The 288,358-nt window shown below is 43.5% G+C and overlaps 7 protein-coding genes and 1 pseudogene across 15 annotated transcripts; 5 read left to right on the top strand and 3 right to left on the bottom strand.

The window, feature by feature from the left end:
• The first annotated feature begins 5,589 nt into the window (after positions 1-5,589).
• On the top strand, positions 5,590-5,745 carry LOC132598174 (large ribosomal subunit protein eL39-like). The gene has a single exon (XM_060308695.1). The coding sequence runs from the start codon at positions 5,590-5,592 to the stop codon at positions 5,743-5,745; it is 156 nt and encodes a 51-aa protein (XP_060164678.1).
• Positions 5,746-19,403: 13,658 nt separating this feature from the next.
• Positions 19,404-61,586, top strand: STK38 (serine/threonine kinase 38). Of its 2 annotated transcripts, none has more exons than XM_030870911.2 (14): positions 19,404-19,669; positions 24,075-24,207; positions 37,227-37,278; positions 38,199-38,321; positions 40,045-40,128; positions 44,006-44,129; positions 46,352-46,506; positions 50,608-50,710; positions 51,562-51,623; positions 56,482-56,599; positions 57,631-57,754; positions 57,924-58,019; positions 58,975-59,069; positions 59,559-61,586. In XM_030870911.2, the coding sequence occupies exons 2-14, from the start codon at positions 24,077-24,079 to the stop codon at positions 59,687-59,689; spliced, it is 1,398 nt and encodes a 465-aa protein (XP_030726771.1). In that variant the 5' UTR covers positions 19,404-19,669; positions 24,075-24,076; the 3' UTR covers positions 59,690-61,586. The 2 variants fall into 2 exon arrangements, with proteins under 2 accessions (XP_030726771.1, XP_030726770.1); XM_030870910.2 differs by having other exon boundaries at positions 24,072-24,207.
• Positions 61,587-64,978: 3,392 nt separating this feature from the next.
• Positions 64,979-190,921, bottom strand: KCTD20 (potassium channel tetramerization domain containing 20). 8 transcript variants are annotated; one of them, XM_060307748.2, is made up of 12 exons: positions 190,505-190,921; positions 175,852-175,977; positions 174,455-174,666; positions 158,714-158,847; positions 124,636-124,782; positions 78,466-78,671; positions 75,607-75,880; positions 73,115-73,217; positions 72,636-72,756; positions 71,366-71,563; positions 69,877-69,987; positions 64,979-68,541 (listed from the first exon to the last, which is right to left on the bottom strand). In XM_060307748.2, the coding sequence occupies exons 6-12, from the start codon at positions 78,623-78,625 to the stop codon at positions 68,249-68,251; spliced, it is 1,260 nt and encodes a 419-aa protein (XP_060163731.1). In that variant the 5' UTR covers positions 78,626-78,671; positions 124,636-124,782; positions 158,714-158,847; positions 174,455-174,666; positions 175,852-175,977; positions 190,505-190,921; the 3' UTR covers positions 64,979-68,248. The 8 variants fall into 8 exon arrangements, with proteins under 8 accessions (XP_060163731.1, XP_060163732.1, XP_060163733.1 ...); XM_060307749.2 differs by lacking the exon at positions 190,505-190,921 and adding an exon at positions 178,784-179,268; XM_060307750.1 differs by lacking the exons at positions 174,455-174,666; positions 175,852-175,977; positions 190,505-190,921 and adding exons at positions 125,526-125,649; positions 163,541-163,698.
• On the top strand, positions 108,469-130,993 carry PXT1 (peroxisomal testis enriched protein 1). The gene is made up of 4 exons (XM_060308661.1): positions 108,469-108,498; positions 110,692-110,872; positions 124,624-124,754; positions 130,889-130,993. The coding sequence occupies exons 1-4, from the start codon at positions 108,469-108,471 to the stop codon at positions 130,991-130,993; spliced, it is 447 nt and encodes a 148-aa protein (XP_060164644.1).
• Positions 164,514-171,395, top strand: ETV7 (ETS variant transcription factor 7). Its single transcript, XM_030870439.1, is given in 7 exon segments — positions 164,514-164,577; positions 164,779-164,904; positions 166,208-166,214; positions 166,330-166,535; positions 168,314-168,456; positions 171,065-171,165; positions 171,278-171,395. Coding segments are annotated over 7 exon segments (765 nt in total).
• A 7,934-nt stretch (positions 190,922-198,855) lies between the features above and the next one.
• LOC115860866 (large ribosomal subunit protein uL6 pseudogene) lies at positions 198,856-199,430 on the bottom strand (annotated as a pseudogene).
• Positions 199,431-211,629: 12,199 nt separating this feature from the next.
• BNIP5 (BCL2 interacting protein 5) lies at positions 211,630-224,843 on the top strand. Its single transcript, XM_060308660.1, has 12 exons — positions 211,630-212,254; positions 213,653-213,730; positions 215,639-215,703; positions 215,939-216,179; positions 217,199-217,330; positions 217,910-217,912; positions 218,515-218,573; positions 218,897-219,137; positions 220,005-220,136; positions 221,032-221,096; positions 222,497-222,739; positions 224,808-224,843. The coding sequence occupies exons 1-12, from the start codon at positions 211,630-211,632 to the stop codon at positions 224,841-224,843; spliced, it is 1,920 nt and encodes a 639-aa protein (XP_060164643.1).
• A 4,962-nt stretch (positions 224,844-229,805) lies between these two features.
• On the bottom strand, positions 229,806-272,869 carry PNPLA1 (patatin like phospholipase domain containing 1). The gene is made up of 7 exons (XM_030870940.2): positions 272,650-272,869; positions 248,095-248,327; positions 246,517-246,582; positions 245,362-245,571; positions 244,437-244,497; positions 237,372-237,941; positions 229,806-230,328 (listed from the first exon to the last, which is right to left on the bottom strand). The coding sequence occupies exons 1-7, from the start codon at positions 272,852-272,854 to the stop codon at positions 230,300-230,302; spliced, it is 1,374 nt and encodes a 457-aa protein (XP_030726800.2). The 5' UTR covers positions 272,855-272,869; the 3' UTR covers positions 229,806-230,299.
• Between the last annotated feature and the right edge of the window lie 15,489 nt (positions 272,870-288,358).

Here is a 288,358-nt window from a genome sequence, read left to right as displayed (position 1 = left end):
AATTTTATACTAGCAGAAACATTGACAGCTTGAACTGAAAGGGACAAAAAGAAGATAAAATGAAAGAAGTTGTACCCCCAAAATTCTCCAGACAGGAAGCAGGCTTATAAAACTACTTAGCTGTAAACATGTGCACCTTTCAGGAAAAAGGAAGGATGGCTCAGAGGATGGCACTTCAGATCCAGATGACAGAACTGAGAGGCATAGAGAATTATTCCCAGGCCTTGAAGCCTTGTATACTTCTTTTTTTGTTTTTAATTAATTTATTTTTTTGGCTGTGTTGGGTCTTCGTTGCTGTGTGCGGGCTTTCTCTAATTGCAGCGAGCAGGGGCTACTCTTCGTTGTGCTGTGGGCTTCTCGTTGTGGTGGCTTCTCTTGTTGCGGAGCACAGGCTCTAGGTATGTGGGCTTCAGTAGTTGCAGCACACGGGCTCAGTGGTTGTGGCTCACGGGCTCTAGAGCACAGGCTCAGCAGTTGTGGCGCACGGGCTTAGCTGCTCCGCAGCATGTGGGATCTTCCCGGACCAGGGCTTGAACCAGTGTCCCCTGCATTGGCAGGCGGATTCTCAACCACTGCATCACCAGGGAAGCCCGCCTCGTATACTTCTAATTGCTTTGCTTGTATTCACTCAGGTTTTCAAACCTTTTGGGTGGTGACTCACCATAAGAAATACATTTTACAAAGCAATGCAGCACACTCATACATACACGATGGAAGCCAAAGATTTCAGAAAATCATTACCTACCCTGACTGTGTGCAATGCATTCTGATATCTTCTGTTAGATTGTATTCTGATTCTATTTCATTTTTTTTAAAAAATGCAGTTAACCCATTAAGTTGATTTCATGACCAACTGATGAGTCTTGACCTGCAGTTTGAAAAACCCTTTTAACTTGTTTAATATATGTACAGACACACACACAAACTCCTATGAGGTAGAAACTGTTATTGTACCCATTTTTCAGAAGAGGAAATTCTGGCACAGAGAGGTTAAATAACTTGCCTAAGCACACACAGGTAGGGATAAAGTGGGAGAACCAGGATTCTAACCCAGGGAGCCAGCTTCAAAGACAGTCCTTTGAACTACTCTCTTACAAGGCCTCTCTTATCCCACCTGCCACATGGTGGTAAGTGAGTATCTGCTAATAGATGTCTCTGATTCTCCAAAGGAGTGATTCAAGTGGTATTTGAACAGAGTGCTCTATTAAGATTATTGGAGTGTTCAAGGTTACGGCAGATTTAGGGAGCAGAAGTTATATTTTCTGACTCATATTTCATAATCAACAATAGTTCTCTGTGAAGAGCGTAGACTTCCAAGTCAGATAATTCTGAGTTCACATACTGGCTCCACACCAGGGACAGATCCAGTCTTTGTGGGAACTGAAGCTTTATGCAATTCTGAAATCTCTTCCTAAGGAGAAGAATAGAGCTCATGTATTCAGAATTAAGTGCCGCGCCTTGAAAGGGGCCCATGTAAGAGAGGGCCCTGTGGCTTAAGCTTCCTTAGCTTTCTGCTTATTTGCCTCTGTCTGCCCTTTATTAGCCCTTTATTTCTTTTCTTTTTTACAAAATTTTTAAAAATTTATTTATTTTTTGGCTGCATTGGGTCTTCATTGCTGTGCGCGGACTTTCTCTAGTTGCGGTAAACGGGGGCTACTCTTCATTGTGGTGTGGTGGCTTCTCGTGTAGCGGAGCATGGGCTCTAGGTGCGCGGGCTTCAGTAGTTGTGGCTCGCAGGCTCTAGAGCACAGGTTCAGTAGTTGTGGCGCATGGGCTTAGTCGCTCTGCAGCATGTGGGATCTTCCCGGACCAGGGCTCGAACCTGTGTCCCCTGAACTGACAGGCAGATTCTTAATCACTGCGCCACCAGGAAAGTCCCTAGCCCTTTCTTTCTGACACTCGGTTTTCTAATCTCTGAAATAAGTGTAGCAGTTCCTATTTCTCATGGATGCCAGACGATCAGCTGAAAGGACCTAGCTGAAGAGCCTAGTACAATGTTCACTAATTAGGTACTCAATAAGTAATTGTTAATGCAATAATAATAATTAAAAAATAGAATACTTCAATTAGAAAACAGTTTTTAAGCAAGGTTTTGAAATAAAAACACGATATGGAGAAAAAGTATTTTGTCAGTGCATTTACACCTCAGCTCTGTAACTCAGCTCTCCCTGGAGTCCAATTATTTTGGTTTCTCCAAAGCCCTCTCTCCAAAGAGAAGTATAAGTGAGAATAAGAAAGCAGAGTATTCAAAAACAAAGGCAGATATAGAGAGCGTATCATGGGAGAAAGTCAGCTGCAGGGGCCCCCAAATGCCAGATTTCCACTGTGTGGATGTCAATAAGAAGAAAAAATATTGAACTGTTTAAGATCTTTCTCAATAAACCAAAAAGGGGCATTCAAGGTGCATTTTGGCGTTGAGAGAGGAGGCAGCTGGACAAACTCCATCCTGGTAGAGTCAAGTTTTAGTCACCTGTATTCAGACATTTTATGCTTGTTGTTCTGCTGTGTCCTGAGGGATTATCAAAAAGCAAGAGGCCTCTGGAGTCGGCTTCCTGCCCCTTGGAGAACCAACAGTATTTGCAGAAACGCATGAGGTCACTTTGCCTTCCAGTTACATCTTATATTCTCCTCTCAGAGTTTGAGATTCTAAAAAAAGGAGGTATGTTAATATAGGGTGACATGAAAATATAACAGGAGTCTTTCTCAAACGTGTGGCTTCTCTTGGTTATCTGTGGGTTTTTTGTTTCGGGTGACTGTTGTGTCATTTAGGTAAAAAATAATAAGTGGGAATGTGTGGGAAGAGAAGGGTCAAAAGATGGTAGGAAGTAATTAGATTAATTCGATAATTAAGGGGAGATACGTGGGTGATTATTAAGTTTCTTGCTAGCTACATTTAGGCATAAGCACATGTTTTATTTTTCTTAATATTTACAAATGACTCATACCCTTTGTAATTCAGCAATCACAGACTCTTCCCATTTTTCCCCAGAAATTCCTCTGTGTAAAGCTGAAGATGAAACAGCCCTTCTTTTTCTACTCACTGGCAAAACGATTTCTTTCCTTCTGCCATATCTATTTATCTACTAAGGGCATCAGGTACTTCTGGATTCATCTATTGCCTCCAAACCCCTATTTCCCTCTATTCTGATCCACAGTACTATGTCAGGAGGCTACTTTGGAATATTAACTGGTGGCTTTTGTCCACAGGATTTTCTTTTCTCCATGGCCTTCACCCCCATTCGGTGAACTAAATTTTTGTTGTCTCAACTCAGGGAAGGGTGGACCCATCTGAAAGAGGAGTCTTTTTCTGGCTTTGGGAAGCAGAAAGGACTCATGTACAGAGACAACACTGAAGGTCTGCAAGAGTCTACTGGACCTCTAGATGAGATCAATGTTCCCAGACTTGAGGAAGAGTGTGGCTGGGGAGCTTGTACATTCCACACAAGGCCCGGTGCTGTGCTCCCGTAACTGGACCAGGCCTTCTGGGGTGGAGTTAGGAACCAGGATGATAGGAGTGCCCTGATAACTGTTTTTGTGTCTTCGATGGTTGCTAGGGAAAATTTCATACAAAGAGGCTGTGTGACCACTATCAGGCCACCCTCAGAGACTGCTGCTTTAATCATTCCTAATGATCACTTTGGACAAAGTCTGGAAAAACATAGGGAAAAAAATTTAAATATGTGAGGAGGATGAAGGGAAGCATTCAGATCCCTTTAAACTAGCATTCATGAGGACTGTGACCTCTTGGTACATTTCAGCTTGGCCAGCATAACAGGTGATATTCAGGAGCAGAAAGCCACTCTCCCCCGTGTCCTGATAGATAGAGGTAACTAGGTGTTTGTGAAGGTAGAAAGAAAATACAGTCCCTGGGCTGGCAATTACCCAGTGAGCTACCCAGAACCACTTATGAAACAGTGTCGTGAGGCAAAGAGCAAGGAAAGGAGAAGGGACTGCTCAATAGCAGCAGATGCTGCAGAAAAGTCAAAGCAACATGAGGACCGTTGGATTAAAGAATACGGAAGACATTGTGTAGACTTTGTCAAGAATAGTTTCAGCAGATTGTGGGGAGAAAAAAAAATTGCAGGAGGCTGAGATGTGGGGGGTGTAGAAATAAAGATGGTAGAAATAAACAGACAAATTTTCATGAAATTTGGCTGTGAAGGGAATGGTAAAGGGCAGTAGTAGGAGCTGGATAGGGAGTCAAAGGAAGAGGCTTTTAAAAGGTTGGGGAACCTTTGAACATGTGTAAACATTGATAGGAAGCAGCAAGTAGAGAGCAGGTAAAGAAGAGAGGATGGAGAGGGGGGACTCTCATTAGCAAAAGACCCCTGGGGAACTAGGAAGCGACACGAGCCAAAGCTCAGGTAGGAAACTGGCCTAAATAGGAGGAGAAAAGGCTGGAGAAATTGTAGATTTGGTGGCAGAGGTGAGGGAGCTGTCTAATGGCCTCTGTGAAGCGGGAGGAGATAGGATCTGCTAATTGGGGTGGGTCAGTGGATGGGAAGGGTTAGTAAAATCAAAGAATTGAAAAACATAGAAGAGATCTGAAACAGCTAGTAGAGTCGGTACAGATTCCCGACGTGCCAGCAAAACCTTACATCCCAGTACCTTTATTTCTGTTTTGAGCTCTCATTCCTCTAGGTGGCAGAGGCTTCATCTCAGTCAGTTCAGGAAGAGATGACAGGGAGGCAGTTGGATTCATGGGTCTGGAGCTCAGAGAGGGATATGGGCTGATAACATCCATCTGGGGTTCATCAGAACACAGTGTTTGTCTCTGGAGTCCCAGGAGTCATTGACGTGCCTCAGCGAGAAATAAGAGGACAAAGAGCCCAACTTGGGGGAAAGGCCCAGTAGAGGAAGAAGAATCAGCAAAGGAAACTCAGAAGGTAGGAAGAAAAGCAGGAGAATGTCATGTCACAGAACTAAGAGAAGTGAGTATTTGAAGTGAAATAAGAGGTCAACTAGGATTAGGATTATAAAATATTCATGGATGTCATGTCTTCTTTCTTTGAGTTGGGGCAAAAAAAAAAAAAAAAACAGATAGAGGATATAATCATAATACTACTATTTATTGAGTATATAGTGCCTGATTCTGTCATTCAACCAACCAATCAGTCATATATTAACTGAGTGAGTATGACTGTAGAGAAGTTTTCTTGTTATGAGGGCAGAGCTGGGGACTGCCCGGGCTAAAAGCTGCTAGTGGTCACCAGAGCCTCAGAGAATGAGGCAGGTGTCAAAAGCTCGGTGCTTAAATTAAAATGCTACATTAGTTTGTTCAGCTTCAGTAATGAGGAGCAGGTGGAGAGAGAGAGAAAGGAGCTTATTGTAAAAATTAGGAGAGGGAAAAACTTATTCTAAAAATTAGGAAGATTAAGCTTTGAGGGGAGTTCCCTGGCAGTCCAGTGGTTAGGACTCTGCGCTTCCACTGCAGTGGGGCCTGGGTTCAATTCCTGGTCAGGAAACTAAGATCCTGCAAGCCACGTGGCATGGCCAAAAAAAAAAAAAAAAGAGATTAAGCTTTGAGGATCTTGAAGCAGTCTGAAATTCAACTTTAAGATTTAGGAGGTGAGGACTCTGCTCTTCACCATGTCTTCTCACAAGACTTTCAGGATCAAGCAATTCCTGGCTAAGAAACAAAAGCAGAATCGTCCCATTCCCCAGTGGATTCGGATGAAAACTGGTAATAAAATCAGATACAACTCCAAGAGGAGACGTTGGAGAAGAATCAAGCTGGCTCTCTAAGGAATCGCACATGAGATGGCACGCATATTTTTTCTGTATCAAGTCACTTGCTTCTTACCATATCACTCTGAAAACATCACTATCTGGATAGCTGGATGTGTTTTATTGGGAAAATGATTTTTCTCTTTGTTTCTATGTTTCTGCACTAGTAGGTTGGCTCAGAAAAAAATATGTGAGACCTTTTGTTGGAAAAAAAAAAAAGATTTAGGAGGTGAAAACTGTGAGCTTCTGTTTGGCACAAGTTCGTCCGTAGGCACTGATGCCTGCTCTGTTTGCACAGAAATGGAAGCACCCTGAGAGAATCTCGTGCCTATAACAGAGTGCAGCTGAAAACAGGACTTTAGGGATTAAATCAGGTTATGAATGGACGAATGGAGTTCACTGTTAAAAAAGAATGACCCCTTTCATCATCATCATCATTATTATTATTATATTATTATTACAGGATCTTAGTCCCTCCACCAGGGATTGAACCCGGGCCCTGGCAATGAAAGTGCCAAGTCCTGACCACTGGACCGCCAGGGAATTCCCTAACGACCCCTTTTAGATTAATTTATTTTGGTATATCCATCACTGAAAATTATACAACCCTTAAAAAAAGAATGAGGCAGTTCTACTTGTCCTGATTTCCGAGATATCTTTTTCAGTGAAAAGTACAAGGTGCAAAGCCGTGCATTTGGAGTGCTCTTCTCAGAAAAGGACCTATACAGATATGTCTGCATATACAAAGAATACGGAAGAAAACAAGACACTGGTGGCAAAGGTGGCCCATGGGGAGGAGAGCTCAGTGTCCTGGGATCAAGGCAGAGAGTTTGCATTGCACACTCTTCTGAATGTTGTACCAAGTATTATTTATTTAATAAATATATGTAAATACATAAAAGATGCCTTTGGTGAATCATTATGCCAGGTTCGTTTGTAATACAAAGTCATTCCCTAATTTGCTTTGGAAATGTTGACATTTGTGTATTGGATTTTCTTAAAGCATGAAATACCAGAGTCTGCAAGCCACACCCCGAGTGCTCTAAATTTGAGGTCACCAACAAAACCAGCCATGCAAGTGTGACTTTCCAAAAGGCCAAACATTGTCAAGTGTGTGGGCTTCTCATTGTGGTGGCTTTTCTTGTTGTAGATCACGGGCTCTAGGTGCATGGGCTTCAGTAATTGTGGCACATGGGCTCAGTACTTGTGGCTCACAGGCTCTAGAGCACAGGCTCAGTAGTTGTGGCACACGGGCTTAGTGCACCGAGGCATGTAGGATCTTCCCGGACCAGGGTTCCGACCCATGTCCCCTGCATTGGCAGGCGGATTCTTGACCACTGTGCCACCAGGGAAGCCCCAATCCTCTTTTTTCTAAATGAGGAGACTAAGGCTAAAGGGGAAGAGTTGTGCCTAACGAAGAGATAATGCCACTTTGTGTAAATAAGGGAGAAAAAATAGTCTCTCTATCCATATCTGCATGAAGATACGAAGAAAGGATACACAAAACACTAATACCAATGGCTAACTATATGGAGAGGGAAGGTGAGAAATGGGAGGGTGGGAGACGGGTAGGAATGAGATTTTTCACTTTGAACCTTTTACAATCCTTGAACTGTTTTTTTGAACAATAAAACCTATTTAAAAGAGAGATGGACCATTGACATCTACATGACTTACAATTCAGTTTTCAAGGAAGACATTATGAGGCTATGGGCTCAGAAATAAATTAAGAATCTGGTGTTGAAACCACAGGTCAAATCCTGCTGCTTCAAATGCCCATGACAGTCGGAGTTATTTTGTCATACTGAGATTTGTTTGAGATAACATGGGCCATTAGCTGGCCTTAGATCTTGTTTTTGATTATAGACAGATTTGTCAAAATCATGCAGTAACAGCCCCTTGCTAGTTTGTGGATTCAGTCATATGAAGAGGCACCACAGAGCAGGACAAAGATCAATGGACAGGAAGACAGGTAAGCTGGTTCTAACCGAACTTTGCAATTTAATTCACCTGTGACTCCGGGCAACTTAATTCCTCTCCTTAGGCCGATTTTCACATCTGTAAAATGGAAGGATTAGACGAAGTGATCTCTAGGTTCTCTGATATGACTGGAGTCTGAAACAGTTGTTAGCAGTTTAGAACTAAAGGGGAATTTATGAGATCATTTTTCAAGGCCAGGAAATGGCTATGGACTGTTGGGTCACCTTTTGCTCCTTTGACCTGAAGTTACAACAAGAACCATCAAGTGATCTTGGCCCTTGTCTCCTACGACCACACACACACACACACACACACACACACACACACACACACACGCTGATGATGATGACTAGATCTGTGTTCCTCAGAGCACTAGTTTAGGGAAGTGTTAATTAGTGCTCCATGAAACATCTCAGATGAATTTGGGGTATCCTGTACAATAAACGTTCCCAATGGAGAATCACAATGGTATTTATGGACCTAAGAAATCCTGCAGTAAAGAAACTCAAATAGGGAATTCCCTGGCGGTCCACGTGTTAGGTCTTGGCCTTTTTCACTGCCGTGGCTGGGTTCACTCCCTGGTTGGGGAACTGAGATCCTGCAAGTCGTGTGGCGCAGCCAAAAAAAAAAAAAAAAAAAAGTGAAAAAAGAAACACTTAATTTTACTTAACCTAGCGTTTTGCAAACTTATGCACATGGAACACTTTAGTGTGTCCTATTACCTTTACTTAGAACAAGTGGGATTCGCATACCTCTGTTTTTAGGGAATACATGAGATCAGCTATCATTTGGCAATTAGGACAGTTCTGGGGCTTCTGCAAACATGGGAAGATTGAACGCATTCCTAAGGGAGGCTGAGAGTCTTGTGATTCATGCAGCTCTCCACCCCACCAATTGAAAAAAAACCTTTCAACAGTGGGAGCCTCAGAAACTCCCTTGTTTTACAGGAAATTTCCCGTCTAAGCACAGTGAGGTCAGATTTATTTTTGCTTTGGGAAATTTGTTTCTGTCACTCTTTTTGTTCAGAAATTATAGTTCTCTTTCTCTCCTTGCTGCAAAAGGTTGGTTTAATTCCCTCCCTCCTAATGTTTTCACTCCCAAACAGGCAGGTAGGAAAAGTTTATGCATTATTTGGGTGCTGGACCTGCCCCACTTCACATCCTGCATTTGTTTTTGAGATTTTCCACCCTCAATTCCCAAAGAAACATTGACTCATCATGACACACACACACACACACACACACACACACACACACACAGAGTCACTTGGAAAAAATTAATTTAAAATCTGTATTTCTTAAGACTTCTCAATTATTTTGGCCTCATCATTAAGCATTTAGTTTAAAGAAAGACTCTAAGCAGGCAAAATCATATGATCAAAACTATCATTGTACTATGTGTTGGCATGTCTGTAAGTCTGAAATCAAGCAACAATATGAAAAGCTGCTTTTACATTTAGCACTTTCTTTGAGTTTTCAGGTTTGTGGCCTAAGCATTAAAAATGACCAGTCAGGTGGCTATTGCAGGGCCAGCTGATTATACTAATGCTTCCCTGAAGAATTGCAGCTGCAAATAAATTCCTTTTCTCCTGACCAGCCTTCATTATTGGCAGTTACCCCATAGTATATGCTGTCCCCTCGTGCTCTCCTGGGTCAGTGAGAAAGACATGGAGATGAGAAGGCAGCTGGATGGGGGTGGAGGAGGTACCCACTGACTCTCCCGCCCACTCCTTCTACCTTAGCACCAGTTCTTTGATGGGTTGTCTTAATTTACCTGGGAAATATTAACTGTTGCTATGGTTGAAATTTAAAAAGAGAAGGCCATGAAATTAAGTGGGAAGGAAACACCAAAGAGAAAAAAATGAACAAGATGGGAGACAGATTACTTACCATAATGGAGGGTGTGATGGTTAATTTTATGTGTCAATTTGTCCAGGTTATGATGCCCAGTTTGGTCAAACACTAGTCTAGATGTTGCCGTGAATGTATATTTTAAATATTATTAACATTTATAATTACTTGACTGTTAAGTTAAGCAGATTACCCTCCATAATGTGGGTGGGTCTCATTCAGTCAGTTGAAAGCCTTATGGGCAAAGGCTGAGGTTTCCAAAGGAAGAAGGAATTTTGCATCAAGATGATGACATAGAAATCCTGCCTGAGTTTCCAGCCTACTGGGCTACCCTGTGGATTTCAGACTTAAGATTACAACATCACCTCTTGCCTGAGTTTCTAGCCTGCCCTACAGATTTAGAATTTGCCAGCCCCCACAATCCTTAAAACAGTCTCTTTCTCTCTTTACCCTATTGCTTCTGTTTCTCTGGAGAAGCCTGATTAATACAGAGGGCTCTAGGAAGGATGACCCTAGAGAAAAAAATGGAGCTGTTTGACCATAATCTGATACGAGATTTCCAGTTTGGCAGAGAGCTTGCAGATAAGCCAGTGATAGATACTTTAAAATAAAACTGTGCAAGGGAAAAAATTGAAGCAATTTTTAACTCCAGAGAAAACAAAAAGTGGCAAAGAAGACAGAGTAATTATTCTGCCTCATTTGGTTCAGTTATAAACACTGAATTAAAAAAATTTTTTTTATCGAAGTATAGCTGATTAACAATGTGTTAGTTTCAGGTGTATAGCAAAGTTTTACATATATATATATATATATAAAAGAAATACATATATATTCTTTTTCAGATTCTTTTCCATTATAGGTTATTACAAGATATTGAATATAGTTCCCTGTGCTACACAGTAGATCCTTGCTGTTTATATATTTTATATATAGTAGTGTGTATCTGTTAATCCCAAGCTCCTAATTTATTCCTTCTCTTTCCTCTTTGGTAACCATAAATTTGTTTTCTATATCTGTGAGTCTATTTCTGTTTTGTAAAGAAGTTCATTTGTATCATTTTTTAAGATTCCATGTATAAGTGATATCATATGATATTTGTCTTTCTCTGTCTGACTTACTTCACTTGGTATGATAATCTCTAGGTCCATCCATGTTGCTTCAAATGGCACTATTTCCTTTTTATGGCTGAGTAATATTCCATTGTATATATTTACCACATCTTCTTTACTTATTCATCTGTCAATGGACACTTAGGTTTCTTTCATGTCTTGGCTATTGTAAGCAGTGCTGCTATCAACTGGGGTGCAGGCATCTTTTCAAATTATAGTTTTTGTCTTTTCCAGATATACGCCCAGGAGTGGCATTGCAGGATCATGTGGTAACTCTGTTTTTAGTTTTTTAAGGAAACTCCATACTGTTCTCCATAATGACTGCACCAATTTACATTCCCACCAACAGTGTAGGAGGGTTCCCTTTTCTCCACATCCTCTCCAGCATTTATTATTTTGTAGACTTTTTGATGATGGCCATTCTGCCTGGTGTGAGGTGATACCTCATTGTAGTTTTGATTTGCATTTCTCTAATAATTAGCAATGTTGAGCATCTTTTCATGTGCCTGTTGGCCCTCTGTATATCTTCTTTGGAGAATAAATGCTGAATATCGGTTTAAGGAAAATGACAGTGATGGAAGAAGTTATATGGAAGTTGTGGTGTAAGTAAGTCAAATCCTCATCTTCACTGAGGAAGTTAAAAAATTGAAAATTGAAAATTTGAGAAAAAGCAATATTATTTAGAAACAAGGAGATAAATAGCAGAAGAAACAACTAAAAGCATTGAAAGCAGCTGCTTGCTGATTGACTCCAGTGGGAGTGGGTGGGCAAGTAGCTGCTGTTTATCATTATAAATCTTGTAGATCATTTGGTCTTTTTTAAGTCCATATGTGTATTACTTTGATAAAAATAAAAACTAAATTAAAAGTTATGTGGGGGGCTTCCCTGGTGGCACAGTGGTTGAGAGTCCTCCTGCCGAGGCAGAGGACACGGGTTCGTGCCCCGGTCCGGGAAGATCCCACATGCCACGGAGCAGCTGGGCCCGTGAGCCTATGGCCGCTGAGCCTGCGCGTCCGGAGCCTGTGCTCCGCAATGGGAGAGGCCACAACAGTGAGAGGCCCGCGTACCGCAAAAAAAAAAAAAAAAAAAAAAAGTTATGTGGGTCCAATATGGAAAATTTGGAAAGTACAGAAAAGTATAAGAAAGAAATAATAACCACTCATAATTCTTCCACTCAGAGAAGGTAACTATGCACATTTTTTTAAAATTGAAATATAGTTAATTTACAATGTTGTGCAACTACACACATTTCTTTTTTTAATATTTCTTTTTTATTTATTTATTTTTGGCTGTGTCGGGTCTTAGTTGTGGCACTTGGGCTCTTCGTTGCAGCGCACGGGCTCCAGAGCACGTGGGCTCTGTAGTTGTGGCACAAAGGCTCAGTAGTTGTGGCACATGGGCTTAGTTGCCCCGCGGCATGTGGGATCTTAGTTCTCCGACCAGGGATTGAACCCCCGTCCCCTGCATCGGAAGGTAGATTCTTAACCACTGGACCACCAGGGAGGTCCCAACTATGCACATTTCTGAGGAAAAGGATTATTAAATGAATTTATTGGGATTAAGCTGTCAGAGCTTGAGGATTTTAAAATATCATAACAGATATAAATGGACAGATAATAAGAGTATAATACTACATGCGAAATATTGTAGGTATAATTACATACACTATAATCATATACAGTATGATCCCATATGTGTTTACGTGTGTATTAGAAAGTAATCTGTACACCTGAAACTGATATAAAGAAAAAGGAAAACTACTAACTTCTTGGCAGTTAATTTATTCTACCGAAATTTGTGAATCTCAATGTACTACTCAACATACTCCCAAATAAACATTATTATCCACAATGATACTTTCAGTCAGATGAGGCCATGTAGTTGCTAAATGGAGTTCACTAAAATAAACAAAACATAAAATAATGTTTTTAAAAAAAGTAAGAAAGTACTCTGAAGGGATACCCACCAAAATGTTACTTGGTAGTGACCAGGGCTGGGGCTGGGACTAGGATGGGCAAGTGAGGAGTTAGGACTCACAATGAAAGGAAACACACTCTCAGGATCATGCAAGCGCAGGGGCCGCACCTGAACTTGAGGGCCTCCTTGAATACTGTGCCCTAGGTGCGTCAGTTGCCTCAGTCTCTGCCCTGGTAGGGACATAGAGCTGCTGGATTGTGGGCACTTTCCCCTTCATATTTTTCACTTAGATATACATTTAAATTGCTTGTAACTCCAAGATATGTGGACCAGCAGCATTAGAATAACCTGGGAGCTTCTTTGAAATGCAGAATCTCAGCTCAGCCCCAGACCTTCTGAATCAGAATCTGCATTTTAGCTGAATCCCAGGGGATTTGTTTGCATGTTGAAGTTTGAGAAGCCCAGGGCTAGCAGGCACCAAGTACAGTTCCTTCCCTCATTGGAGGGAATATTCAGAGGCAATTGCTGTCATGGCCCCCAGTGGGTTGGATACACACTGCCAGGGGGTAAGACGTCTGTTCTCTAGAGGACTGTGGTCTTTGCCAAGAGCCTGAGCTTCAGCTGGTGAAGCAATCACAGGTTAGCTTGATGGAGGAGAAGCAGGTGATTCCTTTGGGACAAAGAACAATTTAGAGCAAAGTTTAAAGAGAAGGGAAAGTCTAATGGGTCTGAAAGTTAGGAAAGGAGCAAGACAAAAGAAGTGCTAATATTCAAACCAAGTAATTCAAGTCCCAAGGGGATGAAGAATAACTTAGTATCCTATAAGGTTGTTCATTCCAAGAGTTTTTAGAGAAATCTGTTATAAAACTGAGAAGCTTGGATTAGGTGAATTATATTGTATTTATAAGAAGGCAGACTTCCCTGGTGGCTCAGTGGTTAAGAACCTGCCTGCCAACGCAGGGGACACAGGTTCGAGCCCTGGTCTGGGAAGATCCCACATGCTGCTGAGCAACTAAGCCCGTGAGCCACAACTACTGAGCCTGCGCGCCTAGAGCCCTTGCTCTGCAACGAGAGGCCACTGCAATGAAAAGCCCGTGCACCGCAACAAAGAGTAGCCCCTGCTCACTGCAACTAGAGAAAGCCCACGTGCAGCAACTAAGACCCAATGCAGCCAAAAATAAATAAATAAATTTATTTAAAAAAATTATAAGGCAGAGTTAACGTAGAATAGAAAATACAAAGGGAATGACTCTGTTTCAGTGTCAATTAATTAATAAACAGAAGTCAATTAATAAGGGTCCTGCTATATGTCTGCTGTCCATTTAGATTAGTAGATTAGATTAAAAGAGAACAGCAAAGTAATATATACTGCCATGGCAAACATTATTGACTGTATCAGCCAATATACATTCTTAACCTCTTTTTTCCTTGCCTCCCTAACAGATCATAAAAAGCTGAGTCTGCTCTCCCAGGAAGGGTGGCCATGTGATGCAATTCTGGCCAATGAGACCCCTGTGGAGGTCTCTAGACATTATATGGGGCCACCACCACTCTCATCAGAATGGATTCAGGGTGATCTTTCCAGGACCTGGAGTAGGGTGTGGTGAGTCAGACACTCACCTTGGTATAAGATTTATGAAGGTGGCAAAAAATCAGTAATTAAGGTAATTTTTTTTTTTTTTTTTTTTTTTTTGTGGTGCGCGGGCCTCTCACTGTTGTGGCCTCTCCCGTTGCGGAGCACAGGCTCCGGACGCGCAGGCTCAGCGGCCATGGCTCACGGGCCCAGCCGCTCCGCGGCATGTGGGATCTTCCCAGACCGGGGCACGAACCCGTGTCCCCTGCATCGGCAGGCGGACTCTCAACCACTGCGCCACCAGGGAAGCCCTAAGGTAATATTTTAATGCAATATTAAAAAAATAAAAATTAATGCAAAAATATCCATGATGAATGAAATATCAACATTTATAATAAAGGCCAGGGTCGTTCCTGTTGGTCCAGTGGTTAAGACTCCTTGCTTCCACTACAGGGGGCATGGGTTCGATCCCTGGTCAGGGAACTAAGATCCCACATGCCACAAGGCCCAAAAATAAATAAATAAAATAAAATAAAATAAGGGCTGGGTCTGACAACACCAGAGTTTTAGAGTGAGGCAAATGAGGCTGAGTCCTGCAAGAGTAGGATCAGGTCACCCTAATTTCCAACCCACAGGTGGGGGGTCAGGGTGGAAAAAGTGATTGGTGGCACTTAGGTTTTTATGCCCACTCTCTAGCTGCAGGGGAGTCTAGGAAAGAGACTACCTGTAATTTTCAGTTTTGATAGTGAGAAGTGGGAAATACTTGAAAGGGATTCAGGAGCTAGGTCATCAAAAAGAATGACAAATGTCCACTACACTTAATGGAGTCATGGTAAAATGTCACCATTTGGGTCCATGAAGGGCTAGATCAGCATATTTTGGCTAGATTATTTTGAGGAAACCTTTAGTATTTATTAGAGTTGGGATACAGATAAATTAATGTAGGACTATAGAGGGTGGAGAACAAAATTCCTCTCCTGAAACTGGGAAGGCTCCAAGGAGAAGATAAGGTTTGAGCTGGGCTTTCGAGGAAGGAAAGGGGAAAGCAGAAAGAACAGTGAATTTTCAGTTAGAAAATGGGGTTCCCTGCTTCACTACTTGGCTTCCCAGCTGTGAGAATTCAGGCAAGTCACTTTGCTTCCCCAAGTGTTAGTTACTTTATCTGTTGTTAAAAAAACAAAAATTCCACCAAATAAATCTGAAGATCTATTGGCTTTGTTCAATCATCATGAATCAGGCAGCATTCCAGCTAGTAAACAGAAAGGTGCTGTAATGGGTTGTACAAAATGGAAGGTTTTTGTGGTCAGGAGGAGGGTGGGGCAAGGAAGCTATTAGCAAAAGAAAAGAAAGAGTTGCTTTAGGCCAGATCACCATATTTTGGGGAAAGGGTGAGGTTCAGTCATGCAGATTCAATCTTCTTCCTTTGTGGGAGTTGTGGGGGAGATGGAGAGGGTCCAGGTGACAGATTACCTCACTGGTGCTGACCAGAATATTCCAGGCTGGATGATTGAGATTACATTACCGAGGGAAGGTGGAAACTGCAATTAGATCAGGTATCAAATCTAAGTTTATTATCATGGGCTTTAGCACAAGTGATGCCATTTTGGGCCTGTGGTTTTCTCTTCAACACTAAAAACGTATCCCTTGTAACCAACAAGGACCTACTGTATAACACAGGGAACTCTGCTCAATATTCTATAATAAACAAAGTGAGAAAATAATTTGAAAAAGAATATATATATATGTATAACTGAATCACTTTGCTGTACACCTGAAACTAACACAACATTGTAAACCAGATATAGTCCAATATAAAATAAAAGTTAAAAAAATAAATAAGTTAGAAAAAAAAAAGCAAAAATAAAAGTAAAGGGCAAGGACTTCTCTGGTGGCACAGTGGTTAAAGAATCTGCCTACCAGTGCAGGGGACACGGGTTTGAGCCCTGGTCTGGGAAAATCCCACATGCCGCAGAGCAACTAAGCCCGTGCACCAGAACTACTGAGCCCGCGTGCCTAGAGCCTGTGCTCCACAGCAAGAGAAGCCACCTCAATGAGAAGTCCGTGCACCACAACAAAGAGTAGCCCCTGCTCTCTGCAACTAGAGAAAAGCCCGAGTGCAGCAACGAAGACCCAATGCAGCCAAAAATAAATAAATAAATCTTAAAAAAAAAAAGTAAAGGGCAAGACCTTGATCTTGAAAAGTTAAAAGAAAAAACAACAAAAATCTTATCCTTTGAGACCTGCCAAAGAGCTGTGAAGATCGAATAGCTGCTCTCAAAAAGACAACAGGGGATTTCCCTGGTGGTGCAATGGTTAAGAATCCACCTGCCAATGCAGGGGACACAGGTTCGAACCCTGGTCCTGGAAGATCCCATATGCTGCAGAGCAACTAAGTCCGTAAGCCACAACTACTGAGCCTGCGCTCTAGAGCCTGGGAACCACAACTACTGAAGCCCACATGCTCCAGGGCCTGCATGCCACAACTGCTGAACCGGCATGCTGCAACTACTGAAGCCCCTGCGCCTATAGCCCGTGCTCTGCAACAAGAGAAGCCACTGCAATGAGAAGCGCACAGACCGCAACAAAGACTCAATGCAGCCAAAAAAAAAAAAAAAAAAAAAAGACAACAGGATGTGGAGAGAAGGGAATCCTCATGCATTGGTGGGAATGTAAATTGGTGCAGCCACTATGGAAAACAGTATGGAGATTTCTCAAAAAATTAAAAAAATAGAACTAGCATTTGATGCATCTTCCACTCCTGGGTATTTATCCAAAGAAAACAAGAATACTAATTAGAAAAGATATATGCATTCCTATGTTCATTGCAGCATTATTTACAATAGCCAAGATATGGAAGCAACCTAAGTGCCCATCAATAGATGAATGGATAAAGAAGATGGTATGTTTGTGTGTGTGTATAATATTCATATACATATGAATATTACTCAGCCATGAAAAAGAATAAAACTTTGCCATTTGCAACAACATGGATGGACCTAGAGGGTATTATGCTAAGTGAAATAAGTCCGGCAAAGACAAATACTGTATGATTTCACTTATATGTAGAATCTAAAGACAAAGGCAAATACTGTATGATTTCACTTATATGTGGAATCTAAAATAAATATAAATGAACAAACATGAAACAGAAACAGAGTTATAGATAGAGAGAACAAATAGGTGGTTGCTAGAGGGGAGGCAGGTGGGGGAAAAAGGTGAGGGAGATTAAGAGGTACAAACTTTTAGTTGCAAAATAAATGAGTCATGAGTCTGAAATGTACAGTGTGGAGAATATAGTCAATAACTATGTAATATCTTTGTATGGTGACACTTGTAATTAGACTTACATCATTTTGAAATGTACAGAAATATTGAAACTGTATGTTGTATAACAGGAACTAATATAATATAGATCAATTATACTTCAAAAACAAATAAACGAACAAACTCATAGAAAAAAGGATCAGATTTGTGAGGTGGGGAGGGGGAGGTGGATGAGGTGATCAAAAGGTACAAACTTCCAGTTATAGGATAACACAAGTACTAGGGATGTAATGCACACCATGATAAATATAATTTACACTGCTGTACGTTATATATGAAAGTTTTGTTTTTTTATTTTGTATTTATATGAGATGATGTGTGTTTACTAAACTTATTGTGATAATCATTTCATGAGGTATGTAAGTCAAAGCATTATGTTGTACACAAATTTATGCAGTGCTGTATGTCAATTATGCCTCAATTAAAATGGAAGAAGAGCTGTGAGGATCACCGGAGATTAAGTGTTTGCACATGGTTTTTAGACTGAAAAGCGCTATGCAAACGTCTGGCATTGTGACTAAGTCGTTAAGGATGGGGAGAACTTTGACAAAAGGCACTGAGGGAGAAGGGCCTCTGGGCAAGGAGAATGAAAGGTGAAGTGGTATTTTTTAAAAAATAAATTTATTTATTCGTGGTTGCATTAGGTCTTCGTTGCACGCAGGCTTTCTTTAGTTTTGTCGAGCGGGGGCTACTCTTGTGGTTTGCGGGCTTCTCATTGTGGTGGCTTCTCTTGTTGTGGAGCACAGGCTCTAGGCACGCGGGCTTCAGTAGTTACAGCACGTGGGCTCAGTAGTTGTGGCTCACGGGCTCTAGAACACAGGCTCAGTAGTTGTGGCGCTCAGGCGTAGTTGCTCCGCGGCATGTGGGATCTTCCGAGACCAGGGCTTGAACCCGAGTCCCCTGCTTTGGCAGGCGGATTCTTAACCACTGAGCCACCAGGGAAGCCCCGGCGGAGTAGTTTTTGTGTGCTAAGACAAAAGGAAACTAGGCTTTGAAGTCTAGAAAGATGAAAAAGGAAAGCCTATGTTTTTAAGACCATTAAGGAAACAAAGCCTGGGACTCCAAGCTTGAAGGATAAAACTAAGCCCTATGGTCTTACACAGTTATACAAGAGCGTGGGGGTACCCTAATATCACAAAACACACTAATGAATGACTTGCACACACGCTTCTTTCTCTGCCTACATGGCCTCTATTGAAGGCAGGCAGGGACCATGTCTTATTCATCTTTGTTTCCAGGAGCCTGACACTTTCCAGTTAAGAGCACTGCACTCCACTCTCAAGGAACCAGTGAGTGACCAAAGGCTTGGGACCTCTTTGACTCAAGGGGTGGGATGGACTAAGCGGCTAGGTAGCCTTGAAAAGCAGGTTCTTCTGTACACACTGGGATGCCAAGGCCTCCAGCGGACCTATTTATGATGAAAATCAAGAGAAGGTGGGGGACCAAGATTACACAGGTGATAAAACTTCATGGAGCTACACATGAACGCGAGCACGCACCCACACGCACACGCACAAATGAGTGCATGCCAAACTGGTTAAATCTGAGTCAGACTTGTAAGCTAGTTAATTGCATTGGTCTAGTCAATTGTATCCCGCCAATGTTAATTTCCTGGTTTTGATAATGTAGTATAGTTACGTAAGATGTTGAGGGAAGCTGGGTGGGTGATGGGTAAAAGGGACCTCTTTGTACTAATTTTGCAACTTTTTGTGAGCTTATAATTATTTCAAAATAAAAATAAAAAGACCCTCCCCCGAGCCCAGCTCCGCCCACCCCGAGAAGGCTCCACACCTCACACTTCCGCGCTCAACCCAGCCTCTCCTGCTGGAATAAGGCGAGGAGGGGCGGGGCCGCGCACGCGCAGACCTGAAATCGCCACCGCTTCGCGGGGAAGTAACGCTTGCGCAGTCTGGGCGCCTGGCCGCCGCGGCAACAGTCTCCGCCGTGAGGGACCGGGCCGCCTTGGCCCCTCCGCTTGCCGTCTTTTCCGGCAGTTGGGGCGCTTCCTGTTGTTCGCACCCGTAACCGCTCCTCGGACCCTACCTCAGAGCCCCTCGGGCGTCCCGTCCCCTCCTCTGGTCGGCTGGCTGCTGGTGCTGAGGTTTCGCTTCTACTCACGTCGAGACTGCTGGCCCGGCCGGCGTTTGCGGCTGTCGGCTGCCCTCAGCCCTGCCTCCCCTGGGGCTCTGGTGAGTGTCTAGCTGCTGTTGTCTTCGGTCCATCCCTGGCTTTTCCCTTCTCTCCTCTTCCCCCGACTCTTTTCGGGGTTTTCCCCTTCCCGCTGGCGTCCTGTTTCCAGCCCTGCCCTTTCGGCCCCTCCTGACAGTCTCCCTCCTCCTGGCTTCCAGAGGCTCCTTGTCGGTCCTCTGCACGTTTTCCCAGTCCCAGGCTCCCCACCCCGTCCACTCTGTCTTCGTGTGCAGTTGGGGCGGGGAGCCAGGCTTTCTTTCCGTGTTGCCTGCTTTGTCTGCTCAGTGCCCTTCGGGATGTCGGTCGTTATGAATGTTCACCTCCTTGTCTTTTTTCTAAGAACCTGAGAGGTGTTGTGTGAGGCAGAGATGTTGGTACCTTTGCGTCTGCCCCCTTCCTGATGGTCAGTCTTAGGGTACTGGCCTTCAGAGAAGCTGCCTCTAAACCACAGGGAAATTTAATGAAGACTCTTCTTTTAAGATGAGTGGAGAAGGAATGCCAGTTAGAACTTGGAGCAAAGTCTGTACAGAAAGACTTAGAGAAAGCAAGCAGAACGGCAAGTAGAGAGACCAGATCTCCCAGTTGACTAAACGACACAAAGAGAAACTTGTTCTTTTTGAAGTGTACAGAGGAAGGCTGGAGTGAAGAAGCCCCGTGCTTCCTCTCCCTTTCAGCTCCCTTTGGCTCTGACTTAGAATTAGCCAGGCAGTGGATGTGGTTTCCCTAAGCACAAAACAACCACCGCCACAATAACAGGCTCCACTGTCCACCCAAGCGTTAGATGGCAGCTTCCTCATAAGACAAGGAGAAGAGCTCTATCCAACTCTGTATAGAAAACCATTCCATGTCCTAACCCTACCCCAGTCATACATACATATTTTCAGCTCCGGGTAATGGACATAAGAGACCAGTGTTTTCCTAGCAGATCTTTTATAAGGTACTTAACTATGCATAGCACTGTGCATGATATGGGGAAGGATATTAAAAGTAGTAAAAGATAGGATGCTTGCTCTCCAGTGGCTTACAGTTAGTTCAGTAGGAGGAATTAGATATGTAACTCGTAAGGAATAGTCTCAGCCCCAGTGTTGAATTGTCCGAATATTGGGTTGTCAGTCACAAAGAAATAAAGAATTTTGGTGAGAAAAGGGGGTATTTATGGAGTTAACAGGGTACCATTTTAAAGTCAATCAGTTAATCATGCGTAACTATCTAGATTGAATATAACAGTAGTTTTCATTTGATCTCCTTTTAACGTTTGCCCTGACTTATGAGGATCACATTCTTTTGTTAATTTTTTTTTAACTTTTAAGAATTTCTTACGTACCTGTTATTTCTTAATTCTGAGTTGGAGAATGAAACAAATAGGGCAGAGGCCTCCAGTGGCCTATAGGTCAGGGCAAGAAGGCTTAAATTGTCAAAAGCTTTAGGCAAAGCCCTGTAAAGTACTTGGTTGGCCCACTAAACCTATAAATTGCTGTAGGGCACTAGTAATTGTAACTTTTTATTTTTTTTTATTTTTTATTTTTTTGCGGTACGCGGGCCGCTCACTGTTGTGGTCTCTCCCGTTGCAGAGCACAGGCACCGGACGCAGGCTCAGCGGCCATGGCTCACGGGCCCAGCTGCTCCGCAGCACGTGGGATCTTCCCAGGCCAGGGCACGAACCCGTGTCCCCTGCATCGGCAGGCGGACTCTCAACCACTGCACTACCAGGGAAACCTGAAATTGTAACTTTTGATGAAAGGTTATTAGAATTAGGCTAACCCTTTTATGAGCGGATGAAGAGGAGGGGGAGGAGGTTTGAAGAATCATCAAAGGGAAGGACAGTGCAACCTTTGCCATTACATCAGAGACTGTATGAAGGTTGGAAACCATTCAGCTAGAACATTGTTGGCCTGCTATATGAGTTTCTTTGAGTGCACTTAATCTGTTGATCTTTTACAAAGGTTAGGAAGTCATGGTAGTGACTTAAATGGGTCAAAATGTTTGTGCCCCAGATTTTATATACCCGTCAATGTACATGTAATTTTGTTCTTTACCTTTGTTGACACCTGAAAATCATTAACTTGCTCAACTTACGTTTACTAATTGCCTATTATATGGAAGGCGCTGTTTGTCTTAAACACTCTCTAGTTGTATTTTTATGTGGAAATAATTTCATTTGTTAAAATGTAAATATATATATATATATAGAGAGAGAGAGAGAAAGAAAGAAACAGAGACATTCTCCAGAAATTTTCTGACGAAGGAGGAGTACTAAGGGCTCTCTCACTTCAGACTTGTTTTTAAATCTGCTTTTAAAATTTCTTCACCAAACTTAAAGTACATGTGGTTTTCATTGTGGGTGGAGGGGGTACAGGCTGACAAATAAGGAACCACACCCGAGCTTCATAAACCAAACAGAGGTTTTAAAAAAAATTCCACTGATAGCCTAAAAACATTTGAGTTTGCTTTGGTGTTAGCAGAAACTTTCCCATAAAAAGTAACATTTTATAGTAAGGTAAGGATGAGTTCAATATCTTGAATTTGTGATTACTGATCATATTGGCTCATCATGAATCAAAATGTTTGACTTTGAAGTAGAGCCTTGATTTTGAATCTTTTCTCTGATGACAGTATTCTTTGTGATTTTCCCTGAGTATCTTTTTATAAAATTGCTTAGTGTTAAGTCTATTTTCTTAGTAATAATAAGTGTTTGCACATTCCTTAAAAGCCTAAGTTTAATCTACAAAACAATTTAAAAGTCCTTGAAAATGGCCCTTGGCCCCTCCTGATTTTTACTCAGCTTCATATTGGGATGAAAAGATAGACTTAGAGGCAGGTCCTGTAGGAGGAAGGCATGATAAGGATAAAATATTGAGCATTATTGCCAATGCTGGAGCAAGTCAAGGTTGGTGAACAGTTTGGCGAGGTGTGACAATGTAGGTTGGCAAAAAATATTTAGGGCAAATGAGATTTAAATTTAGGTGGGGAAAAAAGTTCTGTAAGCTATTTAAACCTTGTTGGTATCAGTTTTCAAATATGTAAAACTAGGAGGTTAGGGTCTCTTGTTTTTGAGATATCTTCCATCACTGAAATTATGATTCAGGTTTTTTCTTTTGTAATATTGTTTCCATCATAGGTCTTTGTTTTAACTTGTCAATTCAACTAGACGGTAAACGTCTATCAAATAACCATAAGCCATGTCACAGTACATATATACCTATAGATGAAGATTTTAGTCATAGATTTTTTTAAACTATAGAAATTGTAAATTTAAAAGTTCTTGGTAACTTAATGGTAATAGTACACACTCATTGAAGAAAATGTAGAAAATGTGGAAAACGAGAATAAAATGATCTATTGTATTCTCACTGCCTAGAGTTAGGCCACTAATAACATTTTGATATATATTTCTAATAATTCTGTTCATATACAGTAAACACATAAAATGGTATACATTCTGTTTTTTAACCTATTCTTTTTCACTTAGACTGGAAATATTTTCCCTGACATTAAACGTTTGAGCATTTTTTTTTTTTTCTTTTGCTGTACGTGGGCCTCTCACTGTTGTGGCCTCTCCTGTTGCAGAGCGCAGGCTCAGCGGCCATGGCTCACGGGCCGAGCTGCTCCGCGGCATGTGGGATCCTCCTGGACCGGGGCACAAACCCCTGTCCCCTGCATCAGCAGGCGGACTCTCAACCACTGCGCCACCAGGGAATCCCTGAGCATATTTTAATTGTCTGCATATTAATTTCATTGTAGGACTTTCCCATAATTTAATCAGTTCTGTTGTTGGTTATTCAAGTTACTTCTAGTTTTTCTTTGTCATTACAATGCTGCATTGAATCCCCTTGTGTATGAATCCTTATGGGTCTTTGATTTCTTCAAGGTAGATTCCTGGATGGCAAAGAATTGTACTGTCTATGTTATATATTCTTAATATATGTATCTGGTATGGTAACCTTGTTCTCTTCTTTTTAAAAAATGCAACACTATGCTTTAAAGATATATTCATGTTGCTTTTAGATACAGGTAGATTGGCTTCTGACTGTCGTATGGTATTTCTTTGTATGCATCCACAACATTTTATTTATGATTTGCTTACTGAATTGCCTCCAACTTCTCATAACACAGGTGATGGCATAGTGAACATCCTCTGTAATGCACATCCTTGTGCATGTTCCCTTAAGAGCCTGTGTGACAGTTTCTGTAGGCCTTATACCTAGGGATGATATTTCCGGGTCAAAAAACATTAATGTATACTTATTTTCACCAAGTATTATGTTTGTCTGTTTTTTGTTATATGTTGTTTGTCCTCCAGAAAACTTGGGTCAATTTACATTCCTACCAATAGGGTAAGAGAGTGCATAATTGGTGGATTCTAACTCCAAAACTAATACCTCTTTTTTTTTTTGTTTCTAGCAGCCATGGCAATGACAGGCTCAACACCTTGCTCGGCCATGAGTAATCACACAAAGGAAAGGGTGACAATGACCAAAGTGACACTGGAGAATTTTTATAGCAACCTTATCGCTCAACATGAAGAACGAGAAATGAGGTAAAGAATTTTGAGAAAATTGTGTCATGGTTTTGGCATCCATATCTAGTATCATAAATCACATTCATAATATGGTTGAAAGGAGACAAGAATAGCAGCAGCCGTGTTACAGCCTATTCGAGTACAGTGGAATGACAGTGTCACTGATTTCCAAAGCCCTTGCTATTAACCCACTTATTTCTGATACTAGTCAATAACATAAAATTTCATGGTAGTATAAAAAAATTAATTGGGCCAAAACCTTAGAGTTCATTGTGAAGGCAGTGTGATGTAATGGAAAGAGCAAACCTTATGGAGCCAGATCTGGGTTTAGAATCCTGCCGTTACCATTTAGTAGCTGTATGAGGTCGGAACAAGTGCTTAGTCTTCCTGCATATCAGCTGTCCCATCTGGAAAATGGGGATACTACTACTTGCCTTGCAGGATTGCTGTGGGGATTAGATAAAACATATATGAGTACCCACCAAAGTGCTTCACACAGTAATCACATAGTTAATGGGGTTGTAGCATTACCGAGTCCAATCTCATACTGCTCGCTGCACAACAGGCCAATAAATTGAGAGATGAGTTGTTGAGGGCAAGAAATAGCGGCTTTATTCAGAAAGCCAGCAAACCGAGAAGGTGGTTTGCCCCTAAAGAACCATCTTGCCTGAGGCTCCTTTTGTATTAAAAAAGGGAAGGGAGTAAAGTCAAACATTTCCTGGTTCCAATCATTCTCCGGAGGCGTTGTGTTCATTTCTTCCTCCCTGCAGTCATTCATTCACAGGTGGGCCTGGTCAGGATGTTTCCTGTGAACTAAACAAAGGTATTTTAGCTTAATGCTCATTACCTGGGTTCCCAGAGATGGGCATTTATGTATAATTTAAGCTTATAGGCAACATCCCTTTAGTGATTAACTTGTAATAGAATACAAAAAGTTCTTCCCTATTACAGTAGCAACTATTGTTACTGATCTAGTGTGCACTATCCATGTAGTAACTCATAATTAAAATTTTTTTCCCAATATTTTATTATGAAAATATTCAAAAGTACAGAAAAATTGAAAGAATTATACAGTGAATACCTAGACATCATATAGATTCTACTATTATCTGTTGTTTTATCACATACCGATCTATCCATTCCTTTATCCATTCATTAATTCATCTTAACTTTTTGCTTGTACTTCAAAGTATGCTGCAGATGTCTATATGTTTTACTTTTGAATATTTCTGCTTGTATAACAAATGGAGTTTTCTATATATATTTTAAGAGAGTGGAAAATCTGTATAGAATGAAATGCACCACCTTAAGGGTACGTTTCGGAGTTTTGACAAATACATACACCTGTATAACTTAAACCCCTATCGAGACATAGAATATTACCATCATCCCAGAAAGTTCATCCCTGGAGATTCTCCTTCAACCCCACGCCACTGTTGTGATTTTGTTTCTACCATAGATTAATATTGTCTATTCCATACAAATGGGACATGTATAATGGATTCTTTTGAATAAGGCATCTTGCACTCAGCCTAATGTTTTCAAGGTTCATCCATGTTGCTTTTGTGTGCATAGTTTGTTCCTTTATATTGCTGAGTACCATTCTCTTTTATGACTACCATAGTTTGTTTATATATTCTTTTGTTGATAAAAATCTGGGCATTTTAAAGTTTTGGGCTGTTTTGAATAAGTTTCTCTGAACATTTGTGTACAGATCTTTTTGTGAACGTTTGTTTTCATTTCTTAGGTTAATATTTAGGAGTGGAATGGCTGGTTTGTAAACATACATAGGTATATGTTTAGTTTTATAAGAAACTGCTAGACCTTTTTCTAAAATATTACCAACAGTGTATGAGAGTTCTAGTTGCTTTATATATATTTTTTAACATTTGTGTTGTCAGTCTTTTAACTTTAGCTATTCTTGTGGATGCTTAGTGGCATTTCATTGTTGTTTTATTTTATTTTTAAACGCTTGCTCTTTTTTTTTTTAAATAAATTTATTTACTTTTGGCTGTGTTGGGTCTTCATTGCTGGGCACTGGCTTTCTCCAGTTGCGGCGAGCGGGGGCTACCCTTTGTTGCAGTGCATGGGCCTCTTAGTGCGGTGGCTTCTCTTGTTGAGGCGTGCGGACTCCAGAGCGCAGGCTCAGCAGCTGTGTTGCAGGGGCTTAGTTGCTCCGCGGCATGTGGGACCTGAGTCCCCTGCATTAGCAGGCGGATTCTTAACCACTGCGCCACCAGGGGAGTCCCTCATTGTTTTAATTTGCATTTCTCTGACAATTAATGATATTGAACATTTTTCTTTATGTGCTTTTTTTGGCCATTTGTGTATTTTCCTTTGTGAAGTGTTCAAATTTTTTGACCATTGAGTTTTAGGAGTTCCTTTTATATCTTAGATACTGGTTCTTTGTCGTAGCTGTGTTTTGCAAAGGTTTCCCAGTCTGTGCTTTCCTGTTCATCTAATTTGGCATTTTTTTCTTTTGTAGTTATTGCATTCTGTGACCTCTAAGAAACCTTTGCCTACCCCTAAGTTATGAAGATATTCTCTTATGTTTTCTTCTGGAAGTTTTATAGATTTAGTTTTTACATTTATATGATCCATCTTGAGTTAATAAGTGTATGGTATGAGGTGGGGTTTGAGATTTATTTATTTATTTTCCTTATGGATATCCAGTTATTTAAGCACTATTTGTTGCAAAGATTTTCTTTTCCCCATTAGGTTGCTTTGGCACTTTTGAAAATCAAGTACTGTGTAATTGTGTACCTGTGTCTGGGCTCTTTATTCTGTTTCATTGATTTATTTGTCTGTCCCTATGCCAGTATCAGATTTTTTTATTACGGTAGCTTTGTGGTAAGTTTTGAAGTCAGAAACTGTAAGTCCTCAACTTTGTTGTTCCTGTTTTTTTTCGAGATTGCTTTGGATATTCTAGGTTCTTTGAATTTCCATATAAATTTTAGAATCAGCTTGTCAGTTTCTACAGAAAAGCCTGATGGAATTATGGTTATAATTGTATTGAATCTGTAGATCAGTTTGAGGGAGAGTTGACATCTTAATATTGAATCTTCTGAGGCTTATCTCTCCATTTTGTTAGGTCTTTAATTTTTCTCAGCAGTATTTTGTAGTTTTAGGGTGGAGGTCTTTCATGTCTTTTGTTTGTCTATTCCTAGTATTTTTGGAGTTTTTTGATGCTATTGTAAGTGGATATTTAAAATTTCATGTTCCACTTGTTTGCTGCTAGCATATAGAACTATAACTGAATTTTGTGTTTTGACCTTATACCCTGTGACTTGCTAATTTACTTATTCTCGTAGCTTTTTTGTAGATTCCTTAGGATTTTCTATGTGAACAATCATGTCATAGCCAAATAGGGAGTTTTGTGTCTTCCTTTCCAATCTGTACAACTTTTCTTTCTTTTTCTTGCCTTTTTACATTGGCTAGGATTTCAGGTACAATGTTGAATGTAAGTGGTGGGAGTAGACATCTTTTGTTCCTGATTTAAGTGGGAAAGCACTGTTTCACTGTTGTGATGTTAATGTAGCTTTTTCAAAGATGCTCTTCATAGGTTGGGGAAGTTTCCTTCTGTTCCTATGAGACTGAGAGTTTTTATCATGAGTGGATGTTGAATTTTGTCAAATGCTTTTTCTGCATCTTTGAAATGATCATTACTGTTTTTTCTCCTTTATTCTCTCACTGTGGTGAATTACATGGACTGATTTTTGTGGGTTTTTTTTTTTTTTTTTTTGCGGTACGTGGGCCTCTCACTGCCGCGGCCTCTCCCGTTGCGGCGCACAGGCTCCGGACGCGCAGGCTCAGCGGCCATGGCCCACCGGCCCAGCCGCTCCGCGGCATGCGGGATCCTCCCGGACTGGGGCACGAACCAGTGTCCCCTGCATCAGCAGACGGACTCCCAACCACTGCGCCAGCAGGGAAGCCCTGGACTGATTTTTGAATGTTAAACTAACCTTCCGTTCCCGGGGTAAACTCTCTTGGTCATAATGCATTATTCTCTTTCTGTGTTGCTGGATTCAGTGTGCTAACGTTTGGATAAGGATTTATTTGCAACAGCTTTCTGCAGGAGGGTGTAGATCATAATTTAAATGGGATATATGACTTGACCTTAAATATGCAGCTCTGTATGCGGAATAGCAAGATACTTTATACCTGGTGGTGGCTAGCTGTTGTTCACTGGGACAAACAAGAGCCTGTACAGTGCTCTTTGTTAGGATCATGGGGAATTCAAAAATAAATTTGCACACTCTATCTCTAGGCATGTGAAACCTGTTGGAGATGGTTATTTTCAAATACAGCCACTCTCTTGAAATCAGAGCTTCTGGAATTGTAGTTACAAAGCAAATGCTTATGAGTTCTCATTAAGTTACTTGTCTTATTTGATAATAGTCAGTTGGTTTTTTTTTTTTTTTTTGCGGTACGCGGGCCTCTCACTGCTGTGGCCTCTCCCGCCGCGGAGCACAGGCTCCGGACGCGCAGGCCCAGCGGCCATGGCTCACGGGCCCAGCGGCTCCGCGGCATGTGGGATCCTCCCGGACCAGGGCACGAACCCGTGTCCCCTGCATCGGCAGGCGGATTCCCAACCACTGCGCCACCAGGGAAGCCCGGGTGTTTTTTTTAAATTAATTAATTTATTTATTTTTGGCTGCGTTGGGTCTTCGTTGCTGCGTGCGGGCTTTCTCTAGTCGTGGCGAGCAGGGGCTACTCTTATTTGTGGTGCGCGGGCTTCTTATTGCAGTGGGTTCTCTTGTTGCAGAGCACAGGCTCTAGGCGCGCGGGCTTCAGTAGTTGTGGCTCGCAGGCTCAGTAGTTGTGGCACACGGGCTCTAGAGCGTAGGCTCAGTAGTTGTGGCTCATGGGCTTCGTTGCTCTGCGGCGTGTGGGATCTTCCTGTACCAGGGCTTGAACCCGCGTCCCCTGCATTGGCAGGCGGATTCTAACCACTGTGCCACCAGGGAAGCCCAGTCAGTTGGTTTTTAATCCTACTGGCTCTGCCCTGTGGTGTATCATTGATATGTATCACATTCTCCAGGAACAAGATGATACATGGTTTTATTTACTTTGCTAATAAGTGTTATATTTTGATTTACACTAAGATTGCACCCCAAAAATTGGTTGAAATCAGTGCTTTTTTTGTTTTGGATTCTCAAGATGGAAAGACCTTTCAAAAGCTTTCATGGTTTTTCTTTTCTTGAAGACCAAATTAATCAAAGCACAGTAAAAAGAGAATGTTAGACATTTAAGAGGATTAGAATGTTTTTGTAATTTTTGTTATCAAATCACCATTATTTTTCATTTAAAAAAACAGTAGATACTTTGAACTTTTCAGAATTAGTATTTCCTTGTTAATCTTTTTAGCGCCCTCTTTTTTTTAAATTTTTATTTATTTATTTATTTTTGCGGTAGGCGGGCCTCTCACTGTTGTGGCCTCCTCTCCCGTTGCGGAGCACAGGCTCCGGACACGCAGGACGCGCAGGCTCAGCGGCCATAGGCTCACGGGCCCAGCCGCTCCGCAGCATGTGGAATCTTCCCGGACCGGGGCACGAACCCGTGTACCCTGCATCAGCAGGCGGACTCTCAACAACTGCGCCACCAGGGAAGCCCTAGCGCCCTCTTTTTTTGTTGCTGTTCTGTTTTTTATTTATTTTATTTATTTATTTATTTATTTTTTTTGCGGTACGCGGGCCTCTCACTGTTGTGGCCTCTCCCGTTGTGGAGCACAGGCTCCGGATGCGCAGGCTCAGCGGCCATGGCTCACGGGCCCAGCTGCTCCGCGGCATGTGGATGATCCTCCCGGACCGGGACACGAACCCGTGTCCCCTGCATCGGCAGGCGGACTCTCAACCACTGCGCCACCAGGAAGGCCCCTGTTTTTTATTTTTAAAAATTTTTATTGGAGTATAGTTGATTTACAATGCTATGTTAGTTTCAGGTGTACAGCAGAGTGAATTAGTTATACATATATATATATATATATATCCATTCTTTTTCTGATTCTTTTCCCATATAAGTTATTATAGAATATTGAGTAGAGTTCCCTATGCTATACAGTAGGTGCTTGTTAGTTATCTATTTTATGTATAATAGTGTGTATATGTTAATCCCAATCTCCTGATTTTTCACTTCCCCCCACGTATCCCCTTTGGTAACCATAAGTTTGATTTCAAGATCTGTGAGTCCATTTCTATTTTTGTAAATAAGTTCATTTGTATCATTTTTTAAATTAGATACCACATGTAGGTGATAACCATATGATGTTTGCCTTTCTCTGACTGACTTTACTTAGCATGATAATCTCTAGGTCGATCCTTGTTGCTGCAAATGGCATAATTTTTTTTTATGGCTGAGTAATATTCCATTGTATATTTATATACCACATCTTCTTTATCCATTCCTCTATCGATGGACATTTAGGTTGCTTCCATGTCTTGGCTATTGTAAATAGTGCTGCAGTGAACATTGGGGTGCATGTATCTTTTCGAATTATGGTTTTCTCTGGATATATGCCTAGGAGTGGGATTGCTGGATCATATGGTAGTTCTATATTTAGTTTTTTAAGGAACCTCCATACCGTTCTCCATAATGCTTGTACCAATTTACATTCCCACCAGCGGTGTAGGAGGGTTCTCTTTTCTCCACAACATCTCCAGCATTTATTGTTTGTAGTTTTTTTGATGATGGCCATTCTGACCGTTGTGAGGTGGTATCTCATTGTATTTTTTGCATTTCTCTAGTGCCCTCTTTTTTGGACATGAGTTGATACTTGTTCTTGAGTTTGTTGATACAATTTGATAAGACTATTTTATTTCAGGTTTTATCACCCCTAGAAAATTAAAAAAGAAAAACTATATAAACAACTCATATAATTCAACATCAAAAAATCAAAGAACACAATTAAAAAATGGGCAGAAGGGCTTCCTTGGTGGCGCAGTGGTTGAGAGTCCGCCTGCCGATGCAGGGGACACGGGTTCGTGCCCCGGTCTGGGAAGATCCCACATGCCGCGGAGCGGCTGGGCCCATGAGCCATGGCCACTGAGCCTGCGCGTCTGGAGCCTGTGCTCCGCAATGGGAGAGGACACAACAGTGAGAGGCCCACATACCGCAAAAAAAAAAAAAAAAAAAAAAAAAGAAAATGGGCAGAACTGAACAGACACCTGAAAGAGGAAATGCAGATGGCCAACAGGCACATGAAAAGATGCTCAGCATAGCTAATCATCAGAGAAATGGAAATCAAAACCACAGTGAGGTTCTCTATATATGTGTTGGCATACGGTATTTGTTTTTTACTTTCTGAAATACCTTATGCTAACACATATATATGGAATCTAAGAGAAAAAAAAAAGAAAAAAAAAAGGTCATGAAGAACCTAGGGGTAAGATGGGAATAAAGACACAGACCTACTAGAGAATGGACTTGAGGATATGGGGAGGGGGAAGGGTAAGCTGTGACAAAGTGAGAGAGTGGCATGGACATATATACACTACCAACGTAAAATAGATAGCTCGTGGGAAGCAGCCGCGTAGCACAGGGAGATCAGCTCGGTGCTTTGTGACCACCTAGAAGGGTGGGATAGGGAGGGTGGGAGGGAGGGAGATGCAAGACAGAAGAGATGTGGAAACATATGTATATGTATAACTGATTCACTGTTATAAAGCAGAAACTAACAAACCGTTGTAAAGCAATTATACTCCAATAAAGATGTTAAAAAAAAACACACAATGAGATATCACCTCACACCTGTCAGAATGGCTATCATCAAAAAGAATACAAGTAAAAAAAAAAAAAAGAATACAAGTAACAAATGTTGGTGAAGATGTGGAGCAAAGGGAACCCTCATACGCTGTCTGTGGGAATGTAAATTGATGCAGCCACTGTGGAAAACAGTATGCAGGTTTCTCAAAAAGCTAAAAATAGAGCTACCATATGACCCAGCAGTTCTACTCCTGGGTATATATCTGGAAAAAAACCCAAAGTCACTAATTAGAGAAGATAAATGCACCCCAGTGTTCATGGCAGCATTATTTACAATTGTCAAGATAGGGAAGCAACCTAATTGTCCATCAACAGATGGATGGATGAAGAAGATGCTGTTTATGTACATATATACATACACATAGAATGGAATACTACTCAGGCATAAACAGGTATGAAATTTTGCCATTTGCAGCAACATGAATGGACTTGGAAGGCATTATGCTAAATGAAATAAGTCAGAGAAAGAAAAATACTGTATGATATCATTTATATGTGGAATCTAAAAACTACCACAAACCAGTGAATATAACAAAAAAAGAGGACTTCCCTGGCGTAGTGGTTAAGAATCCACCTGCCAATGCAGGGGACCCAGGTTCGATCCCTGGTCCGAGAAGATCTCACATGCCACAGAGAAACTAAGCCTGTGCACCACAACTACTGAGCCCACGTGCCACAACTACTGAAGCCCATGTGCCTAGAGCCCATGCTCCACAGCAAGGAGAAGCCACCGCAATGAGAAGCCCGCGCACCACAACAAAGAGTAGCCCCCACTCGCCACAACTAGAGAAAGCCCGCGCGCTGCAATGAAGACCCAATGCAGCCCAAAATAAATAAAATTACAAAAAAAAAAAAAAACAGACTCACAGATATAGAGAACAAACCAGTGGTTACCAGTAAGGGGGGGCAGTTTGGGGAGGGGAGTGGGAGGTATGAACTATTGGGTGTAAGATAGGCTACAAGGATATATCGTACAACATGGGGAATACAGCCAATATTTTGTAATAACTGTTAATGGATTTTAAGCTTTCAAAATTGTATCAAAAATTAAAAATTAACAAAAAAAGAAAGAAAAACAGTGATTGTCAGGTGCTTCCACAGTAGTAAGTAAACTAAAATTAGAACTGTCAGAAATGGAGTTTCAAGTGTTTTGATGTTATGGGGGAAAAGTCACAGAACCTTGATAAATAAGCAGAGTTTTAATGATATGAGACAATTGATGGTAAAGAAACATTTTATTATGGGTATATGGCTAATATATGATGAGCAGTTTGAAATAATAGGTATTAGGCTAGTAAATTTGAGGGCTAATAAAAGAGATCATGTTGTAATACAAAATTTTATTTTGTTTGTATATGCCTTGTCTTGTTGCCTTTAAAATCTCTAGTATTTCTCCCACTTATATGCAACTTTTGTGCTGTTCCATTTATAGTAGAACACTGGGTTATATTTGAACAAAGGATTTACTGCAGGGGAAATGAGACCAAAGCCTAAAGACAGAAGAAAAAAATCATTTGCAAATTGTTTTCTGTATAAAGGTAGAATATGAGAACATTGGGCTGTTTCATAGAAACACTACAGTAAGTTCTACATATTGGATTCAACACAGTTAAATTCCTTGAGTCTAGTGCCCATTGTACAGTGTGGCAGAATGCTTAGTAAAGCTACTTATAGATGGTAAACTGAATCCCTTCAGTAGTGCAAGTTCATATTCTTTTTTTAATCTGTGTTTGCCTTCAATAGTGGCCTCTGTGGTAAGCTTCTCCAGGAACAGCAATTCTCCTGTTCTCTTATGTGATCCTAGGTACACATAAGAGAAATAGGTGTTGATAATTGCCTAGTTGTTCATAGAAAATTAATGGTTTGGATAATTTGAGCAGTTTGAAATCAAAACTGAGGCAGCTGGCATTTCTTTTTACAATATTCTGTGTTGTTTCTGTTCTTTATGAATACTATTTTGGTGGATTAATTAAAGCCATAAAAGCCTAATTCAATAGGCAATAATTGTATGCTCTCCCTCTAAATCAAACAAGAACTATCCTGCATTTTACCCTCTGAGAACCAGCATTTTCTGCTGCTTCTCTTCCATATTCTTACCCAGGTTTTCCTAACTGTTTGCTTTTAGTCTGATCTGATACTGAGTTGCAATGTGTGATTATTACTAGTGAGCAAGTGTCAGTTTTATTTGGGCCCCAGAAATGGTTAAGTCTAGACTTATCTAATGATATTCACTGACTAGATATCAGTCAAACAAAAGTAATTTGTTGAGATTTTTAAAATTTTGTGTAATCATTTTTAGGGTATTTCTTGAGAATTCAGTTTTGATCATGGAGATGCCCACTGTTTATTTCTATACCATTTTTCCTGATTATTTTAAGTGTGTCATCAGCAGAAATTAGAAATATTGTCTACTCAACTTGCTTGTAGAGTGGACTAACCTTTTCCTCCCATCCCTGCTGCCTCTGAATCAAGCTGTGCTTGGAGGCGAGTCTAAATTAGGTGTAGTGAAGGGGGCTAATTAAAAGAAGTAGTCATGAATGTGTGTGTACATTGTGACATGTTCCGACCTTTTTTCTTTCTTTCTTTCTTTTTTTTTTTAATTTAGCAACATACATCTTAAAAAGTTGCTGTGTACAAAGCATTATTCTTAGTGGAGAAGGAGGATTCAGATGTGGTCCCTGCCTTCAAAAGAACTTACCATCTCACGTGGGAAATGGTCTCACATGATAATAAATGGAGCTCACTCCCGGAAGCCTTGCTGAGTGGGGTTGGGTGTGGCCTCTGTGTGTGAAAGTGCCTCTCCCTCCCAGGGTTCTGCTTTGGAACACTGGAGTTGAGCTGAAGAGGCCTCATCAAAGGCTGGAGTGTTAGCTTGCGGGGCCCTGCGACCAGAGAGACATGTGGTGGAGGGGCCTGCCTTTCTTAATCATTGTGGGCATTTTTAAACACATGCGTAGAAAGACTAATACAATGAGCCCGCATATAGTCATCCCTCAGATTCAGTAATTATCAAGACTTTGCTAAATTTGTTTCATTTATTCCATTTTATTCTTTCTTGCTATTGTGCTTTAAAGCAAATTTCAAACATCTGTCATTTCAATCTTACGTACTTAAGTATGCATGTCCAAAAATATGGCCATTTTCTTGTCATCACAATGCCAACGTGAGTCTAACCAAGTTAGTAATTCCTTGGTATTGTCTTACAGAGGATGTCACTTGTAAGCCTTTTGTAAGACGTCACCGTGTTTGCCAATTTTGCGTCTTCAAGATCTTTGTTGCTTGGTCCCAATAAATCATTACCATGGATAATTTTGCATGATAGAGGCTTTTTCTGGATACTTTCTCTAATGAAAGAATCTGAGGGGAATTCCCTGGCAGTCCAGTGGTTAGGACTCCGAGCTCTCACGCCTGAGGCCCTGGGTTCAATCCCTGGTCAGGGGACTAAGATCTCACATCTCGTAAGTCGCGTGGCGTGGCCAAAAAGAAGAAAAGAATCTGATTGTGATCAAGGTGTTGATTCTGTTAACTTTACTCTCAGGCAGGTTATCTACTGAGACCAGTTTAATTACACTTGCAACAGAGCTGTAGAATACTGTCCAGTTTAGTTTTAAAATTTGGGCTGTCTCTGTGACACACATTGTGTGATAGCACATTGGACTGCTGTCACAGTCTGGTGTGGTCATTCAAAGAATATATAGTCAGAAAGTATGATGGTGTTTGATACTCAAGGCGCAAAAGGAGCTGACCATGGTTGAGTTCTTATAGTTCCTGCCATGCATTGACTCTTCTTATTCTTCCCTACTTCAACTATTTAACCATGGAAATGGAATAATTTTCACTCCTGAAATTGCCAATAGTACAGCCTTCTCCCTCCAATACATATGCACACAAAGATGCATATCCCAAAATATTCTGGGAACTAGAAGAAAAGTGAGCAGACTGGGAGCCATGCAGATGCTTTCTTCTTCCCGTCACGGTCAGAGTAGATCTTTTCACTTCCTGGGAGTTTGGACACAAATTCTTGTTTATCATCTCAGCCTGTGGATTTGTACTATAATATGATTTCTAACAGTAATTAAATATAATTAAATAAAAATATTCATTTTAACTAAATACTATTATAGCAATAAATACTCATTGACTAAAATAAAACTCATTATCTTCCCATGTTCCTCTCTCTGTGCTTCCTGTCTTGGTTAGTGGCATCATTATCCTCCCACACAAGAAATTCTAAGACTGTTCCCTTGACTCCTTCAGCCAGTTGGTTATCTTTGCAGTAGCTCTGTTCACTTCATTCTAGGTTTCCAGCCCTAGTTCCAGGTATTTATTGTCCGTCGGACTAACGATAGCTTCCAGTTTGCCTCCGTCTTTGTCAGTTGCTTTCCCTGCCAGTCCATCAGCTCATTACTTTGGGCTGCCATTCTGAAATAGAAACCTCATCACACCACTCCTTTGTGCACAAGCCTCTGATAGCTCTGAGGTCTACAGACTAAGAGCCAACCTTAGTGTGACATTGCAAGTTGTGTGTGCCTCAGCTGCGCTAGACCACAGGCTGTTGCTTCGTGTACCTTGTACTTCTTCCCTGCTCTGCTCAGCATGCCTGTTGTCTGGATTGCTGATAAGTGATAGAGGAGATTCCAGCCCATGTGCTTTCATTTATTATGCCGAATAAATAAAAGTTGTGTGGAATTTGTTGTAAGGAAGTTTTACTTGTTTCTTTTAGTTTTATCAAATCAGTATGAGAATACAGATCAAAAACATTCTTGGATGCAGTTTCTAAAGTTTAGTACTCCAAGGATTTAGAGTCTTAAGATTTAACAGCAGTGCCAGTCATCTTTTTTGAACATTCCCCCCCCCCTTGAATCTCCAAATTCTGTGTTTACCTTTGTTGTTATTACTCTTTGCTTGTGGCAGGGAGGAGGAGGAAGATGTGAAAGTAAAGGAAGTAGATTTCAGTCAGGGACAAGGAGAGAAACGCCCTGATAGAAGAGGTTATCAAACACCAGCTGTCTGTGGTTTGTTAAGGAGGAAATGTTACCAAAAAAAGAGAACTTTTCATTTTGAAATAAGATTCTTTGTTGCATTAACATATAATTTTTGTCAAAATGTAGAACTGACAAAGGGTGAGAATCTTTTTGTCTTAATAATTGTAATTTGTTGTTTTAATGAAGCATTTTGAGATTTACCTGTTTTTATCAGTAAAAAAAATTGTTTGCATATAGATAACGGAAAGTTATCATTCAAATGTTATTTCATATGTCTTTATTTATTTTTAGACAAAAGAAGTTAGAAAAAGTGATGGAAGAAGAAGGCCTAAAAGATGAAGAGGTAATTAATATTGAAAAAATTTTCCTTGAAACCCAGCATGGCAGATCATATCTTATCCAGCAAGTTGTTAGCCTTGGTGCACAGGGGAGTGGCTTTGACTCAATAACAGGAGTGCTTCTGGATTTAGGTACTCATGCAGAGGGAGAAGTTAATTATTAAGTACCAGGAGAGGATGACTTCTCTAGGCTCTGTTGTAATAAATTAATTAGCTTTAGAACTCCAAGAAAAGGAAGAGATGAAATAAAATTAAAATTAAAAAAAAGAAAATTATAGCATTTTTAATTCACTGAAAAGGCTCCATAGAAGTGGGGCAAATTTCTAAAATTTCTAAAATCTTTGTCAAGGCAAAATCTCTCTCAAATCAGCCCTTCCCTCCAATGCCCACAGATGTGGCAGAAAATATAGTTAACTCGAAACCATGTAAGGAACTGAAATGACAGTGGAAATGCTTTCAAAAAGAGGAATGAATCATAGAACCCAGGAAAATGGTGAAAAATACCCAAGACTTGTAGGAACAGTAGAAAGTTAATGCATAAAATGAACCACAATCTGTAAAGAAAATCCAGAGGGAAATTTAAAAACCACACTTTTATATAAGGAGGGTTAAAGGAAAATGTTGGTTGTTTATCCTTCCTTCATTAGAAGCTTTAGAAAAGTCGATTGTTGATGTAGGTTAGTCAGCCCTCAGAGGAGGCACCGTCTGTTCAGTATGGCTTGGTTATTGTATCTGAAGGCCTGGGAAGGGAGGAGTGATCTCGTAAGGGTCATTCTGTGGTGCTTTCATGTATGAACAGATGATGCTTAGTCTGGTGTGGCCCTGCTTTGCAGGTGGGTTAAACCACAAATACAACTTTGTTGCAGAGGTTCAGAGTTCCAACTCCTCCCCTTCCCACCTCTCTCCCTCTTTATTTAAACATTAGAAACGACTCAGGAGATCAGCACATGCTCGGAAGGAAACAGAGTTTCTTCGTTTGAAGAGAACAAGACTTGGATTGGAAGATTTTGAGTCCTTAAAAGTAATAGGCAGAGGAGCATTTGGTGAGGTAAAAAAACCACAGTGACTTGTCAAATACAGAAATACCACAGAACTTCAAAGCTTCTAACACCATGAGCTCATGATTCTTGATATAACGGAAGTATGGAGTGCGTGGGTCAAGCATGCCAGCCCCACATCTTAAGTGTTCTGTCTTCTTTTTCTTCCCCTCTCCACTGTCCCAGGGATCTGGTTATTCTCTGCTTTTCCAGAGATGATGTTGATGCTTTAAGTATTGATCTAAAGGGAGAGTTGAAAGGTAGAAAGAAATCAATATTTATTATTTACTGAGTGCTTTTCTCCTAGAATCATGACAGTAACTCATTTTATACACGATGAGATTAAGACTCCGAGGGGATATGTAATGTTCCAGCATCACATAACCATTGAGCAGGGGTACCAGAAGCAGGGCCTAGGTCTTCCTGATCTTGAAGGTCTTGCTTTTTGCATTACACTGCCTCTCCAGGAGCAAACTCACAGCATATCTCCACCCTTTATTTCTTCCCGCCAGATTGGTACAGCTCTAAAAAGATGGCCCTAGGTGACAGAATTTATAGAAATAAGTTATGTAAGTGGTGGTATAGAGTGAAAGCATTTGCAACTTCGTCCCAGCTGGTCTTGCATGTGCATCCTGCTTGGTCACAAGAGCAGTCTGTTGGGGAGGGTTTGAATGAGCCCATGCAAGATCATCTCCATTCATGGAAAATGCCCAAAGTGGATGACCTACTGATGTGTTAGTTTCATTATCATTGTATAAAAGGAGCAGCATAGTATTAAAAACCAGTACCTAGGGGAAATGTGAGTACATATTCAAAGGCACAGGTGAAAGATAAATTGATCCCTCATGGTTCAGAATCCGTGTTGGCCCCTTGAGAGAGGGAAAGGTACAGGACCACCTCTAAAAGAGCTTTCTATTCAGTGAGGAGGGGACGTGGGACTCGAGGAGAACATAAAGAATGGTGCAGGGAGAAGAAAACATACATATCTTGGGGGAAGAGGGGGAGGATGTGCAGGAAATTTCCAAGAAGTTTTGTTTGGGTTTGCAGACCATTTATTTTCTTTTCATCATGAATTATCTGTTCTCTCTAAAAAAAAAATTGAAAATAGAAAAGAGAAAGAACTGCAGAAAACTCTACTTCCCTGATTATGCTATTAATGCTATTATTTCCCTAATTATGCTATTATCCTATTAATAATGCTTCCAGGCATTTTTTTTTTCTATACCTGAGCTTTTGCTATTGTTTTAAACATTGTTGTAATCATTTCCTTAGGTTTTCTGAGCTGACTGCTTGACATGTGCCATGGGTTTAATGAGTCCTTAAGTTCCAGAGTGAGGGTTTGTTTTTTTCTTTATGGCCATGCCACGTGGCTTTCGAGATCTTAGTTCCCCGACCAGGGTTTGAACCCGGGCCCTTTGCAAGTGAAAGCCCCGAGTCTTAACCACTGGATTGCCAGGGAATTCCCACAGTGAGGGTTTAAAATTAGATTGATTTGTTCAGCTAGGGAGCCAGAGCTGTTCAGATGTGGAGATATTTGAGTATGTTTCCAGCACTGACTTCACTGTGTGTAATATATCCATTTTGGAACATTGAAAAGCATTTTCTTCTGCTTTGTTATTGCTAGTTGCTTACATAAAAATTACAGTACTTTTCCAGTTTAAACATTACTTCCTATAACACATGAAAGCATTAGCTTGGCATTGTGAACTTTTGGCATTTCTTTATAACTTTTAGGTGCGGCTTGTTCAGAAGAAAGATACAGGGCATGTGTATGCAATGAAAATACTCCGTAAAGCAGATATGCTTGAAAAAGAACAGGTAAGAGCACAACTGAAGCAGCGATTTTAGTCAGCTTGTGAATTTCTGTCTCCTAGAACTGTTCTTTTTGCTTAATTGAAGTGTATATTCCTATTTTAGTTTTCTTTAGCCGTGTCATGTATGAATATACATGTAATATTACTTTTCTTTCTCCCCAAAAGAAGGAGTTACATGTATTTTAAAAGTACAAATAATGCCTCTACATCATGTGCAGACTTTTTAAAGTTGAAAACCTACTAGAGAAATATCTGATATTTGTGTCTCCCAGTTGATCACGAGCTGTCCTTGTCATCAGGAGGCTTTTTTTGAGGTGTTTCTTACTGTGGTAGCATGTTCCTTACTGAATGCTGAGAGATAGAAGTTGTATATACACCTTGGAACTGAGGCTTAGCAATTAGAATTTAGAATTTGCGATCTAAAACGTGTCTTACATTGCTTCATTCTGTACATGCAAACCAAAGTTGGGTCTTCTCAGTGGCTCATCACTACCTAAGACCAGTCTTCTTTTGGAATGCATTTGAAAAAATATAATGCAAAAGGCAGAGCAATGCAGATTCTCCTTTAATGATTAAGGATACTTTCTAAAACCTCAAACCTACTTTGCAAATAGATTTATAAGATGCATTAAGTACTTCATGTAGAATAAACTAAGATTTTTAAATATTGGACAATACATTAAAAATGAAAATGCAGACTTTCTATAAATCTAATTTAATTTAGCAGGTTGCTTAAGAACAGATTGTAATGGGTGACACCTGCAAATATCCTGTAGAATACCAGTTGCTACAGGAGGGCAGAGAGACCCCATGGAAATGAGACCTCTGGATACAGAGCCTAAGAGCCGGGATGGAGACCAGCCCCACACCCAGTCCTTCCTGCTGCTCGAGAGGAGGTGTAATCACCAAGGCTTCTCTGCCCTTCATTTAAGCGCCAGCTCAAAATTGGGGATTTTAATTTTCTCTTTAATTTTCCGATATTACCCAGAAGCTTTAGACTCCCAGGAATTTTGGTCGAGAGTATCAAATACCCTGGCAGTATATCTTCAGACAGTATAGTTTATGCTAACACCAACCTTATTCAAAATGCACACTAGCCCTATTAATTTATATCTAAAAATTAGTGTGTGATATGGGTGTAGGCACTGAAAGAGTTTCAGTTAATCTTGAAAAGGAAAATGTAAGGCTGTATTGATTAGTCAGTATATTTTGTATTTCACAAGTAAATTCTATTTTTACAAGATATATTTCCTGTAGTTTTAAGCAAGACTCAAAATCTTCCTTTATCAAATGATTACCGTTCAGAATAAAACTGTAAAGAGAAGTACACATCATGAGTTTGACTTATTAATCCTTCATAGCATGTGCCAGAGGTAACAGAAGTGGTAACAGGATGATCCAAACATATTGTGTAAAAACATTTGCTCAAGTACTGTACCTTCCTCAAAATCAGTTTCTAAAAGTTTTCTACATGAAAATAAAGGACATGTCTGTTCTGTTAAAAATTTTAATGTTTAAAATTAAGATTTTAAATGATGCATTAACTTAAATTAGTAGCTCACCTTGCTGATGGACTCAGCTCTTTAAGTTTGATCTCAGTGTGGTCCAATTAAAGTTTCTGGCCACAGACTCTACCTGGGTCAGCCGTCTTGAGGAAGCATGCAGCAGCTTTGTGGGGCAAATCCATCACTTCTGGGTGGGGCTGACAAAGTATAGATTCAGAGCCTAACTTTTTGTAGATATAGGTGGCTTATCCAGAGGAAAAGTTTTTGCTTGCTCTTACAAAACTGAGCAGGAATTACAGCTACCCACTGAGAGTTCAGGTTGTTATTCTGTCCCACAAGATGGAAATTTCTGCTACCTGGAAAATAAATTTTAAAGGATAAGAGACCAGCATGTAGCTAGTCTCTTCATGTTTCTCTTCCAGTGCAAAAGGAAAACCTCCAGTTGTGATGCCAGTATAGTGTTAGGATGGAACCAAAGACTGACTTTCATCTCTGCTTCCCTAGTGCCCAGGGTAGCAGCTAGCATGTGATTCCCCCACCCCATTCAACATTTATGGAACAGGGGAAAGGGAACCTCTGGTGTGAGTTGCACCTCTGGCTCTTCCCACCCCTACCCTAAAATCACCTGACTCCACCCCTAGATCTTGAGGTTCTTAGCTGCTGTCTCAGCCCCAGAAGAGAAGGGCAAGGTGTGGTCACAGTACCTGTAGCTTTCCCTGTGACAAACTGAGAATGTTGCAGTCACCATCCTGCCCTCTAAGGCGAGTGACAAGTGGCAGTGGTAGTGTCTGTTCTTTTCCGTACATCCCTACAGTAGGTAGAGGCCTTAACAGGAGACAAGGGAAGCAGAGGTGGGTGAATGCTGCCGTGTATGGTCTTCGTGTAGTAATTGACTGGGTCATAGCCAGGTCTGCATTTTAGCAATGCATTTTTGGCATGAGCATTTCCTCAGAGCATTACTTGGCTTCTTCATGATTTTATAGCACTGTTCCTTATCACCCTTATCCTCTTCCATTTTTCCCACCCTCATACCATAAGTAGAGATGTAAAAATGTAAATTTTCTAAGACAGCGGTCCCCACCCTTTTTGGCACCAGGGACCGGTTTCATGGCAGACAATCTTTCCACGGACTGGCGGGGGGAGGTGGGATGTTTCAGGTGGTAATGCAAGCGATGGGGAGTGATGGGGAGCAGCAGATGAAGCTTCGCTTGCTCGCCTACTGCTGTGCGGCCCGGTTCCTAACAGGCTGCAGATGGGTACTGGGGACCCCTGTTTTAAGACATTGAATTTATTTAAAAGTTTCCTAAAGAACAATTTTGGTAGAAACTGAAAACTCAAATACTTTTAGGCCTGTGGGAGTTAGCATGGAAGAATGAGGCAGGTTAGGTGTAAGACAGGAGAGAGGGCTGGGATCTGTGTCTTTGGTAAAGACATCCCAGTAAAACAAACAAGCATACAGCACATTGTCTCAAAACAAAAACCATGGGCTGAGTTTGCCAATAGAAGTGCCGGCTTGTGAACTTGGTATATCTTTACCTCTGAACATATTCTAGGAGGTCCAGCCCTGGAACATATGTTAAGGTCAAAACCTCTATTCAAGGATTGGACTGGGTCTTAATAAATTTAGACCTGATTCAACCCAGTTTTGCATCTTGTGACACTTTATATAAGAGGAGAGGGGGTGGGACTTGATAATATGCAGCAGTGTTTTGATTACTATTATATGCTTAAAGTAGATAAGGTAAACTTGATAATAATAAATTAATTCTCCCGAACGTTTGGCAACTTGGTCTTCCTCGCTAGATATTTCAGTAAAAATAGAAAACGGCAAGGTCATAAATTTGAATCTACAACTTTTCTTAGGTGTTCTTTTATTTAAGTTCAGTAAGAACTGATCGAGCACATCCTGTGTGCACAGCAGTGAACTGAATGCTGTGGCATCAGAGTATTCTGGAATTGTCAACCAGGGCATTGTCTTTGCAGATGTCATTGAAGACCTGAGGGAGGATGTGTTTAGAGAGTCTCATCTTGGGGACTTGTTTCTATCAAAAAGGATTATTAGGACAAAAAGATATGCAAAAGGATGGTAATTTTAACTAATCAAAGGTTCCATTTATAGCACTGTTAAAGTTTCCCTTTGCATTCAAGCCATTGATTTTGCCATTTTTTAAGCCTTTCATCACTCAAGTTTTCATCACTGAATACCTTCAAGTCAAATGTTGTCAATTTTGAGTTAGTAGGTTTGCCTAAGCATAAATTAGATCTTTTGTATCTTCACAGTTTAATACTCAAAACAGTATTTAAATTGTTTAAACAAATATACAGTCTAATAAAGCAGAGCAAGTCTTGTCATTAATCAAATGCGTGTACCTCCAGGTTGGCCACATTCGTGCGGAGCGTGACATTCTAGTGGAGGCAGACAGTTTGTGGGTTGTGAAAATGTTCTATAGTTTTCAGGATAAGCTAAACCTCTACCTAATCATGGAGTTCCTGCCTGGAGGTAATTACTTGACGATGAAAGGTCATTTTTCCTTTTTGTTTTGTGGTTTCTCTATCACATCAATTAACCCTCCTTTCTACTTTTAATCGTGCTCACAAAGTTGCTTTCTGTATCTTTTTAGGTCTGTAAGGAGGTCAGTAACCTGTCTGTGCTGGGGTGCCTTTCTACACCTTTAGGGCCGTAAAAGTAACCTTCTCCTTCATTGTCATAATTTCAGATGGATATTTCTTTCTTTTCTTTTTCTTTCTAAATATATAGGAATAAACTAGGGGCTTTGCCTGCCCTCCTGTCAGTGGAATCATGTATAATTAGTTACCCCAGTGACAGAATTGAAGCTATTACATTCTTTGCTTCAACTTTTTTTCTATAACTTATAAGAAGTGAATTTCTCATTACCTATATTAGTAGCCACAATCAGTTTCTCATTTCTGAGATTTCAAGTTTTATGTAACTCGGCATGTGCATCGTCTGAGACAGCTCCAAAGTACACCCAGAACAGAGCATACATCTGTTCTGGGGAACACAGTCTGTTTCCCAGTGAGCAGACAAACTGTGAGCACACTGGTAGGAAAGAAAGAAAACTTTTTCTTTTTTGCTTCTATAGCAAAACTAATATAATTGTGGTGTAATATTTGATCTTGTGACAACCTTTAGTTTAGATTTAGGGTCATCAATAACTTTTTATTAACAACTGATGAAGGCTAGAAAAGAATCTATCTGATAGAATGAGGAGAAACTTTTTAACATTTAGATGCCAGTCGTTAAACGGGAGTAAGAACCAGTTCAGCAACCAGCCGGCCCCTTGACATGTGTCTCCTCAAACCTTACCTGCACCATCTTCCATAGACTCTCTTGTCTCCTGGACCCTGCCCTTTGCACCTGGTGGAGCTGGCCTGCAGAGCCATAGACTGCCTGGCCTGAGCGCTCTGATCATCTGGGCAAGGCCCACACAGGTCGGGCCACAGCTCTAAGGCCTCACAGATAACTTAGAGCTAGCCTGAGTCTCTGATGTGCCTCCAGATTGAATGCCTGGCTGCCAGGAGTAATAAGGCAATCATGTTTTTCAAGTTTTGGGGCAAAAAGGAGCATTTTAATAAATGGCTTAATTTTTGCCCAAGGGTAAAATATCCACTTTTCTCCAAGAATACAAAACTTCCCTCAAAGTTATAAATTAAATTTAAAAAGCAGCACGGCGCTCTATTAAAATCAGAGGTTTCTATCTCTTTTCCCTGTTTTCTAATATAAATGTCTTCCTATGCGATCTAAACTGAATATTTCCTGTTTCTTTTAGCTTTAAACTGCTTATTCATATTTCCTTTGCTTTCCTTTTGTCTGACTTGAGTTAGGATCAGAATCTTTTTTTCACCATTTTATGTTGATGGTATTAAGCAGAAATAATTAAATTTTGACTTTGCAGAAAACTAAGGTTACCTTTTAACTGCTAAAATACTGATGTTGTGTTGTAAAAGTTGCATAAAGCATTTTGGTATATATTTAAGTACCTACAATAAAACACTGGAGAAAAAACCCAACTGATCTAGGGACGTGTTCACCGTGTACTTTTGGGAGGCAGCTATTACACATCCTAGTCTGTAGCATTTTCAGTTCATATTTAGCTTTTGTTGAGTAACACTTTGCTACCTAAATCCCACCTTTTAATTTATGTTCTAGTGTTTTGTGAATAAACATTGGAGAGCTTGTTCTCAGCCTCCCAGAATTTTTATGTTTTTGTTGTTTGGCATTTCAGCCTCTCTCTGATAATGGCAGTGCAGCCTATGTGGAAATGCCATTTGGTTCTAGGTAGAGAGAAGTTTGCAGATATTTGTGCAAAGTATAAAGTAAAGTAGCTTTTTCCCCAGTCCAAAAAATTATCTTAAGCAAATTTATTTATCTGTCTACTTATTTATTTATTTTAGTGTGAGAGGAATTTCCTTTCTTTCTCCAAAGTAAAAGGGAAATCACAGCTCAGGGGTCAGCATCAGTTAGCTTAGGTGAAAGTGTTGTGCAATCCCTGGCTGTGAATTTTACCTTGTAAGTGTTAGAAACTGCTTACCATTTCTGCTCATATTGGGCATTTCCGCCCGTAGTGGGTAATCTCTGGGACAGAGCAGAGGCCTGTTTAGCACCGCCTTACATTGGCAGATAGGGGAGACACATTGAAAACTGGCATTTATTCGTGTGTTGTTTTGTGTGTGTGTGTGTACTTTGTATCTTGTTTCCAGGGGACATGATGACCCTGCTGATGAAGAAAGACACACTGACAGAAGAGGAGACTCAGTTTTATGCAGCAGAGACAGTATTAGCCATAGACTCCATCCACCAACTCGGATTCATCCACAGAGACATCAAACCAGACAACCTTCTCCTGGACAGCAAGGTACTGTGGGGAGTAGCAGCCTGATCAGCGTGTCTTTACCTGTCTGAGCAGCCTCTGCTTTAACACCTGCGTGGCTTGCAGTAATCACAGTAGGGGAGCTGTGAGCTACCCGGTACATTTTTTTCTTTTTCTTACAGGTAAGTTTGCTTTTACTTACTTTCTCTGAAAGGCTTATGAATTCCATAATTTGACTGAACAGTTCCTCGTAAAGATAAAGAACATTTTGGAAAATGATGAAGAATAAAATTGATTTAAGTTATTTTGTAATAAAGCCAAAGATAGTCATCTTCTCTTAGCATATAATTAACTATACTAATGCATCACCTATTGAGAACCCTTATGTTGGGCAACCTCATCTGTTGAGGATCCCAGCCAAGAACCAGGAAGTGAGGCGACAGCAACAATAATCTGCTACAAAGTTCAGGTTCCAAATCCTGTGCCCTCTGCTTAAGGCAGAGTCCTACTCAGTCTCTGTGATGGCGTCTTTTTAGTCATCTTTAGACATGCAAATGAGGTTAGTTGCCTGATTCTTAAACTCACAGCAAATCAGAAGAGAATCCCTGTGCTGCTAAATTGTTGGATGCTCCTTGGCAAGTTCTTCCACTGTCTGGATCTCACTTATCTATAAAGTGAATATATTGATCCAGAGAAGCTCCAAAGTCTCTTCCAGCTCTAAAATTCTAGGTTGTTGTGTTCTGGTACATAGAATTGTTGTCTAGACTGAATTTTTCTTTAAAGTAGGAAAGTAAATTTAACTCCTAGGGTATTTTTCTTTCTTACTGTCTTTTTTTTCTTTTTTTTTGCGTTACGCGGGCCTCTCACTGTTGTGGCCTCGCCCGTTGCGGAGCACAGGCTCCGGACGCGCAGGCTCAGCGGCCATGGCTCATGGGCCCAGCCGCTCCGCGGCATGTGGGATCTTCCGGGACCGGGGCACAAACCCGTGTCCCCTGCATCGGCAGGCGGACTCTCAACCACTGCGCCACCAGGGAAGCCCTCTCTTACTGTCTTTTGATAACAGTCTTTGAAAAATCTGAAGTTTTGGTCTACTTTCTTTGAAAACCTTAATCTTTCTGTTTAAAGAGGGTAGGAGGTTTGTCAGATAATTTCTTCTAGTTAATAGTTTTTTCTTTATTTTAAGAATAATGTCTATACGTAGTGGAAAGTTTGAACAATACAGAGAGCTATAAAGAAGAAAAATACCTATAATGTTATCGTTCGAAGATCACCACTGTTCTAGTAAAATAGCTTCAGTACCTTTTCTGTTTGTGTCAGTTTAGGTACAGTTAGTTAGCATCGTAAAAGTAAATAGCTTGGTATTCTGCTTTTAAAATGTTAATGTATATGAAATTATTTTTCTGTCCTTAAGTTCAGATTCATATATATATATATATATTTTAAACTGTGCCTGATAGAAGGGTTTTATTTTTTTTTAATTAATTTATTTTTGGCTCCCTGGAGTCTTCATTGCTGCACGTGAGCTTTCTCTAGTTGCAGTGAGTGGGGGCTACTCTTCGTTGCGGTGCGTGGGCTTCTCATTGCGGTGGCTTCTCTTGTTGTGGAGCATGGGCTCTAGGCGCGCAGGCTTCAGTAGTTGCAGTGTGTGGGCTCAGTAGTTGTGGCTGTCGGACTTAGTTGCTCCACCGCATGTGGGATCTTCCCGGACCGAACGGATCAAACCCGTTTCCCCTGCATTGGTAGGCGGATTCTTAACCACTGCGCCATCAGGGAAGTCCCAGATATATTTTTAACAAAGCAGTAGCCCTACTTTGTGTGGTCTTGGGTTCAGATGCCTTGGTCCTGTACCCCAGGTGCCTTAGTTCTCGCTTAGTTGTAGGCCGTAGTCTGTGTTCAAGGTCAGCAAACATACTGAAGGCCAAGAGCTTGGGGACTCAGTCTAGCTGAGGTGGATTTGGGAACCCTGTTTGGTGCAGACATGCTCTCTACCATATGCTAGCCCAGACTTGTAGAGGAGAGCTCATATATGTGTTTAGCCATGTAGATTATAGAAGGGAAAATGGAGACATTTTGAGTTCCTCCTGTGTACTCAGAAGAGCTACAGAGTTCCCTGAAAATTTAGGTTTGAATAGCACTTGCTCCAGGCACTGCTTTTTTTTAAAAATAAATTTATTTATTTATTTTTGACTGCGTTGGGTCTTCGTTGCTGTGCGCAGGCTTTCTCTAGTTGTGGCGAGCAGGGGCTACTCTTCATTGCGGTGCGTGGGTTTCTCATTGTGGTGGCTTCTCATTGTGGAGCATGGGCTTCAGTAGATGTGGTGCATGGGCTCAGTAGTTGTGGCTTGCAGGCTCTAGAGCACAGGCTCAGTAGCTGTGGCGCACGGGCTTAGTTGCTCCGCAGCATGTGGGATCTTCCTGGACCAGGGCTCGAACCCATGTCCCCGGCATTGGCAGGCAGATTCATAACCTCTGCGCCACCAGGGAAGCCCCGGCACTGCTTTTTAAGACACTTTTTCTTGGAGGTGTCCAGGTAAATCATGTAATTATGAGAACTATAAAACACTTCCTTGGCTTGCAGAACAGGTTATTTGCAAGTCTTAAAGGAGGATACTAGGTTAGCAGGCCCAAAGCTGTCTTTTGTCTTTGGTGGTTTACCAAAGACAGACAGATAGACATACACACACACACACCCCTAATGGGATAAAAAAAACCTCCAAAAACCTGACCCTACGGACTGAAGGAAGGTGGTATCATGGAAAGACCACAGATGAGTCATTGGAGCTCAGACCTTGGCCACATCACTTTTAATTGTGTGACCTTGAGCAAGCAGTATAGATCCCTGAGCATCAGGAGTCCCTCCACTGTTTTTGGTTTTACCTCCTTATCTACTTAAAATTTTGATTAGTGGACACTTGGTCCTGTCTAAAATGTTCATAAGACGTTTGGTCCATGCAAAAAGTTCCTTGCAATTTGGTCCAATCCAAAGTGTCCATGCCAAATGGTTTTGGACAGAGCCAAGTATCAACGACCTTTTGGCGTGGACCAAATGTCCTGCAAGGAAAATCTCACCACCCCAAGAACACCTTCCTCTTCCTTAGGGCTAGGCATGTGCCAGGTACCAGGTTAGGAGCCTTACTTACATGCATTAATTCCCATCATTCTTGCCAGGAAGATATCATTATTCCCATTTTCCAGATGAGATCAGGGGGTTGGAGAGGTTAAGTAATCCTGGTCTGGAGAGAGAGAGCATTGATTTCTGGCTTTGGTTCTGCCATTTCACCCCAAAGTCATTTAATGACTCTTGAGTCTGAAGTGTGGCTTAAGAATGAGACAGCACACTTAAAGGCATGGTGCCTGGCTCACAGGAGGTGTGAGTTTTCTTTGAAGAGAATGATAAAGTCAGAGACTTATGATTGGAATACAGTGTGGCAGTATTTGTCAATAACTGTGCAATAAAGTTTATTCCCTTTGTCTTTGGAATAGTTTACTCCTTGGCATTTATTCTGATGAAATAACTCATGTGGGGAAAAAGCTATATGAACAAAGATTTGTTTATTTACTCATCACTTAACAGCCATTTATTAAGACCATCTTCTGTACCATGCGTGATTAGGGTTGGGAACACAGGCCCTCTCTGGCACAGGGGTGCTTTGAGAGTGGATTAAACATCCAGTATTGGGGGATAGGTAGACAGTGATGTACTAAGTCATTTGAATATTATGTAGACATTAAAGATGATTTTGAAGAAACAGAAGAATATTTGATTGAGTTAGTTTAAGAAGTAAAATTAGATGCTGTGGATACACCTGACACTAATATAATATTGTATGCCAACTATATTTCAATATTTTAAAAAAGTGAAAAAAAAGTTAGATGCCATGGAGGCTTCAACTAGTTTTAAAGTTTATATTTGGACAAAAACAAAGGTAATGTGCAAAAATGAAAATACTTTTATTTGTATAATAGGATTTGGGGTGATCTTTAAAGAATTTGTTTGCTATTATATATTTCTCCCTGTAGTAAAAGAAAAAGCAGCATCCTTTGGCTGTGGAGCTGCAATGGATACTGCACAGAGCTGGAGAAGATAATGTTCTGTTCCACATCCATGAATGTTCATCCATTCATTACCTTGTTTCCTCCCCATAGGGCCACGTGAAACTTTCTGACTTTGGCCTTTGCACAGGACTGAAAAAAGCACATAGGACAGAATTTTATAGGAATCTGAACCACAGCCTCCCCAGTGATTTCAGTAAGTGTTCAACAGTGATGTTAGCCTTTTTATCCCTTAACTGGGAGCTGTTCCCCTGGTAACCAAAATATGTGGGATGGATTAGGAGATTCTCACAGTTTGAGTCTTTAGAGAGTAAAAATACCTTCCCAGGTTTGCCTGTGATTTGTACTATATGGTGAGGCAAGATGAAGGCTACCAAATGTGTTAAAGGCAGATGTCCAAAAGAGCATTCTTTGGAGCTCTTGAGAAGGTTACAAGGGATGAATAAGGAGCAGGCAAGCAAAAGTAGTAGAGGAAAGAGTCCTGGGAACAACTCCAGATTATATTTATCCTTGGTGCTTCTTTCTGTCATGGCAGAAAGAAGTTTATGAGTTACTTTCACTCTATCAAACCATTGAAACTCTGTAGTAAAATTACAGTTCATCCTTGAGAAGCTTATGTCCATAGTGTATTATATATTCAGAAGTCTCTGATTATGTAAGTTACTACTGTTGGAAATTTGATAGTAATTTTGAGAAGTTGTGAATGTTTTAGGTCCACTTTGGGACCTTTGCTTCTGATGAGACTGAATTCCCTGTGATTCTGATTAAATTCCCTGTAATTTTGTTTAAGGTCTGTCCGTGTCCTCTCTGGCCACCTGATCCACATAGAAGTGTGGCTTACAACTCTTATTGTGTGATTCTTTGAGTTAATGCTTTAGAGCCTCTGATTTGGGCTTATGAATTTGCTGGGAAATGTGTCATCCAGAGTTATTGATGTATGGGCAGAAAAGCAAGACTTGAGGGTCTCATGTGGCTTGAACCAGAGCCTAAAAAAGTAGTAAACTTTATTCCTGAACTTTGATTAGAACTTGTTTTCTCTGCTTTTAGCTTTTCAGAACATGAATTCCAAAAGGAAAGCAGAAACCTGGAAAAGAAACAGACGTCAGCTAGTAAGTAATATTTGTGGCTTCTTAAATGCTACAAACCAAGTATGAATCAGTTTAAAAGTATGCACATAAATTTGCATTTGATAAATGTTTGCAGCTTACCTATTCCTTGTTTTAAATTACCTTAATAGAGCACTGTCATTATGTTGGTAGCGCCAAAAGTAATCTTTTGAAGGAGGGCAGATAATATGAGGTTGTTCTGGTTGTGACATTTTCAGTGGATGACCTCATTCTGACCTTTTACATTGGTGACAACCCCTTTCCTTCCTGTTTTACCTTTTCCCTATGTTTATGGTGGTAAAGGGGTTATATTTAAGATGGAGTTCTCGCAAAATGAAACTAAGTACAAATACCTACCCAGAGCTTTAAGGCTGTGGTTCTCAAACTTTAAAAAGTTTGATTCACTGAGTCAAATCAGTTCACCTGCCCCACCCTTTCCTACTTTATGGTGGAAAAAGGAACTTGGTGATAAAAACTGGAGAGAAATTTAAGGGAAATGCTTACTTTACTAGTATTTGAGTATATACACATAAAATTATGCCCCACAAGCTTAAAAATAAGTAACATTATTGCATTTACCTTGATATCAATAGCATGTTGGAATTTATTTAAATAGTACAAATTCACCAGTGAAATACTGCTGTCTAGGCAAACTTTTATTCTGACTCATTGGTTCATAAAATGCAATGCACATATCCCAGTGTCTAGTTATTGGAGAATTATTGACCAGATATAATAGAAATGTGTATCACTACATACTTAGGCTTTCCTAGAAACCCAATAGCAAATTGAAAATAGTAAAGCTAAACTATAGCAGTTGGTCATTAGAAAGCAAGAATAGCAGGGATGGAAAACTATGACTAACTTGGAATGATGATCATGCATGTGTATTCGCTAGAAATAGTGGCACTTCTGCTTGTTGGTGTATACAGTTGTAACTTGGCAGGTTTGCCAAATACAGTGTTTTGGCCAGACTTCTTAGTAAAATAGTGAATTAGAGTTCTCTATAGTATCTTTAATAACTCATTTAGTAGGTTGCTACTAAGTACCTGTTAGTCATATGTGAAAGTGGAAGCCTTAGGATTAAGAAAGAATCAAAAGAAAGGCTTGCATTTTTTGGATTCATTTAAGGCCCATCAGTGGGTCTCAAGACCATGCTTTGAATATTATGATTTTTATGTTAAACCTGGGTTTTGGAAATGTAGAAAATGAAATTAATCTGTGATATCTTTTCTAACATTAACTTGGGGATACTTAAGTTTGGTATAGCTAGTCACATCATAGCCTTCTTTTCATAGTTTGTTAAGGATTAGGGAATGTCAGGAGCAGATTTGGTCAGGCGCTTCTATTATGTCTCTCATAGAGCAGTAGATCTTAGCCTTGGCTACATACCAGAATCACCTAGGGAACTTCAGAACTTACTGATGCTGGGTCCCACCCCAAGAGATTCTGGTGCAGTTGGTTTGGGGTATACAGTCTCGGTATCTTATCTGATTTTTAAAAGGGCTCTGGGTGATTCTACTGTGCAGTGAAAGTTGAGACCCTCTAAGAGACTATTTCTTAAACAGTAGCTCCTGCATTATTGGGAGACTGATAATTATGTTTTGGAGGGTAACAAAAGGTAAGGAATCTTCTGTGATTAAAAAAATTTTTTTTTAAAGCCAACTAAGATTTAACCTTTGGCGACTGTAACTTTGGGGGTAATTAAGCTTAAATACCTTAAATTATTCTTGTACTCTGAGAAGCTTTATGCCCTTTGACATATGCCAAAGGGTCATGTCAGACTTACTAGGAACCCCTTATAGGTCTATAAGGAAGGAAATGTCCCAAGTTCCATATTTGGAGTTAAGTGTTATTTAATAGTTAATGTTTTTTAATCTGAATAAACTTAGGTTCTCATGCTGTGGTTAAGGTTCTTGCCTTTTTACTCTATCTATAGTAGAAGTGGTCATCCTCATATGACCTCCTCTGATAACTTGAAGAAAGTAAAGCTAACTTTCAGTCTTCAAAAGGTCAGTTAGGGCTTCCCTGGTGGCGCAGTGGTTGAGAGTCTGCCTGCTGATGCAGGGGACACGGGTTCGTGCCCCAGTCCGGGAAGATCCCACATGCCGCGGAGCCTGCGCGTCTGGAGCCTGTGCTCCGCAATGGGAGAGGCCACAACAGTGAGAGGCCCGCGAACCACACACACACACGCACGCACGCACACACGCACGCACGCACACACACACACACACACACACACACGTCAGTTAGCCCTGTACTTTTGACCTGTCGTAAGTGATCCCATTCAGCTAGTACCAAGTTGAAGGTTAATATTAGTTAATACTTAATATAAATTTATTGCTCTAGGTTAAGCCTAACGTATATAATTGTTCACCCTGCCTGCTACTTTTTTTTTTTTTTTTGCGGTACACGGGCCTCTCACTGTTGTGGCCTCTCCCGTTGCAGAGCACAGGCTCCGGACGCGCAGGCTCAGCGGCCATGGCTCACAGGCCCAGCCGCTCTGCGGCATGTGGGATCTTCCCGGATCGGGGCACGAACCCGTGTCCTCTGTGTCGGCAGGTGGACTCTCAACCACTGCAGCACCAGGGAAGCCCCAAAATTACTTTTTAAAAGCAGAGGAGTGGAATTCCCTGTCTGTCCAGTGGTTAGGATTCCATACTTCCACTGCAGGGAGCATGGGTTCAATTCCCTGGTCGGGGAACTAAGATCCTGCATGCCGCGTGGTGTGGCCAAAAAATAAAAATAAAAAAGATAAAGGCAGAGGAATGATAAACATAAAATTGAGCATGGGGGTTAGGAGGAGAGGCAGGAGGATGGGCTGGTGGGTACACTGTTAGCTTGAATAATATCAGTGATACATATTTTGGTTCTTCATTTGGACTCATGGGTATTCATTTTATTATGCTTCATAATTTGGTAATTTTTTGGTATGTAACAAACTTAAAAAATCATAATAAAAATGATAAGCCTCAAAAAAAAATGATAAGCCTCAGTCTGGGAGAAGATATTTGCAATATATAAAACTATAAAGGATTAATGTTCTGATGAATCAGGATTAATGCCTTGGATTCATAAAGAATTACTACGAGGGAATTCCCTGGTGGTCCAGTGGTTAGGACTCCACATTTTCACTGCCAGGGCCAGGGTTCCATCTCTGGTCGGGGAACTAAGATCCCACAAGCCGTGAGGCCAAAAAGAAAAGCTAAAAAAGAAAGAATTCCAAGGAATCAGTAAGAAAAAAGATGATGCAACTGAAAAAAACAACTAATGATCAAAGGATCCGAACAGTAGTAATTCACAGAAAAAAGAACTGAATGGCTAATCAACATATGAATATGCACTCAACCTTACTAGAAATAAGGGAAATGCAAATTAAAACAGCAAGATCCTATTTCATGTTCATCAGATTGGTAAAAATTTAAGAGTCTGACAAAGACAAGTGTTGGTGAAAGTGGAGCACTAGGAGCTCATCCCACTGGGCATGTTAAATAGATGTAACCACCTTGGAGGACAACTGGATGATGTCTGATTAAGTTGAAGATGCTCATGATGCAAGATCCAGCAATACTACCCAGTGCCCAGGACGTGTTACAAGAATGTTTATTCAGGTGTTACTTGTTATTAGTGAAACATTGGAAGCAATGTAAGTGTTTATTTAGAGAAGAATGTATAAAAAACATTGTGACATTTGTATAATGGAATAGTGTACAGCAGTGAAATTGGTGAACTAGAGCTATATGAATAAATCTCAAAATCATAATATGGAGTAAAAACAAGTTTTAGCACTATAGAATAATGCAGTACGGTATGCAACCCTTTATTAAAAGTTGAAATATACAAGAAATTATATGTCATTTATACAAATATCAATACAAGCATAGCACAGGGGTAGTTATGATTTCAGGATAGTTATGACTTCAGTGGGGAGAGGAGGATTCTGGCTTTAATCATTTCTGTAGTTTTGTTTCTTTTAAAAAGGAATGATCTGAGACAAATATCACAGATTATTAACCTCTCTTTAACATGGGTAATGTATACATGGATGTTGTATTGTCTGCTTTTTTTTCTGTATATTTGCAGTATTTCATAATAAGTATTTTTAAAAGTCCACACAGCTGTAGCTTTTAACTTTAGAAGTTGTATAATATGGAAAGCACTTAGATTAGAGCCTTCCATGTGGTAAGCCCTCAAATGCTGAGCACAGGAAGGCTTTTTGACTGTAATTCCCCTAGTATTGTAGTCCTGGTATATGAGAGTAGATTACTTGAATTTAGAAAATACTCTTCTAAGAACTAGTTACATAAATGTTTCAGTTTGATAAGCAGATACTTATAAACCTTTGACCAATAGGTTATAACTTTAGCTTTTGATAATAAAGTTTCCCTTTATGATTTTCCAAATTAAAGAGGTGGAAAGAGGGATGGTTTTGAGCAAGATATTTAATTTCCAAACCAGGCTCTGCCAGTTAACTAGTTCTGAGGCCTTGGGCAAAGCCGTTTTGGGTGTCAGAGTTTTATCTGCAAAGTTGGGCGAATAAGGTTCTCTTTGCTGAGTTTTGTCATAGGCTCATAAGCATAAAAGGAGTACAGGGCCTGGCACTTACTGGGTGCTCAGTTATGGTACTAGTTGCTACGACAGATACCTTTGACCTAGTGAATGGTCTCTCACCTCACTGACAAAGCTTTATTTTCATTTTGGAAGTTCTCTGGCAAGCCAGACTTGCCATTAAGCTGCTGGGCCATCCTGCTTATTTAGTTTGTGGGTAGCTCTAGGTGATACTTGTAGCCTTTGGTCTCTAGAACAGAACTCTGGGCACCCATCTTCCTGCTGGGCTTCCTGATGTGTGTACATGTTTCAGGCCTTCTCCACAGTAGGCACTCCTGACTACATTGCTCCTGAGGTGTTCATGCAGACCGGGTACAACAAGCTCTGTGATTGGTGGTCGCTGGGGGTGATCATGTATGAAATGCTTATTGGTAAGTTGCGTGCTTTCAGAGGACTTTTTCTGTGCAGTCAGGAAAGAGTCCTATGTTGATAATAGACTGTTTCAGGTGGGGGTCATCTAAGAGCACTTTTCCCCCCTCGTCTTTTAAAGTGAAGTTTCCTAGGTAGAAAACGCTGGGCCATCAAATGTATCCCACTATATTATGGCTCCCTGGCACCCTCTCGTGGCTTTGTTGATCATTTATCATGGTTTTCTTCGACTTTTCCATCCTCTCCATCTAGCAACTCTTTCATTCACTGGCATTTATTAAACACCCATTGTATACAGAGAGCCTTCACTGGGCTGTGTCTCAAGCACTCTACTTCTTAGTTGCTGTCCCCCCTTCTCTCTCAAAGCCTTCAGAGCATGGACCCCTCGTACCTCTCTCCCTGTTGATTGGTATGTCTGTGTATTTAGGGGACACATCTGTGGGGCTGGCCATATGCCTGAGCACTAGGAGAGCCCATCTGTCCGTGGTGGCCCTGAGTGAATCTGTGTGAATGACTGGTGTGGCATCGTCTGGCTGTGTTGTCTTTGGGAACACTGGACGCATGCCTGTGGAGGCGGATGTGGTCTGTGTAGAGGGCAGGTGGAGTATTACGGTGACTATCCTTCTCACCTGTAGTTCTCAAAGAGAGGCATGGTGGTCACTTTTCCCAAATAAGGATATTCCTAGAATGGAGTCATTTCTTAATGATGTTGTTTCATCCTTTCGTTTTCCTCTTTGGGCACAGTGAGCCCCGCCTCTGCAACTCTGCTTCTGTCCTCCTTCCTTTTTCCAGCTCCAGCTAGTAGCTGGCTCCCTAGTGGTAACAGAAGCACAACTTCACTTTGGGTTTAGGAGTTTGGGGGAAAATGAACAATTGGTTTAGATGTTTCCTGGGGTGAGTGGAAATCCTGTCCATGTCATGTAGGGAAGGACATATAGGATCATTAAAGATATATTAGAATCAGATTAAGGGGAATAATCTCAGATTCAAAGTTCTGGGATGTGAGAGCTCCGAAGTTCCCTTTTTATTACAGGCTACCCACCTTTCTGTTCTGAGACCCCTCAAGAGACATATAAGAAGGTGATGAACTGGAAAGAAACTTTGACTTTTCCTCCAGAAGTTCCTATTTCTGAGAAAGCCAAGGATCTAATTTTGAGGTATCAGAGAACATTTCCCCTGTCCCCCAGCCAGGCTTTTCAACATGAGTGAATCTATTTTTAAAAATTTTCATCATTTCCTGGGTTGGTCCCTCCTTCCTCCCATTTCTCCTTTTCTTTTTCTGAAGAGACTACTTGAGGTATGCTGAAAGGCCTCTGTCTTTTCCAGATTCTGCTGTGAATGGGAACATAGAATTGGAGCCCCTGGAGTTGAGGAAATCAAAAGTAACTCTTTTTTTGAAGGTGTTGACTGGGAACATATCAGGTATATCCGTATACAAAGTTTCAGGATAATTTCAGAAAGTCTGTAGTTTGCTTAATACTAATTTAGAAGCACCCCTACTGGCAAGCCAAGTATGGGAAGAGAGCTTCTTAGAAATTCAGGGTCTTTTCCTGATTTTCATTCATGGCGAGGATTGGGAGTTGGGGTTTCCTGTCACCCATGTGCCATGGGACACGTTGAAGCCAGCAGTCATTTCCAAAGTGAAGTGAACTTTGGATTCCACGGTGAAAGGACCACCTAAGCATTGTGTTGCACTTGCTTTTACCAAGAACACACCAACTTCTCTAGTGTTAGGAGCCACCAGCAGGACTGTCCCTGCCCCTAGGGTGGAGGCTATCACTGGGAGACAGAGAAGGAAGAGAGGAGTGGAAGAAGCATAGAGTGGGGAAGGGCGCAGAGGGGGAGTGGAGGGGAAACGTGAAACTTGCGGACAGGGCTCGCAGAGAGCTGCCTGCGCTGCACAGACCTCCCTCCTCAGCATTCATTGGTTGAGCAGAAGATGACGTTGTCATCCATTTCATAGTAGTGTTCTAATTCGCATGCTTGTGATTTCTACCTTTGCCTTTTAGCCACTCTACTTCGTTGGCACTTCTGGTAGAAGAGGGGCAGAGCCCTGCACGAGGGGGCATTTAGAGGTTCAGTTTCCCTTTTCAGCAGACAGGGCAGGCTGTCAGGGAGAGTGTGCTAACTTTGGATTTTAATCTCTCCTTATTTTTCTTGTCTTTCTTCCTAGCTATGAATAATTGTTACATTTTTTTCATCATAGTTTTGTTTGGTTGTAGTCAGCTGGTGTGGTTGGTCAGTGGTCATAAGCTTTTCAAAGGAAATTAATGCTGCCTGCCAGTGGACCAGGGGTCTTTTTTGGAGAAAGACTTGATTACTTGTGATCCATATGTTTACTAACCGTAGTAATTTTTGGCATGTCTGTCCTTGGCAGAGAGAGGCCTGCTGCAATATCTATTGAAATCAAAAGCATTGATGATACCTCAAACTTCGATGAGTTTCCAGAATCTGATATTCTTAAGCCAACAGGTAATTCTACCACTGCCTCAGGCTGCCTTATAAGTGCATTATTTCCCCCAAATTTTGGGGTGATGTTTACAAATCAGGGTAGAGAACATGGAGAGGAACTGCAGGCTCTTTGTAAGTATTTTTCCAGTGTTAATGCAGGGCAGCAGTGAGACCTTGTTGAATGGAAAGTAGTGAATACAAACACCCATATTTAGCCTGCTCAGCTGGATGGGTGAACCACAAAGATTTGTTCTCTTCTTATTTATTAAATTAAAGGTTAGGTAATCTGAAATGACAGAAATGAGAAAATAAAACTTTTAAAATATTGTGAAAAACATGAGGTTCAGAGAACATAGGCAGGCAAATGTAGAAATTTCGCAGAGTGAAAAATAACTTTTCCCAGATAGAAGCTGTGATATGTTCTTCAGAATGTCATGTACTGAGTGTCAGTACTGAGTAGTCCATCAAGGTAAGGCAGTGAATCAACTCTCACATCTGTTTCTTTCCCAGTGGCAACAAGTAATCACCCTGACACTGACTACAAGAACAAAGACTGGGTCTTCATCAATTACACATACAAGCGCTTTGAGGGTCTGACTGCGCGGGGGGCAATACCTTCCTACATGAAAGCAGCAAAGTAGTTTCCTTGAAATGGGATCCTAAATCGAGCAGTTCTTTGTACAACATCATGGTTTTCTTCTCACATAACTGTTTTGAAAGAGCTTCGAAGAAGTTTATGGAACCTACCAACGTGTCATGGTAAACTCCTGAAATGTGATAGTAAGTGGATTCTCTTCCATGATGCATCTGATGACCTGTAGAACAAAGACAACCATTTTTACTACATCAGCCATTAACGGCTGTCCTGCTTCTTTAGAAGCATCATGAGCCAATTTGATGTTTTAAAAAAACTTGAGTTTTCCTAAGTTCATCAGAATGAAGGGGGAAAAACAGCCATCATCCAGCATTGAGATTGTAACATATACTTACTGAGTATCAGCCAATTCCTGTGATTTTGTGACATATGCTTGCTACCAAGCCCACCAAGTATTTTTTTTCTTTACAGCTAAAAGTTCCATAGTACTAAGGAAACAAAGCAATAAAGAAAGCTTCAGTAGCCAGCATTCTGGCTGAAGGAAATGATCCACCATTCTGAGTGGGTGACGGTGGTAGTTTCTCCCCAAACCTCAGCCTCGGGCAAGTAGCTTTTTATAGCCTCCATTCATGGTGCACTTTATTTATGGTACTAGGATAAAGACCCTCAGTCCATTTTGATTTCCTTCTACCCATCTGAAATACTCATGCTGCTTTTCTGAGTGTTGATGGGAAGATACCAGCTTGATCCTTTGTTGCTCTTAGAAGGCCCAAAAAGCCACTGGGCATTGATTGCCAAGGAGTCCTGGATCACGTGGAAAACCCTCACTTTCTCTTCACGGCTGTATTAGAAAATCCCTTTGGATGTTGCCGTGGACTAGCAATACCCACAAGTGCTGCCAAAAGGACCTCGGTTTATTCCTGGGAACACAGCAAGGAGAGCCCAGGCAGAAGCAGGAGGCCTCGAACCCTCTTGGCTAAGGTGCTGCTCCTGCTCCGTGTCCAGACCTCCCTGCAAGTGGTGAAGGAACGAGCCCAATACAAAGCGCAGAGCCAGCCTGCAAATCCGTGCGAAGTTCACGCCTCAATCTTTGGTGCAACTGTATTTGTATCCTCTTAGTATTTCTCCTCTCACAACTTTAAGTAACCATTTTGCCTTGGAATCATGATTACAAATTTTTCCTTTGCAGATGCCTTCCTGGGGGATGGTCCTCTTCACCCTAAAGGGTCACGTGCAGGCCTGGGCTGACCAGGCCTCTCTGCTGTGGTGTTCTCTAGAGAGACCCTCTGAATTTTAGCACAAAGTGCCTTTTCTTTCACAGCTGCCACCGCCTTTAGAGGACTTTTGCTGCATCAGAAGAATGTGGAGGCTCCATATTAATGCATTATTACTTTTAAAAATTTTGATAACTCTTAAAGCATCATTTGCACCTATGTGGTAACTTTGCCTGTTGCAGAGTGTCATAGCCAAGCCACAGCTGGGAGACTGCTTTCTGCCAGTCTTGAGGTTGTTAACATCAGCTATGAAAGGAAAGTACGTCCTAGCTTAGCCATTCAGAAAAGAAAAAGAAAAATGGACTATCAGAGTTACAGTAGTAAGTGAAACTGCTTTGGGTTTTAATGTCTTAGAGGAAGAAAAAAGAATATTAGGGAAATATTAACTCTGGATGAAGGTAATGTGTTTCCCCTTATTCTTTCATTCATGGTTTGCTAGTGAAAAGGAAGTGAGATTCTTTTGTGTAACTTTGTAGCTTCTTTGGATTACCAAATAGTTGGGGTCTTGACCCCTATGTGTTTTGCAAGAGTATGTGGTAAGCATGGACAATGAGAGGTAATGGGAGGGTGGTAGGTAGTCTGTGTGTTGGGGAGTGGCAGGGGATAATTTGTTTTTGGGGGGGAATGCCCACATTTTAACTTTTAAATGTCTGAATAAACTGTGTGAAAACAATAGTATAAGTCTGTGGCTCGTAATTCAAAGAGCCAGAGTGCTGATGGCTTCCTCTGACCCTTTTGTCTGCAAACCGTTAAACGCTGAAGACCACCTTTAGGCAAAATGCTTTACCATCTCAGGGAAGATGGGACCTGCTTTTTTGTTCCCTGAGAACAAGTCTTCTGAACTGCAGTTCATGTAAAGAGACTGTCTTCTGTTGGCCTCACGTCTATGCTCTTTTCACCTGGCTCAGTGTTACTGGGCAGTGGGCACTCGTGCAGTAAGTGCAGTTAGGCCAAGGGGAAACCTGCCGACGAAAGTTCTGTAAACTGGTGGACCCTTTATACAACTGTTTGTTTGTAGCTCAGCCCCATTTTTTTTCAGCCTGGGGTTGACCAGGAATCTCACAAGCTCCCAGGATGGACTTCTCAGCTCCCTGTGTCCACCAGAGCAGGGCTCTGTCTCTGGATGTAGATTTAAGGAGTCTTATGGGTCCCACTTCTTACCTCCTTCTCTGGGTCAGGAAAAGGACCCTCAGGCAAAGAGGAAGGGGCAAAGACCAACCAGGGTGGGAACTGCAGGCAGAGGTTAGTTAAATGCAGCCTAACAATGTATTGTCATTCCAAGGCTCATGAGTTTCAAGAAACATGTCGGGAACCACTGGCTCAGTGTTGGTCCTATTCACAGATAATTCTGTGTCCTGTCTCTTAGGAGAAGTTAGAAAATAATAGAACTTGAACTGTACTGCATACTAAAATGAAACAATGCTGATGTCATTCAGACTCCTTGATTCAGGAGTACATCAGAATTTTCTTCAGTACCTATTTAAGAACTTCAAAAGTGAGGGGAATCCTTTGGGATTAATGGTCAGGCTGTGAAATAGCAGATTGCTAATTTTAACGCTCATCTGTATAGTGTAGGAAACCTCTGCCACTGATTGCTACTACTGTTTCTCTGAATCATTTCCTTGGAAAGCATATTTCCTGGATCACCTTCTCCTGTTACTCTCTCCTGGGCCTCTGTGTGTAACCCAAACGGTGTTTTGAATTGAATGCAAAAGGATTCAGTGAATGGTATTTTCCTTTCCTAGTTAGCAACCATTTCCCTGGAATGATCTGTCAAAACCAACACTGACTTAAAAACAAGCCTCCACGCTGCTCTTTAGGCATATTTTCAGAGAAAAACATCTTGCCCACATAATACTTAAGCATTCATAAAATACAGAGCTCAATCCCAGGTACACTGGGGATGCAGTAGGGAAGCCCACTGTGGTTCTGAACCACAGATCAGTTTGAGGAGAGACTTCCCAGCCACAAAGTTGGCTTAACAGAATTGCAGCATCAACTATAAAGTTATCAGTATGTTAGTGTTGCTGTAACAGTACTATTAAGCCAACCCTGAGTTGTTGGGAAGGTTGAGGAAGCTTCCCAGAGGTGTTAGTAAGTAGCAGTGATTTGGCAGAGGGTAAGGTGAGCAGTGCAGGATTTGGGAGGCTGGTAGGTATTGTCCCGTGCTGTGACAGAGGTGTGGAGCTATGAGTAAGTCTTGCTTCCTGAAAAACACTCTCCAGTCACTTTCGTTACTTCATTTCCCTCTCACTTCAGTCTGGTTTCTTCCCCTTGTGTGAAACACATTAGTATTAATTATCCCATGTGCAAAACGTGCTAGTACTAATTTTAATAATCACTCCTCTGTTCACTGGCGTCCTAACTGCCACATCCACTGGCTTCTCTTCAGCCCTCATCTACCTGACCACCCTGCTGCACTCACACTGTTGAGTTAAAACAAAAAACTCTCCTCCCACCTCTCTGACTTCCTTCTTGGTAGTTCCTCTGCCACTGCCCAAATGCTGGTGCTCCTCAGAGCAATGCCTTTGCCTTTTTTTCACTCGTGTGATCTCCCCCATACTGTGGCTTCAGCTGCCGTTTTTGTGGTGAGATCTGCAAAATGACCATCCTGCCTGGATCTCTCCCCAGAACTCTAGATCCCATGTAGCCGAGTGCCTATTAGAAATTGCCACCTGGAAGGCCTCTTACAGGTGCCAACTGTCCTTATGGAGCTCCTCTTGCCTCCACAGCCTTTTTTCTAGCTCATTCTACCTGCTGTCCAAGCCAGAAATTTCTTACATGATTCCCATCAGTAAACGTATATAATTCTGGGGCATGATTGTCCATCCTACCAGTGTCTTCATCATTCCTTGCTGAGTCCATTGTTGTGATCTCTTAGCTGACCTTTGTCCCTGGTCCTTCCCCTTTCAAGTCTGTCGTCCTCTCTGCTGCCAAAGAAACTCTTAAATTTCAAGTCTGATCATGTTATTCTCCTGCATAAAATCCTTCAGGCTCCTGAGAGCTTATATAATGAGACCAAACACCTTTGTCTGAGGTACAAGGGCCCTTCCTTACTCTGGCCTATCTCTGCATTACTATCCTCCCCCTGCCCCCACCATCCTCTTCCCTGATGACAATAAGCAACTAGTGCACTTTCGCATTTTTGCTTATACGGTTGCGTTGGTCTGGAATACTTCCTTTTGGATTCATGAATCCAAAACGACTAGTATTTGTCTTTCACAGTTTGGTTCATGTGTCATGTATAGAACCCTCCTGTGAACTCTCCTCTAATTTTCATAGTAAAAACTGGCTACTCCATCCTTATGCGCTTCCTGAGTGACCTGGACTATTTATGAATCTGTCTTTGTGCAATTATAAGAGCCCTCTGAAGGGAGGAACTGTGTCCTAGTCAGCATGTCCCTGTGACCAAGCAGCACTTGGCACTGAACATACTCAACGGGCCATGCCTTCAGAGCATGTCCTTAACCTCTGTGCTGACAAAGGCAGGCCTGCCAGGGAGGCCCTGGCTGGCTTCAGCACCCCTTCAAGTTGTCAGTGTCACCAGAAAGCTGCTCAGGCCAAGTGTGCTGAGGGGAGCTCAGGAGGCACCTGACTAGAAGAGGGCCGAATTAGCAGAGGATGAGCAAGATGCCCCAAAGCAGTGTTTCCCAGGGACCTGCCTGGACCCTGCCCTACCTTCTTAAGCTGCCTTTCATGCCTGCCATGCTTCTTCACTTGCTTGAAACCAAAAGTAGAACACAGAAGTTTGCGAGTCATCTTACCTTTCAAATTTACATTTGGTTTTGTGGGGTACTACTTGGTTGGATTTGAGGGTTCAAGGGGTCTTGAATGCAAGTTAACCAGAAACTCAAAAGAGAGCAGACCATTATGGCTCTGGAACCTGTGAATTATAAGAAATAGCAGGGTGGGAAAAGCACATACAGGCTCCAGGCCAGCCGCGCCCCCGCCGGCTGCTGTAGGAAAGAGCCTCTCCTGGGCAGTCCACGTGCTGCTACTCTCTGTCCCCTTTAACATCTTGAGTTCCAATATTATTTTCTGCTAAAAAACAACAACATGGACACAAATGATAACATTTTATTATAGAAAAAGCATCCCAAATATAGGATTTCGTAAACACTGGTAGGTGAACAAGTGCAACTTTAAATACAAAGTAAAGAGGCAAAACCTACAAGCATTTTGCCTTTGAGAGAAAATGTAATGTTCTCTTGCAGAGGTGATCCCACCCAGAGCACGGATGTGGCTCCATCTCCCATAAAGGTATCAGGTTTGCTTTCTGAACTATGCCCAGTTTAACCATTTCAAAATGATGGCAAGAAGTGGCATTGAATAAATCACTGATTCTTAACTTTCTATTGACTATTACTCGATAAAGGCTCCCATCACTCTTTGACATTAAAGCCTCTGCTCTGATTGTTTTTACTTAACAGAAGGACCTGCTGGAACACTATCCATCCTTTCTGGGCTTATGCCACAGTATTTTCATAGACCTGTATACCTTAGGTATCACACAGAATTTAGTTATTAATACTGGCTACTGCATATCATGCAATAAATCCAGCTACTTTCTAGCTTCCTTACCTTTTTTTTACTGTCATTCTTTTAATACCTTTTCTCCACTTTGGAGAAACCATTAAGTAATCTCATCAGACACATTTTAACACTGTCTCCTTGCCTGCTCCCAATTCCTTAATGGCAAATGTTTCCTAATCAACAATACATGATTTGATGCAGACACAAACTCAGATCCTAAACCTCAAATTCAGGTTTATCTTGGCCTGCTGAGATAGATACCTCTGAATAAGACAGTCTGGGTAAAAACATTTTCTTACGAAAATGTTTCTGTATAAACAGCCTGGCTTACTTATTTAGGCACTTAGGAAAAAACCACCAAACCTGAGTTTCACCTTTTTAATTAGAAATACCTGTTGCCCAGCTGGCCAGTAACTGACTCTGAAGGGAATGACTGCAACCCAGCTCTTGTTCCTGCGAGAACTGCGAGGTCCTGTCGCCACGGGATGTCCTGGCCCTGGGAACAGAGCTGCTGTGGCTGAAAGGAGCCACCTAATTACAGTGATGCTGCGCTCCAGGCTGGAAGGGCGTGGGGTACAGAAGAAATGTCCTCTCCGCCAGAGGGAACCTGTGGGCCCAGCTTTTCCCTCCGTCACCACCACCTGGCAACACTGGCAGATTTACCTCCACAGATCTCCAGCTCACTCGAACCCTAAGGGTTGGGGCTGAAAGCACGTTAACCCAATTTTGGGGGAAAAAAAGACCTGGTTTTTGAAAGCCGGAGGAAATTAATCATTTACGTAGAACAAAGTGTTAAGTACATGCCACACTTTCATACCTAGCTTTTTACCTAAGCAATGACTAATAAGTTTTAGAGTGTTAGCTGAGACATGTCTACCCTTAAATGTTATATTAAGCTATAAAACAGAAATTATACATACTTATTATAGTCTACACAAAAGTTAAATTTCCTTTGTGATAGCATGGAAGTCAACCACAAAGCGTAAAGGAAGCACCATTAAACAATTATCCTGGCTGGTCGTGGGTATGAATGTAGTACCAGTAAGGTCAAAGCCAAACCTGACCTCAAACAGCCAATTCTTTTCACAGGAATAAAACTACCCCTGGCTACAAAAATAACGTTAACCCTAAACATTAACCCTGGCCATCAGCCTTACAAATGGATGCCAATGATAATCAGAATAACTGTAGCTGGGGGATGGCTCGGTTTAACCCCTTACTACTGATTTTTCTGAATAAGGAACACAGCATTGATGTCCCCTGTGACACTGGCCCTGGTCACACACTCTTGTTCTTCAAGCCTGGAAAGAGTAGCTGTCAACACCCAATCTGACTTCACCTTTGGAGAATTCTGACTAGGGAGGTCATAAAATGGCATCAAGTAGTTTGCCCTATAGTATCTTGTGGAAATGGAATTTAAGAAAACCAGTCCTGTTCTTAGAGAACTTGAAGGAAACTATGTGTCTCTTTGTATATGCTCAGGGTAGGTGATTGGAAGGCCAACCTCTACCATAAAATGGGAAAGATCTCAAGACACATCTGACTCTAGAATCTAAATTTAGCTCTACTGTTAACAGCCATGGAGACATCAGGGGAGGTGGTTACAGTACCCAGAGGAGTGATCTGGGTTGTCACACACCATGTACTGTTAACCCAGAGCTGACAGATCAATCAAAATGACTAGGCCTAATTTCCCTTCAACTCATTCTTCCTTTGGAGATGACATTAGTATGGTTTTTTTACCCAGTGTGAGCAGCTGATAGGCTATTTCAAAAATTAAAATATCCTGATACCTAAAAATATTCCATAGTATGAAAAGAATATACAACGAAAATCCCTGCACTGAGACAAAGTCTAGGCAGGTGACGTTTTCCCACCCAGATTCACCCCCAGCCCTACCCACCGAGCTCTTACTAGTCTTTCTACTGAGAAACTGAGCACTTCTGAGAAATCATTGCCTTCATCTTGAAAGCCTTTTAAGCCATTTCTGAGGTCTCCTAGCCACACCTACAGCATGCTGGCCTAGGGTGAAGACCTATGGCTTCACACCAGATTCCAAGCCAGGATAATGAAAGTGTGAATTTCACTCCAAATGAATAATCAATTTGTTTAGGGTCAAAAACCTTGAAGCTAAAAAGGTTTCATAAACATTGTCATACATTATCCTTCCTGTCAAAGAATCTGTGAGGTTTTGGATTGTTCATTGCAATAATAATAAAAAAAAACTGAACTGAAGCTCCTAAGAATTTCCTTTGGACATTTTGAATGAGAGCCTATTTCTTCCCAGATGCAACCTGGGCACAGAGGCCACCAGGATGCTATCTCCACTAACCTCTAATGGGCATCCAATTAGTGCCTGCTTGTAGAAGACAGAGATTGTCTCCTTCTAAGTTTGGTCCCTTTGCTGCTAAGTAATTTGCCTAGTATAAAACCAAATAAACAAAAGCCAAGAACAGAGTGTAAAGGATGAGAACTGCTTTGCTGAATATGAGGCAACAGGAGTCTTGACCTCCTTTCCTGCTTTTGCAGTTATGCAAAGACTCAGTGAACAGCACCAGACCCAAAATTTTCAAGTTACCAGGGCTGCTGCAAAGCTGGTAGCTTAATTACCAGTGAGTCCTTTTTAATCTCCTGCCGGAGGCACAGACTTACTGAAAAGGACACACATTAATTATGGTAGAAAAGGAAAGGAGGGGGGAGAAGCATGTCTCCTACTTAGTGTGAGACAAACCATGGGGAGGATTGGCTATGGGCATCCCAGTCAGAGAAAAGGCCGGCAGAGGGGCCCACAGCTGCCCCTAATCCTGAAAGTCGTTAGAAGCCATCTGAGAAAGTGGGGCGTTTAGCCGGTCAAGTTCATCCACTTGAGGTGGGTGGTGCATTAATATCTCTTGGTCCTCCAAGACATCTTCTCCAGCAGCTACCAGGTTAGTGAGGGATTTGCTTCGAACACACTGGAAATCCACATGGCGACTCTTTCCTTCTTCTTTTTCCCATGACATCTGGATAAAGGGGCGCTGCACGTAATTATAGATCACTTCAGACCGGCCACCAGGTCTCCTCTTAATTTTTTCTTTACAGGTAGGATAACCTGAAATGGGAAAAAAGCCATCATGACCCCAGCAAATTGCTCACTCTGGTTTCCATACTTCCTTCTTCCTAACCACATGAATTTCCTCCCAAATCCCAAGACTATGTGAAAACTACAGGGAAGTGACCACGTTCTCTGAGGCCCAGCCACCTACATGCTTGCTTCTCTCCTGCTCAGGTTAGTAGGTCTTGTCCTTAGAAGGGAAGTAACAAAAATTTTATCCCTTCTAATGGAAGGGGGAGAAGCCTCCTACTAATTTCAGAAGTCTTTATTTTACTGGCTTCAATACTATAGAACAAAAATCCTACTGGGGCATGGTTACTCTAGTCCTCTAATTCTATTGCTTAGAGGGCAACCTGTATGAGAAGTAGTTAAGGAAATGCAAAATGTTTAAGCCTAAAGAAAAAACTGGGATGCTGCCTAAAATATCTGAAAGTCAGTTACAGGGATATGGGAGAAATCTTATGCAGAGTATATTATCTTCACAGGCTAGAACTAGAAGGACGACAGAAGAGGGAGGAGGTTATCTATTATATATGTGGAAGAATATTCTCGTGGTAGGACAGTTTGATGGGCTGCTGTGGGAAATGGAGTGATCCCTGTCACTCTGTCCCTGTGGTTTCCAAAGAGACAAAGGAGGACACAGTAGAAAGAGGTTTAATACATGATCTCAAAAATCTCTTCCAACGTTAAGTTCCAACTTAAGCTGGATACGACAGGTTCTGTGAGCAATATTAAGACAGCTAGAGTAGCAAAACACAAGAGTCAAAGACCCATGGAGGGGAGACCAGAATGGCTTCAGCACTCTCCGGGAATCAGTCTCCAATACCCTTCCACGGAGACCACAGGCTGGGAGCCATTGCTCAAATCATTTAAAGCAGTTTTGTCAATATATCCAGACACTCCCCAAAGGTGGTAGTGGAATAAAATGAGTCTCCAAGTTATAGTTTTCAGAAGGACCCTTCCAGATCGCAGAAAGATCCTCATCAAGATTGTTGGCTAAATGGCTGGCCCTCCCACTTGGTGAGCCCACGAGCTCTGCTACATTTACCCGCCCAGTGCCTAGTCCTCACTGCTCTTTATCCTGAGACAGTAAACTGGAACTTATTCCTACAGCTGCTTTAAAGCATTTTCAACTGGAAATAAAATGACAAGGAAATGTAAGGGCAAACTAAAACAAAAATAGGAATCTTCAAACTTGGGTAGGAATGTAGTTTCCATGTGTGTCTATTCTCTAGGCCCTTGGAACCCAGGTTTTAAGGACAAAAGCTGTGGCCACAGATCCAACCTACTCCATGAGCCATGCAAGCTGAATATTGATTGGGATGTTCTTACCTTCAATTCCAATGCGAATGTTTTTCAGGCCCCGTTCCTTTAACACTGTTTTAGCGACATCCCGATTCTCAATATATTTGAAAAATCTATAGAGCTTAGAGCTATAAAGAACTGGGGGGAAAAAAATCTGGGGTTAGTCATGGAGTGAACATCTCTGTAAGAGGAAGGAGATGAGCTAACATATTCAGACTAATGACCTGAGCCCTGATGCCAAAAAATCCATATGGATCACAGATTAAATGTTAAATAATAAATCAACCTTAAGAAAGAAACCATACAAGAAATTTTTATAGTCTCAGGGTAGGAAAGACCTTTCTGGATATGACATAAAACCTAGAAGTCATAAAAGAAAAACTGATACACTTGATTACATAAAAAAAAATCTCTGCTTATCCAAAAACACCAAACAAAACTAAGAAGACAACCAACTGGGAAAAATATTTGCAACTCATATTACAAAGGGCTAATTTCCTTGTCTATAAAGACAGTGGTCACAAATAGATTTTACAAATCATTAAGGAAAAGACTAACAATCCAATTTTGTAATGGGCAAAAGGCATGATTACAGTTAACAGAAAAGGAAATGAAAATGACTCTTAAAAAGATGTTCAGTCTCATTCATGAAGTGAGAAATGCAAATTAAAACTCAAGTGAGATGCTGTTTTTCACGTATCAGAGTGGCAAGGATAAAAGTTCAGTGAAACTCTGTCTTGGTGAGCATATGGGAAACAAACCCATCATATATTGTCTTGTGAGTATAAACTGGCTCAACCTTTATGAAAGAGAATTTGGCAAATTTTATCAAAATCATAAAAGCACAAAGCTTTTGATACAGAAATTTCATTTCTAGGAATATTATTCTGTAGAGATACACATGTGTGAAAGACTTTGTTTAAAAAGATATTCACTGCAGCATTATTTATAATTTAGAGCTTAAATGGTCATCAAAAGGGCTGGTTAAATCAATTATAGCACAATCATGCAATGGAATACTATTCAGCCATAAAAAAGATTGTGGAAGCTTTTAATGTAAGACATGATATAGAACAGTCTCTACAATATGGTATCATTTAGGAAAAGAACATGCAATTGCTTGTGTATGTGCACTGAATAAATCTGAAAGAATATAAAAGAAACTGAGGAGGAAAACTGGGTAGATGAGGTGGGGTGGGAGTAAGACTTTTCCTTTTGTATTTTCTGAATTTTGAATTACTACCAATTCAAAAGGATTTAAAGGAAACAAATGGAGAGAAGAATGACACCACCACTTAATGTGCTGCCGCAGTACTGACACAGTACCAGACACCAGCGGTAGGCATGGGAAGTATAACGATGTTCCCTGTGCTCCCCAGCAGGAAAGACCCTCATCCAGGTGAGTGTGCTCATCACCAGCTCAACAGCGACAGTCACACTGGTTCTAGGATTTAGCTGCCACTCTGGGCAGCACATTTCTTGCTGGAAACAGGTACATCATGCAAGGGGCTCCTACTTTGGGAATACTCCTCCCCCATGGGTGGGGGGTGGTCTTCGTCCCAGTCCACAGAATCCTCGTCCGTCAGCACGACGATGTGGCATTCTCGCTCCCCTTTCTTGGCACAGCCCACCATGATGGGCAGGATCAGCTCTTCGAGGTAGTGATCAAACTGCTTGTGAGCGCCGTCGTTAGACAGTTCATGCAGTAAAGCACCTGGGAGACAAAAGGCAAGTGAACATCCTCTCTGCTCAAATGCAGGTAATTACTGGAGTGAAAAGACTATGAGGTAACAGCTGTTATCATTGATAAGGTCCAGAGAAGTGGCCCATTTAAAGGCAGGGTATGTCTCCTACTCCAAGGCTATTATGTTAGATACTTTTCACATTCTACCAATCTCCTCCTGTTTAATAAACCCTGAGCATTCTGATCAACTGTGGTTTTCTTGACATGCAATGTCAGAACATAAACATTAATTCTACAAGAGACAACCATCATTTGGGGATGACTCTTTATAGTACCTCTTCTGAAGATGCTCTGGACCGCAACTTCATAGAGTACCACAGAAGAGGAATGATACCAAGTTTGGCGACACCAAGGGACTTGCTCTAAGTGTGTACTAGACTCAGTAGAGACACCACACATCTAGAGAACTTCATGGAATATGCAGGGAAATGTACCATGAACTTCAAAGAATTTTAAAATCATTTCAGGAAGCCTAGGTAATGATAAGTGCATGGAGTTTATATTCAGACAATCAGTTCTAATCCCAGCTTTAATGTTTAGAGCTTTGAACAAGCTAATTTCTCCATCTTCTCATTTGGTAAGTGAGATTATCACCTATCTTTCACGGGTCAATTGTGAAACTTATGCAAGTTTACATATATAAAGCACTTAAACACTAAGTTAATAATAATGATAAACTGTAAGAAGAACCCAGCCGATTTATGTTGTGTGACTTTATTAGTGAACCTTCCCTCATATCTGAGGATCAGTATCCTTATTTGTTAAAGAGTTGGGACACCAAGGTCCCAAGAGGGGAAGCAATTAGCTTGGTGACTCACGGGGTCAAGCTAGACTTAGAACCCACTACATGTTCTCTTGTTTACTCCACTTCTCACAGAGCTTTGAAACAAGACAGGGAATGGTTAGTACCACGTCTCTGCCTCTACAGATGATTTTCAACCCACACTTGAAACGCTTTCTGTTTAGTAATAAAAAATGTCAATTCCAAGCACACTCAAAGTTCAGCTGCTCAAACGCAGCTGGCAGCTTCTCCTGCACTTACTCAGATCTTGACATCGGATAGTGTTGAAGTCAAAGTTAATGCAGAGATAATCGCACGTATCTCTAAGGTCTGGGATAGAGATGCCATCAGGACAATTGATGATACCAGTTTTGTAATAATCCTATAAATAAATTAGGAAGAAGAAATGTAGGCAAAGAACAACATGAAAAATTTCCTCTTCAACCCCCTACTCATTCCTGGTTCTATTAAAGTGATGGGTTACTAGAACTATCACCAAGTTGGTGATTCATTAGATAGCAAAGTGGCTCCTGGCCATCTTGACATGTTTAATCACAACTTGATACCTGACTGAGCTCACACAAGCAAGGACTTAAGAATTATAGAAACAGAAAATAAAGTGGGAAAGGCAATAACTAGAAATGAGAAACCCTAAAGTCAGAACACAGTCTGATGGAACTCTCAAGGCGTCTGACCATGCACGCCCCCAGGGAAGATGATGTAACAAGGCCACTACACACCAGCACCGTTCGAAATACAGTTGCACTGATTCCTTCGGCAATCTCATACTCGCCCTTCTCATTGGGCCGTGTGAAGTTGTACTCTCTTCCTGGTCCAAACATCCTGAAAAATACCCAGGCAACAATGTTACCCACTGCAGCAGGATTCTTCACAGATGAGACTTCTCCCTTCTTCACCTCATTCTGGAAGACTCTGTTCCACTCTTTCAGTGTAAGTTAAAAACACAGCACTAGGACTCAACCCCTATACGACACACTCAAGTCTTAGGAAACTCCCTTCAGATAGGAAAAGAGGGCAGCAATTGCTTTCAGTGTTTGAGTGCAAGAGGAACAAAGCAGCAAGCCCTCACAGTCCACCGTAGCGAGCTTCTGCGACAGCAAAGAAAGTAGAACAGCACCTGCAGAGGTGGCCCTTGGAAAGTGTCTGGAGGGTGTGACAGTCGCCTCTCACGCCCTCCGCAGCGCCCAGGAACCTGCCCACGCACCGGCAGCTCAGGAAGACAGAGTCTCCTCCTTCTCACCCATCAGCATGTACCTATCCAGCACACCATCCTTGATATTTCTGAGTTATGCTTTTCAATATCTAATCTGATAGATGAATCTGTATTAGTAGGTGCAGATGTTACTGCTTTCCCTTTCCTGGTAGATTTTAATGGCGTAACTCTGGGGAAAATGCCGTTCTTCAATCCAAGGAGTAACTAATGACGGGAATTTCAGGTCAAGTAGAAAAGGAGGGTAGGTATTAGGATCATCAGCAATTTGACATATTTCAGAGAGGCAGGCCTGCTCTGGGCATGAATTCAGAGCTCATGAGGGCACAGGGAGGAAGTCTTGCTTTTATATTCATCTTTTCCCATCCTTCCTCTCTCTCTCAGATCCCCTCCAGTAAAACTGGCCCCATGACTTCTACTACTCCTGCTGCACATCTGTGTAGGAGCTGTGGAAGGAGAAGCCAGGACAGGCAGGTGCTGGTATCTTCAGCTGGCCCACTGGGGACTCACTGCCTTTTCCTTCCTTAACCTGTTGGGAAGCCCTGCTGTCCAACTGTTCGAAACTGTTATCCTCCACCCTGAACTGGCTGTTTTCCAAGGTCTGAAAAAGACTCACATGCTTTCCAAATCACTACACCATACATAAGAAATCCATTTAGATAAAAGTAGTCTTCAAAGGATGCTGACATTTTTCTGGAATGTTCCGGTTGAAATGTAGCTGAGACAGCTATGAATCAAAATAGTGAACATGCCATAAATATAATCCCCCCTTAGAGTCATTCATCCAGTAGTGGCACGGATCTGCATTAATCCACTCTCAGCTTCTTAGTTTGTCCCCCTTGTGACCAGTGGCCCACATCTGTAAGCTCACTGGCTAGGCTTATGAATACTCTACGTAGCCACAGGACAGAACAAACCTAAGAAACTCAGAATTCATGACCTCGGCTGACTCAGCTGATGAACCATGTAGATAAAGGGGTCTATTACCCAGAAAATGCTTGCTTTTCTTTTCTTGAGCGCTACTTTTGGAGGCAACCTACTTCAGACAGACAGCCTACCCTGAGGAATGCCTTTCTGGAAGGGCCTGGGGGGAAATGGTGGCGATACCAAGACTGAGGACATGAAGTCAAGTCTGATATAGGGCCAATTTAGAAAATGTTTTAATGTTCTATCTTAATTCAGATGTTTAAGAAATATATACGTTTGGCTCTGGTTAAAAATGGTTCATCATGAATTTGTATGTATATATTTAAGTACACACATATTTGAACAGCTAGATTCCACTTAGCCTAAAATTCAGCAAGTTAGTGTGGTCCATTCTGATTTCTAATTCAGTTCAAATTAGTCCAAAGTCAGAGTGAGGTTAGATCCACTTTCAAGTACTAGATGAAATCCTCAAAAGCCAAATGTTTGTGTGTGGATACACTCAAATTATTTTACTCTTACCCCAATCTGCTCTTCATGTTAAAGTCTACAGTTGGCCAGAAAGAGATCTCCTAACTCCCAGCCCAGGCTCTAAAAGTACTTCCTGGACAGCGCTCCTCGTCAGTAGACTCCTTCCATTCCTAAACTCTAACCCTAAAAAGCTGGAGGCAGGAGATGGTGAGGGGAGGGTAAGACTATAGTCTGAATGAAGCAACACAGAGGAAGGAACACGAAGAATAAAGAGAGCAATCATCAAACAAAACAGCCAGATACAAGGATCCAGTTTCAGAAAACTTGAATAGTAGTGGAGGCATTAGAAATTGACACCATTTGGACCTTTTGCACTCCCTTTTGTAGGGGGGCTTATTTCACTATACTGCCTTTGTAAATGAAAGTACCCACCCCCCAAAATCACCACCACATATAAGGTTTTTATGTCCTCTGTCTCGCAAAAGTATGAAGGTAGAAAAATAAGCAATGAAATGTTTTTATGCTCAAATCTAATGCAAGGCAAATAGCAAGTATTTCTATTCACAGAGGACAGAGTGAATGTGGAAGGAAATTATTATCAATTACCTTCCCAACATGGTATCCGGATGAACAGTGAAAATTTGTGGATTGACAACAAAACGTGTGCCATCTACGAGAAGTGTCACTTTCTCTGGTGCCTGAGAATGAACGTTACTGCCAAAGCCCACAGTGCTGTTTCCAAATCGTTCTGGAGCGATGAAGGGTTCATGGTTCCGTTTATTCCCACTTTGGAAGCAAGAGCCTTTGATGTCTTCAGGAAGTGGCATCATGTGAGGGAACTGAAGATTTGCTGGCTGAGAGGCAGAGTCAAGTGGAAGGTCTAAAAGATCATACAAACAAACCAAAATAACTTGACAGCAAAAAGCCCTGGGGAAAAATAAACCTTGTCCTCTTTAAAGAAAACAAGAACAAAAACCATTACACAAACAAAAAAACCCAAACTTTAAGTATCCTTACGCAAAAACTCTTGCCTAAAACACGTAAAGAAAAAACACAAACTAGAGACTCATACTGGATCCCCCTGAACTTTTTCTTCTGTGTGTGTGTGTGTGTGTGTGTGTGTGTGTGTGTGTGCACGCTGGGGAGGAGAGAATCAAGGCAGTAATGCCTACACTTTAAAATAGAACGATTAAACAATTTTAAAGTAAACTACACACATGGTTAAAAATAATTAAACACTAGAGAAGCATTTCTGTGGAAAACAAGCAATCCTCTGCCATACTGCTTAACCTTCCCTAGTCTTGTTTCACAGAGGCATCGCTTTTTTATTTCCGCTTTCACTTCTATCTCTAAATAACACTCATATTTCCTGTGTTTTATTTAAGGAACTTGATAACTCTGTTAGCCAAAACTATTTGTTTTCCACATTCTTAAAAAACATTTCTAAATGTTATTTTCCAGAAAGGATAGTGATAGTCTCTAATTGTCACTTTTCCTAGAAATTCACTGAAAAATGCATTTTCACTACACATAGGAGAATCCTAACATTACCAACACCGTTTTTTGAACAGGCAGGTCTTGCTCTCAACAGAAAAGTTCCAGTGCAGATGGTCTTGGATTAGAATTCATTCATGGAACCTGAGTTTTTGTCCTAGTATCACCAAAGAGCCATTTTCTTTAAGTAATTTATTTGATTTTTCTAAACCTGATTAATCATCTGTAAAATGAAAATAATGTTCACTCCACCTACCTCACAGGATTGGTTTGACTATCAACTGAAATAAAGTATGTGAGAGCACTTAAAAATGTATTAATACCACATCATGTAAACAGGCTCAAAACTAAATATATGAAATCTGGATGTATATAGAAGAGAATCAGGGGAAAGTATTTTCAAAAGGATTACCAGAAGATTCTTTTTTTTTAGTTGATGTTTGCTGCTTTTATTATATAGCTGTACTTTTTTTTTTAGAAGATTCTTTTAAATAGGGAGTTCTCCTGAAATATTAAAATGTTTTTTTTATTTAATGAAAAATTTCAAATATACCAAAGCAGAGTTAATACAATATGTATACATCACCTACATTTGGCTAGCTAACATTTTCCTACATTGGAAAGAAAGAAAATGTTATAGATACAACTTAATGTCTCACTCCCACCCTTCATGTATTTTAAGTTTGTATACAATAATTCATTGTTAGCTAGAGTACACTCAATTTTTTCCCCATTTGCTTCTAGAGAAAAGGAAACCAAAATCTAGACCAAAATCCTGTTTAGGGATCATATCCTAGAGCTTCTGATAAATTTTCAACTTACAAAGAGCTAAGTTTCCACACAATCCATGGGCAAGCTTGTAGCAAGAAACGCTTTAATCACCAAGACAGGCTTTCAACACTCGAAGTGCTATTCTTAAAAATGAAAGTAGGCACCTAACTTATTCAGCTCTTTAGAGCACTTGATTTTCCCCCAGCTATGACGCAATTAAATTGGGTTGATTCCTGAAGGATGCCTCAGATTCCACCCTGCTTAAATGGGTGAGTAGGAAAAGAGACTCATTGCATAAATTCTCCGTAATGGGGCACTCTAGGGTGGCAGTCACACTGCTTTTTTGTCCGTTGATATATATAAAATAACAGTGAACGGTGGCCAGAAAGACAGGTTTAAATCCCACCCAGTCCCCTACCTCCCGGCAGTGTGAACCTGAGCAAGTTATGCCTAAGCTTTTGAAGCTTCAGTTTCCTCATCTGTAACAGGAGGATTAATCTAAGCAGGGATCAGCAAACTTTCTGTGAAGGGCTAAAAAGTAAATATTTTGAGCTTTGTGGGTCACAGTCTCTGCCACTATAGAAGGAAAGCAGCCATATAGACAGTATGTAAACAAATGGGCATGATGGCTGTGTTTCAAAATTTTATTTACAAAAACAGGCAGTGGTTCAGATTTGACCACAGTTTGCCTCCCTTGATCTAAAAACAGTAAAGTTTCTAGCACAGTGAGTGTTCAATAAATGGTAATTGCTATTATTATTGTTGCTATTGTTTTCCATAAAAGTTAAAAAGAACCTGACAATTTACCAAGAGCCTTCACATCCATTAACTCAACAGTCTTCTAGCCTTGTGAGGTAAGAAGAATTATTAACAACCTTGTTTTCTAGATTAAGAAAGCAGGGCTCAGAAAGATTAAGGATCTCATCCATGGTTACAGCTGATAAGCAGCAGAGCTAGAATGTGAATCTGTCTTCTGACTCCAAGCCTGAGACTATTTTTCTTATACCATTACCAAGTTAGATGTACTAAACTGATTAAATAAGTGGAGGTTTTTTGTGATAGATTTATATAACTGTGGTATATAAGCGAAGCTAATTAACTGGATATTTTATTTATTAAGAACATTTATGCCTTCTGGGCAGAATAGGTGCTGAGGTGTCAGAAAGCCCTCCACATTAAGTCAAGATCTAATCATCGTACCATCATTCCTGGGACCTAGAGGATAAGTAAGATTTTGAAGACCAGAAGAAGCCGGGCTATTTGCTTCTCTTTCTTGGGCTGCAGCTGAGGCTTCATCCATCAGGCAGCTGGCCTCCTGCCACAGTAACCTGTCGCTCTCAGTGCCACGGTGAACATTCATCCTTGGACTGTGTATCCTGAACTGTCTGCTTGATCAGGGAGAAATCCTGGAAGACAGGAATATGCATGATTTAGAACTCTCTCCTAACTAGAGGACTGACAGACAGCTCTCTTTTTTTTTTTTTTTTTTTTTTTGCAGTACGCGGGCCCCTCACTGTTGTGGGCTCTCCCGTTGTGGAGCACAGGCTCCGGACACGCAGCCTCACTGGCCATGGCTCACGGGCCCAGCTGCTCCGCGGTATGTGGGATCTTCCCAGACCGGGGCACGAACCCGTGTCCCCTGCATCGGCAGGCGGACTCTCAACCACTGCGCCACCAGGGAAACCCACCACTGTTAAGTCTTAATTCCAAACATTTGCTGATAACAAACATGTTATTTCTGTAAACCAAACCTGTAGTTTTAGAACTAAAAACTGTACAGTTTTCTAATGGACCTTTTGTACTGACTAAAAGCACTTTTATCAGCTAGGTTTCTTTTTTTTAAATCTCTCAAAATTATAGAGAAGTTTCTGGTAGTCTCTTCAGATTATCAACAGTCAACATATACAGTCAGCATATATTTTCCAAACACCTACTGTGTGGAAGGCACATGGCACTTTGTGCCAGCACTGCGGGACACAATGAGCAACATTTTCAAGGGTTAGCCCTAAGCTCCGACTGGTTAGGTGGGGATATGTGAAAAAGATAAGCAAATTTATGTAATAAATACAGAATAAGTGATTCAAACCAGTGGTTCCAGATTCTCGGGCCTGTCTCTACAGTGGGGTCTGGGAATTTATAATTTTTAAAAAAGTCAACTTCTCAGGTAGCTCTCATGTGGCATTCAGGTTTTAAGATAAACATAAAAGTTAGAGAAAATCACCTCTAGATTGTATGGTTGGGAAAAGGAAGTCTTCATATGAGACAAAATCTGAGCTGGGCTCTGAAGTAAAGATAAGATTTTCTCCTCAACTTTTTATTTTGAAACTTTTCAAATCTACAGGAAAATGGAAAAAATCATTACAATCAGTAAAATCTTATATATCCGCCAGACTTACCAATGATTATCTGCCTCATTTGTGTGTGAGCCTGTGCTCTCCCACCACACACATTTTTCTGAATCACTTTAAAGTTACAGACATCACAACACTTCACCCAGTTACTTTAGCAAGCATATTCTGAGAACATTCTCTTAAAAAACACAACAGTACTGTTTTCACATCTAAGAAAATGAACAATTCCATAATACTAATATATAACCCATAATCAAATTTACACAACTGGCCTCCTATTTTCTTTCAGAACCTTTTTTTTTGGATCCATAATTCAATCAAGGCTCATTCCTTACATTTGGTTTTTCTCAGTTTTTTAATCTTGCATATTCTATACCACCACCACCCCCCGCAATTTGGGGGGGATTGTTTTGTTTTACATGAAATTGACTTTTTAAAAAAGCCTAGGTCCGAAAAGGAACCCTCCTACACTGTTGGTAGGAATGTAAATTAGTGCAGCTACTATGGAATGCAGTATGGAGGTTCCACGCTAAAAATAGAGCTACCATATGATCCACTCCTGGGCATATATTCAGAAAAGACAAAAACTCTAATTCAAAAAGATACATGCACCCAAATGTTTACAGCAGCACTATTTACAATACCCAAGACATGGAAACTACCCAAGGGCCCATCAACAGATGACTGGTAGATATCTACACACACACAATGGAATATTATTCAGCCATAAAAAAGAATGAAATATTGCCATTTGCAGCAACATGGTTAGACCTAAAGAGTATCATACTAAGTAAGCCAAAGACAAATATTATAATACCACTTATATGTGGAATTCGAAAAATAATACAAATGAACCTATATACAAAACAGAGACAGACTCACAGACATGGAAAACAAGGCTATCAAAGGGGAAAGGGGGGAGGATAAATTAGGAGTATGGGATTAACAGATACAAACTACTATACATAAAACAGATAAGCAACAAGGATTCACTATATAACACAGAACTATATTCAGTATCTTATAATAACTGTAATGGAAAATAATCTGAAAAAACATAACTGAATCACTTTGCTGTACACCTGAAACTAACACAATATTGTAAATAGACTATACTTCAATAAAAAAATAAAATAAAAATAAATTTTTAAAAAAATTTAAAGTCTAGGTCAGTTCTAACATCCATCTGATTGTTTCCACGTGATTAGATACAAATTTAATTTTCTTAAACAAGAATATGTACATGTATAGGTGACAGGTGAGTCTTCCAAATGCCATCACATCAGAGGCACATAATGCCAGGCTATCCCACTACAGGGGATAAGTTTGATCATGTGGCTAAAGTGGTGACTATAGGTCTATCCATTGTAAAGAGAGATCTAATACCCTATCTCCCAATAACTTTTCACCCAGTGGTTTTAGCATCTATTGATGATTCTTGCCTGAATCAATTATTACATTTGGGACTACAAAATGATGACTTTCTAATTTTATCATTCCTCCTACATTTATTGTCTAGCATTCTTCTGTTAAGTAGAACTATTTCTTCACTCTCCCTTTATCTTCCTTTTAAGTATTATTATGAACTCAAAGATCTGTTTTAATCTAATGTATTATAACAATCCATTACCATCATTTTTTTTCAAATTGTCCAATTTTTGGTTCAAATTGTCCCAGGTGGGACTTCCCTGGTGGCACAGTGGTTAAGACTCTTTGCTCCCAATGCAGGGGGCCTGGGTTCGATCCCTGGTCAGAGAACTAGATCCCACATGCATGCCGCAACTAACTCACATGACACAACTAAGGAGCCTGCGAGCCAAAACTAAGGAGCCCACATGCCACAACTAAGGAGCCCGCCTGCCACAACCAAATAGACCCAGCACAACCAAATAAAATAAATAGTCCCAGTTATGGCTAATATGGTTCCCTTCAAGCCTTCATCTGTGTCATTTAACCCCAATTCTACTGGCTGATAAGGCTACTTCCTGTACAAGATTTCTCTTTTTTTAATGAAAGTTCATAGCAGCTTTATTTTTTATTTGCATGAGAGGAATTTTATTTTATTTTATTCTATTCTACTTTATTTTGTACAAGATTTGTCTAAGCTCACCTTTTACCATCTCTGACCCAGACCTAGAATCAGCTATTCCTCCCTGGAGCCTTTGTTCCTTTTAGTGGACAAAAGCATTTATAAATCAGGATCTGAGCACTAGGTGTCTTCATAGCTATTGAGATGTCATTGTCTCCTGAAATGGTCTAGAAGCAAAGTTGGGGATTAAAAAAAAGAAAAAAAAAAGAGTTTATATTGATATTTTCAACTCAAATTCAATATTATGGTTTTTTTTACTTTATATTAGTACTATATCTTTTCTCTCACAATGAAAATCTTGGTTCATAAACTAGTTTTTAAATTATAACATTAATATTACTAACAATAAACCTACTGAGTTTAAGTCTTTTGGGGGTCAATTCTTTTTGTCCTTAAAGTATACCCCACTAGGGATGTAGTCAGTGTGCTACGTCAAGTTATTTTATTTTTATTTTTTCTCTGTATGTCCTGTAATTTAGGTTCATTTTTAAACACTCAATTATAGCTTATTTTTCATTATTTTTAAATTTAATTTTTGAATATGTAAAACATTTACATTCTTCAAAAGTTAAAGTGTTACAAAAAAGGAATGCTCAGAGAAGTGTCTCTCCCTTCCCCTTTCCCTCCAATATTTTCCTATCTATTCCCTACAGATAACTAGTTTTATTAATTTGTTTATCTTTCATGTTTCTATTTATAGAAATAAGCATAATGTGTGTATATACATATAAATTCTTAATTCTTCTTTTTCTTATACAAAAGATGGAATACCGTATCCAGTTCTGTACTTTGCTATTTGTACTTAACAATGTATCTCAAATTCACTCCATAGGAGTGATTAGAAGTCTTCCTCATTCTTTTTAATGGCTGTTTAATACTCCACTCTTAGATGTTAATAGGTAGAACTTTGATAGAGAAAAAAGGAAAGAGCATTTTAGACAGGGTGAATGGTGTATAATAAGCAGGAGAGTAAGCGTGAACAGGCTTTATACTATATGAAGGAGTGCAGGCTGTGGGGAGAGCAACCAGGTTAGAGTGAAGGGTGGGAGAAATCAGAATCACCATACCATACGACTTCAGGGAACCCCATGCACACCATCATTTAAGGAGCTGTACAACGCACGACTTAGATGGATGTATACAACAGCCCTAGAAGATAAGGTTGAAAACCAAGCTGGAGCTAGCTTATGGAGGCCTTGAGTTATAAAGTAAAATAGAGTTAGGACTTTGTCTTGTAGCCAAAGTTTTTACACAGAGAAGTGTCATGTTCAACATGTTGCTTTAAGATAAATACAACCACAGATGGACTAGAAGAGTAAGAGGTTATTGGAATTGTCTAGGCATGAAAGGATCTCTGTGGGTGGACAGCAAGAAGGGTAGTACCTAAGACACAGTCCTGCCTACTTTCAAAGAGCTTACAATCCTAGTTGTTGAGAATGTGAAACACAAGAGTTACAAAATACAGAAAAGTGATATTTCAGGATCAGAAGAGACCTTAGTGATTATTTTGTCCAGTGGTTCTCAAGTCTAGCTGATAATCAGAATCACCTAGCAGAACTTGTTAAAAACATTCTTTGGCCCTGTTCCTCAGAGATTCTGATTTAGTAGGTCTAGGGTGGATCTGAGAATGTGAATTTTTTTTTTTCATGTGGGATCTTAGTTTCCCGACCAGGGATCGAACCCATGCCCCTGCAGTGGAAGCACGGAGTCTTAACCAGTGGACTGCCAGGGAAGTCCCAAGAATGTGAATTTTTAACAAACTACTCAGCTGATCCTGTGGGCTAGCTATGTTTGGGAACAACTCATCTGGTATACCCTTTCATCTCATGAATGAGACTGAATCACAACAATATTCTTTTTAAAGAATATTCTAGGAGATTACAAACTTAGAGTAGGGAGGCCTTTTTAATCAAGACCAAAAAACCCAAAAGCTAAAAAAGAAGAGAAAGACAAATCTAACTACAAAATTTTTTTTAAACTTTTGTATGGCAAGGAATCCTATAAAGGAAAAAAAATACTTGAAAAACTGTATGTGAAACAGACTTTTACAAAGAGTTATTATCACAATATTCAAGGGCTTACGAAAATGCATGAAACTAACCCAACAGAAAAATGTGCAAAGGATGGGGAGAAAAGGGAAATACCCAGGAACTTGGTGAAACTACATTAATAGGCTAGGAAATAGAATTTAAGGCAAAAAAACTAGACAAGTTGGGCAAGGCATAACATTTGAAGATATCTGTTGCCAGAACCATTTCTCTTCCTCATTTCTACCTTGGAAGAAAGCCGTAACAAGAGAAGAGATAAAGGAGAGAAGAGGGCATTCCAATTCCACAGAAAGGCAGGAACGCCTCTGATTCCACATCCCTTCTCCTTCATTTTCCTCTATGAATTGCTGAGGCCAGGCTAGCAAGCTGGCAGATAAAAGCACAAGGACAGGGCTTCCCTGGTGGTGCAGTGGTTGAGAGTCCACCTGCCGATGCGGGGGACACGGGTTCGTGCCCCGGTCCGGGAGGATCCCGCATGCCGCGGAGCGGCTAGGCCCGTGAGCCATGGCCACTGAGCCTGTGCTCCGCAACGGGAGAGGCCACATCAGTGAGAGACCCGCGTACCGCAAAAAAAAAAAAAAAAAAAAAAAAAGGCACAAGGACAGCAGTGACAAGATTATAACCGCTTGGATATATTTTCCTCTTCTCTACTTGACATTCCGAACTTACCGCCCTTAGTACCTTTTTGTCAATATAACTTATGCCCAAGAACAGCTTTTGTGCCAGAAGAGACTATATTACAGTTACTTGGATTTAAATTAAGACTTAAGACCTTACATTCAATTTATAACGCCTAAAGGCCTTTAAACAGTTTCCTTTACAACTTTATCAAATTACCTATTAAAAAAAGACTTAAATAACAATAACATTTTTACTCACTACTCAGTTTAAAAGATAAAATAAGACAAATATAGTTTAATCCCCTAAAACCACAACCCTAAGTTTGATATTGCCAAACATTTTAAACTATACTTATCATCTTAATATGTTCTTTTGTTTTAGCACTTTAATTGCCTCCCAAGCAAATCTTTAAGTACTCAAAAAACCTTTAGTAAATCCTAAAAAAGTAAACTTTTGAATCTAGTATATCTCAAGAAGTTCTTAAATATTGCAACACCCTTTCAAAATGCAGTTTTCTTATATCCTTAAACTAATAATCAAATCTAAACCCAGTTACTCAAGAACACATTTTACACTGGAACCAAATCAATCAGTTGAGATTCTTCAATATGCCGAATCACCACAAACATTCCATCTTAAGTGCAGATGGACTTAAACTTCACTGATTTAACATATATCATGTGCTACATATTATTCTAAGTACTTTATATAATTTAACTTAATACTCAAAAAAAAACTTTTATGAAGTAGGTACTATTGTTACCCCTATTTACAGATGAGGAAACTGAGGAAGAAACAGGTTAAGTTCCCACAGTCACATAGCTAATAAATAGTAGAGCCAGGCTTCAAAATCCAGGCTTCTGGCTCGAGTCAAATGCATGTTACCCTTAAGCTGTGTTACCTCTCCTTATAGGTCTGATTTACTTCATGAATTCTATGTAAGTTTCACAGGTTTGGAGATATGATTTCAAGCCCAAGATCTGGAGCCAGGACATATGACCTTTCTGTGCCAGTAACAGGCACACCTAGCACCTTTTCTGTTTAAATAGTTGCTTTGAGATGACCTCTAAATCAATTAACTCCAGATAGGGGTTGATTTTACAATCTGAGTTCCCCAAGTTCAAATTAAGACCTTACCTAATTCTGCTGTAACTTTCAACTTTATTACCTAAAAACAGGGTAGATCAAATTCTGTAATTTCTACACAGGTGCTTCTATCTTTTGATGGATTCAACTAGTTATGGTCATTCTAATGACACCTTTAAGCTAGGAACAATCCAAGGTACATAACAGACCAGGCAAAGCTCATGACTCCTAAGAAAAAGCCAGTCAACATATGAGGTCCCTAATGTCCAGGGCGCTCTTCTGCTTGCTATTATCTAAAACTCTCTATAGGAAGAGATACACAAGCTGTTAAAGATTACTTAATGGCAAACTTCCAGGAAATATCCAAGAGATATACTATTAGCAATAATGTCTTTAAACAGTACAAGGGAGTGCAATTAAAATTTTTTAAATGTATTACTCAATACAGTAGGCCATTTTATAAGAAAGAGCTAAGTTTTTGTACAGTAAGAAAAGATCGGAAGGTCTTAGGGGACAGATCCATGGATCAGTACTGTAGCAATAGAACAAACATTGAAAATTCTGGAGACAATCCAAAATCACTGTGTCAGAAGATGGTTCAAGGACCAGTATCAATTAGCATCAAAAGTTTTCACCGACTCTTAGCAAAAATGAGGACAGTGGAGATGATGTAACACATGGGGGCGGGCACACACACACACAATTATTATCCCAGTTCTAAGACACGTGACATTGCCTAAGACATCAATATAATAACAGCGTTTCAGGAAAGCACTATTATATTAAATATATACATGATTTTAAGATACAGCCTGATTTCAAAAATATTAAAATGTGAATTGAAAATTATGGTATATATTAGTGTAATGCTTTCTTGGTACCTAAATTAAATCTTTACTTCTTTTCTGATATTAAATGTCTTTTCTTTTACAACATAATGGTGACAGAAAATGATAGTCAGATTTTTTTTTTAATGTCCTAAAAGGCTGGCAACCTGATGATGGGCTCCCAATTTCCCCCCACAATTTTACCAATCATAAATCTCAAAAAAAATCTGGGTCCCAAATCACCTTCCATCTAGGACTACAAAAACACTTCTATTAGTTCAGTCCATCCTACCTAAAAAATCCCAAAATAAGGAATCTCTTGCTTAGCTCACCCTATTGGTGGCCAGCAATCCTCAAGGGAAAAAAAATTTTTTTTTCCTTGTGCCAAGTTGAAGTCTGCCTTCCTCCCCACACCCACCATGACTTCCACGCATTGGCAAGTCCTATGCCCTGGAATAATGCAATTATCAGAATGGGATGGGTAAAACAGAAAACAAAAACCAAAATAAACCCCATTTGTTTGAAGGCATTAGACAACTAGTAAGATAGCCAAGACTGCAGAGAAGCTGTGATGGTCAGTTTTATACGGCAACTCTTGAGGCTACAGTCCTAGTTATTCAATCAAACACTAATCTACATGTTACTGTGAAGGTATTTGGTAGATGTGATTAAAGTCTTTAATCATTTTAGTTTAAGTAAGGAAGATTATCCTAGATAATGTGGGTGGGCCTGATCCAACAATTGAAAGGCTTTAAGGGCAGAACTGAGGTTTCTCTGAGGAAGAAGAAATTTGACTGGAATGCAGCTTCAACTCCTGCCCTAGAGTCCCAGCCTGCGTTCCTGATGGCCTAGTCCAGTCTCCACAATGTATACACCAACTCCCTTCAATAAGCAGCTTAATATACATGTGTGTATATTTATATACAAATAGATAGATGACATAGATTATTTTGATGATATATAAATACTACACAGAACCATATTCCATAATTAAAACCGTCCTTCAAAGAAAACTTCAGGACCAAGTGTCCTGACTAGCAAATTCTTCCACGCCTTTAAGGAAGAAATTACATCAATCTTATACAAACGCTTCCAGAGAACAGAAAAAGAGAACCTATATCCCAATTCATTTTCTGAGGCCAGCATAATACTGACCCAAAACCTGACAAGAACATTACCAAAAAGCATTACAGATGACTTTTTCTCATAAGCACAAAATCCTATACAAATTATTAAAAAATCAAACCCAGATACATCAAAAAGGATAATACATATGGCAAAGGTTGACTTAACATTCTAAAATCAATATAATTCATATGCTGAAAGGCTAAAAAAGTTTTAGAATAATAACTAAAATAGCATGAAACAGTACTGATAAACTAGACTTAAAAAGGGCAGGTTGAAACAATAAGTATAGTCACAGAAAAAAAGATTAAAAATATAAACAACTATTCTCCCTTAACTGTAGGCTTATCATATGTGATTTTTAAAAATTGTTTTATTGAGTATGCCAAAGTCTCTAAAATGAATGTGTTATTACTTTTAAAATGAGAAAGGAAAATGTATCTGTAAAAACAGGGAACTCTTCAAGAAAATCTTGGAGTATTTTTTTTTTTTGGAGTATTTTTAAAGCTTAGAACAGTTTAAAAGAAATTTTTTAAAGTTTCAGAAGAAAATGATATATTACTAAAGAGATTTGGACATTTTTCCATCTAGATTAAAGAAGAAATATTAGGAATATAAGACAAATTAGGAATTCAGGTTAAAAACATGAAATAGTTTCTCAAGCAGATTATTCAATAGGATGACAGAATAATCTTGGTAGCTTTAAATCCAACACAAGGGCTTAATGTGGAGGCATGGTGTGCTTCCTAGGGTACTCAACAGCAAGCATGGTTCTAAGGAACAGGCAGAAGGTAGGACAGGTGGGTAGGCACAGGATAAAGGATGATGCTAGAATCCCAAGTCAGAGGGTGCTCAACAATTAGGGCAATGGAACATTCAGATTACCTGACATTTAATTCCCTAAACAGATTGTTATGAGCTAAATTAAATTGTGTTTCCCTCAAAATTCATATGTTGAAGTCCATTACCCTAAATCCTCAGAATGTGACTGGAAATAGGGCCTTAAAGAGGTGATTAAGATTAAATGAAGTCATTAGGGTGGGCCCTAATCCAATACAAATGGTGTCCTTTTAAGTAGAGGAGATGAGGACACATACAGGCACAGAGGGAAGACTGACCATGTGAAGACACAGGGAGGAGAAGGCAGCCACCTCCAAGCCAAGGAGAGAGGCCTTAGAAGAAACCAACCCCGCCAACACCTTGAACTTGGGCTTCCAGCCTCCAGGATTGTGGGGAAATAAATTTCTGTTGTTTAAGTCACACAGTTTGTGGTACTTTGTTAGGGCAGTCCTAGCAAACTAATACACAGATACAACTGCAGAAATTAAATTTTACCCTCTCCCACAGAAAAAGAGATTTAGGGCAAACACACTGAAGGCATCTTACATGGTTTTAAGGTATGGACTGTGATCTTCATATAGAAGTGTAGATCATTAGCTGTTTTATTCTAAGGAAGGTGAACTCTCTTTAATAATCTTCTTAACCAAATCATGTCACAGATCTTTCTACTACACCCCAGTGCTTTCCAAAATATTAGTAAGCCCCGCCTCCATGTTATAATAAGAACAGAGATAGTTTAATTACCTATACTTATCATAAAAGCCTTAATATTTCAATGCTGGAAAGGACAATCTGAATCTAAAGAAAATATCTTCTTAAATTAAAATATTTAAAAAAGAACAGTTAACAGCCAGCATCTCCTGGGAACTCACAATAGTCAGGTGCAAATCAAAGCATTTTACATGAATTAACCCAATCCTAATAACCCTCTGAGGTAGGTACTATTACAACCTCTTTTTCGGAGACATAGAAACTGATGAATATCCAAGCTAGTAAATGAAGGTACTAAGACTTAAACCCAGTTAAAATTGGCTCCAAAGCCCACATTCTTAACCACTGCCCAATGAAGTATAATGAGGGCACTATTGAGCATAAATTGTAATGGCTTTGGAGTCAGTTTAAATTTGAATGCTGGCTCTGCCACTTACACAGTGTATGACTTTGGGCAAACTTAAGCTCTTTGTGTCTTAGATTCCTTGGCTATAAAATGGAGATAATTAAATGAGGCAATGGATGTAAAAACATTTAGCACAGTGTCTGGAACATAACGATGTCTACTAATTACTAAGTCCTTACTATTTCTAATTCTACTTTCATGAATATACAAGAACAATCCAACAATGTCTATTTTGGGATGGACTTCCCTGGTGGTGCAGTGGTTAAGAATCCGCCTGCCAATGCAGGGGACATGGGTTCGAACCCTGGCCCGGGAAGATCCCAGTGCCATGGAGCAACTAAGCCCGTGCGCCACAACTACTGAGCCTGCGCTCTAGAGCCCATGAGCCACAACGACTGAGCCCCCTAGCCACACCTACTGAGCCCGCGCGCCTAGAGCCTGTGCTCCACAACAAGAGAAGCCACCACAATGAGAAGCCTGCACTCCTCAACAAAGAATAGCCCCCACTCACCGCAACTAGAGAAAGCCCGCGCATAGCAACAAAGACCCAACACAGCCAAAAACATAAATAAAATAAAAATTTTAAATTAAAAAAAAAAAAGAATCCACCTGCCAATGCAGGCGACACGGGTTCGAGCCCTGGTCTGGGAAGATCCCACATGCTGCGCAGCAACTAAGCCCACGAGCCACAACTACTGAGTCTGCGGTCTAGAGCTGCGTGCCACAACTACTGAAGCCCACACGCCTAGAGCCTGTGCTCCGCAACAAAGAGAAGCCCACGCACAGCAACGAAGAGTAGCCCCTGCTCGCTGCAACTAGAGAACGCCCGGGCGCAACAACAAAGACCCAAATGCCACCAAAAATAAATAAATAAATAAATGTATTTCAAAAAACAAAAAACAATGTCTACTTTGGGGACTCTAAGCAAAAACAGCAAAGGGTTCTCTTCTTTCATCCATACTTCTTTCCTTCCTATGATTCCAGAAATGCATATACTATTCCAATAATCTCATTTCTCATAAGAAGTATATTGAATCAGATTAGCAGTTAGATCAGTCTTATATTCTGTCTCCCACAGAGATACCTAATAACTTGGGTAAGGACAACAGTACAGTTATGCGACAACTTCAAAAGATTCTGGACATTGCTCAAACATCTAACATTTAATAAAAATTCACCGGGACTTCCCTGGTGGCGCAGTGATTGAGCGTCTGCCTGCCGATGCAGGGACACGGGTTCGTGCCCCGGTCCAGGAAGATCCCACATGCTTGCGTACCGCAAAAAAAAAAAAAAAAAAATTCACCAATGTACTTACTTTAACCTTTACCAAATTTAAAAAAAAATACCGAGTTCATAACATTTCTTGGGATTACAAGATAACTAATTGCTCTTATTTGTTCTATTACTACTTATTCCAAGCTTCAGAGTTCCTTATTTTAGTGTTCCCAATCTTCCTGATTTATGTGGTAGAAAATACTCTCCTTCAATCTCCATTTTTCCAAATACTGCTTCTGTACTCATGTGAAAGTCTCTCAGTTTTCTTTATCTACTTATAACTGAACTTCTCTAAGCCTTTTCCTTTTTTTTTTTTGCGGTACGCAGGCCTCTCACTGTTATGGCCTCTCCCGTTGCGGAGCACAGGCTCCAGACGCGCAGGCTCAGCGGCTATGGCTCACGGGCCCAGCCGCTCCGCGGCATGTGGGATCTTCCCAGACCGGGCCACGAACCCGTGTCCCCTGCATTGGCAGGCGGACTCTCAACCACTGCGCCACCAGGGAAGCCCGCCTTTTCCATTTTTGAAGCATTTTTCTTGAGATGATTTAGTGGAAAGAACACTGGGCTAGGAGCCAGGAGTCCTCACTCTGCCGTCTCATCTCTCAGATTCCTCATCTTAAAAGGCAAGAGGATTGCAATAGATAAATTTGTAATAGGTTCCCTTATAGCTCTAAGCCTCATATTTCCATGACTCTGGGTCTTCCAACTAGAAATCATTCAGTATGCCAACAATTTCCCTAAACTTTACTCCAGTTAGCCAAGGAGGAGTAGGCATGCTCAGATTCAGGGGCAGAGTAAGACACAACAATCGGAAAGCCCAGGGCTATAGAAGGAAAGACATGGTATTTTGTGAATCAACAGAAAAAGATTAGTAAGAAAAATGAGATGCCAAGAAGAAACCAAAGACAGAAAAAAAGTCAGAAACACACAGTCTAACTCTAATCTCATCCCTACACATCTATTTGAAGAAGAACTAAGAAACAAAAAGCTTTGGGAGCAGAGGTTATCCAGCCCTCAAATCTACCTCAAGGGAGCAAGGCAACTCTATGACATCTTTGCAACGTTGTTGCTAAAATGGCCTACTACAGTGCTTTGCACAAAACAGGCGTTACTGGGGTATCTGATGACTGAATTAATGTTCAGATGACCTGAAAGCCCTCATAAATGCTACTGGTACTGCTACATACCAGGATATCTGAGAGCTCAAGGCAATGGGAAATACGAGGCACTGGCTGTCCTGGTTCTAAGGGGAAGGAGACTAAATTAGTTGGGAGGGGGGAAGATTTGGCCTAACGGCATAACTTATGAGCTGATGCTACTGGAAGCAGCTCCCAGAAGGTAAAAGGACAGATTACCAGGCACAGACCATCTCTAAGGCAATATTATAATATGTATGAAAGTACTTCCTACCCTGGTGTCAGAGTCCAAGAAAGCACTATCTTTTCTAAAGTTTCCTTCCAAAGAGTCAGATCTTCTTGCCTTATGATTGGTTAGGGGGCAGGGGAGAGTAAATCAATAAAGGGATAAGGAAGTTGGGCAGTTCTAAAAATTCTCAGGGCAACCCTATTTTGGTGTTTCTCAAAGTGTAGTCCCTGGATCACCAATAACAGACCAAGGGAGGGGGTGCTTGCTTAAAATGCAGACTCGGAAACCCATCACTGATCTCCAGAATCAAATCTCTGGGAGAGGTACAAATCAAAACCACATGAGATATCACCTCACACCTGTCAGAACACCTATCATCAAAAAGAACACAAATAAAACATGTTGGCAAGGATGTGGAGAAAAAGGAACCCTTGTACACTGTTGGTGGGAATGTAAATTGGTGCAGCCACTGTGGAAAACAGTACGGAGGTTTCTCAAAAAACTAAAACAGAACTACCATATGACCCAGCAATTCCACTACTGGCTATATATCTGAAAAAAACAAAATCACTAACTGGAAAAGATATATGTACCCTAATGTTCACAGCAGCATTATTTACAATTACCAAGATATGGAAGCAACCTAAGTGTCCATCAACAGGTGAATGGATAAAGAAGATGTAGAATACACACACACAATGGACTACTACTCAATCATAAAAAAAGAATGAAATTTTGCCATTTGCAGCAACATGGATGGACCTGGAGGGCATTATGCTAAGTGAAAAGTCAGAGAAAGACGAATACTGTATGATATCACTTACATGTGTTATCTAAAAAAAATACAACACACCAGTGAATATAACAAAAAAGAAGCAGACTCACAGATACAGAGAAAAAACAAGTGGTTACCAGGTGGGGGTGGAATAATATAGGGCTGGGGGAGTGGGAGGTACAAACTATTGGGTGTAAGGCTCAAGGATGTACTGTACAACACGGGGAGTAGAACCAATATTTGGTAATAACTGTAAATGGAAAGTAACCTTTAAAAATTGTATAAACAATTTTAAAAATTATAAAAAAAAATTCTGGGAGGGGTATTAGTACTTTTAAGGAGCAAACTTATGTTTGAGAACTACTGTCCCAGAATTTGGGTCGGGGGGTGGGGAAGAGGAGTTAAGGGTGGAGTTCTTCAACCGGATTCTTCAAATTCAACTGCTATAACTACAACACTGTTTGGAGGACCATTAAAAAAAGAACCTTAATTTCTCAGGTAACAGCTGCAGCTAGTTGTTTAACAGCTAACAGGGGCACAATTAAAGGGCCTGGAAAATTCATTTTCATAAACTGGTTAAACAGTTCCTCAGTCTGTTTATCCTGTTAGTTTGTTCACTGCTTTCTCCTTTAAAAATAAATCGGATCAATCCAGGAATTTTCAGAAAGAATCACAAACTCCAAAATAGAAGGTTTGGGTTTTTTTTGATAGTGCAGAACTAGGCTTTTAAACCCGAAAACACTGAACGCTATAAAAAGTAAGGTTTTATTTAAAAGAAAATTACCAGTTGAGGCTCCCCCAGCTCTTCTACACTCAGAGGCACTGATGAAAGCTAGTAATTTGTGGGTGGCAGAGAAGGAAGACTGAAGCAGGGGTGCAAAGAGCGAGAAGTCCGACCAACTACCTAATTTTTAATGATTCAATTAACTGCCAGAAAAAACACGTCTGCAAATGTTTTATCAATAAACACTCCGGGGCTCTCATCATTCCTCTTCTGTTGGGATTCAAAACACCAAAGGCCTGCAGGAAAGTCAAGTTATACTTTAGTTGTCCCCACGACTGTGTTGACGATTTCCACACAAGGCGACCCCCCTTCTTCCCCGGATTACCAAGCTTTACCCTCAGCACGGAAACTGGCGCCTAGAACCCATTTGCCAACGTTGTGCCTCGAGATGACTGTAGCCCCGCAGGCTTTCAAACTGGGGGTCCGACCCGGCGGGCTGCCGCCCGAGCGGCGTCCTGAGGAGTCGGCCCCCTACCCACGACACAAAGGCACCTTCCGGGGCCAGGCCCGCTGCCGCACTCGGCCCGCCGGGTCTTCGAGGCGAACGGTCTCGTGCCGCCACTTACCTGAAGCTCCCCGCCGCGCTCTCGCGCTCGGGGACCGAATCCGCCCGGGAGGCGCGCGCACACGGCGCCGCAAGCAGCCGCCCCTCGGACCGCCCGGGCCGCAGCGGCGCGCGCCCCCCAGCCCCCGCCCCGGCCCGCGCGGCCACACGGCTGAGTCACCCGGCGCTTCACGTTAAGAGTCCCCCTTCGGCGCGCGGGGCACGCCGGGAAGGCCGGGCTCCGGCCAACCCCCTGGGCAGCGCGCCGCAGGGTGTCCCTTTTCCTTCCCGACACGCCCCCGCGGCCCACGCAGGACGCTCTCACCGCTGCACAGCCACGGTAGATCGATTTCTGAGCTGCGGATACCCTCTTTCAATTATTAAAAGTCTGAAACGGAAAAGTTAGTAGTTATCTGAATTGTGAAACAAGCTCGCGCAGCCCCGGGACAGCCAATGCTTTTAGAAAATTGTGGAGCCCAGATCTTTACATACGTTTGGGGGGAGGAGGTAGTGAGAATAATGGACTTCCTTAAACACCTTTTGCTTGGAAATCCCTCTCCCGGATATGCATTCTGACCTAGAGGAGGGAGGAAAACTCCACGTTTTTCTCAAACCTTGAGTTTAAGGAAACTACATAGTATAGCAAACAAAGCTGAATTACACATTTTTAATCAACCTAAAGCAAATTATTGGAAAATTGGTTGTGTTACTAGTAAAATATTTCAACACTCAAAAAAGTATCTATGTATAGTCCATGACCTATAAAGCGTAAAAGAAATAGCATCAGTCCCTTCTGTCATGATTTCTACTGGTTTTTGTACTTTTAAAAGTTAGTTAAATAAAAAGTTATACTGGTTATGCAAACTATTTTGTTTTAAAATTGTTGAAAACCAATTAAGTTAATAATAGCACGATTTCTTAAATTTTGAGTCAACTTCTTTTTCATTACTTAAGAGTCTAAAAACTAATTTGGGGCTAATGATTATGATTAGGTTTGAAATGGAAGGAATATAAGAAAATATCTCATTCCAGTAGGTTGCAAATGGTTGCCAGATACTTGTATAGTAAAATTGCCTTATTAAGGGCAACAACTTTAAAAAACTGAAGCTATAAATTTGTTCATTGTAATTTTATCTTAGAGGTGTAGAGGGTCAGTCCCCATTTCTATTCTTTCACTTCACTTACAATGACTAAAACATCCAGTACTGTGTTTGAATCAGGATGGGCTAGGTGCTGCACTAGTCACCTGTAGGTCACTAATAGGTCAGGTGACTCTACAGGGCAGCTCACCTTCACGTGGTGACACAGCATTCCCAGCTGCTTCCATTTCTGGCTCTGCCAACCCAACACGAGGTTTCACATCAGGGATGCCAGAAGAGCTAGACTGGAGAATCCTGCAAGGGCTTTTCTTTGCCTCTTCCGGATGTGGACCTTTCACTTCTGCTGATGTTTCATTGGCCTGAACTAGTCACCCGGCCAAACCTGACTTGACTCTAAGAAGGCTAGGAGGTATAACTTCCTGTGTGCTGAGGGAAAATGAACAAGAAAAAAGATTTGATGAACACAGCGTCGTCTCTGTCACAGTGTTCAATAGTAAAACTAAATATAAACCAATTTGAATGTGTTATAGGATCCAAACTTTACAACCAAAGTAATATAATTATTCAAACTAATGCCTTTATTTCCATTTCTATAAAGTACAACGTTAAGTCCTCTGACTCAAAAGGAAGAAAAAACTTTTCTGATGTTCATGCAAGACAGTTCTTGAAACAAATTCTTCCTTTCTGGAAGGGTTTCTCTCTGCAGATTTGTAATATATAAAAATCTGGCCCCAACGTTGGAGAATTAGGCTAACTACTGTGTCTTTTAATCAGTCGTTAAGACTAAATGGTTCTATTCTTGTCGCTAATCTCATATAATGAATAGCATATCAGTCCTGGTACTTTTTTTGGGTAGACATCAAGCAGATGGAGTATGAAAAATGTAGAGTCACAGAAAGCAGAGGTGTATGCTGATTTTTACCATTTTATTTCTAATTTAATGCATCTCCAAAATCTGAATCTCTCAGATGTATCTGGAGCTGAAACCTTTCTTTATTATTATTTTAAAAAATATTTATTTATTTTGTCTGTGCCGGGTCTTAGCTGTGGCATGTGGGATGATGATCATACGTGTTCTAGCATGCAAACTCTTAGTTGCAGCATGCATGTAGGATCTAATTCCCTAACCAGGGATCAAACTTGGGGCCCTGCATTGGGAGTGTGGAGTCTTACCCACCAGACCACCAGGGAAGTCCCTGGAGCTGAAACCTCTCTAATGTCAAATTGGGAGGCCTGAAATTTTCAATTGTCATAATAGCCAATTCAGTTTATTTGATTAACTGTGTTATTTAAGTTCCTTAAATATAACATCTACTACCAGTAAATATTACAAAGCACTTTTCCCCATATTTCACGTGACTTAAATTTCTCAACAGCCCTGTGTGAAAGGAAAATCAAAATGAAGTTGGGGGCTTGCCCTGGTGGCGCAGTGGTTGAGAGTCTGCCTGCCAATGCAGGGGACACGGGTTCGTGCCCTGGTCCGGGAGGATCCCGCTGGGCCCATGAGCCATGGCCGTTGAGCCTGCGCGTCCGGAGCCTGTGCTCCGCAACAGGAAAGGCCAAAACAGTGAGGGGTCCGCATACCGCCAAAAACAAAGAAAAAAACAAAAAAAAAACAAAAAAAACCCTCATGATTCCTTAAGGACAAATATTGTATGACTCGAGTCGGAGTCAATCACAATTCTCGCAAGGCAACTTTTAACAACCTCATGGCTTTTTGTCTTTGTAAGCCCCTGATTCTTTTTCTTCCCAGGAACACTCCTTTAGGGTTACCCAAATCTGTGTCTCCCCAGCTGCAATTCTTAAGACCCCAAATAAACTTTTCTTATCTGCAGCCTCCTGCATTATTTTTTGGTTGACACCTGGGAGATAGATTTTACTACTCAGATTCACAAATGAGGAAAACAAGACATAAACAAGTAAAGTAACTAAGGTCATTAAACTACTAAGTGGTGCTGGTGGGCTGAGAACTCAGACCATCTGACCCCAAAGTTCTTGCTCGCCAGCTCCACCTAATTGCTTCCAGGTGAACTGAGCACTTCCAGGTGGCACCTTAAATGTCATCAACTGTTAACACAAACCAACTAATTTAAGGTTGACTTAGAATGAAAATATTTTAAAAGTAATAGCTATTATCAATTATCATATAAAAAATGAATTATCCTTTCTGCATACTACTTCATATGTAGTAAATATAAAAACAACCCCAAAATCCCAAGATTTTTGAACTCTCTCAAAATAATTACATTTGCAAAAACAATTTTTTAAATGCTTTAGGTTGTATAATCTCTAGATCACTGCAGACATATCAAATGAGAGTTTTTGAAAGAATAATCACTTTTGTTTGGAAGTCCAAAATTGTGCTCAAATATAGATGAAATATAAATACAGATGTAAATTATTTAATTTTTGACTTTTTAGAGGGGGGCCAGAACTCCGTATATTGACCCAAAGTAGATTCACAAGAATCTTTTTCACTTCACTTTCATCAGTTCACCTTCATCAACAATCTCTTCATGAAAGTCACAAAGCTTTATGACCAGCAGGAAACAGACTGGACCTTGAGTACATAATTAACCAGAGAAGCAAGAATTTTAAGTTTCTAGTGGCTGGAATTTTCTACTAAATCTTTATTAATGTACATCTGCTTTACATAAAACTTCACTATGCCTTTTAGTCTCATTTATGGGGATTGTTTCATCTGCAAATTCAACAAACATATAGCCACAGTCCAAAGGTGTAGGACCCCAAGAGAGTTACATAGATGATGATTGCAGGATCTCTCCTCTAAGGGAACTTAAAAATGTTAAGTTTGGTTATTTGGGTAACCAAATAGGAGATAAGGGGAAGTGAGTCTACATCAAAATATTCCACTATTAAGTAAAAAAGAAATGATAGAATATCGCACTTTTGCAAACCCCTGTGAATTAATAGATATAGGCATTATGCATCAACAGCTCCGAAGATCATAAAAAGAGAGAGAACTAGACATTATGTGCCTCCTGAGGGAAGACCACACTACCACCTAAAATGCTGCTACAGGGATCGAACCTAAATCGGGTCTAGGCTTGAGATCCAGCTGCCAATTCGTAGGAAACAGAGAACAGAGGGACATGTTGAACTGCACCGTGATCACGCAATCTGCAAAGTCCTGACTGCGGGAGACTCTACAGGTCAAAAGGCCTCTTTTCTTCAGGAGAAAAATTGTAAAGCTAAAAAAAAAAACAAAAGATATCTCAAGTTTTTAAAAAGTGTATATATGTGTGTAGGGAGGAAACTATTCTGTCTATGGGAGAACATTTGGGTGGTAAAACCATGTAAGAGAAAGGAAGTGAAATGTTTACTGTAAAGGTTAGGATAATGGTTACTTATTCGCTGCCGTTGTTGGTGGTGAAACAGTTGTGACTGGGAAGTGACTACAGAAGGGGCTTCCAAGGGTAGGTAGGGAAGTTGTTTCTGACCTGGTGGTAGTTACAAGGGTGTTTGCCTTAGAATAAGTGATTAAGGCAAACATTTTCTTTGTGTTGTCTCCTGTGTCTGTGGGTTTTTTTGTGCTAAAAAAATTTTTTAAAGAAAAAGTTTGGAGCTAGAGGCCAGTCCTACCCAAGAGCTGAAATATATTTTCTTCACACTGAGCTATTTGCAAATGTATCCATTTGGTTTCCTGGGAAAATATCAATATTAAGGTTAAATTACTTTAAAAAGAAAAATAAATGCTTTAAAAAACTTTTGAAAGATATTCCACATTGTAATATAATTGGGGAATTTTATTTAGATATTGTCCTTTTTTTAGAAGGTAATGGACATGTCAGTAGTAGAGTGTATTTTGAGTGTTAGAGAAAAGGGGTAAAATGGAATGATGAAAGGTAAGGATACTAAAACAATTTCTTGAAGCTTAATTGTTAAATTCCAATAACTGTCAGGAGAGTAATCTATTAACATTTCCCATTGAGATTTTGTTGGGGGCATGAACTCCCTCCTTTCCCACCCACACGCCAAGACAATTCATCTCAGAATTCTATGACTTTTTTTTTAAATTTTATTATTTATTTATTTATTTTTGGCTGCATTGGGTCTTCGTTGCTGCGTGGGCTTTCTCTAGTTGCAGAGAGTGGGGACTACTCTTGGTTGCAGTGCACGGGCTTCTCATTGCAGTGGCTTCTCTTGTTGCGGAGCACGGGCTCTAGGCGCGTGGGCTTCAGTAGTTGCGGCACACGGGCTCTAGAGCACAGGCTCAGTAGTTGTGGCTCATGGGCTTAGTTGCTCCACGGCATGTGGGATCTTCCCGGACTAGGGCTCGAACCCATGTCCCCTGCATTGGCAGGCAGATTCTTAACCACTGTGCCACCAGGGAAGTCCCTCTATGACTTTTTAAAAGTACATAGAATAGAATGCTCAACTTGAGATTCAAGAATCAAATAAACCTCTGTAAATAGAAGTCCTGTGGGGTTCAGAATGGGGAGTCAGAAAATGTACATGTTAGCCCGGGCTTTGGCAGAGGCCGTGTGTAAACTGATGATACGTTCATCTCTCATTACTCTTGTTATCAGTTTACAAACAGACTCTGACCTTCCAATCTGGTGCACCAGCTCTGACCACTCACAGTGCCCCTGTTTACGAACACACAAGTCTCATTCTTTTTCTTTTTAAATTTATTTATTTGGCTGTGTCAGGTCTTAGTTGTGACATGCGGGGTCTTTCGTTGTGGCACGTAGCCTCTTTGTTGCAGTGTGTGGGCTTCAGAGGGTTCAGTATTTGAGGCCCGCGGGCTTAGTTGCCCCGCAGCATGTGGGATTTTAGTTCCCCTACCAGGGGTCAAACCCACGTCCCCTTCATTGGAAGGTGGATTCTTAACCACTGGACCACCAGGGAAGTCCCCACAAGTCTCATTCTTGAACCCAATACTGAGAATGCTGGGAAGTTTTCTTTTTTTTGTTACCCTTACATGTGTTTTAAATAAACTGCATTTGAGGGACTTTCCTGGTGGTGCAGTGGTTAAGACTCTGCAATCCTAATGCAGGGGGCCTGAGTTGGATCCCTGGTAGGGGAACTAGATCCCACATGCATGCTGCAACTAAGAGTTTTTGCATTCCACAACTAAGGAGCCCACCTGCCACAACTAAAAGACCCAGCACAACCAAATAAATAAATAAATAAATATCTAAAAAACCCAACAACTGCATTTGAAAAAGCAAACAAAAAGACAAGCCCCAAAATATACATTCTTCAAACTAGGATTTGAACCAGTGACATTTAGGCTCACAAAACAGATTCCAGTCACCCACTGAGCCAACACATAAAACCTCCAGGTTCTTTTACTTTGCTCAAATCACACTTCCTCCTTTCGCCAAACTTTCAATAACTGAAAAAAAAACAAAATCTGTTTACCAAAGCATGTGTGCTGGCCCCTTACCTTTGCTCTCTGAGAAACTTTGTAATGAAAAACAAACAGATAAACAATAAGATAAATAATAGGAACTAGGCAAATTCAGAAAGGTTTCTTCTGCTTGTCGACAAGGAGCCCAAACAAACTGTTCTCCTTGCTTATTTGGAGTTGTGATGCCTACCTGGAAATAAGTCAATGTTTGTGAATGTACAAGGTACATGAAAAGGAAGTACAGAAACATGAAGTGGCATCAGATTCATAAGGCAGTATGATGTGGTGAAAAAACGAAGAACAAAATATTGGAAAAAGAGCCAGATGACCTCAGTTTGAGGTCATTCCACCAGTTACTAACTGAGCAAGTCACCCATAAGCTTGGGTTTCCCACTCTGTAAGATAACTGACCTACCTCTTCCAGGAGGATGAGGAAGGAAGAAAACATAATCAAAATGTATACGAAAGTATTTTATAACCTCAAAGCACTAGAAAATTTTAAGGTTCTATTAGTATTAATGTTATATACACACTCCATCCAAACCAACATTATCTTTAAAAGGAACACCGAAAGACTTTTTTGTGAGATAAAATTGACCTCCTTAATGTCAATTGTAAATTGTTTGTACATCAAAATATACTGGTTTATACACTACCATGCGTAAAATAGATAGCTAGCAGGAACATGCTATAAAGCACAGGAAGCTCAGCTTGGTGCTCTGTGATGACCTAGATGGGTGGGATGGCGGGGGTGGGAGGGAGGTCCAAGAGGGAGGAGGTATAGGTATACATATAGCTGATTCAATTCATTGTACAGCAGAAACTAACACAACATTGTAGAGCAATTATACTCCAATAAAAAAAAAAATATATATATATATATATATATAGGTTTCCTTAGCATTTATGACTTTTTTTTTTTTTTTGCGGTATGCGGGCCTCTCACTGTTGTGGCGTCTCCCGTTGTGGAGCACAGGCTCCGGACACACAAGCTCAGTGGCCATGGCTCACGGGCCCAGCCGCTCCACAGCATGTGGGATCTTCCCGGACCAGGGCACGAGCCCGCGTCCCCCGCATCAGCGGGCGGACTCTCAACCACTGCGTCACCAGGGAAGCCTTCCTTAGCATTTATGATGCAGTTTGAATGAAAATAAAAATATTTTATAGTGACAAGATATTTTCAATATTTCCTCCTTTTATTCATAATAATTGACAACAATAGTTATTATTTTAAAGAGAATTTAACATCTTTTCTTAAGGGGACATTTGGTTCTCTGTCAAATATGTCCTTTTCTTAGCGCTTTTTTTTTTTTTTTTTTTTTTTTTTTTTTTGCTGTACGCGGGCCTCTCACTGTTGTGGCCTCTCCCGTTGCGGAGCACAGGCTGACTTGCAGGCTCAGCGGCCATGGCTCACGGGCCTAGCCGCTCCGCGGCATGTGGGATCCTCCCGGAACGGGGCACAAACCCGTGTGCCCTGCATCGGCAGGCGGACTCTAAACCACTGCGCCACCAGGGAAGCCCCTCTTAGCGCTTTTTTTTTTAACGGTACAGTAAGTACCCTCATAGATTCTAATTCTTAAAAGGTTGCAAACACACACACACACACACACACACACACACACACACACACTCCTAGGCTGGATCTGGAAGGAATTATTAGGAATTACTGAGTCCTTCCTTAGCTGCTCTTTGATTTTTAATCACATGATGGTAATATATAAACAAGGTTGAAGAGAGCAATTTCAAGCTTTGAAATTCTAGGATTCCTTAGAAAATCCACCCTTTGGGCCTCATGTTTCCCTTTTAGAAATTCCATTCTTTAGGAGTCAGTCATGAAATGCCAAATGTGAAAGGGGCCTTAGAAATCATCAGTGCCAAGGTTTTCACTTGATGAGAAGGAATCTAAGGTCTTAAGAGGATCAGTGACCAACGCATGATTGTGATTTATTTTCTTTCAAGTTTGTCCAAAATGCTCATTGTAAACTGATTCTACTTGGAGAGAAATATATATGGGAAGGTGGATCAGGAAGTGGAATTTGGCCTAGGCTCCAAAAGTTCCGAAAGATGACCTTGGTTACATGTGAAAATATTGTCTCTCCAAATAAGGAGACTTTTGAAGATTTGAAGGTCACTGGAGGACATTTCTTTTTTTTTTTTAAGGTTTATTTTGGGGGGCCGCTCTGCGTGGCTTGCGGGATTTTTGTTCCCAGACCCTCGGCAGTGAGAGTGCAGAGTCCTAACCACTGGACTGCCAGGGAAATCCCGAACATTTCCTTTTTTGAAAAGGTATAAAATAAGGGTGGTTGGGGCTTCCCTGGTGGCACAGTAGTTAAGAATCCACCTGCCAATGCAGGGGACACGGGTTCAAGCCCTGGTCTGGGAAGATCCCACGCGCCACAAAGTAACTAAGCCCGTGCGCCACAACTACTGAGCCTGCACTCTAGAGCCCACGAGCCGCAACTACTGAAGCCCGCTGCCTAGAGCCTGTGCTCTGCAACAAGAGAAGCCACCGCAGTGAGAAGCCCGCACACCGCAATGAAGAGTAGCCCCTGCTTGCCGCAACTAGAGAAATATGGCGCACAGCAATGAAGACCCAATGCAGCCAAAAAAGGAAAAAAAAAAGAATTAAAAAAATAAATAAAAATAAGGGTGGTGAAACTCTTTTACCCAGAGCCACTGAACCACTGAAAAGTCAAAGGAGAGTCACACATAATTAAAAAGCAACTTAATTTAGTTTTTAATGTGTTATTAAAATAGCTCCTAAAAATTAAGTACACATACAGATACATTTTTATATTTTAAAATTATTTAAATGCTAAAAACAGGATAAATTTCTATAAATAATACACTTTCAATAAACATAATAAATAACTATTTATTATGTCTAGCTAAGAAGGAGAAATCCCAATTAAGGAGAAGGGGAAAGGAGAGAAAAAGGAAAGGGGGAGGCAATATCAAACTAAAAAGAAAAAAGGGAGAAGGAAAAAGGAAAGGAGAGAAGTATAGGAGGAGAAAATTAGAGTTAGGGAGAAGGAAAAGAGAGAATGACAAAGAGGTAGGGAAGGAGAAGGAAGAATCAGAAAGGGAGAGAGAAACTGGGAGTGGGAGAGGGAGGAAGCTAGTCTTAGAAGGGAGAGAAAGGCTAAGAACAAAGAGAATCGCAGCAGAAGCCAGGAAAAGTGAGTTAAGGGAGTTCCTTTTTTCATTCTACAAATATGTATTGCCCATCCACTGTGTGCAAGGCACTCTGATAAATTCATTTCTTGGGAGAAACAAATATGCATTACTCTGCAAAAAGAATTCATGATTTCATTTCTTTAGTAACTTTTTTCTTTCTGAGAATGATACTAATTTATGCTCCTTTAGTAAATTTGGAAAATAGGGAGTGGAATAAAGAAGCGCTAATTCTCTTTCTCTGGGAGAAAGGCAGGGTAAAAAAAGAATCTAATTATAGCCTGTTGATGTTTTGCAGTCTTTTGTTTTGCACTCTTTCTGATGCTCAGTCTGAAGGGCAGCAGTTACCCAGGGAAAACTCTTCCCATGGAGAAGGCAGAGGTGCGAAAGGGCAAGCAGAAACACATCAGGCTTCTTCGGGCCTAGGTTTAAAACTAGCACACTGTCACTCCTGCCCCAGTCTCATGAAGCCATGGCAGAGATGTGGATGCAGGGTAAAGAAATGAGGCCAATAATCACATATATCTAATTTTATATCATATAAAAAGTATAACTCTCTAAGTATAACAAATTTAAATTTATATTTTTACCTCTCCTTGGACAATGCAAGGACCTTAGAACACTTTTTTATAGCCTTTTTTTTTTTTTTTTAAACCAGGATCCAAAGTTCACATATTGCATTTGGTTGTTTTATTTCTTTAGCCTCTTTTAATCTATGGCAGTGCTCCCCATCTGCCCACCATTTTATCTCCCTATAATACCAATTGTAAAACAGAGATCAGTTAGCTTGCAAAATGTTCTCATGATTCCTTCAGACCTGTAACAATTTCCAAGGCCATTCTACTTTGAGGATTTCTTTGTCTTTATCTTTCAGTATATAAATTTTTACTGAATTTTATTTATTACAGTATTTTTATTTCCAGTTGCTCTTTCTTGCTCTTAGGTTATTTCTTCTTTTAGCATCCTGTTCTTGTTCCATGGATATATTTTTCTGATACTATGCTTTCTTTGAAGTATTTTTATGCTCCTTGCATTGTCTCTATTTCCTGTGATTCCTCTCCCCCCTGATTCTCACATGTTGAAGGTTTTAAATTTTTTTATGTTGAAGTATCTGATGATTTTTGTCCACTTATATTTTAAGAGTAAAGTCCTAAAAGCTGATTGGATGCCCCGAGTGTGTGTTTGAGTTTTGTCAATTGAAGGGATTCACTGTAGGCTTTTCCTATGGGTCCCCTAAATGTCAGGGCTCTTTTCTCTGGCATGGTTAATTTTTCCTGAGAAGCACACTTTATTTTCTGCTTGAGAGTAGAACTTGGCTGTGAAGTTCTGTATGTGAGCAAGAGAAGAGGCCTGGGTGTCTCATTTTCAGATTCAGACTTAATTCCTCTCTATTCAGTAAGACATCTCACTCCCACTCTGATGTATGCCGATGTCCCCACATCTAGAACTCCTCAGACTTACTTTCTCCAGAGGTGGCATTTCTTGTTTCACATGCAGGTAAAAGTAGTAGCCTGATTATATCAGGTGGAGTCGGGACCTGGGGATCTGACCACTTCTTAAACACATTTTCAAACAAATCTCTCTTTTCAACGCTACACTCCTTCCATCTCCGCCCCTATAATTTCCTCCTGTGTCTTACCTGCTTCCAATTCCTGAGTCTTTCCAGGGTCCCTTCTGGTGACCTGCCTTGCTTCTCCTTGGTTTTGTCTTCCCCACCACTTAGACGTGAACTTGCTTGGGTCTGCTAAGTCCTTTATCACCCTCCATCCATTTTCCATTTTCATGCATTGTAGTTTGGGGTGATTACCAGTTCAATAAAGATGAAATTTGTGTTTCTGGGTTTTTTTCCCTCCTTTTTATTTTTGAGGGAAGTGGTGTGGGGAAGATCTCAACTACCCTGAATTGAAAAGCCTTCACTGTTTTTATTTTTAGTTCTTCAAATGCCTTGAATTCTTTACTGCTGCTGGGCTTTTACATCCCAGCTTTCTGAGACCTTTTCCCCTCCCTCATCTTCCCTCCTGGCCAATTCCAAGTCATCTTTTAGGTCCCTGTTTAAACATCATTCATAGATAAATCCTTCCTGACCACCCAGACTAGGTTAGGTACACTCCCCATGGTAGATTCTCATAATACCTGCCATGACTCTAATTAGTATATATGCCTATCTCCTCTGCTAGACTGTCACCTCCACAAGGCAAGGCACCATTTCTGTCCTGTTAACTGCTAGCTTCTAGGGTAATGCCTGGTATTCAGTAGGGGGTCCATATATGTTTTTCATTGTTGATAACATACATTGCTCGCTATAAAGATTTGTAGCTTAATTTATAAATTAATGTTAAATAAATTAAATAATTTAATAATTAATGTATTGCTGCCACCAATAAGTAGTTATTTAGAGTTCAACAATCCTAGTTATTATAATTGTCTAATTATTGATATGAAAACACTATAATATGGGCTCTTGTCCATCTCGCAAATTTATTTTATAATGAACACTTTTTAAATTATCATGTACTGGCAATAATACAATATTGTGCTCAAATAACATATTTTATAAGTTTTCTATTCCTTCTGTTTCAAATTACCATAGACTGAGTGGCCTAAAACAACACAAATTTATTATCTTATGGTTCTGGAGGTTGAAAGTCTAAAATGAGTTGGCAGGGCTGCATTCCTTCTGGAGGCTTTAGGAGAGAATCAGTTTCCATGCCTTTTTTAGCTTCTAGAGGCTGCCTGCATTCCTTGGCTCATAGACCCTTTCTACACTTGATCTTAGCCAAAAGGCCGAGAATTGATGATAGACCCTTTCTCAGATTACTCTGACCTCTGCTTCCATCTCATTCTCTGACTCTGACTCTCCTGCCTCCCTCTTATAAAGACCTATATGACTAGGCCAGGCCCAGATAACCCAGGATAATCTCTGCTTCTCAACAGCCTTAATTTAACCACATATGCTAAATCCATTTTGCCACGTAAAGGAAAATATTCGCAGGTTCTGGGAATTAGGATGTGGGCATCTTTGGGGGAACCATTATTCAGCTTACCACACATAGACAGCAAAATATGAATCCATAGATGAATTAGTTGCTGCAAGAAATGATAAAAACTTCACTCACATATATTTAAAACGTTATATTAGAACAACCTCCAAACAAAGTAGATAAAACAACTTTATTAAGTGAAAAATATCATAAATATATTTTGAAATAAGATACCTAATAACATAAACCAATGATTATTAAATAGACAATGTATATCAGCTCAATGATTGCTTAGGCTTCCATGTGTCTCCCATTATTATGCTTTCGAGAATCCTGGGATTTCCTAAAGTTTTCAGGTAGGCACAGCATTTTCTAAAGGCAGTTATACTAACAACTATATAAAAGAGCATAGTGTTTTTCTTAGATATATTTAAAAATAAATTTTAGATGAAAAATATAGTTGGCTCTCTGTATCCACTGGTTCTGCATCCTTGGATTCAACCAATTGTAGATGGAAAATATTCGGGAAAAAAAAATTCCAGAAAGTTTCAACAAGCAAAACTTTGAATTTGCTGTGGACTGTCAACTATTTACATAGCATTTACATTATATTTATAACTATTTACATGGCATTTACATTGTATTAGGTATTATAAGTAGTCTAGAGATGATTTAAAGTATATGGGAGGATGTGCATAGGTTATATGTAAATACTGTGCCATGTTATATAAGGTACTTGAGCATCTGTGGATTTGATATCCAAGGGGGATCCTGGAATCAATCCTCCATGGATACTGAAAGACGGCTGTATAATTAGCATTGATTATTTTTCAATAAATATCTCATAACATCCTGTAGAACTGTTTGGTAATAATTGTACTAAAATACAAAACTATTTGGGGAAAATAAAGTCCAACATTCTCAATTGTTTAGATTAAAAGACCATGGTTAGGGACTTCCCTGGTGGCACAGTGGCTGGGAGTCCACCTGCCAATTCAGGGGACATAGGTTCGAGCCCTGGTTTGGGAAGATCCCACATGCTGCGGAGCAACTAAGCCCGTGTGCCACAACTACTGAGCCTGCACTCTAGAGCCCACAAGCCACAACTACTGAGCCCACGTGCCACAACTACTGAACCCCGTCCGCCTAGAGCCCGTGCTCTGCAACAAGCCACCGCAATGAAAAGCCCGAGTGCTACAACGAAGACCCAGCGCAAAAATAAGTAAATAAAATAAATAAATTTATTTTTTTAAATGTCAATTTCTAAAAAAAAAGACCACAGTTAGGGACTTCCCTGGTGGTGCAGTGGTGAAGAATCCGCCTGCCAATGCAGGGGACACTGGTTGGAGCCCTGGTCCAGAAAGATCCCACATGCCGCGGAGCAACTAAGCCCGTGCATCACAACAACTGAGCCTGCACTCTACAGCCCTCAAGCCATAACCACTGAGCCTGCGTGCCACAACTACTGAAGCCTTCACACCTAGAGCCCGTGCTCTGCAACAAGAGAAGCCACCGAAATGAGAAGCCCGCGCACTGCAACGAAGAGTAGCCTTCACTTGCTGCAACTAGAGAAAGCCCGCGCACAGCAACGAAGACCCAACACAGCCAAAATTTAAAAATAAATTAATTAATAAAAAAAAGACCATGGTTATATATTTTATTCTCAGTTATCTAGCAATGTCATGTGAACACCCAGTACAAAATGACAGTTTCACAATGTGCTGATGGGTAAGGCTGTCAGCAAGCTCTTTCAAGTAAGACTCTTGCCCCGAAACTACATCTTGATTGTCAACTTTGCCCATTTAGTAATTTAATAATTTTATCCAGGGCTGATCTGGTTCTGATGCATTTGCTGTAGAGGATATCCTTTTCCCATTGAAAAGTTTACTTGAGAAATCAAATTAAGGTTAGAAGATTGCCTGATGAGTATAATTAAAATGTCAGGCAGCCTAAGGCACTAAAAATGCCCAGGCACACACTACCCTTCATCCCACAACTCCCTCTCTCCTAATCTGGCCCAAATTACAATAATCAAAATTTGTAATAGCATTCTACACTGGAAAATGTGGTACATTTGAAAAATGATGAATCAGAATTTTACTTGATGATTTCCCCTACCTTGGTTTTTCTAGCTGAGATAGCTGCTTATTGTCTTTCTCTAAAAGCCATTTCTTTTCAATTCTTGCTTCTTCCTCTAAAGCTGCAATACCGCTTTATTGCATTTACTGTCCAGTACAGTAGCCACTGGCCAAATGTAGCTACTGAGCACCAGAAATGTGGCTAGTCTGAATTGAGATGTGCTGCAAGTATAAAATACATACCAGATTTTGAAGACTTACATTAATGAGAATATAAAATATTTCATTAATAATTATATCGACTACCTGTTGAAATGATAACATTGGGATTTATTTAGGGATACATTTGGTTAAATAAAGTATATTATTAAAATTAATTTTACCTGTTACTTTTCACTTTTTTAATGTAGCCACTAGAAAACTTAACATTACGTATGTGGTTCACAAATTTTTATTGGATAGTACTCATCTGAGGCTCCTGAAGACCTATCCTGCTACCTCTTTAGTTGTTTTTTATGGTCTGACCTCTCATCCATTCCTTTACTTTCTGGTAACTGCTTAGATTTACAAGGTAAAATAGCAAGTGAAACTCTGTGGCCAACCTTTAGAATAAGATAATTAAGTGCACTAATAGACAATGAAAATCTTCAATTCTTCAAATTATTGGATTGGCGCTTCAATATTAGAAAAAAGGGGGAGGATTGAGCACAGAATAGCCTTCATTAGTGTCTGTAGAGATGGACTGTGTGTTTATGGAGGATTAAAGAGGGAATACAAGAATCATTCTGGGGAGGAAACTCATGCACGCACAGATACACCAAAATAGGACGAAGAATGTATTCCATCTCCAGCCTTCCCCACCTGTCTAGGTTTTTTTTTTTAATAAATTTATTTATTTATTGGCTGCATTGGATCTTCATTGCTGCACCCAGGCTTTTCTCTAGTTGCGGTGAGCAGGGGCTGCTCTTCGTTGTGGTGCGCAGGCTTCTCATTGTGGTGGCTTCTCTTGTTGCGAAGCATAGGCTCTAGGCATGCAGGCTTCAGTAGTTGTGGCATGCGGGCTCAATAGTTGTGGCTCGCAGGCCCTAGCGCACACAGGCTTCAGTAGTTGTGGCTCACAGGCTCAGTAGTTGTGGCTTGCGGACTCTAGAGAGCAGGCTCAGTAGCTGTGGTGCACGGGCCCAGTTGCTCTGCAGCATGTGGGATCTTTCTGGACCAGGGCTCGAACCCGTGTCCCCTGCATTGGCAGGCAGATTCTTAACCACTGCACCACCAGGGAAGTCCCTAGGTTTTTTATTATTTTTTTTAATCTATTTTTCTTTTGGCTTCTAATTTGTCTCTTTTCTTCTATGTGTACTAATTTAGACTGTTCCCTTGACGGAATGTAGCTATTAAAAAGATGACGGGCCTTCCCTGGTGGCGCAGTGGTTGAGAGTCCGCCTGCCGATGCAGGGGACACGGGTTTGTGCCCCGGTCCAGGAAGATCCCACATGCCGCGGAGCGGCTGGGCCCATGAGCCATGGCCGCTGAGCCTGCGCGTCCGGAGCCTGTGCTCCGCAACGGGAGAGGCCACAACAGTGAGAGGCCCGCGTACCGCAAAAAAAATAAAAAATAAAAAAAGACGAAAAACTGCTGGGAGATGAGGCTGCAGGGTGGTGTAGCAGATCTAAAGACCAAACAACATGGAAAGATGTTTACTTAAGTTGAAAAAGAACTTAGAGATCACCCTGTTCCATTTTCCACCCAAATCCAAAACCCTTTCATATACGGAATAAAGGCTGCCTGTGTTACAACATCACTATTCATCTAACATACCAAATATATACTGAGAAATGGGGGAAATTCTCTGAAAATATATTTTTTCAACAGGGAAAAAACACGAAGAAGAAAAAACATGATGCCATTGTTTGTGAACGTAAACAACTTCTGAATCTCTCTCCCAAAGTAACAAATTGTTGCAAATCACTGTGGTTGAAATACAATTTTCAGAAGGCTTACATGACCGGACTTGTCAGCTCGCAGCCAGTTTCAGCCATGTCAAGGAACCCAGGTAAGATATTATTTGTATTAAACTAAGTTAAATATTCTACTTAGCTTGTATTTTTCTTGATATTGAGGATATAAAATTAAACATTAACTATAAGTAGTGAGTCATAAATCTATTCATCAAAGTTCTTACATAGAAAAATCTAAAACTGACTTTGCTTCATGGTATAAATCTCTTAGTTTCTATAAGCCCTGAATCATTGATGTGACAAATAAGTAAGATGATTCCAAATTGACTGAAATAGATCAAATTTATCTTTTAATAAAAGTTAATGTTTAGGGCTTCCCTGGTGGCGCAGTGGTTGAGAGTCCGCCTGCCGATGCAGGGGACGTGGGTTCATGCCCCGGTCCGGGAAGATCCCACATGCCGCGGAGCGGCTGGGCCCGTGAGCCATGGCCGCTGAGCCTGCGCGTCCGGAGCCTGTGCTCCGCAACGGGAGAGGCCACAACAGTCAGAGGCCCGCGTACCGCAAAAAAAAAAAAAAAAGTTAATGTTTAAACTTGACCTGAAAATGTCTGCATTGTTAAGGTAGGGAAAATTCAGTTTAGGTTCCTTCTTGATTTTGTCAGTATAGGAAGGAACATGAGGGAAGGATAAACGTGAAATTTTGTTTTTCAAAAAGGTGTGATGGGCTTCCCTGGTGGCGCAGTGGTTGAGAGTCCGCCTGCCGATGCAGGGGACACGGGTTCATGCCCCGGTCCGGGAAGATCCCACATGCCGCGGAGCGGCTGGGCCTGTGAGCCATGGCCGCTGAGCCTGCGCGTCCGGAGCCTGTGCTCCGCAACGGGAGAGGCCACAACAGTGAGAGGCCCACGTACCACAAAATAAAATAAAATAAAGGTGTGATTCCTAAATGCCCCAAAATGTCGGAAAATTAAAATGTTATGTTTTGAAAAGCATTAAAGAGTGTTAGGGTTATATGTGTGAGGTTTTAGACTTTTAAAAAAGATTTTAGATTAAAAATATGCTAGACACCTGAAAGGAATTATTAAGATTAATCTCAAACTATTCTCCAATTTAAAAGAATTACATGCCACTGAGAAAGTGGAAATTTCAAGCATCCTGATAGATGCTTGCCACCATATCAAATATAGTATCCATTTTCTAGAAAGAACTCAATCGACTAAAATTTCGAATTTTCATCTGGGCAGGTGTCAACAATGATTTCTCAAAGCCTGAGACTGTGTCATCTATGAATACCTTCTAGAACGTATATTTTGCTTTTTTAAATTGAGATGTAATTCATACACCATAAAGTTCAAACTTTTAAAGCACACAATTCAGTGATTTTTAGTATATTCATAAAGTTGTGCACTCTTCTAGAGCTTGTATTTTATTGTAAACCTTTCCAATGTTTTCACACCCACTATACTACTTAAGCCTCACAGGACCCTCACGAAACTGAGGTGCACTGTGCGCGGTTGCCACATTTACCCCAAAAGCTTTCCTAATTACAGCTTCACCTCAAAAGCAGAAGCAGGGTGAAGAATTAATAATGCTACTACCTTCGAGTTAGGGAGTAACAGCCAACAACCTAATCTACCTGTTTGTTTTCTCGCTTAGAGCTCTCGTTTTACTATGTATGTAAAATCTTAATTGCGCCTGGCATTTTCGACTGGTGCATCATCAGTGTGCATTCAACGACCGCCGAACAGGAATGAGGGAAGCCCCGATTAGAGGTGGTAGCAGACACAATCCACCTCCACCACCGCCCCTCCCCGCCCAATTTCCTTCCCTGACAGGCTCAGGAGGAAGTAGTGCTTTTCTCCCCTTCTATTTTACGGTATCACTAAAGGAATGGGGGATGTGCAGACTGAGAGGTGCGGTGTGAGAGGGACATAGAATTGTTATTCCGGCGTCGAGAACGCTAACGCCAGGGTCATCGGAGGTGCCGGGCGGTATATTCCGGGTGCCCCGCCTCCCTCCGTCTCACTGTACTCTGAGGCAGGGAACCAGCCAGACGCACCACCTCTGGCGCGGGAGACCGCCTACGGCCAACGTGCGCCGTCTGCGCTTCCCATTGGTCACAGCCGCCCACGTGACTTCTACCGCCAGCCCTGCCCCAAGCGCTTTGCCAGCCGGAGAACGGGTCTGAGCAGCGCAGCTGGGCGCGGAGTCCGCCCAGGTGTGGGAGGTCGCGCAGACGACCCTGCGAAGTTCTCCTGCTGGGAACCTGATTGGATGGATGGACGATGGATGAGATAGATAGATGATAGAGATAGATTAGATAGATAGGTTACTTAAGATAGATAGCGCAAGTACTGCCCAAAGTAAAACTCTTAATGAAGAAGCTGATCGAGAAGGTCCCTTTCTCCCCTTAGTGGCTTTTGTCCTCACTGAAGCCCAAATTTATCTGTTACTTTGGGGAGGCTGGAAACTGACTCACTGAAGCCCAAATTTATCTGTTACTTTGGGGACATCTACACTACACGTATGAACATAACTCTTTGGGGAAAAAAACAACCCATAGTATTTGTATGGGGAATTAAAGACACTTCTTAGAAAAGTTGAGGTGGTGGGTAGGATTTTGGGAAGTCCAGAGCAACCATCCTGATACATCATTTAAGATAAATTAGACACTCTTGGGAAAACAAAAATGATTAAAAGTGGAAAGAGGCCCTGCCCACCTCTAAAAATGTAATAAGTATTGATAGGAAAGGGCAGAATTAAAAATATTTACACACACATAGGGGAATTCCCTGGTGGTCCAGTGGTTAGGGCTCTGTGCTGCCACTGCAAGGGGCCCGGGTTCAATCCCTGGTTGGAGAACTAAGATCCCACAAGCCGCGTGGCATGGCCAAAAAATTAAAATAAATATATATAAACACACACATGTATACGTATGCATACACATATGTATAGCTAGTGTAAATGGGATATATTAATTGTAGAAGTCAGTAGAGGGTCCAGTTATTCAGCTTCTTTCTCCCTTTGAGAGTGCCTGGATGCTCATTTTGCCTTTTTTTTTTTTTTTTTGGTGCTTCTAAGGCTCACCACCTCTCCCTTTCCTCCTCTAGATGGACACATTTACTTTTTTTATTCATAAAAAAAAAATACTAGGGCTTACTATATTCTAGGCACTGTGCTAGGTTCTGGGGTGACAATGGTGAACAAAAACAGTAACAGCCCCTTCCTTCCTGGAGCAGACAGTCTGGTAAAGGAGGCAGATAGCAGTCAATTACACACACCAATGTTAAATATAATGTGATACGTGCTAAGAAGAGGTCCAGATGCTGTAATGGGGCTTTGACCTACTAGGGAGGTTAGAGAAGGCTTCCCTTGAGTCGTAACCCAAGACTGAGACCTGAGGGGGTTAAGGAGGGTGCAAGTTGCAGGCAGAGGGAATGGCTTGTTCGAGGGAGAGCTAGTAGCCTCTCCCCTTCCAATGACTGTCCATCTCACCTATTTCCACTAAACACACATTGATCTTGCCTTTTAGTTGTCAGAAGACAATTTTTTCTTTCAATTCCAAGTTCTTAGGGAGTAATGGTAACCCATAATTATTGTTATAGACAATGTGTATCCAATAGGTAAGTATGCTAATATACACATCTAATGTGCATAATCATCTCTGTCATTTTACGTAATGAAAACATGCAATGATCATAACAAAATCTAGACTACGATGTATCCAATAGAACTGAAAGTGCTATAGATATTCGAAGTGGTGAGAGATTACATTATTTTGGAAGACTCAAAAAAGGTAACTTAGAGAAAGTAATTTTTGAGATATGCGTCACAGGTACGATTTGGTCGAATGGAGATACAGTTTAGTTAGAGCATAAGGTTCAAGAAGAGTGAGGAGGATGGACAGATAAGTTGAGATTATTCTAAGGGCACTGAAAACCAGTCCAAAGACTCTGTAGAAGCTAAATGGAAATGTTTTATCTAAGTTTTAAGGACTTTTCTAAGATACTTTTCCCCTCCAATGTTGACCTTGGAAAATTTAAAATCTACACAAAAGTTGCACAGATAAGTCTATGGTTATGCATATACTCTTCACATGGATTTACCATTTTTTTGGCCACATTTGCTTTCTGTCTCTCTGTCTCTCCACACACACATACACACACAAAGGCACATACTCATGAATGCATACACAGATGTTTTGCTTTGCTAAACCATTTGAGATAAAGTTTCAGACATAACTAACTTGATCTCCAAGGAATTCCACATATTGTCTCCTATGAACAAAGATATTTTTCTGCATAATCTCAGTACAATGATGACAATTCTGGGATAGTTTTAAAATTAAAATGTGAATAAGTATTTATGTTAATAATAATAGTAATGCATTACTTATTTTAAATGGCTTGCAACAGTGGCTGACACATTATAAGTGCTATATAAGTGTTTTCTTAAAAAAAAATACACTTTCAAGGTTGGGAAACTAAAGAATAAGAAAAGGCATATAGTGAAAAGTCTCTCCTGCATTCTTGTCCCCCATCTGCTCAATTCCTATCATAGGTAGCCACTGTTTTAGATTCTTGGGTATTCTTCCAGAGGTTCTTTTTGCGAATATGAACAATTGTGAATATAAATTTATATACCCCTCCCTTTTTAGACAAAGGTAGCACATTAAACTCACTGTTTTTACTTGTTTTCTCACTTAACACTATGATCTGGAGCTCTCTCTGCATTAATACTTACAGAGCTTCCTAATTCTTATTTATAGTGGCATAATATTCCATAGTGTGGATACACCATCATTTATTTAAGTAGTTTCCTACTGATATACATTTGGGTTGTTTCCAAACACTTAATATTGAAACCAATGCTGCAATAGATAACCTCAAGCACATTTGCATTTGTAAAATTTGATAGATATATTGCCCCCCACAGAGGTTGTACCAATTTACACTTCCACCACCAATTGTGAGAGGGTCTCCAGGATTTTGATAAGGTTCTATACCAAGAGTTTAAAATATGTGAATGTGCATTATTATTGCTATTTTGCAACTTTAAATGAAAGGAGAGCTGTCTTCACGACAAAGGAAAAGGTAGGGCTGTCCTTAGATCAACTTACAAAGTAGCCAACATTTTTCCTCCAACCCTTTTCTGTCCCATTCTCTCCACCCCCTTATGCAACTTTATAATCATAATCAACAATATCTGTGTAGGGCACTGAGCTAGGTTCCAGTTTTGAAATAGATACATGTGCTCAAGGGTTTTGCCACTTAGTTGGTCAGACATACACAAAATACAAATAGTTATTATGTTGAGTTCCGGAATGCAAAACACACCTCTTGCTTTGGGCACAATCTTTTGCTGCATCCTATCTCTAGGTCCTTCCTTCTCTGCCCCTTTGCCTACCCAACTGGGATACCCAAGGCTTGTTGGCATCCTTACAGCTCCTTCATTTCTCCCAACGTCCATTACTGAAACTTATCCAACTTGTATTCCATCTTTCTACTGCAGATACTAGATTTTGTATTCCCCAGGTAACAATTAATCAGGTAAAATAATAGTTGCAAATCATTATGCTTCTGATTGGCACAGGTAGGGCTGGCCCTAAAGCCATTTTGAAGTAGATGACATTCGTTTGGAGGGTGTCCCCACTCGGTTGCCCTTTCTTCTCTCTGGGCACCTTCCCTCTTGCGTGGACTCTCAGCCCTCGCTGGTGCCTTCATCTTTTCTCAGGTAATTGTCAAATTATCCTTGCTGGGGTGTCAGTTAATTGTTAGGATGTCATTCCAAAATGGCTTGAGGTGAGATACTCTTGAAACAACAGTAGAAACTGAAATGACAGGAAATATGGTTGCAATTTTGATCAAAGGGCCATATATTTCACCTACTATCTAAGCCACCTCCTTAGGAGCTTACCCTTGGCTGAGGTGAATTCATGCACTGAGACCCTGGCTCTCCCTGCCCCCATCTCATCCCTCCCACTCTATTCTGTGTAGCGTCCTGGAGCTCTGGGGACCCTTGCCCTCAGAGCTCTTTACTTGTGAACCCAGCCAGGTTCATCACTTCATATAAAGGACTTGAGCATCCTCGGATTTTGGTATCTGCCAGGGGAGAGGAGAGTGTTCTGGAAACAATGCCCCTCGATACCAAGGCACAACTGTACTTTTTAATTTTTATTAGCTGGAGTTTTAACATATACATTCTGTCTTCCAGCCACAACCAACTCTTCCATGTTTTTTCCATCAGTTGATTCTAAAATTTAAAAACCAACAATCTTGGTTTACGTTATTGTATCTATGTAAATATAGTCTAACACCAAGTCCAGTGGTAGTAGCTAAGACATATGACATAGGACTTATTGTATACCAGGTACTTCATGAACATTATTGTTTAATATTAAGAATAATCTTAAAGTCCCTTTTGACAAATGAGGAAACTGAGGCACAGAGAATCTAAGAACAGGAAATTAGAAAGTAACTGAGTCAAGACTTTCTCCTATGTGAGGATAGGATACAATTTTCTTTTCTTTAGATCCAAGTTTAGGACTCTTGCCAGCTGGAAAGAGAATGCACATCAAGATCATATATACGTATTTTTTCTTTCTTTTTTTGGGGGGGTGATGGTGGTCTTTAGCTCTGGTCAGTTTTCTTTTTTTCCATTTCTGTTGGTGACTAATTTTAGCCACTTCAGGATTCCCCTCTTTCTCAGCAGATGGTTGAGTTCTCTGCTTCATGGACAAAACTGACGTCATTGGGGTAAACACCTTAATCTCCTTAGCCCTTATTGCAGTCTTCCTTATATGAGCATCACATCTTCTCTCTTTCTATCCTATCTCAAAGGAAGGGAAGAACCCCCCCACCCTATTCAAAATTTATCCTTCCTCACATTTTCATTCTCATTTCTCCTAAACCTCTGGGACTCCGCCTCAACAATTTGCCCTACTCTACCTTCCATTTTCCATCACTCCTGCGCTAATTCCTCTCCTCAACCTACAAACCTGCTCAAGACTCCCAACTTAGAGAATTCCTTCAACACACCTCTTCCTCTAGCTACTATCCATTCTCTCTCATTCCTTCGTCAGGGCACCTCTTGGAAGAGTAGTCTACACTTACTGATGCCAAGTCTATTCTGGTAGCTTGAATTCACGCTTCAGTTGTGCAAACTTCCTTTCATTCTCATTGTGTGACTAATTCCCTTTTGTTGTTCTTCAATCCTGGGTGATACTGGTAATCCTTTTTTAAAGGACCAGCGTGTCCTTGGTAAGAGACTTTGAGCCTTCCTGAGATTGACTAGTAGTCCTGCTAAATGTAAGCACATTTTTTGGAAATTATTATTCAGATTAGGTACTGTTAACAATCGGACATTCAACTATAATATGTTTAATTGATTCTGAGAGGGTGTGTCCTTTGAGATGGGGCAATTACTGTTGATTTTATACTTGAAAGATTAAAATGTTCAAAATGACTGACTCTTAAGCACTAGGTAATGGCTTCACGCTCTCCTAAAAGAAGCCACTTTCCTTACTTGAAGAAGAGGTCACATTGAGTTTGAGACAAAGCCTTGAGTTCCATGGAGGTGGTGTGTTTCTGAAAAAGGGAGGCATGTGTTTTCCAATCTGGAAGCAGATGGTCCAGCATATGGAGAGGCCAAGACTTCCAATACCCTCTTGTCCACTTGTTATTTTACAAAGGTAAAAGGTTGTGCAAAGAAGAACTACAATCCTGCAGCCTGTGGAACAAAAACCACATTCACAGAAAGATAGACAAGATGAAGAGGCAGAGGGCTATGTACCAGATGAAGGAACAAGATAAAACCCCAGAAAAACAACTAAATGAAGTGGAGATAGGCAACCTTCCAGAAAAAGAATTCAGAATAATGATAGTGAAGATGATCCAGGACCTCAGAAAAAGAATGGAGGCAAAGATTGAGAAGTTGCAAGAAATGTTTAACAAAGACCTAGGAGAATTAAAAAACAAACAAACAGAGATGAACAATACAATAACTGAAACGAAAAATACACTAGAAGGAATCAATAGCAGAATAACTGAGGCAGAAGAACGGATAAGTGACCTGGAAGACAGAATGGTGGAATTCACTGCCGTGGAACAGAATAAAGAAAAAAGAGTGAAAAGAAATGAAGACAGCCTAAGAGACCTCTGGGACAACATAAAATGCAAAAACATTCACATTATAGGGGTCCCAGAAGGAGAAGAGAGAGAGAAAGGTCCTGAGAAAATATCTGAAGAGATTATAGTCAAAAACTTCCCTGACATGGGAAAGGAAATAGCCACCCAAGACCAGGAAGCACAGAGAGTTCCAGGCAGGATAAACCCAAGGAGAAACACGCCAAGACACATAGTAATCAAATTGGCAAAAATTAAAGAAAAATTATTGAAAGCAACAAGGGAAAAATGACAAATAACATACAAGGGAACTCCCATAAGGTTAACAGCTGATTTCTCAGCAGAAACTCTACAAGCCAGAAGGGAGTGGCATGACATATTTAAAGTGATGAAAGGGAAGAACCTACAGCCAAGATTACTCTACCCTGCGAGGATCTCATTCAGATTTGATGGAGAAATCAAAAGCTTTACAGACAAGTAAAAGCTAAGAGAATTCACCACCAAACCAGCTCTACAACAAATGCTAAAGGAACTTCTGTAAGTGGGAAACACAAGAGAAGAAAAGGACCTACAAAAACAAACCCATAACAATTAAGAAAATGGTAATAGGAACATACATATCAATAATTACCTTACATGAATGGATTAAATGCTCCAACCAGAAGACACAGGCTCACTGAATGGATACAAAAACAAGACCCATATATATGCTGTCTACAAGAGACCCACTTCAGACCTAGGGACACATACAGACCGAAAGTGAGGGGTTGGAAAAAGATATTCCATGCAAATGGAAATCAAAAGCAAGCTGGAGTAGCAATACTCATATCAGATAAAATAGACTTTAAAATAAAGAATGTTACAAGAGACAAGGAAGGACACTACATAATGATCAAGGGAACAATCCAAGGAGAAGATATAACAATTATAAATATATATGCACCTAACATAGGAGCACCTCAGTACATAAGGCAACTGCTAACAGCTATAAAAGAGGAAATTGAAAGTAATACAATAAGAGTGGGGGACTTTAACACCTCACTTACATCAATGGACAGATCATCCAAACAGAAAATTAATAAGGAAACACAAACTTTAAATGACACAATAGACCAGATAGATTTAATTGATATTTATAGGACATTCCATCCAAAAACAGCAGATTACACTTTCTTCTCAAGTGCGCATGGAACATTCTCCAGGATAGATCACATCTTGGGTCACAAATCAAGCCTCAGTAAATTTAAGAAAATTGAAATCATATCAAGCATCTTTTCTGACCACAACGCTATGAAATTAGAAATCAATTACAGGGAAAAAAACGTTAAAAACACAAACACATGGAGACTAAACAATATGTTACTAAATAACCAAGAGATCACTGAAGAAATCAAAGAGGAATCAAAAAATACCTAGAGACAAATGAAAATGAAAACACGACGATCCAAAAACTATGGGGATGCAGCAAAAGCAGTTCTAAGAGGGAAGTTTATAGCTATACAAGCCTACCTCAAGAAACAAGAAAAAAAAAAAAGGTTGTGCAAATACTCTTCATACTCTCTTAACACTCTGGGATTCAGGAGTGGTCACTACCAGCAATAGAGTCCATATGTACTTAAATGACTTTCCCTGAGAATAATCACCTCCCAGTAATGAAATAGGGGATTAAAGCTGTGATTGCTTAAAATTATGCCTAGTGTTGAAAAAAAAATTAATTGGTCGATCTAAGAAAGAAATGGAAAATTTTATTTGAGCCAAATTGAGGATTATAACCCGGGAACAGCCTCTCAGAAAGCTCTGAGAACTGTTCTGCCTGTTAAAGGTCAAAGCACAGTTATGTAAGTTTTTGAGACAGGAGGCTGTACATTAAATGACATATTGTTGACAATTTACATAACCCAGATCTACAAGTAGTGGGTCATGGGTTATGGTGGCCCCTTATAAGAGTAACAAGGAAGGTTATCTCGTAGGGAGGTCTGGTTACTGCAGATTCACAATACACACTAAAAGGGAAGGAGGAGGCCGAAACAGGCAAAGAAAAGTTTTATGTTTAAATTTTTCTTGTCTGCCATAAAATATGAATTTTATTTCATCACTAGTGATGCAGGTAAAGTACTGTAAAGTTTAACACAGAGGAGTACCTTTTGGAAGAAACTATAGAACAATTCCTTCAGTTTAAACTAAGCCACATTTTAATTGACTTCACTTTGGACCATAAACTTCCTGTATGACCTTTTATTGTTTTCTGGACTTTCTCATTGCCTCTCTGCCCCTCCTCACATGATTTGTAGTTATGATATCTTCAAGTTTCCCCAAATTTTCAACCATACTATCTCTTCTACCAAATCTCCCTTTCCTCAGGGACTTCCCTTTTAGAGCCGTTCTTTTGCTCTAATCTCATCACTCTCTAGGTATGGTACACCATTGGATCCACCTTTTGCTAAATCTTCTTTTTCTTGGTTTAGTCATACTCTGCTTTACTGGAAAACTTTCTGAAGAGGCTTCCTAAGAAATTGTGCATGGGAGAACAACTTCTTGAGTCCTTGCATGTCTGCAAATGTCTTTCTTCACCTCTCACAAATTATTGAGAATTAGATAGGCAAAGACTTCTAGGTTGAAAATAATTTTTTATAAAATCCTTGAGGGCATTAATTGTTCTACTATATTCTAGTACCCATTATTGATGGAAAATCAGTGATCAAACTAATCCATGTTTCTCTTTGGAGAATTTTAGCATCTCCTTATGCTTGGTATTTTGAAATATCGATATGCTCCAGAGGTGAGGATTTTATTTCCCCATTTGTTGTCCTGAGAACTTGGTGGGGTTTTCTGTTTTTTGGTGGGACTTTCTAATCTGAAGTTTGGTGTCCTTTAGTTCTGGGAAGTTGTCTTATGACAATTTCCCCCCTCTATTTCTCTCTTTCTGTGACTCTTTTTTTTTTTTTTTTAATATTTATTTACGTGGCTGCGTCGGGTCTTAGTTGCAGCACACAGGATCTTCATTGCGGCATACGGGATCTTTAGTTGTGGCGTGAGGGCTCTTTTGTGGCATGCGGGCTTCTCTCTAGTTGTGGTGCGCAGGCTCCAGAGCACACGGGCTCAGTACTTGTGGCGTGTGGGCTCTAGAGTGCACGGGCTCAGTAGTTGTGGCACGTGGGCTTAGTTGCCCCATGGCATGTGGGATCTTAATTCCCCAACCAGGGATCGAACCTGTGTCCCCTGCATTGGAAGGCGGATTCTTAACCACTGGACCACCAGGGAAGTCCCTCTGTGACCCATTAATCAGATGCTGGTCTTTCCATATTGGTTCTCTGTATCACCTATCTTTTCTCTCATATTTTAAAATTTCTGATTTTTTTCTGAGTGATTTCCTCGACTTTATTTTTTCAGACCATCAGTTGTATTTTTAATTTTAGCAATCATATTATTAAATCTGAAAGATTTTGTTGTAGGTTTATTCTTTTTTCATAGCATTCTCTTTTGTTTCTTAAATGTAATATTTTCTTAACTCTCTCTAAACATATACATTAGAATTTGCAAACATTCCCTTCTGTTCCTTGAATTATATCTGTTTTCTTCAGTGTTACTGTTTTGGTTGTTTATCTGGCATTTCTCTTTCATTCTGTGGTTCTTCTCAGTTGCCTGGTGATCTTTTGTTATATTAAAGAAAAACTGACCGGTTAGCTGGTGTGGGTTTTTTCTGTTGTTATGTGAGTAGGACTGTTTCCCCAGGTGGTAGCAGTAGCCACCACGTTCCAGGTGCTGTCCTGCACAAGTCAAATATATTAATTCATTTAGTCATCTCAATAACACCTCTACAAGGTAGTTACTGTGGTATCTCATTAAGTTTAATATTCCATCAATTGTAAAATGTACTATAATTTTGTTTCCTGCTAAGAAGGTAAACAATGCTGTTGGACTATGACATGCCATAGACTATAAAACACATTCTGTTTTGGAGGCATTAAAAAATCTTAGAATTGATAAAATAATACATTATCATTCCCATTTTACAGTTGAAGAAACTGAGGCATCGAGAGATTAAATAACTTTCCCAGGTTACATAGTTTTATCTGTAGTGGATTTTACATTGGAACCCAAATGATCTGGCTTCAGAATCTTACCACTATGCCTAACTGCTTCTCCAGGGCTCCTCACTGAGTGGGGACTCAAATGGGGGCTCTGAGTTGGGGGAGCTTTAGGGTGATGAGTTAGGGCAGCTGGCTTTCTGGCCCCAGGTCCCTCAAATGCCAGAACAAGGAGACCTTTAACCCAAGGCACCAACATTCATAAAGAAGTTTTAGTTTTCTCCACAAGATTTGTTCTCCTCTATTAGAGAAGAGTGATCTGGATTTTTTACCTGAAATCTGATGGGTCTAGTGGGCTGGGGCTGTCAAGGGTACCAAGTGGTACAGTTGATCCTCATCAGAACTACAGTCAATGGCATGTCTCCCTTTCCCAGCTTCAGGGTCTTGGTAGAGTAAATGGGTTTCCTGTCGTGGGTTCTTGGCACTTTCTCTGTCTGGCTCACTTGTCCATATCTTGTCTTCTCTGCTTTCTGCCTTCTAGAAACATACACAGATCTCTCATCTGCTCTTGATCCTGCTTCCCATTCTCTTCACCGTTGTGGTTTTACTCTTTTTTATACTTTCATTTTGGTGGGGTCTTGGGAGAAGACTAGGACTAGTAGAAATGGGAGAGGTCAGTGCTTGTGCTCAGTCTTGAACCAGAAGGCCCTAGACCTCTAGTTTTAGTGAACAAAATCAAGATTATAAAAGGATGACCATCATTTGAGAAAAGAAAATATTCACATTATAGCTGGCAGTGGAAAAGCACTTATAAAACCTTAGAGGCATATTTGCTTAAAAGTTTTCCTAAATGCAACTGAAGGATTCTCAACATACAACAATATTTTTAAGAGTTCCAATACATTGAGGCTTATTATTTGCTTTATGAAGGAATTATTCTTTCAAAAAGATTAACCATGAGATTTTTCCAAATTCCCCACTAGGTCATTTAGACTACAATTTTATTTTCAGAACTCTGTGTGGATATGTATATATCCACACAACTTTTCAGCATAAAGTGAGATACTTTTTCCTTCTGGATATTAAAAATTCAATACTTGGAAAATAATAGAGCACTTGAAATGTGGCCAGTGCAATTAAGGAACTGAATTTTAAGTTTTATTTAATTTTAATTAATTTAAGTTTAAAAAACTGATACTTAATTGTTGGAGAAGTTTTAGGTATGTTTGGAACAACTTGGATATACGAATTTACTTTTTAACTATAAACTTCATGAAATCAAAATACAAGGTTTTCCAATGAAATTAGTTGATATCTGGATTGAGATGTGCTCTAAGTATAAAATAAACACGGGATTTTGAAAACTTAAATATAATAAAGAGTGTAAAACATATCATTAATAATTTTATATTGATTTTGCGTTACAGTGATAATACTTTGGATATATTGTCCTAAGTAAAATATATTACTAAAATTATTTTTACCTGATTTTACCAGTAGAACATTTAAAATTCATACGTAGCTTGAATTATATTTCTACTGGACAGAGTTAACCTATTCCAGTGCAAGGCTTTGCTTTTCGATAGTCATTATGATGCTGGGATTTCATCCCTCTCCTTGTCTAAGACAGTTTTAAGTGAGTAGTGGTGAGTGATTTACAGAGTTGATGGAGTTTTCTCTTTGAATTCTTATGCAGATCACAACCCACCTTCTCGGCCCAAGGAGAATAGCATTGGCCAGAACCATCACCAGGAGGAAATAATCCACAAGTTGGCCAGGCAGCTGAGAAACATCGGGGACAACATCGATCATAGAATGGTTCAAGAGGTGAGAATTCAGTTTCCCCAGTAAGGGCCTGTCAGGGAGGAGGAAAGAACAAACAGAACAATGGCTGTCAAGTGGCTGGGATGCCCAGGAATTAGCAGAACACACAGATTAATGATGACTGGATTACCAAGCATTAGATCTGAAAATTGTGAACCTGGGTCAAAGCCAGTATTAGATCTCACACTTGCTACTCAAACTGTGTGGTCCATGGACCAGCAGCATCAGCATCATTTGGCAGCTGGTCAGATGTGCACAATCTCGGGCCCCAGCCCACAACTCTGGAATCAGAATTTACCATTTTACACACACCCTAGGAGATTTGAGTGCACGTTAAAGTGTGAGAAACTTTGCTCCATACCCTCAAACTAGGATGCATGTTAGATTCACCTGTGAAGTCTTAAGAATTACAGATGCTGGGCCCCACCTTGAGAGATTAGTCCAGGTGAATCTAACACTCTGTCAGGGAGGAGAACCTTTGCCGTAGATGGTGGTCATCCTCCTTGAACCAAACCAGGTTATGATCTAAGCCCAACTCCCCCTGATTTCTTTGTTTCTCCTGATTATTGTAAGAGATATAAGGGAAACAGGAAAGAATAATGATTACTGTTTCAAATCTTAGGGGTGATGAAATCCACAGCCCACTTAGTTTTCCTCCAGAACCACCTGCAATTGGCAGCAGCTAGAGAATGATCACGTGGGGCTCTGTGGTAGGGGGGTGGCTGCCCCTCAGAGCCCAACTTCCTCCCCTTAAATGCATCACAGGACAGGTACCTGTGGTGATTTCTTGTTTATCACTGCTGCTACCATCATGCTGACTTCAGGGAGTGCCAGGCCCTCTTCTATGCTCTGGTCCAAATGTGGCAGTACTCAGCCATGCCCTCAAATAAAACATTCCCTGAGACAAAACAAGAATGGAAGGTCCCAGCAATAATGTTACTGAGAGTAAGAAAGAAACAAACACAAATAAAATACTGATAGACCAATTTCACTCCAACAAATATTTATTGAGTGCCTACTATGTGCCAGACTCAGTTCCAGGCAGAGAGCAGGAATAGAAGATGAGCCTGCTGTCATAGGACTCATAATGTAGGAGAGACAAACAGTAAAGCAGATGACTAGACTCTAGGGGATACCGAGTGATGGAGAGTGACTTTGGATGGGCCATCAGGGAAGGCCCTCTCTGGGGAGGTGATATTTGAGCAGAGACTGGAAGTGAGGGAGTGAGCCATGGGAATACCTGGGGGGGAAGTGTTCCAGACAGAGGAAACTGGGAGGGCAAAGTCCTTGGGATAGGAACAACAAGGAGGCCAGATTGGCTGGAGTCGGGGGTGTTGAAGTCTAGGAGTTGGCCTCCGTCCTAGAGACAGGGGTAAGGTGTTTGGGTTTTGCGCCAAGTATAAAGGAAGCTTCTGGGGAGGGAGAGCAGGAGAGTGCCATGTGCTGATTTACGTTTAGAATGAAGCCTGGCTGCACGGTGCAGAGAATAGGCTGTTGTGAACATTAAGAGAGAGAATCTATGTAAATCACTTGGAATAGAGACTGACCCACAGAAAATGATCAATAGATGTTATTGAAGCCAAAATATTAATTTGTTTCTGGCCTTTGCCCTTTCACTACTTGGAGTTGAACACTTCTTTGCTGTGTATCATTTATTACAGGGCACTCATGATACTCTCCACCTCCCTTCCATGCTCCAGCTTCTTCTATAGTTTTCACTGATGACCGTGCTTTATGAATTCTGGGCAAGTCCTTAGTTCAACTTTTCTGCTTCTTTGTTAGCTAACATTCTGAATACTCCTGGTTCCTTCTAATTTTTCCTCTGAAGAGGAGAACAGAGTAGGACAAATCACAACCACCTATTTTCTAAGTTTACCTCAACCCAATCAGGAAGTCACTTCTCCATGTAACCACCTCTTCCATTTTTCTTTTCTTTCTCTCCCTTACCTTTTTTTTGGTAATGATTTTTTTCCCTTACCTTTTAAGTTGTAATTTACTTATGTTTTAAATTTACCTCTGCAACTTAATAAACTGACACTTTTCTTTTTTTAAAAAATAATAACTTTGAGAAATAAAATTCACATAACATACAATTCACCCATTTCAACAGTATAATAAATGGTTTGTAGTATATTCATAGAGTTGTACAGCCAGTCATCACAATCAATTTTAGAACATTTTCATCACTCCAGAAAGACACCTCAAATCCAATAGTAGTCCCTTCTCGTTTCCTCCCATTTTCCCCCCTGGCCCCACCAATCTATGTTCTGTCTCTCTGGATTTGCCTATTCTGGAATTTCATATAAGGGAACTAATATAATATGTTGTCTTTACGTTTGTCTTCTTTCACTTAACACAATATTTTTTTCAAGGTTCATCCACGTTGTAGCATGAATCAGTACTTCATCTCTTTTTATTGCTGAATAATATTCTTCTGTATGTATATATCACATTTTGTTTATCCATTCATCACTTGATGAACGTTTGGGTTGTTTCCACTTTTTGACTATTATAAATAATGATGCTATGAACATGTGTGTAGAAGTTTTTGTGTAGGCATGTTTTCAGTTCTTTTGAGTACATACCTAGGAGTGGAATTGCTGGGTCATATGACAACTTTATATTTAACTTTTTGAGGAATTCCAGACCATTTTCCGAAGGGGCTGCACTATTTACATTGTGGCCCACAAGCAGGGTACAAGGGTTCCTGTTTCTCCACATTCTTGTCAAAATTTATTGTTAACTGTCTTTTTGATTATAGTCAGCCTAGTGGGTGTGAAGTAGAATCTCGTTGTGGGTTTGATTTGCACTTCCCTGATGGTTAATGTTGTGCATCTTTTCATGTGCATATTGGTCATCTGTGTAACTCTTTGGAGAAATGTCTATTCAGATCCTTGGCCCATTTTTAAATTGGGTTGTTGGAGTACTTTATATATTCTAGATGTAAGTTCCTTATCAGATATATTATTTGCAAATATTTTCTCCCATTCTGAAGTTCGTCTTTCACCTCGTTTTATGTCTTTCACCTTCTTGATGTTCATGGAAGTGCAAAAGTTTTAAATTTTGATGAATTTCAATTTATCTATTTTTCTTTTGTTGCTAGTGCTTTTGGGGTCATATCTAAGAAACCATTGCCTAATCCAAAGTCATGAAGATTTATACCTATGTTTTCTTTCAAGAGATTGACTTTTAGCTCTTAAATTTAGGTCTTTGACCCATTTAGAGTTCATTTTTTGTATATGGTATGAATTAAAAGTTCACCTTCATTCTTTCGCACGTGGGTATTCAGTTGTCACAGCACCCTCTGTTGAAAAGACTACTTCTTTCCTACTGAATTGCCTTGGCACCCTTGTTGAAAATCAACTAACTGTAGATTTTGGGGTTTATTTCTGGACTCTCAATTCTATTCCATTGATCTATATGTCTATCTGTATGCCTGCCCTAGATTTTCTTGCAACATTTTACAAAGCTAGCTTTGACCTAGACTTTTAAAGTAATCTTGTCTTGTACTGCAAAATTGCATTTTAGAACACTTTAAATAGACCACAGAATATTTTTAAAAATTCCTCCGAAGTTTGCCTCTAAAATGCTAAACAGTCAAATGCATGATTTACTCTGCTACTTTAAGGCTTACCTCAAGCAACTATAACAGAATTTCAAATCCGGCATGGTATATTTCTTTCATATAGTCATTTATTCACCTTTTGTACTTTGTTTAATCAAGTGGTCACATTGATTCTCCAGATATCTTCCTGCTTTTGATGTATTTAAAGAAACTTTTATTCTTGCTCTTGGAACTCCCCGACAAGGAGCTCACCAAGGTGTATTTTTGTCTACCAAATTGATTGTCCTTGAGCTATCACATAGCTTGACTTCTTACTCTTTTCACTTAAGCAAGTGTTCTGTGTTTTCAAATAGGCCTTGATTCTCAAAATAACATCTTCTATTTTGCCATCTAGTTTTGAGGGGTTCTGGTTCGAGGACCTGGTCTTTTTTGGGGTTTTTTTGGTTTTTTTTTTTGGTACGCGGGCCTCTCACTGTTGTGGCCTCTCCCGTTGCGGAGCACAGGCTCCGGACGCGCAGGCTCAGCGGCCGTGGCTCACGGGCCCAGACGCTCCACGGCATGTGGGATCTTCCCGGACCGGGGCACGAACCCGTGTCCCCTGCATCGGCAGGTGGACTCTCAACCACTGCGCCACCAGGGAAGCCCAAAGTGTGTTTAAAAATAGTCTTGGGACTTCCCTGGTGGTTCAGTGGTTAAGACTCCGTGCTCCCAATGCAGGGGGCTGGGTTCGATCCCTGGCCAGGGAACTACTTCCCACACGCATGCCTCAACTAAGAGTTCGCATGCCACGACTAAGGAGCCCACGTGTTGCAACTAAGGAGCCCGCGAGCCGCAACTAAGGAGCCGGCGAGCCGCAACTAAGACCTGGTGCAACCAAATAAATAATATATAAAATATAGTCTTCCTGTTGCTTTTACGATCTTAAATGTGTCTCTGAAATTTTTCTCCACAGGACTCGCTCCTGGGTTCTAGAAACTTCCCCCTCCCTGTCCCTACAGGCCTAGGAGTGGCAACAACTCTGCTGTTGCCAGCCTACCCTTATGCCTCCTCCCCCAACTTTTGTAGACAGTGTCTTTATCTGACCTTCCCTGAATTATTCCTAATTTGAGTATGCCATCTGTTTTCTCTGGGACCCTGACAGTAACGTATAAGGAATTTCTTAGTTTGTTAGAAAGACAAGAGGGAAACGAACATTTATTAAACATTTTCTTCCACGTACTCTGAGATACTCTTATGTGTTTCATTTAATTTTCCAAATAACTCTATGAATTAGTGGAACAGGTATTTCAGGAGAGGTATTTGAGGTTCAGAGAGATTAGATATCCTATCCAAGGTTACTCAGCAACTAAGTGGCAAAACTGGAATTTAAATATACGAGCATCTGACTCGGTGCTCTACACGTTTTCTTGTCTGCCTTGCTGGAAGGAAATTCATTCAATTCTTGTAACTGATATCAACTATAAAAGGAGAAAAAAAGTTCTTTCATGATTTCCAGTTATTGATAGGACAAAGTCTAAATTCCTTAGCCTGATGCTAATGGTTTATCATGCATTCATTCATTCAGTCCACTAATATTTATTGAGCACCTACTATGTCTCAGGCTCCATTTAAGTGCTGGAGATATGGCAGTGATCAAAAGAGAAAACTTCCCTGATCTCGTGGAGACAAACAATAAACAAACAAACAAAGAATATAGTTTATCAGATAGTCATGAGGAGTGTTGGGGGATTTGCAGTTTTAAGGGAAGGCCTCACTGAAGGTGCCTTCTGAGCAAAACCTTGACAGAGGTAGGGGAGGGTCCGTGGACCTGGGGAGAGAGCAGTGGAGGCAGGTGAATAGCAAAGACTGAGGCAGGGGCATGTCTGGCATATTTGAAGAATAGCAAGGAGGCCAGGGTGGCTGAAGCTGAGTAATGCAGAAAGCTGTAAAGATATGGTCAGAGAGGTGGGTGGCAAGGCCTTGAGGTCGCTGTAAGGGCTCTTTTGAGTGCGGCCAAACCACTGGAGAGCACTGAGCAGAGGGGCCGCGTCGCAACAGTCCCCGAGGCTGCTGGGTTGAGAACAGACTGCAGGAGGAGGGCAGGGCCAGGGAGAGCCCTTTCTGTCTGGCCCCCAGCCTTCTTCTCCTGATACTCCCATAAAAACAGTGGCATTACTTACAGCTCCAGAAATCTGCTGTGGTCGTCACTTCCAACTTTGCTCATATTCACCCCTCTTCACCATCTAAGTCTGTTCTTCCAACCCCAAAGCAGACTCTCTTACTTCTTTGAAAGGACTAAGAAAGTGCTCTGAGAAGCCAGAGAAAGAGGTTAATCAACCCTGAAAAGAGTGCCCCTATTTGCTGATGGTGAAGATGGGAAAACGTCCAGAGGAAAACTTCCCAAGGTGCTGTGGAGGGTATGGACATTATGGAACAGACTAAGATATTCTTCCACTCATACACTTCATGAAGCAGCCCTAGATGCTTGTCTGTGGCATTGATTGAATTAATATCAATACCGAACTTCTAACTTTGGATTATTTTATCACTTAAAAAACAAATTTAACCTCTTTCTTGCTCTCTTTTTAAACAGGATTTTCAACAAGAAGACAGAGCTATCCTGGCTCATTTTGTCTTAGTTTTCTTTGGAGGAGTTCACATGTTGTTGCGCTTTCTCTGGAATAACCATGTGATGTAAAAGGAATGTAAATGTCAGGTTCTGCTTTCCTTCTACCCCCTGAGAAAATATGCATCCCACTGGGGCAGATGGGAAGAAGACCCCTCTCTACCTCCTCTGTTTTCACCCACCATTGTTGCTTTGTGCCTGATTTGTTGGAGAACTGCGGACTCACTGGCCATTTGTCTGTTCACTGGTCAACCAGCGATGAGATGTCTATGACTGCCCCATGGTAGAGCCCAAGGAACTTAGGAACCCAGGAGGCCTTGCTGCTTAGGAAACACCAGCGCTGTGGATAGTCCCAGTGCTCCTTGTAAGGAAACCTTGAACATTTCCTCTTATGAGGGAAATTGAACCTCATCCCCAAACCAGAGGTCACAGGAATGGGTGCTTTCTCCTGGCCCCCTCCCCTGGGTACCAGGCCCTCCAGCAGCCTGTTGACCCCACTCTCGTTGCTCACGTCCAGACCTGCAGTGCCCCGTCCTCTTTTTACCTTTCTGTCTACCTCATATTCCTCCCTCCCTTTGAGAAGTATGGCAAGTGTTAAGAAAATTTGTTGTTATAAATTATAACTTCTGTATATGCGTTTTGAGTTCTTTGTAGGAAAAGTGTTATTTAAAAAATTAATAATTTAAAACATAAAATAAATATGGTTATTTTATTGAGCATGAAACACCTGTGCATATTTCTTTTGTGAAGGAGGGATTCCACTTGTTCCTGCTCCTATGGGGTCATAATTTTGTAGTTTGATCATATATAGCATCGGGAAATGTCCTCATTTTTTAGGTCTGTCTCAGGCAATGCCTATCATCACCTAGGTTTTGGCTTCCTGGCAGGGAACAGATCCTAAAACGTCTTTCTTATTTATTTTTTTTAACTCTTTTGAGTAGGCATTTATTTATTCATATGGTTAAAAAAATCAAAACCATAGAAAAAGGTTTACAATGAAAACCCTTGCTCTTATTTTCCATACTGAATCCCAATTATGTTTGTAAATTTGTTACATATCCTTCCAGAGTTTCTTTGTACAAATACCAGTAAATATATATATACACACAAAAGGTAGCATGTAATATACACTGTTATGTGCCTTGATTTTTCTGCTTAGAATGGTGGTCACGCACTATTCTACTTGTCTTACAAACGTTAACTCATTTACTCTTCATAAGAACATCATGATACAGGTATCATCAATATTATTAGCTCTATTTTACTGTTAAGGAAACTGAGGCAGAAGTAAGTAGAGAGAGGCAGTACAGAAGGTAACTAAGTTGCTCAAGCGCACACAGCCAGTAAGTGACATATCTGGGTTACCAAGCCAGGCAGGCTGTTCTCAGAGTCTGGGCTCTTAACCACGTGCTGTACTACCTCTTGGAGAGCTTGCCACGGTCCGTAGAGAACTCTGTCAGACAGGATGCACAGAATTCTGTTAAATGGATGTAGCATCATTTATTTCATCAGCCCCTTCTTAACGGATGCCTGGGTTGTTTCTAATCATTCGGTATAATAAGCAATGCTGCAATAAATAACCATGTACCTTTTAGATATGTACAAATACATACATATTCCTATTGCTCATTTTTCTATTGGGTTTCTGGTCTTGTTCTTACTGGTTTCCAGGAGCTCATGATTTATCAATGCTAAGCCAACAGCATCTACACCTTCAGATTTTTGGCAGGTTATTAAGGCTTTTTGCCTCCTTTTCTTCTGCGTGTATGGGTTTGCTTTAGTGCTTACAACCTTTCTGGGCTCCCCCTCAAGGCAGAGGGAGCTAAGGCAGGTACACACGGGTGATGGGGTGGGTGGGTATTACACTTGGAGCAGCCAGAGGCCTGGGAAGAGGTGGCAGCTGGGATCCACTGAGTACTTGGGTCTAGGTCAGAAGAGCATTATAGCCTCACTGATGCTGGCATTCAGGCATGGGGCGGTGGGGCCTCCACCTGGCCAAAGGGCAGGCCGTGGCCGGGTTGGAGCTGGGAATGTCACTCACCCGTAAGGGGAGAGACACCTGGTCCAGGCGGACAGCATGGGAGGCCCCCTCCTATCCATCTGCAGAGATGAACAGGAAGTTGGTGCCATGAAGTTGGTCTGTTGCTGTCACGAGCCCAGGACCAGGGATTCCCTCAGCTCTCTAGATCCCCCAGAATCCCACCTCTGTCCCCCTGGGAGCCAGTGCCAGGATGCCCGAGAGGCTGTCCATCTGCGAAAGGATGCGAGCAGGACCGATGCCTCCCAGTGGGCGAGCCCACGGCACCCTGGTCTCCCCTCCTGCAGGGGCCAGCCCCTGTGCTCCCCCGAGCCGACCAGGATGCGAGTGGAAGCTGGATCCCGCTCTTTCGTTTTCATTTCCTGGAAGGACAGCAACTACCAGAGCACCCTGCACACCTGCTCGCCCAGGGAACCTGAGCACACAGCACCCAGTGCTATTTGAGATTCCATCCCATGAGACCTTCCAGTTTTGGGGGCCAAGTTAGGGGTTTGGGGAAGGAGGGCCTGAGAGCGCTGGCCTAGGGTCCAGCAGCTGCAGCCACCGGTGGACTCACGATGGACAGCCGGGTGGCTCCCTCACCTCCACCTGTAATGCAGGTAAGAGCCTGGCAGCTGAACCACGCAGTGTGCACACAGAGCCACCTGCCCTCTGCCTCTTCTCTACCACCTCAATTTCCATACCCATTTTATCAGACCTTCTGCCTGGCTGGAATCTCACTTTCCAGCACATTCCCAAACCTCACCCATCCCTCACCGCCTCTCACTCTCCTCCACCTCACTCACCTCCAGCCTCTCATTCGATCCCTTCGAAACCCCTACGTGTCATACACTGCTCCTCCTCCCTCCTTCTCACCTCTACACCAATCAGATGCAGTTCCTGCACAAGCCACACCCTCACAGCTGGCAGAGGCAACTACGCAGGGGCTCCTCTCCTTAGCAGTCCCTCTCCATTGGACATATTTCCCTAGGAGCCTCAGAAGCCCCCAGAGCTGGGCCCCCTTCCCACCTCCAAGGCCCTTCTCCACTTCTCTCTCTCCAAGATCCATATCCACATCCACTTTTTTTTTTTTTAAATCAGATGTTTTCCTTGCCTTCGTGTGGAACCTTCTTGTTTTTTTGTTTTTTTTGCGGCATGCGGGCCTCTCACTGTTGTGGCCTCTCCCGCTGTGGAGCACAGGCTCCGGACGCGCAGGCTCAGCGGCCATGGCTCACGGGCCCAGCTTATTGTCAAGAATAGGGAAATGACAGAGAAGCATAAGAATACATAGAACAATCAAATACACTCAAAGACAACCACAGGAAACATATTGGCTATAACCTTTCATTTCATTTTCCTAAGTAATGCTCTTGCCCAAGGAAACTCATAACTATGGAGCAGGCTGTAGATTAATGTATTTATGTGGTAGAGCTGAGAGGCGGAAAAGCTAAATGACAAGCTCAAGATCACACAGGTTTCCACGCTAAGGTCAAACCTTGGTTCTGCGGATAATCTTTCTTCTAAGAGATTTTCACATGCACTTCCTAAGCTGTGGAAATCATAGGACAGGCAGCTAGCTGACCACCAGTTGGGTCTTTAATCTGGGTGGGGGTCTAGGAGCAGGCACGTCTGACCTGGGTTGTGAAGCACCCAAGTCACTTTCTGCTTGGTTGCCCCAGGGGCTGGAACACTGTTTTATATTTTCACACCCTTCTGATTTCCTGGACACAACCTGCTTTTTGAGCTGCTGACAGGATTGAGCAGAATGTGGTGTATGACTTCACAGGCCTTGGGATGACACTGTTGCCCCCAAATGACTGGCATTCTTTTAATGGGGAACAGAGCCTATCTTTTCAGGGTTAGAGGGAAGTGGGGACTCACAGACATGAGAGAACCCCAGAGCGTGGAGGATGCCCTGGTACCTCAGAGCAGCAGAGGGAAGCGGCAGTGTGATTTGGGGAGAGGAGCAGGGAGCTCTGTAAGGAAACTCTGTGGCTTCATTTCGTCCAAATGCCAAGACTGACCAGTAGCTTGGGGCTCAGGAACGCTCTAAGGAGATGTCTGGCAACACTTACACAGAGGGTACGATTTGGGCTCCATTCCTGGCTCAAGCTGTGGTGATGAGGAAAACAGGACTTCGGGTCAGACCTGAAGGCCCTGAGTGTTGCTGCTGAGGAGAACCTTAGAGGACTCTTAATTCTTGGTCCTGAGTCTCTTCATTTTCCAGGAGCTTATTCCTGGAAAAATCTGTGAACTTCCCACTGTTGGATGTAGAGGGACTGAGACATCTTTGTGTCTTGAAATTGGCTTTTGAAGCTCCTAGTTGTGACTAAACCACAGGAAAAGACATACAGAGCCACCTCTGACTTTCAGATGTCACAGGCAGGGGAAAGGCACCTCTCGGCAACTCCCTGGTGGTGTACAATAGGGGAAAGGGCCCTTGGGGAGCTCCAGCAGATTTTTTGTGCCCCTGCTCAAGTTCACATCCTTCACAGATAACAGAATCCCCAGGTACTTATTTTAATAGATACCATTCTGGCAAGCGTGGCTTCCCTTTATCTTAGACCAGGGCATCTCAAATTTTCACATGCACATGAATCCCCTGGGAGCTATGTGGAAATGCAGATTCTGGTTCAGTAGGTCTGGGTGGGGCCTGAGATTCTGCATCTCTAATAAACTCCTGGGTGATGCTGTGGCTGCTGGAAATGCATCCGAGGATCTCACTTTACGCAGTTGTCCCAACAGCGATTTTCAGTCTCTCTGTGGAGGTGAAATCAGTTTGGTGGGTCAAGATATGTATTTTTTTTAAATGAGGGAGGGACTTCCCTGGTGGTCCAGTGGGATGCACGGGACGCGGGTTCGATCCCTGGTCAGGGAAGTAAGATCCCACATGCTGCAGGGCAACTAAGCCTGCGCGCCTAGAGCCTAAGCTCCATAACTAGAGAGCCCCGCGCACCGCAACTCCTGAGCCCACATGCTCTGGAGCCCGTGCACCACAACTAGAGAGCCTGCGTGCCGTAACTACTGAGCCCACGGGCCCTCTAGAGCCCACGCACGCCAGAACTAGAGAGAAGCCCGTGTGCCGCAATGAAGAGCCCATGTGCCGCAACGAAAAATCCTTCATGCCACAATGAAGATCTCGCATGCCATAGCTAAGACCTGATGTAGCCAAATAAATAAATAAATGAATAAATAAATAATTTTAAAAATACCATTTAAAAAATAATAACAAAAAATGAGGGTTCAGTGGTTAGGAATCCATACTCTCACTGCCAAGGGCCTGGGTTCAATCCCTGGTGGGGGAACTAAGATCCCACAAGCCATGTGGCACAGCCAAAAAAAAAAAAAAAGAAAGAAAAGAAAAGAAATAGAATATATCAGAGCACATCATAAAGAGTAAAGGTAGCAGTGATTTCATGAATACTTTGTTTTGGCTCTTTATGTATATATAGCTGTGTGGGTCATGACACAAAATGTAATTTTTACTGCGGGTTGAGGTCAGAATGGTTTGAGAATCACTGTCCTAGATCATGGCATGTTAGAAATAGTAAGTTAGATGGATGCAGGCGAGGTGAGAGAGGCGGGGTGGAGTGGGGAGGAATGGGGACTAGAAGTGAATGTTCCGGACGCTGTGAGTCTTGACAGTGCTGTCATCACCTGAAAATGAAAGGAACATATCAAGCAACAAACAGAAGGAAGATTCCCCAAACTAACCATTTGAGGACAAAGAGCTTCCTCCTCCCTAAACTCAGGGGCTGGGCTAGACCGTGTGCATTTCTGTGCAAATGGAAATGGCCTCTCCTTTGGGAAGAAGCCAAGGCAAGCCTCCCCACTGTCCCCGGCCTCCGCACAGATGGTGCCCTTGCGCAGGTCACGACACAACTGTGTGTGCTGGCCCTGCTGGTGACGACCATAAAACTGAGTGTGATGACCAAGAAAAGCAGTACCTGCCTAGACAACCAGGGTAAGCAATGAGGTGACGGACTGGAGGGGACTCTGAATAGGCAGTGACATGCACGAAACTGAGGACAACGGTAGTGCTACAACAGTCATCGTGGCAGAGAAACAAGCTGGTCTGTTTCCAGGTAGGCTCCCCAAAGACGATGCTGATAATCATCACAAAGGCCGTTGGTTGAGTTTTTACTCTTGACCAGGTATCGTGCTGGGCATATTGTATATGCTAATTAAATTCCTCCATAGGTCTGGGATGTAGGCTCTTTTATTATCCCCACCTTACAGATGTGAAAACTGGCCTGTGAGGTGAATTATCTTGTCCACAGTCACCCACCAGTAAAAAGGGTGGAGCTGGGATTTGAACCTATGTTCCGCAGACCCTACAGCTGTCACTCAATCGGACCAAGAGCCTCCAGCGTCAGATGATGACCGCTCCCATTTTTAGGGGCCAGCCGAGCACTTTACATTGTCATCCGCGTTCCTCCTGGGGACCCTGATAGGTAGGTACAAGCCAGCTGTTCGTTCTGATTTGGTTGCTAAGGATGAGTCCAGCTCTTTTTGCTCCTGGAGGTCACTTGACCTAGTAAACTGCAGAGATGTGGTGAAGAGTAGTGAGTAGTAGTTTTGATTGGGTGAGGGGCAGCTTGAGGGAGTCTTGAAACCAAGACAGAGGGGTTGTGACTTGATGGAGTTGATAGTTAGAAGTTATGTTAGTTTCTTGAGCAAGAGAGTAAAGGGATGCTGTGGGAAGAGAGACCTGGTCAGGGCCATCTGGGGGTCCACAGAGGGGGTTGGTCAGGATGCCTAGAGGCCTTTCCAGCCCCACACTGATCTGCTCATCTCACTCATTTGGACAATTTATATTTACTGAGCATCTGTTATACTATGTGGCAGGCATTGCTCTAGGTGCTGGAGAAACAGCAGTGACCGAGCCTGGCGAAGTGTGTGCCTTGTGGAGCTAGCTGCCCTCCTAGTGGTGGATGCAGTGAGTACAGAAGGAAGCGCGAAGCCCAGCAATGAGCCAGCTGGTGGTGGCGGCGGGGCACCCGCGGAGGGGCGGGGGGGAGCCCCCCGAGCCAGCCCTGCTTTGGAAGCCAGGGGGATGGAGTGCTGACTCTTCAGGGAGACACTCGAGCCCCTGCACCGGGTCCTGGGCAAGCAGCCAGGACCTCTGTTTATATCTGTCCAGAAGCTGGGAGCCAGCCAAGCTGGAAATCCCCAGTGAGCAGGCCCCAGGGGCAGGGCGAGTAAGGTGATATCTGCCTGGAGTCTTGAGAGACAAAGACGGTTGATGTGAAGGAACTGAAAATACAGTGGATTGTTGCCAAGAGAAGAAGCCACGGGCTGTTCTGCTGGTCCCAGAGGTTTGGTTAGATTGGTAAGGGGAGACCTGGTTAGGCCCATCCATCACTAGGTCAGGGAGACTTCTTGGGGGAGTCTTAGATAACACTTGCCAGCATTGGTTGAGCTCCTTGGTGTGCTGGGCAGTGCCAAGCATTTTATATGCGTTCCCCTCAACCAACAGGAGCTCCGTCTGCCTCAGGAAGCACACACCGCATGCCAGACGCTGGTCTTTAAACTGACTAACTCGTAGGGTCCTCATGATGGTCCTGTGTGGCTGGTACTATTTTTGTCATTGTCCTCGTTTTGGAGATGTGGAAATTGAGACAGAGTCATTTAGGTCTCAATGTTTACAGCTGGCCTGGCACCATCATTGGTAGTTTTTGTTGTTGTTGTACGTTTATACTTTTACTTTGTTTTTTTTTTGACGTGTAACTTATATACAGTCAAGTGACAGATTTTAAGTGTACAGCTCCACTAATTATTATGTATGTATACACCCATGTAGCCATGATGTAGATCAAGATTTAGACCATTTCCAACACCCCAGAAAGTTCCCTTGTGCTTCTTTCCAGTCAATTCTGCTTGCAAGGGCCGCCACTATTCTGATTTTTTTTTTTCCTTTGGCCGCGCCACGTGGCTTAACGGGATCTTAGTTCCCTGACCAGGGATTGAACTCATGTCCCCACTGCAGTGGAAGCGTGGAGTCTTAACCACTGGACCACCAGGGAAGTACCAGCACTGTCTATTCTTGATGGTACTTCCTTTTTAAAAAAATGTATTCTAACATGAAGCAGGCTGAGAAGGCAGACCACCTTTTTTTTTTTTTTTTTTTTTTTTTTTTGCGGTACGCGGGCCTCTCACTGTTGTGGCCTCTCCCGTTGTGCAGCACAGTCTCTGGACGCGCCGGCTCAGCGGCCATGGCTCACGGGCCCAGCCGCTCCACGGCATGTGGGATCTTCCTGGACCAGGGCACGAACCCGTGTCCCCTTTCTCGGCAGGCGGACTCTCAACCACTGCGCCACCAGGGAAGCCCTTGATGGTATTTCTATGTCTGCCTTCTTTCTCCAGTGCAGCATCTTTGAGCTTCATTCATGTGTCATGAGTTGAAGTCATTTGTACATCCTGGTTCATTGCCAGGCAGCATTCCATTGCATGAAAACATCACGATTTGACTGTCCATTCTCTGGCTGATGGAGAGTTGGGATGTTTCCAGTTCTTTTCTATTGTGAACAGAGTCACTGTGGACATTCACATGCATGTCTTTCAGTGGATGCACTCACTCACCATGTCTCTTAGGTCTTTACTTGGGGGTGGGAATGCTGGGTTGTACAGTATGTGGCCTGGGTGCCTAACCTCTGCAGCACACTGCCCTCCAAACAGCCCAGTGGGGGAGAGTTATTATCCCATTTCACAGAGTGGGAAATTGAGGCTCAGAGAGAATGAGTGGCTTAAATGAGGTGACTTGGCTGGTAAGGGGATGAGCTGGAACCCAGACCCCCAGCTTGGGGATTTGGCCCCGAGCTAGGTGGCTGATCCAGTGAACAGCAATTTGGTGTGATAGGCTTCGACCCACTTCTGGGTTTGATGGAGACTTTGGTGGCTGACCCAGTGCTTGGAACCTGGCCCATCCTGGGGTTCAAGTCCTATGGGAAAAGCCTTTTCACCTTAATATTCTTTGAAGATGCAAGGAACAAAAAAAGTCTTTTTTAAAAAAAAAATTTTATTGAAGTATAGTTGATTTACAATGTTGTGTTTAATTTCTGCTGTACAGCAAAGTGACTCAGTTGTACATGTATATATTCTTTTTCATATTTTTTTAAACTTTTTATTTTATATTGAAGTATAGTTGATTACCAATGTTGTATTAGTTTCAGGTGTACAGCAGAGTGATTCAGTTATACATATACATGTATCTATTCCTTTTCATATTCTTTTCCATTATGGTTTATCACAGGATATTGAATGTAGTTCTCTGTGCTATAAGGTAGGGCAGTGTTGTTTATCCATCCTATATATAATAGTTTATGTCTGCTCATCCCACACTCCCAATCCATTTCTCCCCCAGCCCCAACCCTTGCAACCACAAATCTGTTCTCTATGTCTGTGACTCTGTTTCTGTTTCATAGATATGTTCATTTGTGTCATATTTTAGATTCCACATATAAGTGATATATAGTATTTGTCTTTCTCTTTCTGACTTACTTCTTCACTTAGTATGATAATCTCTCGGCAAATTTCATTCATTTTAATGTCTGGGTAATATTCCATTGTGTGTGTGTGTGTGTATCACATCTTCTTTATCCACTCATCTGTCAATGGACATTTAGTTTGCTTCCATGTCTTTGCTATTGTAACTAGTGCTGCTATGAACATTGGGGTGCATATATCTTTTTGAATTATAGTTTTGTCTGCGTACATGCCCAGGAGTGGGATTGCTGAATCATATGGCAACTCTATTTTTAGTTTTTTGAGGAACCTCCATACTGTTTTCCATAGTGGCTGCACCAATTTACATTCCCACCAACAGTGTAAGAGGGTTCCCTTTTCTCCACGTGCTCTCCAGCATTTATTATTTGCAGACTAAAGAAGTCCCTTTTACTTACCGCTGGACTGGAGGAGCTGACTGCAAGGGGATGAAAGGTGAGGGCAGGAGTGAGCATGAAGAAATGAAAGAAAAACCAAATTACACTCCAGAAAGATGACAGGCTTCAAAGTTTCAGGTGCTACTGTGGGTTGTGTGACCTCAGGGTCCTTCAGAGACAGCTTGGGAAGTCCCCTGCCCATCTCTCTGGACCTGGGAGCAGGACCTCATCTGTGGTTGATCATGTCTTCAAAATTCAAGGTTTTTCCCTCTCAGTGTAGTTTTTGTGTTTTCATGGAGGTAGAACAGCCAGAGGGGTGTGGAATCCATCGTCATCCTCTGGCCAAACACAGGAAAACAGACCCCTCTGACTCAGGAATCGTAGTTTTGAATTTTCAGGCTGATAGTCTCAAATACCATGCATTAGGGAACCATGTACAAAATGAAATTGGCAGGTGGTCTCCAGAGTCCCTGGAAGTCCTGGCTGGCCGTGCAGGCTCGCCCCTGACACCTGCATGACGCCATCAAGCAGTCTCCGAGTTTCACACCATACAGCTTTGTGTATCACCAGACTGATCTCCCTTGGAGGCTCTGAATTCCTATTTCCATCCTCCATGCGTCCTTTTCCTTGCATTAGTGCCAGGTGTAGATATTATCATTAAAATGACATCTCATTCTTCTCTGTGCCTGTCCCTGACTATTGAGGCATCCTGCCACATGTTTATTAGTGGATTTGCTCTACTGCAGAGCTTCTCAACTGAGCGGTTTTTCTCTCCTTCCCCAGGGACATGTGGCAATGTCTGCAGACATTTTTGGTCGTCACAACTCGTGAATGGGGGAGGGGTGCTGCTGGCATCTAGGGGGTAGACGCCAGGGATGCTGTTAAACATCTTACAAAGCGCCCACAGCAAGGGACTGTCAGGTCCAAAGTGTCTATAGTGCTGAGGCTGAGAAATTCTGCTGCACTGTGAATTGCTGGTAAGGTGTTTCTGTCTTAAAAAAAATCAGTTTAGAGATGCTCTTGACCGATCACAGGCATTTTATCTATCACCTGCATCGCAAGTGTCTCCCCGAAATCCATCCTCTTTTAGTTTTGTTTATGGTATCTTTTGACACATATGCAAAAATTAATGTAGTCAAATGTGTGCTTCACTTGCATTACAGTCTCTGCATTTCCTGTCATGGTTGAGTCTCTGTTACCCTTGTTCAATCATATGGTTTCTTACTTCCCCTTCTATTTGGGTTTCTATTGTTCAATTCATTAGGCCTTAATCCATCTGGAATTGATTTCTGTGACTGGTGGGAGGTGAGGGTCCAAATATAGATTTTCCCAGGTAGAGAGCCAGTTGTGGTTTTATCATATCTTAAATTAGCTATCCTTTCCCACTGAATTAATGTCAAATACACACACGTGGGGTCCCTTCTCTTTTCCAGTGATACTTGTCAATCTTAGGTTAATATCGTCAGATCTTGATTATGCGGCTTTGTAGCATCACAAAGGCCAACTGTCACTTCTATTCCTTTTTTTCCCCCTTTAATAATTTTTGGGTCAATTCAGACATCTTTTTTCTTATTATTCTTTCCTAGGTCCCCAAATAAACAGCGGAAACCTCTCCTTCCTCCTACGCTGGGTTACGTTGCTCTGCTTTCTGTGTTTGTAACACAGTGCACTTTCCCTCTGTGCCGCTGATCAGGATGGTCATTAGATAGTCATTGGTTACTGGGGTCCCTCCCTCCTGTCAGCTTCACTCTGTGCCGTGTCCCCAGCAGTGGCATGGTGCCTGGCACAGGGCTGATGCGCAATAGACAGTGGTGGAATGAGTGAGGGAGTGATAATGCATGTTTTTTTTTTTTTAACATGAAAACTAGTTTTCTTTCTTGTGTTGTTTTGGGACCTGGCAGTCAGAGGTTGGCTTAGTCCTTGTCACTGTCAAGGTGTGGCCTCGGACAGTTGCTTCCCTCCTCTGCTTCAGTTTTCTTAACTGGTCCTGCCAGGCTGGACCTGATGAGCCCTGAGCTCCTTCCACCCTTACACAGCTGGGGGCCTGTGAGGGATAAAGAGCTCTGAGGAGGAGAGGCACCACACAAACTGAAACGCCAGGTTGACTCATCACAGCAGGCACAGTGTCAGGGCCCCTGATACTTTTAGGGGCCCATGAAAACGGTCCAGTTTCTTTTCAAATCAGAAGAAAACAAAGTCACACCCTTTAAGTCACATGATTTGGCTTTAACTCAATCAGACACCTTTAAGTCACGTGACCCAGCTTTAGGTCAGGTCTCCCCAGCAGGGGTGTGGGGACAGGAGGAAGAGGCTCAGATGGAAAGGGAAGAAGGAAGTTTGGGGAGAACTCTTGAGAGAAAGGGCATAGGGATGAGCACAGCCCACCCACCCAAATGCCGCTTTTACATGCTCCATGTTCACAACCACCAGCCCCGCTTTTCAGATGCCAACACCCACACAGGCCTGCAGCTTGAAAACTGCAAGCCTAAGAGTCAAGCCAGGTATTTCTGGGTCCAGAGTTCCGCCTCTGGAGAAACAAAGGGCAGTCAGACCGCAGACAGCCTTTCAGGCTGTCCAACCACTGGGCCACCTGACCAGGCTGGAAGTGCCCCCATCGGATGCTGAAGGCTGACCTCTCTTCCCTCTGTGAGGTGAGGCAATTTGGGCCGGAGAGTCAGAAGCTCCCGGTAACCAACCCCTCCTTTCTGGGCACGTCCTTGGGGTTCCACCAACCCCATCTCCAACCCTATTGCCCAGCCTGGAGGTCCAGTCGGGGAGCTGCGGGTGGCTCTGACGGTGCTCTGGCGCCCTCTAGTGGCCATCCGCTCTAATGTCAACTTTCAGCCCTTCCTCCTACCTCCCTCCCCAGCCATGGGGGCTGCACTCGACTTGGGCACCTGCAGCCTGATTTCGTACCTCCTCTCCCGCTAAGTGCAATGAAGTGCCCTACAGAGGGGGTATTTCTCTCTCAAAGTCTCCCAGGGCAATCACCCCTCCCTAGACTATCCCACTACTTTAAATCAGTCAGCCCTGCCCTTTAAGTCAGGTGAGCTGGCTTTAAATCAATCAGTGACTATGGAGAACAATATGGAGGTTCCTCAAAAAACTAAAAACAGAGTTGCCGTAGGATCCAGCAATCCCACTGCTGGGCATATATCCAGAGAAAACTCTAATTCGAAAAGACACATGTACTCCAATGTTCACAGCAGCACTAGTAACAATAGCCAAGACATGGAAGCAACCTAAATGTCCAGCGACAGATGAATGGAGAAAGAAGATGTGGTACATACCTACTAAGGAATATTACTCAGCCATAAAAAAAGAATGAAATAATGCCATTTGCAGCAACATGGGTGAACCTAGAGATTATCATACTAAGGGCAGTCAGAAAGAGAAAGACAAATACCATATGATATAACTTATACGTGGAATCTAAAATATGATACAATGAACTTATCTACATAAAAAGAAACAGACTCAGAGACATAGAGAACAAACTTACAGTTACCAAAGGGGAAAGGTGGAGAGGGATAAATTAGGAGTTTGGAATTAGCAGGTACAAACTACTATATATAAAATAGATAAACACACAAGGTCCTACAGTAGAAATAAAATAAGGAGAAAGCTCTCCTCCCCACCAGCGTGCGTGTGCACACACTCATACTCACACACACACTCACACTAACACCAGCCCAGGGAGACAGCCCAGGCATTGACTCTGAGATCACAATGAACAGGATCCAAAAAGCAATTATACTACACAGGCATTGTGCTAATACAATTATTGAAATTGCTAGTTGAAAACAGTTAATGGAATAATTAAGACAGACTGACCTAAAAGCTGATTTAAAATTAACCTGGCACGTGCACACCATCCAAATAATTACTCTCTCCTATGATCTAGTCTCTCATTAAAGTCAAATTTCTTTGGGAGAAATTCTACATTTTGCACCATACTTGGAAAGAAGAAGCCACACTCACTCACCTGCTGATGAAAGTGGAGGGTTATCAGCGGAGCTAAAGGGGAAATGAGCGTCCTGCCTTCCCAGGTGCTGAGAGATCCGTCTCGGCAACAAACCACCCTCCTTCCCACTTTTCCCTCAAGAAATGATGGAAACCTATTAAAATTGTATCAGCTGAGGACCCCAAATCACTAGGTGCCTGAGTGGGAGGAAGGTGCCTGTGGGGCTGGGGTCTCGCAGAGGCACCACAAACTCAGAGGAAACTCAGTAAGCTGTCATCCAACTCCTTTCTCCACAGGGGAGAAAAACGAGGCCAAGCAGGCAAGAGGCTTGTTGGAGGCCAAACACCAAGCCAGTGGCAGGGGTGGGAACAGAAACGATTTTCAGCTGAAAGCTCCCCCCACCCCCACAAACACCTCTCCTTTCTTTCTTTATTTTTGAATTTTATTTATTTTTTTTATACAGCAGGTTCTTATTAGTTATCTATTTTATGCATATTAGTGTATATATGTCAATCCCAATCTCCCAATTCATCACACCATCACCCTCCACCCCCGCCGATTTCCCCCCTTGGTGTCCACACGTCTGTTCTCTACATCTGTGTCTCTATTTCTGCCCTGCAAACCAGTTCATCAGTACCATTTTTCTAGATTCCACATATATGCATTAATATATATTTTTCTCTTTCTGACTTATTTCACTCTGTATGACAGTCTCTAGATCCATTCACTCTACAAATGACCCAATTTCATTCCTTTTTATGGCTGAGTAATATTCCATTGTATATATGTACCACATCTTCTTTATCCATTCGTCTGTCGATGGGCATTTAGGTTGCTTCCATGACCTGGCTATTGTAAATAGTGCTGCAATGAACATTGGGGTGCATGTGTCTTTTTGAATTATGGTTTTCTCTGGGTATATGCCCAGTAGTGGTGCTGGGTCATATGGTATTTCTATTTTTAGTTTTTTAAGGACCCTCCATACTGTTCTCCATAGTGGCTGAACCAATTCACATTCCCACCAGCAGTGCAAGAGTGTTCCCTTTTCTCCATACCCTCTCCAGCATTTGCTGTTTGTAGATTTTCTGATGATGCCCATTCTAACTGGTGTGAGGTGACACCTCATCACAGTTTTGATTTGCATTTCTCTAATAATTAGTGATGTTGAGCAGCTTTTCATGTGCTTCTTGGCCATCTGTATGTCTTCTTTGGAGAAATGTCTATTTAGGTCTTCTGCCTATTTTTTGATTGGGTGGTTTGTTTTTTTAATATTGAGCTATATGAGCTGTTTATATATTTTGGAGATTAATCCTTTGTCCGTTGATTTGTTTGCAAATATTTCCTCCCATTCTGAGGGTTGTCTTTTCGTCTTGTTTGTAGTTTCCTTTGCTTTGCAAAAGCTTTTAAATTTCATTAGGTCCCATTTGTTTATTTTTGGTTTTATTTCCATTACTCTAGGAGGTGGATCAAAAAAGATCTTGCTGTGATTTATGTCAAACAGTTCTTCCTATGTTTTCCTCTAAGAGTTTTATAGTGTCCGGTCTTACATTTAGGTCTCTAATCCTTTTTTTTGCGATATGCTGGCCTCTCACTGCTGCGGCCTCTCCCGTTGCAGAGCACAGGCTCTGGACACGCAGGCTCAGCGGCCATGGCTCACGGGCCCAGCCGCTCCGCAGCATTTGGGATCCTCCCGGACCGGGGTACGAACCCGTGTCCCCTGCATCGGCAGGCAGACTCTCAACCACTGCACCACCAGGGAAGCCCTCTAATCCATTTTGAGTTTATTTTTGTGTATGGTGTTAGGGAGTGTTCTAATTTCATTCTTTTACATGTAGCTGTCAAGTTTTCCCAGCACCACTTATTGAAGACACTATCTTTTCTCCATTGTACATCCTTGCCTTCTTTGTCATAGATTAGTTGACCATAGGTGCATGGGTTTAATCTCTGGGATTTCTATCCTGTTCCACTGATCTGTATTTCTGTTTTTGTGCCAGTACCATATTGTCTTGATTTCTGTAGTTTTGTAGTATAGTCTGAAGTCAGGGAGTCTGATTCCTCCAGCTCCATTTTTTTCCCTCAAGACTGCTTTGGCTATTCGGGGTCTTTTGTGTCTCCATACAAATTTTAAGATTTTTTGTTCTAGTTCTGTAAAAAATGCCACTGGTGGGCCTCCCTGGTGGCGCAGTGGTTAAGAATCTGCTGGCCAATGCAGGAGACATAGGTTCGAGCCCTGCTCTGGGAAGATCCCACATGCCGTGGAGCAACTAAGCCTGTGCACCACAACTACTGAGCCTGCGCTCTAGAGCCCACGAGCCACAACTACTTAGCCGACGTGCCACATCTACTGAAGCCCGCGCGCTCTAGAGCCTGTGCTCAGCAACAAGAGAAGCTCACACACCGCAACGAACAGTAGCCCCTGCGAGCTGCAACTAGAGAAAGGCTGTGTGCAGCAACAAAGACCCAACACAGCCAAAAATAATAAATAAAAATAAATTTATAAAAAATACTATACTAATATCAATAAAAATAATAATATGTTAAAAAATGCCACTGGTAATTTGATAGGGATTGCATTGAATCTGTAGATTGCTTTGGGCAGTACAGTCATTTTCACAATATCAATTCTTCCAATCCAAGAAAATGGTATATCTCTCCATCTGTTGGTATCATCTTTAATTTATTTCATCAGTGTCTTATAGTTTTCTGCATACAGGTCTTTTGTCTCCCTAGATAGGTTTATTCCTAGGTATTTTATTCTTTTTGTTGCAATGGTGAATGGGATTGTTTCCTTAACTTCTCTTTCTGATCTTTTGTTGTTAGTATACAGGAATGCAAGAGATTTCTGTGCATTAATTTTGTATCCTGCAACTTTACCAAATTCATTGACTAGCTCTAGAAGTTTTCTGGTGGCATCTTTAGGATTCTCTATGTATAGTATCATGTCATCTGCAAACAGTGACATTTTTACTTCTTCTTTTCCAATTTGTATTCCTTTTATTTCTTTTTCTTCTCTGATTGCTGTGTCTAGGACTTCCAAAACTATGTTGAATAATAGTGGTGAGAGTGGACGTCCTTGTCTTGTTCCTGATCTTAGAGGAAATGCTTTCAGTTTTTCACCATTGAGAATGATGTTTGCTGTGGGTTTGTTGCATATGGCCTTTATTATGTTGAGGTAGGTTCCCTCTATGCCCACTTTCTGGAGAGTTTTTATCATAAATGGGTGTTGAATTTTGTCAAAAGCTTTTTCTGCATCTACTGAGATGATGACATGGTTTTTCTTCTTCAATTTGTTAATATGGTGTATCACATTGATTGATTTGCATATATTGAAGAATCCTTGCATCCCTGGGATAAATCCTACTTGATCATGGTGTATGATACTTTTAATGTGTTGTTGGATTCTGTTTGCTAGTATTCTGTTGAGGATTTTTGCATCTATATTCATCAGTGATATTGGTCTGTAATTTTCTTTTTTTGTAGTATCTTTGTCTGATTTTGGTATCAGGGTGATGGTGGCCTCATAGAATGAGTTTGGGAGTGTTCCTTCCTCTGCAATTTTTTGGAAGAGTTTGAGAAAGATGGGTGTTAACTCCTCTCTAAATGTTTAATAGAATTCACCTGTGAAGCCATCTGGTCCTGGACTTTTGTTTGTTGGAAGATTGTTAATCACAGTTTCAAATTCATTACTTGTGATTGGTCTGTTCATATTTTCTTTCTTCCTGGTTCAGTCTTGGAAGGTTATACCTTTCTAAGAATTTGTCCATTCTACCAGGTTGTCCATTTTATTGCCATAGAGTTGCCTGTAGTAGTCTCTTATGATGCTTTGTAATTCTGTGGTGACTGTTGTAACCTCTCCTTTTCATTTTCTAATTTTATTGATTTGAGTCCTCTCCCCCTTTTTTTTGATGAGTCTGGCTAAAGGTTTATCAATTTTGTTTATCTTCTCAAAGAACCAGCTTTCAGTTTTATTGATCTTTGCTATTGTTTTCTTTGTTTCTATTTCATTTATTTCTGCTCCGATCTTTATGATTTCTTTCCTTCTGTTAACTTTGGGTTTTGTTTGTTCTTCTTTCTCTAGCTCCTTTAGGTGTAAAGTTAGTTTGTTTATTTGAGATTTTTCTTGTTTCTTGAGGTAGGTTTGTATTGCCATAAACTTCCCTCTTAGAACTGCTTTTGCTGCATCTGGTTTTGGATCGTCATGTTTTCATTGTAATTTGTCTCTAGGTATTTTTTTATTTCCTCTTCGATTTCTTCAGTGATCTCTTGCTTATTTACTAACGTATTGTTTAGCCTCCATGTGTTTGTGTTTTTTACGTTTTTTTCCCCCTGTAATTGATTTCTAATCTCATAGCATTGTGGTTGGAAAAGATGCTTGATATGATTTCAATTTTCTTAAATTTACTGAGGCTTGATTTGTGACCCAAGATGTGATCTATCCTGGAGAACGTTCCGTGCGCACTTGAGAAGAAAGTGTAATCTGCTGTTTTTGGATGGAATGTCCTATAAATATCAATGAAATCTATCTGGTCTAATGTGTCATTTAAAGCTTGTGTTTCCTCATTAATTTTCTGTCTGGATGATCTGTCCATTGGTGTAAGTGAGGTGTTAAAGTCCCCCACTATTATTGTGTTACTGTCGGTTTCCTCTTTTATAGCTGTTAGCAGTTGCCTTACGTACTGAGGTGCTCCTATGTTGGGTGCATATATAGTTATAATTGTTATATCATCTTCTTGGATTGATCCCTTGATAATTATGCAGTGTCCTTCATTCTCTTTTGTAACATTCTTTATTTTAAAGTCTATTTTATCTGAGTATTGCTACTCCAGCTTTCTTTTATTTCCATTTGCATGGAATATCTTTTTCCATCCCCTCACTTTCAGTCTGTATGTGTCCCTAGGTCTGAAGTGGGTCTCTTGTAGACAGCATATATATGGGTCTTGTTTTCGTATCCATTCAGCGAGCCTGTGTCTTTTGGTTGGAACATTTAATCCATTCATGTTTAAGGTAATTATTAATATGTATGTTCCTATTACCATTTTCTTAATTGTTATGGGTTTGTTTTTGTAGGTCCTTTTCTTCTCTTGTGTTTCCCACTTACAAAAGTTCCTTTAGCATTTGGTGTAGAGCTGGTTTGGTGGTGCTGAATTCTGTTAGCTTTTGCTTGTCTGTAAAACTTTTGATTTCTCCATTGAATCTGAATGAGATCCTTGCTGGGTAGAGTAATCTTGGTTGTAGGTTCTTCCCTTTCATCACTTTTAATATATTGTGCCACTCCCTTCTGGCTTGCAGAGTTTCTGCTGAGAAATCAGCTATTAACGTTATGGGAGTTCCCTTGTATGTTATTTGTCATTTTTCCCTTGTTGCTTTCAATAATTTTTCTTTGTCTTTCATTTTTGTCAGTTTGATTACTATGTGTCTCAGTGTGTTTCTCCTTGGGTTTATCCTGCTTGGGACTCTCTGAGCTTCCTGGATTTGGATGGCTATTTCCTTTCCCATGTTAGGGAATTTTTCGACCATAATCTCTTCAAATATTTTCTCCGGTCCTTTCTCTCTCTCTTCTCCTTCTGGGACCAGTATAATGTGAATGTTGGTGTGTTTAATGTTGTCCCAGAGGTTTCTTAGGCTGTCCTTCATTTCTTTTTATTCTTTTTTCTTTCTGTTCCATGGCAGTGAATTCCACCATTCTGTCTTCCAGGTCACTTATCAATTCTTCTGCCTCAGTTATTCTGCTATTGACTCCTTCTAGTGTTTTTTTCATTTCAGTTATTGTATTGCTCATCTCTGTTTGTTTGTTCTTTAATTCTTCTAGGTGTTTGTTCTTTAATTCTTCTAGGACTTTGCTAAACATTTCTTGAATCTTCTCGATCTTTGCCTCCATTCTTTTTCCAAGGTCATGGATCATCTTCACTATTATTATTCTGAATTCTTTTTCTGGAAGGTTGCCTAGCTCCACTTCATTTAGTTATTTTTCTGGGGTTTTATCTTGTTCATTCAATCTGGTACAAAGTCCTCTGCCTTTTCATTTTGTCTATCTTTCTGTGAATGTGGTTTTCCTTCCCCAGGCTGCAGAACTGAAGTTCTTCTTGTTTCTGCTGTCTGCCCTCTGGTGGATGAGGCTATCTCCTCCTCCTTTCAACTCACAGTTTCCTGCCTTATCCCAGACCAGAAGAGCTCTTGGCCTGGTGTGTGGCTATGCAGAGGTGCTGTTGGGCTGGACCAGGGTCCTGAGGCCATGCCACAGGGTGGTCCCAGGCTGTTGGGCAGTTTTCTCTTGTCCGCATCTCTAGCCAGCTGCCTGCCATTGGCCAATTCTGGATTCTGTGATGGCATTGGGCCTGTGTGCAGGATGCACTTGAGGAGGCCCACCTGTGGGAGGAGGGTCATGGCCGCCCCGCCCTCCAAGGGGCTGAGGCTCCTGGCGGGAAGCTCTCAGCCAGTGTCTGAACAAAGGACGTTGTGTCCTCATTCTTTGTAAACCCTCAGAATTACCTCGATAACATTTTTTTAAATGGACTTCCCACTTGGCATATTTATGAGATAAAGAATTTCCCCCATTAAAATTCAGGAACAACATGTTATTAGAATGCAAATGATCTATTAGTTGGAGCACTTTAAAATTCTAACCAGAAAACACTCACTCTTCACCCTCTTGGGCATCTTTATTTATCCCTCTGATTTCTCCAGAACCTTTCCTTCAAGGAGAAATCTCTGGGCTCTGCAGGGACTGTGAGTGGTGACAGTCAGGTAATTCTGAGATTGAAAAGCTGGAGGAAAAGAGACAAGGTCTGTAAACATCTGGATAGTTGGGGTAAAGGAGGTTTCTCCATGGAGAGGTGTAAACACAAGTATAAAGGTCTGGGTGTGGGGCTGGCATGAAAGGTGGCCTGACAGCACATGGATCAGAGGTCCTGACTGGGGAGATGCCCTGAGCGGGGCTTCTGCACAAGGTGGAGGGCAGTGGCTACGGTTTGGGCCGGGGAGAAGGGGAATGCGTGGGTGACCAGCTATTGTTCTGACTGATCCTGGGAAGGAGCGTGTCATTTCCTGGCTGATGAGTCGGGGGAGGGACTGGGTTTGTGTGGCCTGGTCAGGAAAGGGGGGATACTGAGTCTCAGCAGAGTCTTTGCGGGGAAGGGTGTTTGAGGGAAGGTTTCCCAGACACAGAGGGTAAGGGGATTTCTGGACCTTCAGGTCACCTTCAACATTGTCAAAAGGCAATGGGCTGTGACAGGAGGGAGGGGACACTCAGACCCTGGGCTGTGACAGGAGGGAGGGAATGTGTATGCACCTCAAGGGTCAGAGAGGCAGGCTTGGCGCCACCTGCTGGCCAGCTGGGAAGTGCAGGCCGCAGCCTCTCAGTTCTGTGAAGCCCATGCTCCCAGCTGGCAAGCCTGCAGAAACCACTAAATTTGGAAATTCAAACTGAAATGGAGCCACATATCCCATGACTTCTCCAAAAATAGTTATAGAATAGTTAATTGGAAACCATATTCAATCAAAAGACCGTAGGCACAAACTTTACAACTTACACCAACATTCACTCAAAATTGTCCACAGACAAATTTAAAATGCAAAACTATAAAAATTGTAGATGAAAACATAGAAGGAAATCTACATAACCTTGGACTTGGTGAATTTTAACACAAAACTTCAAAAGCTTATCCACAAAAGAAATAAAATTTTGAACATGGACTTTAAAAATTTTAAACTTTAAATTCTCAGAAAACCAAAAGACAAGCCACAAATTGGGAGAAAAAATATTTGCAATATGCATATCTGATAAGAGTTTGTACAACTATAAAGCAAACACCTTCATTACAGATGGGTAAAGATCTGAACAGACACCTGACCAAAGAAGATATACAGATAATAAATAAGTGGACAAAAATATGATCAATGTCATATATCATTAGGGAATTACAAATTAAAACAACAGGACAGGGACTTCCCTGGTGGTGCAGTGGTTAAGAATCGACCTGCCAATGCAGGGGACATGGGTTTGAGCCCTGGTCCGGGAAGATCCCACATGCTGTGGAGCAACTAAGCCGGTGAGCCACAACTATTGAGCCTGTGCTCTAGAGCCCACAAGCCACAACTACTGAGCCCGCGTGCCACAACTACTGAAGCCCGTGTGCCTAGAGCCCGTGCTCTTCCACAAGAGAAGCCACTGCAATGAGAAGCCCGCGCACCGCAACGAAGAGTAGTCCCCGCTCGCCGCAACTAGAGAGAAAGCCCACGCAGCAACAAAGACCCAACACAGCCAAAAATAAAAAAATAAATAAATTTAAAAAATAAATAAACAAAACAACAAGACAGCACCACACACCTATTAGAGCTGCTAACCTCCTCCCAAAATGACAATACTGATTACGGGAGGAAGGGGAACAACAGCAACTCTTCTTCATTGCTGATGGAATGCACAGACGGCCTCTTGAGATACAGGTTGGCAGTATTTTCCAAAGCCAAAGAGGTCTCACATCTTGAGATCCATCCATCATGCCTCCAGTATTCACACAACTGCTTTGGAAAACTGTATCCAAACAAAAACAAGGATGCTATTATGCACAGAACCTCTACTCATAATGTCTAAACCTTACAGGAATTAGGATGTGTTCAGTAGATGATGCATAAGCAAACTGGGGTACATCCATGTGAAAGGGAGCAGAATATGACACCCTGAAATGTGGAATTTCAAGAGAACCTAAAGAGCTAAAACAATTTTTAGAAAGAAAATCAACACAGCACACAGCAACATTAAATAAAATGCTGTGATACTGGCATGAAGATATACATACAGATGAATGCAACTGAATGGAGATCCCAGAAATAAACCCATTCATCTATGATGAACGGATTTCAGACTACAGTCAACAGCATTAAAATGGGGGGAAATGGTGTTTTCAACAAATGGTGCTAGGTGACTGGCTAACCACATGCAGAGGAATGAAATTGGACCCTTACCTCATACCACATACAAAAAGCATCTCAAAATACATAAAAGGCTTAAATGTAAAAAGTAAAATTTTACTCAGCTCCTTGAATCCACGGGTTCCACATCAATGGATTCAACCAATGCCAGATCAAAAACTATTAGAAAAAAAATGCCAAAAAGTTTCAAAAGGAAAAACTTGAATTTACCACATTTCAGCAACTATTTACATAACATTCACATTGTTTTTACAACATTTATATAGCATTTATATTGCATTAGTTCTTATACACAATCTAGGAATGATCTGAAGTATACAGGAAGATGTACCTAGGTTATGTGCAAATACTATATCATTTTATATAAGAGATTTGAGCATCCATGGATTTGGATATCTGTGGGATGTCCTGGAACCAATCCCTCATGGATACTGAGGGACGACTCTGTAAAATCTCCAATAAAACATAGGGATAAACCTTCATAACCAGCAACCAGAAGAAAAAAATTAGATTTCCTTAAATTAAAAAGCTTTGTGCATCAAAAAAATGCAATTTAGAAAGTGAAATGACAGCCCACAGAATGGAAGAATTTCACATTATATTTATATCTGATAAGTGTTTATCCAGGTGTATCAAGAACTTTTACAACTCATCAACAAAGACAAATAACCCAATTTTAAATGTGGACAAAGGACTTAAATAGACCCTTCCCCAAACAAGACATGCAGATGGTCAACAAGCAGCTGAAAAGATATGATGGAAATGCAACTTAAAACCACAATGCAATAATAATGCCTTCACACATGCTAAAATGGGTATAATCAAAAACATTTAAAATAACAAATGTTGGCAACAATGCAGAGACACTGAAACTTTTAAACCTTATTGTGGAAATGGAAAATGGTGCAACCTCTGTTTACTCCATGAATATACAATTATCTATGGTTCAACAACTCCACCCCTAGATATAGAACCCAAAGAATTGAAAACAGGTGTACACATCTATTGACAGCAGCACTGTTCACAACAGCCAAAAGGTAGAAACAATGCTAATGTCCACCAATGGGTAAATGGATAAGTGACATGGAGGCTGATCCATATTATTCTGTCTTAAAAGGAATCAAGTGAAATGATATAGTCTCTGTTGAAACCAGTATGGCAGTTCCTCAAAAACTTCCACATAGAATTAACATATGATCCATCAATTCCACATCAGGGTATACCCAAAAGATTGAAAGCAGGGACTGGAACAGATACGGGTACACTCATCTTCATAGCAATATTAATCACAGTAGCAAAAGGTGGAAGTGACCCAAGTGTCAATGGATGAATGGATAAACTAAATGTGGTATACACAAAAAGCATTGAAAATTCATCCTTAAAAACTAAGGAAATTCTGACACGTGCTACAACATATATTAACCTTGATCCACTATGATAAGTGAAATAGCCCTGTCACAAAAGAACAAAAATGATATGATTCCACTTATATGAGGTATCCAGAGAAGTCAAGTTCAAAGGCAGAAAATAGAATGCAGTTGCTGAGGGGAATTAGTGTTTAATGGCTACAGAGTTTCACTGGTGAAAATGGAAAAGATCTGAACGTGGATGGTGAGGATATTTGTACAACAATATGAGTGTGGTTAATGCCATAGAACTGTGTACTTAAAATGGTTTAAATGGTAAATGTTATGTACATTTAATCACAATAAAAAATGAATGAAGGGCTTCCCTGGTGGCGCAGTGGTTGAGAGTCCGCCTGCCGATGCAGGGGACACGGGTTCGTGCCCCGGTCCGGGAAGATCCCACATGCCGCAGAGTGGCTGGGCCCATGAGCCATGGCTGCTGAGCCTGCGTGTCCGGAGCCTGTGCTCCGCAACGGGAGAGGCCACAACAGTGAGAGGCCCACATACCGCAAAAAAAAAAAAAAAAGAATGAAGTACTGATACATGTTCCAATACAGAAAAGGTCACCCAGATCTTATTCATCCTATGCACTTTCAATCCATCAAGGGTGTGATAATGAGGGAAAGTATCACTCATCATTTCAGAAGAACAAAACAGGATCAGAATGAAAAGAGACATTTCCCTAGAGTTGGGGCAGCTGGTGAAAGTTGAAGTGGGTCTGTGAATTGCATCATAATGTGGAAACCATAATATTTCCTCATGTGGAGGTTTCGTGCTGGTTCCCTGGAAGAGTGTCCCTATTTTGGGACACTGAAGTGTTTTGTGTACAGTGGCAAATGTGAGTACTTTGTACTGCTATTTTAAATTTTCTATACGTTTGAAATTACTGGTAAATAAATTACTTTTCAAAACAGTCATGTCAATAAAAGGAAAGAAATGTAGAGAAGACAACAACCTTTGCTATAGAGACCAAGGCCTACCCAGATCCTGCTCACCCAAAATGATGATGCAATTCACCCTTGTAGGACTTCACACGTTTTTAAGGGACACTGTGGGAAGATTATATTAGTAGCCACTATGTCTTGGGTGTTGTGTATGACCTGGATGTGGGAGAAACAGTGGGATTTCTAATTCCAGTTTTCTGTATTAAATCACCAAAAAACTGTTAGAACCAATAAATGAATTCAGTAAAGCTGCAGGATACAAAATCAATACACAAAAATCAGTTGTGTTTTTCTACACTAATAATGAACCATCAGAGAGAGAGAAATCAAGAAAACAATCCCATTTACAATAACATCAAAAGAACCAACTACCTAGGAATAAATTTAACCCAAGACGTGAAAGAGCTGCACACTGAAAACCTTAAGACATTTGATGAAGAAACTGAAGACACAGATAAATGGAAAGATATCCTGTGCTCATGAATGGAAAGAATTAGTAGTGCTAAAATGTCCATTCTACCCAAAACAGTGTGCACGTTCAATGCAATTCCTATCAAAATTCCAATGGAATTTTTCACAGAGGCTGAACAAACAATCCTGACATTTGCATGGAACCACAAAGGACCCCAAACAGCCAAGGGGATCCAGAGAAAGAAGAACAGCAGCTGGAGGAAACTCACTCACTGACTTGAAACCATATTACAAAGGTACAGTAACCAAACAGTGTAGAAATGGCACAAAAAGAAGCACACGGGCCAGAGGAATAGAATAGAGAGCCCAGGAAAAAAACCACACATATGAGGTCAGTTAATTTATGACAAAGCTGCCAGGGATATACATCAGGGAAAGGACTGTCCCCTCAATGAACTGTGTGCGTGATAGAAGGAGAGAATTACTGTGTTGGTGTCTTGGGGACATTTGGAGGAGTTTCTGACAGTGGGGACGCAATCTGTCCATCTTTTCCCTCCTTGGCAGAAATCTCCATGACATGAGCCTCTCTAAGAATCCTCCCTGAATTGGGGCCTGAAGAAATCAGAGCTGAGATTCCAATTGTCTTTACAGACAATATCGCAAGTATAACTATTACTTCAACAAGATAATTAAAAATGCTATTATTGGGAATTCCCTGGCAGTCCAGTGGTTAGGACTCCACGCTTTCACTGCTGCAGGCGTGGGTTCAATCCCTGGTCAGAGAACTAAGATCCCACAAGCCACATGGCATGGCCACACACACACACACACACAAAATGTTATTATTGCCCTTTATTCCAAATGTGTAAGAGGGGAAGTGTGGTTCCATGCACATTCCATTCTAAACACTATGAGCCTAGTGTTTAGAGCTGTCTGATTTGATTGGACCTGTTCATTCATCCCCGACTGGCTTCCAACCCATCTGAATTACTGGCAATGACCAAGCCGAATCCAGAGACTCACCAGCGGGAAGGACACTGATGGAAACTTTCCTATTACCTGTCCTGTTGGTTTCTCTGCACCTTCTGGTCACTAGGTTGTGTCACTCCCTATGGTGCTGGGGTATCAAGTTTTTAATACAATTATCACCAATTATGAGACTAGAAAGAACAGAAATTCAGGCTATCCCATGAAATCTCTCTGAAACTAGAGGACAGAGTCACTTTATTTTCCTGGTTTAACAGGTCAGTTAGTTGTTGCTCATTACTAACTAGCCCTCTTTTACCATCATGCCAGGCAGTCAACTGAGATTTACTCATATTTATATTTACACTAGTTCTCCCTCAAAGAGCCTTCTGGATCAAGTGTGCACAACATCACCTCAGTCTGGAAATACTGGAAAGGCAGAATAAATCCAGTTTAATGTGACTTATGTAAATCATTTCTTACAGGGAATTCTCTTAGTGGGAAAGGTCAATGTTTTCCACCAAGTAAAAATAAATATAATACTGATCTGATCTCATCTGATCTCAAAATCGTGTTTTCTATAGGCATACATACAAACACACACACACTGGTATGGGCACACACACATGCACGTGGGCAGACACACACCCTCTGCTAAAGTTACCAATAGCTTTTAAGGTCAGTGAAATCCATGATTACGAGCTTACGCTGTGGAATGAGCTGGATCTGGGTTTAAATCCTGCTTCTGGCTGTGCAACAGGGCACTTTACCTCCCTGCATGGTTCTCCTCTGCTGGTAAACAACACCCATGACAGAAGGGTTAATGTAAGGATTAGACAGAACAGTGCCCACTAAACTGGTGCTTCTCCAACTCCACAGTGCACACGAATCATCCGGGAATCGTGTTACATTGGAGATGCTGATTCCGATTCTCAAGTGGGGCTTGATGCTCTAAGTTCCTAGGTGACCTTACACTGCTGGTCCATGCACCAAACTTTGCGTAGCAAAGCACATACTGAAACCTTACAAGAGGGAAACCAAAATTGCTATCCAGTGGTCCTGCCAGCCAAGTAAGAGAAGAAAGCTAAGAGGATTTTTTTGGTGCCCAGTGTGAGCTTGGTGTAAACTCAGTTTCTCTAGGTGTGGAGAAGATGACACGTCTGGGGCCAGGCTTTATTCTGTCCCCTCATGAGCCTCAGCAATGACTTAATTTCCATTCTTCTGCCCAGGGTCAGTCAGGGGCCATGCGAACCCACAGAGATGGGGAGTCTCATACCTGTCATAGTCCTGGCAAATCTCCCCCACGGCCAGCAAGGCCTTCAGGTACTCGCTGGGCTGCTAGGCGTAGATGTAGTGCAGGGAACAGCTGTTCCTGGGGTCCCCATTTGAGGCAGTGGACTCTATAGCTACCTGGAAGAGAAGACAGGCGAATGGGTGGATTTAAAGTGAACGCATCTGTACGACAAAGGAGGCAAGACTATACAATGGTGGAAAGACAGTCTTTTCAACAAACGGTGCTGGGGAAACTGGTCAGCTACATGCAAAAAAATGAAATTAGATCATTCTTTAACACCATACACAAAAATACACTCAAAATGGATTAAAGACCTAAATGTGAGACTGGACACTATAAAACTCCTAGAGAAAAACACAGGCAAAACACTCTCTGACATAAATCACAGGAATATCTTTTTCGGTCCATCTCCGAGAACAATGGAAATAAAAACAAAAATAAACAAATGGGACCTAATTAAACGCAAAAGCTTTTGCACAGCAAAGGAAACCATAAACAAAATGAAAAGACAACACACAGATTGGGAGAAAATATTTGTAAACGATGTGACCAATAAGGGATTAGTCTCCAAAATTTACAAACAGCTCATGAGGCTTAATAACATCAAAACAAACAACCCAATCAAAAAATGGGCAGAAAACCTAAATAGACATTTCTCCAAAGAAGATATATAGATGGCCAAGAGGCACATGAAAAGATGTTCAACGTCGCTAATTATTAGAGAAATGCAAATCAAAACCACAATATCACCTCACACCAGTCAAAATGGCTATCATCAAAAAATCCACAAACAATAAACGCTGGAGAGGGTGTGGAGAAAAGGGAACCCTCTTGCACTGTTGGTGGGAATGTAAAGTAGTACAGCCACTATGGAGAACAGTACGGAGGTGCCTTAAAAAACTAAAAATAGAGCTACCATATGACCCTGCAATCCCACTCCTGGGCATATATCCAGAGAAAAACATGGTCTGAACGGATACATGCACCCCAATGTTCACTGCAGCACTGTTTACAATAGCCAAGACACGGAAGCAACCTAAACGTCCATGCAACAGAGGAATGGTTGAAGGAAGATGTGGTACATGTACATAATGGAATATTACTCAGCCATTAAAAAGAATGAAATAATGCCATTTGTAGCAACATGGATGGACCTAGAGACTGTCATACTGAGTGAAGTAAGTCGGACAGAGAAAGAGAAATATCACAATATCCCTTATATGCGGAATCTAAAAAGAAATAATACAAAGGAACTCATTTACAAAACAGAAACAGCCTCATAAACTTAGAGGACGAATTTATGGTTACCAGGGGGGAAGGGATAGTCAGGGAGTTTGGGATCGACATGTACACACTGCTATATTTAAGATGGATAACCAACAAGGACCTAATGTATAGCACACAGAACTCTGCTCAATGTTATGTGGCAACCTGGATGGGAGGGGAGTTTGGGGGAGAATGGACACATGTATATGTATGGCTGAGTTGCTTTGCTGTGCACCTGAAATTATCACAACAGTGTTAAGTGGCTATACCCCAATATAAAATTAAAAGTTAAAAAAATAAAGTGAACGCATCTTGTAGGAATTGCAATCAGCCCTGAGAGAGACACGGCCTGAGGGGGTGGGGGGAAAGCAGCACGTTATACACACTGAGGATAAGTGATAAGTAGGGTTAAAGAACAAATTCATTAGCTTTAAAAACTAGTTACTAGGGAATTCCCTGGTGGTCCAGGGGTTAGGACTAGGCACTTTCACCGCCGAGGGCCTGGGTTCAATCCCTGGTCGGAGAACTAAGATCCTGTAAGCCAAAGGATCTTTTTTTAAAATAATTAATTAATTAAATTTATTTTTGGCTGCATTGGGTCTTCATTCCTGCGTGCAGGCTTTCTCTAGTTGTGGTGAGCGGGGGCTACTCTTTGTTGCGGTGCATGGGCTTCTCACTGCTGTGGCTTCTCTTGTTGTGGAGCATGGGCTCTAGGTGCACGGGCTTCAGTAGTTGTGGCACACGGGCTCAGGAGCTGTGTCTCGCGGGCTGTAGAGAGCAGGCTCAGTAGTTGTGGCACACGGGCTTAGTTGCTCTGCGGCATGTGGGATCTCCCCAGGCCAGGGCTCGAACCCGTGTCCCCTGCCTTGGCAGGTGGATTCTTAACCACTGTGCCAGCAGGGAAGCCTGGAAGGTCAGTTCTAATGTCTTTAAAAATGTGACATTTTATTGGAAGTGCATTTTATGTTTTTGTTTTTTTGGCCGAGCCATGCAGCATGTGGGATCTTAGTTTCCTGACTAGGGATGGAACCCGTGCCCCCTGTAGTGGAAGCACAAAGTCTTAACCACTGGACAGCCAGGGAAGTCCCTGGAAGTGCATTTAAAATTTTCTGTCTTGATATTTGGAGACTCCAGTGGACTAGCTACTGTTGCCAAGGCAGTATGACTTTGGGCTATTGCAGGGATCCAAAGGGGTTTTTGTTGGTTTTTTAGAAAAATATTAACATGAGAAAAATGGAAAAAGTAAATATGGAAGCCAAATTCAGCCTCTTTTCTCTTCAAAATGCATAAAATACAGATCCTCTGGTTATATCTCTGATTAAAAAATACAAAGACTCATGAAGTGATTTTCCCAACTGGCAGAGAGACTTTCTCCCAGTCGGTAGAGCTGGTACCATCAGAGTCCTCTTCTCATTCTTTGTTCTGGATTGAGACCCCTCTGGAAATGTGGGACATTGATTCTACACAATATTAACTCCTCACCTCCCAACATGTTTACCTCCAAATGGAAAAATCCTTTATGTGAATAAAGGTGGCCATCGAGGTCCAGAGTGTTCTCTTTGAGGGAACTCATGAAGAGAAGACAGAGAAACGCATGGTGCAAACCATACAAATACGTTCAGTTGGGTTCCAAAAGATTCAAATGCAGATGAGAATAAAGATCCCACCACCAACCCATTTTTTTTTCTCTGTCATTATTCCTTCTAGTCAGTATAATGTAAAAGTGTTTGGTCACGAAGATGGGCTCAAATCATCTGATGATGGGAAGAATCAAAGCCTCTATTTCCTGGAATACTACATAAAACTTCTGTAGAAACAGATAACATCTTTGCTTCCTACTAACTGGAATGTGGTATTTTAAAATCAGAAGTCCAACTGCAGATCAAGAAACCCTGTAGTACAAGGCACTTTTCTTTTTTAAAATAAATTTATTTAATTTTGGCTGTGTTGGGTTTTCGTTTCTGTGTGTGGGCTTTCTCTAGTTGCGGCGAGCGGGGGCTACTCTTCAACGCGGTGCGCGGGCTTCTTATTGTCGTGGCTTCTCTTGTTGCAGAGCACAGGCTCTAGACGCGCAGGCTCAGCAGTTGTGCCTCAAGGGCTTAGTTGCTCCGCGGCCTGTGGGATCTTCCCAGACCAGGACTCGAACCCGTGTCCCCTACATTAGCAGGCAGATTCTTAACCACTGCGCCACCAGGGAAGTCCAGTACAAGGCACTTTTTAATCAAAACCTCCAAAACCAGGGACTCCTTAAGACAAACCAAGGGTTCAAACAAAATGCTACGTTGTTACCAGAGACCGGGAGATAAACAGGAAGTCTCTGAAGTGCAATGAAAATACAACTCACAAACCTCAGAGTAACAATTTTTAAAGAACTGTTTGGAAGCTCTAGGAAAGTGCCTGTCTCATGCTGGGAAGCTCGCTGGACCCCAACGGCTCCTGCTCCCAATAAATGATGCCGGGAGTGTGTCTGGAAGAATAAACATGAGACTGAGCATTCATAGGAACGGTATAGGTTTGATGTCCATGTGCATCTTCACACGGGAACACGTGAGCAGATCTTTAGTTCCATTCTAGGCAAGCTCCTCTCATCCGACCATTCAAAACTGCCCAGCCACTCCTACCATGGACAGATACTTCCTTTCACTGAATGCTCAGGGGAAATCACCTGGTTTGGATGCGGTTTGAGTTTGATCCTGTGACACCATCAGCATTTCCCACCAGAGATAAATGAGGAGATTCTGGCCTTTATTAGTATGCTATGAACACAGGTGTCCTGGCTGTACTTGCCAACCCTCCTTCTATTTTTATTCACCTACCTGTGAGTGCCTTTGACCTACTCTGAGCTCAGACCCTTGATCTATTAGAGTAACTCTGTCAGTCTTTCTTTAAAAATGAACAGGCAATAAAATGAATTTAACCCAGAAGCAGCAGCTCAGCAAGGGAAATGAAAACATCAGAAGCACCTTTTCGGCCGAGGCCAGAGCTTCAGGGGTCCCTCCTGTCCCCTCCCCCGCCCCCTCCTCCCTGGTACTTTATCTAATAGAGGAAGGAGCACGGAGGCTTGGCTGAATCAAGGGACCTGCGAGACTACGGATGAGTTTTAAGCCCGAGACGCAATTAAATATTATTGGAACCTACTGTAAGGGGGGCGGGGAGGGGAGGTTAGGAGGCTGAGAGGCTGAGTCCCAACGCAGCGGGTCCAGCCCCGGGACCCAGCGCAGACGAACCACCCCCACCCCGCCCCCTCGATTCCCAGCAGCCAGGAGGAGGAGCCCTGAGACTCCAGCCCGGACTCTGCGCCTCCCCCTCCCCGAGTCCCCTCAGGACGCACAAGTCGGGCCCCTTGCTCACCCCAGCCGGCCCGAGCAAGCCGGGCGGTGGGCAGGGGCGAGATGAGGGGCCGAAGTTCCCCTGGACGAAGATGCTGCGCGCAGCTCTTCCTAAAGAGCAGGGGTGGCTCGAAGCGAACCCCTGTGCCTCAAAAGTTGGTCTCGCCGGGAGGGAAGGCCCGGGGACGCGGCGCCGGGGCCGGGCCCAACTTACCTGGCGCGCGGCCCGGAGGGCGGACGGGGCTTAGCTGGCGGGGCCAGTCCAGCCCGCGGCGGCAGTTCGGCCATGGGCGCGGCCGGGCTTCGTGCCGCCCTCCCCTCGGGCGCTGGGCACTCTGCCAGGGTGGAGGGAAGAGACGCCGAGCCGGGAATTCAAGCTCCGCGAGACCTGGGCTCCATTCTGGACGGCGGGGGCGGGGCCGCTTGGCCCACTGTCACGTGCCCGGCCCTATTTCAGGCGCCCTAGCTTTAGGGCACGTGCCCAGCCTTCAAATCATGTAAACCGGCTCTTCGTCTCTGAAAGGGCTCCAGGTCACTGTTGGCCCCTCCAGCCTGCAACTTTAAAAGTTGTAACTTCCCCGTTGACCCCAGCGCCTAACATAGCTTCTGGCAGAAAGGCTGAGATCAGTGATTGTTCAACACTCGGATAAGTGAGACCCTTCTCTTGGAGGAGGGGTGTGGGGACAGGAGGAAGAGGCTCAGATGTAAAGGGAAAAAGGAAGTTTGGGGAGAACTCAAGAGAAAGGGCAGGGATGAACACAGCCTGCTCACCCAAATACTGCCGCTTTTACACGCTCCACTGTTCTCGACCACCAGCCCCGTTTTCCAGATGCCAACACCCACGCAGGCCTGCGGCTTGAGTCAAGCCAGGTAGTTCTGCCTCTGGAGAAACAAAGGGCAGTCAGACTGCAGACAGCCTGTGAGGCTGTGTGGCCACTGGGCCACCCGACCAGGCTGGAAGTGCCTTGTCGGATGCTGAAGGCTGAACTCTGTCTCATCTGTGAGGTGAGGCGATTTGAGCCAGAGAGTCAGGCACCCCGTAGCCAAGTCCTCCTCTCCGGGCACCTCCTTGGGGTTCCGTCAACCCCATCCAGCCCATGCTCTCCAGCAACAAGGACGAGCTGCACTGGCTGCGCTTGGCTGGGCAGGAGTATTCTCTGCAGCACACCAGGGAGCAGGACTTTGAGATGAACGGCCGAGCCCTTTGCATCCTCACCAAGAACGACTTCCCACTCCGCTCCCTGGCTTCAGGTCGGGGTCACTCACTGGCTTCTCTGATGCAAACCGGGGGGAGCGGGGGTGGGGCTGGGGAGCTGTCTTGCTCCCTCCCTCTCCCTTCCCCATTTCCATCCTAAGGCCTCTGCGTAGCGTCTCCATCAGCACGAATCTTGTGACGGACATGCCAGCTGACACCTGGTCAGCAGCCTGCCCTCCCGCGCCCCCCCGCTTCAGCTGACGTTCTGTATGAGTTGCTCCAGTACATCAAGACCCAGCGGCAAGCTGTGGCATGTGGGCCCTTTTTCGGAAGAGCTTTCAGGCAGAGGGTGCCCACTCAGCCCTTCCCCTGCTGCCTGGAAGGTGAGGAGGCTCTCTGAGACCCTCCCCCAGATTGGCCTCATCAGAGGGCAGAGCTTCTTCCAGGCAAAATGATGAAAGAGGCAGCATTGTGGGCCAGGCTCCCCATCTCCCCCTGCCCTGCCTCCCCAACTCTCACCGCTGCCCTCTGTGACTGTCCTCTAGCCGAGGGGCCTTGCCTCTCATCTCCCCCTTTCTCTGCTCTCCTCTCCAGCAGAGGGTTGTTTATGTGGCATCCCTCTCTTCTCCTCCTGATCTCTCCATGGAAATTGCTCTCCTCAGGGTCTCCAGGGACCTGCACACAGGGCTGTTCATGTCACTCCCAGTCCTTACTCACTGCTGCAACCTTCCAGTTGCTCGGGCCAAAACGCTGGATGTCATTTTTGATTACTTTCTTTCTCTCTCATCCTCATCCCAACTGTCAACAACTCCTGCTGGCTCTACCTTCAAGATCTACCCAGAATCCAACCACTTCACACACCTGTAGTGCTGCCCAGGGTCCAGCCCCTGCCTCCTCTGGAGAACCTCCTCACTGGTCTCCTTGCTTCTGCCCTTGATCTCCTATGATCTATTCTCAGCAGAGTAGCCAGAGATTCATAAGTCAGGTCATGCTACTTCTTTGCTCAAAATCTTCCAGTGGCTCTCATCTCACTCGTCAAAGCCCCAGTCCATACAATGACCTCCCTGCCCTCTGCTGTCCTCTCCCACTCCTCTCTCTCTTGTTCATGCTCCTCCAGCCACACCAGCCTCCCTGCTCATTGAACAAGCCAGAGACACCCCTGCCTCAGGGCCTTTGCACTTACTGTTCCCTCTGCCTTACAATCTCTTCTTTACATGCCCACATAGCTCACTTATCTACCTCCTTAGGTGTCTGTTCAAATATTATCATGTCTGTGAGGCATTTCCCAGAATTCCCTATTTGCCTTGTACAGTAGTGCTTTATCCCTTCCCCCCATATTGTATACTACTTCTATTTCCTTTTTTATTTTAATCATCTGTCTTCCTCCCCCTCCCTACGCCACTAGAATATAAAGCTCCATGAGGGCAGAAGCTCTTTTCAGTTTAGTGATGTGTCCCCAACATTCTTAGAACAATGCCTGTCTCATTGAAGGTCCTCCATCAATAGTTATTGGGTGGATGAAGAGGGCACCTGGGTTCTGGACCTGGCTCTGTCACCTCTTGGCATTGTGAACAATTTTACAGATGAGGGAGCAGGTTTGAGAAACTAAGTTACTTGTCTGGGAGCTAGGGTTAGCACCTGGGCTGTCTGGCCCTCACCCACACCCTCCAGTGCTTCCCTGACCAGGGGCTGGGTGTGGGGAGAGCACTAGGAGTGCAGCCCCACGGGCTCCCGCGCATGTCACTGAGGGGGTCTGGGTTGGGGGAGGCTCTGGGCCCAAAGAATCGATGGTGCTCCTCTGCTTGCAGAGGAGATCGGGGCCTCCTGCAGCAGCCACCAGCCCTGGGGCTTGCCAGCTCCTTGAGCCATGTGGATGCCCCTGGCCTGGCCAGCTGGCCCCTCAGCAGGCAGGAGTCCCTCAGTTTATCTCACTGTGTGGAGCTCAGCTGCAGGGCTGAGGGAGTCTCCTCCTTCCCCACGATGCCACAGGCCCCCATTGATGGCAGGATCACTGGTGAGTAGGAGGCTGTGCTCCCCTGGCACACAGGAGGGAGGTGTGCTGAGGCTAAGTCCCAGAGCGGGGTGGGTGACAAGGAGGAGGGTTATTTTGATCTGGGGAATGAGAGGGTCTGTGCTTGGCAGTGGTGTGTGGAGTAATTCTCCTGTGTGCTGGTCACAGTCTGGTCACAGCAGGCAGAAAGTGCTGCCCGGGATCGCCAAGCCCACCCTATGTCCAGGCCAGGGACGATTTACCAGTCATAGTTCAGACAGTCAGACTGGCCTAGGGTATGCCCCCTCCCCCTTTAAAACTTTATTTTTATAATTAATTTTTAAAAATTAATTTATTTTTGGCTGCTTTGGGTCTTTGTTGCTGCGTGTGGGCTTTCTCTAGTTGTGGCGAGCGGGAGCTACTCTTTGTTGCAGTGCGTGGACTTCTCTTTGCGGTGGCTTCTCTTGTTATGGAGCACGGGCTCTAGGCATGTGGGCTTCAGTAGTTGTGACTCGCGGGCTTAGTTGCTCTGCGGCATGTGGGATCTTCCCAGACCAGGGATCGAACCAGTGTCCCCTGCATTGGCAGGCGGATTCTTAACCACTGCATCACCAGGGAAGCCCCAAAACTTTATTTATTTTTAAATAGTTGAGTGTTTACTATGTGCCAGGCTTGGTTCTAAGGCTTTTATTTAACCCCACAACAGCCCTCTGAGGTTGGTATTATTATTAGCCCCATTTTACAGATAAGGAAAATGAGGCACAGAGAGGTTAAGTGACCTTCGCATGGTCACACAGCAGTAAGTGGCAGAATTGAAGTGTGAATCCAGGCAGTCTGACTCTAGGGCCTGAGCTCTAATCAGGTGATATACTTCTCCACATTCATTGTTAAAGGACCGACTAACAGACAGGTAACCAGATGGACTGACAGATAAGCTGACTGCCTTCCCAAAGTGTGTTTTCTAGTCATGGCGGGGCCACTACATTTATCCTAAGACACCACAGAGGGGGCAGAAACTTAGCTCCTGGGTTGAAAGTGACTGGGAGTCACTGAAACACAGTTATTTGATTTTAATATAATGCTTAACATTCTTAGAGCACTTACTCTGTACCAGGCACTGTGCTAAGGGTCTTTTGGTCGATTATGTCACTTAATCCTCACATCACCCAACACGAGGAAACTATGGCTCAGAAGAAGTCCGGTAACCTGCCCCCCACGCCCGAGCCAGGTGGCCCAGGTGGGACTTAAGAGCTTGCGCCCAGGCTCCCTCTGCCACTTGCCCTTCATGATAGCACGTTCGATTTTCCAGAACCTCCTGTTAGGGTGCTGGCTGGATAGGATGGATGTTACAATCCTGATTTAATAGAGATCTGGGAGGTTGAGTGACTGGGCCAGGGGCAGAGAGGGACCTGGAGACAGGGTTCCAGCCACCAGCCACTGGCCAGTGCCCCCGCCACCTGCCCCCGGGGCGAAGGGTGTTGGCTCTGGTGTCTGAAGAGCTGGGTTAGGCTCCCTATTCCGCCTGCTCCTTAGGAGCCTGGTGACTGGGTTATGTCCATACCTCTCTGAGCCCATTTCCTCATCACTTCCTGGGGGTAAAGGTCTCCACCTGTTAGAGTCAGGATGATTGAATGAGATGAGTAATGAGGCCCCACATGTGGCTGTTTCTGTTAGTACCATTGTCTTCACCATCCTGCTGCACGCCTGGGCCCCGGCTTCGAGAGCCCCAGAGCACCTTTCTCATGCTCGTCCTCACAGCTCCATGAAGGCGCCCCGTCTGCACCCTCTGTGCTCAACTGCAGACTGCCAGCTGCTGTGGGATTACAAGTATCAGCTGCTCTCTGACACCTGGTACCAGCCCTACATCAAGTGGGAAGACAATAATGCCAAGATCTTCTGAGTTGTGGATCCAAATGGGCTTGCCAGATTCTGGGGAAACCACAAGGTGAACCTCAGCCAGCGGGCAGGATGGTCTCAACACACATGATGGGGCAGGGGCCACAGTGGACCCCTCAGCACTAGGGGACAGACCTCAACTGATGGGAGCTTCACCAGCAGCCCCAGAAGTGTTGGGAGCATTTTTTTCTTAAATTTTTTTCTTTTTTTTTAAAATTTTATTTATTTAGTTTTTATACAGCAGGTTCTTATTAGTTATCTATTTTATACATATTAGTGTATGTATGTCAATCCCAATCTCCCAATTCATCCCCCCACTCCCCACCCTCATTTTCCCCCCTTGGTGTCCATACGTTTGTTCTCTACATCTAAGTCTCAGAAGCCTTGCAAACTGGTTCATCTGTACCATTTTTCTAGGTTCCACATATATGCGTTAATATACGATATTTGTTTTTCCCTTTCTGACTTACTTCACTCTGTATGACAGTCTCTCGGTTCATCCACGTCTCTATAAATGACCCAATTTCGTTCCCTTTTATGGCTGAGTAACATTCCATTGTATATATGTACCACATCTTCTTTATCCATTCGTCTGTTGATGGGCATTTAGGTTGCTTCCATGACCTGGCTATTGTAAATAGTGCTGCAATGAACATTGGGGTGCATGTGTCTTTTTGAATTATGGTTTTCTCTGGGTATCTGCCCAGTAGTGGGATTGCTGGGTCATATGGTAGTTCTATTTTTAGTTTTTTAAGGAACCTCCATATATTCTCCATAGTGGCTCTTGTTGGGATCATTTTATTTTGGGAGATTCTGAGGGACAGGCAGTTACTTCTTGAGGATGGGGACTGTCCCTGGAACTCAGGAATCTTGCCTTCTAATTGCTTAATTCCACCTTTCCTTAGCATTTGAGGCTTTCAAAGCACGCTTACATGAATTGTGCATCATTTGCTGTTAAGCCAGGTGAGGAAGCTGGTACCCTGGAGGAAGCTGGGAAAACCCAGGACTCAGGCCCTGCAGAATCATCAGCTGTCAGGGCTGGAAAGGCCTGGGGATGACCGAGGCCAGCATTCCTAACGTGAGGAGCGCCCATACCTAAATGGGTGTCTGCCAGGGGATTTTAGGTGGTTTACTCCAAATTCTAATCATTATTTATTTTAGTAAGCATTAGGATGACAAAATTTAACTACTTTGTCAATCTCATGATTGACAGTGGTGATATAAAACCAGTGTGCTAGTCTATAAATAAATTCATTTAGGTTAAAAAGAGTCTTTAAAGAAAACTATTAACAATAATGATCAGGCTTCCCTGGTGGCGCAGTGGTTGAGAATCTGCCTGCCAATGCGGGGGACATGGGTTCGAGCCCTGGTCCGGAAAGATCCCACCTGCTGTGGAGCAACTAAGCCAATGCACCACAACTACTGAGCCTGTGCTCTAGAGCCCGCAAGCCACAACTACTAAGTCCGCATGCTGCAACTACTGAAGCCCTTGTGCCTAGAGCCCGTGCTCTGCAACAAGAGAAGCCACCACAATGAGAAGCCCTGCGCACCACAGCGAAGAGTAGCCCCCGCTCGCCGCCATTAGAGAAAGCCCATGCGCAGCAACAAAGACCCAACACGGCCAAAAATAAATAAATAAGTTAAATAAATTAAAACAAACAAACAAAAAACCAATAATGATCATCTGCAATATATAGCATCTCCTAAAATGGCACAGCATTTGATTGCCAAGCATTGCTCAGAGGGCTTTGCCTGTATTAACTCATTTAATCCTCACAACAACCTCATGGGGTGGATATTATCAGATGGGGAACTGAGGCACAGAGAGGTGTATCAACTTGTCCCAGTGTTTGCAGCCAGTAGGTGGCAGAGCAGAGACCTGAATCCAGACCATGTCGTTCTGGGCGCCACCCTGTTTTGTGGCCTCTGGGTAGTGCTGGTGGCTGGAAGGATGCAAATGACTAAAGTTTAGGTGTGCTTATCTGGAGGGAGGGCAACTGAGGCCCCAAGGGCAGCAATTCCATTTAGTGAGCACAGACCACATGTTAAGCACTGTGCTAAGTGCTCTCATGGATTAACTAATTTAATGCTCACAACAAATCTGTGAGATTGCTGTTTTTATTTTCATTTTATAGCTGGGGCAACAGATGCAGAGAGGTAAGGAAACTTACCCAAGGTCACACAGCTGCCAAATGGTGGAGCTGGAGCTTAAACTGACACCAAAGCCCAGCCTCTTTGTCCCTACTCTGCACAGTCCACTCCCCAGAGACAGGAAAACCTGACTTGGTCAAAGTCACACAGCTAGGTGGCAAGGCCCTCATGCTACCCCACCATACTGTCTCTCCTACTAACTATATATTAATTTGTTACTACTCGTGACATTTGCCATTTAAAAGCAACATGCAATTCACTCCTGGCCCATGGGTCTCAGTCAAGTAGGTGACAGAACCATCCCATTGTTTCTTCCCACACCCCCCCCCCCCCACCCCGGCCTTCCCCTGCCTTTCTCCTTCCCAATGCATGAGAACTTTCATATTCCCTAACAGACCCCTGGGCTGAGGGGCTTAAGAAACCATCCAGTCCAACCTGCTCCCTCCCAGGCCTGGAAGGAGCAGGGTGGGGAGTAGGGGGTGATGTGGGGCTGCTTTTCCTTCCAGAAGCAGGTGAACGTGACCTATGAGAAGATGTCACATGCCTTGTGCCCCTACCATAATCTGAACATCATTAAGAAGGAACCCAGGCAGAAACTCCTGTTCAGGTGAGTGGCCTAGGGGCCAAGATGCCAGGTGGAGTGGAGCTGGGGTGGGGTGGCCTGGAAGACCTCTGCAGCTGGGGCACGGGCTGATTTGCAGCTGGGGCCTGAATTCCAGATTTCTGAAGACACCCAGGAAGATCAATCAGGACAAGGGCAACAGCAGGGAGCTTCTGGAGAGCCAGGAGCAGGACAGAGTGGACTTTAAGGAGGAGATGCTGGAAGTCTCTCTGTGAAGGACCCGTGGACTCCAGACACCGGGCACCAACAGGTCAGAGACTGAGTCTCCCACGAAGGCAGCTAGCTGTTCCTCCCTCCTCCCAGGGCAGCAGGGAACCCCAGCTGGGTTTTGCACTCTCGGATCAGAGCTGGTGTCTCAGACCTCAAAGCTGCCTGGGGACCTGGAACAGCTGAGAACCGGCAGGCCTCGCCTCCAGGACACTGTGGGGGCATTCTTTGGATAGGGCAGCCCTGGTTGCTAAGTGGGAGCACAGGGAGTGAACTTTCTCCCTATCCTGCCCCTTAGTACCTGCCCAGCTCAGGAGAGGAAGCCAGTCGCTGAGAGAACATCCAGCCCAATTCCTTCAATTTACGGAAGAAGGAAGCAGAAGTCCCTCACTGAGCCTCAGTTTTCCTCATCTGAAAAATGGGCAAGCTCATGAAAACCACCCTCAGGGGGCTGGTGCATGAAATGGAAAAAAGAATTACTGCTTTGTCAACCTTAGTAATGATAACAATGATGATGCCTGACAGTTAAGTGCTTACCATGTGCCAGGCCTTGTGCCAAGGGTTCTACCTATATTTTATCTCATTCAATTCACATACCAACCACCGGAGGTTTAAAGATGGGGAAATGGAGGCAGAGGCTTGCAGAGCTGGGATGCTTCCCTCGAACCCAGTGCTGTGACCTGTTTTCTTTTAGTGCCTCGAAATGTGATGGGCACTTCTCAAGCAGAGGCCATAGCCCTACCTCTCTGCCCTCAGCATCTTCATAAACAGTTTATTTCACCTGGCCCAACTCCCTTGTCCTCAGTTTTCAGTCCTTGGCGACTCTGATCATGACCCAGTAAAGATCGCCCACGCCGCCCACATCCTGGCTTCCTATGCTCCTATACCCGTATCTGCCAATTGACCTTGGGCAAGTTATTCTATCTCTTTGGAGCCTCATGTTTCTCATCTGCAAAATGGGGATGCTATTCCTAACCTGACATCACAGGATTCCCAGAAAACTTGAATAAGACCGTAGTTGTGAAGTACGTGACTGCCGTCCGTATAAGGAGTTAAGAAAACTCTGCAAACGCAAAGCTGCTCTAAAGCATGAAAATGCCTCTGCTATTGGTTCAGCTTCTCCTCGATGCTCCCCAGCCCCCCAGGTACCTCCTGATGGGGTCAGAGCCTCTGCCCTTGCAACCCCGGGGAAGCTGGCGGAGAAAGGGAAGGGAGTGTTTTCAGTTCATTGAAAACAGAACTTCCTGGATTCGCATCTTCTTTTCTGGAAGGAGGAAACCACCTTTGCCTCTTGCCTCCAGCAGGTCAGGAAAACACCCCCACCGGCCACCCCCATCTGGCTGGACCTGATCTGGCCTTGGGTCACTGTAGCCGAGAAGCTGATTTGGGACTCAAAGCTGTGACTGCTCATAAGCAGGGAAAATCCTGGCTTAGTCCCGTCTTGGGCCCTGGACAATTCCACACTAGAAGAGGCCAGGCAGGGGCCTTGGCCAAAAGGTTTAGCAGGAAAATCCTAGGCCCCTTTAGTCTTCCTGAGACTGTTCCATCTCCTTGACTTTGCTCCAGGATGAACCCATGCCCCATAGCTTTTCTCATCATCCCCAGCCCAGAACTACATAAGTGGACTGGGAGGGACCATCGAAATCAACTTGTCCAGCCTCTCCTCTTACAGACAAGGCAGCTGAGGCCAGAGAGGGGGAGTGACATGCCCAAGGACATACAGCCCAGCTCAGCGTGCTGCCTCCTCACGGTGCCTCATTTCTAATTGTCTCGCATCTCATGGGTCCAAGACGTAGAGGTTTAAATGAGAGGATGGAGTCATAAGTCACTTCTTCCAGTTATGATGTTGGCATCTGCCTGCTGTTGTGTTAATGGTTGTCAACAGCTGCATATCCCAAAGACTATGTCTTTACGGCGGTGGGGGGAGGGGGAGTGTTAAATCTCACCCAACGCTGGGACCGTTGGGGCCAGGAGTGAGAAGTGGGCTTGAGCAGAGTCCACCACCCCAGACCCCAGATCCCTGGACTCTCCACTCAGCTCTGGACTGAGCTGCACCCCGTTTCTCCAGGAACTTTAGGCCCTGGTCTGGGATGGATGCCTGGGTGCCAGGAATAAAGGGATTCATTCAGCCTTTCCTTCCATGAACATTAATTGAGCACCTCCTGTGTACCTGGCACGAAAGGAAGCTCTGGGTTTCTATCCATTTTTTACACAATTAAATTCCTGAAAAGTGGGGGGGGGGTGTCACTGAAAACAACATATATCAAGATGGACTTCCTCACAAATCATCTTAACAAGCAGGAAATAGAGTCCCATGGTTTGAAAAAGTAGCCAGCCACGTCCTTTTTTGCCAGATTACATTAATGTCAACAGGAAATAAAGAGTTTATGAAAAAAAAGTGAGTGTATTAAGAAGGTCATGATACAAGTCACTGTCTCCATCCAGTCAAGCCATTCACAGCACTAACCCAGGAGCATGGGCTCCATCACGTCCACCTTCTCCTTATGTGGATTCTTTTTTTTTTTTTTAAGATTTTTTTTGATGTGGACCATTTTTAAAGTCTTTATTAAATTTGTTACAATACTACTTCTGTTTTATGTTTTGGTTGTTTGGCCACGAGGCACGTGGGATCTTAGCTCCCCAACCAGGGATCAAACCCGCACCCCCTGCATTGGAAGGCAAAGTCTTAACCACTGGACCACCAGGGAAGTCCCTCCTTATGTGGATTCTTGCCAACAAAGTCTTTTTCTCTTGAAAGAAAGCTCCAGATCTAGCACTTCCCCCCCAGCTTTACTGAGACATGATTGACGTATAATGTTGTGCAAGTTTAAGGTGTACAATGTCCAGCACTTTCTCCCATCCTAGTGGCCCTGCCACGTCTCAAGGCTCTTACTGCAGGAAGCCTGGGCTGATGCTGGTGACACAACGTCTTTCTCATGCAGGATCCTAGTTGTGACAGCCTTTCTTGGCTTCTTCCTCTGGTTCCTCCCTATGGTGTTAATCTACATTTTCTAGTCAAGTGTTCTCTTAAGTTTTATAGAGACACACAGAAAACACACACACTTACAGAGCAAGGGCCTGATGCCTCCAAGCCATCTGGGGTCTGGTGGTGAACGTGAAGGTGGCCCAGGCTCAGGAGGAGCCCTGTGCAATGCTGGTGTCAGGTCCCCTTGGTCCCCTCCTCCACACTGGCTTGACCACTCAGTTTGATGACCTCTGAACTAAGCCACTCCTGGGACAGCCCCAAGATTTGGGTGGGGAGTTTTGAAGTGGGTTGGTCTGAAATCAGAATGTGCATGTTTAAAAAATATTTTTAGTTTTTAAAATTTTATTTATTTATTTAGGCTGCACCACTCAGCATGCGGGATCTTAGTTCCCTGACCAGGGATCGAACCTCTGCCCCCTGCAGTGGCAGCTTGGAGTCCTAATCACCTGACTGCTGGGGAAGTCCTCAAAATATGTGAATCGTGATCTTAATTTTTTACAGTCCCTAATGCTTGTAAATTAACTGCTCTTATGGGGAGGGCTGGGGGTGGTATACAAAGGAGAGTTGGGCCCTGCCCTTGGGAAGTTCACACATCAGTGGGGGAAGCAGAAGTAGCTGATGGGCGGACTTTGTTGCAGTCCCCAGGGGGAGGTCACTGAGAGGTGAATGTGGAGAAAGTAGTGGCTCTGGTGAATTCTGCTTGGGGGGCAGGGGCAGGGAGAGTGTCCTAAGGAGATCACACAGGCTTCTGCTCTGTTTTTCTCCTTCCCTTTTGGAGGGGTGAAGTCTGGAGGTGCAGTGTGGAGGAGGGCCTTCTGATCATGAGGGATCAGGGAGAATGTGGGGTGCAGGGCAAATGGGAGCAGGGCAGACTGCAGAGGCCCATCCCTGCAGGAGGGCAGAGGGGGTCCCTGAAGTTCATGCTGGGGTCAGCCTGGCTCACTCAGACAGGGAAGCAGACCAGGATTGGGGCTGAGACCCTGAAAGGGTGAGGAGAGAGCCTTTCGGAAGAGGGAGGGGGCCATCCTGTGTCTGACCCATGAGGAATGCAGGGGGAAACTCCCAACAGCACCACCTGCGCATAACTTATTTCATGCGGCAGCTGATGCTATGAGGATATAATACATTGCTTGAAGCCCGTCCACAGGGAGAATTCAGTTGTTCACCCAACAGACTTTACTGGGAAGCGCGGTCCCAGGCCCTGTGCTGGCCCTGTGCACCATGTCACAGGAGCCCGACTGGCCTCTGACACCCAGATCTAGGCTTGGGATGGACAGTTTATTAAAACTGTGCTCTTTTCTTAGGAATGAAGTGAAACTGGAAGGAGAAATGGTGAGAGGAGCAGCTGGCCGGGGATGGGGGTACCTTCTCCGCAGGGGCAGCTGAGCCCTGTGGTTCACTGCCCAGAGCAGAGTCTGAGGTGGGAGCTGGGGCCCATTTCAGGGTTTTAGGAGGGATGAGCAGAATCCAGCACTCACCTCAGATGGAGCTGCACTGGCCCACTGACGCTCAGATGTTTTCACGTCTGTTCACATTAAATGAACTTCGTGTGGTAAGGCTAATGCATGGAGCTCATCATGGCTTCTACCGGCAGTTACAGAGGCCTTTGATGATAATAAATGATACAGTAAGATAATAAACAAATAATAGTGTGACAAACATAATGAAAATATGCACTTTGGCAGACAAAATCAGAATCTGAAACCCATGTAGCAAAAACATGGGGGTTTTTTGGTTTTGTTTTTTTACTTCTAGGCAAAGACAATTCAAGGTCACTCCCAAATACAAAGATGAGTGGAATGAACAAATGAGCCTCCTCCTGCACCCTTCCCCCGCCCTCAGGTAGCTTCCCAGTGTGTCATCCCAGGAATCCGGAATAAAGTGTGGGAAGGACGCGTTCCCTCCAAATCCAGGGATATGCCTCAGCAACTCCTGAGTCCTGTTAATAATTCCTCCCTGTACTAGTGACCTCTCTGACGCCTGCTGGTGCCTGGCCCAGTGCAGGGTGCCCCCCTGATTTCTCACAAACCCTGTGGTCTAGTCTGGTTTCACTGCTTAGGATTCTAGGGACACTCAGGCTGCAGGCTTCTCTCCATGGAAGAGCCTGCAGTTTAAAACCATGTTCACCAGGTGGCGCAAAGCCTCTTGTGTTGGTGTTCGGGCCACTTTCTGCTGAGTGTATGTTCTGTGACAGAGCATGCCCGCCCTCTCCTACTAAGATGTGAGTACAACTCTCCAGCTCAGGCACGCTCTGTAAGGAGACATCCAGCCCCTGCTTGAATACAGGGATGGGGAGCTCACCACCTCTCTGGGCAGAGTTAGTAGCAGGAGTGAGGGTGGAATTGAAGGTACCAAAAAGCTACTTGTTCAGTGATGTCACCCACCCTTTCCCAACAAGCAGGGCAATGGTTTCTGAAATTCCTAGATTCCCAGTCTCTTTGTTGGGAGTAACTTATCTGCTTTTCTTATCACCTTTTCCCTGAGTAGTTTACCAACTTTCTGAGCAGAGGCCAGAGGTGTGTCAAAAGTCTATCTACCCTCACCCACACACTCAGCCACTGATTTGGAATCAAAAGGACTGAGGCTCCCTCAGTTCCCTGGTGGCTTTTAGTGAAGTCAGCCTCCTGGGCCTGTTTCTACATCTGTAAAATGAGTAACAGCGTCTTCTGCCCTACTTGCACATATTCTTGAGAAACTTCAAATGAAATAATGTATTCATTTACTTCACAAATATTTATTAAGCACCTACGATACACTAGGCACTGTTCTAGAAACTGGGGAATACAGTGGTAACCAAGACAGATGAGTAAGTGATAAACACAGCATATGGTGTCAGGTGGTGATAAGCACCATGAAAGAAAGTAAGACAGAGTTAAGTGAAGGGGCCAGTTTTAAATTGAGCTGCCAGAGATGTGAAACGCTTGTGAAAGTAGAAGCAAGTCATCGTCACGTACATCAACTTTCCCCCTGCAGTCTGCTATTTATTTATTTTTGGCTGTGTTGGGTCTTCACTGCTGTGCATGGGCTTTCTCTAGTTGTGGTGAGCGGGGGCTACTCTTCGTTGTGGTGCGTGGGCTTCTCATTGTGGTGGCTTCTCTTGTTGCAGAGCACGGGCTCTAGGTGCACATGCTAAGTAGTTGTGGCGCACGGGCTTAGTTGCTCTGTGGCATGTGGGATCCTCCCGGACCAGGGCTCGAACCCGTGTCCCCTGCAGTGGCAGGCGGATTCTTAACCACTGCACCACCCGGGAAATCCCTGCCTGATCCCTTGTATTTGGCCTATGGTTCCCACCATAAAAGTCACGCCTGATATAGTCAATGTTGTTAGTTTCTGTTATGTGCAACAAAACTCAATCCTAATGGGTATGAATCATGCAGACGGGAAGGCCGGGAGGAGAAGACCAACATGGCCCAGGACTATCCCTCTCTATCCCCCTCCTTTGCCCATGGGGGAGCCACAAGATAAGACCAATGAGATCATAAAGTCTCCTGAACAGACCTTAATGTTCCAGGTTACTCTAAACACCCCAACTCAAGGAAGCCCTGTGTATTGTTCACAGTGCTCTGGCTGGAAAGCCCCAGGGTTCTAAATATGGCCCTTGAAATCCCAGTAATTCTGATCAGGAAGGGATTTCCCCTCAGTCAGATGATTGCCCACTCCAGCCAGTGACATGCTTAGGTTCTCAACCTGTGGCATGGGATGGGGGTGGTGTGCATATCAGGTTCTCAGCAAGGTTGCAGGATACAAGATCAATCTACAAAAGTTAACTGTATTTTTATAAACTAATAATGAACATCTGAAAATGAAATTTAAAAGCAATTCTATTTACAGTCGTATCAAGAAGAATAAAATATTTAGGAATAAACTTAAACAAAGTGCTAGAGATATACTCTGAAAACTACAAAGCATTGTTGAAAGAAATTAAGGAAGACCAAAATAAATGGGCAGGGACTTCCCTGGTGTCCAATAGTTAAGACTCTGCACTCCCAATGCAAGGGGCCGGGGTTGGATTCCTGGTCGGGGAACTAGATCCTGCATGCATGCCGCAACTAAGAAGTCTGCATACTGCAACTAAGAAGTCCACATGCCACAACTAAAAAAGATCCTACATGCCGCAACTAAGATCTGTTGCAGCCAAAATAAATAAATAAATAAAATGAATTTTTAAAAATGGGCAAACATCCCATTTTCATGGATGGGAAGATTTAATATTGTTAAGGTGGCAGAACTCCTCAAATTGACCTATAGATCCAGTACAATCCCTATCAAAATTCCAAACTTTTTTTTAGAGAAATGGAGACGCTGATACTAATAGTCATATGGAATTGCAAGTGACCCCCCAATAGCCCAAACAATCTTGAAAAGAAAAACAAAGTTGGAGGACCCACATTTCCTGATTTCAAAACTTACTGCAAAGCTACAGTAATCAAAACAGTGTGGTACTGGCATACTGATAGACATGAAGATCAATGGAATAGAATTGAGAGTCCTGAAAAAAAAAATAAATAAAAGAATTGAGAGTCCTGAAATAAACCCATACATCTATGGCAACTGATTTTCAATAAGCATGCCAAAAGTATTCAGTGGGGAAAGAATAGTCTCTTCAACAAATGGTGTTGAGAGAAATGGATATCCACATGCAAAAGAATGAAGTTGTACCCTTACTTCACACCATATACAAAAATTAACTCAGAATGTATCAAAGACATAAATATAAGAGCTAAAACCATAATACTCAGAAAAAAATTAGGAGTAAATCTTCATTATCTTGGATTAAGTAAGAGTTCCTTAAGTATGACAGTAAAAGCACAAGCAACACAAGAAAAAAAATTGACAAATTAGACTTCATTAAAATTTAAAACTTTTGTGCTTCAAAGGATACCACCAAGAAACTAAAAAGGCAACACAAAAATTGGAGAAAACATCTCCAAATCATGAATCTGACAAGGGACTTGTATCCAGGATAAAGGAAGAATTCTTACAACCTAATAAAAAAAAAGGCAAATAGCCCAATTAAAAATTGGGCAAAAGACCTAAATAGATGTTTTTCCAAAGAAGATATAAAAATGGCCAATAAGCACATGAAAAGATGCTCAACATCATTAATCATAAGGAAAATGTAATCAAACCACAGTGAGGAGCTTCCCTGGTGGCGCAGCAGTTGAGAATCTGCCTGCCAATGCAGGGGACATGGGTTCGAGTCCTAGTCTGGGGAGATCCCACATGCCGCAGAGCAATTAGGCCTGTGTGCCACAACTACTGAGCCTGCGCGTCTGGATCCTGTGCTCCGCAACAAGAGAGGCCACAGCAGTGGGAGGCCCGCGTACTGCAAAAAAAAAAAAAAAAGACAGACAATAACAAGTGTTGGAGAGGATGTGGAGAAGTTGGAACCCTCATATATTGCAGACATGCAGCTGCTATGAAAAAACAGTTTAGCACTTTCTCAAAAAGCTAAAGTAGATTTACCATATGGTCCAGGAATCTCATTCCTAAGCATATAACCAAGAGAATTGAACATTTATGAATATATATATATACACACACAAATGTTCATAGCAGCATTATTCATAAAGCCCCTCCCCCCCAAAAACCCCAACCCAAAGAAACAAACAACTGAATAATGGATAAACAAACATGGCATATCCACACAATGGAATATTATTTGGCCACGAAAAGGAATAAAGTTCTGATACATGCTATAACATGGATGACCTTGAAAACATTATGCTAAGTGAAAGAAGGCAAATACAAAAGGCTACCTATTGTATGATTCCATTTATATGAAATGTCCAGAAGAGGCAAATTCATAGAAATAGACAGTAGATTGGTACCTGCCAGGGGCAGGAGGGAGGAGGAAATGGCAAGTGACAGCTAATGGGTATGGAATTTCTTTTCAGAGTGATGAAAACATTCTGGAATTTGACAGTGGCAATTGACACACAACTGTATGAATATACTAAAAACTGCTGAATTGTACACTTTAAAATGGTGAACTTTATGGCATCTGAATTAGAGCTCAATAAAGGTGTTAATAAAGAGAAAAACAGTTTATGAGCAAATAGAGCCCCTGTGTAGAGTGTTAGTTTCCTCTAAGAGAGCAGCAGGTCAGGGGCACTTTCCTAGGGATATGGGAGTGGGACACAGCATAAAGGTTAAAACCCAGACTTTGAATCCTGATTGTTGTGAGTTTGAATCCTGCTTCCACCTCTTCTGAACTGTGAAATGTTAGGAAATTGACTGTGAGTCTCTCATCTGTAAAATGAAAATAATCTCTACTTTGTAGGGTTCTTATAAGGATTAACTTCATGGTAGCTTAGAGTATTCAATAAATGACAGTTATTTTTATTATTATTTTCTATTGGACACAGAGGAAGGAGGTCTCTGGAAGGAAACTCTGGCCTTGGATGAAAAATGGGAAGAAGAGGCCCAGTTTCAATAAATAGACAAACAGACTTCAGGTTAGCTTGGGCTAAAGGCATATGAAGGGCCCTCTCCAGGCATGGTGAGTGGTCAGTGTGGGTCCAGGGAGGATGACTGAAGAGAGAAAGAGTACAGATACTCAGCCTCCCACTACTACTGCCAGGTCTCTGGGTTAGAACTAGGAGACAAATTGGATAAGTTATTATTATCACATTCTGTTGCCACAACTTTTCTCCCTTATTATTGGGAAGTGGCTGGGAGTGGCTCTGCATTCTCAAATTAGACGTGAGCACCAAAATCAGCCCAGGTTCCCCTTGGCTGAGTTGGTCATTCCGCACTCAAATAAACAGCAGCAGCTGATGATTAGGACCAGCATTTCAGAGGGGCTGAATGTTTTCTTCTCATCAATATTTGACTCTTGTGGAATAACAGATGGTTTTTATCTCATTCTTTGCACGCTTTATGTACTTTTCAAATTTCCTACAGGGACGAGGTATCTGATTAAAGTGCTATTAGGAAAATCATAATAAGCGTGATTCATGCCTGCACTGCCATTTGTCTAGACTTTTCTTTCTCATATCTCACGTGGCTCTATCAAGACAAGTATTTGTGAGCAGTATCAGTCAGGGTTCAATTGGAGGAAAACAGAAACTATGTCAGCTAATTTTAGCAGAAAATGAATCACAGGTTTACAGTGTCATTGGAAGGGCTGGAGGGGTGGGTTCCGGGTAGAACCTCCAGCAATGTTCCAGAACACCACCACCAGAAAGCAACATGCTGGAATCCTGCTGCTAAAAAGTACACAGCTTCTCTTAATCTTGCTTGTTCCAGCAGCAGCTAAATCCACAGAAAGATCTGGGAAATGTACTTTTCAGTTTTCCAGCCTATGAAGTAGAGGAAGAGACCCTTGGAGGAGGTTGGGATGAATGTGAATGGGGTCAATCATCAGGACAAACAAGATTTTAATATTTAATAAAATTTAAATAAATTTAACATCTAATACATTAAAGTACATTTAACTTTGCTCAATATTTACTTGAGGTAAACAACTGATGGTCCTTTTTTTGTGTATCTGTGTAAAATTTGTATCTGCAGCGTGAAATGACTTTTTCCCATCTGTGAAGTCTATAAATTTACCCCTGAAGCCCTATCTGTGACACAAGCCCTTGAAATGTGGAGAAGTGGTTTCCTTTGAGAAGTGCTCATATCTGACTCTAAGTGCTTTGCATTTGGCTGACACTGAAGTGAATAATTGCTTTCTCTACAGGAAGTGAGAAACTCTTGTGCATTATGGGAAGCAAGAGCTTCCTTATATTCTCTTGAGAATAATGAGCACTTCCTGGAGGAAACAATTAACTTGATAAGTTGCATATTTTTTTTCAATTAAAGAACCAGCTACTCAAGCATAAACTCAGAGTCCAAGAAGCATCTGAGAAGATGCCTAGCTTCACTAATAATCGAATAATTCAAACAAGAGTGAGTGACTGATGGATTGACAGCAATGAACAGGCTCAGTGGTGTCGTAAGTGGGAAGAAGCAGCCACATTCACAAACCACAGCTGGAGGTGTGAAGAGGTGCAAAGTTTTGGAAGGGAATTCGGTAGAGTCTACTGAAGATTTAAACGTGTCTCCCTTTTAACCCAGTCATTCTATTTCTAAGAATATACCTTTCAGAAATGTTCTCACATAACACAAAAATATATCTAAAGAGAGATTCTCCGAAGCACTGGGTTACAATCACAAAAGCTTGGAAAAATCCAAATGACTAGCAATGGGATTTGGATAAATAAATACAATGAAATACTATGCAGCTAATGTAAAGAAAAGCAGATCTGTAAGTAGTGACGTGGAATGGACATGTGGACCCCAGGTGCAGGGCTGGGGGTCTCTTGGTCATTTGCCAAATGTTGATGCTATCCTTGTCTACGAATGTTTGAAATTGGTAAAACCGTGATTCAGAGAACATGGCACAGCGAGGCTTAGGTTTGGTTATATAATTTATATAAACTGTATCAAGGAATTAAACTAAAAGCATGGGATATTCGCTAGTCTTCATGTCTTCCACTAAGTCATGAGAATTTTACTTACCTCTCAGTGCCTCAAGTGAAAAAGGAAAAGTTGAACTTGGATGTCCAAATTGTCAACCACCTTGGGTTTAAAAGAGGAAGGGGTGACCTAGCTGTGGACAAGCCGATTTGGGCCCACCCCCTTGTCCCCTCCCCTCCCCCGTGCTTGCCTAAGTTGAGTTGGGAGTGGGGGCTGGGAGTTCCACTCCAGCTTTTGAAAATTTCAAGGAGAAAAGCTAATCTGCAGAAGGCTGAGGAGGCAGTGTGTGTAAAATGAAATTTTCTTCATGTCACCTTGCGTGGGAAATACAGGGACATTGCTGAACACCCCTCCCGAGTATTGACTGTTTCTTGGAGTTCTGAACCCTTTCACACACTGAGTTAAAAAAAGAAACTATCTGGGGCTTGGAAGGGAGAAGGGGGTCTTCCCTGCTCTTTGGCCAAAAACTCCCTTAAGACAATGTTTATTGTGGAACCACCACCACAAGAACATCTAGGGAAAAAGAAAAGCAAGTTGTGGAACAGTATATATTGAATGTGCCCATCTGTGAAGATGATGATGATAATAATAATAAATGAGACTATGCTATTTTCTATTAAAAGTATCCCAGAAGAGCATATTCAAAACAGCGACTCTCTCCCACGTGTCGGGGTGTTATGGGGTCCCTGGTGTTTTAAGTCTCATACACAGATATGCATTATTATAGCAGTGCAACAGCTCTGCTCTCAGCAAAGTTCGCCCAACAGGCTTGCCTGCCTGTCAATAAGGCTCTTGCTTTGATAAGACTTTCAAAATCTGTCCTGGATAGCTCATTTTCTGGTTCCCTGGTGGAAGTAGAGTGATCTTATCAATTGAGAGCACAGTCACCTGCTAATGCGAAGGTCCACCTATTCCTTGAAACACAGCTCCTTCTGGGTTGGATCCTAGTGCCTGAAATCCCACCATCTGATAAGTTTCCCCAGGGAATTTCAGGACAGTCAGAAGAGACTGGCCCTCAAGTCTCCCCTTGTGGGCAACCTCTGCAGGTGGAAACCTGGTCCTACACCATACTTAAGTGGAAGGTCAGCGCTGACTAAGAATGAAAGTCACTAAGGGCAGAAAAAAGCTGTCAGTAACAGTCTAGGGATCAAATTTGGCTTTAGTTTCCTCAATACTGGCTTCACATTTTTTATTTCAAGATGAATTATTTTCTCTTTTATTTCATTTTATTTGCTTATTTTTTAGAGCCCATAAAGGGAACACTTTGAAAGTAGCAGGATGGCACTGTCATCTGTCTGTCATGTACCCTTCTGCTGGACAGGCAATTAAAGTGAGTGCCCCTAAGTACTTCCTCCAGCAGGAAGAGGACTGTCCCAGTGGGTTCCTGACTCAAAGGAGATGGGCAGCTGAATCGTGAACCTGGATCAGAGTTAGCTGGGTAGGGGTGCCGGCACCTGGAGACCCTGGAGACTGCTGAATGGCCGTCTGTGAAAGACTGTATATTAGTTCCCTGTAGCTACTGTAACAAATTGCCACAAATTTGGGGGCTTAAAATAACCAATTTATTCTTTCACAGGAGACCAGAGGTCCAAAATCAAGGTTTCAACAGGGTTGGTTCCCTCTGGAGGCTCGGAGAGAAACTCCATTCCGTGCCTTTCTCCTAGATTCTAATGGTAATCCTTGGCATCCGTTGGTTTGTAGATGCTTCACGCCAATTTCTGCCTCCATCTTTACGTGGCCCTCTTCCCTCTGTGTATCTAAAATAGCCTTCTGCTTTTCTCTTGTAAGAACACCTGTCATTGGATTTAGGGCCCACTCTAAATCCAGGATCTCTCATCTTGAGGTCCTTAACTTAATGATATCCACAAACACTTTTTCCCATAGGGTCACATTCACAGATTCCAGGGGTTAGGACTTGGACATATCCTTTTGGGGGTCATTGCTCAGCCCACTAATGAGAGGGATCCACTGGGACTGAGGACAGTTGCTGCTCTCATTGCCCTTCAAGCTCCTGCAATTATTCCTGGCATGTTGCAAATCTCTCTTTGCCTAATAATTTGCATAACCTCCTATCTGTAAAAGAGGTCCCAGCTCCTGGGGACTAAACTGCATCATTTCAGTCTAGACCTGGCAGGAAGATGGGTGTAATGAAGCCCATTTGCAAAGGAAACTGGGATGCTGAATGGAAGGAGAAATAGACAGGCATCTGGGGTCAGGCGGCCAGCTCCTGAGGAACAGGGCCTTCTTGAAACTCCTCTCTTCCCCTCTGCTTATTGTCACTCCCAGGCCTTGTCCTCCCCATGAACCCTCCCAGATGGGAAGATTTGATTTGGGTTTGTTCAGTGGCCAGCAAGCCAGAGCCACTGCTTGGCATTCTCTTTGGGAGGGAGGTCGTGACAGACAGGGCCCAGCTCACAGCCAGAGTTTCTCAGGGTGACATGTTTGAGACCCCACGTGGATAGGAAGGAAGCTTCCTGTGAGACATAGCAAACTGGAAGCTGTCACTGGGGGAGATACTCCAGGAATCCTCCCTTCAAACCCTCTTTGCTAAAGGGGCAAGCCATTTCTATAATTTGCCCGGTGGGGACCAGCCAGGGAAATACTGTTAACTAATTTTCAGTAACAGGGGACTTCCCTGGTGGTGCAGTGGTTAGGAATCCGCCTGCCAATGCAGGGGACACTCGTTCGATCCCTGGTCCTGGAAGATCCCACGTGTCGCGGAGCACCTAAGCCCATGCACCACAACTACTGAGCCTGCACTCTAGAACCTGTGAGCCACAACTACTGAGCCCGTGTGCCACAACTACTGAAGCCTGCGCACCTAGAGCCTGTGCTCCGCAACAAGAGAAGCCACAGCAATGAGAAACCCACACACTGCAACCAAGAGTAGCCCCCGCTCGCCGCAACTAGAGAAAGCGCGTGCACAGTGATGAAGATCCAACGCAGCCAAAAATAAATTAATTAATATAAAAAATGTCAATAACAGGATACATAAATAATACACATTTACTATAGAAAAGTGGCAAAGAATAAAAAAAAAAACCATCTATAATTCCAAAGGAAAGGTATCTAAAATATTTAGGTGGTTGTATTTCCATTAAAAAAAACACACACACACACACATGGGCTTCCCTGGTGGCGAAGCGGTTGAGAGCCCGCCTGCCGATGCAGGGGACACGGGTTCGTGCCCCGGTCTGGGAAGATCCCACATGCCGCGGAGCGGCTAGGCCCGTGAGCCATGGCCACTGAGCCTGCACGTCTGGAGCCTGTGCTCCACAACGGGAGAGGCCACAACAGTGAGAGGCCTGCATACCGCAAAAAAAACCCCAAAAAAACACACGTGTAGGGTGTTCCCTGATGGTCCAGTGGTTAGGACTCGGCGCTTTCACTGCCATGGCCCTGGGTTCAATCCCTCCCTGGTCAGGGAATTAAGATCCCACAAGTCAAAAAAAAAAAAAGAAATTAAGAGGTCCCCTGTCATGGGGCTTAAAAACAAACAAACAAACAAAAACTAAAAAACTCATGTGTATGTTTTAACATCATTTGGATTACTCTGCATATGCAGTTTTATATCCTGATTTTTCTACTTAATGTTGTGTCATAACATATATAAATGAAAGTAAACTGTGTTTATGAGGTGGTGTTAAACACTGACAATGAAGTTAAACGTGTATTATGTGCTTATTGATTACTTTTAAATTTGTATTTATTTTTGCATCCTTTATAAAATAAGGAGAGTATTGCCTGTATTATTCATTGCAAATAATTTTTTCTAGTTTGGTTATTTGTCTTTTAACCTTTTATGGTGTTTTTGATGGGCAAAAGTTTATAACTTTGACTTGTAAATTCTACCATTCTGTTCTTATGTGATTCCTCTCATTATTGTTGGCTTTTGTTTTTATTTCAACATTCTTTTATTGAACCATGTATACTAGTGTAATATAAAGAAACCATAAGAGTTTACAGGAAGATTACCAAGACTGATGTCATTAATTCAACATGAGGCTTCATATACTGAAAACAATTCATCTTCATTATAGAGCATAGAACCTTAAATTTTTGAAAAGCTAAATAAAGCAGTCTCCCTAACTTCAAATCTGTTCCATGAACATGTCTTGCATAATCATCTGACATAATTTTAGGTGCTATACTAACAGCAAATAATTTAACAATAACTTTAACAAAACAATTTTAGCCAAAAAAAAAAAACAGTATAAAATTCTGGTCAGTCGTATTTTTTTTTAGTGATGTGCTAAAGGCTATAAATTATTGAGTTCCCTGCCCCCTGAGGATCTGGAGTATCCCTGTATACAATCAAACAATGTAAGTATAAAATGTTATTGTTAAACTATTAATTGCATAAGGAAAAAACATAGACTTCACTATAGCAAAGATGACTACTAGCTTTGGTTACTATTAGATTCAACCATCATTCATTCACCAAATTTTCTGAGTACCCACTACAAGCCTGGCACTATTCTAGGCACTGGGGATACAATGAACAAAAACAATAATAGTTTTTAATCATCATGGGACTTGCATTCTGCTGTGGGAAATAGAGAAAAACAAACACACAAAAAATAAGAATTGTAAGTGTGGTAAATGCTATGAAGGAGACAAACAAGGCTTTGCTATAGTCTTTGAAAGCTGAATTGTGGAATCCTAAAACCTAAAAATAAAAAATTCATGAAGAGTTACATCAGGATGACATAGATTCTGGGACTTCCCTGGTGATGCAGTGGTTAAGAATTCGCCTGCCAATGCAGGGGACATGGGTTCGAGCCCTGGTCCGGTAAGATCTCACATGCCGTTGAGCAACCAAGGCCATGTGCCACAACTACTGAGCCCACGTGCCACAATTACTGAAGCCTGCGTGCCTAGAGCCCATGATCCGCAACAAGAGAAGCCACCGCGATGAGAAGCCCGAGCACCACAACGAAGAGTAGCCCCGCTCACCGCAATTAGAGAAAGCCGGCATGCATCAACAAAGACCCAACGCAGCCAAAAAAGGGAAGGAAGGAAGGGAGGGAGGGAGGGAGGGAGGGAGGGAGGAAGGAAGGAAGGAAGAAAAAGATGACCTAGATTCTACAGAGCTTTGCTAATGTATAAGAAAACTACAGACACTGCCAGTGAAAACAGAGATCAATCTTTCATTGTCAAAGCTATTGGATGGCATTACTTGGCAATATAGTATCCTCAGAAGATAACTAACCTCACAGTTCCATGTTCCATTCAGTTCCATCATGTAAACATGATACTAAAAAAAAAAAAATTTAAGAGGCGCTTAAGGAGACAGGACAACCAAATGTAATGTGGTATCCTGAATGGAATGCTGAAGCAGAAAAAAACAAAAACTAAGGAAGTCTGAATAAACTACAGATTTCAGTTAATAAAGTATCAATATTGGTTCACTATTTATAACAAATGTACCATACTAATCTAAGATGCTAATAATGGGAAACTGGGTGGGGCTATCTGCATAATCTTAATTTTTCTGTAAATCTTAAACTGTTCTAAAAAAATCAAGTATACTTAAAAAAACATATATAAGATGGCTTCAGGAAGGGAGGGGAGTTAGTAAAGACTTAAAGAAATTAAGAAATGAGAAGCCATAAAACTCTGCAATGTGAAATTAAAATATAACTCAAGAAATTCAAAGAAAACCTGCAGATACTTAAGTTATGATCTCTATTCATACTACAATCTTCCTAGGACAGAGATCAATGGGTTTTTCATGCAAACTAAATAACTCTGCATCACAACATAAGCAGGCAATAACATACCTGGAGTGCACAATAAGCACTTTAGATCCTACGTCACAATAATGACCAATACGCTATGCTTTATGTATGGCACTGTCCTGAAATTGTCATAAAATGCCTGGACAAGGATCAACCTCATAGGTCTTACTACATTTTGCTTACTTCAAGGAACAAGTTTATACTTACTTCAAGAAAAATAAGCAAAGAGGAGACTTGGTAAGGGGGACAGGGAGAAAGGATTATGTATGAAAGGAGAAAAATGATTTCCTGGTCTAACTGGAAGCAATTTTGCCACTATTATTAACCTACTTTAATGCCATACGAATTAGTATAAATAGTTCAAGGTAGTAATAAAAGCTCTGAATTTATATCAGTTATCTTCTTTCCAATCAAAAGAAATAAGTGTTTTCTATAGCCTAACTTAAAACACCTAGCAGGTAACTCAATGTCTGATGACTTGGGAGGAACTAATTTCTCAATGTCTCAGTTTGAAAGATAGTCAGGAAAAGTGTGAGGAAAACAACGCAGGATGGTAATCTCTAAATTGTAGAGTGTGAAGTTTGCATAACAGCATAAAATTGGAGTTACCACAGGAAGTAATTTTAGAGACAGCCATCACAAAATTAGAAATTATATCTAATACAAAGTACAGCCACAGCAGAAGCCTGATCAGGTAAATGAGATAACAATTTCACTCATCAAATACAATGGAATATTAACCACAGAAGAATCATTTAGCCAAGATGGTATTATATACTTAAATCTAATTGAGATAATTAGATGATGAAGTCTATTCCTTCTCTATTACTCCCCAACCCCAAAGGAAATCCTACAAAACAGAGATGTTTGTTATTCTAAAGCCTTCTCTCCCAGGAATCTAAAATATATAATTGGAAAATATTCAAGAAGAAATGCAATAATTAGCATTTCCCCAGCAATTCCTGTTTGCCCCACTGTGAGGAGAATCACACACTGCTTCCTGCTGAAACGAGAAAAAGGAGAGGTGAAGTGTGAAAACTTCCAAGTAAATCGATCAGTGACGTTGCATCTGGCAGATTGGAAAAGCATCAACATTGCCAAAAGAACTGTCAGTGATGGAAGTCAAGAGAAGAAAACGAGGTTTTCCAATAAACCACAGCCCAACCCAAGGGACAAAAATCGCCCCTGCCCCCGCCACTCCCTCACTCCCCAACCACTCCATTCTCAAGCCGCCTCTGAGCCAGACATGCTCTATAACCCACACCAATTCCCCATCCAGGTGAAAACAATCCAAGAATCTTCTAGAACCTCCACTTCCCACTTTCCATAAGATCTGCACTTCTGGGGGCCAGGCCTCTGGGGAAAACAGCGGCCAGATCCCACCCTCCTTTCAAGGTGGAAGAGGCCCGGTCCCTCGAGTGGGGCTTCCCGGGGTGGGGTGGGGGCGAGCTCACGGAGCTGACCTACTGGGACGACAGCAGGGAACAGGATGGGGCTCAAGAAGTGAGCTGGGGTTGGTGAGACCACGCGACGGCGGGAAGAAAGGGATGCACTGGAGTCTGGGGCTGGGCGGGGTGAGGGCCGGGGAGGCAGGTGGACGGGAGAGGGCCGGGCTGCGGGAAAGGAGCCGGCGGAGTAGGGGACGGGAGGTGAAAACCTGACCCTCGACAGCGGCGAAGAGGAACCGGTGGCCAAGAGGGGTCGGCGATCGCGGGCAAGGGCTGGGGGGTGGAGCTGGGCACGGACTGCAGGGCCGCAGTGGGGGCGGCGCTGGGGAGCCGCGCACTCACTGCTCTGCGACCCCAAGAACGCGGACCGGAATTTCCTCAGCGGGGTCCAGAGGTCTCCGCCCGCGGACGTGAGGGAGCCGGAGGAGCTACCGCCGCCTCAGCCCAGGGGCCTCTCGCGCCGACGCAGCACCCACCCGCTGACAAGAGATTTTCGAGGAAGGGCGAGCGCCGAGCTCCTGCGGCTCCTGCAGGGCCCGGCGGCAAGCGAGGCTGACGGCAGGGATTCTCTATACAGAGCAGCAGCCCTCGGAGTAGTCTAGCGCCGAGCGAGGCCCGCGGCTGAGAAGCGAAGCAGGGCGGTGTCGGAAGCAGCCATGGGTGTGCTTGGGCATCCGGGGGCTCGAACCGCTCCCTTCTCAGCGCCCGGAGACTCGGGTGAGGGCGGCGGGGCCCGAGCGCGGACGCGTCCGGACCCTCTTCCCGCGCGCAGCCTCAGCGCTGCCGCCGCCACAGTCCAGCCCGCTGAGTGCGGGGCGCGGGGCGAGCCTCTCATTATTGTTTTTATTCTTACAAAGCCCTTCATCCAAATTTAGTTATCTACCTTTTTTTTTAAAGTTTTTTTTAAAGTGACGTTATTGTTATATGTAATGCTTTAATTCGTCTGGAAAGTAGTGTTTTATACTACAGCATAAAGTGCAGATCTAAACTGATCCTCTGATTTTCAGCCACTTTCTCCAACATCATTTGCTGCATAATAAATTACTTCTTCTTTTTGCTTTGTGAGCTTTCTTTCTCAATAAATTCGTATGGTATTTTGAATGGCTTCAGAGCTTTGTTTTTTTTTTCCTGATTGATTTGCCCATTAATTCTTGTGGATGCAGCCTTGTTTTACTTCTTTGTTTATAATACATTTACTATCCAGCAGAGAAAATGTCCCTTCCTCGTTTCAATTATTTTTGTTTTCCAAAATTTTTATAGTAAACTCATCTGTTAATTCTCCAGTGAAATATATAGCCAGGGAAATTTTGTCAATTTCTATTTATTTTTAAAATAAATTTATTTTTGGCTGCGATGAGTCTTCGTAGCTGCATGGGGGCTTTCTCTAAGTTGGTGGGGGAGGAGGTGTGTGTGTGCAGGCTTCTCACTGTGGTGGCTTCTGTTGTTGGCAGAGCACAGGCTCTAGGCGAGTGGCCTTCAGTAGTTGTGGCACGCGGGCTCAGTAGATGTGGCTCGCAGGCTCAGTAGTTGTGGCTCGCAGGCTCTACAGTGCAGGCTCAGTAGTTATGGCGCATAGGCTTAGTTGCTCCACAGCATGTGGAATCTTCCTGGACCAGGGATCGAGCCCGTGTGCCCTGCATTGGCAGGCAGATTCTTAACCACTGCGCCACCAGGGAAGTCCTCAATTTCTAAATTCTAACTGTGTCAAATTCTTTTGAATTTTAATTGGAAATGTGATGAACTAGGAATTAACAGAGAGTTGACATTTTTTTCATCAGCTTTCCATTCAAGAATATGGATGTTTCTGTGTTTTCTCACATCTTTCATATCGTTTATGGATCTCATGCATTTCTTCTTAGAGGTAATTAGAACATTTTAAAATTGCTTATTGTGGCTGGAATATTTTCTGCCATCATACCTTCTAAGTGGTTATATAGAAATACAGTAGATAGTAAATAGAAAATACAGTAAATAACAGTAAATAGAAAGATTTGACTTTTTTGTGTATTTATTTTGCACAGAGGCTCTTTTGTGTTATTCTTAAAGTTTTCAGTAGGTTCCAATTTTCTGGCTGTATAATTATATTTTTACAAGTGATAACAATATTGCCTTTCTATATCTGTATAATCCATATCCATATCTATAAAGGATTTCAATCTAATATGAATGAAAATATGAAATGGAGAATCTCACACGTGCGCCCTCAGAAGAACAGTACTTAAGAACAGCGAGACTGATTTCCATTAAATGTCTGATTTACAGAAGACTGAGGCTTATCTCCTTACCAAAGAACATTTGCCAAGAATCTCTCCCCATCCTTAAGCCAATGAACTTACTGCTTGGACTCTAGCTGGACTTCCCCACTCTTTGTACTCCTTGCGCATAAATAGAGTCCTTCCCAAACCCTCAATTGACTGTAGCTTGCTACAACATGCATTTCCCAAATTGCAATTCTTCTGCTACTCCCAAATAAACTCAAGTTTCTGGTAATTTGAGCTTGCCTCGGTTTACCTCCTTATTTAGGTTGACATTCAATGGTGTCAGAAGTGGGTTCCAAAGGAGATGACCCCTGAAGGGACAGTGACTCTCAGAACTGAGCGAGGTACCTGCACTAAGCCCCTTAAGCTCAATGCGCCTTAGAGTCACCTTCTTCTTCTGGCTTGGTGAGTCTCCTCTTGGCTTTCAACCTCCCTCCTTTTGGTCAAACTCTCCAACTTTATTCGGGATTTGGATAAGGACAGATTGTCCTTCTGGTGAGTGCTCTTTTTGTTTCTAAATTAGAATACACTTGGTTTAGATTTAAACTAGTGGATTTTCCTGACAGCAAACCAAAAACTAAAATTGGTGAACACGGATTGAGCACCTAAATGCTGCCAGAGTGCTCGCCACCTGTATATGAGAGACAACCATCCTCCAAGCACAAGATTCCTGTGTAAGGATAAAATGGTCACAGGTGAGCAAGTTTTCCAGTTTTCCTCTTACCACTCACAAGAAAATTCCATGCAACAAGGGACACCTGGTCATAGGTTGGGCAAATAGGGCAAAGGCCATCTGCCAGAAAAAAGAGGTATCTCATGAAAGGCACACTGTGGAACAAAACACAAGTTCCAACCCTGAGCATATCCCTTTGACTCTCTAGGACTGTTTTGCTTCACTCTCGGGAAAACTCCAAAAATGGGATCCCAGTGATTTAAATGCTTTAAGGGTGGCCCCCTCTTTAGGGACCCCAGCCAGTTTTATGTTTAAAAAATTATGGTTTCTCCACATGTGCATGGACCAATCTTACTGAAGACAACCTAGAATTACAATGGCCATTATGAGGAATGTTCCAATTAGACAAGATCGTTCATTTAAGAGGTGCATTTGAAGACAAGGGTTCCCAAATCAAACAAACAGAATGGGATAGCTATTTTAATTGGCATGCAGAAATCCTCAAGAAGCTTCAAAATTCCAAAAATTTGAAGACTTCGTTGAAAGATTCATTGCAAAAGGCTAATGAAAAATTAAAGATATAAAAGGTACATATAACAGAAGACTATGAGGCTGATGTAGCACCTACGGCTCCCCTCTATCCTTCTTTACTTGGTACTCATTCTATTGATACTAATCCTCTGTCTGAATTGCCTTTCTACTCTGAAGAGACTGCATGACTGCAAACACAAATTCACCAAGTTAGTTATCCTCATATCTACCCTCAAAAGAATGGCCCCCATATTGGTCTGTCCCATAGCTGACAGGACTCTGAGGGATATTCTGGTAAACTGCTACTGTTCCCAGTGAATTTGAGGTTCTTTCTTCGTCGCGAGAGAATTCAGACAAGTGATACATAAAAAGTGGATGTTTTGAAGAGAGTAACACACTCCACAGACAGAGTGTGGGCCATCTCAGAAGGTGAGAGAGAGCCTCAAAATATGGCATGGTTACTTTTTATGGGCTGGTAATTTCATAGGCTAATGAGTGGGAAGATTATTCCAATTATTTGGGGGAAGTGGTGGGGATTTCCAGGAGTTGGGCCACCACCCACTTCTGGCCTTTTATGGTTAGCCTCAGAACTGTCATGGTGCTGGTGGGTGTGCCATTTAGCATGCTAATATAGTACAATGAGCGTATAATAGGCTCGAGGTCTACTGGAAGTCGGATCTTCCACCATCTTGGACCTAGTTATTCTCACTAGTTTTTGTCATGTACTATGGCTATGTCATTATTTTAGAGGTTGTGCCCTGCCCCCTTCCCTCCTGTTTCACTACCAGTTATTCCCTTAAATAGCCAAGGAGAAACTAAATTTAGAAGTAATGGAAAACCTTGGCAAATTTTAGTAAATACCAGAGCTACACTGTATTTTAAACCCCACTCACTTTGGAGCCTGCAGATTGGATCCTAGAAAAACTGGCAGAAGCCAAGTGAAGGGTAAGAATTCTTACCAGAGTCAGCTCTCCTGAATCTCTGTCTATAGTACCCAGTCGAGGGAGAAAAATAAAATTTCATATTGTCCCTGCCTTTCCAAACCCAGATCCATTGGTTATTGGTCCTTTCTCTCCTGGGATAGCTTTTACCTTCTGTTTGTCTCATTTTGTGTCCTTGGAACTTGGCTTGACAATCATCAGGTTGGGGATCCCAAACTATGGCCAGACAGAAATGTCAGTTGCACCCCATTTATGACTAGATGTAGCTAGACAGAAATGTGGATTCCACTGCATTTGCAGTTAGGGTCTATGGCCAGCCCTCAGGGCAACTGTCTAAGTCTTTTTTTATTTGGTTATCTTTGGGAATGGCTCTGGATCCTGGGAAGGCAATCCCTTTTGCACTCTCTTTGGGACGCCTGTATGTGTTTATCCCATGTATGTCTTTCTCTTCCTAAAGAACCCTGTTTATTGTTGAATGTGTATCTTTTTGCACGTGTCCTTACAAACCTGGCATTGTTGTTTTGCCTGTTTGTATTTTTAATTTACATAATGTTACTTGGTACGTCTCATTCTGTTTCTTACTTTTTTTCAGTAAACACTACATCTCTAGGATACTTCTGCATTGCTATGTGTTCATCCAATCAGTTGCCTCTAATATGTAAATAATTCCCCAGGGTGTACATCTACTACATTTTATCTGTCCTTCTCAGGATCTTTCAGTTCCCTGCTAACACAAATAGTGCTGCCATGGACACCCTTATTCAGGTGCCCTTAAATAGCTGTGTGAGAATGGCTAGGAGTGGAATTGCTAGTCCCTGGGGAATGTGGACACCAGTTTTCACTAATACTGCCTGATTGTTGTCCAGAATGGCTGCACCAGTCCACATGCTCCCCCACCCCCAGCAGAGCATGGAATTCCTGTATCCCTACAGCCTCACTAACATTCAACACATCATAGTAATACATGAAACCCAGTTGAAGAAGTCTAGCATTGCAGGAAAACTACCCTCACTTCCAATCCCTGGAGCAACTGGTCTCAATGTTTGTTTTCAGTTTTTCCAGTGGTTACTTTCATTTATCTAAATAATATTTTGGATATTTTTTAAGATAAATAATTAATTTTTATCACAAAAAAAGAAATACCTTTCCATGCCTAGTTTTAAAAATTCCCATTAGGATTGCATATAGAAATTGTCAAGCAGTTGTTTAAACCTATTGACATGGTGCCTTGATAGTAACCATTCCTTAATCTTAAATCATCTTGGATTTCTTAAATACAGTCTAAGTATGGGATGGCTAAGTCATTTAGTGTACTTTCAAGTTTAATTTACTTCTTGATATTAAGAAATACTGTTATATTTATTGCTCTAAGTGATCCTGCTGCATCCCTAGAATGATTTGGAAAACCCAAAGCATGTGACCCTCAGTATGAATCAGGGTCAGTAAACTATGTTTTGTCACCTGTTTTTGTATGGCCTGAGAGTCTTTGAGAATGGTTGTTACATTTTTCAGATGGTTGAAAAAAACTTTTTTAAGAATAGTATTTCATTGGGTCATTTGTAGAGACGTGGATGGACATAAAGACTGTCATACAGAGTGAAGTAAGTCAGAAAGAGAAAAACAAATATCGTATATTAATGCATATATGTGAAATCTAGAAAAATGGTACAGATGAACCAGTTTGCAAGGCAGAAATAGAGACGCAGATGTAGAGAAAAAACGTGTGGATACCAAGCGGGGAAAGCGGGGGTGGTGGTGGTGGTGTGATAAATTGGGAGACTGGGATTGACATGTATACACTAATATGCATAAAATAGATAACTAATAAGAATGTGCTACATAAAAATAAATAACTAAATAAAATAAAATTTTAAAAATAATATTTCATGACGTGAAACTAATATGAAATTCAAATTCAATGCCCATAAATAAAATTTTATTGGAACACAGCTAGGCTTATTTGTTTTCATGTTACCTATGGCTACTTTCTTGCTCCAGCCACAGAGTTGAATAGTGGCAACAGAGGTAATATGGCCCACAAAGCTGAAATTATTTACCATCTGTCCCTTTACATAAGACTTTTGCCAGCCCCTGGTATAAATGATTCAATCAACAAAAGTTTATGGCGAACCTACTAGTGAAGGACGTGCTGTCCTGGTCCCCTTGGGTGTTTACTGTCCTGCTAGAGAGACAGTCACAACCCAGGGTGACAAGTGCTAGGATGGGATGCAAGGGGAGGTCCAGGGGGATAGAGTAGAGGCCTCTAAGCCAAACTGGGGAGTTCAGGGAAAGCTTCTCACAGGTGTTTCTGTCCAAGCAGAGACCTACAGAGTGAGAGGGAGCTGGCCATGTGAAGATGAATGAGGGGAGGTGGCAGGAAGAATGTTCTGGGTAAGAGAACAGCAAGTCCAATGGCCAGAGGGATCAGACCTTGTTGCTGGAGGAACAGGGAGATGTTTGCATTATCATTTGCATGATAGGCTTATTTCTAGTTAAACCAAGTTTAGTTTGCATATGAATAAATAACTGATATATAGGCCTCTTAGTGATGGAAGCAAGGAAGGAAGGAAGTGTTATCACTGATTGATTGAGTCACTCATCCACTCATTCATTCATTCATTCATTCTTTCAGTAAGAATTGATTGAGCACCTTTGTAGTGCTGAGCACTGGGCTAAGTCCTGAGGATGCAGAGGAAAACCTGAGGAGGGCTCCGTCCTAAAGGTGCTCACAGTTTATTGAGGAGAGCAGACAAAAAAACAATTTCCGCAGGTGCGAGGACTGCCCATACTGCCGTATCATGGAGAGCCCACCGCATTTCCAACCCCCCTTCTCTCTGGCCACCTAGTCATTTTCCCAGCCTCCTGTGCAGCTAGGGGTGGGCATATAACTGGTTTGGGCCAATAAAACGTAAGAGAGATCTGCTGAGAAGTGTCTGGGAAATCTCTTCAGATTAAAGGTGAAGCCACAAAAGATACCACCACTCTGCCTTTGAATAGAATTGTGATGATGGCACAGTGGGTTCTGTGGCAGCCACCTTGTGATCATGAGGTGATGAGCACCAGCATAAAGCTGGTCCCTGTTGGCTTCATCGAGCTGCTGCACCAAACCTGGAATTACACCTACCTTCAGGGACTCCTGGTTGAATTAGATAATTGCATGTTATTATTGTGTAAGCCAGAAGTTCTCAGCTGGAGGTGATGACATCCAGGGGACCTTTGGCAATGTCTGGAGACATTTTTGGTTTTCACCATGGGAAGGGGGTTACTTCTGGCATCTAGTGAGTAAAGGCCAGGGATGGTGCTAAACATTCCACAATGCATAGGACAGTCTACACAACAAATAATTATCCAAAATGTCAATAGAGCCACAGTGAGAAACCCTAGTGTAAGCCATTATTGACCAAGTGCTTTCTTTTTTGATACAGGGAGTGGGAGAGCCTGGCCAGAGCGACGGGAGGGGGAGATAGGAGGAGGGGCAATGTCTACCTTAGGACATAGGAAAGAGGAGTGCAGGGAATTATTCCAGCTGGCTTCACTCACACTGTTAGGCTTGGAGCAAGTTCCATGAGAGAGTTGTGGACCCCAGTCCCTCAGGTGAGACCCCACTGTGGGCTCCTCTAGACCTAACCCTGCCTGTACCCAAGTGCCAACTCTGTGCCCCAGGCTAAGTGCTCATGTGGATCGCCTCCCCAAAATTTCCCAGTGATTCTGAATGGTCAGTATCATTTATTGCTGATGAAATAAAATTTCATATTCTAAGGCAAATCAAGGAAAATTTAAACATAAATAATTTTCTCTGTCCTTTGGCTGCCTCTCTCCTCTCTGCTGTGCATTACATGTCAGCATTATGCATCGACCAAACCTCCCCACTAGCAGAAATACCTGCTCAACCATAAGGAGCAACTTTCTCCACTCCTTAAACTCTAACATTCCTTCTTAATCTTGTAAGGGGCCACCATGACCCATGACCCACTACTCGCTTTGTGTCACCTGTCAATAATATGTCACTTAATGTACAGCCCTCTGTCTCAAAACCTTATATAACTGTGCTTTGACCTCTAATGGGCAGAACAGTCCCCAGAGCTTTCTGAGTGGCTGTTCCCGGGTTATAATCCTCAATTTGGCTCAAATAAAAATTTCCATTTCTTCCCTAGACTGGTTAATTTTTTCGTTGACATTCCCATTGTACAGCTGTGAAAACTGAGGTGCAGAACAATGGGGTCCCATGGTTAATGACATGTTTTGGAGATTGACTAACAGGTTTTTTTAATCGGCCATTTAGCATTGTCCCTTAAGCATCTTAGTTTATCATTTTGTTTTGTTTTGTTCGTTTGTTTCCCAAGTCAAAAGAGCTTTTATTCATTTTTAAAATATCACAAATGAGTCTGGCCTCTTGCAGTTTCTGTAGCTGGATCACTCAGATCTTATTCTTCAGCCTGCTGAACTGTTTCTTTTTCAGAAACATAAATACCATCCCAAAATTTTCTGATATCCTTGTTTTTAACTGTTATGGCTTGCTGAATCAAAACAGCCAAGTCTGACACAAGTTCAGTGTTGTTTCCTTCAAGAATCAACGCATCTTTCTGGGCTTGAGATACTGAACAAGCAACGCCTGGCCTCATCCGAACCCTGCGGATATATTTTTCACCCAAAAAATTCCGGATTTCAACAAGAGAAGCATTCTCCTGAATAATAACGTTGATGGGGAAGTAAGCGTACACAGACCTCATCTTGCAACGGAAGCCCAGTGTAACACCCTTGATCATGCTCTGTACATGGCTACAGATAGTGCAAACAGTCACCAGTTCCTTTCTAATCCCCCACCATTTGTCAACCGGAGCCTCTTTTTCTTTCCAAGGAGACTAAGTTCTACATTGATGTGATTGAAGTCCCTCTGCAGGGTACCTCTGGGGCCCTTCACAATAACTGTGCATCCCTTCAGAGTAATGTTGACATTTTCTGGAATGTCGACAGTCTGATTGCTGAGAATGGTCTTCATTCTCACAGTAGATACAGCAAAAAGCTATTTTATCATTTTGATCATCACTTTCCAGATCTGTAAAACAACACTATCTACTTTATAAACACTCTTATGGGGTAAAAATAAATAATGCATGTAAAGGGCCTGACATGTGGTAAACATTTCACAAATGGCTGTTGTTGTCCCTACTATTTCTTAGTATGCCCACTGGGGCTAAGGAGCTGGGGCTGCAGTGCAAATGTCAAAGCCAGGCCATCGTCACAGTCGCCTGAGTCACCCACTTGCAGTGGGGACCCAGAAACAACTGAGGGAGGGGAGATTCTGGGAGCCACTGGGGAGACAGAAAAAGTCATTGAGATAGGCGAGTGTGAATGCAGACTGAGATTCATTGAGTACTTTAGGCACAAGACCTAAATACAGTTATTTTGCACAGGAACCAAAAGACTTTTTTTTGGCCACGCCACACGGCTTATGGGATCTTAGCTCCCTGACGAGGGATTGAACCCTGGGGTCCTTGGCAGTGAAAGTACTGAGTCCTAACCACTGGACTGCCAGGGAGTTCCCCCAAAAGACTATTCTGAGACTACCTTCTGGCCGGGGGACTTTGGTCCTTGGTCCTTACCTGGCTTGGGAAAGAGTGAGGTCACAGTCTTTCAGGTATGTCTCACCAAGGAGAAGGAAGGAGACATCGCCCCAGGAAACTTGGAGGGTTGGAGTCCAAACACAGATGGGGGGTGGACCTTGCATTGGTTGATTCCTGGTAGAGGGTGTGGCCCTGGGAAGGAGCGTGCTTCACACGCTTGCTCTTTGTTCCTGGGAGTCACCAAAGGCACGTGTGCTCCATTTCCATGACGCAAAATCTCTTGCCAGGTTGTGGGCAGATTTCTGGGAATTGAGACTCCAAACATAGACAGGTGTGAGTGTCTCTTGTGAAAATTCTTCTTCTCTTAAATATGTCACTTAGAACTACTCTACCGATGGCTCCTGAGACTGGGGCCCTCTCTTCAACCCACTCCTCTGCATTTTCACTCAAGAGCAAGTTTATCTTCTGTGTTGCACACTCAGGCCACACAAGAGGGTAAATAATCTTTCTAAACAAACAAATATACAGCCTCTCAGGGGGAAATAATATCCATTTTGTGACTATACCACCATTTATTTATTTACTCACCTTATTGTTCTGGGGCATTTGAGTAGTTTCAAGTTTTTGAGTTTTTGGCTATTACAAATATTGCTGATGTAAGCAGTCTTATAAATGTTGTTTTGGGGGAGCACGTGCCTGCATTTCTGTTATGCACGTATCTAAGAGTAGAGGTGCTGGGTCAGCTTTACTAGATGTTACTACTCAGTTTTCCAAAGTAGCTGTACCATGGTCCACTCCCACCACCAGCAGCAGTACATGAGAGATCAGGTCGCCCCACATCCTCTCTGACATTTGGTATCACCAGTCTGAGAATTTACAGCTACAGCTGCACACAGGAGCATGGCTGCCTCTCACAAACATGAAATAGGGTGAAAAAGGCCAGACATAAAAGTAAACATGCCATCTAATTCCCACTTACATAAAGCCCCCAAACAAGCAAAAATAATCTAAGGTGTTAGAAGTCAGGATAGTGGGACCTATGAGAAGCAGGAGGGGGGCTTCTAGGGTACTGGTGATGTTCTGCTTCTTAATCTGGGTGCTGGTTACACTTTACTCCCTTTGTGAAAATTCATCAAGCCATATAGTCAGGATTCATTCACTTTTCTGTTTGTTATACTTAAATAAAAACTTCAAAAAAATATTCTCTCAGTCTCCTTCTCTCCCTTCCTCTGTCATCTTTCCTCATGGCACGTGGTTGGGAACTGTCCCCGTCAGAGTCCCCTTCATGGCCCTGTGACCTGTACAGTTGCACAGGTTCTACACTCAGAAGAACCTTTGATTGGTTTCATGCTCTGCCATCTTTGTCTTGAAATTCTTAATACTTTTTGAACAAGGGGCCTTTTGCTTGCTTGCTGAGCCTCACACATCACATAGCCACCCTGGCCATGGGCAGCTGCCAGTGTCTCTGCACAGATCCCCACGTAAGGCTTGGTCTCTGCTGGGCACTGAGGACAGGGCCAGGTTGCCGCTCTGCCTGATCAGGGAAGGTGCCAAATGCCCATTTTGGCCCCAGGATGGTTCTCCCTCCTGCGAGAACCTGGGATTGTATTTACCTGCGGATGGAATTACCGGGTCATAAGGTAGGTTCATGCATAATGCCCCTCATGGCTCTCTGTCCCTGTGTTTCCATCTGCCTTAAAAAAAAATTGTAAAATATACATAACATAAAATTGACCATCTTGGGCTTCCCTGCTGGTGCAGTGGTTGAGAGTCCGCCTGCCGATGCAGGGGACACGGGTTCGTGCCCTGGTCCGGGAAGATCCCACATGCCGCGGAGCGGCTGGGCCCGTGAGCCATGGCCGCTGAGCCTGCGTGTCCAGAGCCTGTGCTCTGCAACAGGAGAGGCCACAACAGTGAGAGGCCCATGTACCGCAAAAAAAAAAAAAAAAAAATTGACCATCTTAACCATTTTCAAGTCTGTAGCCCAGTGGCATTTAAGTACATTCACATTGTTGTACAACCATCTCCACCATCTGCCTCTTGAACTTTTTCATCTCCTCAAACAGATAATTTGTACCCATGAAACAATAACTCCCATTCCCTTCCACCTGCTTTTACGATTTATTTCCCATCTGTCTCTCTTCCCAGTGAACTCTGTGAGGGCCCAATGGGGCTTACTCCCCTTCAAATAAGGAGGAGCATATATGATGTACACAGGGCCTGGAGGACATGGGGAAGAAAATAGTTTTGTTAAATAAATTAAAAATATGGGATATAATTTAACCCTTGTTTGAAATCTGGGCTGATTCTTGGGCTAATAAATTCTCTAAATTCAGTGTTGAGCCAGTACCCACCACAAAGCTGGATCCAAAAGCTCTTTGCTGACAGAATGAATAAGGCATTAACTCTGCTACCAGTAATAAAATATTGACTCTTTATTAAGCACTTACTAGGGGCTCAATATTCAGAAAGGACTTAGTATTTGACACTCTATATTTTCTTCTTTGACTTAGTATTTGACACTCAATATATTTTCTTCTTTTCTTTACGAACATTATCACATTTGACCCTACGGTCACCCTCTAAGGTGGCCACTCAGTTTTCGAGGGAGAAACTAATTCAGAGACATTGTGTCCCCTGCCAGAGGTCACGCAGCTGACAGATGGTTCCAGTCTGGGCGACTCCAAAGCTCAGTGCTTTCAGTATTTACTTTACAATGCCTCCCTGGCTTAATTAACCAAAACAGAATTTATGACAGCTTTTTACTTTTGTTTGAATAAAACTAGTTTTTCTTTTCTGATTACAAACATGGATAAATTCGCTTTTAAAAAAAATTCAGGCACTACAGAAAGTGAAAATGTGAACTTTTAAGACTTCTTAGAATGTTCTGTCAAGACTCATGGTAACCCTACCAGGGGTAGCAGAATTTGGAAAACATGCTCCTCATCAACTCCTCCTTCTGAGTTTGTTTTTTCTTTTTTCTTTTCTTTTTTTTTTTGGGGTACGTGGGCCTCTCACTGTTGTGGCCTCTCCAGTTGTGGAGCACAGGCTTCGGATGCGCAGGCTCAGCGGCCATGGCTCACGGGCCCAGCCGCTCCATGGCATGTGGGATCTTCCTGGACCGGGGCACGAACCCGTGTCCCCTGCATCAGCTGGCGGACTCTCAACCACTGCGCCACCAGGGAAGCCCCCTCCTCCTGAGTTTTATCTCCAGGTCAAGGAATATATATTACATACAATGACCTTTCTTTCTAGATCATTCCCTCTTCAGAGTTCTTTGGAGAGAACCGAGGAAGGTTTGCAGGTGCTAAAACTACCTCCTCCTCCTCCTTTCCCCTGACTCGTGTTTCCCATAAGAGTTTTTCTTTTCTATTCCATGGACTGGCCTTCCTCCAGCCAGGCCTAAGTTTGTTTTCTGAGCGTTGGTTTCTCTTTGGGGGTAATAAGGAAGTTGTCAAGCAAAACTATTTTTTCCAGGGTAGCTGAGATAAGCCTCTTATCTGTGGAGGAGCGGAGAGCAGCCCTGGGATAGGATGACGGGGCTGTAGTGGGTGGCCCCTGGATTGGCTGCCCATGAGCTCACCTCCTGGGACATATGATAAAGCATCTTCTGAATCTGGAAACAGGCAGCATATTCTCCCTTGGAGAGCTGGGACTACTACCCCTCACTGGATACAACTTACAGCAGACAGGGAGTGGTGCCTACACGTTGCTGGGAGTACCCAATGCAGAGCCCCCCAGTTGGAAGTTACGGACCAAAATTGCCCTGGGACAGGAGTGACTTTCATGATCTGAGGTTGGTTGAACGATAGTCTCCCCTTTGAAGGCTGGAGTAGTGGGTAGGTATCTTGGGGTCCTGAAAGGAGGGTAGACCCTGAATCTAGTCCCAGTGCTGCTTTTAGCTTGCTAGGCTTCAGTCTCTTCATCTCTAGAAAGATAGAAAATTCAATGATGTGATCTCAACCAGGTGTCATGCAAAGAGCTCTGAACTACCTTGGACACAGAAGCGCTGAACTCAAGTCCTAGTTTAGCAATCCTGAGCAGGGAACTTCACTTATCTGGGCCTCAGTTTCCTCATCTGTAGAACAGGGACAGCATTACATACCTCTCCTGCTCATTTCCCTAATGGAGGTTGTAGAGGTCAAGTTATAGGCTTTATGTGAAGGTACATAGTAAAGGGAAACTTCACATAAATGGGGGCGCTGTTATTACCTATGGCTGGATTAAGATTTTATCATTTTAAGTTTCTTGGAAGCTAGCCCAAGGACAGGGAGATCTTATGAAAAGAGTTCTGGTGGCCTGCTGCTCTGACAGGGATTTGAGAGGGGATTATAACATTGCATGGTCTGTGGTCTTGCATAGAGGACAAGACGGGGTGATAGCACAGATGTGCTGGATGGAGGGGAGCCGCGGTTGTTTTTGGAGCTCTCCAGCTTTGTGTGTGATGACTCCACTGTCCCTGCAAGTCTGCCCCACTGCTGTATCATGGGGCCTGAAGTTCCACCATTAGGGAGTTCAATCTTTTGGGTTTCGAAAGATCCTCAAAAGATGCAAATCCCCAACATTTTGGAAAACAGGTACCAGGTGACGTGTGTTTGACGGTGACAATCGGATTGGGCAGACGGTACAAGTCCAGCTCTTTACCTTGAGCTGTGGGTCGGCTCAGGCAGAGCTGACCCGCACAGGGGCACCACGTGGCTGCTCAGATATCTCTGTGATCTGAAGCTTTGTACAAAATCCCACTGGGCCCTGCTGTGGTCAGCCCGTGGCTGGAGCCCTCCGTCCCAGCCTGGCCTCACATTTTGAGGTGGACAAGGACCAGCTGGGGAGTTCCCAGAAACGGGTGCCCAGGCAGGGGATGGGTGCAGAAGCAATGTGATTTGAGGTCATCGGGTGATGGGCTGGAACAGAGAGGACTCGGGGTGAGGTGCCCTCTCCTCAGGCCGTGAGGGCCTGCTGCCAGCCGAGTCAGCTCAGTCTAAGGAGGACTGTCCTTAATTCCTGCCGGCTGACAGCGGAATGATTTGCCTTGAAGGGTGGTGAGTTCCCATTGCAGGAAGTGTTCCAACAGGGCATGCGAGTCTGCAAAGCAGTCCTACCCTACAGGAGGTGGGCTGGATACTTCTTAGGTCCCTTCCAACTCTAGGAACCTGCTAAGGACCCCACAAAGGAGAAGGAACACCTGAATTGTTCCCATCTAACACCTGGGAGCTGGGCATGGGAGCAGGATGGGTCTGGTGTTGAGGGAAGAGTTGACCACCTTGTCCCCCACTTGAGTCCTACCAGTGGAGGTTGGAGGTGTCTTCCCAGGAGCGTGTGGCCTGTGGATGGGAGGCACACCATCTCGGGAGCCCAGATGGAAGGCTTTGAGCGTGAACAGGCACTCACCCTTGGGGTTCAAAGTGTCCATGGGCTCACCTGTGTCGATGAAAAGTAAACGTGAGCTCAGGGTCACCCCTTGACCCTCCAGCCCATTGACTGGCTTCCAGCCAAGAGTCTGTGAGCCCCGCAAAGATTGTTTACAATCTTTGCCTCTGGGACACAGATTTCAATACCTGGGCACACGTGAATGTCTGACTCCACGGGTACAGGTCACGGCAGGCACATATGTGGACGTGGGTTATCTCTGTCAGTGTGAAATAGCAGATTTGCTCACTTCTAAGTGTGTGTGTGGTTGTGTGTGTGTGTGTGTGTGTGTGTGCTTATGGGAGGTCTCTCAGCATGGGAGAAAGAATTTAGAATCCAGAGAAGTGGATTCAAGCCCCAACTCTCTCCCCTTCTAGGCTGTAGGACCCTGGTCTAGTCTCTTAATCGGCAGAACCTTAATCCCCCCACTGCCAGCCTGGCCCGTTGCCAGGGCTGTGGCCAAGTTGTATTGAGATCATGAAGATGAAGGAGGTGCTGGGTGTCATGTGGCTGGTGAGCCCATATCTGTGTATTGTATATTTTTTCCACAAACACTGAGAGCCTCCTAGGCAGTGTGGACACAGCAGAAACCAGGCAGGCTTGGGCCCTTTCTGTGGAACGTGGATTTAGACAGGAAGGGCATTCAGCAAATAAATACTCAGATAATTATTTCCTTTACACTTGGAGTAAGGGGAATTCCAAGGTGTCATGAGTCCTTGTAAGTTTACCGTATACATGAGCATGTTGCTGGGTCACATGACCGTCTTAGCCCGTTTGGGCTGCGATCACAAACTATCATAGACTGGGTGGCGTATAAACAACAGAAATTTATTTCTCACAGTTCTGGAGGCTGGAAGTCCAAGACTCAGGCACCGACAGATTCGGTGTCTGGTGAGAGCTTCCTGGTTCAAAGACCAGGTCTCTCCGTGTCCTCATGCGGTGGAAGTGGCAAGAGAGCACTTTGGGGCCTCTCTTATAAGGGCACTAATTCCTTTCATGAGGGCTCTGCTCAAATGACTTGATTATCCCAAAGGCCCCACCTCCTACTACCATCACACTGGGGATTAGGTTTCAACATATGAATTTGAGAGGGACACAAACATTCTCAGTCTACAGCAATGAGTGTCTGTGGGTGTGACTCTGGCTCCACATGCACTCTCCCTCGGAGTAACCAGCTGTTTATTGAGTATCTATTGTGTGAAGTCCAGCGGGGGCGGGGAGAAGGGGAGTGGCTAAATTCCTCTAGGAAATGGTGCCAGAGCAGTTACAAAGTAACATGACAGGTGCATGAATTAGAGAACTGGGTACAGATGAGGTCAGGGTATAATTTAGAAAATAAACCCCAAATAGTAGCATGCTTGGGAAAAATTGGCAAACTGTCCGCTCCACAGTAACTTAAGGTCAGCTCTGTGAACTTTTCTGGTGTTTTGCTGTTGTTACTTTTAAACATGTCACCGGTATACGTCATGTCTTATCAGAAGTCCTGTGATCTGCAGATCACTTGGGTATTTCTGAGCAGACTCGGACTTTGCCCTGATATCCACTTTCTGCCAAGGCAATCAGCAAGTTTACAAGAGCAGCTGGGTTTCCATGCAGCTATGGTCTGCTGCTGTCTCAGGGTTACTGTCTGGAAGCATGGACCAGACAGGGTGGGATTTCCTGACAGGCAGGCAGAACTTGGGTGAAGTCCCAGGCAAAGCAGGGGCACAAAACAAGAAAACAGAGGAAGGAAAAGAAAGACTTGCTTTGATGAATTCTAGATAGGCAGAGTCTTACAATCAGAAAGTCTGGAAAGATTTAATTTCAGCACACATAGAATTTGTGTGCATGTGTATGTATGGCGTGTGTGTGTGGGGGTAATATTAAAACACCATCTTCTCAGGCTTAGAGACTTTAAAAGTCTGAGGACACGTCTGCCCTACAGAAGATCTTCCAGGGTGTCTCCCTGGGGGAGGGTAGGTTTGCCCTCCTAGGTCAGCCACACTCTCTCAATCCTGTGCTTAGTGTTGCAAGACAGAATCTTTGGAACATTACAGAGGAGGAGCGGCCAGGGGGGTAGGAGGAGAGTGGGTCTGAGCTCTGTCACAGCCTCCCAGAGAGGAAAGAGTGGCAGGAAGAAGTAAGAGGACGAGGTATCAAACCCTGCAGCACCTTGAGGGAGGATGAGGAATGGGAAGAGGTCACTGAATTAGGGTAGGAGGCCTTGGGAGATTCTGAAGTTTCTCTTCACTGGGGAAACACTCTTGGATGACCAAGATCACACATCACACACACCACCTCTCCTTGCCTCTGGGCTGGGGGTTGCTCCTCCTTCACCTTCCCCTGGGCTCAGGGCACTGTTGTTCCAGGGAAGGGGTGGTCAAAACAAGGCAGTTTTCTTGAAAAAACATCACAGAAGAAAACCATTGCCAGGTGGAATTGTACTGATGCTCTGATTAGAAGTAGCAACGTGTCCTTTGAATGCAGTAGGAGGATGCTGCAACCATCAGCAATGGTGAAAACCGTTTCCATAGCAATGACAGTTTTTTAAGGAATGACTGCACCTCTTTTCTCATTAGCTGCGGAAGGATGCTGTGCCCTCATTGCGGTGGGCCCCCTCGAGCCAAGTTAGCACAGGAAGAAAAGGGGCTGGTTTGGCGGTTCTCTTACTGAACATCTTCTCTGCCAACCTCATCCAATTTGCCCTGATCACAGGAACATACGGAGCAAGCAAAGAGAACCCTGACACCATTCAGTGAATATTTCTTTTTCTTTTCTTCCTTCCTTTCTTCCTTCCTTCCTTTCTTTCTTCCTTCCTTTCCTTTTTTCTTTCTTTCTTTTTTTCTTTCTTTCTCTCTCTCTTTCTTTCTCTCTCTCTCTCTTTCTTTCTCTCTCTCTCTCTTCCTTTCTTTCCTTTCTCTCTTTCTTTCTTTCTTTTCTTTTTCTTTTTCTTTCTTCAGCTGTGGGGCTTGTGGGATCTTACTTCCCCCACCAGGGATCAAACCTGTGCCCTTGGCTGTGAAACGTGGAGCCCTAACCACTGGACCACCAGGGAATTCCCTTAGTGAATATTTCTGGATCAGCTTACTTGGATCTTAAAATCAAATAGATCTTTGACCTAAACGTCTCTTAAGACCACGTGCTACTAAAGAGAGAAAGTAGGGACTTCCCTGGCGGTCCAGTGGTTAAGACTTCACCCTTCCACTGCAGGGGGCGTGAATTCTGCATGCCTCACAGAGCACGGCCAAAAATAATAATAATAATAAAATAAAAAATAATAAAGAGAGAGAGTAGCTATCAGGGAAATAGAGCATTACTGTCATCACCACCTACTAACACCTCCACTCCCACCCATGTGAAGAATTGAACATTCTCTTTGAGGGCACAACCTGCATCTTGTTCCCTAGCACCGAGCAAACTTCCCGGTACATAGTGGGTGCCTATTAAAGGTTTGTTCAAAGAAATTAGTGAGAAGAAAGCAAAATATTTTCTTCTATGATTTCTTTTCTTATCCCACGTAACGTCACGTTTTGGAAGCACAACTGTAAGGCAGCCTCTGAGGCTTTCAAGAACATGAGTCAATTTCCAGATAAATTAGAGGTGTGTGTTGCTAAAAGTTTTCATGTAACTCAAGTGTTCCTTTAAGGAACATTAAACAACAAATAAGGCCTTCCAAATTGCCTGCTTCTTTGTTTTCTCATTTCCTCCAAGACTGTCCATGTGTGGACACTCCACAGTGCCGGTGGTACCCACTGGCCTCTAGCCATCCTCCCTACCCTTCCTCCCAAGACCCATGTTAGAAGGAAGAAAGGCATCCTTGACTGTTGCTGTCACCTTCAAATCGCTCTGTTATGTCCCTGTGCCTTTTCTTCCCTCTATTTACGTATCTTCCTCACATTCACATGGATCCCTGCACATCTGAAATCATAATTATAGGTTCTTATTTTTGCCTCTAAGTGGGACATAGTAATAGAGTACATTTTAAAGTAATGAATCAGTTGGTAAACACAGAAGATACATGATACATAATACGTAAATACTTAATCCACTAAATAACAGTAAATGCGTGATGAGGCTATAATTACAGATTCGAGTAGGCAATCCATAAATCTAAACTCCATAGGAATCTCTGGGAGCTCAGGACTGAGATTCAAAACATACTTTATTTTTCTTTTAACTTCCACCAAAGGGCAAAGGGTTTCTGAGCAACTCTGGGAAAATTGGAAAGCCCCAGGTGTTTCAGATTAAAGACACACTAATCAAGTGAGCTGCCCACACCCCAGCCTACTAAAAAGCTGCCCAGGAGGAGGTGGTTCTTTTGTCTTTTCCATGGGCAGCTGCTTCATTCTAGATGGAAAATGGAAGGGCCCGGGCTGCTTTAAGATGGAACTGGTGCAAATTCATTTATTGTATGTTAACTAAACATTCTTAGGTATTGTTCAGTTTACTAAATGTTTTTTATACATTTATTCCTTTGTTTAATAAGTACATCGGTCTAGGTACTCAGGATACAAGACCTAGCAAAACAGACAAAGGGGAGGGAGAGAGGTTCAGACAATAAACCACTAAACACGGAAAGATATGATATTGCCTAACATCGGGGGGTGCAGTAAAGGTGGAGACGGTGTGCTAATGGGAGTGCAATGGGAGGGCCCCTATGGGAAGGTGACATTTGAGCAGAGCCCTGAAGGAAGTGAGGGAACAAACTGTAAGGTGGTCTAGAAAGAGGGAACAGCCAGGGTGAAGACCCAAAGTGGAGCAGGCCTGAGGGACAGCAATCAGGGCTGCATGAGGGGAGTGGAGTGAGTAAGTGAGTAAGAGGGGACGGGAGAGGTGATGGGCCCGGGTCAGTGGGGCCTTGCTGGCCATTGTAAGGACTTAGACTTTGAGCCATTGGAGACAGGAGAGTGACAGGCTCTAACTTAATTTGTAAAAGCTCCCATGGGTGCTGAGGGGAGAAGTTACTGTAAGGAGGACAAGGGTAGAGCAGGGAGATCAGTTAGGAGGTGACTGCAGTAGTCCAGGTGAGCAGAGATGGGGCCTAGACCGGATGGTGGTGGAGGAGGAGGGGAGATGTGGTTCCAGGCCAGGTGTGCTTTTTTTTTAAAATTTATTTAATTAACTAATTTATTTTTGGCTGCGTTAGGTCTTCGTTGCTGTGCATGGCCTTTCTCTAGTTGTGGCGAGCCGGGGCTGCTCTTTGTTGCAGTGCGCGGGCTTCTCATTGCAGTGGCTTCTCCTGCTGTGGAGCGTGGGCTCTGGGTGCATGGGCTTCAGTAGTTGTGGCTCGTGGGCTCTAGAGCGCAGGCTCAGTAGTTGTGGCGCACAGGCTTAGTTGCTCCGCAGCATATGGGATCTTCCCGGACCAGGGCTCGGACCTGTGTCCCCCTGCATTGGCAGACAAATTCTTAACCACTGTGCCACCAGGGAAGCCCCAGGTGTGCTTTGAAAGTAGAGCCAACAGCCTCTGCTGATGGATCAGACGTGGGGAGCAAGAGAGAGAAAGGAGTTAGGGATGACTTCAAATGTTGGACCTGAGCAATTGGAAGAACAGAATTGCCATTTACTGAGCTGTCTTGTTAAATATTCTTAACAGCCTGTGAGATAGACAGGTAGGTCTCAGACACATTTCAGATGAAGACGCTGGGCCAGAAAAGCTGCAGGAGCTGCCCGCAGTCCCAAGGGGCAGGACGTGGCCTCTGGCTCCAGCTGTATTCATTTCCTATTGTTGCTGTCACAAAATACCACAAACTCTGTGGCTTTGGAATAACATGAATCAATTATCTTATGGTTCTGGAGGTCAGAAGTCCAAATTCAGGGAATTCCCTGGCCATCCGGTAGTTAGGATTCCACACTTCCACTGCAGGGGGCCGGGGCTCCATCCCTGGTTAGAGTACTAAGATCCTGCAAGCTGTGCGGTGCAGCCAAAAAAAAAGAAAGTCCAAAATCAGTCTCAATGGACTAGAATCAAGGTGTTGGCAGGGCTGTGTTCCTCCTGGAGGCTCTGGGGGACTAGCCGTGAGACCTGGGGCATGACCCCCTGTGGATCAGCTTCCTCCTCTGGGAAATGGGACAAGGGTAGCCCTTCCTCCCAGGGATGCTGAGGCATTTAAATGAGACAACAGCTTCGAGAGCTGATAGTACTCACATTAAGGGTAGGTTGGTTGGGCACATGGGTCAGCACTGCTAGCCCACCCGGCAGACTCCGAGGCCTCTTCTAAGGGAGTTGTCTGTTTTGGTTGCAGTGCAATGGAGCCGCCGCGGGGCCCAAGGAAGCCTCTGTCAGGGAGGAGAGCCAGGTCTCTGGACAGGCTGCAGAACCCCCAGAAGGATTCAGAGTCACGGGACTGCTGGTGCATTTCCCAGCCCACCAGCCCCTCCAGAAGGCTGCTGCGCCGGACGGCCAGCGATGGGGCCAAATGTCCCAAGAGCCCAGCTCAGTCTGCGGAGGCTCAGCGCACCACGGCTGCAGCCCTCAGCCCAGAGGAGACCAGGAAGTTTCTCCCCAGTGAGCAGAGGCCTCCGCAGGACACCAAGAAGGACAAGGCCCAGGGTCGGGCCCAGCAGGGGTGGCTGAAGACCATGATGAACTTCGTATTTGGGATGAGCCCTGAGGAGCCCAAGGAAAAGACCAACAAGAGGGCCAAGGGGAAGGAGGGCTTCCCCGAGCCTGCAGAAACCCCCGAGACACCGGGCGAGCCAGCTCCCAGGAAGAAAGCCCACAGCAAGAAGGCCAGCCGCAAGAAACACGGTCACAAGAAACATGGTGCTGAGGAAACCAAGGGCATCCGAGATCAGGAGGCCAAAGGGCAGGAGGCCAAGATGGCTGGTGCCTCATGCTGCGAGGAGGCTGATCTGGGCCCAGCAGCTGGGGGTGAGCAGACCATGCCCGTTTCTATGGTAACCCCACAGCCACCATCCCCCACCCCAAGGGCTAGGGTGCTCTGAGCTGGCTGCTCAAACCTCTTAACAGATGGGGACTTGGAAGGTAGGGCCACTATCAGGAACGACACCACTTCTTTTTTTTTTTTTATAAGATTTAAAAAATATGTATTTTATTTATTATCATTTATTTTTGGCTGCATTGGGTCTTCGTTGCTGCGCGAGAGCTTTCTCTAGTTGCGGCGAGCGGGGGCTACTCTTCATTGAGGTGCGAGGGCTTCTCATTGTGGTGGCTTCTCTTGTTGTGGAGCACGGGCTCTAGGCGCATGGGCTTCAGTAGTTGTGGCACGTGGGCTCTAGAGCGCAGGCTCAGTAGTTGTGGCGCACGGGCTTAGTTGCTCCGCGGCATGTGGTATCTTCCTGGACCAGGGCACGAATCTGTGTCCCCCTGCATTGGCAGGCGGATTCTTAATCACCACGCCACCGGGGAAGTCCAGCACCACTTCTCTGAGGCAGAGCAGCACTGTGGCTGAGAACTTGAGGTCAAACCCCAGTTCCACCACTCACTGGCTGTGTGACCTGAGGCTGGCGACTTTCCTCTCTGAGCCTCCATTTTTTCTTCCCCTTGATACAATGGAGATTATAACAGTTGCTATCTCGGGGGGTGGCCATGGCCCAGAGCTGACACATGGGAAGTGCTTCATAAGTGGCAAATGTTATTGTTAAGTACTCTGGTTTGAGGAGCACGGACCAGGGAGAAATAGGATGACAGAGGGGAATCAAGGAGGGAAGCCCTACCCACCAACACTAGTCTACATGTGAGGACTGGGGGTGGGTGACAGGGAAATAGAAACAGCTTGCTTCTGGGGTGCAGGTTCTAGACTTGGCTCCATCAGGAATAAACTTGCTGTGTGACCTTGAGCAAGTTGCTGTCCCTCTCTGGAACCTTTGATTCTCGTTTGTAAAATGAAGGAGCTGTTCCCCAAGGTGCCTTCCTTTTCTGACGCTTAGCGTCCTGGAGTTGAATGTTCCACAGGCTGCTGGAGGAAGATGAAGCTTTGCCCTATAGGACTCAAAACTCACCATGTGTTTAATGGGGGAGAAGGGACACAAGGAAGATCCAAGATATTTTGGGGGTGGGGGGAAGGATGTCTGGGTAGAGGCAGCCTCTTTTCAAATGGAAATCTCGGTGGGTTTCTGATTTTTTTTGGTTAAGCCTAGAGCTGCTCCAGCAGTCCCTGTCCTGCTGTGAATTCTATGCTGTTTTATTGTGTTGATTAACAAAGTTGGAAGAATGTCACTGACACCCACACACTGCCCCACTCACTTGGTTTCATCTTTATTACAGGAGGGGAAGTTTCTGACCTCCCCCAGTTCTCCCTCCTTGAAGGTGGAGGTGCTGGAGTCCAGAAGGTTTCTTCCCAAGCCACAGGTCGCCAGGGAGAAGAGGAGCTCGGAAAGCCTGACAGTGAGTCAGAATCTTCTTAGTGACCTCTTTGCCTGCAGCTGGGGCAGCTGTTGGCAAACGAGGTGAAGTGCTCCCGATGCCTGCTTAGACCTCTCAAAATGTGTGTGCTGATCTCACCGGTTCTGGTGCTTCTGGTCACATTTACATTAGAGTTTCACAGAAGGGAGTCTCAGGAATTAGACTGGCTGCTGGCAAATACTCCTGCCTTGTGTGTTGAGCATGGGACTTTTTTTTTTTAGTCATTTTAAACTCATAGAAGGAATATATACATATATATACATACACATATATACACATATATATTTAAATATAGAGAAGAGTGGAAAGAGTAGTTCTATGCACACTCATATACTCACAATTGTTAACAGTTGGCCATATTTGCTTCGTGTGTGTATAATTTTGTTGCTGAACCATTTTAAGTAAAATGATCCTTCAACCTTAAATCTTAAGCACATATCTGCAAGAAATAAGAACAGTCTCATACACAACGATAGTCTTGTTATTGCCCCTAATAAAAGAAATAATGCTGTATTAATCTAATTCCCTACAAAGAATGGGCATATTTTATTTTATATTTTATTTATTTATTTTTTAAATGAATTAAGTTATTTACTTATTTTTGGCTGTGTTGGGTCTTCGTTGCTGTGCGTGAGCTTCCTCTAGTTGCGGCGAGCGGGGGCTACTCTTTGTTGAGGTTTGCCGGCTTCTCGTTGCGATGGCTTCTCTTGTTGCAGAGCACGGGCTCTAGGTGCACGGGCTTCAGTAGTTGCGGCACGCGGGCTCAGTACTTGTGGCTCACAGGTTCTAGAACACAGACTCAGTAGTTGTGGCTCACGGGCTTAGTTGCTTCGCAGCATGTGGGATCTTCCCGGACCAGGGCTCAAACCTCTGTCCCCTGCATTGGTAGGCGGATTCTTAACCACTGCACCACCAGCAAAGTCCCAAGAATGGGCATATTTTAAACGATATGAAATGGAGAAGCTATGCATCTGTCAAAGAATAGCGAAAAGGCATTTAATTGGTTATTTTGCAGGATAATTGTTTTCTCACATGAGAGGGAGTTGTCAGGTAGACTGAGTCAAAGTACAAAAGCCTAACCGGATTTAGAAATGAGAGAGAAGAGAGGGGTGAAAAAACCTGCAGATAGCCTGGGAGGAGGGAATCTTGTTTGCACCTTCTTTTGTGTAATCTGATCAGCTGGCAACTAAGCAGAGGCTCCTTTGGGCACATTGTCTTTGGGTAGGTCGACTGGAATATCAAAGAAAACCATTTATGTTGTTTGGGCTTCTCTGTAAACCCTTGGCAGTGTAGTTGGGGCACCAACGGGGCAGGCTACCTGTGTCATGCCTGCTGGAGTGCCTCTGTCCAGCTTAGTTAGGCCTGGTCTCCATCATTTCCCCTGCTGGAATTTTGTAGGTTGGATCAACATTAGCCTTGCAAAATATTTCCAAGCACAGTCTCTCATTTGATGGCCTGACAGCCTTCTGAGGGAACCAGGACGGGGATTATGATCCACACTTCACAGAGGAAGAGATGAAGGCCCAGAGAGATTAAGAGACTTACCCAGGTCACACAGCTTGTCAAACCCCAAGTAGATACGCACAGATCTGCAATGTTCAAAGGAAATCATGGGGCACAAGTTGAATGCTTAAAGGACTGACTCGAAACTTCCTGCATAAAATTTCATGCTTTGGTCTAGTACCCTTCGCCTGTGGATCTTCCAAGCCTCTCTCAGAAGGACCAGCCCCTGTAATGTGGTGCTTCTCCCATACCCCACCTTCCGTGCTAAAGGAGTTGTTTTAAGAGGACCCTGAAGGCCCAAGTTGGTCTCAGAACTCCAAGACAGTCATTAGAAAGGATTCTCTGTGCATCTAGAAAGATTAACTGGGTGCATTTGTTTTCTTCCAGAGGATACCATCATCCAGAAGATAGCGGGATTTCTCAAAAAAGTGGGAGACCAGTGGGAAGAAGAGGTGAGGGGCAAACTGTCTGCACAGATGCCCAGGGGCCTGCTGCCTTCCCCTCCTCCTCCTTGCTCGAGCCCCACCTGTCCTTCTGGGCCTCAGCGCTCCCCTGCTCCAGGCTCTGTCACCTCCCTTGCCTGGGGCCGCCCTGAAGCCCTTGGTTGCCCCTCAGTTGCTTCTTGGGGAGCTTTCCCCTCTCCTCAAGGTCAGGGGCTTGACCCAGTTTCTCTCATCTCCCCCACAGCAGCATCAAGCCTCTCAGCCAGAGGTGGCTCCTCAAAACCCAGCACCAGGCTTCAGGAAGAAACCCCAAGAGAGAAAGTCTAGCCTCAAGAAAGCCTTTTCTCATAAGAAACATGGTTTTGAGGAGCCCAAGAGAGCACAGGCTGCAGATGTTTCCAGCCCAGAGTCCCGGCCGCCCAAGAGGCCCAGCTTTCTGCCCCTGTGTGTTGGTGGCCATCGACCCTCCAGCTCCAGCAGCCCAGGTGAGCAGGCTCACAGTTACCACGGCAACACTGCAGCTGCCTACTGCGCTGGAACCTTCCCCAAGGCTTGCATTGGCCATTTTCAGAGCTGCCATCCCAGTTCTGACTTTTGCTCTGCCCTAAGCAGTGTGGGGAGGGCAAAAGGGATACCTCCACGCACGAAGCCTCGCTGTCTAGGCAACCCAGCTAAGCCCCTGGTGGAAATTGTGTTCAGAGATTTCCCCCAACTATCCTCTTCTCTCCGTAGCCTCAGCTTCTGCACCTTGGCAGGGGGTAGCATGTGCAGGAAGGAACTGGAGCCTGGGAGGCAGGAGACCTGGGTTCTGGGCTCCATCTCTGTGCCTCAATCTCCTTGCCTGTAAAATGAGACACTTCCCTGCTGTGTATCTATATGCAGTCAGTTCTCATTTTATGAATTACATCTTATTATCCTCATTTCACAGACGAGGGAACTGAGGCTTAGGGAGGTAAAAGAATGTGTTTGTGGTCACATGGCCCATCAGTGATGGAGCCAGAGCTACAGGGAGAAAGGGTCAGCCTGGGTGTCAGGGAGGAACAGCCCAGCAGGTCATCTTGGCCAGAAGAATGTATACTTTAAAAAGGAGAAGGCAATGTTTAACACCAAAGAGTGGATCCCCAGTGGTGGGATTTCAGGCCGCAAGGGGAGATATTTTCATGTAGGGGGATCCTGGCTGTGATGAGTTTAATTCGTGCCAGGGCATCAGGCATTTACTCTCCAATTCATGGATCAAGTCAAGATGGTGGAGGGATGAGGTCTCCAGGGGAGGGAGGAGAGGGGAGCAAAGCCCAGGAAAGGCAGCTGTATGGAAGTGCAAAGGGATGAGGGAGCTTGGTCTTCAGTACATCAGAGCCACGGCCCTGCCCAGCAGCTCCCCACCACCCCAGCAAGGCCTTTGCACGCACTAGCCACAGGGTGCACTCTGGAGTCTCTGCTGACTTCTGTGCATTAGTTAACACCCTCAGACTGATGAAGCTCACTCACCATTTCCTCTTCTCAGGTGTGGAAAAACCTGAAGTCCAAGAGACTCTGTCTACAGATGGTGGGGATCCAAGTCCCTTCGAGCTTTCCAACCCAGCAGGAAGCCGGGGACCCGAAGAGGACCTGCAGCTGGACAGAGCCTCGGAATTCAGTCAGTACCCCCTCTCCTTTTCTCAGAGGCCCCTTGGAAGATGTCTGGTCTGACCCCTCTACTTGCAGAAGAGAAACTGAACCAGAGAGAGGCAGTGACCTGTCCTTACCTGCCTCTGAGTGAAGCAGGCTGGGGAGGCAGCTCAGGGTCCAGAGCACAGGCCCCGAGCCAGGCTGCTGTTACTCTGTCTGAGTCTCAGCTGTAAAACCACAACAGTGATAACATCCTCCTTGGTGAGGCCAACATAAGGCGATACAAGGAAAGCATCAGTCCATGGCAAGGCCTCGATAGATGGTACGATCTTTGGGCCTGGATTCAAATTTGGGCTCTGACATCTCCAGCTTTGTGATCTTGGACAAGCTACTTCATCTCTGGTCTCAGTTTCCTCATCTGTAAAATGGGGATAATAATAGTACCTACTCTCTAGAGTCGTTGGAGGCTCTATATGAATTAATGATGATAATGCCTTTAGAGCAGTGCCCATGAGCAGCTAATAAATTGTCAGCTGCCATTTGCTGTGACTATTAGTGTTGTTGTCATGTAGCCTAGCTTGAGAGCATAGCCTCAGGAGAAGTGAAGAGGGTAGGAAAGGGGGTAGGGGCCTTAGGAGAGAAGCTGAACCAGCGGTAGCTGCCATAACTATTATTATTATTTTATCATTGGCAGAGCCGAGCCTAAGATCATATAATCATTGTCAGTTCTGTGTGTCTGGAGATCCGCTTCCCCTACCTCCCCCATTCTGCCTTGTTTGCTTTTCACAGAAAATGTGCCTTGAAGGAGAATTGAGAAGGGCCCTTGTTCTACCTAGAAGAGGAGGAAAGAGCGGGGTGAGGGGACTTGTGGGGGCCAGGCCTTTCCTTATGGTCTTGAGACACCTTCTCCTGGAGGCAGGGGCCTCGGCTGTTTCCTGCACCTAACAAGGCACATCTAGGCCCTTCCTCAGTGGTAAATGAATAAGTGAATGTGTTCCCGTGAAGCCAGCTCTGCCCGCAGGTTACCTCTGAGGAATCTGTGGTCCCCATGGGTTGGGCCTGAGACAACCTTAAAGGCAAGCTCATTAGCACCCCACCCTGGAGACCTGTGAGAATCCTCCAGGGAGCCATTGGGCCTTAGGAAATGAAGACTGACCATAGAAAGGCTTTTCTCAACACTCAAGGGTGAGCAACCGCTTTGTTCTTTTTTAGAATTTATCCAGGAGATCATGGACCTACTCCAAGATGCAGAGGAGCAGGGGGGAGACAAGGTGAGGAAGACATTCCCCATGTAGACACTGACCCTCATTATGGACACCCCTACCCCTACCTGGCACAATAACTTCCCTGCCCCTCCCCCAATTCTACATCTTGCCAGAGCCTGGCTCCAGTCTCTCCTTCCCAGAGCCTCCTCTGACCGCTGCAGGCTGTACTTGTTTCCCCAGCTCTGAGCACCAATCACCCTTCTCCCCCGGCCACACCCTCTGGTCCATAGTGGGTCTGTTTGTTTCAGGCGATGGTCTCTTTCCTCCACTCACTTGTAACCTCCTCAAAGTAAGGGACCCTGACTCAGTTTCTCTTATCTCCCCCACAGCAACTTCAAGTCCAGGAGGCACAAGTGGCTGTAGGAAACCTGGCCCCAACCTCCAGAAAGAAATCACAAGAGAAAAAGTCCAGTTTCAGAAAAGCCTTTTCTCATAAGAAACATGGCTTGAAGGAGCCCAAGAGAGGGGCTGCTGCAGGTGCTGCCAGTCCAGAGTCCCGGCCGTCAAAGAGGCCCAGCTTTCTGCCCCTGTGTGTTGGTGGCCATCGACACTCTATCTCCAGCAACCCTGGTGAGCGGGCCTGGGGTTGCCATGGTAACAGAGGCTGCCTCTGGCCCCTAGGCTTCTCCAGGGTAGGGTCGGCCAGCTGCTTGGTGTCCTGTACAGTCTTGACTTTCACTCTCTGCTCTGAGCTGAGTGGGGAGGTGTGGGAGGGCTGTGGAGAGGAGAAAGGGGTCGGTTGCTGCCAGGACCCACCCCTATGACACACACCTTCCCTCCCCCCGACCATAAACACCTAAAAACAAATGTGGTATGAGAGCAGTGCATCTGTTCCTCAGATACATGCGTCAGAATCACCTGGAAAGCTCATAGAAAAACAGAAACCCAGGTTAGATGAAGTAGGATATGGCCTGGGCTTCCGTTTTTTCACTACACCGAACTATGAGGACCACTGGTGTACAACAAATTCTCCTGACATTTACGGAGTGCCCACTGCCTGCCACGTTCACACATATTATCTCATTTAACACCCCCACTCACAACCCTGTGAGGTCAGTCCTGTTACTCCCATTTGACAGATGGAGAAAGTGAGGTTCAGACAGGCTAAGTGACTTGGCAAAGGCTCGCAGAGTTAAAGGGGAAGTGGGCTCACTGGGTGGGACCTGTTGGTAGGCCTGCTTGTTTTCCTCCCAGACCATGAGGAGGCAAAGGGAGTGGTTGGAAGAAAGAATGAGATTTCTGGAGGCGCAAAAAGCACTGTGAACTCCTCTGAGGCAGGTCCAGTGGGGCTGGGGGTTCCCAAGGAGGCTGGGAAACCAGGACCCTTCTCGAGCCAGAGCCTTTGGACAGCTTCTTGTCAGAACCTGGGTTCAGCAATGTGCTGGTGGATTTGAGACAGGTGCAAACACACTCACACCAACTCCTCTTTGCCCTCAGATCCGGAGGATGTGGAGTTCCAGGAGTCCTCGCCTGCAGAAGGGGGGCCAGTTGGATCCTCAGAAGCACCCTCCCAGGCCAGAAGCCACAAGCCAGAAGCAGGACCTCAGCCACATGGAGCAAATGAATCTAGTTCGTGCCACCCTGCTCTCTCCTGGGACAGCTTCCCCGGGGCTTCCCTTTTGCATGGATTTCACAGCCTGAATCCTAGTAGCGAACTGGGAAGACAGCTGACAAGTACCCCAGGAGGCTCTAGAAGGGCAGAGAGGAGACAGGGTTGGCCTTTGAACAGGCACTGGTGGGGCAGAGTTGCAGGTGGACAACCTTCTTCAGGTAGAGAATACCTGTCCATTCTGTGGGATGTAATTTCACCCCCACCACATGCCACTGCTTTGCCTGAATGTTTCATATAAAATTCCTGTCTTGCTCTGGGTCTCATAACCAGTGGCACACTGGCAAACGAACTCTGGGTAAGGGCAGGGGGATTGGGGGAAGCCCTGATTTGTAGCATTTGCAGATTTCTGTGGTATAAAATTCCCACCACGGCCAATTTCAAGCTGCTGACAGTTTATAACAGCAGGTCCACAAATGTCCTGAGTATTTACAATTAACTCTCGGTGCAAGCAGGAGTTTGCTTGCTTTTTATAGCCCAGGCTGATGGTACATTCCCGTTGCATCAGTAGCCATGGCATTTGCCCTCCCTACATTCTGAGGAGTTGTTCCTGGCCCCAGCTCCCATTCCTGACTACTCTGTAGCCTGGATAAGGTCTCAGTTTCCCCATCTGTCAGAATGGAGCTGAATGTGGTGACAGGTGAGGCTCCGCAGGCCGAATTGCCTTCTATTTCTATACAGCTAACCAAAACAAAGCTCACATGCTCCAACCCTAGTTTAGGGGAAGATTTTTCTTTGCCCTTCATATCTAATCTGTGTACTGTGTTTTAGAGACAAAATACTTCTGCAATCGATGGATGGGTTATTACACAACAACATGTCAATAATCCCTCAATCCTTCTTTATTTTCCTTAGAGGAGCTGATCATCCAGAAGCTGGTGGCCCTTCTCCAAGAAGTGGATGGCCAGTTGGGGGAGCAGGTGAGGACTGCTCAGTCTCCACAAGGACTGGACCCAAGTTCAGTCCCCATCTTTGCATCTGGGTGACCGTGGTAGGCCCCTTAACCTCTATGAGCCTCTGTTTTCTCTTTTGCAAAATGGGGAATAAATACCTACTTGCCAAGGTTAGTGCATCTATAGAAAATGCCAGACACATAGCAGATGAGATCAATGTTAACTTAAAAATAATATAAACCTATGTGGCTCCCCCTGCCAGCCGGGACCTCCCCCAGTCCAAATCCTCCTTGAAGTTCAGTTCATGAGCCACCTCCCGGGAAACCTCCTTCCCTGAGTCCCGCTGATCTCGTCCTCTGCTATCTGCCGTTCACTCTGTTTTGGCACGCACTTCAGTAATTATAAGGTCTCCAATTCTTTCAAACTTTTATTAGAGTTTCTTCCCTTGCTAGGTAGAGTGTAACATAAGGTTCCCTGCCTTTGAAAACCTCACAGACTACTTGGAGAGACAAACGCAGATCGCATATGAAGAGGAGTTACGTGTGAGCACAAGTCAGAGATGAGTCATCAGTGTAGCTGACCTTGTTAGAGCCTCTCCTTACCACCACAGAGCACCTGGCCCAGCTCCCAACTGCCAGTACCTGCATCCCTTTGCCTGAGGACTGGCCCCCAGAGCCATTTACCACCCACAGGTTAGGCCAGAATGAGCACTCTCCACCTCCCCAGGAGCAGCCCTCAACCACTGGCTGATGCGAGCTGGTGTACACATACCCCAGCTCCCTTATCCTTTGGAGGGATAACTCTGTGGTGTGTGTTCTTCGAGGGTTCCCAGAGTGCCCCGAGGGGCTCAGGCTCAGCTGCCAGCCTGAGTGGGATGCCTTCCCATTCTTGCCCCAGGTCTCCATTCCCCCATCTGTGTTTGCCAGGATCACTTACCACATAAGTGAGCCGCATCCGAGTCCTGGTCTCAGGATCTGCCTCTGGGGGGAACTCAACTTAAGACATTTAGGTGTTAAGAGGAGGAGGCTTAGGGTGGGAACTAAAATTCATCCAACATCCACTTTGCATAAAACATTAAACTATCTCACTTCATCTCCTTCCCCCAACGACAGTGTTGGGGAGGCTCATATTATTACCCCCATTTTACACATGAGCGGTCACACAGCTAGTAAAGGCTATTTAAGCATCTGTTATCTGAATCTAAAGACCTACATTTTTTTTTCCCCCACTTTGTTCTGCTGGTACAGTTGTACCTTGCAGAACAGATTCTGAGAGGCTGGGGATGGTAGATGAATTTAACAAGGGGTGCTTTTCCCAGGGACAATGAGGCACCCAGCCTGGCTGCATCCAGTTGGGGGAGGGAGAGGCTGTGGGGAGGGGGCTCCCTGCTGGCAACACTGACGACCTGCCTTCATTTCTGCTTCCAGTTCAGGCAACACCCCAGCTTTAAGAAGTTTTTCTACAAGCTCCCAGACTCTTCCCTCAGAAAGCTCGTAGCCACCCTGCGCCCCCAGGAGGCCCACTCCACGGAGCCCAAGAGACCCTACCCGTTTGTCTTTGGCTTGGCTAACAAACGTGCTGGCAGCAATCACCAAGCCGTCCTCAGCCTCACGGGCCTACACTACAGGCGACCGAGTTTCAGCCAGTTCCCATACAGGGAGGACCAGCAGGTGAGAAAGGGCAATATGGCATGAGGGGCCACAGACTCACAGTCACAAGGATCTGCCTACAGCCCTCTCCCCTCCCCTGCTTACTTCGGGACTTCTGGAATCCAGCTCAAATGCCACCACCTTGTCAAGCCCTTCTGAGACAATTCTACGCCACAGCAGCCTCTTTCTTTTCCAAACCCCGCCCTCTTTGCCTGCTCATTAGCTAATCAGCATCTTCTTTATTTGGTCTCCCACTGGATGTGCATTTTCACACTTCTTGACATCAGTATGGGATGTTGGACCAGCTACTATCTTAGCTGCCCTCTTATGATTCCATGGGTTGTGCTGCTTGGCTTTCCAATTGAGACTGTCGTAAAATTTACAGAACAACGTAAAGTAAGATTGCGTATCAAATAAGGTAGGTGAGAAGGATCCCTGGGGCTGTTTGGTTCTGGAAGGCTTCCTGGAGGCCATTCTTCACTGACCTTGCCTTGATTGATTAATTAAGAATAGCCTCTTTTTTGAATTATGGTTTTCTCAGGGTATACGCCCAGTAGTGCAGGACAGGTGTAAAGACGCAGATGTAGAGAATGGACTTGAGGACATGGGGAGGGGGGAGGGTAAGCTGGGACAAGTGAGAGAGTGGCATGGACATACATACACTACCAAACGTAAAATAGATAGCTAGTGGGAAGCAGCATAGCACAGGGAGATGAGCTCGGTGCTTTGTGACCACCTGGAGGGGTGGGATAGGGAGAGTGGGAGGGAGGCACAAGAGGGAGGGGATATGGGGATATATGTATACATATAACTGATTCACTTTGTGATACAGCAGAAACTAACACAACATTGCAAAGCAATTATACTCCAATAAAGATGTTAAAAAAAAAAGAATAGCCTCTCCACTGCCATCACTCAGCCCTTTTTTTTTGGCATAAGGGGATCTTAGCTCCCCGACCAGGGATCGAACCTATGCCCCCTGCAGTGGAAGCTTGGAGTCCTAACCACTGGACCGCCAGGGGATTCCCCATCACTCACTCTTTTGACTGGTTTCATGCTTTTCCTAATAATCCCCCCTTCCCTGAGGCTGTAGGATGGTTCCTGTAGAGATAAAACTTAACACATTTTTTTTAATCAGAATTTTCTGTTGGACTCTAATAGAGATCTCCCTACTCTTTTCAAATTCTCTTAAGATGACCTGCTTACAAACATTTGACCAGATCTATAGTGCAGAAACCACTGAATGAAGTTGTGATTTTAAAGGAATGAAATGTCCTATTGGTGTTGGACACATAGGACCAGAACTTCTATATCCAAATTGTCCCCTGGGAAACCAGACCTTTACTGCAATGATGTCACCATCATTCGAACCCTTTGTCTTCTCCTCCTGGAATTACCTTTAGAAGCCATGTGATAAGGCTCTCAAGAAAGCTGGTCTTATTTCATGATACTTGTACCTCATCATTCGAATGGTTTTCCTAGTGGAAACTCCTCGTGACCTTAGACCTCTCTTTTCTCAGACTCACTGTCTTCTTCTGGAGAATAGGGATCATTTGCCCTCTAAACTGGGTTAGGTAATAGCTGATGGAGTGATCTGAGTTCTTTGTGAAAGATATTATAGAAACATCAATTCTGACATCCTCAGTAGCCCTAACTCCATCTTCTGGTTTTACTAGCCATTCATTCATTTATTTATTCAACCAGTAGACATTCAGAGCTTCCTATGAGCCTAACTGTGCAAGATGCTATGAGAGCCTGTGGAAGGTTCTGCTAGTGGAAAAGGATAGAATGTTTACTGATGACAAAATTAAATATCAATTAAATGCCAAATTAGCACTAACTGAGGTCAATAAAGCAAATTGGTTCCAGGAGCCTTCCAGGAAGTAGCAGGCATTGATTTTGACCTTTGAGGATGGAGAAGCTATAGATGGGGAGAAAGGACCAGTAGGACACTGCAGACAGGAGATACTGTGTGAGCAAAGACCCAGAGGTGGGAGCTAGTGGGTTAATGAGAAGTCTGTTGTTATCAGCGTGGGACCCATACATAATTGGGCTATGGCTAAGACCTGTGTTCTTTTTCTCCTCCCAGAATGACACAAATCCTCAGAGCCAGAGTCCAGATTGAAAGCTATGCTTTGCACTCAAGTTCCCTGAATTATCCAAACATCGGCGGCTTTAGCCAGAAGACCCTGAAGATGTCCCAATCCAGTGCTTCACAGACATGACTGAAGACAAGAGTGGGCAGCCATTCTGCATCCTTGCACCGTTGTGAGCTTATCTCAGTGGAGAATGCAGAAATGTTCCTCCACAAAGCTGGAGGCAGAGGCCATGGGGGGAAATAGCACTGGACTGGGAGTTAGGAGACCAGGACTCCCCCTGCTCACCTGCCCCAAACTTGCTGCAAGACCCTGTCCACCACCTTATCTTTGATAAAGGTGGCAGGAATGTACAGTGGAGAAAGGACAGCCTCTTCAATAAGTGGTGCTGGGAAAACTGGACAGCTACATGTAAAAGTATGAGATTAGAACACTCCCTAACACCACACACAAAAATAAACTCAAAATGGATTAAAGACCTAAATGTAAGGCCAGAAACTATCAAACTCGTAGAGGAAAACATAGGCAGAACACTCTATGACATAAATCACAGCAAGATCCTGTCTGACCCACCTCCTAGAGTAATGGAAATAAAAACAAAAATAAACAAATGGGACCTAATGAAACTTCAGAGCTTTTGCACAGCAAAGGAAACCATAAACAAGACCAAAAGACAGCCCTCAGAATGGGAGAAAATATTTGCAAATGAAGCAACCGACAAAGGATTAATCTCCAAAATTTACAAGCAGCTCATGCAGCTCAATAACAAAAAAACAAACAACCCAATCCAAAAATGGGCAGAAGACCTAAATAGACATTTCTCCAAAGAAGATATACAGACTGCCAACAAACACATGAAAGAATGCTCAACATCATTAATCATTAGGGAAATGCAAATCAAAACTACAATGAGATATCATCTCACACCAGTCAGAATGGCCATCATCAAAAAATCTAGAAACAATAAATGCTGGAGAGGGTGTGGAGAAAAGGGAACACTCTTGCACTGTTGGTGGGAATGTGAATTGGTACAGCCATTATGGAGAACAGTATGGAGGTTCCTTAAAAAACTACAAATAGGGCTTCCCTGGTGGCGCAGTGGTTGAGAGTCTGCCTGCCACTGCAGGGGATGCGGGTTCGTGCCCCAGTCCGGGAAGATCCCACATGCAGCGGAGAGGCTGGGCCGGTGAGCCGTGGCCGCTGGGCCTGTGCGTCCGGAGCCTGTGCTCTGCAGCGGGAGAGGCCACGGCAGTGAGAGGCCTGCGTACCACAAAAAAAACTACAAATAGAACTACCATATGACCCAGCAATCCCACTACTGGGCATATACCCTGAGAAAACCAAAATTCAAAAAGAGTCATGTACCAAAATGTTCATTGCAGCTCTATTTACAATAGCCCGGAGATGGAAACAACCTAAGTGCCCATCATCGGATGAATGGATAAAGAAGATGTGGCACCTATATACAATGGAATATTACTCAGCCATAAAAAGAAACAAAATTGAGCTATTTGTAATGAGGTGGATAGACCTAGAGTCTGTCATACAGAGTGAAGTAAGTCAGAAAGAAAAAGACAAATACCGTATGCTAACACATATATATGGAATTTAAGAAAAAAAAAATGTCATGAAGAACCTAGGGGTAAGGCAGGAATAAAGACGCAGACCTACTGGAGAACGGACTTGAGGTTATGGGGAGGGGGAAGGGTGAGCTGTGACAGGGCGAGAGAGAGTCATGCACATGTACACACTAACAAACGTAAGGTAGATAGCTAGTGGGAAGCAGCCGCATGGCACAGGGATATTGGCTCGGTGCTTTGTGACAGCCTGGGGGGGTGGGATAGGGAGGGTGGGAGGGAGGGAGACGCAAGAGGGAAGACATATGGGAACATATGTATAACTGATTCACTTTGTTATAAAGCAGAAACTAACACACCGTTGTAAAGCAATTATACCCCAATAAAGATGTTAAAAAAAAAAAAAAAGACCATTCTTATTTATTGTCCCTACTCCTATTAACTGTGTCACACAAAACAAATGTGTTTTCCATGTGTGCTTGTGAGGCATGCATGTGTGAGAATTAGTGTTTGTGCTATTTTTAATTTCCCTGTAATTTCTCAGTTTTCTATATCCCAGGAATGCTGACAAAAAGGTACCTGTGTGGAATAAAAAGCAGAATTTCCCTAAAAAATAAAAAAATAAAAAAAAAAATAAAGACCCTGTCCACATCCCATGTTCCCTCTCCTCGCCAGACCTTGGATTCTGAGCTGGATTAGTGACCCATCAGATCTCTTCTGGCTCTATTATGCTGAAGTCTCTCTAAAGAGAGGTAGTAAGTGCTTTCACTCTGTGGCTAAATATACCCACCCCACAGAGCTGGAGTCAATCTTTAAGTACTGACCAAATGAATGAATTGGGGGAGCTCCTGAGATCTAGGCAATTTTGCCAGGCATTCTCTGGGAGACCTTGGTCCTCAACTGGAATTGTGCAACCAGTGGTTCTATCTCTAAACTGGGAGCTAGGGAGGAAATGGGGGAGCTACCTCAGCAGGCACTGGTCCAGAGCACTGGACCGGGAATCAAGGCCTTTGCACTCTGGGGCCAACCCCAGTGTGTAGTGCCAACTTATGTGCCCTTATTTTTTTTATCATGTGTTTTCTTGATCCATCAGGGCTGAAAATATGCCTACGTCATGTAGAAGGCCTGTTGATACTTTCTTCAGATGTTGGTTTTAAATGTCCTAGTTTTAAAAATAAATTTTTGTTTAATCTCTCACTTAACAGATGGGCATCTATGTTTAACACATAATTTATTCAGTTGGCTGCACTGTAGGTGTCATTCAGATATGCTTGTTTGGAAGACCAGGAAGTGTTCTGGCCTCAGGGACACCTCCTGATTTCAAAGCACAGTGACTGGCGCATCAAAAAACAACTCATTAGTGTTGTTGTTATTGTTGTTGTTGTTTTTAAGGCATAAAAAGGAGAAAGGAACTATTAGGATTGCCAAATTTAGCAAAGAAAAATGTGGGTGGCCCAGTTAAATTTGAATTTCAGATACACAACAAATAATTGCAATGCTGGGGGCATACTTACACTAGGTCATTATTCGCTGTTTATCTAAAATTCAAATTTAACAGGGTATCCTGTATTTTTTATGGCAACCCTGGAACTAATGCAAGAACAATTCACTAATTACCTCAGAGCATCTGGGCCCTAAATACAGGCTTTGAGTTAAAACAATAGTTAACATTATATTCAATCCTCCCTTGCACACCAGGGAATAAGTGTTCCTGAGTTGTACAAGGTTGAAATCCTCCCTCCCCTGGCTCACATGTCTCAGGGCCTCTGGGCACATAGTCACCTGCAAACAGCAAGACCTTCCTGGGGAAAAGGACTACAGCCAGTAGGGCTGCTCCACGTAACTCCCTGGTGCTTCCCTTGACTGGTCTGGGCCGCAGAATTGGAGAAGGCAGAGGGTACAAGAACACCTGAGATCTGATTCTTCTCAGGCTTCTCAAAGGTACACTTAGGTTCCTCCAGGTAGAACCATCTGAAGGGGGCTTGTGTGGACTCTTGTTCCCTGACATGATCCTGTTAAATGTAGTTTCCACCCAGGCCTCTGTGCCATAGCCTCCCACCCACCATGGGTTAAATTTGCATGTGTCCTTCTCAAGGGCCACAGTTCAGGGCTGTCTTCCACCCAGTCCACCAGGGTTAGCATTCTAGGATTTGGTAAGCAAATGCATCTGAGGCCTGTGGGCAGCCCAGGCTCCCTTACTGGGTTCGGCTGGAGCTAGAGGTTATCCACGCTCTGGGAAGCAGTGAGTTATTATTATTATTATTATTTATTTATTTTGCTGTATGTGGGCCTCTCACTGTTGTGGCCTCTCCCATTGCGGAGCACAGGCTCCGGACGCGCAGGCTCAGCGGCCATGGTTCATGGGCCCAGCCGCTCCACAGCATGTGGTATCCTCCCAGACCAGGGCACGAACCCATGTCCCCTGCATCGGCAGGCAGACTCTCAACCACTGCGCCACCAGGGAAGCCCTTTCTTTCTTTCTTTCTTTCTTTTTTTTCTTTTCTGGACAGGCTGGAAAAATTGAGGTTAAAGACGTCTTTCTTTTTTTTTTAAATAGATTTATTTATTTATTTATTTTTTATTTTTTGCGGTATGTGGGCCTCCCACTGCCGCAGCCTCCCCCGTTGCGAAGCACAGGCTCCAGATGCGCAGGCTCAGCTGCCATGGCTCACGGGCCCAGCCGCTCCGCGGCATGTGGGATCTTCCCGGACCGGGGCACGAACCCATGTCCACTGCATCGGCAGGCGGACTCTCAACCACTGTGCCACCAGGGAAACCCTTTTTTTTTTTTTTTCCTTTCTGGACAGGCTGGAAAAATGGAGGTTAAAGACGTCTTTTTTTTTTTTTTTAATAAATTTATTTATTTATTTATATTTGGCTGCGTTGGGTCTTCGTTGCTGCATGCGGGCTTTGTCTAGTTGCAGCGAGCAGGGGCTACTGTTCGTTGCGGCGTGTGGGCTTCTCGTTGCAATGGCTTCTCTTGTTGCGGAGCACAGGCTCTAGGTGCATGGGTTTCAGTAGTTGTAGCACACAGGCTCAGTAGTTGTGGCTCACGGGCTTACTTGCTCCATGGCATGTGGGATCTTCCCAGACTAGGGCTTGAACCCAAGTCCCCTGCATTGGCAGGCAGATTCTTAATCACTGCGCCACCAGGGAAGTCCCAAAGATATCTTTCTTGTGGACCATTTTCACTTGGGTGTGAAGAGCCAACAGAGTCTGCCCTCATTTGGGCTGGGAAAGGGGAGGGAAGGGGACATAAAGCTTCCCGTTTCCTCTACAACCATGGGAGGACTTCATGAAGGCCAGGGCTGCCCACTCCACCAGCTGCACCACATAATCCCTCGGGAGCTTGTAAAGGCTGCATGCCAGATGAACCCCACCTGGGGACTTCCATGAGTGGCTGAGGTGGAGCCCACTGGTTCCAAGTCAAGCCTTTTGCACGCTTTGTGAACAAAAAACAAGCAACAGAAGAAGATGTGGTCTCTTGACACCATAGGAAACAGGAAAGTGTGTCCATGGCTCAGCTCTGCCTGACTGGCAACAGTTTTGCCCTGTGGATGAGATCTTGTGGGGCTAGGATCTTGAAGAAGTGTGAACTCAGGCTAGGTTGGGAGGAAGGCCCAGAGCCCAGCCAGCTGGGAGGAGGCTGTGCTGCTCGCTCTTCAGTGCCCGTCTGCGCTGACGTCCATCTGTCTGTCCAGAGCAGAGTAGTGGAAGGACTGCAGGGAAGCTGGGAGGATGTTTAGACAAAAAGGCTCTTGCCTGGGGGAAGCAGGACCCTCTACATCAACAGGCATGGTGGTGGGCGGCACGCAGGTCCCCGAAAGGCCTGGGGTGAGAGGAGGGCGTCTGAGAGCAGCGGGGAGAAGCCTTGGCCTTGTGGCCGTCAGGTTCTTTCCCGTTCCAGCTCAAGTTTTCTCTCTCGGCTCACAGTTTCCTAGATAAAGGACACAAATTCATCATTTCTAAGACCCGAATCGAGGACTTCCCTCCCCTTATTTCCATGAGAACACTCCTCACAGATTTATATGCCTTGGGCATCCTGAGCAAGTAGCCAGGCTAATACGTGGAAATTGGAAAACTCAATTTATACCAAAAGCCAGTTCGAGGGTTCACTTTATTATACAAGGGTCTTTTGCAAAAGGAGGATTCCATTTGCAGAGCAGGAGTTGATAAAAGAGTGTTTGAAATATTATTTGACTTGCCAAAGTCTGGTTGGTATTTGGTTTTGCAGGAAGAGGGAAGAAGTGGAGTGGCCTCCAGAGTGCGGAGGACAGTTGTTCAGACTGCACACTGCCCCAGGGTACACTGCCAATACAAAAGGGTAAGCACTTCACAGACATACATACATGTCATTCATACAGCTTTCTAGCAGTTGGCAGTCAATTGTTCAAACGAAATCAGTGTATTATGACAACATTCAAGCAGCTGGCAGTCAAGTTCTGAAGGAAGGGGTGCTGTTTTCTCAGTGTACAAGGCATTATATGGGCTAGTGTTGGCCCTGACCGTGACTAGGAAGAAGCAGGTGGGTGTAGAAAGGAAGCTGGGGCAACAGGGCTCAGAGGTCACCACAGTATCCTGGGACAGAACAGGCAGTGTCTGGTCTCCAGGGACACACTGGGGAGTTCTACACCTCAGGGCAGCTGTATTCCTTGATCCGGCTGGGATGAGGTCTGTAGGTGACCCAAACTGTCTCGGAAGTGGAGAGCAGAGAGAAGTCGAGTGGGCAGGGAGCAGACCTGGATGCGAGAAGTTGAGGTTAAGCACATGTGAGGGGAAATGAGACAAAAAGGAGCAATTGGAAGCCCTGATTTCCAAGCCCTCCTCCACCTGCTGTGTGACCCTGGACAAGTCACTTGCGCCCTCTGGGAAACTGCAGGAAGACACCTGAAGAGCTCATCTTGGAGAAATGTTGGGATGTGGACTTGCACATTCTTGGATAATTTTCAAATCTGACTGTGTCATTGTGTTGTTTAAATCCTATGATGACTCCCCAGTAACAAAGGTGAAGTTCAATCTCATTAGCATGGCACATAAGCCAGCCTGAACTACCCCCTGCCATGTTTCCAAGTGCACTTCCAGGCCTCTCCTGCCCAAATGGAGGAACTAGACTAGACTCTGTGACTTCTGATTCTCACTCCAGTGCTCCTTCTACCCCAGGAGGCTGTACCACTTGGTCAACATCAAGATTCTGGTGACAGAAGATCTGGATTCAGATCCTGGCTCTGCCATCTACCAACTCTGTGACTTTGGGCATGTTACTTAACCTCTCTGTGCCACAGTGCTTGGAACATAATAACTACTCTATAAGTTTTAGCCATTATTAAATTCACCTTTGAATTAGTAACTTTTAATAAGTTACTAATTCCATAGTAACTCAAAGGAGGGGCTCTTTAATGGTGGAAATTTGGGGAGTCTGACAGACTTGGCAGCAATTAGAAGGATGTGGGTAGCAATCAGCAAGGTGGACCTCCTCCTTTTCCATTTGTAGCCTGTAGGCAGTCTCTCAACTTCTCAATCTGTCTCTCTACTTTGAGGTCAGTTACACAACCTGAGTCCAATGACCACTGAGAAGAGATAAGACTAGCAGAGGAAAGCTAGGCTGATATATATATCTAGCCATGCTCCAGGAGAAGGGCATATCTGGCATTACTGCTGGTCCTGGAAATAAAAGGGACAGGGAGCAGACTTGACCCCAACATGTAGCCTAAGCAGAGCTATCCCAGCCAACTCATAGCCCTATGAAAGAGGAAAAAAAAAAAAGTTTGTTTTGTGATCCACTGAGATCTTGGGGGAAGAGGGTCATTTGTTATACAGCATTATCATAGCAGCAATAACTGACTAATACAACCCACACCAGAGTATGGATTTGAACTTCTAATTTAAAACACGCACACACACACACACACACACGCATATTAATATATGGGAGATTTACCCTGAGCTTTTATTCTAGACTCTTTCCTCTGCTGGGAGAGAGATCAGCTGGGGACCAGGAATTCACACAGGACTAGCCTGTGGATGTGACAATGTCTCTTGTGATGGTAGTTTTGGAACAGACCTTTCCTCTTCCTGGACCACTCCTACCTCTCTATGCCTAATATTTTTAAGCCCTTTTTCCCTGCCCGCTAACCTTGTATTTGAACTCAAAGCATGGAATTGCTTAAAATCAATTGGTAAATTGCCCCCAAGCAGTTTCATAACCTGTTCTATGAAGGAGCACCGCACACAGGATGTGTGACCCACTGACAACAGTGTTTTGCACAGCTTATGAATGTTGTTTTGTTTGTTTTGTATCACAGCCTGTTTCTTTATAAAGCACCTTGACTCCTAGAAGGTTATCAACCAAGGTAGCTCTGGCTGAACTGCACAGTTCCCAGTGCTCTGATGTATGGGAAGAGGCCTGGCTCTGGAATCAAAGACCCGAGTCTGGACCTGGCTTCCAGAGGGCACTCCTAGCTGCAGGGAAGCTTCCCCACACCCATGGCAGACCTGCCTACATCCTCATGACCAAACCTGACCCTGAGCTTCTAGAGACAGACTCAAAGTTCAGGGAAGTTTTGGGGATGGAGACCAAGGAACAGAGTGAGACTAATCCCACGCAGCAGTGATCCTACAAACCCCAGAAACCACCAACTGCCCTCTGGGTCCTACAGCCTTGCTGTCCATCCTTTAATCCAGAAAGTGGCACGTAGATCTGCCCTACTTCCTGCAGAAGCTCTGAATTTCCTCCCCACCATACTGCTTCCTACCACCTACCAAGTACCTACTTGCCCAGATTTTGCAGTGGGCCTATGGCTGCCAGGGTGAGCCTCTGACCCTCATCTACCTGATACATCCCTGTGCCTACCCAGGGACTCCCAGCCAGGACTGGATGTCTCATAGAAAGAGTTAGAAATGTTTCCAACCAATTAAGCCTTGAAGCAAATTAAATAGCAAGGTCTGTTCCATTCAGAGAATACTTCAATAATCCTGTGAAATAACTGTAGATGATACCTGGCTTGATTTGGGCTTGAGGCTGGCATTTTGAATTTGTGAGTGTGTATGTATATATGCATGTGCCTTTAAAAACAATTTTATGGTTCAGTAAAAAAATTAAGACTTGGTTTATATGGGGCTCACAGTTTGGCAAATTAGTTGGTTTTACTCTTGTCTTTGGTCTAAAGTTCAACTTTGGGGTAAATTCTTGAAAGTTTGGGATCAAGTTGAATTCATCTTTGATATCCCCAGAACCCAGAAGAGTGCTTGGCACTTAGTAGGTGCTCAGTGAAGGTTGACTGATTAAATCAACAACAGTCTAGTATAGTCAAAAGCTATATAAGGAGCAGGCCTACATTGGTCAGGACCGTTAGCTGTAGTTTGGCAACAGTCAGAAACGCTACCTGTTGAGTCACATGAGCACCCACCTGTTTGTTTGTTTGTTTAATATTTATTTATTTATTTGGCTGCGTCAGGTCTTAGTTGCAGCACGCGGGATCTTTGTTGAGGCGTGTGGAATCTTTCGTTTCTGTGTGTGGGCTTCTCTCTAGTTGTGCCTCAGGCCCTGTTCTCTGCAACTGTGGCCATAGAAAAACTCAGCCACTGCCAGAGCTACCCCAAGGCAGGAAGGGATGAGGTTGGGGGGCAGAAATACCCTTGATTCACCCTCTGATCTCCTGCTGCTGCATTCCACTGGCTAACCCCACTGGCATTCAGTCAGCAAAGGAGTCTGGGTATTGCGGTTCCCGGAGAGGAAAAAACAAACAAACAAAACAAACAAACAAGAAACAGCTCCCCAGGCCCTCTCCCAGTCACTGCAAAGACAATAATGGAGTACATGTTAAACAACCCAGCAACCCAGACAGTTGGTGCGCATTATGAAAAAAGATTTTCTGGGGACAATCTACAACATAGGAATATTAGCCCTCTTTTTATGCTGATAGAAAATAATTTGGATTAAGGGAAATTTTTGGTAGAGTCTCTTAACTTATACTGTGCAGGATCCACCAAAGGCTAGAATGTAACATGCCTGCCAGCTCTTTTGAACGGAGACATCAACAGAGAGTCAGATACGAGGAGGGGTACACACTCTCCCACTGCATTTAGAGAAGGTACATTCCCCAGTGTGCACAGCAGGGACTGGGGGGAATGACACTGTCAGTATGAATAGGCTCATATCCCACATGTTGCCTTCACTGAGGAAGAGAGAAGAGGGAGTGGTGGTTTGCGAACGGTAAGGGGATGGACTGAAATCACATCCAGAAAAGGAACCCAGTGCTCCTTGGGCAGCTAAAGAGATGGAAAATATCACTTAGCTGGGCCCTCTCCCCTGACCAAAGGAAAGATCATGTTCCCAATTGAGGAGGCACTTACATTGCATAAGGCTTGCTCATGGTTTCCTTCACATTAGCCAGAGGCACAGTGTGTTTGGAATTTGAAGAAGCACAGGGAGCTGCAGCCAAAAATGAAAATACAGGAGACATGAGTGAGATGGGGTTGGGGAGGAGTACTTAGTCATTTTTGAAATAACAATAGGAAGTAAGTGAAATGTTCAGAAACAGTAAAGAACTTTTACTCTCAAATTCTCGTATTTGGGACCAGAATCATGTTGTTGGATTTGACTGAGATCCAGGGCAGTGACATCTGCAGAAGGTCTGAAGCTAACCCTTGATATAATATTATCAGCAATTCCCTCATAAAAAGCAGCCAGTTGTGTCAGGGAAAGTTTTCAAGAAAATCCCCCACAGGGGTCTAAACCTTCTAGCATCTGCTTTATGTAATGCTTTTGTCTTTTTTGCTGGAATAGGAAATACAAATAGTTTCATGACCATTGTTCTTAAGTAAGCTCCCTTTTCTTTTGTTTTTTGGTTTTTTTTGGCTTGCGGGATCTTAGTTCCCCAACCAGGGATTGAACCTGGGCCCACGTCAGTGAAAGCCTGCATGCTAACCAGCGGACCACCAGGGAATTCCCTTAGGCAAGCTCTTTGCATGTTTCTGATGAGTAGGGGGATATATAACACATGAATATTAATATGCAATTATGTAATACATGTAAATAAAAATAATATAGCATCAATTAATAACTTCCTCTTCTGAACTTCTTTCATTTGGGGACCTGCTGGATATCCCTCACTCCCCCAAATCTATTTGTGGCTCCTTTGTTTATGGATTTTCCTGGGACTTTCTGCAGCACCTGCCGCCCCCAACAACAACATGGCCACTGCCAAACGACTGCTAACGTGAACCCCTGGGGCTCCACTCTAACCAGTTCCTACAGGTGGCCTAGGGTGTCACTGCTGAGACCTGCTGGAGGCTCCAACAGGATTGCCTCAGCCTCAGCGCTACCGACGCTAAGGGCTGGGCAATTCTTTGTTATAGGGGTTGAGCATTGCAGGATGTTTAAGAGCATCCCTGGCCTCTCCCAACTAGACGTTACCCACTTGGTGACAACCAAAAATGTCTCCAGATGTTGCCAAATGTCTCCTGGGGGGTCATATGGCCTGCAGTCGCGAACCACTGGGCTATCCATACCCTCTGTCCACCCCCAATATGAGTGAGGAACACCAGCTCTGGGTCCAGGAGTTCTCAGGCCCCTGAAGATGGCTGCCTTTAAGCACAGGTGCGATAACATAAAATAAATGCATTTCATGTAACAGGGAAGAAGACAGCAGGTGAAAGACTTTGAACAACTTTCTGACTCTTAATGTTCTGATAGTTTTGTCTCATTGTTAAAAGAATCAAAGTGAACCTATTCAAAAAAAAAAAGAAAGAAAGAAAAGAAAAGAAAAACAAAAAAAAAGACAAAGTGAACCTATTCCAGAGAAAGGGGGGGTCACCCCTGACTCAGGGCAGATCCACAAAGAAGGCAACCTTGCTAATCTGTGCTACTGTTCATCGTAATAACTATGGAAGCTTGGCTGGTGGACCATGAGGACCCTACATCCTGGCTTCGGTCCATCATTTGGGCCCCTCTCCCTTGGTCCCCACACAGACCACCCACAGTGCCCAAACAGGTATCCTCTTCATCCTGAATGTACCTTGCACTTCCCTTCTCTGCACCTGAGCCTCTGGAATAAACAAAATCTCAAATGTTCTTTCTACTCTGTCAGATCCCACAAACCACAATTGTCAAAATCTTGCCCATTTCAAATCACCTGTCACCTCCAAGAAGCCTTTCTTATCTCCCCAGAGAGATGTGATCTTATTCTCTATTAATACCCTCAACACAGTTTTTGTTAGTTATATAGTACTTAAGAATTCCTTTTGCGTTTTTGAGGTTGGTATCCATGCCATTCCCTCTGCAAAGAGCAGTTCATCTTTGCAGCCCCCAGAGGGGTGCTTCACCTGTAGTAAAGAACCAGTTTTTAAAAATACTATTTACAATCCATAATGGACTAGCGCTTTTGTGAAATACAATATAAATGAATTAGTAGGAAAATGACCAAGCTCTTGGATGTCATAGCTCTGCTGTATTGCTATAAACATTTCTAAATGCTTGCTCTCACTTTCTGTACTCATTTCATTGTGAACTAGTAACAAATAATTCAGGGACTGGCACTGGTCCACAGACCCCTTCTTGAGTAGCATTGCCCTGGCACAGCAGCTTTCACAATAAAAAATCTACTAGAACAGTCGCTCTCAAATGTGGAGGGCTTGTTAAAAAAATGCAGACAGCTGGTCCCACCCCTAGAATTTGTGGTTTAGTAGGTATGTGGTAGGGCCCGAGAATTTTCATTTCTAACAAGTTCTCAGGTGGTGCTATTGCTGCTAGTTGGGGAGCACACTTTGAGAATCACTGGACTAAAGAAGAAAAAAAACAAATGTCAAGTACACTGCCCTCTCGTGGTGGTCTGTCCTCATAGCAAGTAGAGCCACTAAAGTTACGGGCTAGCTTCACCAATGCATCCCTCTAAAGCAAATGTTAACAGCAACCATGTCGTTACACACTTGCCAACGGGCTCCAGACATGAGGAAGCTGTGAGAAGCCAGAAGGGTCCATACCTTGGGGCTGTTCTGGGCCCAGTTCCTCCACAGGTGGCTGTGCAGGTGATGCTGAAGAAGAACACTGGGGCAATGTTGGAGATGTGCCCACAGCGGAAGGCCCCAGGGACGTCCTGGATGACATAGATGACTGGGGGGGTGGGGATCTGGGTGGTGATCCAGTCAGTTGTACCTGCTGTGATGGTGATACGGGTGACAGCCCAGGTGTTGAGCTGGGGAGGAAGTGCACAGCTGGGAGTGATACAGGTGGCAAGTCAGTTGGAGAATGTGATGGTGATGAGGCCAGTGGCGATGCAGGTGGTGAAACAGGTGATGCCACAGGCCACTCACATGTGGATTCAGGTGTCTGCACAGGTGGGAACAGAGGTGGATCACGGCCACCTTTTCTTTCCCCTTTGGGAGCCCATTGTGTGTGAAGTTGTCTGGATTCTTCTGGACTGGCCCGCTCTGTTTGGAGGCTTGGTTGACAGTGTTCAGGGCACTCATTGCCAAGGGCGAGTTCTATCTGGCAGTACACTTCTACCCAGGGGAAAATCACTCTCTTGGAAGGAGAATTAAGGTAAGCAGCATCTAGGAAAAACAATAGCATGGGGTCACAGGTGGCATTACTAACCCCTGGCATCAGCATAGTATTTGCAAAAAATGGTTTCCCAAATTATCCTCATAAACAAGATTAGCGCTTTTCATTGTTTTTGTTCTGTTTTTGCTGTGCTGCACAACTTGCAGGATCTCAGTTCCCCAATTAGGGATTGAACCCCAGCAGCGAAAGCCTAGAATTCTAACCACTAGGCCACCAGAGACTCCTGGATTAGTGCTTTTCAATGGCCTTTCTTTACTTACTTGAATTTGTATTGAATATCTGATTGTGTTTTTGTTTTTTGGTTTTTGGGTTTTTTTGCGGTACACGGGCCTCTCACTTTTGTGGCCTCTCCCGTTGCAGAGCACAGGCTCCGGACGCGCAGGCCCAGCGGCCATGGCTCACGGGCCCAGCCGCTCCACGGCATGTGGGATCTTCCTGGACCAGGGCACGAACCCATGTCCTCTGCATCAGCAGGCGGACTCTCAACCACTGCGCCACCAGGGAAGCCTTCTGATTCTGTTTTGATCCACTTATTCAATGGATACTTATTGAGCAGCTAATATGTGCCAGGCATTATACCAGGCACTGAGGAGTTGAAGGAGACAAAAATAGGCCTCTTGGAGCTTACAGTCTAGCCTGGGAGCAGGTACTAACCACGCCAATAACCTCAAGTTTTAACCAAGACAAGTGCTAGGAAGTGAAGAATGTGGTACTAGGAGAGACGGGAGCAGGGAGGGCTTCCCAGAGGGAGTGACGTTTGAGCTGAGACGTGACAGGGGAGGGGTCCAGGGGGTGGTCAGGGTGGGATGAGGAGGAGCATTCCAGGCAGAGCGAACAGCACACACAAGGGTCACAGGTTCGGGAGAGCAGCAGGAAGCCAAGGCCCTGCGAGGTCAGTGTAGGTGGAACAGGGGTGGGCATACTTGTGATTGGACATGGGGCTGAGGAGACCACAGGGGCCAGACCATGCAAGGGCTTACAGGCGGCATCAAAGACCCTTGGTTTGGGCTTCCCTGGTGGCGCAGTGGTTGGGAGTCCGCCTGCCGATGCAGGGGACGCGGGTTCGTGCCCCGGTCTGGGAAGATCACACACGCCGCGGAGTGGCTGGGCCCGTGAGCCATGGCCTCTGAGCCTGCAAGTCCGGAGCCTGTGCTCCGCAGCGGGAGAGGAGAAAAAAAAACTTCTCCTTTTCAGAAGACACTGTTAAGGAGTTGAAAAGAGAAATCACAGACTGGGGGAAAATATTATTTGCAAATCATATTTCTGATAAAGGGCATTTATCTAGAATACATAAAAGCTCTTAATAAGAAAACAAATAATTCCATTTTTTAAATGGGCAAAAGATGGGAATTCCCTGGCAGTCCAGTGGTTAGCACTCTATGCTTTCATTGCTGAGGGACCAGGTTCTATCCTTGGTTGGGGAACTAAGATCCCACAAGCTCCCATAAGCTGTGTGCAGTGCAGCCAAAAAAAATAAAAATAAAAATAAATGGGCAAAAGAGTCAATTGAAAGGGCTCCCGATGGCCAAAGGTGGGACACTTAGAGTAAGAAAATAAATAAAGTAGGACTGAGTAATAACCCACAGAATAAAATAAGTATCAACGAGTCCATACTAATATAAACAAATGATTGAATAGGTAAACAAATGATTGAATAGGCAGAGAAAGAGACACATCTCTCATGATGAAGAAATCCCAATAATTTCTGTAGATACTTGGCCCTTAAGGAAGTGGAGAATAACTCCCTACTTCTTAGTGACTTCCTTCCAAAGAGCACAGTATGGAAAGGAAGAGTAGATTTACAGTGGAAAAACCCGACAAACACTACCTCACAGCATGTACCCTTGATACAATGTGATGAGAATGGCACTTTGCCTCTGTGGTCCTTCCCCCGCAAACCTACAACCCCAGTCTAATCATGAGAAAAACACCAAGCAAATCCCAACCGAGGGACATTCTACAAACTACCTGGCCAGTAGGTCATTAAAAACAAGGAGATTCTGAGCAACTGTGACAGACAAGAGGAGCCTAAGGAGACAGCACAACTAAATGTGATGAGGGATCCTGGGTCAGAAGAAGGACATTAGGTAAAAACTAAGGCAATCTGAATAAAGTATGGACTTTAGTTCGTAACGATTTATCAACATTGGTTCACTAATTGTAAACAATATACCATACTATGCACCAAATGACATGTGTACCATGCTATAACATCTAACAAGTGTGAGACCTAAAACAATAGGGAAACCTAGATGTGGGGTCTATGGAAACTCTCTGTACTATTTTCACAGTTTTTCTGTAAATCTAAAATGATTCTAAAAAATAAAGCATATTCAAGGTCTAGGGGAAAATAGGCAAAAGAGTTGAACAGACACTTCACCAAAGAATATATTTGAACAACTAATAAGCCAAGGAAAAGATGCTCAGCATCATTAGTCATTAGGGAAATGCAAATTAAAACCACAATAAGATACTACCACATACCTATTAGAATGGTTAATATTAAAAAGACTGACCATACCAAGTGTTGGTGAGAATGTGGGGAAGCTGGAATTCTCATTCACTGTTGGGAATGTAAAATGGTACAACCACTCTAGAAAACAATTTGGTAACTTCTTAAAAAGTTAGACATACATTCTGGGTATGTTTCTCAGTCCGTACATATCCAAAAGTATTGAAAATAGGATCTCGAAGAGATATCTGCACACCCATGTTCATTGCAGTATTATTCTCAATAGCCAAGAGGTGGAAGCAACCCAAATGTCCACTGACGAATGAATAGATAAAGAAAATCTGCTCTATATGCACGATGGAATACTATTTAGCCTTAAGGAAGGAAATCCCGTCAGATGTTACAACATGCATGAATCTTGAGGACGTTATACATGAAATAAACCAGTCACAAAAAGACAAATACTGTTATGATTCCACTTATATGAGGTACCTAAAGTATTCAAACTCATAGAAATAGAATGGTGGTTGCCAGGGTCTAGGGGGTGGCGGAAAAGGAGAGTTGGTTAATGGGTATAGAGTTTCATTTTTGCAAGATGGAAAAGTTCAGGAGATTGGTTGCACACCAGTGTATGTTTAACACTACTGAATTGTACACTTAAAATGGCTAAGATGGTAACTTTTATATTATGTGTGTTTTACTACAATTAAATACATTACATTTTATATTAAAATATTATATGTTATACATATATTTGTAGACATATACACATTACATATTAAACATGCATCCACCATATGATCGGGTCATTCCATTCCTGGGTATTTACCCAAGAGAAATGAAAAAATTTGTCCATACAGAAATTCATGCATGAATGTACATAGCAGCTTTATTCATAACAGCCCCAAATTGGATACAACTAAAATGCCCATTAACAGGTGAATGGATAAATGAACTGTGGTATATTCATTCATACAGTGGATTGGAACGCAAAAAGGAATGAACTATTTATACCATGCAATGACATGGGTGAATCTCAGAATAATTATGCTGAGGGAAAGAATGCAGACAAAAAAGAGTTCATACTATAAGAGTTCATCTATCAAAAACTCTAAAAATGCAAATTAATCTATAATGACAGAAAGACATCAGGGTTTGCTTGGGGATGGTGGGATGAGGGAAGGTGGGAGGGATCCCAAAGGGGCATGAGGAAACTTCAGGCATGATGGATTGTTCCCTATCTTGATTGTGGTGCTGGTTTCGCAGGTGTGTGTGTCTGTGTCTGTGTGTCTGTGTCTGTGTCAAAACTCACCCAATTGTGAGTGGGAGGAAGGGAGGGAGGAAGGTCAGTTTGGTCGGGCATGGCTGGATACGGGATGGATATTTCAGACATGGCATCCTCTGAGCTCCAACCTCACCATGTACACGTGTCTGTGTGGGGAATGTGGATTTTCAAGGATGCCAGCAAGCAGTGTCCTTCCCTTTGGTAGAAGGCTGCTGTCAGGGGAGGCCAAGGGTGGAGAGGGAGGCTCACCTGGTGGCAGGAATAATTAGGTAGATGTGAACCCTTAGGAGGGAGGAGAAAGAGGATGCCAGGATGTGAGCTGAGGAGTTGAGGGTGACACCTTGCAGGTGTGGCTTCCTACCTGAGCTGACCCCCTTTCAGAAAGCAGGCAGGAGGCTGGAGCAGACTTCCGTTTTCCGTTCCCAGATGGTAGGTGGGGATTTCTCAGGCTATGTCAGTATTTCCTGCTTGCATCTGGTGCCGGGAGAAAACTCCAGGCCCACCAAACCCAAGAGGATTTAGGTGCTGGAGCTGAAACTTGCACTGAGAAAGCCACACACACATTTGCAAATTGGGAGAGGAAGCAAAAACAGCTGGCAGCCAGCACGAGTTTTTTTCTCCCTTATGAGTTGTGTCTGTTCCTACTTGGAGTGATTCCAGGGCCATTGGGGAAAACCTGCCATCCTCCATATACTGTCCCAATTCAGGAGTGGATGCCTGCAATGCTACTATTAGAGTTTCATCCTTGGGTTTAAGACTGCCGTTCATACCTGTGAAAATGTCCACACCAGCTAAGGGTGGAAGCGGGGAGGGTGAGAGGGTAAGGGGCTACTGAGAAATGGGGGAGACTAGAGATGCTTAACAGCCCACTTTGTAAGTCTTCCCAGGGCTTGCCCTGAGAGGAAGAGAAAGGAAAAGTTCTAGGCGAGAGACAGGTATGGAGGCAGCCAGGTAGCCAGGATGCAATCGGAGGTGTAGCGGGATTTCCTGGGGCAGGGAATTGGTGTCTGCTCCGAGATCCAAGAACCAAATCAGGGGCTCCCCAAACCTCAAGCCCTCGATATACACCATCACTGAGGAAAGAATGGAGGGGCTCCCCACCTGGGGCAGAAAGGACCACAGGCCCTAGCCAGACCCTCCTATTCCCTAAGCTCTGTAGGTGAGACCTCATCTCCACCACCACCCCCCACCCTCAGGTCGTCCTCCTTTTGGACACTGGGGGCTCGGCTTCACAGCTGTCGCCTGTGAAAATGTGGAAGATGGGGCAGTTGTCAGAGGACAGTCAGGGTTAGGAGGAGTCTGTCTGCAGAGAGGTCAGAGGGGGCAGTGGACTGGATTGACCGTGGCTAGGAATAAAACTCAGAGGTAGGTTCCACCATCAGCCACCTTGTACAGATGAGAAAACAGGCCCCAGGAGATGAATTACTTGCTCAAGGTCACATAGTTGGTGTGTCAAAAACCAGGATCTAAACCCTTTTTACAGATTTGGAACTAAGACTCAGAGAGGGAGAGTGATTTCCTGGAGCTCACACAGCTTGGGGGATGGGGATCCTGGCCCAGGGCTCCTTGCCTCCAGAGCCACATTCTCTCCATCCTGTGCTCCTGCTCCCTACCCCACTAGTCGGGAGAATGGACCCAGGAGAAAGTAAAGAGTTAGGACAGCGGAGCTTAGGAAAGCAGGAAGCAATGTTTTGGCTGCACCACGCAGCATGCAGGATCTTAGTTCCTCAACCAGGGATTGAACCTGCACCCCCTGCAGTGGAAGCACGGAGTCTTAATCGCTGGACTGCCAGGGAAGTCCCAGCAGGAAGCAATTTTGAAGAAAAAAAGTGTACATATCCTATGAGAAAAACCTCATTCAACCCCTTAATCTCACTCCTTAAGTATATTTTTTAAACTACATACACAAAAAGTTCACCACAGCATTGTTTATAATAGTGAACATTTGGAAACCCAAGAATGATCAAAGTATTCTGTACAACCGTGATGGAATATTATACAGGTGCCAAAAAGCCAGTTACAAAGACCATATGGCAACATGGAAAAAAAATTTATTATATAACATTAGGTAAACCCTTTGATCCAGAAATCCCCTTTTTCTGGAAATATGCTCTATGGAATTAATTCTAAATACAGAAAAGCATTTTTTCTTTCCTTTTAACAAAGATGTTTGCATGGCCTTCATGGAGTTAGTGTGTGTAGTGTATGCCTTTGGAATCTTCCTCCCACCCAGATAATACACAGAGGATACACAGGGGTGGGACCATGCTTTCCAAACCAACTTAGGGCAAGGGCTCTTCTCTCTCATTTGTTGATCAATATGTCACTCAAAAGTCTCACACAAACATAAACTAGTCACATCTAGTTCTACAGTAACAATACTGTTTCATTGGAAAGAGAATAAAATGCAAGAAAATGTAATGATATGAGAATGGAATGCTCCAGGGAGATATGAGCTATGTATTTCCTAAGCATAGTTTTTAAATTCAGAAATACATTTGTACAAAAGCCCTAGACACTGTCCCATCAGTTAACCTAAAGCCCCTTTTCCACAGTGGTCCTAATTTCTGGCCACAGTAACATCTGGACAATGAAGGCTGTCAGGTCCCTCTGCCCATTTCCAGCTCTCCTGGGTGAAGAGCACCTCCGGTTCACAAACTGGGGGGAGATGCTCCTCTATCCAGCCCTTCTACTTCCTGTCTTTGCCCCACTTTCCTCCTCTTCCTCGGGGCACCACATAGTACTTACTCAGCCGCCTCAAGTACGAAACAGCATCTTCGTACCCTCTGTAGTAATAATCGTGCAGGATCTGCAAGGAGGGGCACCAGGAAAATAACTAAGGCTGTAGCAACAGAGAGACCCATAGTCCCCTCTTCCAAAGCAGTTGCTTTCATTGCTCTTAAGCTTTATATGATGAGCTTTTCAAAATGTGCCCATCCTTCAGTACCTGCTAAGAACAGCTGATCATCAGCTTCCCCTGGGCCGGAGAAGGTGAGGCCCAGAGAAGGTGCATTTGGACAGTATAAAGAGCAGCATTTGGAGACTGGGTTCAAATCCCAGTGCTGCCACTTACTGGCTGGGTGGCTGGGTGAATGTAACCTCTCACAGCCTCAGTTTCTTCACTTGTAAAATGGGAATAAAACAGTATCTATCACAGAGGATGCTGGAGGATTACACCAGATACTGCCCACAATGCCTCTTCTGTAAAAGGCCAAACAGTAAATATTTGGGGCTTCGTAGGCCACATATAGTCTCTGTCACTTCTTCTTCTTCTTGTTTTTTTTTTTTTTAAACAATGCGTTAAAAATAGAAAGTCCATTCTTAGCTCACAGGCTGTATAAAAACAAGTCACATGCTGGATTTGGCCCCTGGGCCATAGTTTGTTGAACCCACATTGTATGTCAAAATGGGAGAGTTCAGACAACATTGCTATCAGTGGTTCTGAGATCACCTCACTTTACAGGGGAGAAAATTAAGGTTGGGAGCACTTAGGGCCCTTGTTCAAGCTCACATACCCAGCTGGCAGCAAGACCGGGATACAGCTTTAGGAGGAAGTTTAAGGGATCGTTTGAGATGGACCGAATGGGCCTCATTGGCTCCCCCATCCCACTCCAGACCCCATCACCCTTTCCGGCTCTCCTTGCCCACCCCCCAGGTCCCTCCTGTCTCTTACCACCAGGTCTGGGGGGAACAGGGCATGGATCATCCTGGCAATGTTCTCCAGGGAGAACTGGAAAGAGCAGTTGAATATGCGGAAGTCACAGATGTTGGCGGGGCAGTCCCGCGGGCAGATGTCCTGCTGACCACTGAAGGTGGAGATGGTGATGGAGTCCGTCCAGAAGGAGCAGGGCTGCATGCCCGAGAAGGCCCCGTCGATGTACCGCTGCAGGGCGGAGGGGGGAGGCAGAGTGAGAAATGCTCATCTGGGGTCATAGGTCCTCTCCCCCACTCAGGGAGAGCAAAGAAATAGGTCCCTTGGGAGAAGCTTTGACGCCAAGGTCCGGGGGCATCCATACCCTGGATGAAGCAGGAACGAATGCTTCCCTGTCACGTTACCCCTCGTGGAGTCCCTTAACAGCTGAGGGCAGGGCCGGGGAAAGGAGCTCATCCACAGGGCCTTTTGAGAAGGTGCACATGTGGTGGGTCTGAGGGGTTGTGAAACATCCCTCCTCCAGACTGCCCTGGGTCCAAGCTGCCTCCCTCTGTTGAGGTCAGACACACTCAACACCCTCCAGAGCACCCCTGACCACCCTGTGTCCACCCTCAAGTCCCTTCCCCTCTTGAGGCTTCTGTTTCCTCAGCTGTGAACAAAGGATCACAGATACTGAGGCTCTAACCCTCTGGATGCCTGCGAATTAAATGAATGACATGCAATACAGGGGTCCATCTACTAGCTGATTCGTAATCTCTGGATCTCATTTTCTCTACACATAAAATGAGGAGAGGGCACGGGTTAAATCTTCCTATTCAGAGTGCTGTCCGTGGACCAGCAGCACTGGCGTCAGCTGAAGTTGATTAGAGGTACAGAGTCTCAGACCTACCGAATTTTCCTACTGGGGAAATCTGGCAAACCTGTGGAAGCTTGACTTGCTGGGTTCAGTAATGTGTTGGTGGGTCCGGAGAGAAGCCCAACTTAGGGGGAGAAGGTCTTCTTAAAGCCCCAGAAATCTATCTACGCTGGGAATTCTGAGTAGGAAACCACAAGGACCTTTTCAATTCTTGGTCTTCCCACTGAATTCTGAGACCATTCCTCCCAAATGTGGGTCACAGGGGCCCTGAGGCACCCCTGGATCCCAGCTCACCTGCCTTCCCACACTGAGGTACTTACCACGCCGCGGTAAGTTGGAGGAATGAGGCCACAGTACACAGGGACAAAGCAGCTGCAGTACAGGGCCTGTGGGGGAGAGGACAGAGTTGAGGTGCCCAAGGCCTGGGGGCTGGGTGGGGAGGGATCACCTGCAGGCATCTGGGACACCATCAGCCTGGCCCTTCTTAAACCCAAGGTGGAGTCACTGCCCTGGGAAGTGGAGCCCCAGGTTCAGCTCCTGGCTGGATCCTTGGTAACCTACTTGGTCAGGCTGGGCCGGATGTCTCAGTTTTAAAGGGAGAGAGTGGCCTCAATGATCTGCAGGGCTCCTTCTAGCCCCAAATTTCCATGAATCCAATGGGATTCAAAAACCATTAATGTGTGTCTGGCCTGGGCCTGGAATCAAAGGAGGGTGAGATGCCCACCCTTGGGAATGCTCAGAGGGGGACCAAGCAATTAGGTGACAGTACATGGGGTGACAGGTGCTGTGATGGAGGTAAGCATGGGCATCGTGGTCCCAAAGAAGAAGCACCCAACCCAGGGGTTGCAAGGCAGGCAGGTGATGAAGGAAAGTTCCCTGGCAGGAGTGACTGGAGTCTCACCAAGCAGGTGAAGTGGGGTGGGAAGGAGGGAAGGGCATCCGGCACGAGGCAGGAGGCACGGCAGGTGCAGACACAGAGGCCTGCTTTGTGTGATTTGCTCTGGTTGGCATGGGTAAGAGTGGGAGGTGGTGGGAGAGGGCTGGGGAGAGAAAAGTCTTGAAGAGCTGGGTGCTAATAAACCCAGGGGACATGAGGTAGCTGGAGGAGGTATCCATGTCCCTGCCTATTCATCCCCAACCCCCAGGGTCAAGGCCATGCCAGTGTGGGGATGTGAGGATGGGTGGCGAGGGTCTTGTATTCAGAGGAGGGGAGGGGATTGGAAATATGGGTGGAGGGTCATGCAGCTCAACTCTTGCCCTGAAAGAAAACTGGACATAACCACAGCACTCTCCAGCAATAATAAGTCATAACTAAAATGTATATTAGTGAGCTTAGAACAATGCACTGTCAGAATCCCCTTTCCTAAGTGTTAACCCGTTTAGTGATAACAGTTCTTTTTATCAAGGACCAGTGGAAGGGAGGGGGCGGAGGGAAGCTGTTCCCACAAACTGGGAGTAATTTAGTGGGGAAACACTGAAGTCCAGGCCCTAGAGGAGCCATGGGACCTCTGTTGGTAATACAAATGGGCCTCTGAGAAGCTGCAGGATTAGAGCAGAGGGTAAGACAGAGGCAAAAGGAGGCAGACTCTGAGTGCTGAAATGTAGGATGGTGAGCAAGTCTGATTAGTTTTTGGCTTCTCTGTGTCCATCTTGTCTAACAGCGTTCCTGACATAGAGAGATAGATGCCAGGAGGGTGAAGGGAGGGAAAAACTAGGGGGACAGAAAGCAGAAGGAAGGAAGTGAGGCAGACAAGTGGACCATCCCAGAGGCCTGTCAAGAGAAGCAGGGCCAGCCTCTCCTTTGCTGTCCCAACTCCCTGGGCTCTGCCCCCACTCCCTGGCCCCGCCCTTATTCCTAGCCCCGCCCCCTCCCTTATTCCCAGGTCCCGCCCCCTTGCCTCCATTAGCTCTTCCTTGGATGTATATTCTGAAACCACAACACTCTCTCCATCCGTGAACCGGGTGAGGCTCACGTGGAGCTTCCCCGTGGCGACCTTGTAGGCGTCCTCAGGCAGGACCCGGTACAGAAACTGCCTCATCATCTGCACCACCTTACAGGACGGGGACAAGGGCCCCAAGAAGGATTTCTTCACCTCGGCCACACCCACACTGAGGACTCGGAGGTACTCATCTGTGGAGGAAGCAGAGAGGAGTGGGAGCTCAGCGGCCCCCGTGGCAAAAAGAGGTCAAGGGCGATTTCGCCATCTCATCCTGCATCCAACAAATGGGGAAACCTATAATTCTGACGCAGGGAAGGTCTCAGGCATCAACCTGTCATTCTGCACACAAGGAAAGCAAGGCACGGAGGAATGAAGTCACTGGCTCCAGAGAGCCCACAGCTAGTCAGGCGTCCTGACTCCTTCCTGTTGAGGGCAGAGGACCACTTTTCTACCCCAGATAGTTTTCCCTATCACCATGCCTGAAGTCCACCACCAGACTGCATTCTTTCGAGTCTTAGAGGCTTTTGGCCCCATATGAGATTCCCATTAAATATGGCTGAAAGCCTTCACCAAGTGACACCCTGGGATGCTTGCTTAGTGCTGGCAAAGTCTGTGGGGCTGCTGACCTTGAGGCAGGGGAGTTACAGGGAGTGGTGAACTTGGTCTTGAAGCCATTGCATCATCTTCCTTTTATGGCCCCTGGTACAGGCCTGAGAGGGAGAAGGCCCTAAATTACAGACCCAAGGCTGTGCTGCAGGGGTTCCCAGGAGGGCGAGGTGAACCTTCTGTCTCCTTCTGAGAGGAGCACAGCCTGGGCACATGAGGGCCTACACGTGCCAGATGGGGCTTGGAGGGCAGATGCGTTGTCCAGGGGCTGGCAGAGGAAGGTGTAACCCACCTGCCCCCCACATTCCCCAGAATTCTACCAGGGAAGTTAGAGTTGTAAGCTTAGTAAGAAGTGCTATCACAGCAATACTGTGAGGTAGGTATTTCTATCCTCATCTTACTGATCAGGAAACTAAGGTTCTGAGAGCTAATATAAGTTGCCCAAGGTCAACCATCTAGTAAGTGTACAAAGTGGGATTTTAACCTAGAGTGTGTGACCCCGGAACCCATACTCCTTCTGTTACAGTAAGCTAAAAGCTTTCAGAGCTGGGACTGTACCTGCCTCTGGCCAATTGCTGCTAATTTCTACCTTGTGCAAACCCACTGGGAAAATCAGGAGCAGGAATAGCTCTGAAAAGAACTGCTAATTTTTTAAACAAATATTTAATTGTAAAACATCATATACAGAAGAACTTTCTTACAATTAGTGTCATGCAGTGAGAGCTACCTGGGAAGTTGTGCAGTCATGATCTCTTTGCCACTGGAGGTAACCAAGCAGAGGCAGGACAAGTACCTCGGTCAGAGAACTTATCAAAGGGATTCCTGCATGGGTGGTAAGGGCTAAGATTCCTTCCAACCCTGAGATTCTGGGATTCTCATGGGCACCTGACAATGAATCTGAGAAGCCATCACAGTGCACGTTACTTTCCTGTTTACAAACAGAGCATCTGAAGCACAGAACTGTTTAAGTGATTTGCCCAAGGTCACACACGGCAATCTGGGGACAAACCAAAGCTAGGGAGGCTCTACTCCTCTTGCATTTTACCATTTACAGATTATTCCTCATTAATCCGGGGAGCGGGTAGGATAAGGAACTTTAGTATCATTTTATAGATGTAGAAGCTGAGGCAGAGAAAAGCTAAGTGTCCTACCCGAGGTCAGACAGCCAGGCAGTATTTGTTCTGACTCCAGACTCCACCTTCTTTCCCTGAGTGTTGGACTGATCCCAGAGGCTGAGCAGCCTGGGTTGCCATGGTGACGGGTTTTTCTCTCCAACATTCAGAATCACAACTGCCTCTGTGTAGTAGAGGCAGTAGACCTGATCAACACAGCGTCTTAGCCATCACTCCCTTACAGGGGAGGGTGCTCCTGGCTAACTGGGAAGGCCCTGCAGTTTTAGCAAGGTTAGCTTTACCAAGCACCAACTTGTACAAACTGTTTTGCTTCAAGGGAGGGCGGCAGCCAACCCCCCAGTAGGTTATGAAGCAACTGAGCATTTTGATACCAAGGTGTTGGGTCATTGAGTTCTTGCCCGCAAGACCAGTCAGGATGGGGAGTGGAAACAGGGTGGGGACTTGCTGTTTTGGAAATTCTTAATGAGCAGCTTGAAGTGGCCTCACAAGGGTTGGTGGCCTTTCCCACAATGCCTCAGAGCCAGGAGCACCTGATTCAGCTTGCCCGTACACTCCTGGACTCCCAGCAGGAGGCGCTTGCTGGGACGACTGGAAGGAAATTTCTTCTCATTGCACAAGAAATACATGTTCATGGTGGAAAAAAAATTTTTTTTTAATGCAGATAAGCAAAAAGAAAAAAATTTTAATGTCTTAGAATCCCTCCACCTAGAGATTAACATTCGGTATATGTCTTCCTAGATTATATATTTTGTATTTATTCTTACTTATAAGAATACTTATATGGAGTCATACTGTATACACTATTTTGTAACTTGCTTTTTACACCTAATAAATCATGTCTTTCCACATCAATAAGTAACCATTTACAACCCAATTTACGGGCAGTATGGACAGCTATTGTAAGGTTATACCATTATTTATTGAGCAGGTCCCCAACAGGGTTGGCTATTTAGTTTCCTTGCTTTTCTAAACAATGCTGCAATGAATAGTCTCTTGCTAAATTCTTTGCCTGTGTCCTTAATTACTTTCTGTAGGATAAATTCCTGGAGGTGGGAATGTTAGGTCAAAGGCATGCATATTTAGTCTTATAAAACTTACTTAAATCATTGCTTTTGTATATTATCCACTTACAGTCAACTCTCAGCTATATAGGGATGGTGGCGGGTGACAGGGACAAAGCAGTGGCCAAGATAACACAGACATCTCCTATATACTTACATCTGAAAAATGGTGCTATCTGGAAATTAGCAAGGTAGACAGGGAGGAAGGGGGTGGGAGATTGCCTGATTTCTCCCACTCAGGTGCCCAGTTTAGTATTCTTCCCTGCTGCTCACCGGGGCTGTGTACCAAAGGATGCCTTTACCTCTGTCTCTCCTTGCTTCTCCTCAGGTGTCTCTCTGTGCATCTCTGTCTTCAGAGTCTCTATCTCTTTCTCTCTCTCTCTCTCTCTCTTCCCCTCTCTCTCTGTCTCTTTCTCAGAGAAAAGCAGCTAACCTGGTTAAACAAGTCTCTGTTGATAGAAAATCAGGTGTTAAGCATAGCAATTGCTGGGGGTCTACCAGGAGGGATAAATTTAGCTTGTTTCTTTATGCAACTCTGTTCTTTCCAGCACCTTCTCCCGTTTAAAGGCCTCCTTCCAAGCTGCAGGCTGCTGGGCTCTGAGACACAGTGTCCCACAGTGGCCAGAGCAAGTCGGGATTTAAAAGCAGCACTGGGAACTCAAGGCGGGCTGCTCCCACCCCCAGCCCACACTTACCACATCCACTTCTGCTCCCTCCCACCTCCTTTCACACCTTTCTATTATCTAATTGCAGGTCTGTCTCCCAAAACCAGGAGATTCTCTGAGGGCAGGTGTTCATGGTCCTCCTCTCTCCATGGCCTATCACTGCACTTTGCCCATGGAAGACCCTTCAGAAACTTTGCTCTAAGCTGGGAACTCCTCAAGGGGAGGGATGGGCCCCATTCACCTACACCCACTAAGCCTCCCACAACACTTGGTGGGTGCTTGGTGTTTGTTCAGTATGTGAACAAAGGAAAATACAAACCCAACAAAGCAGGCGATGGAGATGCTTACAGGGAAGAGTTACCTGACTTAATTACCCAATAAAAACTTGAAGACAAGATCATCACAGATAGATGGATAGATAACAGAGTTAACTATATTGATAAATGCGTGCCAAGAACTTCAGCAGGAAATTAAATAAGATCCTGGGACCGGGAGGTTTTGAAGGGCATGTGGAAGCCACTCCAGTGTCAGCCACTCAGAGACTCTTTTCTGTGACCAGACCCATTTCTTGGAAAAAGCTCAGGCTTTGGAGCCAGGGAGATTTGGTTCAAATCCTAGCTTTGCCACATACTATCTGGGTCACCACTGGCAAGTCAAATAACTTCTTCCAGCCTCAATTTTGCCACCTATAAAATGGGAATAATAATAATACTTACCTTACTGGGTTGTTATGAGGAAGATAGTTTTTTAAGAGCCGGCACATAGTAAGTGCTCAATACTGGTTATGCCAGTAATTCTCCATGTGACCATGGACAGGGTTTCTTGATGTTTCTGGCCTTTCAGCTTTCTCATTTGAACAGGGGACAATGATCTCCGCCCCATATCTTTATCAAGGTGCACTCAGGGCTTCCCTGGTGACGCAGTGGTTGAGAATCTGCCTGCCAATGCAGGGGACATGGGTTCAAGCCCTGGTCCCGGAAGATCCCACATGCCACGGAGTAAATAAGCCCGTGTGCCACAACTACTGAGCCTGCGCTCTAGAGCCCGTGAGCCACAACTACTGAGCCCATGTGCCACAACTACTGAAGCCCGCGCGCCTAGAACCCGTGCTCCACAACGAAGAGAAGCCCCCGCTCACTGCAACTAGAGAGAAACCCATGCACAGCAACGAAGACCCAACGCAGCCAAAAATAAAAATAAATAAATAAATTTTTTTTTTTAAAAAAAAGGTGCACTCAGGCTCACTTGTGGGTTCAAGACAACAAAGTAAAAGCACTGTGGAGGTAAGAGGATGTACCCGGTTTTAGGGAGTGGTAAGGGTATGGGTGAGGGGTAACGTAGTTTAGGCATGGTTGACAGCAGCACTCCTTACCCTGTCAACTTGGGGGACCCTACAGATTTAGTAGGGGAAAAGGGGAGCTTAGTAAAATCATTGACGAGGAAGGAAAGAAATAGATATGTGTTTATCTCACTTATATGCTTAAGTGCGTAATGTTTTCCCCTTCATGAGGGCAAGGATGGTCTCCATCTCATTCATCCCTTTGTCCCTAGCACTTGATATAGTGCATGGAACATGGCAGGCACTTAATAAACATAGATGCATGCATGAATAATGAATAAATGAATGAAACCAGAAATCAAGGGAGGACACTGCAGCCCAGAGAGAGAAGAAGCTATTCAACGTGAACCAGAGTGTAAAAACAGGGCTTCTCTTTCCCTCCCTCACGTAGCCTCTTGCTAAGTGTTAAATCCTAGAAAGATGGGCACTTGGCAGCTGACAGTTTAAACTGCTGGGGATCTCGTTCACAGGGTGCCCGAATTAAATTGGCTGTGCAGGATGAATCTGCAGTGGAGGATGGGACTAGAGGCCCCAGTCTGCCTCGGACTGGTAGCCTAGCAACAACTTCCAGTTCAGCCAATCACCGTGAGGCCCCTCTCACTGCGGCCCTGCTCCCCCACCTGCGGGAGCGGTGGGCACCGGGGAATCAGGGGGCTCGGCAGCCTCTGTGGAGGCGTTGGCGAGCAGAGTCGCGTTCCCAGGAAAGCCATGCAATTCTCCGAGTCCCTGCGTGGAGACCCTGGGAGTCAACTGCTTTTACCTGATCCCTACTTGTAGGCTGAATTATAGGCTGTATTTCCCTGTGGGTATATCTTGACTGCCCGACTCCACTATGATCATTATTATTAGTATTATCTTAACAACAGTCGTTTACCCAAGCAGGTTTTCACACTTGTAATCTCAGTTTATCCTCACAGAAACAGCGAGCCCCTGAGCGGGAGGGGGTTGGGGAAGTGATTTATTCATCATTTTATTTCTAAATCCTACACTGCAAGGGCACTGATTGGAAAAAAAATTGGCTTGAAGCTGCAGTGTTACCACTGCACCACTGGACGGTCCATAGAGACCCTCCAGGGCAGCGATTTTTCAGCCAAGGAGCCTCCGTTCGAAGAAAAGGAAATAAAAGGAATCCAAATCGGAAAAGAAGAAGTAAAGCTGTCACTGTTTGCAGATGACATGATACTATACATAGAGAATCCTAAAGATGCTACCAGAAAACTACTAGAGCTAATCAACGAATTTGGTAAAGTAGCAGGATACAAAATTAATGCACAGAAATCTCTGGCATTCCTATACACTAATGATGAAAAATCTGAAAGTGAAATCAAGAAAACACTCCCATTTACCATTGCAACAAACAGAATAAAATATCTAGGAATAAACCTACCTAAGGAGACAAAAGACCTGTATGCAGAAAATTATAAGACACTGATGAAAGAAATTAAAGATGATACAAATAGATGGAGAGATATACCATGTTCTTGGATTGGAAGAATCAACATTGTGAAAATGACTCTACTACCCAAAGCAATCTACAGATTCAATGCAATCCCTATCAAACTACCACTGGCATTTTTCACAGAACTAGAACAAAAAATTTCACAATTTGTATGGAAACATCAAAGACCCCGAATAGCCAAAGCAATCTTGAGAATGAAAAACGGAGCTGGAGGAATCAAGCTCCCTGACTTCAGACTATACTACAAAGCTACAGTAATCAAGACAGTGTGGTACTGGCACAAAAACAGAAAGATAGATCAATGGAACAGGGTAGAAAGCCCAGAGATAAGCCCATGCACATATGGTCACCTTATCTTTGATAAAGGAGGCAGGAATGTACAGTGGAGAAAGGACAGCCTCTTCAATAAGTGGTGCTGGGAAAACTGGACAGGTACATGTAAAAGTATGAGATTAGATCACTCCCTAACACCATACACAAAAATAAGCTCAAAATGGATTAAAGACCTAAATGTAAGGCCAGAAACTATCAAACTCTTAGAGGAAAACATAGGCAGAACACTCTATGACATAAATCACAACAAGATCCTTTTTGACCCACCTCCTAGAGATATGGAAATAAAAACAAAAATAAACAAATGGGACCTAATGAAACTGCAAAGCTTTTGCACAGCAAAGGAAACCATAAACAAGACCAAAAGACAGCCCTCAGAATGGGAGAAAATATTTGCAAAAGAAGCAACTGGCAAAGGATTAATCACCAAAATTTACAAGCAGCTCATGCAGCTCAATAACAAAAAAACAAACAACCCAATCCAAAAATGGGCAGAAGACCTAAATAGACATTTCTCCAAAGAAGATATACAGACTGCCAACAAACACATGAAAGAATGCTCAACATCATTAATCATTAGGGAAATGCAAATCAAAACTACAATGAGATATCATCTCCCACCAGTCAGAATGGCCATCATCAAAAAATCTAGAAACAATAAATGCTGGAGAGGGTGTGGAGAAAAGGGAACACTCTTGCACTGTTGGTGGGAATGTGAATTGGTACAGCCATTATGGAGAACAGTATGGAGGTTCCTTAAAAAACTACAAATAGAGCTACCATATGACCCAGCAATCCCACTACTGGGCATATACCCTGAGAAAACCATAATTCCAAAAGAGTCATGTACCAAAATGTTCATTGCAGCTCTATTTACAATAACCAGGAGATGGAAACAACCTAAGTGTCCATCATTGGATGAATGGATAAAGAAGATGTGGCACATATATACAATGGAATATTACTCAGCCATAAAAAGAAACGAAATTGAGCCATTTGTAATGAGGTGGATGGACCTAGAGTCTGTCATACAGAGTGAAGTAAGTCAGAAAGAGAAAGACAAATACTGTATGCTAACACATATATATGGAATTTAAGGAAAAAAATGTCATGAAGAACCTAGGGGTAAGACAGGAATAAAGACACAGACCTACTAGAGAATGGACTGGAGGATATTGAGAGGGGAAAGGGTAAGCTGTGACAAAGCGAGAGAGAGGCATGGACATATATACACTACCAAACGTAAGGTAGATAGCTAGTGGGAAGCAGCCACATAGCACAGGGAGATCAGCTCGGTGCTTTGTGACAGCCTGGAGGGGTGGGATAGGGAGGGTGGGAGGGAGGGAGACGCAAGAAGGAAGAGATATGGGAACATATGTATATGTATAACTGATTCACTTTGTTATAAAGCAGAAACTAACACACCATTGTAAAGCAATTATACTCCAATAAAGACGTTAAAAAAAAAAAAAGAAATCACAAGTGAAAACCTAATGTGTATTACAAAACAACTAAAAACAGGGCTGTTCTGGGTTGAAGGGAAGTGGGATCTCAGGCCCAATCGCCCCAGCCAACCCTAGGAAAGTAGGCCCTGAAAGCGCAGCCCTGAAACTCCTAAGGATCTAGGAGCCTAGGTCAAAAATACTAAACCAGACTAATTCTCTCATTTTACAGGTAAGAAACCCAGCTCAGGATAAAGGTTGAGCTCAATAAATATGGCTGAATGGGTGACTGCCTAGCTGGCTAAATGGAGAAATGAATAAAGGCCGGATATACCCTAGGTCATGCTCTCTATGGTAGCAGAAACTGGAACTAGAATATATGACAAAACTCACATTTTCCTTCTCTGTTCTGAATGCATTATTGGCTTTAGCCAAAAGCAAAACAACTCTGACTTAGTAAGGACTTAAAAAACCAAAAAGAAAAAAACAAAACTTCTTATGGATAATAACAATATTCCAGAGAGACCTTTTTCTAACCATAAGAGTTTACCAAAAAATTGGTGTAAAACGTTCAAATCATCTTACATCAGGTTGCCATGGAAACAGCAGTGCCTGCCACTGGTTCCTCACCTGGATTCCTGTCAAGGTGCCCTCGGAACTTTTTCTCAGGGCCTGGGGCCTCACTCAGCCCCCATGTGCCTCTCCCCCAGAATCTAGACACAATCTCCACAACTTTCCACTGAAGGATCTACTGATTACCTTGAGATGAAAGAGGCAGAGAGAATGTACCTAGAAAGTTCTCTGGAACCTCACAAAGTTCTCAGGACCATTGCCCCTGCTCTTCTCTCTCTGTTTTCTTTGGTGGACCCAGAAGTCCATTCGGGATTCTGCTCCAAGGTATAAACCAATACTGCGCGCCTCCAGGCTGTAACCTGTCCTACCCTACAGACTCTCCCTGAACTACTGAGGGGACACTGGGATAATGCAAATGTTGTGAACTAGTCACCCTACAGTCTTAGTGTATATGTGTGTGTGTGTTTGTGTGTATGTGGTCAGGGGACCTCCAGGTGAGCCTCTGCTATAAAGAGAAAAGACCATCTCAGAGCATCTCCTCATTTGAGATTTGCCCAAATTAATGCACCACTACAGAGGAATGCCCATGCCTCCCTCTTTCAGAACCACTGAGAGTTGAAGTTCATTTCTGCTGACTGGCAGTATTCACTGCCCCAGCTGTCCAAGACTTCAGTTGGAGGGGTCTGTTACCTACCTACCTACCTACATAGACCTCCGCCTATGTTACATGAGTCTTGAAGTTCTCATGGAACCACAGGTTTTGGTCCCACCAGCTGTTTACTGCTCTTACTGGCTACCACTCTTTGGTACCTCCTTGGTGCCAGGTGCTGTGCCAGGTTCTGAGGCCTCATAGTTTCATGTAATCTTCATGACACCCCTTTGAGGTAGGTACTGTGGCTATCTCCTCTTTACAGATGAGGAAACAGAAGCTCAGCCAGTAGCTTGGCTACGGTCACACACTGGAAAACAGCAGAGCTAGGCCTCCAACCCCTGAGGGCCCCAAAGCCAGTGTTCTTTCCACCACAGCTCACTGCCTCCACCAGGGACACGCCCTTCAACTTCAGAGCCTCCAGTTCCCACAGTGAGGTAGGGGGAGCAGGGTGGCTCTGCAAAGGCTCTTGGGATCTGCCTTTCTAGGATTTAGTTTAGGCATATCTCCTAAGGGCTCAGATGTCCCTGGGAGACAGGAAGACTCTCTTTAGAGCAACAGAACTCAAATCACATCTTCAAACATATGCTCCTCTGTCTGCACACCCAGAGACCCGTCCCAAGCCAGGCCAATCTCTTCTCTCATCAGTATACACAAAGTGCACAATCCTGCTTTTCTTCCTGCTACACAACTTCTATTTACTTATTTATTTTTTACTATCTATGCAGACTTCACCATAAAGCCCAGCTTAAGATCTGGGCTTTCTCCTTAAAGCCTTCCCTGATCACCCTTGCTGTTAGCTCTCTCTTTCCCCGTACCATCTGCACCATTTATCTCAGGCTGCCTTCAGTGGTTTGTCCTGTCTCTCTGGCTAGCGCATTCCTTGAGGACAGGACCTGCATCAAGAACACCCTTCTCCTGGGACTTTCCTGGCAGTCCAGTAGTTAAGACTCCGTGTTTCCACTGCAGGGGGAATGGGTTCGATCCCTGGTCGGGGAACTAAGATGCCTCGAGGGGTGGCCAAACCTAGCTCTGTGTTGAACACTTAGTAGGTATTCAAGAATAAATTAAAGAACTATTTAATGTTCCATATTTCTGTTTTGCTCCTGTCATATCCCCAGCACTTAATTCAGTACCTGGCACACTGTAGGGACTTAATAAATGTTTGCTGAATAAATTAATAATGAATGGTAAAGAATGAATGAACTGAAGGAGGAGATCAAAGAGTATCTTCTCTATTGGACTGCTGGGACTCTTCTCAGCTGGTGGTCAGGAAGGTGGAATTCTTCAGGGACTCAGCCGGACTTGGGGCTTGACCGAGCAGTTTGCTCTGTCAAGCCTGGTCCTAACTCTTGCCCCCCATTAATGGACACGAGACCCTGAGCCGGGGCTGAAGAGGAGCTTTTTCTTTACATGTTGATCTCAGGAGGACAGAGGTGAGTTACCCTCAGGATTGGTGAGTCAACTCCTAATTCAAATGAGAGTCAAACCAGCCTGGAGATTTGTTTATCATTTGTCTGCTTCTTTTCCCTGTAGAATTAGAAATGGAATTAGAATTTGATCCCAAAGAGAAGCAAAGAAAACATCGCTATTTTAATACTCTAAGTGAGCTGGACTAAAAATGGATCCACCAAATGTAGTGTGGGATGCTGGATTGGATCCTGGGACAGAAAAAGGACATCAGTAGAAAAATTGGTGAAACCTATAGTTAATACTAAGGTACCAATATTAATGTCTGAAGGTTGGCAAATGTACTGTGGTTATATACGATGGTAACATTAGGGGAAACTGGGTGAAGGATGTATGGAGCTATCTGTATTATCTCAGCAACTTTTCTGTAAATCTATCATTATTCCAGAATAACAAGTTAATTATTATGAAAGTAAGAAAAAAAAAAAAAAGAAAGAAAGAAAAAACAGGCAATTCCCTGGCAGTCCAGTGGTTAGGACTCCGTGCTTCCACTGCACGGGGCACAGGTTTGATCCCTGGTCGGGGAACTAGGATCCCATATGCCATGTGGCCAAAAAAGAAAAGTGAAAAAAAAACATAGATCGACCAAGGCTGTTAGACACTCGGCAGGGGCTCAGTTAACACATACTGCTTTAAGAGGAATGAATCAACATAGGTCACCTGCATGACTTGCTTTCCAAATAGTTAGATGTTTCTAATGTGTAACCAACACATTCAGAGTATCACCCGATTTTCCATTCAGTTGTCTTCTACTTGAGTCCAAAGAATCATTTGGGTAAAATAAATTTTTATCCATTTGGTTTCAGAGGTTAAACATGTAAAACACAAGTTACTTTCAGTGAACTGAAAGATACTGATTCCATCACAGTAGTAGGAGGTACAGCCACCACCACCCAGCAATGTCATTTCTGTACATTTTACGAAAAGTTTTTTTTTTTTTTTTGCATACATCATGTCATTTGATCTCACTTTCTTAACCAATGTGCAAATGATTGCTTGGCCCATGGAGTCTGGTAGGAAAGCTGGGGTGTTGCTTGCAAAGCAATTCTGAAATCATGATTAGAGAGGATATAGAAATGTAGAAATTAAGAAAGATTCCAGTCTTGGCTCATCGTGTTAGCTAATCTCTCCGAACACCTGTTTCCCACTTTGTAAAAGAGGTATAAATAGAGTATCTAATTGATAGAATTGTGAGAAGATAAAAGTAAATGGTTTATGCAAAGCTTTGGGCATAGTACCTGGCACATTTCAAGTGCCTGATAAATAGCATTATTAGTGTGACACTAAGATGTGAATCAGAGCAGAGTTCATTCTACAGAAAACGCTGTCATCTCAGGCAGATAAAGAAGTCCGGGAATGATTTTTGATGAGGACATTTTGATTCTGAAAGTGCACCTAGCAGCCTGCCCTGAACTTCAGGTTATGTCTGGGCAACACACACGCGCGTGCGCACGCGCCTGCAACAGGAAAAAACTGGTGGTTCTACTCATGTCTTAAAGAACTTTGGAGAGACTTCTAGCTCAGGTAATAGAGTGTTAAGCTAAAAAGGAACTTCTCCAGCTTTAGGAACATCATCATCAACAACAACAACCCGAACAAAGAGCACGATATAAAATAAAATCATGAGACATGGTTGACTTCACAGAAAGAAAGAGCAGAAATGAAGAAGGAACTGAAAGCCAGTGCCATGAGAGAGAAAGCTGATGCTGTGATTATTAGACCAGAAACTGGCAGCCACAGGGCCTGTCATTCTGGGCTGTGTGAGGGGCAGTTGAACTGAGATGCTGCTTAAAGCTGGGACCCTCCAACAGCTGCTGGGCCAATGAAACGTGCCAATGGCTTGTCTCTGAGCAGGGCTCTGGGTGAAACAACACAAAGTCTCCCATAAAAATGCAAAGTCCCAAGCCTGTATCATCTGTGGTTTAGAGCTTGAACTGACACAACCTACAGGGTGATTACCATGAAAATTGGTCCTGAGTTGCTGATAACCCTGGGTGCCTGGCCAGGGCCAAAGCAAACCAGCTCAGATGGTCCTTCCACCGCCGAAGCCACACAGAATTCCCATAGAAAAACCAAGTCCTTGTGCAGATGAGCTCACAATTAAAGTATTAAAAAATATTAACCAGGGCTTCCCTGGTGGCGCAGTGGTTGAGAGTCCACCTGCCGATGCAGGGGACGCGGGTTCGTGCCCCGGTCCGGGAAGATCCCACATGCCGTGGAGCGGCTGGGCCCGTGAGCCATGGCTGCTGAGCCTGCGCGTCCGGAGCCTGTGCTCCGCAACGGGAGAGGCCACAACAGTGAGAGGCCCGCGTACCACAAAAAAAAAAAAAAAAAATTAACCAGACCAGGTTGGAGCCCAGTAATCTGTTTTAATAAGTTTAATGACTTCTCTAGGATGTCCTTCAGTTAAGTTTGAAAACTGCTGCATTACCTATGCTTTTCTATTTCAAGATCATTTTCTTTTCACTTGTTGATCCATTTATTCAACATTCACTCATCAAAGATATTTTGTGATGAATATTTGCTAGGCACTCTGCCAGGCACATCCATGACTTCTTTTGTCCCTCACCGTAACGTCCAAGGGATATGTCCCCACTCCCAAATTACAGATAGGAAAACTGAGGGGGAGGCAGGTCACTGGTGGGCGGAGGAGCCACAGTGATTAGTGGCAGAGCTGGAACACCAGCCCAGTCCCCCTCCTTCCTGGGATATGAGTTCTCCATCAACCCTGGGGTGTCTTGTCCCTCAACTGAGTGACAAAGACAGGCACATGGGTGACTGAGGAAAGAAGTCACCAAAGTCAAGGTTCTCACAAGAGGCAGTGTTGTCCTCCCAGCATCCGCCCCTGAGGCCCCAGTGGGTCCACTACCCAGAACACACCTGAGCCACCTGCCAATGACAATAACTTCAGCCACACTTGGCTCCGGGGCCTCAGGAGGGGTGGCAGGAGCTGCCCAAGGCAGCACTGGACCAGGCATGGGAGGCAGACCAAAACAGTCGTGCCGGGTCCGGCTGTGCCCACATTTGTGGGGTGGGCGCCCCCACTTGTCGTCTGGCCCGCTCAGGTGCTTTGCAAGGTCCTTTTGGAACTCACTTCCTGCCCGGAAAGACAGCTTGTCTTCCTTCTGAAAATGCAAGCACATCTGTGTGCAGGGCTGTTGCACCCGCTGAGCTCACAGCCTGGAACACTCTCCTCTCAGAGTGCGTGGCCCTCCCACCCTTCCATCCGCCTCAGAGTGGGCCTCGCCACCCAGCCCACCTGAAATTTTGCCCTTTGATCATTCATCACACCCTTCGCCTGCTTTATTTTCTTCTTTGAGCGTGCATACTGATATTTTTCTGCATGTTTAGTTATTTATGGCTTGATTTCAAGAAAAGAGTGTCAGCTTCATGAGGGCAGACTGTTTTGTTCACTGCTAGATCCCTAGGACCTAGAATGAGTGACTGGACAAATGGTCTATTTTATCATTGTAAATTCAGCCAGAATCCGGTCCTCAACTTCTCTGTCTTCACACTAAGTAGATTAGACTCAAACAGTGGCTTTCAAACTTAAAAAGAAAAAAAATAAAATCATTGGAGATCAGGAGAGGCACAGAAAAAAAAAATCATTGGAACACTTCCTTTAAGAGAAATTTTATAAAGAGTGGACAATAGCAGGGTTGTACTCGTTGAAGCTGGGGTAAGGGTCCAGGACTTCAATGTGTGTCCTTTCCCTGCTCCCCTGTTCCAGGCTTCCTAACCCCACCTTGGCCCCCATGGAACCCTGGGGTTCCTCAGAACACAGTTTGGAAACCACTGGCCTAAGTGAGGTCCACTTCCAACCAGTCACTTCCTCTTCCAAAGTCTAAACACAGTCATCCATAAAGTGGAGGAGTTGGACTCGCTGACCTTCCTTCTATGACATTCTAGTATTACTCGTCATATCAGGTAAACCCCAAAGTAAAAACTGCAAAGACACATTCAGTGTCACACTTGCCAATGGCCAGCAATTGTCAGGAGTCTATCAGGCAGTTCTTGTTGGACCAGAAGTTTGTGGGAGCCACGGAACCTGTAAGCTGTTAGATTGCTCAACCAATCTAGATGATGGGATGAGACACAGCATCTGAAACAATTAAGACAGGATACTGTCAAGTGCTAGAGTAGGTGGACAGATTCTATAGGTAAACTCGAAATCATGGAAAGAGATCCAGTGGGGTAAAATGGGAGGATATGTCGGGAAGAGGTGTTATCTCTGGAGAGAAAAACAGAAGGTCATTCTAGGTAGGGGACACAGCAGGTGCTGTGAGGCACTGCCCAGGACCCCTAGCAAGACTGGAGCACTCACATGCCAGCCGCCAGGAAGGCAGTCTGCTGATGGTTCAGAGCTGAGCCCTTTCCCAGCCAACACACTGGACTTGACCTGGTGGTTATGGAGTCAAGGTCTGGGTCCCAAGCAGGGAAAGAGTTTTTCCATCATCATCATATATCCAATTACAGCTATTGTGACAATGACTGCTAATTGTCCCCAGTATCTATTCTCCCCTTCTTCCTTAGCAGTTGAACCTCCAATTTTTAGCTGGACACATGGCCTCCCACAATAAAGTCTACATTTCCCAGCCTCCCTTGCAGTCAGGTGTGGTCATGTATCTAAGTTCTGATCCATAGGATGTGAGGTGACGTGATGTGTGTCACCTTCAGGGTCTGCCCTTAGAGGGAAGAAGTGTGCCCCCCTTTTCCTTCCCCAACTAGCTGCAATGCAGACATGGTGGGGAGCCCTCTTGGGCTGTGACCAACATGATGGAAGGAACCTGGGTCCTAATTCTGTGGAGCCACCACACCAGGCTTGGAGGGCTGGAGTGCAAAGGCCACATGAGCGAGCAATGCTCTCGGGTCTTGCTGAGTCACTGCTATCCCAACCAGTGCAACTGCAGTATCAATCCGAGTTTGCAAAGCTTGTTCCCAGGGACCACTGCCGACCCCACTGCTGACCCCAGAGCCAGCTGTCGGGAGGGCTCAGCAGGCATTATTCCCTCCCACTGCTCAGTAGCTGAGCTGAGGCTCAGGGTGGCCTGTCCAAGGCCACTCACTGCTGAATGGATTCCTGGGGCAAGAGGAAAGGGAAGGTGGACAGAGTTTGGACATTGGGGTCAGACCAACTTTGGTTAGAAGACCACCTCCCTGCTTACTAAACCCTACTCTGAAAGACCATGCGAAAATAATGTGTGTGGCAAGCTAGGCTCACAATCTGACTGTAGACACTTTTGCTCTCAGAATGCAGAGAGCCTGCTTCCTAGACAAGTGCTCTTTCCCAGGGGGATCCTGGTCTCTGAGTCAAATGCTCTCCGAGAGCGAGCTGTGGGAGCACCAAGGACTTAGTGCCTGACGGGAGTGACGAGAGACTCTCAGAGGAGGTGACATCTGCGGTGGGCCTTGGAGGATGGGGAGATGCAACACAGGGAGAGAAGAAAGGGGATGGCATCCCAGGGAGAGGGAACAGCGTGAGCAAAGGCACAGAGATATGACACACCCTGAGACTATCCTGGACATGAAGAGCTCTCAATCCCAGTCCTCATCATCAGGCCCACCCTTTTAATACTTTATTTAGCAGTTTGGGAGTTTGGTGGGTTGGCTTTTTTGAGCAGGCAGCATAAGAGGTATTGGAAAACAATTAATTTTAGAGGCCAAAACAAAGTCACCTGATGAGCTCAGCTAAAAGTCAGCTCAGTCCCCTGTCCCACCCGCACTCAGCAGGGGAACAGCCACCGAGGCTGGTACTTCCCAGCACCATTCTGTGCCGTGAGACCAACCAGCCTCACCCTCCTGGGCTTCTCCTCAGGCTCACAGTCCTTATCTGCAGAGATACATGTTGCAAAATGTTCCCGCAAGAAAACAAAGCCTACATGCAACTTCTATGCAGCTTTAAAATTATTTCAAAATAATATAAAAAAACAAAACAAAGCAGGGTTGTGAGTATACAGATGAAACCTAGTTGGTAAGTGTTAAAGTTAGATGATGCGTTCTTGAGGATTCATTAGAATAATAGATTCATTATATTATTCTCTCCAAGATGTTTGAAATTTTTCCGTTTTCAAAAGTTATTTAAGGACATCCCTGGTGGTCCAGTGGTTAGAACTCTGCGCTTCCACTGCAGGGGGCGTGGATTCAATCCCTGGTTGGGGAACTAATATCTCGCAGGCTGCGTGGTGTGGCCAAAAAAAAAAAAAAGTTATTTAAAAGTTTTTAAAATGTACATGAATGTTCATAATGACATTATTTATAATAGCCCAAAGTAAAAACAACCCAAATGTACATTCCCTGATGAATGGATTTTAAAAATGTATTATACCCACACAAGGTAATATTATTCGACAATAAAAAGGAGTGAAGTACTGACCCATGCTACAACGGATGAGTTTAGAAAATATTATGCTAGGTGAAAGAAGCCAGACACAAAAGGACAAATATTGTATGATTCCATGTATATTAACTGTCCAGAATAGGCAAATCTATAGAGACACAAAGTAGATTAATGGCTGTCAGGCGCTTGAATGGCGGTATTGAAAGTTAACAGCTAAGGGGTATGGGGTTTCTTCGGGGGGATAATTAAAATGTTGTATAACTGATTGTGATGTTGGATGCACAACTTTGTGAATATACTAAAAGCCATAGAAAAAGAAAAACAGCCAGTAGAAGCTCTGAGCCATGGGTCTCCACAGGCTTCTCAGAAAAGCAGACTGGATGTGGACTTGGGCTAAGGGCAAGGGATGGACCAGCCCCTGAACCAAGGTTCGTCTTCCTCATCTGTGACCCAGCCAGAGGAATTCACAGAATCTAGTCCAGTCTAAAGCCACTGTAGGAAAACTGTTTCTCTCTATCCTGGAAAAATACATATCCCACTAATAATCAGATACGGAATTTTCATTAGTCCAGGACTATGGTGGGCATTTTAAAGATTTCCATAAGCAATGCCTGACCCGTTTCCACTGCCTGGTCATACAGTCCTGGCGTCTCAGGAAGGTAGCACATCTTAGTTTTGCAAAGTGCACTGGGGCTTAACTGTGGCTGCACACCGGGATCACCTGGGAGTTGAATAAACACTGGTGCCGGGTTCCATCCCCAGAGATCCTGATTTAATTAGTTTGGGGGAGGAGCTTGGGCAGTGGACGTTTTAAAAGCTCCCAGGTGATTCAAACGTGCAAGATTGAGAACCATTGACTAAGTGAAGAATTCTTCAATGACTAGAAGAAAATATCAAAATTGTAGCATAGAGTATGGTAAAGTTTCTATCATGAAACTTCTCTTTTAGATTTATGTTCACCCTGGATCTCAATACAAAAAATACTTCTCACTGTAGGTTTCAGTCTGGGAGGCTGGAGACCTCAGGTTGACAGGTCCTGTCAGTCACCGAGCTAAATGAAGGGGATTCACCAGTAGCAATCAGGTGTTTCCCAGTCTCTCCATGGGCCTCTCGGAGGGCAGGTGCTCCCCTGCTTCTAAAATAGCCCTTTCCCACTTTGGACAACGCTTGCCGAGTCAAAAGCTGCCTTTCTGAAACTTTCGCGTCAACCCCTGACACCAGGGGACCTGCACTCTTCACCACTCCCTGGAGGCATCACATTTCCCCACCACATGACTTTGTCCTGTCGTTATGCAGCGTCCTGGCTAGAAGCTGAGGCTCCCGTTCAAACTGTCTCTACCCGTCAAATTTCTATTCACCTTTCAAGCACTAGCTCAAATGTCACTTCCATGAGGCCTTCCACGATGGGAGCTGTCTGCTCCCTCCACCTGCACTCCTCTGCCTTTTAATTTTCTAACATTCAGTTGGAACTCTTTGTATTGTAACGACTTGGTTACTACCTTGGGGTTTGAGTAGACTGTAAGCTTGTTGAGGGCATGGGTGGAGTTTCAGCTTGTATTATATCTCTGTATCCTCTGCAGCACCCAGTATATGCTCAAAGAACACTCGTTGAATGAATGAATGAATGAATAATTGGCTTGCCGTGAAGTTTTTATAGGGGGGAAGGTGCCAAGTAGTAGCTTAAGTGGGGATGGGGTTTTAAGTCCACCGAATGCCCATTCTCTGGTAAGACAAAATTATCTTTCAAAGTTATGCAAATGCAGTTTTGAGGCAAGTTCCTAGCCCCAAATTGGAAATCATGAATCTCTGCGCTGGTTGTCAAGGAGACCATCTCTCCTCAGCTGAATAAATGAGTGAACAAACATTCATTCTCTAACACATCTTTAATGAAAACCAGGCACTGGGTTAAGTGTTTTATAAACATTTTCACATGCCCCCAAATTGGCCCTATCACAGAACTAAGGCACATATGGCCAGAAGATGGACCCACTGCTGTCTAAGCTTCCACAGAACAAAACACAATCTCAGGACAGAAAGCCCAGACTGGGAACAAGAGGAGGGGGCATGGCCTGGAGGAGAGTGGCCTGCGGGCCACATGTTGAAGAATTTTTTTTTAATTTATTAATTTATTTATTTTTGTCTGCATTGGGTCTTCGTTGCTGCGCTCGGGCTTTCTCTAGTTGCGGCGAGCAGGGGCTACTCTTCGTTGCAGTGCGCAGGCTTCTCATTGCGGTGGCTTCTTTTGTTGTGGAGCATGGGCTTTAAGCATGCAGGCTTCAGTAGCTGTGGCACGAGGGCTCAGTAGTTGTGGCGCACGGGCTTATTTGCTCCGCAGCATGTGGGATCTTCCCGGGCCAGGGCTCGAACCCATGTACCCGGCATTAGCAGGCGGATTCTTAACCACGGCACCACCAGGGAAGCTCAAGAATTTTTTTTTAAAGAGACAAACCTCTAGTTATATGCAGATAGTATGATTGTTTACACATAAAGTATGAGATAATCTACCAAGAAACTTTTAGAACTATTAAGAATGTTCATGAGGTTGCTCAAAACAATATCATTTAGCAAAAACCATCCACATCCCCTTATGTCAGCAATAGTCAATTACATTAGAAAATGCCATAGAAAAAGACATCCCGGGACTTCCCTGGTGGCGCCATGCAGGGGACAAGGGTTCGATCCCTGGTCTGGGAAGATCCCACATGCCGTGGAGCAACTAAGGTCGTGCGCCACAACTACTGAGCCCACGTGCCACAACTACTGAAGCCTGCACGCCTAGAGCCCATGCTCCACGAGAGGAGCCACTGCAATGAAGAGAAGCCCCCGCTCGCCACTACTAGAGAAAGCGCGCGTGCAGCAACGAAGACCCAACGTAGCCAAAAAAAAAAAAGAAAAAAGAAATCCCATTCCTCATAGCAACAAAAACTAATAAATCTAAGAAAAGACACACAAGATCTTTACTGAAGGGCAAAAAAAAAAAAAAAAAAAAAAGGCCAGAAGAAATAGAGAGATAGATAGACTATATTATAAATGGGAAGATATAATTTAATCAAAATTCTAATAGAGCTTTTCACATGGGGGAAAAAGAGGGTTAAGAATGATAGTCAATATTTGAAGAAGAAACTGAAAAAGGAGGAGATGACTGCCATATATGATGTACCCCTTATTATAAGCCTATAGTGATCAAAACAGTGTGATTTGGTGCAGAAATAGACAAATTCACCAAAAGAAGAGAAGAGAGACTCCGGAGACAGACTCTTGGGATTCTAGGAACTTGAATAAGCCAGAGGCAACATTTCAAACAAGTGTGGAAAGGGCTGCCTATAAATAGTGTGGGGTAATTCGTTATCACAATTAAAAACTTCTATTTCTACCTCAAACTAGCCACAAAATAAATTTCAGATGGATGAACTTAAATATGAAAAGGCAAAACTTTAAAACTTTTGAAAGAAAATATAGAAGAAGTCATTGTAACAAAGAAAGATTTTAAAAAACACAAATTGTAAGTGGAAAAGATTTATTGATACACCGGACTGCATCAAAATTGAAATTTTATGAATAACAACAGACATGGTCAAATAAAAAGGCAAGTCATGGAATGGGATAAGATAGCTGCAATGTCCATAACTGACAAATGACTCATGTACAGACTATATAAAGAACATCTACAAGTTGAAGAGAAAAGGATAATGGTAGAAAAAACAGGAAAAGGTCATGAGCAGGTAAGTTACAGAAGAGGAAACACAAGTGGTAGGTAAATACATAGAGATGCTTAATATCACTAATTATCAGGAGGTACAGATTAAATAACAAAATAAAGTGAGATATAATTTCACATTGATCAGATTGACTTAAAACTCTGTGGTCTTGGGAGTTCCCCAGTGGCCTAGTGGTTAGGATTCTGGGCTTTCACTGCCATGGCCTGGGCTTAATCCCTTGCTGGGGTACTGAGATCCTGTAAGCTGCGCAGCACGGCCAAAAAAAACAAAAACAAAAAAACTCTGCAGTCTGATAGTACCAAGGTTGATGACATTGTGGGGAAATTAGAACTCATATATGCTGCTAGTGGTTAAATTGGTACAACCACTTTGGAGAGTAATTTAGCCAAGTCTGGTTAATTTCATGTGACGTGTACCCTAGGGAAACATTCCATGTGGGCCTGGGAGACACAAACAAGGATACCCTTTGCAGTGTTGTTTATAACAACAAAAACTTGGCCGTGTCCATCAACAGAATGACTAAATCAACCGTGATACAGTCTTGATGAAATAAACACTGAAAGAGGTAAAAGAGGTAAAGAGGATTGAAGGAAGTCAGGAGACCAAGTCCTGGTTCTTGTTCTGCTTCTAACTGATGACAGGATGTTATACAAGTCACGTGTCCCTCTTCATTGAATGCTCTCCCCAGATATTCTTGTGGCTCACTTCCTCCCCTCCTTCAGGTCTGTGTGCAAATTCCACCTGCTCAGAGAAGCTTCCCTGACCCTGGTATCCATACAACTAGCGTCCATGCCCCCTGACACTGCTTTGTCAAGAAGCAGAGTGGCTTAAAGGCCGGGCTAGGTTCAAACACCAGCTTTACCAAGTACTGTTTGTATCACCTTAGGCAAGTTATTTAAGCTTTCTGTGACTCAGTTTCCTCCTCTGTAAATGGAGATAATAATAGTTTTCACCTCAGAGGGTTGTTGTGAGGACTGAATGAATTAATACACCGAAGAGTTAGAACAGTGCCTGATACAGAGAAAGTGCTGGTTAGTAGTAAATTGCATGGCAGTTAAAAGGAATGAAGTACACTGGAGTGACGTGGATCAATCTATAAACATGCTGCTGAGTGAAAAGAGCAAGTCCCACACACATGTCACCCTTCCCTCCCAATTGCACGCATGTGGCCCAGCACATGGACCAGCCCTTGGTTACATGGCCATCAGGTGTCCTTCTCATGGGTCTGAGCTCCTCTCTCCTGCTGTCCACATCGGTCACAGCCTGGCCAAGTCAGTTTTGGGCAGTATTTATTGAATCGATTGACTTGAATTAATTCTGAAAGTCCTCGAATGCCTGAGGATTAAGACGATGGTGTATTTTAAGAAGTTGAACTAAAGACATGAGGAGGGTGGCAGCGATGGAGCAGGTGAGCAACACAGGTATCCGGAAAGAGAGAGACTCCCAGAGGCAGGTGTCTCCAAGGGTAGAGTTCTGTGACTCCAGGACCAGGGAGTGGGGTCCATGGTGTGACTGAAACATTAACTGCTGCATTCACAGATGTCTTGGCAAAAAAAAAAAAAAAGATCTAGAAGGATCCAAGCAGAGCCCTTCCACTGCTACAAGAGGGAAAGTGGGATTGGGGACAAGGAAGAGGTGAGTAGAGGCTTTTTTAAAAAACTCTAGGGGCTTCCCTGGTGGCGCAGTGGTTGAGAGTCTGCCTGCCGATGCAGGGGACACGGGTTCATTCCCTGGTCTGGGAAGATCCCACATGCCGCAGAGTGGCTGGGCCCGTGAGCCATGGCCGCTGGGCCTGAGCATCCGGAGCCTGTGCTCTGCAATGGGAGAGGCCACAACAGTGAGAGGCCCTCATACCGCAAAAAAAAAAAAAAAAAAAAAAACTCTAGATACTTCTGCATTGTTTGAGAATTCTGTACAGTAAGAAAGAATTTGTTACTTGTGAATTATTAGAAAAAAAAATATCTTGCACAAAAGAGGTACTCAGGGAATGGGCATTACAATTATTCTTTAAAACAGAGACAAAGACTTCCCACCCAGCGCAGATCCCCAGGCAGGAAGGGGCCCTGCTCGCACCCTTCTTCACACACTGCAGCTGGCCCTTCAGCAAGTCTCACTGGCTCTACCTTCAAAGTGTATCCTAAATCCAACCGCCTCTCACCACCCTCACTGCCCAGGCACCTGCCCTGCCCATCCCTCGTCTCAACCTACAACCTTCCCCTACTGCTCTCCTTGTTTCTCCCTTGTCTCCTCCATCTCACTACTCCCGGTGGGCCGGGGTTCCTTAAAAACCCAAACCAGGCAGTTGACATGTACCAAGTGCTTGCCATGTGCCAGGCACTGTGATAAGCAGTTCACTCACTTGCTCCATTAACCCTTTAACAACCCCGGGAATGAGATACTAGTAGAATCTCAGCTGGAGAGATGCAGAAGCTGAGGCATCCAGTAATTTGCGCCAGGTCCACATCATGAAGGGCCAGCACCGAGATCCAATCCCTGTGGATCACGTGCTCTTAGCTGCCTCCCCACTTTGCCTCCCTCCCAGCAGCCTGTGCTCCCCACTCTTCCAGAGTGAAATCAGAGCTCATACTCCGGCTACGAGGCCCCACATGACCTAGCCCCTGCCTGCCCCTCCAGCCTTATCCACCACCTCCCTCCTCGTCATCTACCACTCCTCAACCCCACAGGCTCTCCAGCTGGTCCTCCACCTAGAACAGTCTTTCCTTACTGATCTTCTAATGGCTTGTTCTCTCGTTTCACTCAGGTCTCTGCTTGAATGTCACCTCCTCCCAAATGGCCTCCCTGACCCCCTTTCTAAAATAGTCCTCACTTTATTCTCTGACCCTTTTCTGCTGTAATTTTATTCATAGATCTTATCACTTCCTGATATGACATCATGAGACTACTTTTTGGATGCTTATTATGTGTCTCCTCTCTCTAGAATTTCTGTTCCATGAGGGCAGGGACTTTGTCCCCAGTGCCTGGAACAGAGGCTGGCACAGAATGGTAGTGCAGCCAATGAATAAATGCTCACCCCCTCCCCAAGCCAAGGCAGCCCAGGGCTGCCCTGGGACCAGGTCTGGGCCTGCTGTGTGGGGCTGCTTGGAATGTGCCCACTCCCCTTACACGGGATGGTGCTTCTGCCTCTGGGTGTGTGGTCCCATCCTTCCCTCTGGGCCCCCTGGACTAGTGGGGCAGGAGGCAAAGTGAGATCTCCCATATTCCTTCCCAGTTTCCCTCCTCCGCTGGCCCCTCTGGCCATCCCTCCAGTCCCAGGGCTTGCACCTCTAGCCACCTGGAAGCTGGTCTGACGAATCCATCCCCACCAAGATGATGAACATGCCAGTTTGTCCTTTGCAAGGATATTTGCATTTTAAACGAGGCCATGCAGGAGCAGCTCTTCACCCTAATGTATGACTGTGTCATGGAATAACTTCCCAGCCCAGGATGTTTGAGAGAGATACCGCTTTTCCCTCTCCCAGACCTTGGGGGAAAGGGCATGGCAGGTAAGGGTGTTGAGGGAGAGGGAGAAACGGTTCCAAGCTTATCCAGTGGGTCAGAGACTGGGACCCAGCAGACCCCAACCTCAAATGCTGTCCCACTTGACCCACCTTTCCTGCCACTCAGAAGGCCTGACTTTGCTCCCCAAAACACCCCCAAGCCATCCTCAGGCTCTGCTTTGTGGAATCCCTCCAGAGGCTCCCCAGGGAACCTAGAACAAAGACCTTACCCATTTCAATCCCACAGACGGCCAAGGCTGCAATCACTGCACCTGCCGACGTCCCAGCAAAGCGATGGGCCGTTTCCAGCAGCCGGGGAGCCAGGTCCCGAAAGGCGTCCACCACCCCGGCCTGGTAGAAGGAGAGGAATCCACTGCCCGAGAAGGAGATGGAATGAGGGGTATCTGGGTCCCCCTTGAACACCTGTTCTTCCATCTCCCCAGCCTGGGGCCTCCCGGGGTGCTGGCCTGCCCAAGCGCGGGCCGCCCTCCTGTCGGAACTCGCTGCCAAGCCTCCCTGCCAGCCCGGAGCCTGGAATGTGGCCGTCTCTTCCCAGGCGGTTGGGACACCCATGGGTGGCTCAGGCAGCAGCTGCCTGGGCCTGTTGAGCTCCGTCAGTAGTCATCCCCAAAGCCTGGTAAAGGGCCCAGGCCCAGGACGAGGTGCAGGAAGCGCTGATGGGTGAGCAGCGCCCTGGCCCTGCATGTGCGCTGCTCAACCTTCAGCCCTGAAGGGTTTACTCATCTGGTTGCAAAACCTCCAACGATGGTTATGGGATGGCGCCTTCCTCCCCAGCACACTGCAGTAAAGGAACTGACCTCCCACCAGGAGGACGGTATCCCCTTCCCGCAGGGGCAGGGATGCCAAGTTGGCTCTGGTTTCAGAGGGAAACACGGCTCACAGCACCCATGCCTCCACAGCGATGCCCTTCCCTGGGATCCTTCTCCAGGCTTTGTGTGATGTGTTACACAATTATTTTTATTTGTTCTTCTTACATAAGTGCCCCTTTGCTTATTCACTTTTTTATTCACATGTTAGGACTGGCCACCAGCAAAGTTGTAAAGAAAAGAGTTTTGGCTTCAGGGGCACCACCCACCACCGCCTCTCCAGCTCCCACCTTCTTTTCTCCTTGGCCCTTTACTGACACACTAACTCTTAGTCAGTGCCCTCTCTCCAAGTCCTGAATCTTTATGCTGTATCCTAAATGTCCCAGAAGAAATCAATCTGGAATCTCGATCATTCTGCTTGGGCTTCATACTGTGCACTGTTCTCACTTTGAAATGAGAAGTCTGAGATGCCAGTATTTAACCCCAAGGATGAACAGCTTGGGACGCCAGGTATGGGGGCATCTGGGTCAGGGAAGAGAGATGATTTGGAGCCCAAAGGGAGGTGGCGGGGGGACCAGGGTTAGCTCCAGGGAGCACTGGTCATGCTCCTCTGGAGCTGTGCAATGTGGCCCTGGCAAGGAGGGCCTTCCTTACAATCGGCAGATTTCACTGCCTGAGGAGGTCGCAAAGCGGCAAAGTGGCAAGATCACGTCTCTCCCTTCAACACCCGCCCAGGCCACCTAGAGGCAGGATCAGAATTGAAATCGACAAACAAAGTCCCCTGCCCAATCCCCAGTCCAGCTCCAGACTCTGTTAGGATGTGATAGCCATGCTGAACCCGCCCTGGGGAGCTCCCACCAACTCTGTCCGCCTTACTGATCCGTATTGGAATTTCACATTGGGGGCAGCACCCAGTGATCGGTCAGGAGGGGGTTTTCTATCTCAGATAGGTACTTCCAAGTATATTACCTCTGTTTGAGAAGGGAACTCCTAACTAAATGTGTCTGCAACAGAGAAAACGCGCGCCCGCCCGTGTCTCTGTGCTTGCGTGTACGTGTGCGCATGCGCACACGGGGCAGGCTCACGTATGTTCACAAAGATCTGAGGCAACCGACTGGCTGGGGTGAAGGGTGGGGTGGGGCTGGGTGGAGTCCAATCAGCTTTTGCAACATTGAGACCCTGCCTCCTTCCTGGGAAATCCGGTTGGCCTGTCCAGCTCTGAGCTGGGGGTCCTGGGAGATGGGAGGGAGTGGAAGACCCATCCCCGAACTCAGACGCCTACACTTATTGGGAACAAGATAGACAAATGAGAAATAGCCAGAGACCCATACAAGGCAGTCTATAATTAAGTACCAAACTGTGCAGGGCTGAGATTCCTGTCAGAAAAGTTAAGAGATGAGTGTGAGTGGTGTGGGCTGGAACCATCAGAGAAGCTATGTGGTAGAGCTCTGGGTTGGGGTGTTTGAAGAAGGTGGAAGGAGGAGGGAGGGTATTGTGGCAAGAGCAGCATGAGGTCCTTACAGAGAGGGAAGGGGTGTGATGGCAGCCAGTTACACAGGATGAAGGGCCTTGGAACAGACAGACGTAGGTTGAAGCCCATCTCTGCTATTTATAGGCAGTGTGACATGTGGTAACTGCTCCAGGCCTCAGTTTCCCTCATCTATAAAAGGGACAATAATGCCTATGCTGTACAGGAACTGTAAAATTTAAAATATAGCTGTAAAATGCCTGGCACGTGGTGTGTCTCATTATCAAAGGTCAGAAAGGGCCAAGGCTTCTGGAACAGATGGACCTGGGAGAAAAGGTGGAGTAGAAAGATGGGATCAGCAGATGCATTTGCATTTGCAACATGCAGGGGGAGCTAGGAGAGTTCTCAGGCAGGAGAGTCTTGGAAAGGCAATGAGACAGGCTGGAGGATGAGGAAGGAGGATAGTGCTCTATCCTCCTATGGATGTTGGTGGCCAAGCCGGGGTGGCGGCTGACAAAAGATAAGTTAATGAAGCCATTGCTTCAGAGACTCTCAAGACCTGGGGACGGGTTGGATGGGCAGGATGAGTCATGGCTGATGCCTCATTTTTAGCCTGGGTGCTGGGAGGGGTGGGGCTGCCTTTGGCAGTTTTGGGAAAACTGGGACAGAGCTGGGGAAACTGGATAGAGTATGAGTTTACTTTAGGACATGTCTGAGATGACAGCAGGACACTGGAGTTTTGGAGGAGAGGCAGGGAAGGCTCCAGAGACAGGGACAGAGACCCCTGCCATTGAGTAGCAGAGAAGGGTGAGTAGTTGGAGGTGGGCACAGGGTCATGTTGAAGGAAGACAACCTTGGACAGGTATGCTCCTTCCCGGTCATCTTGCTATTCCCAGTGAAATAGGAGGCAAGGCCACTTGTTCTACATGGACTGCAGGGCCTCGAGGAGGCTGGGGACCCACCACCCTTTCAAAGACAGCACTGTATCCTGACTCGGTCCCTGACACCTTGCTCTTCAGGCCTGGCTGTTGGTTTAGGCCACAAGCAAACTAGAAATTCACGATTGCACTTAGGAAGGCCCCACTGGAACTGTTAACATGTTCCCACGCGCTGACCCTGGTGGAGTATTCTACACCTCTGAGGAGGGCTGGGGGCGGGCCGCAGGACTCGCCCATTCAGTTCCTTGGTGTTAAGTGATTGAGAAGGTTCGTCTCATTTCCTATTGTTCCTGACATTATGCTCAAAGCCCTAAGAACTCCAAGTGGATGCCATCAAGAAAGGATCACGGGGCTTCCCTGGTGGTGCAGGGGTTGGGAGTGCGCCTGCCGATGCAGGGGACGCGGGTTCGTGCCCCGGTCCGGGAAGATCCCACGTGCCGCGGAGCGGCTGGTCCCTTGGGCCATGGCCGCTGCGCCTGCGCGTCCGGGGCCTGTGCTCTGCGATGGGAGGGGCCGCAACAGTGAGAGGCCCGCGTACCGCAAAGAAAGAAAGAAAGAAAGGATCACATTCTGACATTTCTGCATTTGATTTTTAAAGTCGGCTCATAATCCTTTCAGGTGTTTTACACTAAGTTAATGCTACTCATCTGACTCATCAGCCTCTGAGGAAATCACATGCAAGAAACTGAGACTGCTTATCACACACAATTCCAACAAGACAACCCAAAAGGAACTTACAGAAGAACCTAGAGTTTCCCTAAATATAACATAAGTGAGACCACTCAGGACACATCTCACAGGGAAAAAGACGGCATTGAGATTCTGGGTTAGCTTTTCATTGATGGTGCACCCCGCTTTACTTAAATCTTGTAAAATGTTTATTGAGTGAAGAACGTGGTTGTTTCTCGATGTGAGAGAGTATGAAGATCACAGCACCGCCCATGAGTAATCTTGCCAATAGTGTTTAACCTGAATCTAAGGGAGGCCTAACTTCCGGTTACTGTGAATACAGAGTATGAAGGAGCAAATTAAATGATGCCAGGTGAAAACAAAGACAGGACTTTCCTGGCGGTCCAGTGGTTAAGACTCTGCACTCCCAAAGCAGGGGTTGCAGGTTCGATCTCTGGTCGGGGAACCACGATCCTGCATGCTGTGCCACGTGGCCAAAAAAAAAGAATCGGAAACAAAAACAAAGTGAAACTGGGAGAAGGGCTGGTAACTTGTTACTACACAGCAGCCATTCCCGGCCCACCGTTCCCTGCCCACTTCCCTACAGAGCAGCTGAAAGGTTAGATACTCGATTTCAAAGTCTCCCTTGCAGCTAGAGTCCATCATAAGACCCAGTTTTGGCCAATGAGAAGTAAGGGTGAATCTGCTGGGTGGCTCCCAACAAAGGTTTTCCTCCTTGATAAAAGGAGAAAGGTACCTAAGGAGAGCCCCTTTCACCCCATCCCCCTTTCTTCCTGCCTGAGATGCTATCCTGTGAGAACATGGAGGATGGCGCTACGGCAGCCATCTTGTACCCATCAGGGGAAACAGGCAGCCACACTGAGTGTATTAGTTATCTATGGCCGTGTCACAAATTACCTCAAAATTCAGTTCCTTCAAATAACAAATGTTTATGATCTTACACAGTTTCCAAGCATTAGGAACCCAGAAATGGATTAATTCCAGGCTCGGGGTCTCTCATTAGGTTGTAGTCAAGCTGACAGCTAGGGTTGCAATCATCTCGAGGGTCATTGGGGTGGAACAGTCCACTTCCAAACACACTCTCATGGTTGCTGGTAGGCATCAGTTCTTAGCTGGCTATTGATAGAAAGCTTCAGTGCCTCACCACATGGTCCTCTCCACTGGGCTGCTCACAAGATGACAGCTTGCTTTTCCCAGAGTGAGATGTGCAAGGGAGTGAGAGAGAATAAGAGAGATAGAGAGTGTGAACCCCCAATGGAAGCCATAGTCTTTTTATAACACTGTGAGAAGTGATAACCATCCCTTCTGCCATATTCACACCCCTCCTACATTTTGCTAGGGTTGGTCTATGTGACCAGAAAGTGAGGATTCTTAAGGGACAATTTGGAGGCTGGCTACTTCACTGAGGATAGCAGAAGAGAGAGAAAGAAAGAGTCTGGGTCCTTAAGGAGATTGTTGAGTGACTGTACCAACCCCCAAACCGTTTGTACCCTTCCTGTTATATCAGATAATTGAATGCCTTTATTGTTGAAGCCACTGTGCATTTGATATTTGCTGCTGAAAACCTCAGGACTAATGCAAGGACTATTCAGTATTTCTAGTAAAATGTAGAATTATCATCTTGAGATGAACAAATAAAAACTAGTTCTTTGTTTTTAGGAAAAATAAAAGAAATACTTTAAGGTATAGTTTATTATAGCTGAAATCTGATTCATAAAAATTCTGAAAAATTCAATCTGAAAATTTCAGAAGAATTTTATTATACCTTTTAGAAATTGTTTACCAACTATTACTTTTGTCAGAATAGAATATTTTTCTCTTCTTTATTCCTCCTGGAAAACAAGTGAGGTTCTGCTCATTAATTGAACAGCTCTCTAATATAGCACTTGACTTTTGAGGTCTGTGACTTAATTTTTGAATACTTGATCAACATATATGTATATCCTCTGTGGGGTGCAAGTGTTTACACCTTTTCTAAAAAGTCAGTAATTAAAAAAAAAAAAGACAAGGCGAGAGGAGAAAATTGGACACTCTTGAGATGGGGACAGAGCTTGCTAGCACCCTGTCATGTTGTCCTTTTACATGACCTTGAGATCATTCATGCAGCCTAAATCACATCTTATTCTCATTATGAAACAGCTTAATCATACAGTAAAGTACTGAAAATAGAATAGCAAACAACCATGTACCTACCTGACAGATTGAACTAACCTTAACATTTCATCACATCTTGGACAAATACTTGCTTGGTTTTAAAGAAATGAAACATCATAGGTAGAGGTGAAACCTCCTTCAAACTCTTTCCTAATTTTACCCCCACTCTCCCTCCCATGGGAAAACCATGTCCCAGATTGGAGAGAGTCTTTCCCTTCCATGTTTTTATATTTTTATTACATGAATATGTTTTATAAACAATATATAGTATTGTTTTATAAATATTTTAAATTTCACATAAGCAAACACATTGACTTATTCTGCAGTTTGCTGTTTTCATTCAGCGTTGGGATACATGGCTCTGGTCTTTTCCTTGTTACTGCTTTGGTAACCTATTATGAGACCATGGGCAACATATTCATTATTCTCTTACTGATGGACATTCAGGTTGTTTCCATTGTTTTACTATAACCAACAATGCTACAGTGAGAACCCTTTTATACATCTCCCTTTAAATCATATGGGAATTTCTCAAGGTCACAATGTGGATATACCAGTTGTAGCCATGGGATTTTAATTTATGGAGGTAACTGAGTGGTGACATGGAGAAGCTAATGCCAATGAAAGAAAATTTTTATTATTTACACCCTGATTCACGAGGGCTTGCCATGCCATGCAGGGCTATATGGGGAAGCACCAGGTTTGGTCAGGAGGCAGACGGGATGAGGGGAAAGCATGGCCCAGAAACTTGTTTGTGTTTTCTGCAAGAAAGGCAAGGCAGGGCAGAGAAACAGCTTAGGACTGGCTGATTTAAATAGTGTCAGCAGGCTCTGGACTATAGAGGTGGTCTCATGTTGTCTGGAACCTAGCCCTGGGTGATTAAGGCAGAGGAATATTGCTTCCTGGAGTATAACAGCCAGATAAAGGAGGTGGTTCAGAGTAAGGGCTCTGGATTGGTTTCTTTGCTATGAAAGGTGTGCTTTGAGCCCTTTGCTATCACTAAGAATTGGTTAACCCTGGGAGGGGTGGTCTCTCCCCAGTCAGGGAGGCCAAATGCCAGACCATCAAGAATACACACAATAGGAAAATAGGGCACTTCTTCAATTTGACCAGTTGTTGCCAAATTGCTCTCTGGAGTGGTTGTGCCATTTTACGCTCCCAGACAATAAGAGATCTAATTGCTTCCCTTCTCTTGGTATTACCAGATTTTTTAAATGTTGCCAATCGGAAGGGTGTGGACACCATCTTATTGTTGTCTCACTGATGTTTTCCTGATTATTTACGAGGCTAGGCGTCATTTCATATGTTCATTGTCCTTCCTCTTCGCTGAATTGCTTATTCTTAGCCTTTCCCCATTGGGGTGAGGACAGCGTTTGCCTTCTGTTATTAATGTGTAGACATTGATACTAATAATAGCTCCATTGAATGCATTGCAAATATCCTCTCCCAGTTTGTGGCTTGTCTTTTAACTTTTCTATGATGTCTCTATGGTACAGCAGTTTAAAATTTTAATGTAGTAAAATGTATCATTCTTTTCCTTTATGGTTTATATGCTTGTGTGTTTAAGTCATAAAGATGCCCTCTCATATAAAATAGAGTCTTGGTTATTTTAAATGATTTAACCATCAAGCCTAAGCTATTTGTTCAGTCTCTAGTGAAAAACTGCAGTCTGGTGGGCTGTTTGGCACCATCTGTTTTAAAATAAATGCTTGTAGGAATTTATCCTGCAGAAATACCCACAGGAGTCCCCCCAGAACCCCAATATATGCACAGGGTTGTTAAATACAGTACCAGTTGTAATAGCAAAAATCTAGAAGTAACCTAAGTATCTCTCAGTGGAAAGTTAGTTAAATTAATTCTGGTATGTATTCATTTACCACATAATGTAATTCTCTGCAGCCATAGAAAAGAATAAGGGAGATCTGGATGTGTTCATATGGAAAGTTCTCCAAGATATATTGGTAAATGGGAAAAATAAAAATAAAAAAAAAACCCCAAGGATCCAAAGAATAAATATGCTACCATTTATGTCAAAAATGAAAAAAAAATTCCCTATGTGTATGCACGTAAAATTTCAGAAACAAAACTACTCACGGTGGCTACTTCTGAGGAGGACCAGGGTTTGAGGGTGCGAGGGAAACCCATTTTTCATTGCCAATCTTTCCTGTTTTCCTTGTTACTTCCATTACAGTAAACAAAGAAGAATTGCTGTAGGTGGTCCCCATTGCTGTAAGTTGCTATTTGTTTTGGCATTTGAAATATTCTGAGGTGAAGAGGAGAAGAAATTGAATTATTAGAAATGGGGCAGGAGACTGGGCATCATTGGGACAGTTTGATTACATGTGTTCTGCAGCTGGGTCTGAAGGCATAAGGGGCAGTGCTTGCAGCAACGTGCTGGTTGATGAGATCCAGGCTTGCCTTTGTCTGGGGGAGCGGGCAGTTGTCTGGGAACCAAGGGGAAGTGGTTGGGAGAAGCAGGGAAAGAGAGGGAAGAGGGATGGAAGGTTGGGGCAGGTCTGAGCCAATTGGATTCGCCTAGGTCCCTGCTGCCTGAGTCTTGCGGTCTGGGCCACCGTAGGCTCTGAGTCCCCTTGCACTGTCTGGCTGCAGGGTAGGAAGAGGCTCTGCACCCCCTCCCCCAGTGGAGGAGGAGAGCTCCCCCCTCAAAGGTACTGGTAGGCAATTCTCTGGAGAGGAAGAAAAGCCAGGCTCAACCTAGGAAAATGCTCATCCGATAAATGGGAATTAAAGGCACCCCGAGTTTATCCTTGTTGAGATTTAAGAAGGGAGAGGGATTGGGCCGGCATTCACAGAACAAAGACAAATTGTACCCCAGGGTTGAGTCCAATAACCTTCCACAGGACAGTACAGTGTAGGTGGTCGGGGACCTGGGTGGTCTGGGTTTAAATCATAGCTATGTTGATTCCAAGTTACTTAACATCTCAGTGCCTTAGTTTTCTTATGTATGGGAAAATAATACCTCCTAAAGGGTGGTCCTAGTATATGGTAAGTGCTTACAAAGTATTAACCATTGTAATTCTTTATTTAACACCTCTGTAAATTCACGTAACTGGCATCCTGGGCAGTGACATTGTGGGCACTGGGGGTTGGATCTGTATCTGAGGTGGATGCATGCTAACCAAGCTCACAAGCCTGATGAATAAGCTGTAACCAACTCATTCATTCACACCGGCCAGTGCTTGTAGGCGGATCTGTCGCCACCTTGATCTCTCTTTTCCCCATGTGGGATCCCCGACTATACTCAGAGGCCCCTTGGGGGATTGGGGACACTTCTGTGCTCTTATTCATTTCTCTGGCTACTCCCGCTGTGTGACTGTCAGCCCCATGGGGGAGGGCACTTTGGTACGCTGGAGGATGGCAACTCATGGTTGTCAAATAAATACTTGCTGAATGACTAAATGGTCATCACGTGTTCCGTGTCATAACCAAACACTGGAAACAACCTAAATGCCCAACAACAGGGAGTTGTTATTAAATTGTGGCCCAGTCACCCCACAAAACCAAACAGTCATCAAGTAGGATAATTATAGCAATTGTATAAAAAGATAGAGAAATGCTTGTGATGTAATCTTAGCAAAACAGAAGAAATCAGAATGGTCTTGGCATGATGTGGCTCAATCTTGATATTTTGTTAAGTGAAAAAGCAAGATCCTGGAAAAAGAGTATGAGATGATGCCATTCATGTAAAAAAGGGGGCAAAAAATAGAAGACTTCACTTGCAGCTCTAAGCACAAAATACCTCTGACCAGCAAACAAGTGACTGAAAACACCTGGGCCTCTAGGGAGGGGACAGAGAGGTGGACATTTGGGAACAAGTCACTGACAACTTTTCTACCCTCTGAATGTTGAACCAGGTGAGCGTGTTTCTGATTCAAAAAATCAAACAATTTAAAACACTTCCTGGTATATAGCAAAGTAAAATAGATTGATATCTTTTTTCCTACTATATTCCTCAACTCTAAGGCACAATTCTAACCCACATTTTAAGTTTCCGTTATCAGAATTTATCTCAATCAATGGGCATTCTTAATAGGTTCTTGTGGTGGGTTTTTTTTCCCCCTAAAAAGCTTTCACTAAATTAATGCTGAGGCTTAAATTTGATGGTATTTTAGAACCAAGGAAATATAGTACAGAAAGATGTGTCATCTAGAAAGGAACTATAACAATAAAAACCATTGTGTGGTGGGATCGTGGGGATCTTCCTTTCTCAAAATGGTCCTTACTGGTAATTTTACATCATCTTTTCAATAGTTTTTAAAAAACATATTTTAAACTGTTTTCAGGAGAGAATAAATGTTTTTAGAGGGAAGCATCCCCCAGCACTGGGGTATAGAGAACCTGCCAAGCAGTAAACCCATGAAAATCACCACTTCCTCAACTTAGTTTAAATAATTATCAGAGCAAAGCTCTGGGCCCTAACTTAAGCTATGGTTACAAGGAGAGACCCATTGTCCTTGGATTTTTCCTGAGATACTCACCTTCCAGGAACAGTTTGTCAAACCTGAGACAACACTTAGTTGGCCACCATGGGTGTCTATCTCAGCAATCGGTTCAGACCTTGAGCTTTGATCATATAACATGTGGGATACACTAACAACGCTCCATACTGATGACTTGAAGTCTGTCAGGAATCGACTATTAGTAAATTTCATGTTTGCAAATTGCTGCAAACCCTTGTTACTCAAAGTGTGGTGTGTGAACCAGCACCAGCAGAATCTCATGTCCCAGACCTACTGAACCTAAGATCCACATTTTAACAAGACTCCCAAGTGATTCATATGCACATTGGAGTTTGAGAAGAACTACTGTAAACTGTAAATTGCAATATAGATGTTAGCTGCATTATTATAAATGAAAAAAAAGTGAATAATAATAATTTCTTAATCTGTTTTCAGAGACCTTCACGTTATCACCTCATCTGGTTTTTATAGCAATACTAAGAGTTAGAGGGTTCTTTTGTTTTGGGGTTTTTTTTTGGGCTGCATTGGGTCTTTGTCACTGCGCGGGGCTTTCTTTAGTTGCAGCGAGCAAGGGCTGCTCTTCGTTGCGGTGCGGGTGCTTCTCATTGTGGTGACTTCTCTTGTTGTGGAGCACGGGCTCTAGGCGCGCCGGCTTCAGTAGTTGTGGCTCGCGGGCTCTAGAGCGCAGGCTCAGTAGTTGTGGTGCACCGGCTTAGTTGCTCCGCGGCATGTGGGATCTTCCCGGACCAGAGCTCGAACCTGTGTCTCCTGCATTGGCAGGAGGATTCTTAACCACTGTGCCACCAGGTAAGCCCCAGAGTTTTAGAGTTTTTAAACCCCGGTTTATAGAAGAGGAAATGAGATTCAGAGAAGTAAAGGGAAACTTATTATATTGAGTTTTGATTAGTCCTGTAGTTAGGAAAAAGGTTGCCAATTCATTGTTCAGGTACTCTTGTGATTTTTCAATGATGCAGATATTTGATGTCTAGCCAAACTGGGAGGTAAACAATAAATGCTGGAGAGGGTGTGGAGAAAAGGAAACCCTCCTGCACTGTTGGTGGGAATGTAAACTGGTACAGCTACTATGGAGAACAGTACGGAGATTCCTTAGAAAACTAAAAATAGAGCTACCATATGATCCAGCAACCCCACTCCTGGACATATATCCAGAGGAAATCATAATTCCAAAAGATACATACACCCCAATGTTCATTGAAGCACTATTTACAATAGCCAGGACATGGAAGCAACCTAAATGTCCATCAACAGAAGAATGGATAAAGAAGATGTGGTACATAGATACAATGGAATATTACTCGGCCATAAAAAAGGATGAAATAATGCCATTTGCAGCAACATGGATGGACCTAGAGATTGTCATACTGAGTGAAGTAAGTCAGACAGAGAAAGACATATATGATATCGCTTATATGTGGAATCTAAAAAAAAAAAGGCTACAAATGGGAGGTAGGCTCCTGCCATCCCTTTGAACATCCTTTTCCAGTCTCTGCTAGGATTGTGCTTCTCTCTCAATGCCCAGGACCGTCCTCTCCCTCAGGAGGAGACAGATGACAGTCTAGTTCACGTGGCTAGCCCCTCTTGTCTGCCTATCTGGGGCCCAAAGTGGTCTCAGCCTCTGTGTGTGGGGGGAAGGGGGGTAAGGGGGTCTGAGCCCAAGGCTGAGAGTTAAGTAGACTCAACAGCCAGTATAACAGGTTGCTGGTCTGGGAAGCCAGATAGGTCCTTACATCAGCCCTGCAAGGACTTTTTAATTCTAACTCCAATTAGTATGGCCCAGTCTAATCAGAGGACCAAGATCAGGATGAGATTAGGCTGTGCTTGAAAATAATTCAGGATTAGTGAGAAAAGAATAGAAACATTTATTTCTCAAGAAACCTAATTATTATTTAAACCTAAGAGTTTACTTTTTAAAAACAAGTCATCACGTCGAATTATTTACTTGGCTATTTAATGGTTACTTTGTTTAGCTCTTTGATGAAGGGTTGGAGTTCTGTTTCAAGAAAAGATGAGGAAGCATATTGCTTTCTAGCTCAGTTAACTATATCTCCAACTTAAGCCATGTATTCAGGCCATATGAGCTCAGAACAGGAGCAGCCCACCCTGACTATTAGGAACCTGAGATGAAAAAGAGAGTCCTGAGGGCGAAGCTCACAAGGTGAAAATAGCCATAATACATACTAAGTTCTTCCTGAGTCAGGTGATCCAGTTTTTCATTTTTCATGTTAAACAAAAATCTCATGTGCAATGATAGAAGCATTTTGGAGGGCAATTTGGCTATTTATCAAGAATTATAGCAGCTGTGTCTTGGGTGAGGCTCACTGCTTTCAATATTTCTTTGAATGAGTTATTCCATTCCTGAAAATTTATCCTCAGGAAATAATCTAAGGCATAGAAAAACTCTAGCCAAAAGAGCTCACCACAGCACTATTTTAATTTTTTTTTTTTTCTATTTTTTGGCCATGCTGTGTGGCAGCATGCGGGATCTTAGTTTCCCGACCAGGGATCGAACCTGCGCCCCCTGCAATGGAAGTACAGCATCTTAACCACTGGACCACCAGGGAAGTCCCACGAGAGCACTATTTTAGGTATTCAAGCATTGAAAACCCATAGCATCTGAGATCAAGGAAATAGGTAAATGACCTACAGCGTATCTACCTAGTGATTTATTAAGTAGCCATATTTTAAATGATGCTTACATTTGAAGTACATCTGGTATTGAACTGGATTGTCCCTCTATTGCCTTTCATCTACTATGTGAAAATGGTTGAAACAAAGTTAAAAATGAAAGTTTTAAGACAAAGACTATTTGTAAAGTACTAGCTATAAAATTTGGTCTAAGATATATTAGGAAGGGTCTGCCCAGACTCTCATCATCTTCTTTATCCATCCAAACCCAAAGTCCAGCCATTCTTCAAGTCCTGTGCTGCCTCCTCATCCCTCCCTCCTCACAGCTCCTACAGTACACATTGGCCCGTGATAGGCTACCTCGTGCAGTTGGTGTTTTCATTCAGTATGTATCACTCTCACTGGGATCCTTGACATCAGTGACTGGGTTTTAAACCTCTTTTATTCTGCACAGCACACAGCTCAACCCCTGCACCCAATCAGTCACAAGTCCTATTGATTTTACTTCCAAGCTTTCCTCAGCTCTATCTTTTCCTCTCTATCCTTTCAACTAAGCCTCATCTCTCACATGGGCTCCTGCCACATTGTAGCAATCAATACTGTATCAGTTATGGTGCTTTAGGCTGCAAGTAACAGAAAAGTCAATGTGGAGTAGCTTACACAATGAGGAAAGTCTGTCCTTTCTATTTGAGAGAAAAACCCTTTCCAGAAAGCCCCCCAGAAGACTCTCCCTTGGGGTCCACTAGCCAGCACTGGGTCACACATTCATGCTTTAGCTGCAGGGGAGGCTGGGAAAGCCATCATTTGGCAGTTTCAATCTCAATAGTGGGATGCAGGCTCTGCCAGCAGGAATGAGAAGAGCGTGAAGAGGGTAGGGAACCAATAGTGTCAGCCCCAAACTTCCTGCCTTGGGTGTCCCCACCCCTTTAATCCATTCCCAACACTGCCACTATTAATTCACTCATTCATTTAATTAATTATTCATTCACTGTATTAGTCAGGTTTGGCTAGTTTATGTTCCAGCAACAAACAGCAAGGGAGAAGAGAGAGCACAGAGATCGGCACCGGCTTTTACCTGCTTCCGCCTAAAATGGACCTATGTTTCACCCATCATCCCCCAACCCCCCTCCCCACAACCATTAGTCTGTTCTCTGTATCTATGAATCTGTTTCTGTTTCATTATGTTTGTTTGTTTTGTTTTTAGAGTCCACATATAAGTGAAATCATATGGTATTTGTCTTTCTCTGTTTGACTTACTTCATTTAGCATAATACCCTCTAGGTCCATCTATGTTATCACAAATGGCAAGATTTCATTCTTTTTTATCCATTCATCTATTGATGGACACTTAGGTTGCTTCCATATCTTGGCTGTTGTAAATTATGCTGCAGTGAACACAGGGGTGCATGTATCTTTCTAAATTAGTGGGTTTGTTTTCTTTGGATAAACACTCAGAAGTAGAATTGCTGGTTCATATGGTAGTTATATTTTTAATTTTTTGAGGAATCTCCATATTCTTTTCCTTAGTGGTTGTATTCATTTACATTCCCACCAACAGTGCATGAAGGTTCCCTTTTCGATTCTGCTTTCATTTCATTGGCTAAAGCAAGTCCTGTGGCCACACTTAACTTCAAAAGGGCACAGAAGTGAGATCATCCTTCATGCAGGGTAAGCCGCACGAACAGTTACCAAATCCAACAAATATTTATTGAGTGTTGGCTATATGCAAAGAGACGTGCTAGATATGTATTGGTAAGAAAAACAAAGTATCTGTTCTGAAAGCTTTTACAGTCTAGAAGCAATAGTCTACCCCTTCCTTTATGTGCTCAGGCTAACATTTGAGACTTCAATTGTACCACCACTTACATTTTCATTGCATTAAAAAAAAAAGATTGGCTGTCTTCCTGAATAGGCTGTAAAACCTCAAAGATGTCTTATCCCTTCTTGTAAACCTCATACCTAGAATTGTGCCTAGAACTAGTAGAAACTTAATGTTCGTTGAATGATGTATGAGATAGGATGGGCTCAGCTACGGAACAGGAAGCCCAGATGACAGTGGCTTAAACAAACAGGGTTTGTATTTTAACATTTAGTGAGAAGTCTAACAGCCAGCAGCTGCTGGGGCTGATTTCTCTGTTCAACAATGTCATCCAGGACCCAGACTCTTTCCAGCCTTACACTTTGATACACTTGGCTTGTTGGCTTTTCCTCCCTGTGATTGTGCTTCATGATCATAAGACTGCTGCCACTGCTCCACATAATATATTTTTAAGGCAGGAAAAAAACAGAAGGGGCAGCAGCAGAGGGCTGTGCACTGGTAACTGTCCCTTATAGCAGGGAACAGAAACTTTCCTAGAAGACACCCAGTAGCTTATGTCTCATGGCCAAAACATGGATCACATGGCCACCTCAAGCTTCGAGCAAGGCTGGGAAAGAGAATATCGGGATTTCCAGTCTCTGTGGTTGGAGATGGCCAAGAAGGGGCTGGGGATGGTTTGGGCAGCCAACCGAAAGTTTCACCACAAATGAAGAATATGTGCTCAATAAGTACTTATTGGTGGAAGCTTAGATTTTTATGATCTGGTTCTTTATTGATTTTTAATAACATATAAAGGACCCTCATCACTGCTGTGTCTAACCAGTATTGAATGCATCTTCTGTTTGTGCTGGGAACTACGGAATTTTCTCATTCAGTCTTTGCAACCCCGTGACAGAGGTATTATCCATCTATTTTA

The sequence above is a fragment of the Globicephala melas genome, chromosome 11, assembly GCF_963455315.2.
Source record: "Globicephala melas chromosome 11, mGloMel1.2, whole genome shotgun sequence".
Taxonomy (NCBI): domain Eukaryota; kingdom Metazoa; phylum Chordata; class Mammalia; order Artiodactyla; family Delphinidae; genus Globicephala; species Globicephala melas.
This window is presented reverse-complemented; position numbering and strand designations above follow the sequence as displayed.

What these genes read in the sequence shown, in the direction of transcription:
- LOC132598174 (XM_060308695.1), top strand. Translation starts at nt 5,590, where the DNA reads ATGTCTTCTCACAAGACTTTCAGGATCAAGCAATTCCTGGCTAAGAAA.
- STK38 (XM_030870911.2), top strand. Translation starts at nt 24,077, where the DNA reads ATGGCAATGACAGGCTCAACACCTTGCTCGGCCATGAGTAATCACACA. An exon ending in ATATGCTTGAAAAAGAACAG is followed by an intron (nt 40,129 to 44,005) that starts GTAAGAGCACAA and finishes GTGTACCTCCAG; the next exon opens with GTTGGCCACATTCGTGCGGA. An exon ending in GCCAAGGATCTAATTTTGAG is followed by an intron (nt 57,755 to 57,923) that starts GTATCAGAGAAC and finishes TGTCTTTTCCAG; the next exon opens with ATTCTGCTGTGAATGGGAAC.
- KCTD20 (XM_060307748.2), bottom strand. Translation starts at nt 78,625, where the DNA reads ATGAATGTTCACCGTGGCACTGAGAGCGACAGGTTACTGTGGCAGGAG. An exon ending in CTGTATTTCGAACGGTGCTG is followed by an intron (nt 72,757 to 73,114) that starts GTGTGTAGTGGC and finishes ATTTATTTATAG; the next exon opens with GATTATTACAAAACTGGTAT. An exon ending in TATCCGATGTCAAGATCTGA is followed by an intron (nt 71,564 to 72,635) that starts GTAAGTGCAGGA and finishes TTTGTCTCCCAG; the next exon opens with GTGCTTTACTGCATGAACTG.
- PXT1 (XM_060308661.1), top strand. Translation starts at nt 108,469, where the DNA reads ATGGGTAAGGCTGTCAGCAAGCTCTTTCAA. An exon ending in AGCCATGTCAAGGAACCCAG is followed by an intron (nt 110,873 to 124,623) that starts GTAAGATATTAT and finishes ATTCTTATGCAG; the next exon opens with ATCACAACCCACCTTCTCGG. An exon ending in ATCATAGAATGGTTCAAGAG is followed by an intron (nt 124,755 to 130,888) that starts GTGAGAATTCAG and finishes CTTTTTAAACAG; the next exon opens with GATTTTCAACAAGAAGACAG.
- BNIP5 (XM_060308660.1), top strand. Translation starts at nt 211,630, where the DNA reads ATGGAGCCGCCGCGGGGCCCAAGGAAGCCTCTGTCAGGGAGGAGAGCC. An exon ending in GGAGCTCGGAAAGCCTGACA is followed by an intron (nt 213,731 to 215,638) that starts GTGAGTCAGAAT and finishes GTTTTCTTCCAG; the next exon opens with AGGATACCATCATCCAGAAG. An exon ending in ACATGGAGCAAATGAATCTA is followed by an intron (nt 220,137 to 221,031) that starts GTTCGTGCCACC and finishes TATTTTCCTTAG; the next exon opens with AGGAGCTGATCATCCAGAAG.
- PNPLA1 (XM_030870940.2), bottom strand. Translation starts at nt 272,854, where the DNA reads ATGGAAGAACAGGTGTTCAAGGGGGACCCAGATACCCCTCATTCCATC. An exon ending in CGTCTGTGGGATTGAAATGG is followed by an intron (nt 248,328 to 272,649) that starts GTAAGGTCTTTG and finishes CTTCCTCCACAG; the next exon opens with ATGAGTACCTCCGAGTCCTC. An exon ending in CCAAGGAAGAGCTAATGGAG is followed by an intron (nt 246,583 to 248,094) that starts GCAAGGGGGCGG and finishes TCTCCCCCACAG; the next exon opens with GCCCTGTACTGCAGCTGCTT.